The 286,289-nt window shown below is 46.4% G+C and overlaps 1 protein-coding gene across 6 annotated transcripts; it reads right to left on the bottom strand.

The window, feature by feature from the left end:
- Positions 1 to 66,625: 66,625 nt before the first annotated feature.
- On the bottom strand, positions 66,626 to 248,609 carry Hr3 (nuclear hormone receptor 3 ROR-beta). Of its 6 annotated transcripts, none has more exons than XM_075893943.1 (12): positions 247,877 to 248,609; positions 218,073 to 218,213; positions 140,151 to 140,236; positions 127,125 to 127,266; positions 119,976 to 120,207; positions 113,008 to 113,222; positions 111,888 to 111,920; positions 105,283 to 105,404; positions 100,110 to 100,242; positions 97,966 to 98,073; positions 89,988 to 90,104; positions 66,626 to 73,842 (listed from the first exon to the last, which is right to left on the bottom strand). In XM_075893943.1, the coding sequence occupies exons 1-12, from the start codon at positions 247,944 to 247,946 to the stop codon at positions 73,583 to 73,585; spliced, it is 1,659 nt and encodes a 552-aa protein (XP_075750058.1). In that variant the 5' UTR covers positions 247,947 to 248,609; the 3' UTR covers positions 66,626 to 73,582. The 6 variants fall into 6 exon arrangements, with proteins under 6 accessions (XP_075750058.1, XP_075750060.1, XP_075750059.1 ...); XM_075893945.1 differs by lacking the exon at positions 247,877 to 248,609 and adding an exon at positions 246,395 to 246,678; XM_075893944.1 differs by lacking the exon at positions 111,888 to 111,920 and having other exon boundaries at positions 247,877 to 248,608.
- Positions 248,610 to 286,289: the final 37,680 nt, after the last annotated feature.

The following is a 286,289-nucleotide window of genomic DNA, read 5'->3' as shown; positions in this document are numbered from 1 at the left end:
CACACTCGCGCGCACGCACGCACACATGCGCACTCACGCACACGCTCACACAAAGAACACGCGCGCACACATACGTACATACGCGCACGCACACGTGCACAAGCGCTCACACACGCGCACACGCATACACGCACGCACACACGCACGAACACACGCGCACACGCGCACGCGCAAACGCACACACGCACACACACGCACGCACACACACACACAAACACACGCACGCCCACACGCAGACACCCACGCGCACACACGCACGCGCAAACGCGCGCACACACGCGCGCACGCACACACACGCACATACGTACACACGCACACGCAAACGCACACACACAGACACGCACACGCAAGCACACACACATACGCACACACACACGCACACACTCACACACACGCACGCACGCACACGCACGCACACACACAGACGCCCCACACATACCCACACACGCACGCACACACACACGCACACACACACACGCGCACGCGCGCACACACGCACACTCACACACACGCTTACACACAGAAAACGCGTGCACACACACGCACACACGCCCACGCACACGCGCACCACGCACACAAGCACACACACAAGCACGCACACACGCACACACACGCGCACACGCACGCGCGAACACACGCGCACACGCACGCGCGAACACACGCGCAAACGCGCACGCCCAAGCACACGCGCACACACACGCACGCACATGCGCCACGCACAAGCGCACGCACGCCCATGCACACACACGCGCGAACGCACACACGCACACACGCGCACGCACGCCCACACGCACACACGCACGCGCGTAAACACGCACGCACACGCAAACGCGCACGCAAACGCACACACACATGCAAACGCAAGCACACACACACGCACAAGCGCACGCGCACACGCACGCACAAGCGTACGCGCACGCACACAAATACACGTACATACACACACACATACACACACACGTACATATAAACACACGCACACGTACATACACACGCACATACACGTACATACACACGCACGTACGTGCATATACAGACACGTACATACACATACATCCATACATACATACATACATACATACATACACGCACACACACACGCACGCGCGCACACGCACACCCACGTACACACACACACCGTCACACGCACGCACGCACACGCACACATGCACACGCATGCACACGCGCACACACACGCGCATGCATGCGCGTACACGCAAGCACACGCGCACGCACACACGCACGCACGCGCGCGCAAACACTCACACACACGCGCGCACACACACACTCACACACACGCGCCCACACACACGCACACAGCGCGCACACACACACGCACACACACACGCACACGCATGCACGCGCCCACACATACGCACACAAGTACACACACCTACGCACACAAGCACACGCACGCACACACGAACGCACACAAGCACACGCGCACACACGCACGCGCTCCCACAAACACACGTTCATTCACGCACACGCTCACACACACACGCATGCACGCTCACGCGCACGCACGCGCACATGCACGAACGCGCGCACACACGCAAACGCGCGCTCGCACATCCGCACACACGCGCGCACGCACGCGCGCACGCACGCACACACACGCACGCACATACACGCAGCCACTAAAGCGCGCACACACGCACGAGCACGCATACACACACACGCACAAGCGCACGCACACACACTTACATACACACACATACATACACACATACACACACATGCATACACACATACATACATACATACATACATACATACATACATACATACATACATACATACATACACATGCACACACGCACACGCACTCACACGCGCACGCAGACGCACACACACACACATACACACACATACACGTACACATACACACACGTACATACACACACATACATACACACAAACACACACACATATATACATACACACACACGTACATACACACACGTACATACACGAACATACATACATACATACATACATACATACATACATACATACATACATACATACATACATACATACATGCACGCACACACACTCACACGCACGCACACACACGCGCGCACATACGCACACGCACACACACGCACACGCACACACACGCACTCGCACACACACACATACACGTATACATACATACACATATATATATATGTACATACATACATACATATATACATACAGACATATATGCACACATACATATGACACACACGCACACATACATACATACACACACACACAAGTAGACCTACGCGCACACGCACGCACACACTCACACACACGCACGCGCGTACACGCACGCCCACAGACACACACACGCACACATACGCACACATGCACGCACGCACATACGCGCGCGCACACACACGCGCACACACGCACCCACACATGCACGCACACGCACACGCACTAACGCACGCACATGCACACACGTGTACACGCACGCACGCACACGCTCACGAGCACACGCACACATGCACACGCGCGCACTCGCGCACACACACGCGCACACGCACGCTCACACACTCGAAAACGCGCGCACACACGCGCGCACGCACACGCACGCACATACGCACGCACGCACACGCGCACGCAAACGCACACACACAGACACGCACACGCAAGCACACACACACATGCGCACACGCACACGCACGCGTGTACACGCACGCACACACACACACACAAATACACGTACATACACATACGCACACGTACATACACACGCACATACACGTACATACACACACGTACATGCACATACAGACACGTACTAACACATACATACACACATACACACACACTCACTTACATACATACATACATACATACATACATACATACATACATATATACATACATACATACATACATACATACATACATACATACATACATACATACATACATACATACATACATACATACATACATACATACATACATACATACAACACACACACGTACATACTCACAAACACACACGTATATACACACATATATACATACACACATACACATACATGCATACATACATACATACATACATACATACATACATACACACATACACAGATACATACACACACTCATACATACATACATACACACACATACACACGTACATACGTACATACATACATACATACATACATACATACATACATACATACATACATACATACATACATACATACATACATACATACATACATACATACATACATACATACATACATACATACTGTTATGGCGTTTATTAGCAGGCACACCGCGAGTATACACAATGGCGACAGTAGTGGCCAAGCACGGACTCCCATCGCGAGTGGCGTCCTTTTTTTGGTAGACCCACTAGAGAACACTTGAGAGTTTGAACCACTTCAGTGTTCGGCGGCTTCTCTACAATTACTCCGGGGTTGAAGAGGGAGCCGCCTGGTGACCTAACAGCTTGTCACTACGAGCGGGTCATAGTAAGCCTTCAGGCGCTCCACGTTGACTATGTCGCGCCCGCGATGGCGCATGTCCGAAGATTGTTCAATTGGCTCGACAAGATAGTTGACTGGAGATGTGCGCTCAATCACACGGTAGGGACCTTCATATTTCGGGAGTAGTTTGGAAGAAAGGCCAGCTACAGAGGTCGGGATTGAGAGCCATACAAGAGAACCAGGAAGGAACGTGGGTTCAGAAGTGGCGGAGCCATCATGAATACTCTTCTGCTGTTCTTGCTCATGCGTCGTAAATGTCTTGGCCAGCTCGCGACACTCTTCAGCAAGCCTGGCTGTCTCGGAAATAGGTGCACACTCAGATGGATACGGCGTGTACGGGAGTATCGTGTCGATGGTGTGTTACGGGTGCCTTCCGGACAGCAAGAAGAAAGGTGAAAAACCGGTCGTGCTCTGAGGGGCGGTGTTGTAGGCGTAGGTGACGAAGGGCTGTATAGTATCCCATATCGTGTGGTTGGCGGTGACGTACATCGAAAGCATGTCGCCGAGGTTGCGGTTAAAGCGTTCGGTCAGACCATTCGCCTGCGGGTGGTAAGCTGTTGTTTTGCGGTGGACAGAATGGCACTCCGTGAGAATGGCTTCGACGACTTCTGACAAGAAGACACGGCCTCGATCGCTGAGAAGCTCCTGAGGTGGACCGTGGCGCAGTATGAATCGATGCAGTAGGAAGGACGCAACATCACGCGCAGTAGCCGCAGGGATAGCGGCGGTTTCGGCGTATCGCGTTAAATGATCTACGACGACGATGGCCCAGCGGTTACCAGCCGACGTCAGAGGAAGTGGTCCATACAAATTGATACCTATGCGCCCAAACGGACGCTCAGGGCAAGGTAACGGTTGCAGACTGGCTGGCGACATGTGTGCTGACGGTTTACGGCGTTGGCAAGCGAGGCAGGAGCGAACGAACTGCTGCACGTAGCGGTACATCCCGCACCAGAAGTAGCGTCGTCGAATGCGATGGTAGGTTTTGAATACCCAGAGTGCGCGCATTGCGGATGAGAATGAAAGGATTCACATATCTCTGACCGCAGACTGCGGGGTATCACGAGTAACCACTGCCGGTCATCGGCGTCGTAATTGCGTCGGTGTAGGAGGCCGTCACGGATGGTGAAATGGCGAGCTCGACGACGCAAGGTACGCGTGGATGGCGTTGCGGATGGATCAGAGAGCAAATCGATGAGCGGGCCGATCCAATTATCCTTTCGCTGTTCGGTAGCGATGATTTCAACATCAATGGCAGAAACAGCGGCTGAGGATACTGAGCAAAGCACATCACCTTCAGGCAGAGGGGAGTGCGAGAGGGCGTCGGCATCAGCATGCTGGCGTTCATTGCGGTACAGCACGCGGATGTCGTAGGCTTGTAAGCGAAAAGCCCAACGGCCGAGACAGCCTGAGAGATCCTTCAATGATGAAAGCCAGCATAGTGCATGATGGTTGGTGACGACATCGAATGGGCGACCATACAAATAAGGTCGAAACTTTGTAAGGGCCCAGACGATCGCCAGGCACTCTTTCTCCGTGACGGTGTAGTTTGTCTCGGCTCTCGTGAGCGTACGGCTTGCATATGCTACGACATATTCAGGGAATCCGGGTTTGCGCTGCGCCAGGACAGCGCCGAGGCCTACACCACTGGCGTCTGCGTGCACCTCCGTCGGGGCCGTAGGGTCGCAGTGGCGTAGAATGGGAGGAGACGCCAGCAAATGGCGGAGCTTCACGAACGCGTCGTCGCACTCAGACGACCACGAATTGAGGGGCCCGTTACTTCCAAGGAGCTTCGTCAGCGCTGATATAATCGTAGCAAAGTTTCGTATGAAGCGTCGGAAATATGAGCACAGGCCCACGAAACTACGCAGTTCTTTGAAGGACGCAGGTTTGAGGAATTCAGCCACGGCCCGAAGCTTGGCAGGGTCAGGAAGAATGCCAACCTTAGACACGACGTACCCTAGGATGGTGAGATGCCGTGCTGCAAAGCGGCACTTCTTCAGATTTAGTTGCAAGTCCGCATTGCTCACACGTGCGAAAACTCCTTTCAGACGTTGGAGATGCGTGGGTAAAATCTGGGGCGAACACTACAACATCATCGAGCTAACACAAGCACGTGTGTCATTTCAAGTTGCGCAGAACGGTGACCATCTTGCGCTCAACGGTCGCAGGTGCATTACATAGACCAAACGGCATGACGTTGAATTCGTACAAGCCGTCGGGTGTGATGAACGCAGTCTTCGGTCGAGCGTCATCAGCCATGGGTACTTGCCAGTACCCCGAGCGCAGATCGAGAGAAGAAAAAAAATTCGGCTCCGTGAAGGCTGTTAATTGCGTCATCGATGCGCGGCAGTGGGTAAACATCCTTGCGAGTTATCCAATGAGCCGTCTGTAGTCCACACAGAACCGAACAGAACCATCTTTCTTCGCAACAAGAACAACAGGAGACGCCCATGGACTGTCCGAGGGCCGAATAACGTCGCATCTAAGCATATCATCAACCTGCTCGTTAATTTCTCGACGTTCAGCAGGCGACACGCGGTAGAGTTGCCGTAATGGTGGATGGGCACCAGTATCGACACGATGTGTAACAGCGGACGCGCGACCGAGAGAACTTCGCCCGACATCGAAAGAAGAATGATATTCTCGCAGCAGGTCCAGAAGCTGGGAACGCTGTACCGACGTAAGATTGTCATCAATGTAGGGGCCAAATACATCAGGAGATGATGAATCATAAGTGGAAACAGCACTGACGGTACGCGAATTGGGACAACGCGAGTCATCAGGTACGTCCAGGACTTGTGCTTTATCCACTGGTTCCACTCTGCCGAGACATTCCCCTCGAACCAAGGTAACAGTGTACGGGGATGGGTTGGTGACAAAAATAGCGGCGTTGCTCTGGGTGATTTGCACGGTCGCGAAAGGTACTAGCAACCCTTTCTTTAGGCAAGCACGGTCGGATGGCGAAACGAGTGCAATTGTGTCGGAGAGTCCAGCGCAGTAGACAGATACACCCATCGCCGAGCTTGGGGGCACTATGGTATCGTCTTTCACGAGAATCTTCCTCAGTTTCGAAGGACTGTCTTCCGGCGTCAAATGCGAGAAGGGTGAGAGTTCAATTTCGGCAGCGGCACAATGGATGACGGCGTAACTGCGGGAGAGAGAATCCCACCCCAGGATGACGTCATGAGAGCATGCAGGAATGATGATGAATTGACCGACATACAGAACGTCCTGAACAACAACGCGAGCTGTGCACTCCGCTGAAGGATAAATACGATGCGAACCGGCAGTACGAAGGGAATCCCCTGAAATCGGCGTCGTCACTTTTCGAAGCGAGCGGCTAAAGTTTTCGTCCATAACGGATACTGCAGCTCCAGTGTCAATAAGAGCAGATGCATGAACACCGTCCACAAGCACGTCTATGACATAAGATGGGCGGCTCTGAGGGCTTTCACATTGCAATAGCATCGCATTCCTTGCCTCGGGGACTGCGACGACTAGTTTTCCCGCTCATGAGTAGCCGAACTTGGCCTCATGGGGGACAGGAAACGACGTCGAGGAGACGGCGACCTTCGAGGAGATGGACCTGGGCGAGACGGCGGTGGCATAGGCGGTGGTTCGTCGTGATAGGGAGGACTGAGGTGGCCAGCAACAGGCGAAGAAATTGGAGCCGGCTGTACGCGATGGCAATAACAGGCTACGTGACCGGCGTAACCGCACGCAAAGCAGATGGGCCGGTTGTCGGGTGTGCGCCATCGGTTCGCTGGGGTAGGTCTTGTCCGTGACGCAAGAGCCGATGGACGGAACGGTGGCTGGAAAGGCTGCAGGGGATGCTGGAGCTGAGTCTGAGAGGTCACGTCATCATACGTAGCCGGCATACCCGCTGCAAAGGATGGAGGTCGTCCGGCAGCTTCGGCGTAAGTCAGTGGGGCGGGCGTTTGAACGACTGGAGGCGGCCTGGCGACCACTTGGGCGTAACTTGGGGGGCGCAGGGGCCGGAAGCTGTTGTGGTTGGTACGCAGGCATGACCTCCGCTATTTCCTGCTCAATTGCTCGGCGGATGGGTGGAAGAATGGTAGTGGCCAATTGTTGAGCAGCCAGTGGGTGGGCAAAAGGCAGGAGAGAGAACTGCCGCGCGATTTCCTCACGTATGGAGGCCTTGAGGTCTGCCAGCAGTGCCAACTGATCACAGCTCGCCTCCAAGCCTGCAAGCCCTGCATCTCGTGGTGTGGAGCGACGGGTCATCGGACACTGCCGGCGGAGTTCCTCGTAGCTCTGGCACAGCGTGATGACCTCAGCTACTGTGCCTGGGTTTTTGGCAAGCAGCATCGTGAAGGCATCATCGTCAATGCCCTTCATAACGTTCCGTATCTTGTCTGATTCGGACATGCTGTCGTTGGATTTCTTGCACAGGTCCAGTACATCTTCTATGTAACTGGTGAATGATTCACCGGCCTGCTGAGCGCGTTCGCGTAAGCGGTGCACGGCTTGCCGCTTACGAACGGCAGGGCGGCCAAAAACGTTGGTGATAGCGGTCTTGAAATCGGACCAGGTTGCGACATCGGACGCGTGGTTGTTGTAGCACAAGCTTGCAACGCCCGCAAGCTAGAACACCAAGTTTGTCAACTTGCCGTCCTCGTCCCATTTGTTGGGGACGCTCACGCGCTCCTAAATGGCGAGCCAGTCCTCCACGTCAGTGCCATCGGTGCCCGTGAAGATGGGTGGATCTCGGATCCTGGGGACACCAGGACGAGGGGGTGGCATGGGAGGAGGCGTTTGCTGAGAGGCGTCGTGGGACATGGTAGATTGCAGGGTACGTGAGCGCAGTTCCTAGGGCATCGAAGGGGACTGTAGCACTCTCCACCAATTTGTTATGGCGTTTATTAGCAGGCACGCAGCGAGTATACAAATTGGCGACAGTAACAGCCAAGCACGGACTCCCAGCGCGAGCGGCGTCCTTTTTGGGTAGACCCACTAGAGAACACTTGAGAGTTTGACCCACTTCAGTGTTCGGCGGCTTCTCTACAATACATACATACATACATACATACATACATACATACATACATACATACATACATACATACATACATACATACATACATACATACATACATACATACATACATACATACATACATACATACATACATACATACATACATACATACATACATACATACATACATACATACATACATACATACATACTGTGGGCATTTGTTACTTACATCGTCCTCATCCCTGCATTTTCACAATCACCATCATCCGCTTGTCTCTTTGTCCTCATTGCCACTCTGGGTCATCATCATCGTCATCGTCTGTGTACTGGCTCTGCCCGATCGTTTGCGAGGTTTTTCCTCAATTAAACGATGTCGCAACCAAGACTACCAACACTTCATACGTGGTGAAGATGGATTTTCGGTCCTCTTACCTCCCACAGCCCGCTCTACCCGCTGGTGCTTCTTTCAGGCCGCCAATTGCGCCCACTGTCAAGCAGCATGTCCCAGACTGAGCCTACCGGAGCTGATGTCATCAACCACGCACCGACACAAGCTGCCCCTCCTATTTAAATACACGGGCATCAGCGGGAAACCCCGCTCTTCGCTGGTCTTCGTGGAGAAGACGTAGAAGACTGGCTCGATGACTACGACCACGTAAGTGTCGCTAATCGGTGGGACGAGGCCGCCAAACTGCGTTACGTCCCTTTTTGTCAGACCGGAGTCGCAAAGACATGGTATTTTACCATGTCATTGACCTACCCGACTGGGCTACCTTCCAGCAGCAGCTGCGACACGTTTTTGGCACCCCGGACATTCGATCCGCCGTCGCGAAGAGGACACTTGATACTCGCCAAAAACATCCCGGTGAATCCTACACTTCATACATCGAGGATGTCCTCGCACTGTGCCGGCGTGTCAATCAATCAATGCCGGAATCGGACAAAGTGCGCCACATATTGAAAGGCATTGGGCCTGTTGCCTTTAATGCACTTGCTGTCCAAAACCCAGCTACTATCGCTGATGTCGTGACGACATGCCAGCGCCTTGATACGCTGGACTCTGTTCGCCTCCAAGCGGACATTGACGACCACCACTCTACGTCTCATGGCCACCTGCGTGACTCATCCGCGACATTATACGTGAAGAATTGCGGTCTATGGGCTTCACACCTCCTACACCGTGTCCTACACAGTCTTCGGGAGTGCCCTTGCGTGACATCGTCAGGGAGGAACTTACATCGCTGACCGGCGTTGCGCCTTTACAGCGACCTGCTTCACGCCCCAGACCCTCGTACCCTGCAGTTGCTGCCGTGCGTCCCAGTGACGCCCACGTGACATTGCTGCGTCCATCCTGCGCATCAGTTGCTGCCGCTCCCCCGATAAACTACCATTCCGTGCTCCCTGACCCTACGGCCCACCTAACCGCACTATCTTCAGGTGCCCCGAATGCCTTCTATTCCCCACAGTGGCGCTCGTCTCGCCCTGTATGCTACTACTGTGGCTATCGCGGCCACATATCTCGTTTCTGCTGAAAGCGCCAGCAAGATGAGCGTCGGAACGACGTGCGCGAACGGGATTCGTATACTTGGGCGTCTTATCAAGGTCGGCGTAATTCGTCTCCCCTGCACCGGTCTCCATCTCCTCCGGCATCGACTACACCAGGAAACAGCCGAAACACGAGACGCCGCTCGCCTTCGCCCTTCCGCCGTTCCACTTCTCCACTTCGGTCCACCTCATTCTCATCTGATATTCATTCGGGAAACTAAGTGATGCAGTTTGTGGAGGAAAAACTGCATTCGGAATTAGAACTGAAATTCCTCCATCAGGCCCATGTAAAACGCTTTCTGTGGAAGTGGAAGGAGTGCGAGTCAATGCTTTGGTGGACACAGGTGCGACATTGTCTGTGATGCGTGCTGATTTGTGTGAACATTTAAGGAAAGTAATGATGCCTTACTATGGCCCTACGTTAGTTGCTGCCCAGGGGAATGTCATTCGCCCTTCCGCGTTTTGTACTGTGCGTGTGTTCATCGACGGCATCCGCAATCATGTCCAGTTTGCTGTCCTGTCCCGCTGCTCTCACCAACTAATTTTAGGGTGGGATTTTCTATCATCTGCTTCCGCGGCGATTTGTTGTGGACAACGCGTCGTTCACCTCGCTGACACCGACTATATGCTTGACGACGACAATCACAAGCCACTACGTCTGGTCGCTGCGAAAGACACCGAACTGCCTCCACTACAAGAGCAAATTGTCAGCATTACGTCCAATGACATCTATCACGGTGATGTATTGGTTTCACCGTCACCACTTTGCGTTTGTAAAGGTATAGTTATTCCGTCCGGTGTCGCTCGTTTTTGCAATGGCTCTACACTTGTCACCGCTGTCAACTTTACGCCGGAGAAGATCTTACTGCCACAGGGCACTACTGTGGCCCGTGTTGCCGACTTCGAGCCTGTATTTGTCACGCCACTTCAGGCCATCGCATCCAAACAACCTTCCCTCGGTGAGCATGTTTCTTCCTCCGCCTTTACCACCACTATCAGCAGCGAATTGACACATTCACAAAGGCAGCAGCTGCTCGCATTGTTACAGAAACATCCAAATTCTTTCGATTTTTGCTCGTCTAAGCTGGGCCGCACTAATACTACAGCACATCGAATTCAAACTGTTGGGACATCTATCGTACACCGATGACCCTACCGCGTGTCTCTAGCTGAAAGAAAAATTATAGAAGAAAACGTTGCGGACATGCTTAAACGGGAAATCATCCGTCAATCATCTAGTTCTTGGTCATCTCCTATTGTTTTGGTCCGCAAAAAAAAGATGGCTCTGTGCGTTTTTGCGTGGACTACCAGGCGCTCAATAAGATCACACGCAAGGACGTGTACCCTATGCCACGCATTGACGACGCCCTTGATTCCCTACAAGGCGCGGAATTTTTTTCAAGCATCGACTTGCGTTCTGGGTACTGGCAGATCCCCATGCATGAAGACGATAAGGAGAAAACGGCGTTTGCACCCTCCGACGGGCTATATGAATTCAACGTGATGCCTTTCGGGCTCTGCAACGCACCCGCGACTTTTGAGCGCATGATAGATACCGTGCGGCGCGGCCTGAAATGGAAAAGTTGCCTTTGCTACCTGGACGACATTATTATCTTTTCGTCAACGTTTCCTGAGCACCTAGAACGACTGGATCAAGTTCTGACATGCCTAGCCGGCGCCGGGCTTCAAATAAACACTGAGAAATGCTCTTTCGCTAGCAAATCTATCAAGGTCTTAGGACATGTCATTAGCAAAGATGGCATTCGGCCCGACCCTGACAAGATTTCTGCAGTCCTTCACTTTCCGCGTCCCGAAAAACCAAAGCAGCTTCGCAGTTTCCTTGGCCTTGCCTCCTATTTTCGCCGGTTTATCCAGAACTTCGCTTCTATTGCTGCTCCATCACACAAACTATCGCTTCGAACGTCCCCTTTCTGCGGTCTCAAGAATGTCAAACGGCATTCGAGCTGTTGAAGTGGGCACTCACGTCTGAACCTCTGCTCTGCCACTTTGACGAAGCCGCACCGACTATCCTTCATACCGACGCTAGCGGCCTTGGTATAGGAGCCGTTCTTCTACAACGCGACAAGTCTTCCCTAAAGAAAGTTGTTGCATATGCCAGTCGCGTACTCACCCCTGCTCAAAGGAACTACACTATAACTGAGCAAGAGTGCTTGGCTGTGGTTTGGTCGGTCCAGAAGTTTCGTCCCTATCTCCACGGCTGTCACTTCACAATCATTACGGACCACCATGCTTTATGCTGGCTTTCTACACTGAAGAACTTGTCCGGACGCTTGGGTCGGTGGATACTACGCTTGCAGGAGTACGACTTTGACAAAACTTACAAGTCAGGCAGAAAACATCAAGACGCCGATGCTTTATCTCGATGCCCGCTTCCAACTACCCATATGAGCGTTGGTGAGAACTCAACCGCCACATCTACCAAAGTTCATACGCTCGCATCGATAACGCAACCCTTTTCGGACGACGAGCCAACATTTATCTCCCACCAGCGGTCCGATTCATACTGCAGACGCATGATGGACCACCTTTCGGGAGTTTCTCATTCACCAAACGCGCGACTCCGTCATCAACTCCTGCACTTTAAGCTGGACAATGGGGTTCTCTACCGCCATGTCTACCACCCTGACGGTCAGCGCTGGGGTTCCTGTACTGCCACGCTCTCTTCGACTTCAGGTGCTCGAAGCATTCCACGATGACTTGACTGCTGGTCATCTTGGTTTTAAAAAAAACTCTTGACCGCAATCGATGTCGTTATTACTGGCCTGGCCTTTCTTCTAGTGTAGCTCGGTACGTCGGTTCCTGCTACCCATGCCAGCGTCGTAAACTCCCCACGTCTGCACCTGCTGGACCTCTACAGCCACTTCCGTGCCCTTCAATGCCTTTCGAGGTTGTAGGTGTTGACCTTTACGGGCCTCTCCCCGTCACATCTGCTGGCAAACGATGGATAGTGACCGCCGTTGATCACCTGACACTCTATGATGAGACTTCCTCTGTTATTACAGGCTCAGCTGTGGAAGTTGCAGATTTTATTCTTCACGCCATAATCCTGCGTCATGGGGCTCCTCGTGTACTGCTTAGTGATCGCGGCAAAGTGTTCTTGTCACAAATGGTAAATGAAGTACTGCGCGCTTCTGGATCTACTCACAAGACAGCTTCAAGCTACCACCTTCAGACAAATAGTCTCACAGAAATATTTCACCGAACCCTTGCAGACATGATAGCCGTTTCCGTCCACCCCGACCACAAAAACTGGGATACTCTTTTACCATTCCTGACATTCGCTTAGAACACAGCCGTTCAGCGAACAACTTGCTACTCACCGTTTTACCTCGTGTACGGACGCACCCCGACTACGTTTCTCGACGTCTCCTTCTTCAGCAGCCATGGGAATTCATGTCAGTCTTCTAGCGAAGAATACTTTTCCCGCCTGGCCCAGTCTCGCCATCAGGCTCGCATCAATACTGAAGAGAGACAGCACGAGCGAAAGATCATCTATGACGAATCCCACCGCGTTGTGTCTTTCCAACCTGGTGATGAGGTGCTGCTTTTGACACCTATTCGCACTCCTGGTCTCTGCGACAACTTCCAACCACGCTTCATCGGGCCATACATTGTTTTAGAACAAACTTCGCCGGTTAATTATTGTGTGACACCACTCGTCGCCCCAACAGACCGCCGCTACCGCAGCACAGAGATTGTCCACGTTTGTCGCATGAAACCTTTCTCGCGACGTTCCCCGTCACTTTCACTTACGGCGGCCAGGGTGTCCGCTTCCAAGTGGAGGGAATTAGTGTGGGCATTTGTTACTTACATCGTCCTCATCCCTGCATGATCACAATCACCATCATCCGCTTGTCTCTTCGTCCTCATTGCCACTCTGGGTCATCATCATCGTCATCGTCTGTGTACTGGCTCTGCCCGTTCGTTTGCGAGATCTTTCCTCAATTAAATGCTGTCGCAACCAAGACTACCAAGACTTCATAATACATACATACATACATACATACAAACATACACACACATATACCTGGACACACATATACACACACATATATACATGCACACTTACACACAAACATACATATACGCACACATACATATGACACACACACGCACACATACATACAGACACACACACACGCATTCAGACATACACACATACATGCACGCGCGGACACACACGCACGCGCACGCACACATGCACACACGCGCACACACACGCGCAAGCACACACTCACACACAAACAGGCATGCACAAGCAAACACTCACACACACGCACACACACGCACACGCACACGCACACACACGCACACACGCAGATACACGCAAACACACATGCACACATGCACAAACACACACACATGCGCACGCGCGCATGCACGCACGCACACACACACATGCGTGCACGCACGTGAACACGCACACGCAGACACGTGCACACACAAGCGCGCACACGCGCGCACATACACACTCGCACGCACACAAGCAAGCGCGCACACATGTACACGCGGGCACACACGCACGCGCGCGTGCACACACATGCACGCACACACACACGCGCGCACATACACACACATATGTACGCGCACACACACGCGCACACACACACGTGCACACACACGTACACGTACATACACACACACGTGCATACATACACACGTACACACACATTCATACACACACAACACACACGTACATACACATACGTACACACACTCATGTACATAAGCACACGTGTACATAAACACACACATACATACACACTTACACGCACATATATATACATACACACATACACATACATGCATACATAAATATGTACATACATACATACAAACATACATACACACATACATAAATACATACGTACATACATATATACATACATACATACACGCACATACCTACATACATACATATATACATACATACATCCACACATACGTACTTACATACATAAATACATACATTTACACACACACATATATACACACATATACATAGACACATACACACACACATACATACACACATGCACAACATACATACAGACATACATACATATATGCACGCATATATACAGACATACATACATGCAGACATACATACAGACACACAAACACACACACACAGACACATACACACGCACACATACATACAAACACACACATACACGCACGCTCAAACGCACGCGCACGCGCACGCATGCACGCGCATGCAACCACGCACACACACGCACGCGCACGCACGCGTGCACACACACGCACACACACACGCACATGCACACACGCACACACACGCACACTTTCGCACACACACGCAAACACAGATATATACACATACATGCACACATACATACACACACACACATACACACACACACATACACACACCACCATAAATACGTACATACATACATAAATACAAACAATTACACACACACATACACGCCCCTACATAAAAACACACACACATACATACAATTACACACACACATACATGCACATACATACAAACACACACACATACATACACACATACATACATACACATTTGTACAGACATAAATACATGCACACATACATACAGACATACATACATATATGCACACATACATACAGACATACATACACGCACACACACATACAGACACACATATACACGCACACGTACATACAGATACACATATACACACGCGCGCACATGCACACGCCAACGCACACGCATGCACACACACGCACACGCAAGTACGCGTACACACGCACGCACGCGCACGCACGCGCACACAGGCACACGCACGCTAGCGCACGAGAACGTATGCACACACACGCGCGCACGCACACACACGCATGCGCACGCACATGCATGCGCACAAGCACAAGTACATACATACACACATACACACACACATACATACCTGCACACACATACGCACACACATACATACCTGCACACATACACACACACATACACACACACATACATAGACACACACATACACATACATACATACATACATACATACATACATACATACATACATACATACATACATACAAACATACATACATACATACATACATACATACATACATACATACATACACACACATACGTACGCATGCATACACACACATATATACACGCACGCGCACACGCATGCACACACGCAGACACTCGCACACACAATCGCACACACACATGCACGCACACACGCACACATACATACACACATACATAGACACACACATACACAAGCATACATACATACATACATACATACATACGTACATACATACATACATACATACATACGTACATACGTACACACACATACGTACACATGCATACACACACATATATACACGCACGCGCACACGCATGCACACACGCAGACACTCGCACACACACTCGCACACACACATGCACGCACACACGCACACATACATACATACACTCATACATACACACATACATACACACACACATATACATACACACACATACATACACACTCATACATACACACACACATACATACACAAACACAACACACATATATACACATACACATAAATACATACACACATACATACACACATACATAGATACACACATATACACAAACCCATACATACACACACATACACACAAACTTACACACATAGACACATACATAGATACATACATACATACATACATACATACATACATACATACATACATACATACATACATACATACATACATACATACATACATACATACATATACCTGCACACACATATACACACATACATACATGCACACATACACAAAGACATACATACATGCACACATACACATGACACACACACACGCACACACGCAAAAACGCGCGCGCACACACACGCACGCACACATACACGCACACGCGCATACGCGCACGCACACGCACGCACGCGCACACACGCACGCACATGCGCACATGCAGACACGCACACACACAGGCGAACACACACGCGCGCACGCATACGCACACACACGCACACGCACACACACACACGCACACACGCGCACAGCCACGCACGCATGCGCGCACACGCACGCGTGCACGCACACACACACACGCACACACGCGCACACGAATGCGCACACGCACACATACATACATACACACATACATGAACACATGAATACACACATACATACACAACCACATACATACCTGCACACATACATACACACATACACACACATACATAGCCACACACGCATACACATACATACATACATACATACATACATACACATACACACACATACATACAAACACACATACATACACACATACATGCATACACATACATACATACATACATACATACATACCTGTACACATACATACAGACAAACACACACATACACGCACGCGCACACGCACACATACATACATACACTCATACATACACACATACATGCACACACACATATACATACACACTCATACATACACACATACATACACAAACACATACACACAAACATACATACATATACACACACATACACACATGCATACATATACACATACATACATACATACATACATACATACATACATGCACGCATACGCACACACACGCACACGCACACACACACACGCACACACGCGCACAGCCACGCACGCATGCGCGCACACGCACGCGTGCACGCACACACACACACGCACACACGCGCACACGAATGCGCACACGCACACATACATACATACACACATACATGAACACATGAATACACACATACATACACAACCACATACATACCTGCACACATACATACACACATACACACACATACATAGCCACACACGCATACACATACATACATACATACATACATACATACATACATACATACATACATACATACACATACACACACATACATACAAACACACATACATACACACATACATGCATACACATACATACATACATACATACATACATACATACATACATGCATGCATGCATACATACATACATACATACATACATACATACATACATACATACATACATACATACATACATACATACATACATACCTGTACACATACATACAGACAAACACACACATACACGCACGCGCACACGCACACATACATACATACATACACTCATACATACACACATACATGCACACACACATATACATACACACTCATACATACACACATACATACACAAACACATACACACAAACATACATACATATACACACACATACACACATGCATACATATACACATACATACATACATACATACATACATACATACATACATACATACATACATACATACATACATACATACATACATACATACATACATACATACATACATACATACATACATACATACATACATATACCTGCACACACATACATACATACATGCACACATACACACAGACATAAATACATGCACACATACATATGACACACACATGCACACATACATACAAACACACACATGCACACACGCGTGCACGCATACACGCACACGCACGCGCACGCACACACGCGCACACGCACGCACACGCACACACATGAACTCGCACGCACACACCCACACAAACACAGGCATGCACACGCAAACACTCACACACAAGCACACACACGCACACGCACACGCACTTAAACGCGCACACACATATACAAACATACACACACACCCACACACACACACGTACATACACACACATGTACATGATAGATTGATAGGTGGGGTTTAACGTCCCAAATCCACCATATGATTTTGAGAGACGCTGTAGTGGAGGGCTTCGGAAATTTCGACCACCTTGGGTTCTTTAACGTTCACCCAAATCTGAGCACACGGGCCTACAATATTTCCACCTCCATCGGAAATCCAGCCACCGCCGCCGGCATTCGATCCCGCATCCTGCGGGTCAGAAGCCGAGTACCTTAGCCACTAGATCGCCGCGGCGGGGCACACACACACACACACACCCACACACACACACACACGTACATACACACACATACTCTTAAACACACATACACATACATACACATACAGACATACACACACACATACATACGTACATACATACATACACACATACATACATACAAACACATATACACAAATACACACAAACACACACACATACATAGACACACACATACACACATACATACATACACACATACATACATAGACAAAAACATACAGACACACACACATACATACATACATACATACATAAATACATACATACATACATACATACATACATACATACATACATACATACATACATACATACATACATACATACATACATATTTTTTTAAAATCAAACGCAATATTCTGTTTATTATATTGGGCCATCGGACAGCACAGTGTCCGCAAATGGTTATTCCGTAACGAAGTATACCGTAACCTAAATCGTGTGCTATCATCTTACCTACTGAAAACAGCATGTTGGATCTTATGTTATATAACAGACATGACACAGCGCGAAGTCTTTTGCAAACATAGGCGAGATGACTATTCCAGGAAAGGTCGCTGTCAATGTATAAGCCAAGGTATTTCACAACAGATGAATACTGTAATGGACTACAAGAGCAGGATGAACAGTCAGAACAATGCAAAATGAAAGGATAGTCAAGGGTTACTCTCTTCAATGGATTATGGAGGCAGATTAGATTAGTTTTAGACACATTTATATTAATAAGGTTATCTCGAAACCAATCCATGGCTTTAGTGGCAGCTGACCGAAGAAGAGTAATCGCCTCATAAAAGTTGTTTGTAGTCGTCACGATCTCCAGTGTCGTCGGCGTATTGATATAGAGAAACCGGTATCGCGCTGTGAAGGTCATTTACAAAAATATTGAATAGCGGCGGACTAAGAATTGATCCCTGTGGAACGCCGGTTTTGATGATTCGGAACGCGCTGTGAGATTGTTCAACTGATAGAAGTTGACCACTGCCTTGGAGGAATTTTGCCAACAAAGACCAGAAAGCACCCCTAAACCCTAACTGAAAAAGTTTATCCAATAACAAGGTGTGATGGACACTATCGAAAGCCAAGCTGTAGTCAAGAAGGAGCGCACAGACAACTTTGTTGTTATCGAAAGCCTCATTCGACTGATCAGAAAAGCCTTCCAATGGCGTCTGACATACATACATACATACATACATACATACATACATACATACATACATACATACATACATACATACATACATACATACATACATACATACCTGCACACAATGCACGCACGCACATACATACATGCACACGTACACACAGACATACATACATGCGCACATACATACAGACATACATACATGTACACATACATACAGACATACATATGACACACACACGCACATATACATACAGACACACACACATACACGCACGCGCACACGCACACACACGCACAAACATACGCACGCCCACGCACACACTCACACACACGCACACGCACACAAACGCACACGCACAAACACACATGCACACACACACACGCACACACACATGCACACACGCACACACGCACAAACACACACGCACATACATGCGCGCACGCACACGGGCACACGAGCACGCACGCACACACACGCGCACACACACATGCGCACACGCACGCGCGCACGCACACACGCACACGCGCGCACACATGCACACGCACGCACACACGCACACACCCACACACACACGCACACACACGCGCGCACGCACTCGCGCACAAACACGCGCACACACGCACACACTCGCACACATTCCCACACACACGCACACGCGCACGCGCACACGCTAACACACAGGCACGCACGCAAACATAAAATAACGCACGCGCACATGCACACACACATGCGTACACGCACACACACACGCGCGAGCAAACGTGCGCACGCACACACACACAAAGACACACACGCGCACACGCGCACGCACATACACGCACACGTGCGTACACGCACGCACACGCACGCGCCCACTCACACGCACACACCCACACACGCACACACACATGCGCGCACACACACATACACGTACATACACGCACGTATATACATACACACGTTCATACACACACATACACACACACACATACACACACATACACACACACTCGTACACACACACACGTACATACATACACACGTGCATACACACACACGTACATACACATACATACATACATACATACATACATACATACATACATACATACATACATACATACATACATACATACATACATACATACATACATACATACTTAAGAACATACATACATACATACATACATACATACATACATACATACATACATACATACATACATACATACATACATACATACATACATACAAACATACATGCACACATACATAAATATGACATACCTGCACACATGCATACCGACCCATACGCGCGAGCACTTACATACAGACACACACACATGCACGCTCACGAACACACGCACACACACGTGCACGCACGTGCACGCACACACTCACTCTCACACACACACACACTTACACACACACGCACACACAGACGCGAACACACGCCCACACGCGCACGTGAGCACGCACACAAACACACGCACACACTCAAACACCCACGCGCGCGCACGCGCACGCACACATTAACACACACGCACATGCAAACACCACACGCAAACACACACGCGCATGCGCACCCACACGTGCATGCGCACACGCGCACACACGCGAAGGCATGCGTGTGCACACACGTGCGCACGCACATACAAGCACGCGCCCACGCACGCCCGCACGTGCACGCATGCACGCACACGCGCACACGTGTCCACGCACATGCGTATACGCGCGCGCGCACATGCACACGCACACACGCACACACACGCACACGCACACACGCACACACCCGCACACACAGGCGCACGCACACACACACACATACACATGCACACATACACACACACATACATAAACACACATACACACACGCGCATGCACACACACAAAAATTCGCGCGCGCACGCACACACGCTGACACACACAAACACACACGCACACACGCGCACAATCACGCACACACGCGTGCAAACACACAGGCGCGCGTGCACGCGCACGCACAAATTCGCGAGCACGCACACACGCGCGTGCACACACACACGCACACACACACAAACACACACACGTAATAGACACACAAACACATGTACATACACCTACATACATTAACACACATACACCTACATACACATACACACGCAAACATACATACACACATACGCACATACATACACACACATATACACAAATACATACGAACACACACACATACATAGACACACACATATACACCTACATACATACATACATACATACATACATACATACATACATACATACATACATACATACATACATACATACATACATACATACATACATACATACATACATACATACATACATACATACATACATACATACATACATACATACATACATACATACATATACACACACATACATACACACACATACATACATTTTTTATTTCTTCAAATAAAACAGTACATGTGACTAGGCCTGCCAAAGCCAATTGGTGGCTTGAGCGGCAGAGCCTGGCAGACAGCAAAACAAACCAGTCGCGTTACAAGATTGCATTTCATGGCCTAAGAACGATGATAGGACAAAAAACAACGTGCCTATAAGATTAGAAACAACAGGCCGTACAAGCTATAGTTACAAGCATTATACAATAGTTACAGCAATTGAAATTGAAAAGATGTAAACGGAAAAAGAAAGAATTATAGCAAATGCTTTTTAAGCAAAGTACCACACTGGATGATTGTGCAGCATCAAGCTTTCGAATGGGTGTATATGAAATAACACACAACATGCATTACAATTGTAGACAGATACGCCTTAGCAGTTTCTTTAATTTGTATTTTGTTTTTGTGCGCAAAATTCTGGGGGGAAGTACATTGAAATAGGTTGGTACATAATGGGCTCGTGTTCTAGTTCCATACTTTGTTGAACACCGCGGCCTCCAGTAACGTACTTTGGGCCTTAAAGAACGAGAAGTAACATACGGAACCAGGAATTCTTTAGACCAGAATTGTTTTAAAACAACCGTTTGATTTAACAGATCATTGAAGTTTTGCATAAATAGTGTTTTGAAAATGTCTTTCTCAGAATTAATGTTCAGGTCGTAAGATATATTTTTAAAACCGAACGCAATATTCTGTTTATTCTATTGTGCCATCGGACAGCACAGTGTCCGTAAATGGTTATTCTGTAACGCAGTATACTGTAACCTAAATCGTGTGCTATCATCTTACGTACTGAAAACGGCATGTTGTATCTTATGTTATATAACAGACATGACACAGCGCGAAGTCTTTTGCAAACATAGGCGAGATGACTATTGCAGGAAAGGTCGCTGTCAATGTATAAGCCAAGGTATTTCACAACAGATGAATACTGTATTGGACTACAAGAGCAGGATGAACAGTCAGAACAATGCAAAATGAAAGGATTGTCGAGGGTTACTTTCTTCAATGGATTATGGAGGCATATTAGATTAGTTTTAGACATTTTTACATTAATAAGGTTGTCTCGAAACCAATCCATGGCTTTAGTAGCACTGACTGAAGAGGAGTAATCGCCTCATAAAAGTTGTTTGCAGTCGTCACGATCACAGTGTCTTCGGCGTATTGATATAGAGAAGCCGGTATCACGCTGTGAAGGTCATTTACAAAATAATTGAATAGCGGCGGACGAAGAATTGATCCCTGTGGAACGCCAGTTTTGATGATTTGGAACGCGCTGTGTGATTGTTCAACTGATACAAGTTGAACATGCCTTGGAGGAATTGTGCCAACAAAGACCAGAAAGCACCCTTAAACCCTAACTGAAAAAGTTTATCCAATAACAATGTTTGATGGACAATATCGAAAGTCTTGCTGCAGTCAAGAAGGAGCACACAGGCAACTTTGTTGTTATTGAACGCCTCATTCGACTGATCAGAGAAGTCTTACAATAGCGTCTGACATACATACATACATACATACATACATACATACATACCTGCACACACAAGCACGCACGCACATACATACACGCACACGTACACACAGACATACATACATGCACACATACATACAGACATACATACATGTACACATACATACAGACATACATACATGCACACACACATATGACACACACGCACTTACACGCACGCGCATGCACACACATACGCACGCGCGTGCACACACTCACACACGCGCACACGCACACAAACGCACACGCACAAACGCATATTCACGCACAAACACACGCACACACACATGCACACACGCACAAACACACACGCACACGGGCACACACGCACACACGCGCGCACGCACATACACGCACACGCGTGCACACACGCGCACACACACACATATATACACACATACACGCACACATAATCACACATACATACACACACACATACACACACGCGGGCACACGCACACACACGCATGCATGCGCGCACACGCAAAGACACACACACACACATGAACGCATAAAAACGCACACCACCACACGCACGCACACACACACGCACACACACACGCACACGCACACACACACACACGCGCGCATGCACTCGCGCACACGCACACATGCGCGCACGCACGCGCACACGCTAACACAGACGCACGCACGCGCACATAAAAACACACGCAAGCGCACACACACGCACACACGCACACATACATGCGTACACGCACAACATCCACGCGTGCAAACGTCTTACAACAGCGTCTGACATACATACATACATACATACATACATACAAACATACATACATACATACATACATACATACATACATACATACATACATACATACATACATACATACATACATACATACATACATGTCTGCAAACACATGCATGCGCGCACATACATGCACACATACACACAGTCATACATACATGTACACATACATACAGACATACATACATGCACACACACATATGACACACACGCACTTACACGCACGCACACACATGCACTCACGCACACACGCACAAACACACACCCGCATACAGGCGCGCACGCACACGGGCACACACACACGCGCGCGCACGCACATACACGCACACGCGCGCACACGCGCGCGCACACACACGTACATACACGCACACGCGCGCACATACACTCACACATACATACACAAACACACATGCACACACACATACACACACACTCGTACACACACACACGTACATACATACACACGTGCATACACATACATACATACATACATACATACATACATACATACATACATACATACATACATACATACTTAGGGACATACATACATACATACATACATACATACATACATACATACATACATACATACAAACATGCATACATACATAAATATGACACACCTGCACACATGCATACCGACCCATACGCGCGAGCACTTACATACAGACACACACACATGCACGCTCACGAACACACGCACACACACGCACACGCACGTGCACGCACACACTCACTCTCACACACACACACACTTACACACACACGCACACACAGACGCGCACACACGCCCACACGCGCACGTGAGCACGCACACAAACACACACGCACACACTCAAACACCCACGCGCGCGCACGCGCACGCACACATTAACACACACGCACATGCAAACACCACACGCAAACACACACGCGCATGCGCACCCACACGTGCATGCGCACACGCGCACACACGCGAAGGCATGCGTGCGCACACACGTGCGCACGCACACACAAGCACGCGCCCACGCACGCCCGCACGCGCACGCATGCACGCACACGCGCACACGTGTCCACGCACTTGCGTATACGCGCGCGCGCACATGCACACGCACACACGCACACACACGCACACGCACACACCCGCACACACAGGCGCACGCACACACACACACACACATACACATGCATAAACACACATACACACACGCGCATGCACACACACAAAAATTCGCGCGCGAACGCACACACGCTGACACACACAAACACACACGCACACACGCGCACAATCACGCACACACGCGTGCACACACACAGGCGCGCGTGCACGCGCACGCACAAATTCGCGAGCACGCACACACGCGCGTGCACACACACGCACACACACACAAACACACACACGTAATAGACACACAAACATATGTACATACACCCACATACATTTATACACACATACACATACATACACATACACACGCAAACATACATACGCACATACATACACACACATATACACAAATACATACGAACACACACACATACATAGACACACACATATACACCTACATACATACATACATACATACATACATACATACATACATACATACATACATACATACATACATGCATACATACATACATACATACATACATACATACATACATACATACATACATACATACATACATACATACATACATACATACATACATACATACATATACACACACATATACATACACAGACATACATACATTTTTTATTTCTTCAAATAAAACAGTATATGTGACTAGGCCTGCCAAAGCCAATTGGTGGCTTGAGCGGCACAGCCTGGCAGACAGCAAAACAAACCAGTCGCGTTACAAGATTGTATTTCATGGCCTAAGAAGGATGATAGGACAAAAATCAACGTGCGTATAAGATTAGAAACAACAGGGCATACAAGCTATAGTTACAAGCATTATACAATAGTTACAGCAATTGAAATTGAAAAGATGTAAAGGGAAAAAGAAAGAATTATAGCATATGCTTTTTAAGCAAAGTACCACACTGGATGATTGTGCAGCATCAAGCTTTCGAATGGGTGTATATGATATAACACACAACATGCATTACCATTGTAGACAGATACGCCTTAGCAGTTTCTTTAATTTGTATTTGTTTTTGTGCGCAAAATGCTGGGGGGAATGACATTGAAATTGGTTGGTACATAATGGGCTCGTGTTCTAGTTCCATACTTTGTTGAACACCGCGGCCTCCAGTAACGTACTTTGGGCCTTAAAGAACGAGAAGTAACATACGGAACCAGGAACTCTTTGGACCAGAATTGTTTTAAAACAACCGTTTGATTTAACAGATCATTGAAGTTGAGCCTAAATAGCGTTTTGAAAATGTCTTTTTCAGAATTATTGTTCAGGTCGTAAGATATATTTTTTAAAACCGATTGCAATAGTCAGTTTATTCTATTGTGCCATCGGACAGCACAGTGTCCGTAAATGGTTATTCCGTAACGCAGTATACTGTAACCTAAATCGTGTGGTATCATCTTACGTACTGAAAACGGCATGTTGTGTCTTATGTTATATAACAGACATGACACAGCGCGAAGTCTTTTGCAAACATAGGCGAGATGACTATTGCAGGAAAGGTCGCTGTCAATGTATAAGCCAAGGTATTTCACAACAGATGAATACTGTAATGGACTACAAGAGCAGGATGAACAGTCAGAACAATGCAAAATGAAAGGATTGTCGAGGGTTACTTTCTTCAATGGATTATGGAGGCATATTAGATTAGTTTTAGACATTTTTACATTAATAAGGTTGTCTCGAAACCAATCCATGGCTTTAGTAGCACTGACTGAAGAAGAGTAATCGCCTCATAAAAGTTGTTTGCAGTCGTCACGATCACAGTGTCTTCGGCGTATTGATATAGAGAAGCCGGTATCACGCTGTGAAGGTCATTTACAAAATAATTGAATAGCGGCGGACGAAGAATTGATCCCTGTGGAACGCCAGTTTTGATGATTTGGAACGCGCTGTGTGATTGTTCAACTGATACAAGTTGAACATGCCTTGGAGGAATTGTGCCAACAAAGACCAGAAAGCACCCCTAAACCCTAACTGAAAAAGTTTATCCAATAACAAGGTATGATGGACCATATCGAAAGCCTTGCTGCAGTCAAGAAGGAGCACACAGGCAACTTTGTTGTTATTGAACGCCTCATTCGACTGATCAGAGAAGTCTTACAATAGCGTCTGACATACATACATACATACATACATACATACATACATACATACATACATACATACATACATACATACATACATACATACATACATACATACATACATACATACATACATACATACATACCTGCACACACATGCACGCACGCACATACATACACGCACACGTACACACAGACATACATACATGCACACATACATACAGACATACATACATGTACACATACATACAGACATACATACATGCACACACACATATGACACACACGCACTTACACGCACGCGCACACGCACACACACGCACACGCGCGCGCACGCACACAGGCACGCGCACGCACACACGCACGCACAAGCACGCACACACGCACGCGCATGCACACACATACGCACGCGCGTGCACACACTCACACACGCGCACACGCACACAAACGCACACGCACAAACGCACATGCACGCACAAGCACACGCACACACACGTGCACACACGCACAAACACACACGCACATACAGGCGCATACGCACACGGGCACACACGCACGCACGCGCGCGCGCACATACACGCACACGCGCGCGCGCACACACATATATACACACATACACGCACACATATTCACACATACATACACAAACACATACACACACGCGGGCACACGCACACACACGCATGCACGCGCGCACACACGCATGCACGCGCGCACACGCAAAGACACACACACACACACACACGAACGCATAAAAACGCAACCCCCCACGCACACGCGCGCACACACACACGCACACGCGCGCACGCACTCGCGCACACGCACACATGCGCGCACGCACGCGCACACGCTAACACAGACGCACGCACGCGCACATAAAAACACACGCAAGCGCACACACACGCGCACACGCACACATACATGCGTACACGCACACATCCACGCGTGCAAACGTCTTACAACAGCGTCTGACATACATACATACATACATACATACATACATACATACATACATACATACATACATACATAGATGCCTGCACACATATGCATGCACGCACATACATACATGCACACATACGCACAGACATACATACATACATGCATACACACATATTAGACACACGCACTTACACGCACGCACACACGCACACGCGCGCGCACGCACACACGCACGCACACACGCACGCGCACACCCTTAATCACGCGCGTGAACGCACTCACACACGCGCACACGCACACAAACGCTCACACACATGCATGCACACACACGCACACACACACAAGCACTCACGCACAGACGCACAAACACACACGCGCGCGCACGCACATACACGCACACGCGCGCACACGCGCGCGCACACACACGTACATACACGCACACGCGGGCACATACACTCACACATACATACATACACACACACACATACACACACGCGGAAACGCACACACGCATGGACGCGCGCACACGCACACACACACAAACACGCACATTAACGCATAAAAACGCACACAAGCACGCACACGCACACACGCACGCACACACGCTCACGCACGCACGCGTGCACGCACACACGCACACGCGCACACGCACACACACGCGCGCACGCACTCGCGCACACGCACACATGTGCGCACACATGCGCACACGCTAACACACACATGCGTACACGCACACATACACGCGTGCAAACGTGCGCGCACACATACATAAACACACCCACGCGCACGCACGCACAGACGCACATGTGCGCACACGCACACGCACACGCACGCGGTCACTCACACGCACACACGCACACACACACATACACGTACATACACGCACATACATACACGCACATGCACAAACACTCGTACATACACACACACGTACATACACACACACGTGCATACACACAAACAGGTACAGACACACACGTACATACACACACACGTACATACATACAAACATACACACACACATACCTACCTACATACATACATACACACACAAAAACACACACGTACATACATACATACATACATACATACATACATACATACATACATATGACACACACACACACACACACATACAGACACACACACGACGCACATACAAACAGACGGACACACACGCACGTGCACGAACACATGCACCCACACGCACACGGACGCACCCGCAAGCGCACACTCACCCTCACACACGCACACGCAAACACACGCGCACACGCGCCCACACACGCGCACACGCGCCCACACACGCACACATGCACGCACACACAGACGCACGCGCGCACGCACACAAACTCACACGCACACACGCGCACGCGCACACACGCGTGCACACGCGCCAACACACACGCGAACACACACGCACGTACATGCGCGTGCACGCACACACTCACACACACGCACATGCATACACACGCTCACGTACCCACGCAAACGCACACGCGCGCATGCGCACACGCGTACACACGCGCAGGCATGCATGCATACATACATACATACATACATACATACATACATACATACATACATACATACATACATACATACATACATACATACATACATACATACATACATACATACATACATACATATACACACACATATACATACACAGACATACATACATTTTTTATTTCTTCAAATAAAACAGTACATGTGACTAGGCCTGCCAAAGCCAATTGGTGGCTTGAGCGGCAGAGCCTGGCAGACAGCAAAACAAACCAGTCGCGTTACAAGATTGTATTTCATGGCCTAAGAAGGATGATAGGACAAAAAACAACGTGCGTATAAGATTAGAAACAACAGGGCATACAAGCTATAGTTACAAGCATTATACAATAGTTACAGCAATTGAAATTGAAAAGATGTAAAGGGAAAAAGAAAGAATTATAGCATATGCTTTTTAAGCAAAGTACCACACTGGATGATTGTGAAGCGTCAAGCTTTCGAATGGGTGTATATGATATAACACACAACATGCATTACCATTGTAGACAGATACGCCTTAGCAGTTTCTTTAATTTGTATTTTGTTTTTGTGCGCAAAATGCTGGGGGGAAGTACATTGAAATTGGTTGGTACATAATGGGCTCGTGTTCTAGTTCCATACTTTGTTGAACACCGCGGCCTCCAGTAACGTACTTTGGGCCTTAAAGAACGAGAAGTAACATACGGAACCAGGAATTCTTTGGACCAGAATTGTTTTAAAACAACCGTTTGATTTAACAGATCATTGAAGTTTAGCCTAAATAGCGTTTTGAAAATGTCTTTTTCAGAATTATTGTTCAGGTCGTAAGATATATTTTTTAAAACCGATTGCAATAGTCAGTTTATTCTATTGTGCCATCGGACAGCACAGTGTCCGTAAATGGTTATTCCGTAACGCAGTATACTGTAACCTAAATCGTGTGGTATCATCTTACGTACTGAAAACGGCATGTTGTGTCTTATGTTATATAACAGACATGACACAGCGCGAAGTCTTTTGCAAACATAGGCGAGATGACTATTCCAGGAAAGGTCGCTGTCAATCTATAAGCCAAGGTATTTCACAACAGATGAATACTGTAATGGACTACAAGAGCAGGATGAACAGTCAGAACAATGCAAAATGAAAGGATTGTCAAGGGTTACTTTCTTCAATGGATTATGGAGGCATATTAGATTAGTTTTAGACATATTTACAATAATAGGGTTATCTCGAAACCAATCCATGGCTTTAGTAGAAGCTGACTGAAGAAGAGTAATCGCCTCATAAATGTTGTTTGCCGTCGTCACGATCACAGTGTCTCCGGCGTATTGATATAGAGAAACCAGTATCACGCTGTGAAGGTCATTTACAAAATTATTGAATAGCGGCGGACGAAGAATTGATCCCTGTGGAACGCCGGTTTTGATGATTTGGAACGCGCTGTGTGATTGTTCAACTGATACAAGTTGAACATGCCTTGGAGGAATTGTGCCAACAAAGACCAGAAAGCACCCCTAAACCCTAACTGAAAAAGTTTATCCAATAACAAGGTATGATGGACCATATCGAAAGCCTTGCTGCAGTCAAGAAGGAGCACACAGGCAACTTTGTTGTTATTGAACGCCTCATTCGACTGATCAGAGAAGTCTTACAATAGCGTCTGACATACATACATACATACATACATACATACATACATACATACATACATACATACATACATACATACATACATACATACATACATACATAAATAAATACATACATACATACATGCATACATACATACATACATACATACCTGCACACACATGCACGCACGCACATACATACACGCACACGTACACACAGACATACATACATGCACACATACATACAGACATACATACATGTACACATACATACAGACATACATACATGCACACACACATATGACACACACGCACTTACACGCACACGCGCGCGCACGCACACACGCACGCGCACGCACACACGCACGCACAAGCACGCACACACGCACGCGCATGCACACACATACGCACGCGCGTGCACACACTCACACACGCGCACACGCACACAAACGCACACTCACAAACGCACATGCACGCACAAACACACGCACAAACAGGCGCATACGCACACGGGCACACATGCACACACGCGCGCACGCACATACACGCACACGCGCGCGCGCACACACATATATACACACATACACGCACACATATTCACACATACATACACAAACACATACACACACGCGGGCACACGCACACACACGCATGCACGCGCGCACACACGCATGCACGCGCGCACACGCAAAGACACACACACACACACACACGAACGCATAAAAACGCACACCACCACGCACACGCGCGCACACACACACGCATGCACACGCGCGCACGCACTCGCACACACGCACACATGCGCGCACGCACGCGCACACGCAAACACAGACGCACGCACGCGCACATAAAAACACACGCAAGCGCACACACACGCGCACACGCACACATACATGCGTACACGCACACATCCACGCGTGCAAACGTCTTACAACAGCGTCTGACATGCATACATACATACATACATACATACATACATACATACATACATACATACATACATACATACATACATACATACATACATACATACATACATACATACATACATACATAGATGCCTGCACACATATGCATGCACGCACATACATACATGCACACATACGCACAGACATACATACATACATGCACACACACATATGAGACACACGCACTTACACGCACGCACACACGCACACGCGCGCGCACGCACACACGCACGCACACACGCACGCGCACACCCTTAATCACGCGCGTGAACACACTCACACACGCGCACACGCACACAAACGCTCACGCACATGCATGCACACACACGCACACACACACAAGCACTCACGCACAGACGCACAAACACACACGCGCGCGCACGCACATACACGCACACGCGCGCGCACACACACGTACATACACGCACACGCGGACACATACACTCACACATACATACATACACACACACACACATGCGGAAACGCACACACGCATGGACGCGCGCACACGCACACACACACAAACACGCACATTAACGCATAAAAGCGCACACAAGCACGCACACGCACACACGCACGCACACACGCTCACGCACGCACGCGTGCACGCACACACGCACACGCACGCACACGCGCGCACACGCACACGCACACACACGCGCGCACGCACTCGCGCACACGCACACATGTGCGCACGCATGCGCACACGCTAACACACACATGCGTACACGCACACATACACGCGTGCAAACGTGCGCGCACACATAAACACACACGCGCACGCACGCACAGACGCACATGTGCGCACACGCACACGCACGCGGTCACTCACACGCACACACGCACACACACGCACACACACACACATACACGTACATACACGCACATACATACATACACACGTTCTTACACACATACACGCACATGCACAAACACTCGTACATACACACACACGTAGATACACACACACGTGCATACACACAAACAGGTACAGACACACACGTACATACACACACACGTACATACATACAAACATACACACACACATACCTACCTACATACATACATACATACATACACACACAAAAACACACACGTACATACATACATACATACATACATACATACATACATACATACATACATACATACATACATACATACATACATACATACATACATACATACATACATACATACATACATACATACATATGACACACACGCACACACACATACAGACACACACACGACGCACATACAAACAGACGGACACACACGCACGTGCACGAACACATGCACCCACACGCACACGGACGCACCCGCAAGCGCACACTCACCCTCACACACGCACACGCAAACACACGCGCACACGCGCCCACACACGCACACATGCACGCACACACAGACGCACGCGCGCACGCACACAAACTCACACGCACACACGCGCTCGCGCACACACGCGCGCACACGCGCCAACACACACGCGAACACACACGCACGTACATGCGCGTGCACGCACACACTCACACACACGCACATGCATACACACGCTCACGCACACACGCAAACACACACGCGCACATGCGCACACGCGTACACACGCGCAGGCATGCATACATACATACATTCATACATACATATACACACACATATACATACACCGACATACATACATTTTTATTTCTTCATATAAAACAGTACATGTGACTAGGCCTGCCAAATTCAATTGGTGTCTTGAGTGGCAGAGATGGCAGACAGCAAAACAAACCGGACGCGTTACAAGATTGTATTTTATGGCCTAAGAAGGGTGATAGGACAAAAACAACGTGCATATAAGATTAGAAACAACAGGGCATACAAGCAATAGTTACAAGCATTGTACAATAGTTACAGCAATTGAAAGTGAAAAGATGTAGAGAGAGAGAAATAATTAAAAGGAAGAGACAGGACGAACTGGTTTGCTACCCTATACGGGTGTGGGGAAAAGGGTCGGAAAGAGGATGGATATAAAATAAATTAGGAAAAAAACCACATGCACACACATTCAGGGAGTTCCGATCACAGTCGTTTGGACAGGCCGGTTGAACGCAAGAAGCGCAGGAGCGCCTTCACAGCCTTCTTCTGCGACATAAAGTCCTGTCGGCAGCGCAGGAGTCTTTCTTCCGAAAGAGGCTGATAGTCCAGTTCATCTAGTGCACTGCAGAGTGACTGTCTCTGCGAGCAGTATTGTGGGCATTCACACAGAATGTGCCAAGTTGTTTCATCACTGCCACAATGGTCACATGTAGCAGTGTCACCCATTCCGATGCGGAACGCGTACGCATTGGTAAATGCGACGCCCAACCATAATCTGCACAGCATAGTAGCGTCTCGTCGGCGTAAATTCCGGAGGAATTCGAAGACTGAGGGTTGGGTCTAAAGTACCTAACCGTGCATGGATGAAATGTGACTCGTTCAATTGTGACGTGGTGCGCTTGCGAGCAAGCATGCGGAGTTTCCGTGAAGTGTCAGTTCTGGAAAGCGGAATTGATATTTCATCGCTTTCAGAATGGGCAGAACGGGCAGCTCGATCGGCCCGTTCATTGCCAATTATTCTACAGTGACTTGGAAGCCATTGAAAGGCTATTTCATGTCCTTCCTCAATAAATTTGTGAGTCTTTTCTGCAATCTTAAATACCAGCTGTTCGTACGGGCCGTGGCGTAAAGGTGATAAAAGGGATAGCAGTGCCACCTTTCAGTCACTGAAAATTGTCCATTTTTGTGGCTCTTGATCGCTGATGAATTCCAATGCGGCACGAAGAGCTGTGAGCTCTGCTCCCGTTGATGTCGTGAGGTGGGAGGTCTTGAATTTTCTTGTCGTGTCTTTTATCGGTATAACAAATGATGCCATTGAACTCTTCTGTAAAACAGAGCCGTCGGTGTATACGAGTATACAGCCTTGATACGTCTCGTATAACAAGAGCAGAGCAAGCTGTCTAAGAGCAGGTGACGACATATCTGCTTTTTTCTTGATGCCAGGTATAGTTAGCCTGATGTTAGCCTGAGTCAGGCACCAGGGAGGAGTCGAAGGCCTGGCGGCGGGTGTGAAGCATGTTGGCAAAGAATCGCGGTATGTGGTGACCGTTTGGCAAAATGACGAACGAGGTCTGTCTGCTGGTAAAGAGGCTAGGTGGTGGCAGGGTGTCCGAGCAATATGCCTTATATGTGTCCTGAGCGCCTCAACCTCGATATGTGTCGTGATGAGGTGGTCACCGGCGATAGCTATAGTAGCCATTGTTGACGCACTACGAGGCAAGCCGAGGCAAATCCGGAGTGCCTGGGACTGAACACTCTGTAGCGTTCGAAGGCTTGTTTTGCTTGCATTGGTCAATGCCGGTAAACTGTACCGCAGGAAACCGAGAAAAAGCACTCTCTACAGCTGTAGCATTGCACTGGGAGACATTCCCCAAGTCTTCCCTGCAAAGAACTTCAGTATATTACAGATGTCCATTAACCGTTTCTTCATGTACGAAACGTGATCACTCCATGATAGATTCCTGTCAATTATGACGCCCAAAAACTTCTGCGATCGAACGTATGGTAGAGTTTGACCATTGATGCTTATAGTGTACTTATCCATAGGCTTTCGTGTAAAAGCTACGAGGGCGCATTTCTCGGAAGAAATTTCCAAGCCTCGATTTCTGAGGTAGCGTAATGTTTCAGTGGCAGCTTTTTGAATTCTTCCTTGTAACTGCAGGCGTGTTACAGCCGATGCCCAAACGCAGATATCATCTGCGTATATTGATAGCCTGACCGTGCTTGGCAGATGCTCAGTGAGAGCAATTAACTTAAGATTGAACAGCACAGGGCTGAGTACGCCACCCTGGGGGACGCCACAGTGGCTGTAATGTCGAGAGGTTGGACCATCTTCAGTGCTCACAAAGAAGGATCGCATTGACAAATAACTACGTATCCAGTGATACACCTGACCACCTACTCCTATGTCTTCGAGAGCGGTGAGAACAGCTTCATGCGTAACGTTGTCATACGCCCCTTTGACGTCTAGGTACAAAGATGTGCAGAGACGCTTACGGCCTTTTTCGTGTAGGACATAAGTGACCAGGTCGACTACGTTGTCAATCGATGCTCACCACGCCGAAATCCTGCCATGGCATCTGGGTAGATGTTGTTATACTTCAAGAACCACTCCAGGCGTCCAAGGATTATCCTCTCCAAAACTCTGCCTACACAACTGGTCAATACGATCGGACGATAAGATGAGAGGTCCAACGGTGACTTGCCTGGCTTCAGAAGTGGAACTAGGTGACTTGTCTTCCAGCTTGTCGGGAGCGTTCCATCTTGCCAGGATTTGTTGTACAACTCCAAAAGGACGATTCTCGCGCGTTCACCCAGATGACACAAGGCCCTATGAGAATTTCTATCGGGCCCTGGTGCCCACGTGCGTCCACACAAAGCTAGTGCTGCTCTGAGCTCCACGATGGAAAAAGGCATATCCATGCGGGAATCCAGTGTTTGTGGACAGTTAGTCGAGGGCAATAGGCTATTTGGCACTGCGAGTGGCCCGGACACTCTGGCACAAAAGTCTTCTGCCACGTCAATGCCGCGTCTCTGTTTTAGAAAGTGCGAAAGCCCTGAATGGTGACCACTGAGTAGGTTTTGTGCGGAGACCTCGTACCGTCTTCCACAATTGGGATAAATGTTTTCGTGGGTCAAGTGACTCACAAAAAGCAGTCCAACGTTGTGACTCGAGTTTATTTATCCGGCGCTGAATCTTCTTTTGTATACGTCGAGCAATCCGTAAGTCTTCTATTGCCTCCGTGCGTCGGTATCTTCGTTTAGCACGCCGTCGGATTGCTCGAAGTCGTTCTAGCTCGACGTCAAATTCCGTTACATTGGGAGAGCAGGTGAGGGTACACGTAGTATCGTGTATTGTGCTTTTATTTATCTCCTCTATGTCGAGGGATATGTTTGCTTCACATTGCTCTTCCATGCGAGACTGGAATTTCAACCAGTCCACTCTCTGAACACAATCGCGTATCTTAGCATGGGACAATCCTTCGATTTTGACGTAAGTGGGAATGTGGTCACTTCCATGCGTTTCTATGTCTGGAAACCACTCAGGATGCCTGACGAGGCCACGTGAGACAAAGGCCAGGTCAATGCAGCTGCTATACCTTGAACCACGTAGGAACGTTGGACTGCCATCATTTAGCAAGAACATTTGGTTGTCGGAGGCGAAGGATACCAACTTTCTCCCTTTAACATTGGTCTTCGAACTTCCCCAGATTGTATGATGGGCGTTGAAGACGCCAATTATAATGTATGGGTGAGAAGTTGCTGACAGGATACCTTGTAGTCTTGTATGGTCGAAACGGCTTGACGGAGAGAGGTAGACACCCACAACCGTGATGGTAAGTCTCCTTTTCACTGTTATACTTATATATTGATTGTCGTCGTGGGGTGACACCGGATGATGAATGTAGGTAAGGTCGCGGCGAATAAACACCAGAACTTTGCTATTGTCCGCAGTTGTAGACGACACGAATGACTCATAACCAGAAAGTCTGATTTCTTTCTGCAAATTTGGCTCGCAGATGACAATGATGGGGAACTTATTGGTGTATACGAACCGACGGAAATCAGCGATGCGTGACCTCAGTCCCCGGGCATTCCATTGAATAATAGTTGCTTTTCGGACCTCTTCTCTGAAAGACAGTGGCTGGTGAGCCATTGTTTACTCAAGCGCTGCGAGTACTGGACTCAAAGCGTCCAGCAATTGCAATGCACTTCTTGCTGACGGTGTGTGCATGTCGCTTAACAACAAGCGGTTAGCGTTAATGAAGGGTCGCAAAAGAGCTATCACTTGCTGATCTGTGTTCCGCAAGTCCTCCATTGCAGCAGCTTGCTCTGAAGAAGACGGCTTCTGCTGCGGCTCTTCTGAGCGTTGTGTACGCGTAAGTGGAGGCCACTCTTCTGTAGGAACTGGTCTGCCCCTTTGCTCTTTTCCAACGTCTGTGTTTGCCGTGCTGTAAACTGCAGCTGGCGATCTTTCCTGATGCGTCGACTTATCGCCTGAAGTTGGCGCTCTCCGACGTGAAGACCGTCGACGGCGACGTCGTCTTCGCCGGATTTTCTTGGCAGCTTCTTTGTGGTTTGAGCTGTCTCATACAATTTGCTTCAGAATAGAAAATTCTTTCTTTATGTGCGGACATTCTTTCGAAGAAGCCTTGTGAGCACCCTGACAGTTAGGACACTTCAGTGTGGTAGCGCTACAGTTCTCTTCCGCGTGTGGTTCGGCGCACCGAGGGCACGCTGCGGAGCTCCTGCAAACACCCTTTACATGGCCGATTTTCTGACAATTGAAGCATTGCACGGGTTTAGAAATTAACGGTCGAACTTGTTGACGAAAGTGGCTAACCTTCACGTATGCGGGAAGACAGTCGCCTTTGAACGTTACTCTCACACAGCGTGTGTTACTGACTGCGTTCGAAGCAGCGAAGCGGGCAAAGACAGACGGTTCTTGGCTGGACGACTGGTCCGGGGAACCAGGAGACGTCCTCTAGGTTCTGTACTGTCCTGGAATCCGGCTGGGTGACTGGCCCAGGAACCAGGCGATCCGCTGCTGTTCCGGCTGCCGTTCCTGACAGCTGCACAACCGGTGAATGAGGCCTCGACTCCGGCTGGGTGACTGGCCCAGGAACCAGGCGAGGTTCTGCTGTTTCGGCTGCCGTCCCGAGTGGTTACGAGTTCCTGTTTGCTGCGGGCCGCTGGTCCTGCTGCCGTTCCGGGTGTCTGGGACGATCCAGGTGTGCTACTGGGACGAACGCGGCGGCTGAGAGCTGTTGCTCGAGGGCGGAGCTTGCAAGCGACCGCTACCCTCCTGCTGCTACGGCGGCAGAAGGCCGTGAGATGGCGTGGGCCAACTCATGTTGAAGACGTCAACGGGACAGACGACATGTCATGCGAGCGATCGGCGTCCAAGCCCAATCAAAAAACGGCGAGAGACGTCTAACTAAGTCAGAGATTTCGCATAGAACTGCATTTGACAGACCATGTTAGAGATGATCCATTAATAGTTGCTTTTTCCGTGTAAATATATTTTGTGTGTGTCTGTGTGTGTGTGTACACAAAGAACTCATGACGCGGGTAATACGTTGTGTACTCTATGAACATGCCTACCCTTTTTACCCCACCGTTTCGCTGTTCTTGAACTGGGGGGAAGATGTGGTAAAAACACGCTGCCCTGGAGAGTGTGCGTCATGCTTTGGCGTAGAAAATCGGTGTGCGGGGCCGATTTAGTATTTCAAGGCGCGCGGGAATCATCATGAAGGGGATAGCGGTAAACCTATGAGCGCGCCTATGCGCGTGCTCGTGCGCGTACCACGTGAAAAGCTCCCGAGCCACGGGGACAGCTCGGCTAACCCCAGAGAGCAAGGACAAATTCGGGCCACGCCCCGGCTGCTCGTTCTGACCCTCCGTGTCCGGGCCTCGTCCCGGCGTTGAATCCTCGGGTGCGTCCTGGACTGGGCATCGCCCCACCTCACCCCCACGTTGGTCTGAAGCAACGTTCGTCACGGCCAGCTGCTGTTCTGGTCTCGGAGCGAGACGCTGTCCCAGGTCGGTTCGCGGCAGTCGGCGACGCGCTGTTCTCGGTGGTGTACAGGCAAGCCCAGGCGTTGACCACCATACTGGGATGCCCCTGGCGGTTATCTTCTAGACCGGGCCCCGCCTCGGTACGAACTCCGCAAGCACAAGGCACACCGCCTCCTGACTACCAGAGAGCTCAAGGTCAAGCACAACGTTCACGCCCAAGAGTAGAATGTGAGTGGACGAACAGGAACATTAACTCCCTTTCGCGTAGGACCGTGAACGCGTGTATATATGTGTGAGTTTATGTTGTGTGTATCCCTTTGTCCATCTTCGTGTATATAAAAGTCTCTCGTTGTCCTAGAACGTCCTCTGTCCTCATCTGGCTAATCTGTGCCCACAGTTGCCCACAGTTACCAAGCCGTCCAACGCTGACAATGACGTTGTCTTGACTCGCTGGTTTTATAAGTACTGGAAGGTCTGCGTTTGAGATTTCCGTGTTAATGTCGTAAATGACTCCTGATGTGGTCGCACCATCGGCTGGTATAGTGGACCTAACTGCATTGTTTCCCAGTTGTGTTACTTGTTGCAGCGTGCTCAGCGCACTCGGGTGCCGCACATCGACAGCCAGGATGTTTCTTCTTGTATTAAGCCGTAGGTCTTTAATCTCGTTCGGCACAGTGTTCTCAAAATAGAGCGAAAGCGCTTGCCTGTTGAGAACACGCAGACTTTTGGTAGCGTTCTTTGGCACAAACACGATAGAATGGGGCCATCGCTGGGGCGCCGTTTCCACGGTGGCTGTACTTGACACCGGCGATAGATTGATGATCGGTGGCTTGGCCTCGCGGTGCAGGACAGGTTGAAAGCCGTCGTCTGAGGACTCGTCGCAAGATGCGGAGTACAGCTCAGTGTCATCGCTCTCACTGAATGTGTTTCCTCGCTTCCTCGAGGTAGTGGCCGCGGTCAAACCGGAGTCGAACGTCACCTCGTGAGGTTGTACATCTATTACCGCAACCTACGGGGCAATACACCCCACAACTGCAGCGAAAAGTCCAGAGAAGCACTGAGACGAGCGAGATGTGTTCTACAAAGAATCACTTCGTCTTCCTCTTCCGAAAGGATGTAAAGGAAAAAAAAGAAAGAAATATAGCAAAAGCTTCTTAAGCAAAGTACCACACTGGATGATTGTGCATCATCATGCTTGCGAATGGGTGTATATTGTACCAGGCGGGCCACCGCTTAATAAATCGGGATGATCCCACCTCACCTGGCCACCTTGAGAGAGGGCGCGCGCGCGGCGCGGCAGCCATCAATAAACAGTCCCTTGCTAGCTAGCGTCTCGTGTGGTTGTGTCTTTGCTGAGCGCGTAAAGCAGAACATGGTGTCAGAAGTGTAACAGTCGAACCCTGCGCTGAAGATGGACTGCCTACCACCACCCGAGCCACTTGTACTGACAAATACTCCGGCCGACAACTGGAAAAAGTTCCGCCAACGAATCGAACTCTACTTCAAAGCTACTGAGACCAACAAGAAACGGACGCCAGCACAGAAGGCTGCCATCTTTCTACACGTCGCGGGCCCAGAGGCAATTGAAGTGTTTAACACCCTACCTCTATCAGCAGAACAACGAGAGGACTATGACTCGATCGTCAAAGCCTTCGAAGACTACTGCACGCCTCGGTGCAACGAGACATTCGAGAGGTACGTTCTGCGCAGTCGGCAACAACAGGATGGTGAACCTTTCGAACAGTTTTTGCGCGACATTCAGTTGAAAGCACAGACTTGTAATTTTGGCGAACTTAGGGACTCGATGGTGAGGGACCAGATAGTGTGCGGTATCGTCGACAAGAAGCTACGTGCACGCCTGCTTCAGGAGAAGGACTTAACCCTAGAATCAGCTGTAGAAATCTGCAAAGCCGCGGAACTGGCAGCAACGCAGAACCGGGCTCTTGAAAGCGAAGCGAAAGTGCAGAGAGTCGAAAAAATTGCAAACGCTGCCGGACAGTCTCGTACGAGCGGACAACGTCGACGCTGTGGCTACTGTGGCAAGATTCACGGACCAAGACGCTGCCCAGCGTTTGGAAAAACGTGCACCACCCATTGCAAGTCAACCATCAAGGGACCCCGACGTGGTCCCGTCCCAGCATAAGGTCACTTGCCAGGCACAAGAAGCAGCCGACTCGAGTCTCAGAAGATCAACTAGGCCACGTAGAGCACCGACGCGCTTTGCCGACTACATCACCTAAAGAAAAAGGAGGATGTACCAGGCGGGCCACCGCTTAATAAATCGGGATGATCCCACCTCACCTGGCCACCTTGAGAGAGGGCGCGCGCGCGGCGCGGCAGCCATCAATAAACAGTCCCTTGCTAGCTAGCGTCTCGTGTGGTTGTGTCTTTGCTGAGCGCGTAAAGCAGAACACACGACATGCATTACAATTTTAGACAGATACGCCATAGCAGTTTCTCTAATTTGTATTTTGTTTTTGTGCGCAAAATGCTGGGGGAAGTACATTGAAATAGGTTGGTACGTAATGGGCTCGTATTCTAGTTCCGTACTTTGTTGAACACCGCGGCCTAAAGTAAGGTGCTTTGGGCCTTAGAGAACGAGAAGTAACATACGGAACCAGGAATTCTTTTGACCAGAAATGATTTAAAACAACCGTTTGAATTAACAGATCATTGAAGTTTAGCCTAAATAGCGTTTTGAAAATATCTTTTTCAGAATTATTGTTCAGGTCGTAAGATATATTTTTTAAAACCGATTGCAATAATCTGTTTATTCTATTGTGCCATCGGACAGCACAGTGTCCGTAAATGGTTATTCCGTAACGCAGTATACTGTAACCTAAATCGTGTGGTATCATCTTACGTACTGAAAACGGCATGTTGTATCTTTTGTTATATAACAGACATGACACAGCGCGAAGTTTTTTGCAAACATAGGCGAGATTACTATTCCAGGAAAGGTCGCTGTCAATGTATAAGCCAAGGTATTTCACAACAGATGAATATTGTAATGGACTACAAGAGCAGGATGAACAGTCAGAACAATGCAAAATGAAAAGATAGTCAAGGGTTACTTTCTTCAATGGATTATGGAGGCAGATTGGATTAGTTTTAAACACCATTATATTGATAAGGTTATCTCGAAACCAATCCATGGCTTTAGTGGCAGCTGACTGGAGAAGATTAATCGCCTCATAAAAGTTGTTTGTAGTCGTCACGATCACAGTGTCGTCGGCGTATTGACATAGAGAAACCGGTATCGCGCTGTGAAGGTCATTTACAAAAATGTTGAATAGTGGCGGACAAAGAATTTTGGCGGACAAAGAAAGGTTTTGATGATTTGGAGCGCGCTGTGAGATTGTTCAACTGATAAAAGTTGACAACTGCCTTGGAGGAATTGTGCCAACAATGACCAGAAAGCACCCCTAAACCCTAACTGAAAAAGTTTATCCAATAACAAGGTATGATGGACACTATCGAAAGCCTTGCTGCAGTCAAAAAGGAGCACACAGGCAACTTTGTTGGTATTGAACGCCTCCTTCGGCTGATCAGAGAAGTCTTCCAATAGCGTCTGACATACATACATACATACATACATACATACATACATACATACATACATACATACATACATACATACATACATACATACATACATACATACATACATACATACATACATACATACATACATACATACATACATACATACATACATACATACATACATACATACATACATACATACATACATACATACATACATACATACATACATACATACATACATACATACATACATACATACATACATACATACATACATACATACATACATACATACATACATACAGACACACACACACAAGTAGACGTACGCGCACACATCACCTTCACACATCACCACAGGCAGAGGGGAGTGCGAGAGGGCGTCGGCATCAGCATGCTGGCGTCCGTTGCGGTACAGCACGCGGATGTCGTAGGCTTGTAAGCGAAAAGCCCAACGGGCGAGACGGCATGAGAGATCCTTCAATGATGAAAGCCAGCATAGTGCATGATGATCGGTGACGACATCGAATGGGCGACCATACAAATAAGGTCGAAATTTTGTAAGGGCCCAGACGATCGCCAGGCACTCTTTCTCCGTGACGGTGTAGTTTGTCTCGGCTCTCGTGAGCGTATGGCTTGCATATGCTACGACATATTCAGGGAATCCGGGTTTGGGCTGCGCCAGGACAGCGCCGAGGCCTACATTACTGGCGTCTGTGTGCACCTCCGTCGAAGCCGTAGGGTCGCAGTGGCGTAGAATGGGAGGAGACGCCAGCAAATGGCGGAGCTTCACGAACGCGTCGTCGCACTCAGACGACCACGAATTGAGGGGCCCGTTACTTCCAAGGAGCTTCGTCAGCGCTGATATAATCGTAGCAAAGTTTCGTATGAAGCGTCGGAAGTATTAGCACAGGCCCACGAAACTACGCAGTTCTTTGAAGGACGCAGGTTTGAGGAATTCAGCCACGGCCCGAAGCTTGGCTGGGTCAGGAAGAATGCCATCCTTAGACACGACGTACCCTAGGATGGTGAGTTGCCGTGCTGCAAAGCGGCACTTCTTCAGATTTAGTTGCAAGTCCGCATTGCTCACACGTGCGAAAACTCCTTTCAGACGTTGGAGATGCGTGGAGAAATCTGTGGTGAACACAACAACGTCATCGAGCTAACACAAGCTCGTGTGCCATTTCAAGTTGCGCAGAACGGTGACCATCATGCGCTCAACGGTCGCAGGTGCATTACATAGACCAAACGGCATGACGTTGAATTCATACAAGCCAAGTATAAGCCAAGTACAAGGTGTGATGAACGCAGTCTTCGGTCGAGCGTCATCAGCCATGGGTACTTGCCAGTACCCCGAGCGCAGATCGAGAGAAGAAAACAATTCGGCTCCGTGAAGGCTGTTATTGCGTCATCGATGCGCGGCAGTGGGTAAACATCCTTGCGAGTTATCTTATGAGCCGTCTGTAGTCCACACAGAACCGAACAGAACCATCTTTCTTCACAACAAGAACAACAGGAGACGCCCATGGACTGTCCGAGGGCCGAATAACGTCGCGTCTAAGCATATCATCAACCTGCTCGTTAATTTCTCGACGTTCAGCAGGCGACACGCGGTAGAGTTGCCGTAATGGTGGATGGGCACCAGTGTCGATACGATGTGTAACAGCGGACGCGCGACCGAGAGAACTTCGCCCGACATCGAAAGAAGAATGATATTCTCGCAGCAGGTCCAGAAGCTGGGAACGCTGTACCGACGTAAGATTGTCATCAATGTAGGGGCCAAATACATAGGGAGAGGGTGAATCATAAGTGGAAACAGCACTGACGGTACGCGAATTGGGACAACGCGAGTCATCAGGTACGTCCAGGACTTGTGCTTTATCCACTGGTTCCACTCTGCCGAGACATTCCCCTCGAACCAAGGTAACAGTGTACGGGGATGGGTTGGTGACAAAAATAGCGGCGTTGCTCTGGGTGATTTGCACGGTCGCGAAAGGTACTAGCAACCCTTTCTTTAGGCAAGCACGGTCGGATGGCGAAACGAGTGCAATTGTGTCGGAGAGTCCAGCGCAGTAGACAGATACACCCATCGCCGAGCTTGGGGGCACTATGGTATCGTCTTTCACGAGAATCTTGCTCAGTTTCGAGGGACTGTCTTCCGGCGTCAAATGCGAGAAGGGTGAGAGTTCAATTTCGGCAGCGGCACAATGGATGACGGCGTCACTTCGGGAGAGAGAATCCCACCCCAGGATGACGTCATGAGAGCATGTAGGAATGATGATGAATTGACCGACATACAGAACGTCCTGAACAACAACGCGAGCTGTGCACTCCGCTGAAGGATAAATACGATGTGAACCGGCAGTACGAAGGGACAACCCTGAAATCGGCGTCGTCACTTTTCGAAGCGAGCGGCAAAAGTTTTCGTCCATAAGGGATACTGCAGCTCCAGTGTCAATAAGAGCAGATGCATGAACACCGTCCGCAAGCACGTCTATGACATTAGATGGGCGGCTCTGAGGGCTTTCACATTGCAATAGCATCGCAGTCCTTGCCTCGGGGACTGCGACTAGTTTTCCCGCTCATGAGTAGCCGAACTTGGCCTCATGGGGGACAGGAAACGACGTCGAGGAGACGGCGACCTTCGAGGAGATGGACCTGGGCGAGACGGCGGTGGCATAGGCGGTGGTTCGTCGTGATAGGGAGGGCTGAGGTGGCCAGCAACAGGCGAAGAAATAGGAGCCGGCTGTACGCGATGGCAATAACAGGCTACGTGACCGGCGTAACCGCACGCAAAGCAGATGGGCCGGTTGTCGGGTGTGCGCCATGGGTTCGCTGGGGTAGGTCTTGTCCGTGACGCAAGAGCCGATGGACGGAACGGTGACTGGAAAGGCTGCAGGGGATGCTAAAGCTGAGTCTGAGAGGTCACGTCATCATACGTAGCCGGCATACCCGCTGCAAAGGATGGAGGTCGTCCGGCAGCTTCGGCGTAAGTCAGTGGGGCGGGCGGTTGAACGACTGAAGGCGGCCTGGCGACCACTTGGGCGTAACTTGGGGGGCGCAGGGGCCGGAAGCTGTTGTGGTTGGTACGCAGGCATGACCTCCGCTATTTCCTGCTCAATTGCTCGGCGGATGGGTGGAAGAATAGTAGTGGCCGATTGTTGAGCAGCCGGTGGGTGGGCAAAAGGCAGGAGAGAGAACTGCCGCGCGATTTCCTCACGTATGGAGGACTTGAGGTCTGCCAGCAGTGCCAACTGATCACAGCTCGCCTCCAAGCCTGCAAGCCCTGCATCTCGTGGTGTGGAGCGACGGGTCATCGAACGCTGCCGGCGGAGTTCCTCGTAGCTCTGGCACAGCGTGATGACCTCAGCTACTGTGTCTGGGTTTTTGGCAAGTAGCATCGTGAAGGCATCATCGTCAATGCCCTCCATGACGTTCCGTATCTTGTCTGATTCGGACATGCTGTCGTTGGATTTCTTGCACAGGTCCAGTACATCTTCTATGTAACTGGTGAATGATTCACCGGCCTGCTGAGCGCGTTCGCGTAAGCGCTGCTCGGCTTGCCGCTTACGAACGGCAGGGCGGCCAAAAACGTTGGTGATAGCGGTCTTGAAATCGGACCAGGTTGCGACATCGGACGCGTGGTTGTTGTACCACAAGCTTGCAACGCCCGCAAGCTAGAACACCAAGTTTGTCAACTTGCCGTCCTCGTCCCATTTGTTGGGGACGCTCACGCGCTCGTAAATGGCGAGCCAGTCCTCCACGTCAGTGCCATCGGTGCCCGTGAAGATGGGTGGATCTCGGATCCTGGGGACACCAGGACAAGGGGGTGGCATGGGAGGAGGCGTTTGCTGAGAGGCGTCATGGGACATGGTAGATTGCAGGGTACGTGAGCGCAGTTCCTAGGGCATCGAAGGGGATTGTAGCACTCTCCACCAATTTGTTATGGCGTTTATTAGCAGGCACGCAGCGAGTATACACATTGGCGACAGTAACAGCCAAGCACGGACTCCCAGCGCGAGCAGCGTCCTTTTTGGGTAGACCCACTAGAGAACACTTGAGAGTTTGACCCACTTCAGTGTTCGGCGGCTTCTCTACAATACATACATACATACATACATACATACATACATACATACATACATACATACATACATACATACATACATACATACATACATACATACATACATACATACATACATACATACATACATACATACATACATACATACATACATACATACATACATACATACATACATACATACATACATACATACATACATACATACATACATACATACATACATACATACATACATACATACATACATACATACATACATACATACATACATCCGTACATGCATACATACATACACACTTTGGGCATTTGTTACATGCATCGTCCTCATCCCTGCATTTTCACAATCACCATCATCTGCTTGTCTCTTTGTCTTCATTGCCACTCTGGGTCATCATCATCGTCATCGTCTGTGTACTGGCTCTGCCCGATAGTTTGCGAGGTTTTTCCTCAATTACACGCTGTCGCAACCAAGACTACCAAGACTTCATACGTGGTGAAGATGGATTTTCGGTCCTCTTACCTCCCGCAGCACGCTCTACCCGCTGGAGCTTCGTTCAGGCCGCCAATTGCGCCCACTGTCAGGCAGCATGTCCCAGACCGAGCCTACCGGAGCTGATGTCATCAACCACGCACCGACACAAGCTGCCCCTCCTATTTACATACACGGGCATCAGCGGGAACCCCCGCTCTTCGCTGGTCTTCGTGGAGAAGACGTAGAAGACTGGCTCGACGACTACGACCACGTAAGTGTCGCTAATCGGTGGGACGAGGCCGCTAAACTGCGTTACGTCCCTTTTTGTCTGACCGGAGTCGCAAAGACATCGTATTTTAACCATGTCATTGACCTACCCGACTCGGCTACCTTCCAGCAGCAGCTGCGACACGTTTTTGGCACCCCGGACATTCGATCCGCCATCGCGAAGAGGACACTTGATACTCGCCGAAAACATCCCGGTGAATCCTGCGCTTCATACATCGAGGATGTCCTCGCACTGTGCCGGCGTGTCAATCAATCAATGCCGGAATCGGACAAAGTGCACCACATATTGAAAGGCATTGGGCCTGTTGCCTTTAATGCACTTGCTGTCCAAAACCCAGCTACTATCGCTGATGTCGTGATGACATGCCAGCGCCTTGATACGCTGGACTCTGTTCGCCTCCAAGCGGACATTGACGACCACCACTCTACGTCTCATGGCCACCTGCGTGACTCATCCGCGACATTATACGTGAATAATTGCGGTCTATGGGCTTCACACCTCCTACACCGTGTCCTACACAGTCTACGGGAGTGCCCTTGCGTGACATCGTCTGGGAGGAACTTACATCGCTGACCGGCGTTGCGCCTGTACAGCCACCTGTTTCACGCCCCAGACCCACGTACCCTGCAGTTGCTGCCGTGCCTCCCAGTGACGTCCACGTGACATTGCTGCGTCCATCCTACGCATCAGTTGCTGCCGCTCCCCCGGTAAACTACCATTCCGTGCTCCCTGACCCTCCGGCCCACCTAACTGCACTATCTTCAGGTGCCCCGAATGCCTTCTATTCCCCACAGTGGCGCTCGTCTCGCCCTGTATGCAACTACTGTGGCTATCGCGGCCACATATCTCGTTTCTGCTGAAAGCGCCAGCAAGATGAGCGTCGGAACGACGTGCGCGAACGGGATTCGTATACTGAGGCGTCTTATCAAGGTCGGCGTAATTCGTCTCCCCCGCACCGGTCTCCATCTCCTCCGGCATCGACTACACCAGGAAACAGCCGAAACACAAGACGCCGCTCGCCTTCGTCCTTCCGCCGTTCCACTTCTCCACTTCGGCCCGCCTCATTCTCATCTGATATTCATTCGGGAAACTAAGTGATGCAGTTTGTGGAGGAAAAACTGCATTCGGAATTAGAACTGAAATTCGTCCATCAGGCCCGTGTAACAAGCTTTCTGTGGAAGTGGAAGGAGTGCGAGTCGATGCTTTGGTGGACACAGGTGCGACATTGTCTGTGATGCGTGCTGATTTGTGTGAACATTTAAGGAAAGTAATGATGCCTTACTATGGCCCCACGTTAGTTGCTGCCCAGGGGAATGTCATTCGCCCTTCCGCGTTCTGTACTGTGCGTGTGTTCATCGACGGCATCCGCCATCATGTCCAGCTTGCTGTCCTGTCCCGCTGCTCTCACCAACTAAATTTAGGCTGGGATTTTCTATCATCTGCTTCCGCGGCGATTTGTTGTGGACAACGCGTCGTTCACCTCGCTGACACCGACTATATGCTTGACGACGACAATCACAAGCCACTACGTCTGGTCGCTGCGAAAGACACCGAACTGCCTCCACTACAAGAGCAAATTGTCAGCATTACGTCCAATGACATCTATCACGGTGATGTATTGGTTTCACCGTCACCACTTTGCGTTTGTAAAGGTATAGTTCTTCCGTCCGGTGTCGCTCGTTTTTGCAATGGCTCTACACTTGTCACCGCTGTCAACTTTACGCCGGAGAAGATCTTACTGCCACAGGGCACTACTGTGGCCCGTGTTGCCGACTTCGAGCCTGTATTTGTCACGCCACTTCAGGCCATCGCATCCAAACAACCTTCCCTCGGTGAGCATGTTTCTTCCTCCGCCTTTACCACCACTATCAGCAGCGAATTGACACATTCACAAAGGCAGCAGCTGCTCGCATTGTTACAGAAACATGCAAATTCTTTCGATTTTTGCTTGTCTAAGCTGGGCCGCACTAATACTACAGCACATCGAATTCAAACTGTTGGGACATCTATCGTACACCGCCGACCCTACCGCGTGTCTCTAGCTGAAAGAAAATTATAGAAGAAAACGTTGCGGACATGCTTAAACGGGAAATCATCCGTCAATCATCTAGTTCTTGGTCGTCTCCTATTGTTTTGGTCCGCAAAAAAAGATGGCTCTGTGCGTTTTTGCGTGGACTACCAGGCGCTCAATAAGATCTCACGCAAGGACGTGTACCCTATGCCACGCATTGACGACGCCCTTGATTCCCTACAAGGCGCGGAATTTTTTTCAAGCATCGACATGCGTTCTGGGTACTGGCAGATCCCCATGCATGAAGATGATAAGGAGAAAACGGCGTTTGCAACCCCCGACGTGCTATATGAATTCAACGTGATGCCTTTGGGGCTCTGCAACGCACCCGCGACTTTTGAGCGCATGATAGATACCGTGCGGCGCGGCCTGAAATGGAAAAGTTGCCTTTGCTACCTGGACGACATTATTATCTTTTCGTCAACGTTTCTTGAGCACCTAGAACGACTGGATCAAGTTCTGACATGCCTTGCCGGCGCCGGGCTTCAAATAAACACTGAGAAATGCTCTTTCGCTAGCAAATCTATCAAGGTCTTAGGACATGTCGTTAGCAAAGATGGCATCCGGCCCGACCCTGACAAGATTTCTGCAGTCCTTCACTTTCCGCGTCCCGAAAAACCAAAGCAGCTTCGATGTTTCCTTGGCCTTGCCTCCTATTTTCGCCGGTTTATCCAGAACTTCGCTTCTATTGTTGCTCCATTACACAAACTACTCGCTTCGAACGTCCCCTTTCTGTGGTCTCAAGAATGTCAAACGGCATTCGAGCTGTTGAAGTGGGCACTCACGTCTGAACCTCTGCTCTGCCACTTTGACGAAGCCGCATCGACTATCCTTCATACCGACGCTAGCGGCCTTGGTATAGGAGCCGTTCTTTTACAACGCGACAAGTCTTCCCTAGAGAAAGTTGTTGCATATGCCAGTCGCGTACTCACCCCTGCTGAAAAGAACTACACTATAACTGAGCAAGAGTGCTTGGCTGTGGTTTGGTTGGTCCAGAAGTTTCGTCCCTATCTCCACGGCCGTCACTTCACAATCATTACGGACCACCATGCTTTATGCTGGCTTTCTACACTGAAGAACTTGTCCGGACGCTTGGGTCGGCGGATACTACGCTTGCAGGAGTACGACTTTGACAAAACTTACAAGTCAGGCAGAAAACCTCAAGACGCCGATGCTTTATCTCGTTGCCCGCTTCCAACTACCCATATGAGCGTTGGTGAGAACTCAACCGCCACTTCTACCAAAGCTCATACGCTCGCATCGATAACGCAACCCTTTTCGGACGACGAGCCAACATTTATCTCCCACCAGCGGTCCGATTCATACTGCAGACGCATGATGGACCACCTTTCGGAGTTTCTCATTCACCAAACGCGCGACTCCGTCGTCAACTCCTGCACTTTAAGCTGGACAATGGGGTTCTCTACCGCCACGTCTACCACACTGACGGTCAGCGCTGGGTTCCTATACTGCCACGCTCTCTTCGACTTCAGGTGCTCGAAGCATTCCACGATGACTTGACTGCTGGTCATCTTGGTTTTAAAAAAAACTCTTGACCGCAATCGATGTCGTTATTACTGGCCTGGCCTTTCTTCTAGTGTAGCTCGGTACGTCGGTTCCTGCTACCCATGCCAGCGTCGTAAACTCCCCACGTCTGCACCTGCTGGACCTCTACAGCCACTTCCGTGCCCTTCAATGCCTTTCGAGGTTGTAGGTGTTGACCTTTACGGGCCTCTCCCCGTCAATTTTTATGTGTTCTAATGTACATACCTTGTAAAATATGTTGGTATCGAGCATGTATAAATATAAACAGTGTATAGGTGTGCTTTTTTCGAGGAGGGGATGATTGTTGTGTTTTGGGTTTTCAGTTTCAGTTTCGGATTGACATGTGAGGATGCCAGGGGGCGCCGCTCTGGCATCTAGGATTTCAAGGCGACTGTAAAATAAAGGAGTGTGTGTCAGGTAACCGTGGAGTGCGGTTGTGCTTTCTTTCGGCGCTTCGCGCCAACCCGCGTGTTCGGGCTGGTCGGTGTCCCCACCGGCCGCGTACGTCTCCGTCGGCCGTCTTCTTCTTCTTCTGCTTCGTCGGGACCAGCCAGCCCCCAACACATCACAGCTGTAGTGAGCACAAGCTTTATTGTTCAGCACTGTGGCAAACAGCGCAAGAATAAGGAACATTCAGCTGAAAAAATACCTTCGCCGTGGTGGTCTAGTAGCTAAGGTACTCGGCTGCTGACCCGCAGGTTGCGGGATCGAATCCCGGATGCGGCGGCTGCATTTCCGATGGAAGCGGAAATGTTGTAGGCCCATGTGCTCAGATTTGGGTGCACGTTAAAGAACCCCAGGTGGTCGAAATTTCTGGCGCCCTCTACTACGGCGTCTCTCATAATCATATGGTGGTTTTGGGACATTAAACCCCACATATCAATCAATCAATCAATCAAGCTGAAAAATATACGACAAGATATATATATTCGCTTCATCTGTTTTTTTATTTCACATTGACATGACTAGACGGGCGCACCGAGCAAGTTCTACAGCTAGCGACATGACGCAAGAAAAGAAATGCACAGAATGTAGAAACATGGGTGGGCGTGTCATCACCAAAGTTACGAGCAATATACATAGTAACGATATTATTTACATAAAGTTAAAGAAACTGTGTGCAAGCAATGTCTTACGCCGCAAACAGACACATTACATAGCGGAATACTGTTGATTGCCTTTGTCAATTGACACAAAAATTATCCTGTGCATTGCATGTCACATTATATGCCCCATATGGTAAGTAAAGGTTGCTAGAGTTGTCATATACGAATTTAGGTTATTGCATTGTCGTTCACACCTTTCGTATCCACTAACCACGTCTGCAAGTGAAAGTTGCCACTGAAAAGCAAGGAGTTTGAAACTGAGAGAATGGGATCACTCTACCATGCTGTCATATTTTCAGCAATATGTATCATACAGTTTAACTTGCATCCTTACCGTGCTAAACGACAAGTAGCGCATACCGACTTTACCAAAACCGTATTTTTTACTACCCGCTAGGTTGGTCTAGTGGTTATGGTGCTCTATTGCTGACCCGCAGGTAGCGGGATCGAATCCCTGCCATATTCTTGATGTAGGCGAAAATGCTTGTGGTCTATGCGCTTTCATTTAGGTGCATGTTAAAGAAGCAAAGTGGTAAAATTTCCGGAGCACCCCACTGTGGCGTCTCTTGTAGGCATATTGTGGTTTTTGGATGTTCATCATCATTAGCCTGAATATGTCCACTGCAAGACAAAGGCCTCTCCCATGCTCCACCAGTTAACCCAGTGGTGTGCTTGATGCTGCCAATTTATACCCGCAAACTTCTTAATCTCATCTGCCCACCTAACCTTCTGTCTCCCCCTAACCCGCTTGCCTTCTCTGGGAATCCAGTTAGTTACCTTTAACGACCAGCTGTTATCCTGTCTACGCGCTACATGCCCGGCCCATGTCCATTTCTTCTTCTTGATTTCAGCTATGACATCCTTAACCCTGTTTGTTCCCTAATCCACTCTGCTCTCTTCTTGTCTCTTAAGGTTACACCTACCATTTTTCTTTCCATTGCTCGCTGCGTCATCCCCAAATTAAGCTGAACTCTCTTTGTAAGTCTCCATGTTTCTGCTCCGTAGCTAAGAACCGGCAAAATGCAGCTGTTATATACCTTCCTCTTGAGGCATAGTGGCAATCTACCAGTCATGACTTGAGAGTGCTTGCCAAATGTACTCCACCCCATTCTTATTCTTCTAGTTACTTCAATGTCGTGGTTTGGCTTCGCGGTTATTATTTGCCCTAAGTAGACATAGTCTTTTACAACTTCGGGTGGACTATTACATACCTTGAAGCGCTGTTTTTTTCCAAGGTTGTTGTACATTACTTTCGTTTTTTGGAGACTCATATTAAGACCTACCTTTCTGCTCTCCTTGTCTAACTCCGTGATCATGAGTTGCAATTCGTCCCCTCAGTTACTCAGCAATGCAATGCCATCGGCGAAGCGTGGGTTACTAAGGTACTCTGCATTAACTCTTATTCCTAACTTTTCTCATTCTAGGCCTCTCAAAACCTCCTGTAAGCACGCAGTAAATAGCAGTAGGGAGATTGTATCCCTCTGCCTTACACCCTTCTTGATTGGTATTTTGTCACTTTTTTATGGAGCACTATGGTGGCAGTTGATACCCTGTAGATTTCTTCCAGGATGTTTATATATGCTTCGTCGACGCCTTGATTCCGCAGTGTCCACATGACTGCTAATTTTTCTACTGAATCAAACGCACTCTCTTCTCGTAATCAATGAAAGTTATGTATAGTGGTTGGCTGTATTCTGATCATTTCTCTATTACCTGATTGATAGTATGAATGTGGTCGATTCTTGAGTATAGCCTGTCAGAAATCCTGCTTGTTCCCTTGGTTGAGTGAATTGTAATGTTGTTTTAATTCTGTTACCTTTGTAAATAGATTGTATATGACAGAGCGCAAGCTGATCGGCCTGTAATTCTTCAAGTCCTTGTCATCTCCTTTCTTATGTACTAAGATGATGTTAGCATTCTTCAAGATTCTGGTACTCTTCCCGTCAGGAGACACTTCATAAACATGGTGGCTAGTTTTTTTTTTAAAAAAAACAATCTGTCCTCCATAATTTAGCAGATCTGATGTTATCTGATCCTCACCAGCAGATTTGCCTCTTTTTCTTCCCTCCAAGGCTTTTTCGACTTCTATAATTACTGGTGGGACAACATTTGGGTTATTGCTAGTTTTTATATTAAGGTCGTGGTTGTCCCGGCTACTGCACAGATCTCTGTACAACACCTCCGCTATTTGAACTATCTTATCCGTATTGGTAGTTACTTTGCCTTCCTTGTTCTCTAGTGCATGCATCTGGTTTCTGCCTATCCCAAGTTTTCTCTTCACTGCTTTGATGCTTCCTCCATTTTTCAGAGCGTATTCGATTTTCTCCCAGTTATACTTTCTTACATCGGATACCTTACACTTATTAATCAACCTCGAAAGATCTGCCAATTTTAGTTTGTATGTTGTATTCGAGGCCTTTATGCTTTGACGCTTTTTAATGAAGTTCTTCGTCTCCTGGAACCACTTGCCAGTGTCCTAAGTACCGTACCTTCAACTTCCACTGCCCAATCCGTAATGATACTCGTCAGATTTTCATTCATTGCATCAATGCTAAGGCTGGATTCCCCGATAAGAGCCGAGTACCTGTTCTGAAGCAAGACTATGAATTCCTGTATTTTCCCTCTCAGTGCTAGCTCATTTATTGGCTTCTTGCGTATCAGTTTCTGTCATTCTTCCTTCAAGTCTATAGGCAGATTCGAGACTGTACCATTTTATAGTCACTGCATCGTACCTTGCCAAGCACTTACTCAACCTGCTCGCGGCCTGGGTGTGCACTCAGTTTAAAGTCTATTTCATTCTTACTTTGGCCATTAGGGCTCCTCTATGTCCACTTACGGTTCCCTCGTTTTCGGTAAAAGGTATTCAAGGTCTGCAAATTATTGCGCTCTACGAAAACTACTAAGAGCTCCCCTCTGGCATTTCTAGTACCGTTGCTATAATCTTCTGTCTGGTTCTGAGACTGCTTCTTCCGTAACTTGGTATTGAAGTCGCCCATCAGATGCCCCGCCACGGTGGTGTAGTGGCTAAGGTACACGGCTGCTGACCCCCAGGTCACCGGATCACACCCTTGCTGCGGCGGCTCCATTTCTGATGGAGGCGGAAATGTTGTAGGCCCATGTGCTCAGCTTTGGGTGCACGTTAAAAAACCCCAGGTGGTCTAAATTTCCGGGGCCGTTTACTACGGCGTCTCTCATAATCATATCGTGGTTTTGGGACGTTAAACCCCACAAATCAATCACATCAATCAAGTCACCCATCAGATGTTAAACACGATCAATTGATCATTAACAACCATGTTTTACTGTTATTTAGAACATCAGAATCCAAGAATATCTTCAGTCAATTTTCATCCTTGATTGAGCTGGCACCTATAGTTGATATTACACACACATTCCGCTGAAGCCGACTACGTTCCTGTTAAAGAACAGATAAAATGTCTTCCGGACAGACTTGTATTTCACGGTGGATGTTCAGAGAGCGATGCCAAACAATCTTTCAAGTGTTGTTGTAGTTCTCACGTACAACTTTAGGCGTCTCAGCGATAAAAAAAGCGTTCTGCTTCAGCTGTGCTCACCGGCAGAGTTGCCGGAATCTTTAGAATATGGTGCACGTTTGGGAAGAATACCTCTGGGCGATTGGCAACCGCTTGCATCACAGACATTCTCAGCGTTTCTCACTTCTCTCGCTTCCATTTCGCAGTCTGTACTGCGAACTCCCCTTGCAATGCTGAAGTTGAGATAATGTTTGAGTATACACGCCATGCAGTAAACTTCTCGGCATTGGGAAGAGTGGCAGATTTGGGAATGTTATGTGGCAGAAGCGAAGAAAGCATCTTCAGAATGTGCCGATGCCTCTTAAAGCGCTTATTGAAGTGGTCTAATAAATAGTCCAGAAAAAGCCAGAAATACTGAAAGCCTAAAGTGCTCTTCCACGCCAGCCAAAGGCACGTCTCTTCAATAAGGCTGCCTGCCTGTGAGAAGCGGCATTCTTATTTTCGTCAGTTGTCAAGTATGCACTAGGAGCAATGTCGCTTTTCGGAAAATAATCATCAGCGTTATACCCTACCGCGTTTCGGCACGACCATCGAGTCTCATAGAAGAATGCTCATTGACCCAGGACACTAACTTTCAAGCAATACGTATAGGCAGCGTATTTTAAGGGGGGTGACTTCCCATTGCTAGGAAACAACAAGCTAAGCAATGTTCGGGCAGTGACCCTGAATGCGAGAAACAAGATCTTTAGCGACGATACATGTCGGCTGGTAAAGTTCCGCCTTGAACACCAGCGCTCGTTTCTCTCCTGGCGGAAAGATCCTCGGGTACACATTTCCTCCGCTTCCCTTCAGGTGCCGGTAAGGTCGAGCTCGCCCAGAATCTTACTCTTCGCGCGAGATAACTCCCGTTCGCGCCCATACGGAAGGCTGGTAGTTTCTGTCACGTTGCGATGATATACCAGAAACGTTAATGAACGTGAAGGAGGTAATGGCAGTAGTGAAATTTCAGCGACTCCCATTAGAATGCCCGAAACAGATAACCAATAGGCATGGACGGTGCACAGTAGAGTGCAAGTAAACTCGTATTGCATGCGCTGGCAGTTCTTGTCAGAGTTTACGCGTTCTGATAAATAGATTATGGTGCACCATGCTCTGAGAAAATCCGTAGTTCATTCCTTCATCACTGGTGAACCGATCACTGAAGATTTTGAGAGGTTCGAGGCTGCTTCTGTTCACGCTGGTGTAAGTACTGAAAACATGAATGCACCTACTATGCTACGCAGTGAAATATTCCGTACAGTTCTGAATCTGTTCAGGTAAAGAGAAAAGTCGGTTGCACGCTTGCAAACAACGGAAGACACCTTGCCGCAACGCTATAGTTTCAGGGAGCCAAGTGAAGAGAGCTACGAAAAAAACATACCACGTTTTTTGCGCGTATTTAAGTGTTTTAGCGCATATTCGCAGTGACCAAGTTTTATGTGAGTAGGTATAGTCCATTCGCACGTGCACTTTTGATTGAGACCAAGCGAACATTTCTCATCAATGATTACCTTGGGCTGGCAGATTGCACGATAAAACCTGTACGATGGAAGTACTCAATTGATATCAATAGTCACTGTGCAACTGGAAGTCTGTCCGAAAACTAACCTGTACATAATAGTGTCGATAACACGCAGCATATCTTACAAAAATATTACTCATTGTGTATCGCAAGCATGCTTGGATGCATGCATTAAAGTAAAGAAAAAACTCACTAAAAGCTACCACTGTGTCAAGACGACTTGACACACTGAGATTAATTTAAATATCAGTCCCATGGGCATGAATTTACAGACATAGACGGGAAGAAATTCGCTCAGCAAAGTAAGCCAAACGAAAATGTAATTATGAATGTACAAAAACATGCTGCGTATACCTCTCATTCCGCGTTGTACGCGGAACACTCTTGACCTGTCAAACGAACTTCGCCCCGATGAGGACTACGCCACCTACGCTTAACAAATACTAATAATTAACGAGGTCTTGTTTGATCGTTTGGGTAATTGCAATAATGCGTTTTCAAAGACTAGTCCATTCAATGGCGCAGCGAGAGGCCGTTGCTTCACACGGTCACTGTAAGTTTCGTGTACTGTATTTAGAGCACTTCTTACAGTACTGCCCGGCCGCCATGGTCTAGTGGCTAAGATACTGGGCTGCTAATGCAGGTTGTGGGATCGAATCCCGGCTGCAGCGGCTACATTTTCGATGGAGGCTAAAATGATGTAGGCCCGTGTGCTCAGATTTGGGTGCACGTTAAAGGGCCACTCCATATGGAATTTTTGGACTCTATATGGAATGTTTGTTAGACAGTGGAAGTTGTTGGGTGGCCGATGAGGAACGTTTTGCCAGAAAAATTTTTCGAATCGAATCGGTTCATCACGAGCGGAGAAAACTGGTTTTTTGAAGTGGCGCGAAACGAGGGTGAGAGGAGGTGAGCTCGAAACCCTTGCCGCTCCTCCGCGTAGCCTGCGCAAGCCAAATCTCTTCCCCACCCTCTCCGGCATCCGACCAAGAGGTGACGTGCGCATGACGTGCCTGAACAAGCTCAGCCCTGTGCACGCGAGCGGCGTTGCGTTGTTGAACAGCGTTATTTTGTGGTCTTCTGCCTGTTTCTGCGGGATTGTTTGGAAACGCTGGCTTAGACCGGTCAAAAATGACCGCTTGTCAACAAACCTTTACAAAAAGCCTACAGACCGTCATATGTACCTACATTTCAACAGCAGCCACTCAAAGCATTGCAAAACGGGTATTCCATATTTTCAGGCCTACCGGTACCGAAGAATATGCACCGATATGCGGGAATTTGACAGACCCGCAGAACACCTAAAATATTCCTTATTGAAACAAAATTATCCGGAAGACATTATTGACGATGCCATACTGCGTGCTCTCAATGTGAACAGGAATGATATAATTAAGGGACCAAAGAAAGTATCTAAAACGACTTCCCAAATGAACCTTGTACTAACTTACTCCTCATCAGCGCCGCGAATCAACAACATACTTTCCCGCCATTTCAACATATTCAGGCAAAGCAAACGACTAACTTCTAATTTCGCGAAGCCACCTGACGTGGTGTACCGCAGGGATAAAAATCTGAAGGACATTCTTGTCAGAGCAAAAACAAACACCCCCAATATTCAATCAGGGTGCCATCCCTGCGGAAAAGCTCGATGCAAGGTGTGCCCACAGATGGTCACAACACGTGAATCCAAAGCGAACTTCTCGGATTTCAAGTTCTGCATAACTGAAAGCCCTAATTGTGAATCCAGTATTGTAATATACATGCTACACTGCAACATCTGCGGACAAGAATATATCGGCCAAACAGACACGCTATTTAGGCTGCGGTTCAATAATCGCCGGTGCCACGCCACTTCACTGCCGAAGCTACCTTTATCTAGACATCTGCGCCTGCCAAACCACAGTTTTGAAAATATCAGCGTAACTCTTTTGCAGTCCGGTTTCTCAAACAGGCGCGAGCGCGAACAGCGTGAGGCATATTTTATTTTCAAGTTTCGAACATTAGTAGCCGGCATCAACGAGGACCCCGGAAGACTGTCCTGCCTCCGAGAAGTAAGCCAGGAGGAAATTGGTGACAAAGATTGATAGCTGGAGACCATGCTTGTTTTTCTGACTGACTCGTACATGTACACTGTCCTTTCTTGTTTTTTTTTTCTTTCTTTTCTTTTTTTCTTCTTCTTTTTTTTCCTTTTTCTCTTTTTTTCACATGCACATACAATGTGTTTATGTTCGCCTACCACTTGATGACCATTGCAGGGAAACGGGCGAAGATAAAAGAGAGCCGACCGACCCATTAAGGGGAAACCCTTTCCTTACGCACGCCGTCAGGGACCCCTCCCGCCACCGCGGCGACAATCTTGGGTGGCCCGACACACGTCGAGAACTGACCAGCACGGGATAAGAACCGGATGTGGACGTACACGAACATTTGGTTTCGTTCTCAGTGTTGACAGTGGTTCTTCCTCTTTTTTACTTTCTTTTTTTTCTTTTTTTTTCGTCTTTTTTCTTCTCTTTTTTTCTTTCTTTCTTTCTTCTTTTAGTTCTCTCTCACTGTCGCAAACATCTTTCAAGGCGAGAGGAACGTGGCAGCAACGAAGTTGGGAAGTTCATGTTATTCAACGTTTCTAGACTAGGTTAGTTGCAAAACTGAGCAAATCTGAGTTGCAAAACTGGCGCGGCGCCGCCGCTGCCAGCGACAAATGTGGCGCTGCTGTCGCATCCGGATTCACTCACTGCATGCTCGCTCACAGAACACCTAGCTCGCTCCTGTCACTCCCATAACCTCCATCGCCTATAGCTGTGCATGTTGCAGTGCGTCGATATCTGTGGAGGCTTCTTTCTGCGTGAACAGTTTTTTGCTTCTGCTCCCCTGTTCTGCTTTGTATGTGTTGCGTGTTTTCATCATGCCCAGATGTTGCGTTCTCGGCTGTAGAGTAGCTACGGGAAATGAGAGACACCACGACATTTCTTTTGTGCCCGCGCGTACCTGAGCAGCGAGAGGTATGGGACCACGCTATTCCTCGCGCGGATAAGAAACTGCCCAGCACCTCACGTATGTGTGATATGCACTTTCATGAGAAAGACATCCTGAAGACTTTCACTCACGTCATATGGTACAAATCGCAAGAGGAAAGTGGGACCTCGTCGAAGGATGCGTTCCACGAATATTCCCGAATTTGCCCGCTTACCTTTGTCGTGGGGCCCGCGACAAAGAAGCGAAAGCTGCCCGATAGGAGTTGGGTATTTTCCAGAATATCATCGGCGAAAAAGAATAGACTATCTCCGAGCACTGAGCTCGAAGACAGTGAAATAAGTCCCGACACCGTCAACTAGTGGCGTCATATCGCTTCAAGACATAGAAACCGTTTGTTTGCTTGCTGGCGGAAAGTTGTTGAGAATAGCGAGACAAGACGTCTTGTGGTGTTTCTCGGGCTCAAAAAAAAAAGAGCGCTATTTGTGGAGAAATGCGTCGTCGTCGCAGAAGACATGACAGTCACCATTAGCAGCCGTCACCATCGCTTAGCCAAGTCGCCAGGCAATGCAGATACCATCACCCAATGGGCCGAACTTCTGGAGGACATAGAACATCTGGAAGTCTGTTCATGTTGTCCCAGTGCGTCAGCAGGAAGACTCGTGAGTAATGACTGCGAAGTGCTCACCGATACCCCAAAGTGCGGTCTCTGCTCGAAGCTTTGGTTGCAGCTGTGTTAACAGGTTTCGTTAGAAGAACTCAAGAAGAAGCATAGGGAAGACATGCTGAAGAAAATGGCCGCACGCGTAGCTTTTCGACGGTCTAAGTTGCTAAAGAATGTGACTGACATGAAAAAAAAAGCTGACTACATAACCAGACAAAAGCCACGAGATTGTGCCACATAGTTGTAATTTATTTTCAAGCCCGAAAAACACAGCCACAAAAGAAGATGCCAGACATTGTAACTGGGGTTTTCGCGTCTAGAAATTTATTGCGAACGTACACCAACTAGCAACTAACCGGCCCCGCCGTGGTGGTCTAGTGGCTAAGGTACTCGGCTGCTGACCCGCAGGTCGCGGGTTCAAATCCCGGTTGCCGCGGCTGCATTTCCGATGGAGGCGGAAATGTTGTAGGCCCGTGTGCTCAGATTTGGGTGCACGTTAAAGAACCCCAGGTGGTCTAAATTTCCGGAGTCCTCCACTACGGCGTCTCTCATAATCATAAGGTGGTTTTGGGACGTTAAACTCCACTAATCAATCAATCAACTAACCGACAGACTCGTATGTTACGCTATATATATCAAGCATTGTTTATTGTAGGCAGTTCAGAAAACCAGAATTATACTGTATTTGCCTTACACCACTAAATATTACGCAGTATTAGGTTCACGCGGCGGCACAACAAATCTCGATAATGTACTGTTGGCAAAGCTGTATCAGAACGGCCGCCACGGTGCCTTGCCACGACAACTACGCGTTTTCGTCTGCTAGCGGAAGCTTGTTGCGCCGCCAGCGCCACCAAACCGGAAGCGGTCCCGGCGCCGTGTGACGAGTAGTCTGAGGCGGGGAGTTTTGCAACTTACCTAGTCTAGAAACGTTGATGTTAGTATAACTCATCCCCTGATGAAGAGAAGACCCCTCCCGGAACTGTTGGGAAATAAATATATCCTTGTTGACAACGCTCCCGTTGTGCCATATCCCATACCTTCACGCAGACTAACTGGCCCATATATATATATATATATATATATATATATATATATATATATATATATATATATATATATATATATATATATATATATATATATATATATATATATATATATATATATATATATATATATATATATATCGCCACTGACGTAGCTACAAGGGCGTGATTGTTGAAGTCACTGAATTTTACCGCAAAAGCTTTTATTAGATCACAAGGACCGACTTCGGCACTGGAGATATTCGCCACCGCCGGTATCCGTGATCACTATTACATGAAATTAAAAAAAAAAGCCATACGAAAAAAAAAAAACATACGTGTCTTACTTGGGAATCGAAGCAGGGTCCTTTGCGTAGCAGCAGAGTACACTACCGCACAATTACGGCAAAAGTGCGCGCCGCATTTTAAACTGACTTTATGTAGGCTACATATCGGGCAAGAATTTGCGTTTACGTGTGAAATAAATCGTTTTAGAACAGTGAAGTAACAACCGTGCGTCACACAATGCGAATTGTGCAAAAAGTGTTGGCTATTATGCACTTCAAATGCCAAAGGCATAACTTTTCATTGGGTTATTTATTTTCACCGAGAATAATCGGGCGATTCCGTATGTGTACCGTCAAGGTCAACGATCGAGTGTCGCATATTTCACCAGCATAACGTCAATACCAAATGTTCGGTCAAACTTACCGAAAATTTGCGAAATGTGAATGTCACAAGACCAAATAAGTTGATAATGCTCGCTCTGCCCTTTTCGCCACACGCTGAGCAAGAAGGTCGCTCTTTTGTTTTTGTTTCTTTACCACGCTAGTCAGCACTTACGTTGCACTTTGTTGGCAATCGGGCACAAGAGCGGCCTTTAAGCACTGCAAACAGATGCAAGCCAAGCTAGTATCTCAACATACATCACGGTAAAAAAAAAAAAGAAAAACATGCCAGGAGTGTCGCCTGCAGAAACAGAAGGTGACTTCGCCGCATAGCTGGTTGCTAGCCAGGCAAGATGGCGGACCTATGCGCTACTCTGGTCCCGTAGGGACCACATACAGTTACTCTAGTTTCATCGTTTCCTTAGCTCCCCAACAGCATGTATATTTTTCTTCCTCTTTGCGAATCTCGCTTTATGACTACGTGTTCTAAGGCAAGCCGACCTCGCTTCGAACAGTAAAGCGCTTCCCCTTGAATTACCACAAAACCTCTCCCGCCTTATTTCGTTCTTGCCTTTTAGTTACTCAGAGCCGGCTTTTTTTTTTTTTTCATTGCTGTCATCCAGTAAATCCTTTCCGCTTAATTATTGCTCCTTGTTGCCATGTCGTCTACACTGCCAGTTTATATTTACTCGTGAGCCTCCTAGTTCTTTTTCTCCACTTTCTGTCCACGCTCTTTCTATACAAACACCTGAACACTTTCCCAGCCAATCTACTCTCTTCCATTTTCCTAAGGCTTTCTTCAAACCTCGTTTTGCACTGAGCTTCTTTACTTCAAAGCCTGTCCATCCCATATCCCCCTTTACAGCCTCATTCGTCGTCTTCCCGTGAGCGCCCAAAGCGAGGCGACGCTCATTCCTTTTACATCCATTCCTAATTGCACCTCTGACTTCATGCACACCACTGAGTTCCCAAATGCAAGCCCTGGAACCATTACGCATTTCCACAGACCTCGAAGCACTTAATTCATAAGTATTATATCTCCATAATGCTCAGTGTTTCATTATTGCAGCATTCTTTTTCCTGCTGATGTTTTTTCCTAGTGTCTCCATATATCTACCTCCCTCATTTACCCATACTCCAATGTACTTGTACCCGCGTACCTTTGGTATTTCTTGGCCCTTTATTGAGGCCACCTAGTCCTTGTCATCTTATTCCTAGAGCGTCGCCTTCCCTTCCGCATATATCTGGCAGCCACTGTATATTGTCTTGACTGTTCACAAATACAACAATACTGCCTGCATAAAACAGACCTGGAAGCTTCTGCAGAACTATCCCACCAGCCTGTTTGCGTGACAGATTAAACCCGATTTCGATACCCTCGAGCACACTTCCATCCACACCATGCACAGCATGAACAGCGGCGACAAAGGGCATCCCTGTCTCAGACCCCCTTTAACTTCAATGCTGTCATTGATACTTATTCCTTGCCGTTCTATGCAAACTGTATTTTCTCGGTATATTTTTACTTTTCCGTAGTATTGCTTTTATATTATTCTGCTGTTAGTTAGTAGTTGGTGTTATTCTTAGTATTATTTTGCCATGTAATTCAATTTGTTTCAGCGTCTCACAAGTACGTTACTGTTGCACTTTTCAGACACATGTACGCATTCTTTTCCATTTCTTTTTGTGATGCTCCCTTTACTCAATGCTCCCCGAGGAGCCTATAAGGTACTTGTAAATAAATAAATAAATAAAAGCTCTATACAGTCATCCCCTATGTTCGCTTCCTTCAATATGTCCCACAAAATTTCCCGATTAACGTCGTCATACGCCTTAGTGATGTCCCGATAAGCTATGCATAAGGGTTTATTTTGTAATTTAGAAGTTTCTATACACTGAGTAAGAACAAGCACAATATCGTCTAACCACCTCAAGTTCTCGTCTAAACGCCTGAAGTTCCATTCTGAAGTTCTCCCCAAATATCATTTTGCTATATGGGAGCACCGCAGTGTGCAGAAAAGTGCGAGCCACACCCACGCTCCTTCTGTGCGATTGAGACGGCTAGTAACGCGCTGTGCGCCTGTCATATCAGAGGCCAAGATTCAAGTTTTTCTTGGCACTTTCTCTTTGTCTGCTTTCAACACTTAGGGTTATTGGTAACCATACTTATTTCGCTTTTTCGGTGTCACTTTATCCAACACTCACCTCTCTTTCGTTCCTCAGCACACATGAAAGCTGACGATGCCAGGTCTGAACGAACACTAGAGAGACACGAGAACCTCGATGGATACACTTTATCTTGTGTCACGTCTCTCTTTATTGATTTATTCATATATATATATTACACTGTCAAAATAATAAGTTCCATCCCAAAGAAGTGGGGCAAAGAAAGGATGCCAAGGAGGACAACAATGTTGAAACACTTGCGAGACAGAAATTTACAAAGCACTGTTACGTAGTCAGACGCAGAGAGAATAAAAACAAATGGTTAGTGGAAGTGCAGCTTTCCAAAGAAACACAGCATGTGGCTTGTTTTGCAATCAGAAGGGGCTTCCCGGCCCACGAGTTTCGACAAGAGCTTAAGTGCCTCGAATTCCTATTGCAGGTCACATCACCACTGAATTTCAATTTCAATAAACTGGCCTTAATAGTGCACACCGGTTATGAAAAAGGACATTGTAATGAAGGACTCTGGATTAAAATATCACCGTTTAGTTTTTTAATGTGCATGCAAAGCATGATACGCTAGGGGATTGAAAAGATCACCACAGTCGTGAACTAAGCCTTGGCAACTGGCAGCAGATGTTGCCATACAACGCTGCAACAGGCACTCAGATACAAGATAAGTTTTGGTTCACTTCAATCGCACATGCGGCGCAATGTGGTATTTGTAAAGCTTTTTTTTTCCCTCAAAAACAGTTGTTAGCGCCGCGTAGCATGAAAGAAGCCGGTCGGGTGCAAAGAAGCCACAGAAACTATTCGTTCAGGATTCGACCAGAGATTCACAGCAGTGAAGAAGGGGCAAATGAGTAAACGCAGTGGCAGTGATAAGCAGAAAATATCTACAAAGCTTTTGCGTGCTGAGGGAAAGGGTAGAAGACGACGCTTAATGAAGCCGGCGGTGCTTTCGAGGCGCGCTGGCAGCTTGATCATGTGTCATGCGAGCAGGTGAAAATGAAGGCACTCTCTATAATATAACAATATATTAAGTTGCGAATATAGTACCATCTCTGTCTATAGTTGGCTTACACTGGTGCGCTCTGCCATGAATGCAACTTGCTGGGCGCCTGCGACTTGATCAAGTTATGCAGCAATTCACAGGTGGCACTATCCCTCGCTCATTTATGGCACCAGGAGGTAATGGTTGTATTGCGTGGCCTCGATCAGTCACCAGCCCTAGTTTTCTTCCTATACCTCGCTATTCGTGGGTCGTCACTTGTTTACAAAAAAAAAGTGACATTGCCAGAAAAACATAGCCAATGTCAAGCTTTTCGCTATACAGAGTACAAGACATGACATGTGCGATACCCCCTTTTGCACGATGCTGTGCTTCTGAGCTGCGAGAAATGTCATACAATAACTTCTGTATCTTTCTCTAGTCATGCCTCACTAGAAAGTGCCTGAAGGTATGCAGAGCCTGTCCCTTTTTCTTTTCCTCGAACCATTCATTTTTTTTTTCTCGAACCATTTCCTCGAACAGTTCAGCTCAAGAGGCTAAGTGACACTTGTACGACAGTATTTTGTAATAGAATGCGTGACCAGAACAAAGCCTCTTGGATTACTGAAATGCAAGACAGTGTGGCAATCTAGCATCTATGGCTTTAAAACCAAATTACCTTAAAGGGGCCCTGAAACACTTATTTGAGTAACCATGGAATTAAATCACTGGAAAAGTGTACTGCCTCACAAATTCAATGCCGAAAAAAATTTTAAGAAACCGTCCAGTACGAGCGGAGTTACACAGATCTGTCCCACGCTGCAATAGCATTCTCTTTTTTCTCGTCCCGACCAAAGCACTGGAAGCTAAGCAGGGAAGGATGGAAGGGGTGAACAAAAAAGTCACGCGCACCTCATGACCTTGAGAACTTTTTTTTTCCAATACGCAGCGTTTTAAGTGCGATCGCAAGCGCATGAATGGATGTATCCGGCTGTGCCCTTTAGATCAGGCGGTGGCTCACGCCAACTAGCCATAAAGTTAAGTACTATCACTATGTGTTTAGGGATTAGATTTCACTCACGCCTCAATTGTAACCATTAATCAGTTAGCCTCCTCCTGGTTATTTCTAACCATTTAAAGTCTATTTTGCCTTCACTGTCCCTAAACCCCAATGCTTTGAAAAATTCCTCGTCATTATCTTGGACTATAGGGCAGAGCCCTTAACAGAACATTATCAAACGTTCAGCCTTTTCTTTCTCCTTTCCACACGTGCTACATACCATGTCTGTGCCATCATATTTGGCTCGGTACGTCTTGGCACGCGTGAAAGAGTGACGTGACGGTCTCTCGCGACGATCTCAGTAACAACCAAGCGCGCCATGTTCAAATCAGCCAATTGCTGATAGATGGGCAATCTATGTGCGATTTTCGAGCTTTTTTTTACATTTGTCGAGGTAAGATAAAGTAATTTTTGGCTGACTTTGATCATTTATTGTGAATGCCAGGCCGCATGCTGCGCTATAACATTTGCCTCTACATTAGCCTCTTCTACCGATCGGCAGCATTTCCTGACCACGCTCAAAAAGTGTTGCAGGGCCCCTTTAAGTACCATTTTTCCCACAATGAATTTTTTATTAAAATTAGAATTTGCAGACCGCCGTCCGTACTTACAAATGGTCACAGCAAAATTATCTTATGTTTTATTCTGAAAGTAGTTCATTTTATGAATAACCTTTAGCATTGCATTATTTCTTTCGGCGCTCAGAGTTTGGGAGCCTACGATTCATTAATAGAAAATTTTGTTCTCTAGCACAGAACCTTAAAAAAATCCACCCGAACTTTAGCTCTATCCTTTAACAATCATATGAAAACATGCGATAGTAACAAGGAAAACTTGAGATGTGAGCTCAACGTTGCTTACGGTCAATTTTTGCTAAATAACTCATTACAAATCAGCCAATTTAAAAAAACTAGATCCAATTTTGCCAGTTGGTGTATGGACCCATATACTTTAGTGTGGGCTGAGCTCGACCACTTTAAGTCTGAAACTAATTCATTCGGGCTTAGATTTCCCTTGATAATTCTCAACGATTTTCCCGCCTATAATACTGCTGCTCGAAGTAGTTTTGTGTAAAAACATGTCTCCTAAACGCTACATCACTCGATTTTTTATAGTGAGCGGCATGTTACAGAGAATGCGCTCACATATTCAGGTACAGGACAGATGCAGCAGAAAAGAAAGTGCAACGAAGCCTGCGATATACTGTCACTGGCGATAACAAGCGCATTCTTACATCTGTACATGAGGAAGTCGCTCGAACATTTCAATCTCTTTGTGCACCTTGTCTGTTACAAACAACACATATCGTGTAAGTCTAGAATATGTGCCCAACTTTCGTGGTGATAAAATGAATGGACAAGTGTTGGTGTTCCGACATCGATAGCGTCATTAAAGCAGAGAGCTCTACTTGTGACGCCACATATTCTCCACTGACGATATGCCCAAACAAGCTTAATAAGGCGCTAAGAGAGAGTTTTGCATTTGTTAGTGCGTCCTGCATGCGTGAACTTAGCATGCACTGAAAGGGGGAGGCTATGATATACGAAAGAAAGCTTCTAATCATGCGCTCGCTTATGTGTTTATGATGGCATGTTAGTAGCATGCTCACATGTGACAGATGCGTTAAATGACCCCGTCAAAGTGATGGGCGAAAACAGGGCTGGTAGCAATTAGCGACACTAACAGCATCAGAAGCTATAAAAGCGTGGGTGAGAACAAGGCGAGAAAGAAAAAAACAACATGATTTACAGATTTGGGGGCCCTTTGGTGCCTCCAGGTTGTCCGGCTTATTCGTGAACAATTTTGAAAAGTGCGGCGCAGATGTATCGCCGATTGCATGGCAAACTTAAATAATGATTGTTACTCTAAAAGCCAGACCTTGTGGTACCACCAAAAACCCAGTTTCAATGAACAGACTGTGGAACTCGCACAATATGCAAACACACAAAGAAATGAGCAGAACAGGTGAATGAAAATTAGGATGGCATACAATGTACATTTATTCACGTCATGTCATAAAACGAACATTCGCGTTGGTGCTTCATAAATAAGTGAGCATATAACATTTGAAAAAAAAAAAAAGACATGTTAGACCATAGGCCATCTAAAACATCTAAACCTTTCACCAAAGACACCATAATCTTTCAAGTAGTGAGAAAAGATGCATTTTACAGCGATGGAGCACGATAGTAGTCTTCGAAAACGTTTGACGTTTCCTTCATATGTAACTACATATTTACTTGATTCATCCTCGTTTAACGAATTACTGCACCACTTAACGACAAGTAGAAAAAATTTTTGGAGGCCGTCAGTCATTAACAGCAGTTCATGAAACAACCTCGTCCACATTGACGAACTGGGCAGCCAGGCGCAGTGCACACTTCTCAACATTGTCTTCTGTCACAAGAAAATATTGAACTAAATAAATAAATTTAAAAAAACCCCGAAGGAAGTCGAAAAAATATTATCCAATAATTGACTGTTCACAGTCATGGGGTGAATGAATGTTCGCCCCCTGCTATCGCATAATTATCGGGGTTTCACCTGCGAGTGGGCACATAACAATAGTTGCACAGGTGTCCCGAGGATCGACCTTAGCTTTGGCGAATCGCCACAGTTCATATTTAGGCGCTCGCCACGCCTACATTTGGAATTGCCTATGCAGCTAACCGACGCTCCACGCAGGCTGGACATTTAGCTGCAATGTGGACAGTGACGTTTTTGCTCTAAGTACAGCAGGAAACGCTAACAGGACGGGTGCTATGAATGTGACGACATCCACAGAGAAGCAATATACACAAGTTTTACTCTCTGCACACGAGAGCAGCAAGGCACGTGCTTAACACCAAACGAGAAGTGCGCACGAGCACCTGGTGCCCTCTAGCACCGATCGCATCCACGCGTCCACAACAGGGTTGCGTGCAAACACTTTCCTGGGCGTTGTTAACAAGCTTTGAAAACACAGGATAACAGCATTTCAAAACAGAGAAATACAGTTAGTGCATCGTCACATGATCAGAGAAGAATAATATATAATAATGGTAGTAATTACACATCTATGGAGATCGACCAGTCGTGAAAGTGCGCAATATGTACAAGGGTCAGCCCGGAACTCTTTCGTGTTTCTTTTTGTATACGGAGTGTCGTCGTCACGTAAGATATCACATTATTGCTTCTCTCGCTCTCTTTTTTATTCATTCTTTCTCTCCATCTATGATAACCCAGTACGCATCTCAGCGACAAAAAAAAAAGAAACAAAATTTCTTGGATGAGCTTCTTTACGTGGTAATGAATTGTTATGTACAGTAAACTTTCCATGTATGGGTGTGTAAATATGTGTGCTTGCATTTGTGTGTTGATGTGTTTCTGAGAGTGTTGAAGCTTTTTTCGACCATCTTCCGCAAAGTTAGCAGGCAATTTCTTCTCTTACAGCGAGAACAAGAGCTCGTAAAAACACTGATGGCATAACAAGAAAACGCCCGACACCGAACAACATCTGCACAGATGCGACAAGGGAAAATGGAACAAGAAAAAGGCTAGTAATCTCAACAACGTGCCTGACGAGACAAAACGCACCACGACATGATTCTTTGTTCCGTCTCTGTCGCATCTTCGCAATTAAGAAAGCACCATTCCCTTTCAACCAGCTGCGTACTTCCTTAAGGGTCGGCGGACACACCATGACTTCCTCTTAGTCGACCACACGCAGTTGTGCGATAGCTGCTGCAATTTGCACATGCCCCCCACAATCGACTAGAAAAAATGGTGGCAGTGTTGTCGATGTGGGGAGTGGAAATGACATGCAATGATGACGATACGTGGAGCAGTGAACATGACCCGATGGCTGACCTGCAAGCTTCGATGACGTATGATGAAAAAAGTACGCTGCCTTCTAAGGAGCCCTGCCTGGTTGTTGAGCCAGGCACCGTAAATAAAGATGCTGACTACGCTAAAACTCTTGCATGATGATTGTTCGAAATATAAAATACTGACTAAGCAGCTTCTTCTTGCATTATTCGCACAGAAATGTCAAAAGAAAATTTATCCACATTTACTTGTTGCAAGTTACGCGAAAATCTCACTTCATTTCACACGCTTTTCTGCTAAAATTCAAAAAAAGAATCGTGTACAGTTTTGCAGCACTGAGCCCAAACCATCAATGTCAAATGAATGAGCTCTGATGTGTAAAAAAACATGCATACTATCAAACAGGTTTGTACGCTTCATAGCAGTAAAAATATAAAAAAAGAAAGCAGGAGTTCGTGCAGATCATTGATCCTCAAACTACAATAACAATTCATCCTGCAATTCCTGAAATCAATTGCAATAAGATTCACATTTGGCATACCACTTGTGCGAGCGAATGCAGCAATTTGAACATAACTAAATCACGCGTCAAGCCTGTGATTGCCACAGCAAACAGAGAAGAGGAGGCGCTTGATAAAGATGCGTCTTCTCCGGCAGTTTTCTAATAGGCAAAAAGAAAAATCAACTTGCGAGAGGTTATCCCACAGATTCACAGCTTTGCGTTCGCCTACCATGTAAAACCCGCCAGAATGATGCTAAAACAGCGGTTGTGCATCTCCTCGGGCAATGATCCTTCTAGAGCTTGCTTTTAGCACTGGTGCCATTTTGTCAGATTCAGCAGCAATTCTCTGGAGTACAGACAAGAACAACACACAGCTAAGAAAGAAACACTGGCGACTGGAGCCGCATTTCATCAGAGCCACGTTCCTTGATATTAAGCGGCAGTTTGGTCGTGCCAAGACACGTTATCCTGTCGGAGCTATAACCCGGCTAGTCATTTGTAAGGGCACGTATGAATAATGTGCCGGCTAACAGGTGAAGCAGCTGGGCATGGATAGGGCATATCATTTGAACCGCTTCTCAACATTATGCCACCGTGACTTTCCCAAAGTCAGAGTCGAAAGGCACACCTCAGCGGTCTCCGGAGTTTCTTTTAATGCGGCACAGAAGCAACAATCCGGAGAAGACATGGCGTTTGCAGCTGGGCCAGCAGCCGGTGCTTCAGATGTCGACAGAAAAGAGCTCTTTGTGAAGAGCAGGGAACTCGAGGTGGGGCACTGTGCGTCGGAACTTGGCCAGTGCGTCCATGTGCAGCAGGCTAACCTCGCGCAAGCTGGACAACTTGGCGAGCAGGCAGTCAAAGGCGCTCACATCGCCCTTGTACGGCTGCTCGTGAGTCTTGCCCAGCTCGTAGCGCAAAGACTTGAGGATGGCCGCGTTCAACCGCTGGATCTCCGAGATGCCCTTCAGGCCTGGCCGATCTACAGGACAAGGAACAAATATAGATATAATGACTTTGCGTCATATGTTTAAAGTGAGCTCTTTCACAAAAGATAGCAACTTTTTACACTCCAAGTTTTGTCCTCCAGGTCATAGGGTTAAAACACACCCTCTCTCGGAGGCCAATCATGTTTTTTTATTTCTTGTGGTATTTCCGTTATTTGTATAAGTCGCTCTGTTGAAGGGACACTGAAGAGCAACAATGACTCTGTTTAGATTGATAAACTGTAGTCTGAAAACTCTAATACCATATGCTTTACTATCATAAGTCCACTATTAGCAGATAAAATAAAGATTGAAACTTCATTTTTAAAATTCACCCCGAAACTGACAAGTGTGATGACAAGTGTAATTTCAAAAGGTATTTCCATCACAATGGCTCGATTAAATTTTCTGAAACTTTGTATGCTAGCGTCCACAGACGGCAATGTGCTTCGTATTTATCTATTGCAAGCTACATAGAACTCAATAGACGTCTTTGAAACCTTTTATGTCATTGTGTTCGGTGCGATAATATGATGGTGGCGTCTTGTTCCGCATTTTTTTTCTCACGTTTTCTCATTCACCAAGTGTAGTCTCACAGTAAGAGTGGTAATTTGGGGATTGTAAAATTGTACTTTACTAATACGTGAAAAATCATTTTCCTCTTTAGGGTCCCTTAAGACCTATTTCGCAGATGTTATTGTGCAGCCACATGTTCAAGCAAACATTGCACAGCACGTTACAATAATAGTAAGTCTGGCGTCCAACATAAATCGACCCATTTGCTGCAAATAGTACACTCATACACTGTTACTGGCCAGCAAACGCACACATGCAACAATTTTTCCTTTCTGCCTAGCCTCGCATGTCACCAGAGGGCTCTTCCCAAGCAACCTTGGCCGACCATTGGCGTATGGCAGGCATGTAGTCGGCAGCCGACTTCACTGGCCCCCAGATATTTGAAAAGGGTTGGCCCGAGGTGCGCTGCCGGTTACGTCGGCACTTGGTCGGCGGCGTGGTTCGGGCCTCCGTCGGCGGCCGAGTGAACGCCGATCGTGCCAAACCCTCATCAAGGTGACCAGTCGGGAACACATCAGGCCAGCCTTGGTTGCCGAATCAGCACAGTGAAACAGCGTGCATTTATTTAGACTGGCATAAAATATATTGTTGAGTGATTTTAACTAACACTCTCGGTGTATACTGGGACATATATAAAAAAGCCTCGAGATGAAAGTTGAAGAAGGTGACGTTCGGGCGTGAGCTGTACTGTGATTTACGACAGAATTATTGTTATTTCCACGTAACAATATAAACACTATTGTGTTTTCTTTAACATTCAAAAACAATACCTGAGAGACAGTGAGATACAGTATACCTGTGATCCTAAGCTCAATTACTTTAATTGGCAGAGAGTACTTGCACAACAATCTGATTACATTATAGACCAAATAACAAAAATATTAGTAATTTAATTCGTACATGGTTTTTCCAGGGGAGCGTATCCACCTTGAGAAATTTCGCTGCACCATCATTTGCCAAGAGGGCAACAAATATATTGTTACGGTTGAATAAAGGATGACTGGGTTTATTTGCAGGGTGAGGATAAGATTGGGCAATCAGAAGTAAAAATGGAGTCCTCAGACTGCACAAGACAATGTTGTCTTCCTCTTTCACATCACCGGCACATACCACAGACCGGCTCATACCATAGCAAAATATATGTGTGTGTGTGTGTGTGTTTGTGTTTGAATGTTCAACTATGCTAACAGCGGATTCGTAAAAGTGGCTAAAGAAATGGTGCATTTCTTCCTAAAATATTTGATTACATAAATATTAGATCGTTAGCATAAGCAAATTTGACTCAAACAATGAATTTATGCCAATTATAAGCTAAAAGCATGGAAAAAGTACAGACAAGCTAAGGTGGTGGTGGAGATAGTGGCTAGAAGAAGAAAGTGCTCAACCAATTCCCCAAAATGGGCACGTGCCATTTATCCAAGGAAACAAACAAACAAATAAATTTCAGCAACTCGTTTGGGAGCACAGCACAGCGCCTGCAAGCCAAGATCAACTCGGGAATCGCCCGCTAACAGAGAAACACAGAAAGGGAAAAGACAGATGTACCGTATTTACTCGCATAATCCTCGCACTTTTTTTGCCGTAAAACAGATGCAAAGTTGGGGGGTGCAAGAATTACGGGGGGAAAACCTTCCACGAAAACGTACAGAGCGAAAAAGAAAACAAGTGGCCGCAAATCGGGATTCTCACACCAGCAATTAACAGCAAGCTTTAAGCAGTATTAATTAAAACTTATCTCAACAATAAAAGCAGAGGTTCAACACAAGGCAAGATTTATTTGAGACAAAAAGTGCAAGCAAATGGTCGAGAATTAGAATGCCATACACAAAGCTTGTGGGCGTTGTGGGCGTAGCGGTAGTGTTCGTCGCTCAACAGGAGCCCTCAAAAGGTAAGCGTAGGACGTCAATATTAGGCTGATAGCTATTTAACAGAATCATCTGCAGTTTCCTTCTGAAGAAATAAAGTTTACCATCATTCCCAGCTTTAGGCATACGGCAGGCCCAATGCGTCTTGGTGGTTTTCAGCTGCCGTCACCAGTAGCGAACACAAAACTCGTAGACAAACGGTGGCCCTGTTGCCGTTGTTTAGTGCATGATCTATCACTCGCAACTTGAAGCAGCCGTGTAGCTTCAGTATCGCCCCATAACGAATCAAAATTACCGACACAACATACAAAACGCCGCAACGCGCACTGGCCGCTTCGGCTTGGCTTAGATTGGATTGAAAATCCGTGCAATAGTACGCTTGATGCTTAAGAGACGGCGCGCGCTATCATCATCTTTGACTGGAACGAGCAGACGACATTATTTCGGCAGTTTTCGGGGGTGCGATAATTACTCGAGGAAAAAAAGAAATTGCATTTTTGTTGGGCGATGTGGGGGATGCGAGAATTATGCGAGTGCGAGGATTACGCGAGTAAATACGGTAACAAAAGAAAACATTTACTACTGCACGGTTCTCATGGCCCGGCCTGCGGCCCCGTAAGCTCCCAGTGGAAAGACGGAATAACTTCTCTTTTTGATGGTATTTGTTTTCTCACCACACAGAGCAGCATGTGCGTTTCTTTAAAAGAAGTTGGGGCCCTGTAATTTGGATTTGGGGACAGAACGCACACACAACGCATACCGCCTCTCTCAGAGCACGACCGAGCTCTGATAAAGATGACCTGAATAGAGGGAAGGGATGCGGGCCCTCCGCTTCTTTTTCTTCTACTTTTTTTAGGTCGTGGCATTAGAACGCTCGGAGCGCCGACGAGTTGCTGAAGCGCTACAATGGAGAGTCGTAAGATGCACATGCATTGAGCAGCATTTCCTTTGCCATGTTCCTAGAGGCAGCCGCGTCCCGCCGCCGACAATTTCATACGTACTCGTAAGTGGCAATGTTTCCTGGCGCATTACCAGTTTTGTTTCTTGGAAAATTCACTTTGATCTGTGCAACTGATGTGCCAATCCGTTAGTCTCCTCTAGCTGACGAATAAGAGTGGTTCAGGTGGACGACTGCTGTATCAGTCTTTGTTGATCGTTAACGAGTAAATATACGCTTTTTGAGTTTTTTTTGTTCGTTTGTTCATATTGCAAGAGCATGACAAATAATGCTATTTTTCTCGATTAGGGAGCACTGCAACAACGACTGCTTAAAAGTGTGGATAGCGTGATGCACTGGTCTCGCCGTGCTGAAAGGAAGTCTGGTAAGATGCATGCTTGGTTGCTGGAGTCCTACGCAATTTTTTTTCACGTTACATTAGGTTGCAAATGAGCTGTAAACAATGCCTAAAAAATATCTGCCTGGCCCGCCTTGAAGGTAATATGTGTTGTCCTTAATTTATTTGTACTGTTTTTGTTTTCCAGCGACATATTATGAGGAAACTGTATGCTCTGGGGCTTCAAGCATATTTCAGAATATCAACGCACTGACATAATTATTGTAAATGCACATTTTTTTCTGGTTTGTGTATACACCCACAAAATTGTTTTGCCGAATTGTGCGTGCACAGTCGCATGCGATTCATGCATGCGACTGTGCAACTGGCTATGTAAATAGTCTGCCTTTCTCTAATTATTAATCATTCTGTTTGTTCTTTTCAGCTTTTCTCAGCAAGAGAACGATACAAGCCTCACATCTCGGTGATAAAAGGTCACACACCATACACGTATTCACAAATAAGAGCGCAAAAACTGACAGAAAGAAAGAACTGATCTAGCAGGAATACCACTTCATCACTTGTATAGTTGGGTTGCACAAGGTCTGCTGCAAATCGTTCCATGCGAACAATGTGGCATGAAAACATAGTGCATTTATACAACTGCGAAATAAACGTATTAAGTGAGGAAGCTTACGTTTGTCTTTCTTTTATTGCATGTTACATCCTTACACACTAACAAGTGCGGACTTTAGAGGCGTTTAATTTCGTCTTACATGTGAACTCAGCCAATGTCATGTGCACAAAATAAAAAAAATAATAAAAGCAGAGCAAAGAACGTTGGCAGCCGACCTACAGCCATCAGTGAATTCATGCTTATGTAAGGTCAGGCCATGGTCAAGCCGCGCGCGGCACGCACTCGGGTTCAATGGCCAACGCGGTCAGGCCTACGATGCGGTTCGACATTGGCTAACGTGAGGCAAATGTCAATCCCCAAAACCGGCCCTACGTTGGTTGCAAAGGTCGGGACAACCACTTCACAGTCAGTCAACCTCTCACCGACCTCTTGCCAAGGACAAATTGTTGCTTGGGTTGTGGTTGAGAAAATAAAATTATTAATATTATCATGAACTGGAAATCTGCAATCGCTACATTTCTGTTTCTGCTACAATGTGAATCACTGATCACACAGAAAAATTTTTGAAAAATTACTCAGAGATGTGCTTAAAGGGACACTAAAGGCAAATAACAATGCCCTAGAGTCCCTGTGAATCCTCGATCTATTTTGGTCCAAAAGTGCCAATGCAATGGCTACTTGCTCGGCGATTTCCGACTCTGTGGTATAGATAGAAGCCGAGTTGACTAGTTAGATGATTTGACAAATATGACGCACTGGTCAAGACAAGAATACCGTCATGATTTTCTCGCGTACTTCATTAACACTCCCCGCCAAACAGTGGCACATACTTGCAGGTATGTGCCACTGGGTAACACACATGGGTAATTATTTATAAGCGGGAGTGTCAAGAAAAAGCTGACATTAGCAGTGTTAACCCAACGAAGGCATTGTGTAATCGTCACAGTCCCAGCACGAATCAAACCTTCCATTATTCTGTGTAGTAATCAAGTATTGTACCACAGAGCCACGCCATGTCTTGGAACTACTTTTTCAGTAGACCATAATGTTCGTGAAACCTCAATTGTGTTTGCAGTGCCGGCTATCCAATTTTATAAATATTACACACATACTCCAATCATACAGCTGTCACATCCAGCTAACGTCAATTGTGATTCGGTGACATTCGCTGAAGTTGATTTATGTAGCAGTGTCCAGGGCTACAATCCTCGCGAGCACCAGCGCTTTATATCAGCTTATTGCTTCTGATGTTGCTAATGCTCATCTTCCTGTTGGCATCATTGCGTAAGTGCAAACAACTGGTTATATAAGCATCTGCAACTGCTGAACATATGTCTGTGCATGCAACATTGGTGCATATATGTGCAATCATTTCATTATGCGAAACTGAATAGAAAAATTACAACACGATCACCTTCCCTCTGCATGCTTCACAGAACGTTGAATATACCCGAGTCTGCTGAATTTTTTTGTGGTTTTGTGGTTTGCATCAACAACTGCCATGGTATTCGTTTTCTACAGGCGTATGCTAAGCAAGCATGCCTACTGAGCGGCACAATTACTTTTTCTTGTTGCAGGGCCAAACCGGTTAGAGCTGTGAGGAAGGCGTGCTGAAAGGGTCCCTTTCTCAACATCCCTCACGACAACTGAAGAAGACTGTGGAAGATGGATAACATTTTGAGCCGCATTTCGGGACACATTTTGTCATCAGGGACGACACTGATATCATCGACGGCAAAAAGGTACGTATTCCTGGTGAAAGATCGACGCTGCCAGAAGGCACTGTTCCGGCGATCCTTCTGAATCCCTCCGTGTAGAAAATGACCCTCAAACAAAAGAAGGTGAAAGAGTGGACAAACGACCAGCAGCAACAGAAGTTTAACCGCGGAAGCGCCATGCACCGAAATGACCTGAATGGCCAGTCGCCACCGAATCACGCAGAAGTAGCAGCCAGCTCAGATGAGGTACGAGACGATTTGAACTTTTACAGCAAAAGCTGTTACGAGATCACAACATGGGTCACGCGCAGTTGCATGTTGTTCACCACCACTGCCACCGCTGGTGTCCGTAAGCGCATCACACGAAATTAGAAAAAAAAACTTGTACCAATGACACAGCGGGGCTGGTACCTGGGTACGCTGGGTGCCAGCCCAATATTCTAGCACTGAGTTACGCCGGTGCTTGTAACTTGTCAAACTTGCCTTAGGCAAGCTTCATGTTAGAAAAGCAATCACGTTAATACGACTTATAAAGTGTTTTACAACAGCGAAAAAACAACCAGTCGTCCCACAATGCGATTAGCGTAATGAGTAGGCCGTTCTATGCTCCAACCTACTACAAAAGCTTGTTCTTGTTTCTCTATTAACTGTGGTACACAGCCACTTCAGCCATAATTCCTCATCGTTGTCAGCCATTACATGGAAAATTGGCACAAAATTCCAAGGAAGTGTTTAGCGGATACCACGCTTCTCAGAAGCACGATGAAAAATAGCATAGCGAGTGCCGGCCTACAATCCACAAGTTTATTATTAATGCCCTAGTGGGTACCAGGCTAGTGTGCTTACAGTAGTTACCCAATGAGTGTTTTGAAAAGGCTCTGAAAGACCACTCTTCTAGCTTTCGCTGTGACTGTGCTGCATCTACCGCGCAGGCCTGGTGTTTTTTTTATTGCACTTTATCACAGCCTCCGAGTGGTGGACGAAGCATTGTTTTCCTGAAAGGGTACGCACTTCATTGCACTTGGACATTATGTGATGAAGTGACTGTGGTGCCAGGTTCTGCAACAGACGTCATGAAGCCCACTTCAAAGTGCATATGACCTTGTTAAATAAAAACGTTTGCATTTCCTGGAAGAAGCAGAAAGCCTCCTCCCAAAATTGGAGATGCCTTCAAACTTTGTGTTGGAGCCGAGATGTGTAAATATTGTTACAGGAGAGCCCATAGGGAAATGAGGTGATAATTGTGATATATTTACACTATGCCAAGCGTTAGCTGAAATGGCAAAGGAGAGCGCACCCCACTTTCCAGAATCACATCATCTTTCTCCCTGTGTCTGTTGCTTATTCAGCGTGACATTGTCTTGTAACATGACCCCCGGGTGCTGAAGAACCATCTTGGTGCTTTCCATGGTGTTACGGAGCAGTGGAGCTTAAGGTGGGAGACATCAACAATGTTTGTAGACAGTAGAGCGGAGGAACATGAAGACTGCAGCAGAGCTATCATGTAGGTAACATCGGTCACCTGGCGCAATACGCAGTAGGCTCCCGAGTATCGGGAAAGCGGTTTTTCAAAGATACTAACATGCCGAGTTGGGGTCCTCAACAGCACAAGGGAACCTGGGGCAAACAAAACGTTGGGATTTTGTGCGTCGTAACACTGCTTCTGTTAGTCCAACAATGCTAAAAAATGCTGACGAGCAAATTCTCATGCTTTGTAAGCTCTGGTGATAGTGTCATGGGCGTATTCAGTCAGCGAATCGACAGATGTCAGAAAGATCGCGTCAAAAGGTAGAGTTGGGTTGCAGCGAAATAAAAGATAGAATGATGAAAACCTAGCAGTATCCTGGCTTGAGGAGTTGTATGCAAATGTAACAAAAGACAATGCAACGTCCCGGTCTAGGTGGTCGGAGGAGACGTACAAAGACAGCATATCAGTTAAAGTCTGGTTGAATTGATTGGTAAGTCCATTAGTTTGTGGGTGGTAGGCCATCGTAAACTTATATTTGGTCTTGCAAGAGCGAAGCAGGTCATCAATAATTCAGCACAGAAAATAGCATCCATGATCTGTGAGGAGTTGGCATGGGGCACCATGATGGAGGATGACATCGTACAGAAGGAAATCAGCAGTATCTGTGACACAGCTGATTGGTAGAGCCCATGTGATGATGTACCTGGTTGTGTGAACTGTAGCAACAGCTATCCATTTGTTCCCGTTAGTAGACTCAGGGAAAGGGCCTAGAAGGTTAAGACCAACTTAAAAGAAGGGGTCAGTAGGAAGATCAAATGGCTGGAAGCGTCCGGCAGGACTCTGGCGTTGGCGCCGGTCGCAGGAGGCAACTTAGCGATGGACAAAGCGATCGACGCTGCACACTGTTGAACGTCAGAAAGAGACCAAGGACCAGCGGTGGGAGTGTCCTAAAGCTGGCTGATAACACTCAAACGTAGGCGGGAAGGCGCCACGAGGAGCAGTTCCTGTTCATTTGTGTCGAGATTGTAACGGTACAAGGTACCTTCATTGAAAGCACAGTGCAGTAGATGAATGGGGTGTCACAAAGTTCAGCTTCTCAATGATGTCCCGCAAGACGGGACCTTGGTGCTGTTGATCACGGATGGTGCTCAAAGCCGAGAGATAGAGCACACATGGCGGCGCTTCATCGAAAGCTTCAGCAGGGTCCACTGGATGGCAGGACAAACAGTCAGCATCATGATGTAAGCAACCACATTTCTAAAACACTGAGTAGTCATATTTTCGGAGCTGTAGCGCCGAGCGACCATGACGCCCAATGGGATCCTTTAATGACGAGAGCCAGCAGAGGGCATGGTGGTCAGTTGCAACGGTGAAACGTTGACCACGTAAGTAGGGCCGAAATTTGCCAATCACCCAAACTAGAGCATCGCATTCCTGTTCGGCGATAGAGTAGTTCCGCTTGGCTGCGGAGAACAGACAGTTGGCATAGGCGATAATACAGGCAAAGCCACTTTGATGCTGGACCACAACAGCACCGATTTCGTGACCACTCATCAGTTCAGAGTTCTGTTGGGGGTTGAAATGTCGAAATGGGCCAGAATAAACGGTGTTGTGAGCAACGGGATGAGATTAGAGAACGCCGAATCCTTCGCAGAACCCAGGGAGAATAGAACATTCTTCTTCAGAAAGTCCGTGAGAGGGCGGGCGACGTCCGCAAAATTGTTTAGAAAACATCGAAAGTAGGAACAGAGACCTAAAAAGCTGCGAACTTTCTTAGTGCAGGTTGGTACGAGGAAGTTCTACACAGCTCAAACTTTATCAGGATCAGGGCATACCCTAAAGGAGTCGACAAGAGGGCCCAATATGATTAGTTGCTGGCATCTCCAGGGGGACTTCTATGAGTTCAGTTACAGTCGTGCGTTACGAAAAACGACAAAGATGGAGAAAAATTGGTCTAGGTGTGTTTCAAAGGTCGAGGAAAATACAGTGACATCGTCGAGGTAAGATAGGCAAATTGAGCACTTGAACTCGCGCAAGAGAGTGTCCATCATTTGCTTGAAGGTGGCTGGAGCATTGCCTAACCTGAACAGCATGACCTTAAACTGGTAAAGACCATCAAGGGTCACAAAGGCAGTCTTCTCCTGGTCCATGTCATCGACAGCAATTCGCCATTACCCTGATCGAAGGTCGATGAAGGAAGAAGCGTCAATTCGCGGTAGCAGGGTAGGCGTCTTTTTTTAGTGATCTGGTTCAAATGTCAGTAGTAGACCCGGAATCGCCAACTGTTGTCCTTTTCCTTTACAGTAAAAACAGGGGAAGCCCACCGACTAGAAGATGGCTCAACAAAGTCTTTAGCGAGAATCTTGTCGACTTCCTTTTAAATGATCTGATGCTCCATATAAGAGGCACGGTACAACCGTCAATTGACCAGAGATGCATTGCTGGTGTTCATGCAGTGCTTCACAATGCTAATTTGACCAAGTGGACGGTCACAAAAGTCGAATACGTCTGAGTACAATTCCAGGACAAGACGAAGTGCATCAGTTTGATGTGGCAAAAGGTCTGGTGTGATCACTTTTTCCACATTAGAAGATGGACTCCATGTCGCGCCAGTCCTTGCTGGTAGCGCCCTAGTTGTCTCAGTCACACTGTGCAGTCCTGCTTGTGCTCGGTATGTGTACGCGTGCTTCGACCTTCAGCTCTTTACTCTCTCCTTGAATCATCCAGTGCACAAATATGAGGCAGAGTATCATTTATTCGTTATGATTTCATCTCTAGCACTGCAAAACACATGGGGTCCTTGAAATCTGGACACTAGTAACGTTTAAAAATGCATAAGGGCCCTTAATGACATTAATTAGGACAAAAAAAGCCATGCAGTACGCCAGAATTCTCATCAATATTAGAGACTAGATTTAAGACAAACGCTTATTTTGCTCCATATATTCCTACCACGCCATTTTGATATATAAGCATAAATTATTACAGTGTTCTTTACAAAGCTAATAAAACAAAAACACCGACAATGTAAGAAAACAAAAGTCACAGTGTCACCGCAAGAACGAAGCAAAACTTGGAATGTAACACTCGGAACGGCAAGCAGATCGAAACGTGCAGCGTGCCACTCATGCACAAAAGAAGCACGCTAACAACAAACACAGAACGAGAGCGAACTAACATGGTTTATCGCTCGACACTTCACACCCTGTTTACACAAAAACGACGCTCAAAACATAATCACAAGCACAGATGAGTGCAAACTAAAAAGTGTTCCAGTTGTTATACTTTGCTGTGCACGAAAAATGCGCTCTTTTCGCAAACGATGCCTGTGCCGTGAGCGAATTGTGACCTTTGTGGGCCCGGCAACTAACGCAATCGTTCTGGTGAAAGGCAAAGGCACACGGTCCTCTCACCAAAGGATAAGCGCGCGCACACAGTTATATAAACCCCATCCCCCCGTTCGTGAGGCAAAGTACCCGTGGGAGATAAGCACGTGTTGGCGCATCGTGATGAGCTGGGCGCGGAACGCAGGCAGCTTTTTTTTTAGTTTCTGTATATAGATACATATACATATATGGTGAATGATGGCAGCAGTGGCAACGGCAAAAAACCAGACAAGACCGTCCATTTAAGTGCTACTGCAATAAAAGTACGCAGTTTTTTCATGGAGGATCCTTTGATGCAACGTTTTTACAGCTACATAAGTTGAATAACTCAAAATTTTTACTGGTAGATAAGTTCAATAACTCCTAAAGCTTGAGTCCTAGCCTTTGTGTTCCATAATGGGTTCAGCATAATGTTACTTTCCAAGTCCCTGGATGGAAAAGTGAATAATTCTGCATCCTTCTTTCTAAGCAGATTAATTAACTGACGTGTTAATCTTAATCCCTGGCTTGTATGCTGTAGAGAGGCAATAAGAATACAGAGAGATTGTAAAATGTGATGTTTACAGAAAAGTAACACTGAGGGACAATCACAAGCTATATTATGTGTTTGTCTCAACATAGCTTTCTGAAGTTAGGGTAGCATTTGTGGATTCATGGAAGTAAAAGATGCCCATAAAAGGTTACACAGGAGTGAAATGGCGAGTTATAAGAAGTTTAATATACATATTTTATAGATATACATACTTGTCTGCTTTATCCCTACAATGCTATATTTTTAGCTACATAAATATTGAGGTCATCGCAAAACACTGTTTTCGAAAATATTATGCAAAGTATCTTCAAACACTTTAACTGGGTCTATTATTATACTTTTATATACTAAGACTGCATCATTTGTCAGAAAACTATAGCTTTTGCTTTGACAGTATTAATCTTTAAGCATTGAAATCAACCCATTTATCCAGCTGTGTAAATGTTTTGTTTTCCCTTTTGGTTACACCAAACAATAATGTAACGGAGAAATACAAAGCATGACATCTGGTCACAATATTGTAGTTTAATCAATACCATTCACAATGTGCAAGCTGAAAGGAACTGGACCCAGGATACTTCTATGTGGAACAAAACTGCTTTTATATAAGCCGAATAGCCACCATAATATTTATGAATTGGCACCCGCAACTTAAATAAGAGGCCAGAAGGGCACAGTAAAACCCATACTTATTGAGTTTTTTTAATAACAGGCTATGGTTCATCATCAAAAGCTTCAGCAAAACCAGTATAATAGATACTCAGAGCCATTTTAAAGCATTTAAAATGAACCACTTTTGTTCAAATATAGCCAGTTCTGCTGAATGCTTCTTCCTGACTCTAAATTGCACCATATGTATTACCTCATGTTTAGCATAAAGCTGGACAATCTTGAGAAAACAGCCTTTTACAGGAATTTTGAAGTTGCAGGTAATTGGAACACTGGGCTGCAGTTAGGCGTATATGATTTTTGTCTCCATATGTACACAAAACTACAGTCAACTAGAAGGAGGCAGTGTGGTGACTGCCCTTTCTCTTCACCGCCATGGCCCTCCCCAAGTTGACAGATTGGGTGCCCACCAAGGGCGCTGCTGCCAGTTTTTCCTGAAAACTTTTGCAGCATGTTAAGCGCATCCACACGTCCCTAGGGTCATTCTGGTTATGCTGCAGTTTGAGGGGAGTATTAAACGCAGGGTTGGAGGTGGGGAGAAGGTCAACACAATAACACAAGGTATATATGTATTTGTTTTGTTTTTCTTTTGAAACTGGCCCAAGTAGCTAAAGCTGCTGTTTCTAGTCGTGTGCGCCCAGCTGCAGCGCATAATTTGTTGGAAGCACCTTTGTCGGTACCTCACGTGCCAGCTTGCTGCATTTCTTGTGTATGCTTGCTTTTCAGAAGGACCAGCATATGTGTCTCTCAGGAAATTGCAACTGTCTCAAAGATGACCTGTTGCTGAATCTAGAAGGGAAGGACATGCTTTTTCCAGCCTCCGGTGGCCGCGTACACAAAGCATGCTGCATACGTGCTGAGAAATTTTGGGGGCAGCTTTTGACGCCAAAAAGAGCTGGACCATCGAGGAGTGATCGCAAAGTCAAACAGGATAAAGATAAATAAAAAGCAAGAAGACACGAGGGCGGTGACCTCATAATTGTGCGTTGGTGAAGCCGGGGGGGAGGTGGGGGGAGGTCAGGAGTTTAAAAAAAATGCTGGGGTGTGATGGGCTACATAAAAGTGTAAAGAAAAAGAAGAAAAAGAGAGACTGAACTGACATTTTTAAAGGGACAGCTACCAATGTATTCAATTAGGATACTAACTTATATTTCCTTTTTAAATGTGAAATCCCAACGTTTTGGGTCAAAGTGGGACCTCACTCTGGAGTGCTTGTGTGACTGGACAAAGAAATCAATCAAGCTAGAGAAATGAATCAGCAGAACATTACGATGTTGGTCTTCTCATAATTGAATTTTTGGCTGATGGCAACTACACCATCGAGTCACCTATGTTGAATGACCCAAAATTTATTTTCTGGGTGGTTTCGTGTGTGTTGATTCAGTGTTTCATCTTACCTTCTATGTTTTCATTATTTTTTAGTATTTCATGCTGGCTTTTAACTGTAGGTGTAGATTCATTTGTGTTGCGTGCATTGATAGTTTTTTAGTGGTGTTGTACAGTAACTACATTTTTGTCTCTAGCCTTCAGATGCCTACTGATGGGTTTTTGAATTGCATTGATTATTCCTTGCTGCCCTTTCTTTTTTTTTTTTCTTTTTGTGGTCAATTAGCAGATATTCATTCGTGTTTGTTGCATCTGTTTATTCTTTGACCACAAATGAGAGTTTCTGTATTTTTAGTCTACATTGTGATAGAACAAGCATTTGTGCATACACAGAAGGGTATTTTTAAATAAAATCAATTTGTCAATGCGTGACGCTGTGCAGTGTCTTTGTGTCCTGTTTTATTCATGATGCTGAAGAACAGGTGCAATTCCACTACGTACTAAAAATATGTGTACACGCATGATGCATATTACCTGTTATGTACTCATAACTATGCATATATATTTTTTTCATTAAATTTATAACTATAGAATACCAACTTTGCCTACGAGTCCAACCGGTCTTATAACCTTGTATGATCTACATGTGCAAATAAAAAGTTTAATTGTTAGGATTATGATGTGGATGCATTTCTCGTAAAGCCAAGTGATTTAAGCCATTCACGAAAAAAAAAAAGCATTGAGTAGGTGACCCGCTCATATGGAAAAACAAAAGAATAGGAAATAGATGCATTGTTTTTTTTTTTTCATAGCAGGGCTCAAAAAGGCACGAGTGAAGTCGCTATGATGACTACACTGGCAAGGGAGCACTGAACATTGTATCGATGAGCAGGTAGAAAAGAAAAAAAGTTGAACGCTTCCAACTGCACGCCCTGTTACTGCATCAGCTGTGTGCAGGAGCGTTCATCCATGTAATAGCTGCTTAAAACATCACCCACTCTCGGCAAATCTCTCACAATGGCAGTAATTTATTTCAAAACAAACAGAAAAGTTGCATACGCCCGTAACTTTGACATTTCTTAGACGGGCAACAGCAACGTCCAATATCTACACCTCTCAACCCACCGGAAAGCTTGAGGGGACATGGCGGTCGACAAGCATTTCTTCACTTTCTGCCCCTCACTGCCCCCTTTTAGTAGACTGCTACTTAAAGTTGTTTGGTTAAAACATCTCCAAAGAGAGATTGACATTATGTGTTAGGCAAGGTGCTAAAAGGTCTCATTTGACAGGTTGTATTTGAGTGATTTCAATTGAATTTCAAGAATTCTGGATGAGCCCCTTACAAGTGTGAGCACCCACTCACAGTTCAATTCATACGAAGTTTGCATTGATGCAACTCCTCGCCTGACATGGCATCTGTATTTTTGCAAAGGAGTTTCAAGTGCTGGCATGGCACTTTGGTAAACTGCCACGTGTAATGTCCGGCTCGAACCATGTTTTTTAAGGTCACAATTGATAGATCACATGAGTTTTGTACCACGGCCCATGTTTTCATGACCAGAATGCAATGAGGCACCCAAGGCAATACGAAAACTAAGAAAGCTCTGCTCGCAGAGCATATTCAGGTGCGGCATTGGTGGGCACAACTTTCTCGTAGAGTCTAAAACTACATAAAATAAAAAAACTTGTTAAATACAGAAACTGTGCACTTGATAAAGGAGCTCTAAAGAGAATTAATGAGTTGTTTTAGATTGATAAACTGCACTCCGAAAAATCTGATGTCATAAGTTTCACTGTCATAAGTTTCACTGTCATAAGTTCCCTATTAACATCAAGGTTGAAATTTCATTTTTAAAATTTGCGTCACAATCTCTGCGCGTGACATAAAAAATTTCCCGACGTAATTTTTGTATTTTTGCGACGATGGCTCGACGAAATTTTCTAAGACTTGGTATGCTAAATCTATGGCACCCAAAAATTACAATGTACTTCAATTGTATCAATATTAGAAGCTATGTAGCACCCAGTACATGCCTTCAGAAATTGATGACGTCACAGTGTTAGGTAGTGGCGCCTCCACCCTGAGTTTCTTTCTGAGTGTTTCTCACTTACCCAGTGTCATGTCATGGTGTTTTTGGGAATGTGAAATGGCACTTTACACGAAAAAGCATGTTGCTCTTTAGTGTCCCGAAACTATAATTCTGTAGAGAGGATTGTACCATGACATGCATAATCTGCTTATTGCTGTAACATTGCTAAAAGCTTTTTAGTTGAACATGAGCACAGTAAAAGGACGTACACAAAGCACTTGGCATGTATTTTATTGTTCCTTGACATTTTCCATGCAAGAAATTTAATTAAATGCTCACACATTTGTGTTTTTTTATTTTGCAATCAAAGGCGCCGTGCAAGACGTGATCAGTCCCAAAGCCACTCAGAACAAATTCTAATCATTACTACAAAGTGATAGCATAATTACATGTGGTTGCCAGTCTCCAAGTCAAATTGTATTTTGTATAATTAATGCTAGGTAATCCTATCAATGCAGCTATGGTCATTTCAGTAATATTCCTTTTTGGGCAAGATTGCTTGTTGCACAAGTAGGAGTTTTTTTAACGAGGAGTCCGGCATTAAAACGAAAAGGGAGTAAACTAGCAGAGTATCTTGAGATTAAGAGCGTTGTCACTCACCTGGAGCAAGCAGCACATAGGCAGAGTAGAGCGCCAGTTCCGTCTCTGTGAGCTTCATCTCAGCTATGCTCCGCACAAAGTTGAAGGCATTATTTACAAGCTTGATCTCTTGGGTTTCTGCGCACAGGGGAAACATCACTGTCTCATGCTTGCACAAATGCGATTAAATATCTGCTTTTACACAACAGTGAAGTAATGAATGCACTAGCAACAAACTGGAATATTGCACAAAGTAAAGCAAAAATCTTTTAGATCTGATCTCGCATAACTCTACAAAACGCTTGGGTGAGGAAATACAGCCACTTTAAAAAGAAAGACGGTTTTTCTGTGCTTTTTTTCTTTTCAATAAAAGTGATTGGTTGAATAAGATTGATTGATTGAAAGTTTGTTATGCCCCAAAGAGGCAAAGTGATCCAAAGTTCAGTTAAGCTGCCTAGAAGAGGTCAGAGTAAGCAGCGAGCTCACAGCATGTGTACCAGCCATCTAGCAAAGTCTGTACTTATTATCATTCAGAGTTGCTGCTTGAGTGATGCAGCGCCCTATCCCACGAATCTTCCCCGATGAAAGATTGGTTTAGTGTTTCCTCTCTGCTTTAGCGATGTTTGTTCCAAGTGCTCACGCACTTTTACTAGCATGTAGAACATACAATGTGTCGGGTGATGTTACCGCTTGACTTTACACTGAATGTGACAGTGATGAAAAAACCTACCAAGAGTGTCCAGATATACTGTCGCAACTATACAATGCCTCATGCTAACCAATGCAATCATATCTTGCACAGGAACCTTCAAGAGTTGACAAACACTTAAGTGGCATTATGCAATACAGTTAAAGTTGGATCTGACAGAACCAGATTTTACAATTTTTTTTTCCTAGCACAGAAATTTTCATTCCCCGGCAGGTATCCACAGGGTTCATTGTTGTCGTTAACTCAAATTATTAAAGCTTTCATGGCACTGAACTCAGTGTAAAGAAGTTAGTCCGGAAATAAATGAGAGATGACACAGTGTACATCATAGTGTTTTTTAGTGCAAAACGACAGTACAAGAAAGAAGAGAGGACAAAGTGATACTCTCAACTGACATTGCGTCACTCCACTCTTCGTACAGCAGGGTTGCCAGGTTTGGCTACTTTGCACCATTCTGCCAACTTTTTTAGGCCAGTGATGGCAGGAAAATCGCCTTGGCTACTTTACTGTCCCATTGATTTGAGCGGAAGTATAAATAACTAGTGATGACACAGCCGTCTGGTGCTTGAGTATATAGACGGTGCCAAACATGGCAGTCAAAGCATTCCAACAACTCCGAAGACGCTGATAATAAATCTTAACGAGAAGGATGGTGCAGTGGCCTAAGCAGACATGAAGTTTAATGGCAGCGATCATAAGATAAAGATAAAAGAAATATTGCATGCTCGTAATGTGCCATTCAAGCAGGCCTCACGCACACAAAGAGAGGTGGTGCCAAGACTAAAGGAAGTGCAGCCGTCATCTTCATTTCTTCCTCTCTCATTTTCTCCTACTTTTCCCTTCTCTCTCTATTTCACGACTCTCTATTTCTGTACCTTTTGCCTGTGTTACACCAAGCACACTTTCTTTGCTGATGATCAAGGCACTCGAAGGAGACTTCTCCCAGGCGAGAGTGCACGCTGAATATGCTACACGTGGAGAATTACGCCAAGCCACGACGACAGCATACAATAGCCTTGCCCCCTAAAGTGCTCGGAATTAAAAAATGCTTTTGGATACATGATGGGGCTCAGTGAGAGCTGTTGAGTGGAGCCTCATTTCGCAGATTGCTGTACGGGGCTTCAAACCACCATTGAAAGGAAACCAGAATCAAGTGCACTTCACAACCAGGGCGCTCTGAACTCATCAACATGTGAAACTGCCAATCCGACGTTTCAAGTGAGCATTGAAAAATGAGGACACGAAGCAAAAGTGCCAAAACAAGCACTCACAATCAGTGAGTGCTTGTGTTGGCACTTTCACTTTTAGTGTTCTGGTGCTGCCTTTAGAATGCCGTACTAACTCGCCCAACAATTAATTTTTATAGACATATTTCACCAGGAGGCTGCCATTTTTCGCACCCCAGCGCCATCTAGTGTCTGCCATGTTTAACCGCCGTGTCGGTGTGTGGGGATCTGCGGCAGCGTATGCAGCTGCACGCTCGGTATTGCTGCTCTTTGCAGTACACCGTCAAACTACAGCAATGCTTCGCGAGTGTCAAGGCACCAGTAAGTAGTTGCTAAGCTGTCAGCTTCGAAATGGCTCAAACATAGAGCAGCGGCAACGAGACGTTTCCGCAGCAGTGCCGATAATAGACAGGAGGTGAGTAGAATTTTAATGCATTTCTTAAAACGACCAACAACTGCCTAGAGCATGTAATGCACAATAAAATAATTGTCCCTCGTAGTGACTCAAACCAACCCTGTTTTTCTCGTGAGAAGTGGAGTTATATTTTTATTTCTTCATTAAAATTGTAAAAAATGTCCTGTGGCGCAATCTGGAGGCAAATACAACACTTGTCCGATGTACCCTGTCATGTGATCGTAGACTAGCCTGCCCGGCCAACGATTTTCTCCGTCATATTGAAATATTGTTTATTTCTCTGTAGTACAAATTATTACAGCATAAAAAACTATAGATAAAGGCCTGCGTTGGTACTACACACTAAAATTATGTCAGGCCTTCACATGACGCTTGTTGACACGTCTTGAGCAACTTTTCTGCGTACTCATGAAACTGTGCATGCAATTTCAAGGACACTAAGGTTTTGGAGTGACATGGCTTGTCTACCTACACTTTGTCTCAGAAACGACGTGCTACTCGGCCCTGCCGTGCATATGTGCAGTGAAGTTTTCGGTGATCTGGCTTGGCTCGTGTGTTGAGTAAGTAACGACAGCAGGACAAGCCATCCACGACACAGACGCGTCAACTTTGGGCACAGGTGCATGCGATGCGGTACATATACACGGAAGATGTATGAAGCCACATCGTCTCAAAAATACATAGTTGTCAAACTAAGAATAAACGTGGTTAAGCTTAGTTACAGGAACTCCTACAAAAGAAGAAAAACGGCCGCATGCACAAGTCACTAGGAGGGCTACCGGCATTTCTATCAATTCCCAGTGTTGCTGGATGAAAAGCAACATACGTGTTCAGAGCCTTTCAGATCGATGATTACTGCTTATAAAATAACTGTTTGCTTTTGGGATTGGCTACTGCAGCTGTGAAGACTATGAAGGGTAAGCTTTCTGTCGCGTTGAAAAAAACTGCGTCGGAAAGAATCAGTTGTCCATCCCTTTAGGCAGCACATGTAAATAAGCAATTGATTAGTATGTTTTTTTATAGCTGGCCTTGCACGGTTCTGGGAGTACACACTAGTGTTAAAATTTTTGGGCAACTCTGGAAGTAATGGGTGAAACGAAACAGACACAAGCGAATACGTATGCTATTGTCCAGCTGCACTTCAAGTGCACGCATTAGTGTTCAAAATGACTCTCGAGTTTCCTTGCCATGATTCTTTGTGTTTAATGTAACTCTGCCATAGCTAGCAGATCATCTGGTTCGATTCAGAATGTCACAATACAAAGTTTATTGAGTTAAGAAACACAGACACCGCTGTGTGTGTTCATTCGCATCGCCATCATACTCAAAATCTTGTGCCTGCACAGGATAACTAACGGATGTACGACGAATGAGCTCGAGCTTCCATGTAGAAGCAACACAAAGAGCCAATGACAATAAACGTCTTGCATACCTGGAAGCACGGTATGGTACAAGTTCACATCGGCGCGAGCAGCCATACTGGCGATACGCCGAAAGTGCGCCCGTTTTCAACAACATTGTCGTTTTTTTAAGACGCATTACGAAGAGCGCACGTTTTCAGATAACGACCTGGCTTTAACATTTGTGGGTGGGTTATTCACATCACTGAGACTGGTTTTGTTTAAAAAAGAAAAGTGCAGTTGTTATAAGACTGCCCCACATATTGTCGCAAAACTGATGAGCCGAGAAATGATGTGCCGTAACTGAAACGCTAGATGAATGTGAGCCAAACAACACTTTTGTCATACCGACTTTTCTGCCATGCAGTTTGTCAAGTCCTCATTCTATAATCTTTTAATTGCACATGCTCGGGATTTCGGTAGCCGCAGGCATTGTAACTCATGTGCTGTTGCATAGAAATGGGAGATGTTACAATACAATAATTCTGCCGACAATATTTTCTTTATTGTTCGTTGCTTCTCTTTGCTGCAGACGATGAGGTGTACCAGCAGAATCACAAGCTGGTGTAGTGAAGAAGCGGTCCCAAGGACAGACCCCACATATATTATTATATTTGTTGGAGAAGAAGAGCTAAGAAAGGTGCAACTCACGTATCTCGGCCTTTTGCGCTTTCGGTAGTTACTGTCGCAGCCAAACAGAGTGTGTCGACCCATTTTCGTCCGATAATTCGATTTTCGGAAGCACAACCGCTTCAGCGCATCAAAAGAAGAAAATACATTGAGCTTTCACGTGGCTGGTGAAGAAAAAGAGTGACGAAAGTGCACCGGTACAAAGCAACGCTACTCCTTGCTGAGACAAGTGTTCTGAATACAGCTGAGGATGGTGTCAAGACACACATTGTGCTCCTCAAAAGTGAACCAAAAGACAATAATATCGTTGAGATAGCACATGCATATCTCCCGTTTTAAACCGCACAAAACAGTGTTCATGAATCGTTAGAAGGTGACAGGTGCATTGCACATGCCGAATGGCATAACATTAAATTTATAGTGAGTATTGCGAATGCTGTTTTTTCTGTCTTCACTATGCATTGGTATTTGCCAACAACCAGATCTCAGGTCAACAGAAGGAAATTAAAAGGCCAAGTGAAGACTGTCTAAAGCGTCGTCTATATGCGCTATAGTGGGTACACATTTTTCTTAGCAATGCTGTTCAGTTGTCGGTAATCTACACAAAATTGCCAACTGCCATCTTTCTTTTTGATGTGAAGGACAGGCGCAGCCCAAGGGCTCGCGGACTCCTGAATCACTACCTTCTGCAACATTTCTTCGACTTGCTCGCCAATTATCTTGTGTTATGCTGGTGATACGTTGTGTTTTGCTGGCTTCTGTGGTATAGGATGCGCTGACCTTGTATTGATACCATGTCATACTCTAGAGGTCGGAATCGTGAACATTTTATCGTTTAAGGAGAAGTTGAACACTTGCGAGTGCTTGGATAAAATTCCCGACAGCATGTGATGCTCGCTGCTGCTCATTGCCTTGCTCACCATCGGAAGTAGTTTCACGTCCAAAGGACAGAGATAGAGAAGCTCATCGGCAGCAGCTTCGAGTACAGCCAGTAAAGCCGGTGTCTCTTCACTAAACAGCGCGAGCTTTATACCAGAAGGTAGAGGCTATGGTGTGTAATTCATCATCCATAATCCAGAACATGCCTCAACTACCGACACTAGGCATTGCGGCACCAAAACATTCTTCTTGACACAGGCCGAGTGAATGGGTTCCACTGTTGCATCAAATGTTGTAGCAACAGTGCCAGAGAAAATCAATGGAACGCAGACGCTACATCTTGCAAACATGACGACATTCTCTGCAACACAAAAGACACTTTCTTGGCACGCACAGCTTTCAACAAGGTCTTTGCCGTTTACCGACAGCCTCACATTTCGACAGTTGCACAACACTGATGCAAGTAATCTACAGTCGAAACCCGCAATAACGAAATCGACGGGGAAACCGAAAAATCTCGTATTCGCGAGAATTTCGTTGCTGCGAGTATGAGACATAAGAACAGTGATACGGCCAGCAGAATGAAAATTTATTGCCAGAAGTCAGTCAACTTACTCTGCCTACCCTTGCCATGCAACAACTTCAAAGCTCTCCCTTCGCACTGGAAAAAGTGGTCCGTTGCTACGTCGTCATCTCATATACGCCGAAGAAGGAGCGAAGGGTGTCCAGCGCATCCAAAACAGCCTGCGGGTTGGGTTTCTCTGCGTGCATCTCTTCTTGGTCCTCGGTGTCGTCAGCTTCGCACACGCTTTCGATAATGGCCTTGTTGGTCACTTCCTCGTATACGACTTTGTCATATACGGCGCGAACGAATACATCAACAATGACTTCATCTGAGATGTCGATGTCAATGGCTCGAAGTTCCCTCCAGGCGTTGGTCAGGGATAGAGGCACTGCAATGCCACCACTCTCGCCGTCCGGTGCGCCTTCGTCCAAATCTTCGTCTGGTGAGGCCGAGGCGCAATCCGTGCGTGATGCTTGCATGGTGATGAAGCCCGCGTGCTTGAAGCAGTTCTCAATCAGCGACAGGGATGTTGCAACCCATGCGGCGGCCACCATCTCGAAAGCCATGCACAAGTTGACGTCGGTGGGACGCTTGTGGCGGAGGTTGAGTAGCAGATGCTGGATCAACCTCTCCCTGTAGGCGCACTTGACGCTTCGAATTACGCCTTGGTCGAGCGACTGCAGAACGGTGGGTGCAGTTCGGTGGGAAAAAAACCAAGCGCACGTTCGTGAGCTCTGTCTCGTCGCTGTGGCGGGCGCTACAGTTGTCTAAAAAAAATGGCCACCGACCTGCCTGCCTTGTGCATGTCAGCATCGAACGCCTTGACCCAGCTTAAAAAAAGAGCCCGAGACATCCACGCCTTCTTGTTTGCGGTGTACTGAATGGGCAGCGAGTGGCGGTTTCCTTTGAAGCAGCGGGGCTTCTCGCTCCTGCTGATGACTAGGAGTGGCTGCTTGTCTGTGCCGTCCATATTGCAGCACAACAAAATGGTAACGCGTTCCTTGCTGTGCTTGCCCCCGTGGCATGTCTAGCCTTTCAAGTCCAGGGTCTTCGACGGGAGCATCCGAAAGAACAGCCTCGTCTCGCCCGCGTTGTATACTTCGCAGGGCTCGTACTGGTCGAGTACTTCTTTGTTGGTCAGCAGCCACGACGAAGTTGTTACCAGGTCAACGCTTGCGGCTTCTCCGGAAATCGCCTTGGCCACGATGTCATGCCAGGCTTTAAAGCGGCCCAACCAGCCAACACTCGCTCGGAACTGGTCGTGCCCGGGTAATATGACTCGTTGGTCATATCATGACTTGTTGGTCATATCATGACTCGTTGGTCATATCATGACCAACAAGTCATATTACCTTCCCATACTAATTTTGGTTCACCCCAAGCTAAGAGGAGAAGCACAAGAGCTCCTAGATGTAGACACAAACAGATAGATAGATAGATCGATACTCAAATTGCCTGCACTATGCAAAGAAATACTTCGCATTTGCCTAATGTATTTGTTGTCTTTACTTAGTGTTTAATGTAATAATTCACGTACATGACATACGTGCTACCTGCTCAAGATGTTACAGTATTGATGTGTCAAGATGCAATTCATGTTGTGTATTGCATTTGCTCTATATTTGTTATGTTGTGCCATGGGGTTACAGTGAAAATGCTGTTTGATGTGCATATTCTGGACCTTGTATTTTCTATATATGACTCCTCTAAAAGCTGAGCAGCAATCAGTGCTGTATTTGTGTGCCAACATCTCCTTGTGTAATGTCAATAAAAAAAAAGCCAAGGGTGCCAGAAGTACCACCTTTACGTCTAAAATTCCCAGTTTATATAGATATATATATATATATATATATATATATATATATATAACCTTTTACCAGATCAGACAGTACCAAGGTACAATGTAAATAATTAGGCTAGAGCCCCAATGAGAATGTTCAAACGTAGGTTTATTTTTAGTATTTGTACCACAAATTACTGTTGGCGATAGTACTTTCAAAGAAGACATATATCAATGTTCCTGCTTTATTGAGCAAGCTTATAATATCAAATGATTCATGGACATCACTGGCATTCACACTCACCCAAGTATGCAAGCCACTTGTCACCTGGAGTGACTGTTACATTGACAATAAACATTTATAATTGATTGCTTGATTGATTGAATCTGCTCACCTTGCGTGATAAAAGCATCCATCGGAAGCAGACTGTCATTGTAGAGCACCGATCCTGTTGCCACGTCAAAGTACCTGCTCATCCTCAGTATGCACAACTCAAAACTCCCTGCAACAAAGACAGTAGTGGCTTTCTTAGCCAATCACCCTCGCTGCACATCATCTCCTTGCTTCGATTCCTCCATAAGAGTTGCGCAGTCTCCAACAGCGTATCTTGGTGCAGAAAGCGCCTCAAGCAAAATATGTGTGCAGGAAAAAAAAGCACCAACACAAGAGTTTCACGCAACATTTGCAAGCAAGGAATTACGGGGCCCTCCACATGAACGAACCAACATGCGGTGCATGCTAAGTAGGGTCATGGGGGTTTATAATAGATTTCATTAAAGTGACACTGAAGGCATCTCAAAATTGATTGTTGAAATAGCGGTCCAGAAACCTTGTAGTGTTATTTTGTGTCAAGGAAGTGTTTATTTAGAAATAAAATCACGTTTCAGTGGCCCGCATCGGGTTAGCACACATAAAAATACCCACCTCAAGCAGAACGTGTCACGTCACTGTTGCCATGCACGTTTCCGGTGGTTACTGCGCAGCCACCGACACTAGTAGCAGCCCAGCGAAAGCAGTGAGAGCCACAGCAGCAACAACGGCCATTGAGCAGTTTCCTGCCATTGGCTCTGAGGTGGCAGACATGTTTTCATTCAACTGGGCCCCACTAGATGGCACGGCCTGTCCAGTTTAACCAGGCGAAAATTGAACTTTTGAACCACTCGCGTCATTCCCCATAGAGGCGCTCGGCGGTTTCCACAAATCAAGCAGAAATAAACAAGCAGTATTTTATTGCGTCTCTTGATGCACGAAAGGTTCTTTATTTAGTGCAGCTAGTTCGATTACTAGTGATTAATTGTAGGCGGTACATCTGACGTAATCGGGATCATTCGCGAATGACCTATCGTAGCACATGTGTTCTTGAGTAGGGCACTGCTGTTGATAATAATGTCGTTTTAGACGTCATATATTGAGCTTTCACTCAGGCATAAATTGTTATTTCACTTTAGTGTCCCTTTAAACGAGCAATCCAGCTGTTCAATGGCCTCGTAGTGAATAGATAAGACACAATGCCAAATTAGGTCAATGATGGCATGGCTTCTATAACAGAAAACAGTGCGGCCAAACGAGACAAGAAAGGCATACAGGATTCGATACAGGCTAACAACATGATTATAGGTACGCTTTTTTAGAAAGCCCACTTAAAAAGAGGCTTTCCCACCTCTCGTGTAATTTGTCTCTTAAAAGAAGCATATACATGCTTGTGTTTTAAATGTTATGCTGTTAGCCAATGCCAAGTGCTCTCATTTTCCTGCACGGTTTTCATGTCATGAGAATTACATTAAGGTGACCACATGCATGAATAATTTCAAAATTTGAATGAAAATAATTTCATACTTTTAATGAGTATAGAACAATTTCACTGCTTTGAACGAACTGTCCAGAGCACAACTCCTTAAATGCCGAGTGTGATGAGATTGAAAGTGAAACAGGTTACCCACAGAGCTGTTACTCAGCCCCAATGCACTTCCCACAAAGAATTTTCATATGCGGAATTGCCCTTTGGTGTTATTTGTGTGGATCAGTACAGACATGAAAGTTAGTTTAAAAGAATTGATGGAGAGGATTGAAGGAAGGAAATGACCACAGCAACTGACTAATAAAAATGACTCACTCAAATACAGGCTGCATGCAAAATAGCCAACAAACACAATGACTTGGGTCACCGTATCATTTTCTGGATATCGCAGCGAAATGCAAAAAGTTGCCATTATTGAACGAGAGAATGACACAGGCTACATTACTTTTAAGATAAGTATAGTGATACTGGTATTCACAGTTCGATATAAACACAGAAACATGCTTTCAGTCTGACAACATGACCTTGTTCATACATGTACAATTATTACAGCTAGTATGACACAACTTAGTGTGTTTGTATTCTGCACATCTTGTATCCAGGTGTGGATACATTCGTAATGAAGCTATATGGTCAGTATGCACACCACCGATGAGACCCTACGAGTGCCTGATGAGGGCCTGTGTGCTGTTCGGAATGACTGTAATGAAGCAATTACTGCTTGGGTGGGAGAGGAATACCTGCTTTCAGAAGAACGATCTGGTCGTCCTGGGAAAGTTTCATGAAGCCCGGTACCATCTTGGCAAACTCGATGATCTGCTGGATTATCTGTGTCAGCTTCTGTGCACAGTCAAGCCACAGCTCTTCGTGTGCCTATGACAAGGAGCAACAGCGTCAGTACAATCCACCATCATCACTTCGGTGAACGTGAGAAAACATGTGTTACGGAACACCAAATACGTACCGTTATTTACAAATTACAGCAGTGCATAGTCAAATCACTAAAATTTATTCCTATGTTATTCCATCTTATTTTAATTTATAAACATTTCCTTATGACATTATCACTATCGTTAAGACTATCGTTAAGGGGAGATGCAGCTACAAAAAAAGTTTCGTTAATCTGTAGCCTAAAGCATTGAAACTCTTGTGGTATATATAGGCTTTTGTGCGGATTTCAAATATGTAACTAATAGGCTTGTGCGAAAAGTCAATTTTAAGTTCGAAGCGAATTCAAAGTGAATAGTGATTTTGGTTGAATAATTTCCCGTCGAAATCAAATAGTATGTATAAAATATAAAGAAAAATGGGCATACTAATCATGACCTAAGCAACCTGCACAATGTTTTTTTAATTGAATTAGGGCCTCTATGCAAATTCAATTTCTTTTTTTGATCAAAGTAAGTCGAAACAGCTTTGAGTAGAAGCAGAATTTGACTGTCAACAAGATGCGAGTCATGACCCTTAAAACACATAACATTTACAAATTTATTATACTTAGAGCATATAAGCCTTCATGACAAGCTTTTAAGCTTAATAAAATGAATTGATTTTAGGGTAATATTTTCACTTGAAGGGGCCGTCCGACCTTCAAGTAGCTATAATGAATTCACTAAAGAAGCTTATTGCCTCATGAATTCACCACTGCAAAAATTTTTAAAATCTGTCCAGTACGCATGGAGTTGCAAAGATTTCTCGCACACTGCAAGTGCATTCTCTCTTCTCGTCCTGAAGAAAGCGCTAGAAGCTAAGCAGGGAGGGATGGCATGGGGAAAGAAAATACGTCACGCGTGCTTTCTGAGCTTGTGGAGTGATTCGCCGAGAGAACAGAGCAATTTTCAGCTGGTTTTGAGAATTTATTGTGAATCGCACACCACGTGCTGCGCTATAATATTTGGCTTCTGTGTCCTTGTTAACCTCAACTACAGATCGACAGCATTTTCTGACAATGCTCAAAAAGAGCTCAAGTCCTTCATGTCCTTCTTATCTCTGCGTCGTCATTTTGTTCTCTCGCTATAACTATCGTCCGCTCAAAAAGTGTTGCAGGGCCCCTTTAAATTTGGAGGGGGGCTTGGCAGCAAAGCAGATTTCTTCTGGATAAGTGCTTTCACGGTTTTGCATTCCTACACTGCAGTGAAACCACCTTTACAAACTACATTCATAATATTATGCATTTATTCTACCTCGTGAATACTTCGAAATTTTCAGTAATTTAAATTCGAATTGAAGCAAATTTGAATACCCCACTATTTGTTAGAATATTCGAATCATTTAAATATTTGCACAAGTCTACTAACTAGTTTTATTGTAAGCCATGACAATGTGGAATGTAGTTTGTTTTGGACAAATTTTTTATGCCACTATATTTGCTTATATTGATCTTTATTAACTGTAGAATATAAATAACTATCGAAAAGTCCTCATAAAACATTTTAATCGACAAGAAAAAATGTGTTGTCAAAGTTTTTGGAGTTCTAAGCTCATACTAATTGCTTACTTTAAATTCGTAATAGTTATTACAGGTGGTATCAAGTTTTAAAGAAAATGCTTGCACTCTTCACATGTTGAAAAATGCGTGAGAAAAATTTCATCTTGATCGGACTATCTGTAGTTCCAAAAAAACTTATGTCTAAACACAGGAAGTTGGTCAAAATTTGATCTTGAGAAAACTCATTTTAAAGGATAAGTGAAGTCTCATCTATGCGGAAAAGGTATGTTTTTGAAGGTGACCATGAGATCTTTGCAATAGTGGTTATTTTGAGCATGAGTCTCCTCATGCAGCCAGGCGACCATTTGCAGGAGACAATAAGCTCTTTTTAGTAGCCTAATTGTGCTCTTTAAAAGCAATTCTAACCTACTTCAAGTTTTACTGAAATTTTCATTTTTCGCCTTGCATCTTCCTTTAATTTAATATTTTCTGTATATGGCAGACTATATCTTCTGTAAAATGGCTTCTCGTAGTCTTAATATACCGCCATAAACATAATAACTAAGATTGTGAGATGCAATCACCCACTGAAAAGTTGTTTTTGCCTTATGGTGCCTGTGCGTCATGGCCTAATTTCTGCCAAGCAACAGTTGGCACTTAGTTGCACGGTGGCATCAGTGGCACCAAACGGCGGGAGGGAGTTCAATGTGGTCGTATCAGGAGCTTTTGGGGCTTGGAACTGCTGTGAATGGTCGCCTTTCACAGGAGGTCCGTAGAGACGATGTTGGCGATGCCCATAATACCTAGAGGGGAATCTGACGCTACTGTCTACGCAGGCTCTTTCAGCGGCGCGTGTACCCCCATGGGGATTATAACTTCAGATCTGCTTCGGACGGATTACAGTCTTGAGATTCGCAACACTTCTATGCCAAGTATAAAACAAAGTGATATGAAGGCATGTCTAATTGAAACATTTTGTTGTATGCAAACTTTATTGCAAAAGGTTTTTGTGACTATGCAATAGAAGTTAAACCTAAACAAATTTAACCACCAGGGTGTTCCTCGCTCTGCCTCTGCGTTCCAGATTTGCATCAAGATATCATAAAATATTTTTCCTGCACTTGACAGCAAACATGCTTTTTTTCGCTTGAAAGTATGCATTTTTTATTTATGTATATAACAGTAGAGCACAAAGTGAGAAACACTCAACGTCTTCTGTTATGCTAGATACGTCTGTCCAAGTCCTCTGCCCCCATCGCACCTCTCGTTTTGTTCTGAAAATGGGTCAGAGAAGCATGCCAGTGCTTCTGCTTAGCTTCGTCGTCACTTTGCAGTCGATTCAAATGAGTTTAGGCAAGACGCGCTCATGAAAAAACATGAACTTGATACAACAACCTGCATTGGCATGAGACGCTACATCTATGCACAGCAGTGACTGGACGACGGTTCGTTTAAACTGTCAAATGCGACTCGTAAAGCTTCAGCATTGCAGCAAATCAAGAGTCCTAGTGGTTTTCAGCTTCTTCAAACAACAAAGGCAGTGCTTCAGCGCTTTCACCACACCCCACTACCAATGCTGCATGAAGAACGAAACTGAAACCATAGAAAACGATTTGTAGAAAGTTCGCTAGCTAACGCTATTCACTCTGAAGCCTGTGCTTCCCATAATTTCCATGGGGATACACGATCGCAGGGCCAGATTTTTCTCTAGGTGTTATGGTATGAAACTCTATGGCGGCGCCACATTCCCAATATACCCTGTGTGCTATAGGTTGTCTGTGTGTAGTTTCATTGGCCTTACAATGGGTTATATGCCATGGTTACCGCAAGATTTGGCTGGCAAACTCGCCATTATATGAAAGCTCTCAACAAATCACATGTTTGTTGTTCATGTGAACTGCATCAATGAGCAGCCATTTCGAGATTCCACAAAATGAGGCATATTAATGTCTGAGCACAAAGCATGCTGCTACATAGACTGCTACAGAGACATCACCCACCACTGCATCCCCACCATCGGCTAATAGCTGTGTTCACCTAAGAGCGGCAATAAGCAAGAGAGGCAAAAAAAGCGAGGAAAAAATTGGCGAAGCTTGCACTAAATCAAGCAATACTTGAAAGAGCAAAGCTTCACAACTCTGAAGATCTGGTTTGTTTCTGGGCCTTCGCTGGGGGTTTTCCTACATTGATTCTTTAGTCAGTGCAGAGAGGTTCAAGCTAGAACAACAGAGAGTCACAGAAAGATGTTCGAACTCCGAAGACTTAGTTGCCTTTCCTAACATACTCAGGGTCTTTGGCTCGCTGCTATCGCTTTGAAACTATTTGTTGGGCTAGCTGTTGCTTTCTTCATTTTTAGTAGAAGAGTAGTGAGACTTACCTCATTTCTGCTGCAAGCACCCGTTTATGATGATAGTTTTCTGATAGGCTGCAGAGGCGTACATAGTACTTGTCTCATTTCTTTATAGGCTAGCTTAAACAGCTTCACCATTGAAGCAGATTGGGCTTGCATGTGGCACTGACTTCCTACTGATTTGGAATATAGTAAGTATCTGATAACAAAGTTCATTGCAAAATACGACATGCGCAATACATGTTCTATTGATCAATCGCTCTTGACAGTTTCTAATCAAATTTGATGTAATTTCCCCTTTTATAGTGCCACCAAGCATTGTCAGGCAGGAGCCTGCATGAACTGACTTTTGTAAGGTCCTATATGACCGCAACCACACATATGTTGGTCTGGTCTCGTTTTGTAGCAGCGTAAATACAGTCAAACCCCTTTATAAGAGACACTGACCTAACAGATATGGGTGTAAAAGACACCAGTGTGAGCTACATTAAAACAGGGTTTGGTAAGACATTGCATCCTGCTTATGAGAGACACCTGAGACAAAAATCGCTTTCTGTTTCCTATAAAGGGTTTTCACTGTACTAGTTTTTAATTTCTTTGAGCAGTGCATCACTGAATGCAGGTCATCGAGTTGACATTTTCCAAAAGTGTGGACAAGTTCTGAAAGCAAAAGCAGCCCGAGATAGTGCATCCCAAGCACATAACGTAGAAGCTGTAGAATAACCTACCAGTGGGAAGCTAAGTATGCTGAAAAGTCGCGTGAGACAATGAAACAATAGTAAGCATGGTAGCTCATTGCCTGCTGATAATAAAGTCAAGGCAGGAGTCCAGGACAGGATGGGAGCTCCAAGAGAGGAGAAATTCTTCAACACCGGTTGTCTCTGAACAGTTCTCACCAATGCACTATCTTGAAGTAAATGAGAACAATAGTTGAAACGTTGGTTCCAGGCATGTTCAAATGGTTTCCATCTCTGTTTGTGCAGCTGTCACTCAGTGTAAAATAACAAACTTGTTGACAAATGTGAAAGAGGATGTTGTGGCGACTGTCGTATCGTGTGCTGTCTCAGTATAGTACTACTTGCTTTTCAAATGGAAGTCAGAACTTGTGGATGCCACACGTTCAAATGTCACCCACCATATTTTTGTAGAGCATGACTCGAGAGATGTCTAGTGGCTTTCTCATCAGCTCCTGTATCTGTTCCGTACTGTAGAGGCAGGTGCGGTTGTGCGCGTCCGATACAGTCTTCGCGAGCAGATCTGCGTACCACGCCACAAACAACACATCAGCCCGAGCAGAATGCCTCCTTTAAGACGATGAGAAGTGACAGACAATGATGCCAAGGGGTGTTATTACAAGTAACTGTAATGTAAACGTGAGGAAAGAAAAGTGGATGAAAAGATATCTTGCCACCAGCAGGATCCATACCTGCGACCTTCGAATAACACATCCGATTCTTTTCCACTGAGCTACAGTCGTGGTGATCCCTCTGTGCAAGTGTCAGTCAGCGCGCATGTTGCCATTGTGGCGAGTGTGGAACACTTTGCCAGTTGGCATCACGTGACATGTCATAATCTTATCATGAGTTAGCAGCTGACAAATAATCCCTTGCATACTACCTGAAGGCATCAAATCCAGTCTGTCTGTTTTGTGTCTAACAAAGAAAATGAACCCTTAAATTTACACTTGTTTTCTTCATTCTTAGCGAAGATCTAGCTCTGGCAGAATTGATGCCTTCAGAATGTGCCTAAAGTTCACGGACGTGCGAAAACGTCATGGCTAGCACACTACTTCGTGCCAATATGTTTGCTGTTAAGCGTGCTGTGAATGAAGATTGAAAAGGATGCCGTGTATGCTGCGTGCCTGGGTGTTGATCTGGTTACAAAGAAAATGACAACAAATTGCATGTTGCCTAGAAAGCAAACGACGGGTCTGCAACAAGAAACTGGTAGTTTCACATTTAATCCCCTGCAGGTGTGCGAAAAGCACTTCGATGAGAGCGAGATCTTTCACGTCAACCAGTGGCTAATCAGATGAGTTAAGGAGATGTCGCACGATGTTCCAAAACTTTTGCCGAACACCGCACCAAGGATTTTGCATGGCCTTTTTCCTGGTTCACTTGAATATATATGTGCATTTCTTTCTTTTTCAATTTGTGGAGGATGAGACAGTTAAAAAGTTTAGCTAGTCAAACTACTTAGGCTGACAGCACTTTAGAGCTGTGAAGATGTTTCACATGCTTGCTTTTATATTACGATGACAATAAAGATGCAACAGTTTGGCACAGAACTTTCTTCTGTTAATTATATGCATGACTATGGTGCAACGAAGAAAAATTGTGTTTAAGAACACGAACACAGGACTATCATGTTCACTTCATTGAAAATAAGTTGGCTACCTTTTGTCATTTAATAATATTGCCACGTTTAATCATATAACCCGCGACAATATCCTCACACAACTGCACTCTAGTTGTAAAAAAAAACCTTGGGTTTTAGGTGCGAAAAATATGATATGATTGTTAGGTACATCATTTAGGTTAATTTTAAACATCTTTCATGCATGCATTATTTGAGTACGATGGCATATAAATTTTGCCACAAGTTACACTAGCCTCTGAAAACTCAGTTTTATCCATCATCCTCAATTGTGTGTAACTGTATTCCGTTCCTCATCTATTTGGTGGAGAAATGAAGAAGCAATCTGACTTCATTTGTGAAAACTAATTCGCTGAGCAGGAACAAGGCAGGGATAAGTACTACCCCCCAAACATTCCCACACTTCTCCTAACTACTCTAGCCTTCATCCCTGCCTACTGTACTCTAGCCTTCATCCCTACATCTTCATCCCTGTACTCTAGCCTTCATCCCTACATCTTCTTTCCAAAAAAGAGTGTCGAAATAAACCACAGGGAGCAGGATAAAAGATTGTATAATAAAACATCCTAATAATAGCTAGCCCATCGTGTAATAGCTAAACGAGGGTCACGAAATTATACACACAACTGTGCCACTATAAAATTGTGTGACTTTGTTATTGTTTCTTTGCCTACTGCTGAGTATCCTTTGCAGCTGTGGTAAGACTACAAAATCAAGATTTCTTGAGATGGTGTCGCTAACAAAAGTAAATGGTGCTGGACAATGCAAATGCACAGCGCTTATGTGCTTAAACCCAAGAGTGGCATAACACTAGACTGATTTTAGCAAGGAGGGTACTGTGATCACACACAGCGCTCGTGACATGTGTGCTCACTGATTTTATCACAGAGTGTCAACCGCCAGCAAGGCCAAATGCTTCTCTGCATGGTAAGATGTGTACAAGAATCGAAGATATGGGCATGTTGACAATTAGCACGACTGTCGGTTGTACAGTGCAACTAACAAAACACAAGAAAGCTCTTTGTTGTGTGTGTCCCACCGAACAGTTGTGCTATAGTACAATCTACAAGACTGTGCAGACACAAAGCAGCAAACTGCTGTTTGAGTACACAAACGTGTGAAAACATCGTGGCTAGCACACTAGGCAGGTGCACACTAAGTGTGATTCAGCAAGTGGCCACTAAGCAGTGACTTGGCTTGATTAATGTGTGCCTATCATAATGTGGCAATGTCAGTGACTGCCACGGTTCTGTGGTAGGTGAACATCGTGCGTATAATAAAAAGAAACTGAAAGACACACACCAGAGATACATGGGTCATTGCTGGGGCACTGGACAAAGGAGCACTCTTCAAGTTTGCTTCTAATTGTTAGCCACCTCAAAAAATTCTTTCCATCAAGTTCGTTTCAATCCTTTTGTTACACCTTCAACGTGCAAAGACATTTCATAATTTGTGGCACCTCCACTTCAATGCTAATGGTGCTATTTTTTTTCTTTGCTCGGAAAGTGCCTGCTGCTGCTGAATCATGCACTGGTTCAGCATCACCACATGTCTTGGTGGCACTTTCCATTCTGACACAGAATGAGAGAATATTGCGTGCAAATGAATAAAACCACAACAAAAATTAATAAATATAAAACTAAGTGAAGATTTAAGGGTTATACGCTTCAGGAGTTGTGAGGCCTGTTCAAAACCACAATATTGTTGTTTTGAAGTTCAGTTTGCCATATTCCTACAAAAGTTCATTTCTTGAACAGTACAAGAAATATACGCCAGTTTACACATCTCAAGGACTGCTTCTACAAAGGAAACCACCTAAAACGCTGTTGTGTGCAAACACATGTTGCGTTGCACTGTTGGGATGAAACAAAAATGTAGCAAGAGCACCCCAACCCCCTAGTTTGCTTTTTACATAAAAAACAGAATCACCTAAAAGCACTTTTGAACGAAGAACTTATGATGTGTCTTCGTAGCGTTGCACAGCATTTATGCAAGACTGCACAAGGTAGCTCAGTGCTTTTATCGGAATCACAATTAATGTGCAGTGGCTTCTACATAAAACAAAGGCTGTCTAAACTCATCATTTAGATTGGTACCAACCTTTACACACTCTATTACTGATTTATGGCCATTTATGAAGTACCAGCTGCATGTTTTGCTGCTGATATGAGTGGAATGCTTCTAACAATACATTAAGTGCATATATAGACCATTTAGGAATAATGTAATGCCAATAACTTTACGCTCGTTCAATGTGTGAGACTTCACATACAGCACTTAACAAAAAAAATTGAGCAACAGGACAGCGCAAATGACAATTTTGTTTTTCTTCGTCTGTTACTTTGTTTTTTTCTTGTTTTGTTTTTCACAGTAGTCAGCATAAGTGCACCAAGTAGTTTCACTGATCCGCACCCACAAAAATTCAACGAGAGAAATGAAGCAGATGGAAGGCTTTGGGCATGTGATTATTTTACAATAGCTGCAAAGCACTGCTGACTGCATAATGTTTTCAAGATTTAATCACACACATATAAGATAGTTAATTATTACAACACTTAATGTGAGGGCCTGTGTATTCAGATCAGCTCCTTCATATAGTCCATGCAGTGAGACACTCATTCACCACATGGCAATTGAAGTGGAGTATTCACAACATCTCTGCTTTGAGAATGATTAGTGTGTGATAATTATTGGATAAGTGTTCGATTATGAGCCTTGCTGCATCATTTTTAATCATCACCAGCGCTGCCTAAATAAATGGTGTCAGCAGTGCACTTAGAAGATTTGTTAGCATACAAAACCAGCTTACATGAAAGGCCCCTTTTGGTCAGCTCACTTGCACTCGTTTCATACCCAAGTACCCCCCCGCCATGGTAGTCTAGTGGCTAAGGTACTCGGCTGCTGACCCGCAGGTCGCGGGGATCGAATCCCGGCTGCGGCGGCTGCATTTCCGATGGAGGCGGAAATGTGGTAGGCCCGTGTGCTCATATTTGGGTGCACGTTGAAGAACCCCAGGTAGTCGAAATTTCCAGAGCCCTCCACTACGGCGTCTCTCATAATAATATAGTGGTTTTGGGACGTTAAACCCCACATATCAATCAATGAATTCATACCCAAGTAGAATGACCCAACTTGCGACCCCTATCACAAGCACAATTCAATGACAGAAGCGACATTTTTGCTTTTTGGAGCAGATTATAGAGCAGGAAAAATGGTGCTAGACAGCGGGCTTAAGTGTCTTCGGAGCAGAAAAAAATGCTATAGCTTAGGATTGCCATTGGCATTTTCAGAGCAGATGCATGTTCCTAACGACTCCTGCAGTCTGAAATATCACTGAAGCATCAAATAAATATTTGTATTTATTATTAAACATGCCTTATGCTAGTATTCAGCTAGTATACATGCTGTATAGACCCTTCCAAGGTTTACAAGCACAGCCCCTTGATGACTTCCGGTTTTGTCCACCGATGTGCTTTAAAAACATTGGTGAATCACAAGAGCTTTAGAAAATAGCCCGCTGATTTTCTACAGTTTCTTTCCCTTGTTTGGCAAAATATATTTAAATAAATGTTGTTTTTAGCTACATAAAAATTATGAAACATTCCTTCGTACTTTACGCACGTTTCCTTTATGTGAAAAACAAAAGACGTAGTTTCCTTACACTTTCAAAACGTGCTTTCAGTTTTGATGTTAGGAGCTGGTAAATGAGGCGACCGGAAGTTTTTTTGGGTACAATGCTTGAGACCCTGAAGCCGTCTATAGTAGCATCACTGGTGTAAATCATGGGTGCGGCGCAGGGTCAAAGGAGTTCGGAATATTCTGTGTTCAGGCTGGGGAGGACAGCCTTTGCAAGTGTTCCCCTTGAAATTTAGCTTGAGCGTGTGATATAAATGAGCTAACAGTTAAGTATAGCACAATCAACATTTTAAAAGGCTCTTTATCTTTCACTGCGTACCTCTGTTGCGTGCCCCTCAGCAGTGTGAACTATGTAAATTGCAAAAGGTGAAAAAAAAAGAGACTGAATAGAACAATTGCTCAAGCTCAGTCACCATGCTTGTTTTTTTAAATTCCATTTGAAAGCATTATTTATTTCTTACATAAATAAAAATACAACCCATAATAATAATACGAATTGGCCACCATGGCCTGTTATGTGTCACCCCTTGTGATTTTTCTGGTTTTATGCCACTGCAATGCATACTAGGATGATAGTGCGTATACAGCTTGCTTTTGGTTTCGCTTATGCTCACGGGATGGTTCCATGGTTCAACTTCATTCTTTTAAATTTGCCAACACCATTTCGAAGTAGGTTTGGAGCAGTTACTAGCAAATATTGCACTTTAGAGCAGCATGGAGCAACATTTCTCAGTTGGAGCAGTTTGGAGCAATTGGAGCAGCACTTCCATCCCTGAAAATTCAACATAATGGAGTGTCATGGGGTTTCGTTTACTGAGGGCGTCTAAGGTTGCGTTAAATCTCCTTGCACATATGCAAGCAAGCCGTCTGCTGAAATTCTGAGCAGTGTAGTAGCAAGAGCACAGGGCGACACAAGTGAAGCTAACACAAACGAAAGAATGGACAGCATCACCTCTCAGTCCTTTCACAGCAGCAGCCATGTGAGCACAAAAGAGAGAGTAAATAAACGCATCAAGTTGACTGCACAAAACGCAACTGCACTTGAACTGTCAAAGCAGGAACAAAGAGACAACATCTATCAGTAGAATTGGGAAGAGAGTGGAGGGGCAAAATTATATCACTCAACATGGTTTGATCCCTGCCAGAGAAAGTGCAATTTTACAAAAGTTTCAATAGTTATTCCACTATGATAAGTGCACCTTGCTTGCAAAAATTAGCCAAGATGCTTTCTTTAGCTCAAGCGTAAGAATCGCATGAGAAAAAAAAATTACTAAGATGAACAAGATAAAACAGCAACTTCTTGTGTCCTTTGCGGTGTGTTTTTTGTCATGCTAAGAGAGACAAGCAAACTTGGACACATAAGCAGCACGACAGAAGAGGAACAAAAGATTACAGCATTCCTGATCTTATTTCCTGTCGCACTGTTTATTTGTTCAAGATGGAAGCGCACCCAGTTCTCATGGAACCTGTATTTACATAATGTAAAGCCAACAGGGCAAGTCTTGAACAAACGGCAACTATGCAGCTGGCTTAAACGTTTTCGAGACCACTATGTCATTTGGATTCCCTTTTATTGGGATTCCCAGCACAAGACTTGGCATCTGCTTTTCAAGGACAGCAGTAAATTATTGTAGTGCGGCTAGTAGCAGTGCATGAGAAGCGACGAAAGGTCAGAAAAATGCAAAAGTATTGCTGCAAGAAAAACAGTCGAGATGCTCATGAACTAACCTTCTTGGGAAGCCGATTTCAAATCTGAATCTTCTGTGGGGCCCCGTGTGAAAGCAAAAGAGACACAAGGAAATTAGCCGACGACAAAAACAATGATCACTTTTCTGCTTGACCGCCACCGTGGTTACCTCAATGAACGAACATTAGTGCTTCTGCAAGGCCATGCAGCCAAATAGGACACTGACAAACCACCAGTACAGAAACTCAGCTAACCCGCACAGTGGTGTGGTTAAGTATGTTGTGTTAGTAACTTGACAGCACCGGTGGGCATGTTCACCAACTGACAGAAACTGTGTCACCTTGTACTTGCTTCGTATGCCTCTATTGGATTCTTAATTCTACACTCAGATGTAAAAAACAGTGGTTAGCGTGTGTGAATCAGTAGCAACAGTTGGCATAACACTGAAGTAATGGTCGCATACCTTCCTTATTGTGTTCAGTGCACAAGAGATTGGAATCGACTCTATGAAGACTAAGGAGTTGAATACAGCAAATAACATCAGCTGCTTCAACAACCTTGAGAAGAGGTTTTTGCTGTACTGGCTTAGTCCACACAGTATTCATATTTCTAGGAGGTGACATGCCCACCGAATGACAGCCAGTGTTATTATCTTGAGATCGAACTGACATTCCGGAAATCATGCATGCAGCCCTTGTTAGTGTATGAATCACATAAGCGAAATTGTTGTTGTTCAAGATGACACTTTGATGGCAATCCTCACCAATGAACCAAGAATGTGTACAATGCTAGGCAAATTTCACTTCAAGATGACCTAACAGCAATTAAACTGAAAAAATCAGCCCGAATTTTAATCTTATCAAACCTAAACATTGGCCACAGACCATAGGCACTACAGAAAAATTTGGTTTACTTTACTTTTACGAACTCGATGGCAAGTTAATCTGTCTTCACAAAAGAGTGAACAATGAGAAAGATCATGAAAGGAAGCCGTCAGCCACAAACACGCTGTCACAAACTCAAGTGGAAAGACATTGAATAAAGCCTCTGCAACAGAGTGCCCTATTGCAACTGAAATGTTGAGGCACGGCATGGAAATCAAAGAGAGAAGCCACCACCACAAGCGCCGCCACCACGCGAACCCGGAAGAAGAAGACTGACCGAGATGCGAGGCGAGGGAAGAGGCCGGCACAGCGGCTACAGGCGTGGTGGTCGAGAGGAGACCATTGGTGTCTGCTGTGGAATCCAGTTGCTGGCGCTGCTCAAACGTGGTGCTGTCCACGTAGTCGGTGCTCATCTCAAAAGCAATAGTGGGCGTGGCGGCGTACGCGTACCCGTTGGGTGTGTACGACGCCAGTTCCTCGGAGTAAGGGTATCTGCGTGCAGAGCACCAACCAACACAACAAGTTGGCGCAATTCAAGTAGCACAAACTACAAATAAAGACTATGCAGATTTTTTGTGAATACTACATGCTACAAAATGCCATGTGTCACACTCTTGCCGTCCCTTTGCAGGCACTTTCTAGCTGGTTCGAACACAGATAATTCGTTGGGGCAGTCATGAGGTAGCGCTGCCCCCCTTCAACAATTGATGCCATTTCCACATCGTCACAGCAAACTGCCTCTGTGTCTATCTTTGCTCCTCCGAACGCCTGTGTTTATGGGGATTGATACAGGAAGATTACCTCGAGTTCAGGTCCTTAAAGCTCGCTTTTTTATAGAACACCTGTACACAGTATCTCACAATGTACTGTTTAAGGATCTACTAAGTATGCTCTTCCCACCTCTCTTGTACCGCTCATTGTCCTCCGGTCTTCCAGGCCACAACGTGTTGAAGCGAGTGCGCAAAATGTACATTTTACGGAATTCAAAAACATTCTTCTATAAACTCCACCCTGAAACACTGGCGGTAAACACATGGTTAAAAAAAAAGGTATTTTTATTGCATCTGTTAACTGCTGTCTACGTAATGTGCTGGAAACGATTGAGCATTGCTTTGCCAGCTGCAAAGATGCTATTCTGTTTTGGGATATCCTTCAGTAAGCACTGAAAAAATGATTCGTCATTAATTTTCACAACACACACTATCTTCTACCAGCATCACTTGATGAAGTGCCATATGATAAGTTTTTCCTCATGGGTATGCACAGCTTGTGGAAGACACGAATGCACTACCGCAATCCTACCACCTCTTCAAGCACACATTTCATTCAAATGGCTATTCACCTCAAAGACATTTATGATGAGCTAGACTTTAGATCGGACTGGTACTCAATCTTGAAGAACCGTTTGACCTCACCCCTTTCTTGTTTGCATCACACGATGTGAAAAACTCTCAATGTGAAGAACTCATGCTGTGTTAGCCATTGAGTGTTTATCAGCAATGCTTAAGTGCTTATTGTCGCCATGTGATTGTACTTTTGTTTTTTGATTAACTCTTTATTACATATATGTTTTATTAAATACCCTGAAAAGAAAAATAGAGAGACTGGCAGTGTGGTAGAACACCAGCTCGCCACGCAAACGACCCCCGTTCAATCCCTATTCTGATCCAGAATTTTTATTACTTATTTCATTTGCACCTTTCTTGATTTTTCGGTCGTGCAAAGATGATCATTTTTCGCTCACAACCAATGACACCAACGCTGCGAAATGAGCTCTACTGAAATGAGCACTGCTGCTAGCAGTTACTTTCTGTTCAAAAAAAGGGCTAGGTAGAGCAACAAACAGTCAATGTTGCCCAGTAATGTGAACAAAGATTTCAAACTGCCCCCAAAGGCAAAACTTGGGGCTAAATAGCTCACAAAGAGGCACCTATTTTCAAGATAGGCCTTAGTATATGGTATCGATGTGAAAAAAGGCATTTATAGGAATTTAAACAATGCCAAAATAGATATTTACAGGCACTATTATGAAAGTCCTTCTTAACCTTTCATTCATGCTCCTATTTCAAAGAGGGGTGAAAGGAGCACAATAAAAGGTGTTTCTTTGCCGATTCTTTATTACATTAGATTGTAAAAACTTTAGTTATTTCTTTGATATTGTATAACTTTTTTAGTTACACTTTTCCGAAGTGCCTTTATAAAATCTTTCTTTTTTGGACCCAAACTAGCCTATGGCTATGGGTCCACGCAGTGTATGCAAATTTTTTTTGTAAAAAGTGTGACCAAAAAAATTCAATTCAATTCAATTCAAAGCAAAATAGGCAATTGCCTAAAATCCGGTCTCCACTCAACCATACCATTCTTTACACACAAAAAACGGCAAGTACCAATATTCCTGACTTTGGCAACACTTAGAATGAAGACAGCCTTGCTGAGGTGTGCAGTGTGACACATGTTCCCAATGGACAACTTGCTTTACAGTCACTGCATAAACAACGCTGTACATTTCAGCTATAAAATGTTGCAACAGACTTTTACAGGCAGACGCCAGTGTTCGTTTGCTTTCTATGACCCTCAGCACTTGGGTTTGCTCTTCGGCAAAACATGCTGCATCACCACCTTGTAGGGTATATGAGCCCTCAGTCTGAATTTATTCGCACTGCAACGTATCTCATGTGAATGTCATGAGCACATTGCAAGCTGAGGCACATGGAATTGTCAGTGCTTACTAAGCATCCAAACAGCATTTTGTGATGCTGGAAATTTACAACTCTTGCCTTCCAAGTTTAGTTAAACAAATTTACCCAACCTTTTTTTACCCAACCTTTTTTTAAATAAACCCAACAGGTTTATTTAAAGGGGACATGAATGAATGGACAGTGGTCAGAGGCCAAGCACAGCAGCCAAATCATGAGTTGTGGGGCACATATCAACCGAATAGTCAGCTATGTATCAGCTGGTACTCCCAGCATTCTGTTGAATGACAAAAAAAATCTGTGGTACGACTGTCCTTTCTTTATGGGCCTCTGTATTTGTGGCAGGGCCCCTTTCTGTGTGCCTTTTTTTCTGTGTGCCTTTCTTTATGGCAGGGCCCCCTTTCTGTGTGCCTACTTCACACAGGAGCCGAGTTTGTAATGAGCTATTTTAATTCTCCTCCATCTGCTTGTTTTACAGTACGATATGTTGGGCTAGTTGGTACATATTAGGCTGAAATACGTGGCGCAAGGTTGACAAAGAGAAAAAAAGATAAAAAAAAGACGAGACAGAAAGAGCGCCAACTCACAACTAAGTTTATTTTCATGAAGCATTCGCAATATATAGGCTCTTGGAGGACATGCGCAGACCATTTCATTCACCGCACGTGCAGGTTTTATGATGTAATAACCGATGAATGCAATCATGATATCTGGGAACCAGCAACAAACAGATATGCCTCATGTAAATACATAGAAAAAACCAAACACACCCAAGCCTGCACAAAAAAAAATGCGAGGAAAAACCAGCAAAAAAAAAGGACTGACAGACACTTCGTAGCACCCAACTAAAGTACATCTAGATCCAACAGTTGGAATTCACTGTTATGCAACACAACTGAAGGCACGCTGACGCACGAGTCACCTTTCTTCATTATGTGAAAGGCTTCGAGTAACTCCCGCGCCAGCGCTTCTCGGCTCTTTCCAAGTACTCGCGTGTGATCGAACAACGGCGTGCAGCTACACGAAGCACAGTGAAAGAAAGGGCAAATGAGACCCTGTTCCATTCCTAATTGATAAGGCATGCTCCCTTAGACGGTCATTTGTACAGCCCCCTGTCTGGCCAATATAGACCTTGCCACAGCTCAGGGGAATTTCATAAACAGTGCCCACAGCACAACACAGGAACAGCTTTACGTGCTTCTTATCGCACACCACCTTGGCACCTCTTGAAAAAATGCGGGCACAGAGCCTTGAAAGCTTATTTGGAGCAGAGAAAACCACTGGCACATGGTGCCGATTTGCAACCTTTCTCAGGTTGTGGGAGATTTTGTGCATGTATGGTACAACATGCCGTCTTTTCCTCTGTCCTTGCAATGGCTCTGGCCTCCTGCGTTCCCCCTTCAGCCTCTGCAGCAATGTTTCAGACACACTGAATAAGACCGAATAAGGAAACTTGGCTGCAGTGAGCCGCGATACCTGAATGGAAAAACTATCAAACACTGTGTGCTGGCATGACTTGAACAACGCAGAACGAAAACACATAGCAGCTATAGACCTCTTCACCACCTTAGAATGTGCAGAATCATAGAAAAGAAGTCCTTTTCTCGTTCTAGGGCTGAACTTCCAACAGACATGACCCTCGCCCAGAGTCCGGTTAATATCTAAAAACTGCAAGCTTTCGTCAATGGGCAGTTCACACGTTGACGTTGAGGATCTTTTTTATTCAGTGTCTCATAATGAACTTTTATCTTTTGTAAGGGACTGTATCGAGGAACATGGCGGCACAAGTTTTATCAATACCTCTGGCGTATCTGTTTCCAACTTCATGTCACTTTTAGAATTTTACCTTCGTAGCGCCTTTGTCTCTTTTAATAATGGGTTGTTTATTCAACGAAAGGGCATTTGTATTGGCTGCTCCATTGCACCTGTCCTTCCTTTGTAGCATTTTTTTGGCGTCTATTGATCGTGCTTTAGAAAATGTCATTGATCCAGGAAAAGTCCCTAAGATGTTTAGATATGTGGACGATTTCCTCGTGGTGCTTCTACTAACCCTGTAACGCACTCTAGCGAGGTAGATTTGGTTTTGAACCTCTTCCGACAACATGGAAAAGGCTTGATTTTTACGTATGAACTGCCCATTGACGAAAGCTTGCAGTTTTTAGATATTAACCTGACTCTGGGCGAGGGTCATGTCTGTTGGAAGTTCAGCCCTAGAACGAGAAAAATACTTCTTTCTTATGATTCTGCACATTCTAAGGTGGTGAAGAGGTCTATAGCTGCTATGTGTTTTCTTTCGTTCTGCGTTGTTCAAGTCATGCCAGCACACAGTGTTTGATAGTTTTTCCATTCAGGTATCGCGGCTCACTGCAGCCGGGTTTCCTTATTCGGTCTTATTCAGTGCGTCTGAAACATTGCTGCAGAGGCTGAAGGGGGAGCGCAGGAGGCCAGAGCCATTGCAAGGACAGAGGAAAAGACGGCATGTTGTACCATACATGCACAAAATCTCCCACAACCTGAAAAAGGTTGCAAATCGGCACCATGTGCCAGTGGTTTTCTCTGCTCCAAATAAGCTTTCAAGGCTCTGTGCCCGCATTTTTTCAAGAGGTGCCAAGGTGGTGTGCGATAAGAAGCACGTAAAGCTGTTCCTGTGTTGTGCTGTGGGCACTGTTTATGAAATTCCCCTGAGCTGTGGCAAGGTCTATATAGGCCAGACAGGGCGCTGTACAAATGACCGTCTAAGGGAGTATGCCTTATCAATTAGGAATGGAACAGGGTCTAATTTGCCCTTTCACTGTGCTTCCTGTGGCTGCACGCCGCTGTTCGATCACACGCGAGTACTTGGAAAGTGCCGGGATGCGCTGGCGCGGGAGTTACTCGAAGCCTTTCACATAATGAAGAAAGGTGACTCGTGCGTCAGCGTGCCTTCAGTTGTGTTGCATAACAGTGAATTCCAACTGTTGAATCTAGATTCGGCAGATCAACAAGTTTTAAACAGAAACATCGGTAACTTGGAAACTTGGTGTTCCGAGTGGAACATGGTAATTAATCTTGAAAAAACTGCTCACTAGTGTATCACCAACAAAATCAACAAGTTTCACTTTAAATATGATATAAAAGGGTCACAGATTACACAAGTCGAAGAATATAAATATTTGGGTGTTACAATTACCTCAAGCCTCAACTGGACAACCCATATAGTAAATACATGCTCTTCCGCACGTAAAAAACTAGGGTTTCTAAAGCACCGATTAGCTAATGCCCCCAGTTCCTTAAAGCTTAAAGCTTACAAAACAATGGTAAGGCCTTCCTTGGAGTACGCCTCCGTAGTATGGGACCCTCACACAAAAAACAATATACAAAAGATAGAAAAAATTCAGCGCCTGGCAGCCCGTTCTATTTACAGTAGGTATAGACGCCGCGATTCCCCCTCTGCGATGTTGCAGTTGGCAAATCTTGAACCTCTTGAGAACAGACGACGAGCTGCTCGACTTAACTTACTCCGTCTAATATATTTTTCTAAACTCGAAATAAAGCCAGAAAACTACATGGTAAAGGATTCTTCCAGGCCTTCCCGTCACAAACACAGCTGTAGCATCAAGCCAATTTTCGCAAGAACTAATTTATACAAACACTCTTTTTTCCCGAAATCAATCTCTGAGTGGAATTTGTTGCCCCGAAACTCTACTCTTCTTTCCCATGAAATGCGCCTTGTGTTTCCTGGCTTTCACAATACTTGTTTGATTTAACAATTTGTTGTGTGCCTGAGAGTGTGGTGCTTTGCTTATGGATTGTGTTGCAGTGGGTGTACTCAGCCCTCTGGAAACGAGTATAATTTGATGGTGATTGCTATGTTTTTTTTACATTTCGTGTATACCAGTATCAATTTTGTTGTAACTTTGTTGTACCTTTATTTTACCTTTGAACTTGCTGTACCTTTCCTGCTTGGACCTTAAATGGTTCGCAGTATATGATAAATAAATAAATAAATAAAGATGTACTTTAGTAGGGTGCTACGAAGTGTCTGTCAGTCCTTTTTTTTTTTGCTGGTTTTTCCTCGCATTTTTTTTTTGCACAGGCTTGGGTGTGTTTGGTTCTTTCGACGTCTTTACATTAGGCATATCTGTTTGTTGCTTGTTCCCAGATATCATGATTGCATTCGTAGGTTATTACATCATAAAACCTGCACGTGCGGTGAATGAAATGGTCTGCGCATGTCCTCCAAGAGCCTATATATTGCGAATGCTTCATGAAAATAAACTTAGTTGTGAGTTGGCGCTCTTTCTGTCTCGTCTTTTTTTTTTTTCTCTTTTTTTCTCTTTGTCAACCTTGCGCCACGTCTTTCAGCCTGCTTGTTTTGTAGACTGTCACAGGGCATTATCTCCAGTTCTTGCGACAAGTGTTTCGAGGGGGTGAATATTCTCTATTTGTACAGGCCCTCTTTTTTCTGCAAAGTATCGCAAGAAAAAGTTGTCTCGCAGTATGTGTAATGTTACAACAAGGGTGCACAGGGAAAATGTTATATGATTCAGATGCCATTACAGATACCCACCCTCCGTTGAGGAAGGGCACGACCTGGTTTGAGGATGACGGTGTCTGCTGCTGGTCGAAGACCGAGCTGTCAGGCGACGTCTCGGTGGCCTGCTGGGTAGGCTGCGTCGATGTGGCAGCGGCCGTCGAGGCCACCGCTCCGCCTTGTGGGCGCACCAGCTGTGCCCGGTGGAAGCGCACCTCATCTTCCACTTTCTCCCGCTGCTTCTTGGACATGCGGCCGAACTTGACCGCTGCACAGACAAACCACATCATTCACCCATAGTGCATCACGTAGCTTTCCAGTCATTTTGCGTAAGAGCTGGCAGTAATCATTGGACAGTGCTCACCTCATACACAACACCACAGTTATGGCTGCCATCTGGGGCGGTTAAATGGCCATTTTCTATCTCTAGTAGCTCAATTAAAAGGTGCTACTACACTAGACATGCATGCACTTGATGGCTTATACACCATAGTTAATTTAATATCATGTGAATAAAACACTAGAAATAATTTGTGTAAAATCTCAAGATAGTAACTACTTTCAAATAAAACTTTGTAAATATGGGCCTTGCTAGTAAATTGCCCTGCAATGCCTGCACCTTAACACGCATAATATTATTAGAATAAAGCGAAGCAAAAAATATGGAACAGAAAGTCCGACAGATGAGACAAATATTCATTCCATGCTTCACATTAGCAAGTATAGACCAACGAACTTCTGCTCTTCTAATGCTTATCATTTTACAGCGAAAGCTGTTATGAGATCACAACAAGGGCTGATTCTGCCACCGTAGTTGTCCACTGCCGCCAATGTGCGTAACCACTATTACAAAATAAACTAACTAAAACAAGGAAATTGAACCCCTGCCTCTGCGTGGCAGCCCGGTGCTCAGCTATAGCAGTACTTCAAACTCCATTACAAACTGACAGTATGTAGGCTTCATATCAGGTAAGAAATCAAGTTAACATGTGTCATAAAGTGCTTGTAATGTAACAACCAGGCATCAAACAATGCAAATTGCGTAATGAGTGGGTCGTTGAAAGCTCCAAACTCATTACAAAAGCTTCAGGCAAAATTCTTCTTTGTCACCAGCCAGAGCATCAAGAAAATGCACATAAAACTTTGCAAGTGTATAGTGGGTTCCACGCCATTACGAAAAAATGACTACAAATGGCATAGCAGATGCTTTCCCACTACACTAAAATTATGATTTATGGCATAGTGGATATCACGCAAGTGTGCCCGCCCCAAGAGTGTTTAAAGAAGGCTGTATAAAGGTCGCTCTTCCGGCTTTCGCTGTGACTCTACTGCACCTTCTGTGCATGCCTGGCGTATTTTATTGTGTTTGCTGCAGCAAATATTTAATTATCTCATGTAAATGCAGTTCAGCCTCAGATGATTTTGCATGTTACAAGATATCTGTGGTGCTAAGTTGGACAAGTGTCATAATGAATTAATTATACTGCAAATTTCCCTCATAGAAAGCCCTGACAAGCCTGCATTTTAGACCAAATGAAAATTACAGACTCTGTTCTTTACAATGATCTCGGTATATGTATTCTGTAAGCATACATGATCTATAGATACATACATATCAAACCATCTTTGGTTATTTTCAGAATTAAGCCCACCCCCAATAATATCTTATTCACGCCTTGTGCAAGCTGCATGGTACTTCCACTTATGCCTCTATCACAACACATATGTTGAGGGGATGCAGGACATGAGCTTTGGCAAGCTCGTTCATACGTAATGCTTCCTAGCGATCAATAATAAGCGCTAGCGTTTAACGTCGCGAAACCACCATATGATTATGAGAGACATCGTAGTGAGGGGGTTTTGGAAATTTTGACCCTTTGGGGTTCTTTAACGTGCACCTACATATAACCACACGAGCCTCAAGCATTTTCGCCTCCATCAAAAATGCAGCCACCGTGGCCGGGATTCGATCCCAGCACTTGCGGGTCAGCAGCTGAGTGCCTTAGACACCAGACCACTGTGGTGAGTTCCTATCGCTAGTATGCTTTGCTTAGGTCTGAGGAAGATTGGGGAGTTGCAGCAGGAGAAATCATTGAACACTTCAGCGAAACTTGCAGCCTTGTTGGAACCTTGGCTCCAGTGGCATTGTCTATTGAATCACTTCTCATCACCTCGGCTGCGCTTGCCATCCATTGGGTTGCCATCCACTATGCAGCCTGCCCAGATTCACTTTCCACTCGGCTGAATCCACTTATCTTGCATCTGTCCTGCAGCCTTTAACTACAAGTCGAGTTTCTTCCTTCGGCCTCGCACATGACAATATAGCACTCATCATAAGCAGAGGTTGCTCTCAACACGTGGGAAACAAGTGCAAGATCAGAAACTATGTCACCCTAGGTGCAATCAGGATAAAAACAAAGAAACTTAGGACTACCTTGCGAATAAATGTGAAGCTTTAGAACAAGATCAAAAAACAACTGAATAAATAAAGTACTTGTACTTACTAGATCGATTTCCCAAATTGAGCACCTCAATACATAATACGGTATTGGTTAAACTGTCAGAGCTGACTAACAAGCAGAAAAGGTATGATGTATTGAATTAAACCGTCAAATATACAAAAGCCACAACAAAAAGCAGTAGCATCAAAACTACTAGAAAGCTCTGCACAGACAAAACTAAAATACACGCCAAGAAGAATAATCACGACACTGCTGTTAGCAGTTGAAATGACAAAGTAAATGTACAAAAAAATGTGTGTTCTAAACTGTGAAGATCCTAAACTTAATTAAACTTTGACTCAAATCAAAGCTGACTTGTGCACTGAAGTTTTGGTTGTAACTACCAGTGTGGTAGAACTTATGCATTTCGTTTTGATTATGATTGCTGCTCTTGGGGGGTTGAAGGGGGACGGGGGGCAGACAAAAATATCAGAGAGGTGCCCCCCACTGGCATCTGCCACTGATTTACGGCCTCACTAACGCAGAACAGATTCCAGATAATTGACTAGTTGCAAAACTTGTGCCAGTATGCAAATCAGGTAAAAAGCAAAACATCGGAAAACATCAGCCCATTTCATTAACGTCTATGTGCAGTAAGCTTCTTGAAGACATAAAATCAAAATCAATCTGAAATCACCTTGAAGACAAGAATGCTTTCTTTTCTAATCAACATGGCTTTTGATGGAATTGATTCACTATGAAACAATTCATGACCTTTCAATTCACTGACCAACAGAAAACAGATTTACGCTATATATGTTTAGATTCATCCAAGGCTTTAGGTTGGGCTGCGAATGCGAAATTAATAAATAAGCTAGTGGAAAGGAATATAAATTACACAGTTCTTGCATGGATCAGCTCACACATTACAGGTCGAACACAACATGTCGAAATAAAAAGTGGCAAATCGAATCTGCTAAACATCACCTCAGGCGTACCACAGGCATTAATCTTACGACCTTTTCTTCTCTTGCTTTGCATAAATGATATTGATCATGCCAAAGGCGATGACAGAACTGCTATATTGTTCGGACATGATGGTCTAATATCCAGAACTATGCAGGCTGTACAAGGATGGCTAATGAAAATTAATGAATTCAAATCAGTTATGCTCCGAGTTATAAACCGCAAAAGGCATGTAGTTTAAATTATGAGACGAACTCCACAACTCTAAATGAAGCTCACTCGATAAAATACCTAGGCTTAATAGTAATTTCAAAAGACCTAAGTTATAAACCACATGTGAACAGCATTTGCGCAGCTGCAGAAAAAAGTTATGGTTCTTTCTCCGCAAACTAAACCCAGCAACACCGTCTGTTGAGCTGCTTGCCTAGGTATTTGACCTACGTAAGGCCCATTGACTATGTCAGTGCAGTATGGAGTGTGTTCCAGTTGGGGTAAATAAACTGAATTGAAAAGCTACAGAGAAAAATGGCAAGACTAATTTTATCGTGCTACTCTCAAAATGACTTTATTTCTGAAATGCTTTAGTTGTTTTAACTGCCTACGCTGGCTCAACAACGGAAAGCTTGTCGACATAATTTTTTTTGTTATAAAAAGGACACCTTAATATTAAAACTAAACCTTAGCTTGTTCCCATGCCGATGAGCAATGCAAGATCGAGCAATCAACTTGTGTTTTTGGTTCCAAAATCTAACCTTGATGTGTATGCGTATTCTTTTTTCCGAAAGATAAAAAAATGGAATCATTTGACAGTGTCTGTACTGATATCGAAAAGCATCGAAAGCTTTGAAGAGTGCTTTAAAAATATATTGTAACATTAAGTGTTGCTAGTATTGTACGTACATTGCACTGTTCCGAAATTCATCATGTAGGTATTTTATATTACACACTATGCCACCATCACAATACCTGTATGCACGTTTTCCTACAGCATTATTTGATCTTTTTTTTTTCCGTTCTGAAAAATTATGTATTTTTTTAGTTCTGCCTTCATTATAATATGTAGTATGTACTTGTTTTTGTTTTATGCCAACATTTACTGTGCCCACCCTGATATGGCCATTATGGCCAGTAGTATTTAGAAATAACAAATAATAATACAAAGGCACAACATGCAAGAGAACAGAGACGCCCTGCCAACCAATCCAAATTGTGCAAATGTTTTTACTGGCAGAACTTGGACACTGCCCAGTATGTGTGAGAATGCCGCATGTGTCAGCAACACAAGTATGCAACTGAAAACAACCGACTATGCAGAGCGCGGCAAGACGATCCTACACTCGCCCCCATCATTACCAAAACTCAAGAAGCACCTAGGGTGACCCCCTACAGGATGGTACAAGGCATAGTACTTGAGCATGTGACTACCAACAGAGACCACATTGTAGGGCCAGAAAGCGTCAAAAAGTCAGTTTTGGCATCACGGTACAACGAAGACAGTCACGGCTATACTTCTCGAACGCTAAGAAAAATCAAAATGCTACTTTTGGCATGACATGAACCGCGACGTCGGGGCCTACGTGCGTGGATTACAAACGTGCCAAACATATAACGCCAAGACTTGAGTGCAAGCAGGTTCCCTAAACCCTATTATGCCAAGGCGGACACCATTTGACACAACGTTGGGCCAATTCATACTGAGGATCCCAACAAGTATTCCATAACAGCAGATATGTCATGACAAGATTCATCATCACGAGTGCTGTGCCAGAAAAGCTGAGAGAACACGTTCTGCACTTTGTCGATAAAGATACCGTATTGACATTTAGAACACCAAGAACTGGGGTGACAGACAACAACAGTCTTCCCTTCACTAGTTGCAACACATTACTTCATGAAGGGTATCAATCACAGTTTGAGCGTGCCTTACACAACTGAAACGAATGGTCTTGAAAAACATCTAAATACAGAATTGCTATCAGTGCTCTGAAAGAACCTCAATGGAAACATGGACCACTGGAGCGAATACCTTCAAGAAACAACGTTTCATGTTAACAATCAGCCACACGTTGGTAGACACACATCTCCATTACAATTACTGTACAACTACACTCCTTATCGAATCATCCCCGTTGAGCTATCAAAGCAAATAGAGCCTCAAGACCAAGCAGATGAAAAACGTGAAGAAGCATCGAACATGCTAACCTGCACGAGTACCACTACAAACAGACGTTTTAGCATATGTGACGAAGTTTGCTACCTCAAAGGGTCACGACCAATAATGTCCGATGAACCCTACATGATAACAGGAGTTGGGAAAGAGACATACAAGATCTGTAGAAAGGGTACCACAGGCTTGCAACATCCAGACGATATAAAGTCTTTCTGTGTGCAACCCAGTCAAGCCAGTTTCAAGTTGACACAGTTGTAGACATATGAACAGACAACTCTACAACTGCCAGATGACCCTGCACAAGCCACTCATGCGCGAGTAGCTACTGAAGACCAGCATTGACTATCCCGGATTAGCATAATGTAAGGTCGCATTATTCAGGAGTCTAGCTGTGTTAGACATTTACAATGGACAGCTAGCACCACCTATCATGATATTGTGAAACTATTAGGGGTATGTGAGAGCAGCCATGCTCACAAAGAAGCAATCACGAATTCCGTTTGAATCCTTACTAAACCTATTTCTTTTCAATGATCAGTCCTGTCACCATGCGCACAACCCCTGGCTCCGGCCATTAGGAAAGGAAATTCACCGACATGTAAAGAGAGGCTGAAGTGCATCTAGTGGGTGCTCCCAAATCATGTAGAGAAGCTTTCTGCTGCTCTAAGAGGCAGGAAACACTCCCATTTTCGCCGTGAAACACGAAAAAAGATATGCGTGCAATGTGGAATACTTTTCTCAATTTTCAGAGTAAAATATAAAATTTGTGTCGTAACCAAATTAATGTTACTAACATCAGGTGAACTTAGGAAGAAAAAGAATGTAACAAGAGCTCATTTTCCTTGTTAGACACAACCTAATGAAGCCAACCGACAATCACAAAGGAGATTACCATTAGTCTGTTAACTGTAGTGCAGTTATTATGATATGCATGTGAAATAAAGAATCGTCAAGCTTGTGCCAGTGAGTAGTCTGAAACCTACCATATTTTTATGATTTCATCCAATGTCTTATCATTTGGGCTACTGCAGAATTCGTCCTACGACCCAATTTATTGGGTATTTCTGTGAATTTGTGCACTCCTAGACATGGCAACAAGCGTAGAATACTCATTTTTTTTGCCAGGCATGGTCAAGTAGCAAGTTATCTCTTTATGAGACGAAATCTGACCTACAAACCCTCGCATGCTACACCCGAAGGCTCACAACATCTTGTCACATGTGCAAGTGATGAGAAACAAATGCATCGACAGCACAATGACAATTACAGAAATGAATAAACAATCATGAAAATGCAGGTCATCAGCTGAAAGAAATGTGATGGAAACATCAAGGAGAGAATAGTCACATGCCTTTCTCGCAAATGCTTTACCAAGCTGCATGTGTGGTGTGCAATTGCTGGCTTCAGTTACACTTCCGTTCCAAGGATTTTTCATCTTTTTGAGCCCTGATCTTTTCCTGAACTCCAAATTTGGCCATGTGTGTTAACCCAATAATGACACTGCACAGGCTAATAATTAAATATATTATACACTCAATAATACAGGATGAAATTTATCTCGTAACATGCGAACACACCATGGAAAAGAATGACCAAAACGGCGCATACCATCTCGAGACATTCCTAGTGCCAGACACTTTTGTAGTCTGCAGTACTGGCATCGGTTTCTGTTGACGCGATCAACGACACAGTTTTTTTGCCGGGGGCACTGGTAATTCACGACGCTTGACTGGCTTCTCCTGAAGAAACCCTGTGACGAAGAAGAGGAAGGCAAACTTCAGCACGAGCACCTCAATTTGTACTCATGATTATCATAGCCATCACAACTCATGATCACTCAAATAAAACCCTGCGAAATCACACAATGTCAAACAAACGTACTTGAAAAACAAAAACAAAAAAGAAACCAAATAAGTTCAGGCAGAATCTCCCTTAGGAGTAGTTTAAGAAACGCACGAGCTTTGAAAGTACTGAACGCTGGGCGAGTACTTGGTAATTCATAGCTTCAAAAGTGCTCAAAAAGGCGACAAGAAATAGAGAAGGCGCACGCACACAAGCGCAGAATAGCAGTTGAAAGTTTATTGAAGGATACACATATATAGCTAGCAAAAAAATATGACGTCAGAGATTAAGAGGTTGGCAGTGAGATAATCTATCTCTAGTTGATGCAATGTCACCGAAGGCCTCACAACACACGTGTCACCATGGGTAACACTTGCGATCCCTGCAATGTAGGCACAGATTCGACAAAGGGTGGGCCTTCAGCAATTCCCTGTGATCTATTAGTCGGCTATTAAAACATCTTTCAGCTTGCCCAATATAGCACTTACCACATGAGAAGGGGATAAGATACACCACACCCATTCCACATTCAACAAACACTTCCTAGTGACTGACCTAACAATCACACCACTTTTTTTCTTTGCCTTCAATTTTCCTATCCACCACTGCGCAGACTCGGCCCAACTTATTCCTCGACAAAAAAAACACGTTAACATCGAATCTGTTTCCCACAATTCATACAGTGGGAGAAGGCATGAAGATATGGAATGCACATGAAAGGCAAACCTTTATCGATTCCCATTATGTCCACCATGTCACAGGGCGGTAATGACATGGTGAGCATAGTGGGCATCAACAGCTTCTCTAAGTTTTGATGTGTTTGGATGTTGGCGCGATGCTTTTGTTCACTGCAAGCTTCCGAATACCAGCTTGCGCGCCATCTCACCTCAACTCTCCACCCCCACCCCTCTTTTGCAATACTGTTTTTGTCGCCCTGTCTAGAGTCTAAACACATAGGTGCCTTCGCCCGAAACTCTGTCGCCGAAGGTCTGTAGATCAGCGCAGCATACAGTCATCCACAATGAACTGTGTGCACTTTCCCTCCGTGCAGACAGAGAGGGAATTTGAAAACATTGGTTCTGAACCCGCATGAAGCAGGAAAGCCCACATAACCATGGCCGCGGCGGCGCCTCCCTGATCCTCGAAGCGACGATTCACACCGAATAAAATTAACATTTGCTATGTTCTAAGGTGGGAGAGTCCCGGGTGATGCCACCGCGGCGCTTGTTGGCAGTTAGAGAAGCACTTTCATAATGCACACAGGCTTCTATGTCCAGCGATTCACGCTTGAGCAGCTCATGTTTATGAAGCACGACACCATACATAGTTACGTAGACAGCAATCGTTTTATTCCACTCTTTCTTTTAGAAGAAAACACTAAGGGAGCCATCATTCACACACAATTCAAATTCTAAAACTCAACGGCAAAGCACCCAAGTGGCTCCCAACATTTCGTTGCAAAACTTCAATGTATTAAAAACAAAATGAATCTTTCTTTTGCATTTTCTACTGCTTGCGACCTTTATTGCACCATTTTGAAAATCAGGGCAACACTTGAGCACTTCTTATGACGTCAACCTAACAATGAGGGAACTAATGTCCAATCGCCAAACGTTTTCGAAAGATCAGCTGTTTGAGAGATTAAGCCCAAGAGCTCAGACGTTCCTGAATCTCGAGCTTACAGCTGGTCATCCCGTACTCTCAGTGCTTCGAAGTGGGATCGTTTCATTATCATCATTTTCTTTTTTTCTTTTTTTTTAACTTCACTCTGTTCCCACGATTCGGCACTTGTCTGTGTTTGAATCGCCAAGTAAAGAGGACATTAGGAAAGAACGTATTTTGCCACACCCTTTATAATTACTAGTATGAAATTATGCTCAAATTAGTCATGCAGACATAAGTACATGTGCTATCAAAGTCGGAGGCCACAATGCATTCTCTAGGTCAACCTTTAGTTAGCCAAAGCCAAAGGTTGGCATCGTGCAAAAGTGGAAACAATACGCCAGTTTGTTAAACAGAAGCCGATTCATAAGTTGGTGCACAAACAAATGCAATTTTCCAACAGTTACTTAAGGGGGAAACAAATTATCCCTGCAAGTTAGTTTTCATTGACACCCTTACACCAAAGTGGTGAATACTCCATACACGGCCTTATCTTTATCTCACGAGTACCTGACACACGTAAATAACCTTTGTGACAAGGAAGACATTGCATACTTGCGCGCAGGCGTGCACAAAAATTTCTCCTCACCGCACCCATGTTTGCGAAGCGCGCTTAACAAGCGTGAGGGCTCACGAGCAGATCAGCCCAGTGTTATGTATATGAAGTAAAGGCGCAGGGTGCCCGATCGCTGGTGGAGCACTGTCCTACCTGATACCAGCAAACCTAGAGTGTTTTGTTCCCCATTAACCAAATTTTAATTTTTTCGATATATTCATGACCTCTCCGAATGCATGGCAAAACTGCTTAGTCTTCTGAAGATTACTTTTGTCCGAAGACTGCAGTCATGGTGTTCGTGAAAAATGGCGGCTTCTTTGGAATTATGCGAGGAAAAAAGAGAGAGAGCAGAAGATACCGAGTGCACCTTAACTACGATAAGCTTGTTATCAACGGAAAGACGTTCGTGTGGGACAGCAAAATGAACTAACCCATCCCACTTCAAGCATATGCGCAATCTTAAGAAGCTACTGACATAACGTCACTCATCACAGAACCAGGAGAATCGAGACTTCGAACACAGGCCGAGCACACCCCCTTTTTTTGTGAACTGTCGGAGTATTAACAATAAAGTTGACGTGTTTGCGTCCCTTGTAGTGGATACTCAAGCAAAACTTATTATGAGTACAGAATCTTGGCTAGACAGTGCGATACCTGATACCGAGATCTTCCGACATGGCTTCACTGCATATAGGAAATATAGGAATCGCCATGGTGGGGACATACTTATTCTTGTTGCGAACAAGAGGACTAGCGAGAAAATTTCTTTCCATAATTCAGCCGAAGTATGCAGTTTGGTGCCGCGTTTTCTTACCGAAGGGAAATACTGTTGCGTTTGGTTGTTTCTATCGTCCACCAAACAGTGGTGATACTCCTATGACACTGCTTTCGGAGATGGTACAGTGAATTGCGGACAGTGTACTCCCAAGTGGACATTTCAATCTACCAGATTTTGGCTGGATAACCAGTGGTACACAGAACAGATTGTCAGTGTATACTTCATTTGGTGAATTCTTGAGAGTTTTTGGCTTTTGTCAATATGTGAATGTTCCCATGAGACATGATGCGATTCTGAACTTAACCTTATGTAATGACCCATATATTGTTTACACTGTGTTGGTTATTCCTGGTATAAGTGACCATAAGGCCATTCTGGCTGATTTAAACATAAAATGCCGTCAAGTAGCACAGATAATATCGCGGTGGACACATTTTTCTGTATGAATATGGTGACTATGATTCTGTTTGTGCAGAATTAGAGTTGTATTACCCAACATTCTTGGTTCTGGCAGAAAGACGTTGCTCCTTAGCGCTGTGGTCTTCTTTTCATGATAAGCTACTAAACACAGTTGAAGCTCATGCACCAAACAGAATACTAAAGAAGAGAACAAAAAAAAAACCTTGGTTTAATGCCGATACTTGCAGGTTAATTAGGAAAGCATGGATTCATACAGAAAATTTTGCAAAATGAGTACCGCATTAAATGAACAAGAGCTGTGGAATGCAAATCTTATGCTGAAACCAGCAATAAAGACAAGAAAGGATTCTTTTTTTGCCCAGCTAAGTGATAAGTTAAAGCGAAACCGGAAAGAGTTCTGGAAGTATGTGAAACAAAGTGGAAAAAATGATACGGGCATTCCTGCTCTGAAGAAAAACTTTCAACAAATTTTTTCTAATAAGTTTTTACTCAAAGCACAACTGGTGATGTGGAGGCGCTCTTCAGTCACGCAGCATTCCATGAAAGACGTAGAAATTGACATTACTGGTGTTGATTGCTTGTTACGGCAGATAGATCCAACTGAAGCAGTTGGATCGGATAACTTATCACCATTTGTTCTTAAAAACTGTCATGGCATCACTGTACAGTACTTATGTGTTATACATGAAACTACACTAAATACTGAAATTGTTCCACATGACTGCAAAGATGCAAACAGTTCATTAATCAGGTGATAAAAAGCTCATCGAAAATTACAGGCTCATCTCGCTAACAGCAATTTGCAGTAAGTTATTTGAACACATCATATACAGTGAGAAGGTTAATTACCTGAAATCCATCAACTCCTTCACTCTATCTCAGCATGGTTTCAGAAAGGAACTTTCATGCATAACTCAACTAGTCGAGTTTCAACATTACGTTGCACAATCTTTTAACAGTGGCACTTAAGAAGATGCAGTATTTCTCGATTTCTGTAAAGCCTTCGAAACCGTCCCACACAGTCTGTTAGAATTTCCAATGCTCTCTGCAGCAAACATAAACCTTAGATAAATAGTTACTTAACTGATCGACAGCAGAGCTTGATTGCTCGCAATCATTTGCGGCAACTGTTACGTCCGGTATACCACAAGGGAGCGTATTAGGACCTTTACTTTTCTTGATTTATATTAATTTCATAGTTGATGGTATTACCTCTCCCATTAAGTTATTTGCAGAAGATTGTATAGTGTTTAGAGACAATAAATTGCACAAGCATGCTGAAATACTGCATAATGGTTCGTGTCAAATATCAGCGTGGTGTCATAAATGGAAAATGAGTTTAAACATCCATAAATGCTGCTGTGTATCATTCACCACCCGTATTTGTAAACCAAATGCAACGTACGAAATAAATAATTCAATAATTAGCAACGAATCTTATTATAAGTATTTGTGCATCTATTTTTTTGACAATTTCAAGTGGAATAAACACATTGATATGACTGTGACAAAGCCAGGCAGAATGCCATACTTCATACACAGAAATTATAAGCAAGCTTCACAGACCGTGAAACAAACCCTTTACCTCATAAGACCTTTTCTAGATTATGCTTGTGTAATATAAAATCCCCACCAGCAATACTTCATTGACACACTGGAAAAAGTTCAAAACCAAGCAGCCACATTTGTTAGCAACAATTATAGTTCCTTTGCAAGCATCACAGAAATGAAACGAACATTTAAATGGAAGCCATTGGTGGTAACTGCAACCTGAAATCCTTCATTAAATTTATTACTATGAAAACGCCATTAACCCTCTTGATCATCTGTTCGCACCAACGCATGTATCAAATCCACGAGACCATTCACAAAATATATTAGAATACCCCTACAAAACCTTCTTTTTCAGTAGTTCCTTTTTCGTAAAACAATACAGTAATGAAACCGTCTACCTGATTATATCATTAATGAAACTGACAATGAATCATTTTTTTCTTCCCTGAAACAACGCCTACAATATCCCTACCAACAAGAATGGTTTGTTGCCTCGAAGCGTTTGGGTGTTTACAAATGTATGACCGTGACGTTTGTAATTTGTGTAGCTCACAATTATTGTAGTGTTTTTCTCTTAAAGGTGGTGGTGGTGTTGCAGCAGGCGGGGTTAGCCTGGCCTGCATGGCCGGCAATTGTTCCGCCTTCTCTTAAAATATTTTGAGTGCTCTTGTATTTAGTATTGTATCGATTGCAAACTATGCAGTATAATTACTCATGTATACCTCCCCTACGTAATGCCTTACGGTGATGTAAGTGAAGGGTAATTAAAATAAACAAATAAATAAAAATATGCTATGTTTACCATTAGCAAGTTTAAGCTCGAAGAATTAAATCATCCCCATTCTTCCAAACATGCTGACCATAAAAATATTATATATAGCGAGAGAACTGCTGCTATGAAATTTGGTAGGGTGGCTTCACTGCACGAGATATGCCACCAAGCTACTAGCTCTCGGCCTTGGTGATGCGCTTTGCGTATGTTCGCGATTCATAATGCATCATATGACACCATCTTAATTTATGGGGGCGTTCATTCTCAACTCAATAAAACTTTCAAGAAGGATTTCCAACATTGAAGAATCGCAGGAATGGAATTCAAGCGCCTTGCCATTCCCGGAGTGGGAATCCGAGAAATTAAAAAGAATGCAATGCGGCAAGTTATAACTTCCCGGAACCCTAACACTGGTTGTTAAGGCAGTTGCAAGAGGAAGTCTTCAGATTACGATCGCGTGCCGTCGCGAACATCGAACAGGAGCGTCTCGAAGCGGTTGTCATAGCGTGGACTCGCTGGTGGGAATGTTCTGCTTATCAGCGCTTCGGATCTTGCCACGAAGACCATTGCGGGACAGAGCTTTGCACTTCCGAGCAAACACGTTGTACTTTGAAACATCGGGCACCGCGGCCACGCATGTCGCAGCCGCGCTTTTTGCAATAAGTCGTTGCTAGGCCTAACTCCGCTCTGAACTTGGCGGGCAAAACTGTCGCGCTAGCGGATATGCGAAAGCGAAGGAGCCATAATGTGCTTCGTCGCAAGCAACGATCACATCGGTCGCCAGCTCCTTTGACCGCGGCATCTTGCGCATCGGTGGCGGACCCCGGCCAAGCTCGCCACGTCCACAGCGGCCAGCAATTTCGCGCCCCAACACGCGAAATCAAGCACGCTGCGCGTCGTTTTTTGGTCGCCGTAGCTAGGCTTAACTAATCATCAACAGGCCGGAGGTATGCGGCCTTTGTTTGGTACGTCGATAAAGTATGCCAAGCGATGTTTGAAGACAAGAGTTATTGAATCTGGGATGTCCGCTGTAAAGAAGTCCACTAAAATGTGTAGCCAGTAAGGTAGCTTATTGACCTCACATTTTAGTTAATTATATCCGAAAGTTTGTTGTACCAGAAGCTCAATCAATGGAGAGGTCGGCATGACGCCGCAAATTGGTATATGTAGTATCCGAATATATGTCGTAAGCGGATTCGTTGTAACGAGGTTATACTGTAGTACTAATTTAGAAGACAGACAATGCAAACCCTTAGCTTTCTAGGTGTCCTTTGAGCAGTCCGACGGATTACATGCAGCGGCCTCGAACACTTTTGAAGCACTCATTTTTTATTAGTGGCTTGCGCAGATAGCTGGGGATAATTTAACATGGGTTTAATATAGGCGTCAATATCAATGGTTTAGTATTTTAATCGCACAATAAAATAACTACATCGCAGCCGACCGCATCAGCGTGGCGCTCACCAGAACATTGCGGGCGCAAATGACGCGAAGGATGTTGCCGCCATATGATTGAATAAATGTAACGTTAGAAGCGATCGCGGAACAGGATCAAAACTGAGGTAACTAATTTGTTCTATTTTTCTTTTCTGTGCTTTTTCATCGAACCACAAACATACGCGGCCACAAAAAAAAAAAAAAAACGCTAGGCCTGCACGGAAGGCGCACGACAGTCGCAGCGAAAGCTAGAAGAGCGGCCTTTCAGAGCCTTTTCTAAGCCTTAATTGGGTAACTGCTGCAAGTGCAGACTAGCTCGCTAGATTTCGTGCCGACCGGTTGTGCCCCCGCGATCTCCGACGATAGCGCAGCTCTGGTCGACTGGGCTCCTCCTACGCCATCTCCTGACGCCGATAAGAGCCCTCGCGGAGTGGTGCCCCGTCCTCGGACTCCTGCAACCGAGTCCATCTTTCCTATCTCCTCTTTACTTCCATCGTTTTCTGTCGTCCCCTGTCCCTGCGCCTCCATCTCTCCTTCCTCTCCCTATATATATTTACCTTTAATACTATCCTTTTAATCCCTCATTAAACTCATATCTAACCTTTCCGACTGTTTGGTGCAAATTCTATCAAGTCAGATTGGACAAACAGTACAGACTAGTACAGAACCTGCAGTATTAGACATTACCAGCGATGCCACACAGCTACGCAATGCAGTGTTGGAAGAACTTTCTGCATCTGCAGGCAAGGCTAAGCAGTCAGGAACACAGGTGCACTTGGACCGACATTCGCCTCAGCCGAGCACAAGTACTGCTACAGATATGGAACTCGATATACGAACTAATAAACGTACCAGATCCCCTATCTTCACCGATCTCAAGTCCAAATCTAAACGGAATGAATCAGCTATTTCGCGTGAAGATGCTAAAAAGGGCGTGACATGCGCCTCTGCGGTGCGCTCAACACCATAGGTCAGTTGAGGGTACTACAGTGGAACTGCCATTCTATATTCTCAGCCTCAACAGACTTACATTACTTTTGCAATAATTTTAATCTTGATATTATAATTCTCCAAGAAACTTGGCTCACACCAGATAAAAATTTCCATCTTGCAGGTTTTCGTTCTTCTCGATTAGATCGCCCATCACGTGGTGGTGGTTTAATGATCCTTGTATCAAGTAAATTATGCCAAAGGGCGAATATTTCTTTCAGAATGTTAGACTTGGATTGTGAAATATTAGCATTAGACTTGTGTCTCCCCGGATACCACCCTTTTTCAATTGTAAATTGTTACTTCCCCTCCGGTGTGCAGAGTACGCGTTATCTTGACAGCGTTTTGGTAGCATGTAGAAATGAAATTGTACTCACAGGAGACTTTAATTCACATCATTTGTCTTGGAGTATAAGGACAGATTCTTTTGGTAGGCGACTGTGGGAATGGACTATTGATCACAACCTCTCCTGTCTGAATACAGGTCATGTAACATTTGTCCGAGATCAAACTAGCTCAGTATTGGATTTAACGTTTTGCTCCAATGCAATCAAGGTTTTGTCATGGGCTGTTCTGGATTCGGCGACTAACAGCGACCATCTTCCTGTAGTTTTTGACATTACTTGTCCAACAATAACTTTAGATCAGCCAAAACGCACATACATCAACCATAGCAACTTCAAGCCTGCCTCCGTTCTGCCACTTCCAAGCTTGGAAATGCCAGTACTAAGGAGATTGCATCCACGATTGGTTCAATCCTGGAGAAATCTATAAAAAATTCCGAATTTTCCATTTCATCGAATAAACGATCCTCCTCTCATTGGTGTAACGATGAGTGTACGCGCGATTATAGAAGACGAAAAGCCGCTTGGAAAAAACTTCTTCATAATCAGAGCCCAACAAACTGGAAGGACTACCAATTCGTTGCTGGTGTATTTAAGCGTACAGTGAACCGCGCGAAAGAAGAATACGACAGTAGACATTTTGATTGTCTTTATAAATAAAAAAATAAGCGTGCTTTGTTCGCTTATCTTCGGACAAGAAAAGTACTACCAGCACCTCTAACGTTGCAGTCATGTGTCTTGACGCCGGAAGAAATGAACACCTCTCTAGAAGACATAGCGCAAGGTTTAGAACGCCGCTTCACTGCTAATTTTTTGGCTATTCGGTCTATTTTGGTAAACTTGCATGAATTTCCAGAAGTTTCTTTAGCTGAATTGAGTCACACATTATTATGCTCACCGAGGACGGCTCCCGGACCAAGTTGGGATTACGAACTCTGTGTAGAAATGTTTATTCCAGGAATCGCCTAATCTTTTGCTAGAACTAGTGAATTATTCGTGAGGGAACGCATGGATACCTCCAGAATGGAAACTTGCCAAAATTGTATTGTTGCTAAAAAATGAAAATGATGCATACATGTTGGATAATATAAGGCCGATCGCACTGACATCAAACTTAGTGAAATCGGTTGAGAGAATCATCAATATACGAATTAATGAACTTATTACCATGAGGTCAATTCCAAGTCCCTGTCGAATTGGGTTCAGGGCTGGTTGTTCAATTTGGGATGAACACGTTGATTTAGAAAGTTGGCTTCAATGAGCTCGGCTACATAAAAAATATGCAGCTTTAGTTACCTTAGACATCGCTAAAGCATATGATACTGTGGAGCACTGTATTTTGATGGATCGATTAGAGTACCTTGACTTTCTATCATACATAGTAGCGTGGGTTCACAATTTTCTTGCAGACAGGAAATTTTATTGTTTTAAAGATGGGTTTTCGTCATCTACTCATACCCAAACGAGGGGAGTACCGCAAGGCTCGGTGCTTTCCCCGGTGCTATTTAATTTACTAATGAGCACCATTCCACGTAAACAGGATATAACAACTTATGTTTATGCAGACGATATCGAATTTTTTGCAATGGCAGATAACATTCAGACCTTATATGAACGGCTGCAGACTTACCTTAATATATTTGAGAGCTGGCTCGATGGCAACTGCTTTCTACTTAATCCGAGTAAATGTGCCCTCCTTGTTTTCTCGCTGCAATACCCTGTGAACATCTCTCTGTCTTACCATCATGAGGATATACTACAGGTAGAATCTGTTAAATACCTTGGAGTAATTTATCACACGTCACTTAACTGGCGACCTCATATCGAATATATCGCCGGAAAAGGTGTGCGGGCCATTGGCATATTACGTAGACTAAGCAACTACCGCATAGGAATGAGAAGAGACACATTGGTAATGGTATATAAGCATGTACGTTCGTCCCATTTTGGAATGTGGTTGTGTACTTTTCTCTGGAGTTCCAGCTTACAAGTTGCGGCATCTAATTCTCCTGGAAAGAGAAGCTTTGCGCTTATGCCTTGGCCTTCCCAAAACAGTTGCCAACAATGTGTTGTATCTCGAATCGAGGGTCCCTTCACTTTCTTGTAGAATTCGCCTTCTGACTGTTCAGACATTCTTAAGAATTTATGAATCACCATTACGACATTCAGAAACAGCCTTTATTTCCACCCCGGAATCATTTTTTGCTGCTAGATGGCCGCGATTTCACACCCCACAAATTATATTTGTGCAAAATTTACTGGAGCCTCTAAACGTACGTATATGCGACATCATGCCGAGTCGTGATAATTCAGCCCCGGTGAAAATTCAATTCGACGACATTTTTCCTAATAATGCCGAATTACTTCCCCATAATATTTTGGATGGTTTACTACAAGATCACCTGCGCCGTATTAGAACGAACGTTATTATTGCTACAGACGCATCGCAATATGACGAAAAGTCAGGGGTTGGTATTTTCAGGCCGATTTTAAATTGGATTTATTCCCTTCGACTACCCGATTTCATACCCGTTTTCGTGGCTGAGTTTCTGGCAGTAGTGCTCGCCTTACGCAAGTTAGATACAGCAATTACATCAGCTGTCATAATAACAGATTCTCTATCTCTCTGTGCGGTACTTTCTGTTGGTGCTGATAATCACGTAACAAAGGCGTTCCGTGCACTAGTACGGGCGCATTTGAGAAAAGTACGATTAGTTTGGGTGCCTGGACATAAAGGTTTGTTTCTAAACGAAATAGCCGATTCCTTAGCTAAGTCGTCAATCAGCGAACCAATTCTACCGCTCTGTCCATCATGCGCTTATGTGACTGCTGCTCGATTCCGCAGACGTACGCTTATGGAAGTCTTTAAATGTTCAGCCCTAACAAACTCTACAGAATATCGCCATTTATTATATCTCTGGCGAAGAGGCTTTTGCCGCACTCGAAAACAAGAAGTAGCTATCACGAGGCTGCGTTGCCGGGTACCAAATCTAAATTTCTATAAACAGAGGTCTGCTCAGGCACCTTCGCCACTGTGCGCGTCCTGTGATGAACTGGAAACAATAGATCATTTCTTTTTGACCTGCAGGCGGTTTAACACATCACAAAAAAACCTTTTAGAAATACCTTTACGTGGTATTGCTATAGACTTATCTGTGCCTGTCATTTTATCTTTTGGAGCTTCCATTTCTGGTTTCTCTAATGCGACAGTATGCGCGGCCGTCCGGGACTATATTGATGAAACTAATAGGTTGACTAATTAACCAGTTTCATTATCCTAACATGTCCACATAATTATATACATATAAAATCAGATTATTGCTCTATTCTAAGAATAAATTCGTTAAAGTAAATATTTGTATGCATTACATTAATTACCACACTTTCCTAGGCTATCGGTAAGCTTTGTTATACCTCCATTATTCCAAATCTGAACAGTAATTTTTAAAACCACTCGATTCTTGGCCAATCCCCCATAGTTGGTATGCGCCTCTAACAATAGATGAACAACAAGACCCTCCAGCGCTTCGCCCCACTCACCACACTCACTACGGGGGTATGCTGTGATTTTCATACATTGGTGTAGATGGTTATGCTAGGAGCTGCTTGACCCGCCTTCTGTTGTGCAATCGGACGTTCTAATACCCGTCGAGTTTTCTGCCATGCTGGCCTTATTACAAGCTTGAACAGCTCCATCGAAAATAAGGTGGCTTTTTAACGTTCGGCCTTCGACAGAATAACAGCAAGTGAGCGCATTCAAAGAGAGGAGAAATAACGAAAGCAAGTGCCACAATAAAAGATGTCACAGGGATCCCATGTTCAATCTACTGAGAAGTCATAACACAAGCAAAAATATTAATGGCAGTACAAGCAGCAAGCTTGAGAACAGTTACAGATGAACAACGCTGCGCCCTCTCAAACTACCCGACATTTCAGTGAATTCGAAGATGAAAAATGATTAGCGAGCATCCCTGTCATGATGAGTTCGAAAGGCAGACTTTAGAATCGTAGCCGCAATGTTGCGAGTATCGTTTATATTACAAGCAAGGGCGATGAGAGCTATGCTAGTAGAACATACAGGACAGAATTCAAGTTGCCTTCTGTATGTTTAAACTTATTTCAGCAATTAGAGCGGCAATTCAGAGTTCAGCTTATGACGTATTGCGAACAGCCCAATCAGGGTAGAACAAAAGAAATTTTCCGTATTTATTTCTCTGATTTCATTGGCTAAACGATTTCATTGGGATGGCTCAGTGAACATCGGAAGTGCGAGACTTACCTTGCAGCCTTCACACGTGATAACGCCGTAGTGGACTCCAGAAGATTTGTCGCCGCAGACTTTGCATGGGATAATCTCAATTTGGGCTGCATATAAGAAAGAGGGAGAACAATGTAATAACAACGACAGGCTCGTCAAGTTCGTCATGCACCCGAAGGCCAAAACCATTTGAGATGTAACGTGCAAGCACCCTTCAACCCGAAAGAGAACATTGCTGAAAGATGAGGCGAGACAGAGGAGGCCCACAGGTGGTTAGCACGTGAAACGACACCAAGACGCTCAAAAAGAAATCGCCCACGCACCTCATCGCGTCAACTGCCAGTCACGCAGTTGCGATGACTTCGAAATACTTGTATAACCATGGCACAATGCTCAGGTTCATTCAAACTTTTGTATCGGGGCACGAATATGAATGAATGTAGTCGATAAAAGGTGACTTTTTTTGTCTCATTTTGCAGCACGCTTACCCAATGTGCAATACTTCATTGTGTCCTTTCGAAACTTCCTTCATTCTGACTCTATATTTATTTAGACCAAGCAGGCCGCAAAAGCACTCGCGAACTAACTTTACGAGCATCTGCCTTAAAGAGAAAGAACGGAGGAACTGCATGCTAGAGAATTCAATGCGCCTGCAGCAAGAATCTGACCCTGACGCAATTCTTGATTTGCGACAGCTATCCACCAAAAGTACGCTATCTGCTGTTGGATGTCAAACGGTGGCAGAGAGAAGAACCGGGCTCCACTTGTAAGCTTCCTCTCAACGGCTGCTGCAAGACTTCGCTGAGGTGTCCACGGCTTTTTCACTAGGACAGAGCAGTTTTGCGTGACCCCTTGTGCGAGAAAACAAACTGAAATGTCGTTTAGTGGTTTAAACGCCGTTTTCAGCTGTCGAGACGCGAGCGGTTCCCATTATGTATTTATTTATTTCAGTGCACAAAATATGTGCGATCAGATAGTGCAAGACAGTCAAAAGTAGCACGAAAATCAATGGAATACAATATGTATTAGAAAGAGCACGATTACAGATATTGCAGTAAAGTACCTTAAATGTTATCCCCATTTCAAAGGGAAACTAGGCTATATGAAATGTCGATTACATCGTACAAAAAAAAAAAATCATCCATCTTTATGGTTTGCACAATTCCGATACATTAGCATGCACTTGAATCTTGAAGGATGGTATATTTGTTACTTTTGTTCATTTAGTTATTTAAATAATTTTTATTTATTGTTACAAAATTCACTTACGACTATGACACTGCTTATTGAGCATTCTGAGCGCAGCCGTTTAGGTGTTTTGGTTTTGCGGTAAGTTGAAACAAATGCTTCTACTTGGGCGGCGCGCACCTCTAAATTTTGGTGCCGGCAGTGTGATCAGGTGCACCAGTTGCATCACTCACTCTTCAGAAAGAACTGTCTAATCATGAATTACATAGACGCATACCCGGTTTACATTAGAAAGTGAACGCCGTGAGTATCGTGACTTGCGCGCTCAATTTGGTGCATCCCGTTTCACAAGAAGACGAAGCGTTGCCCCACTCAACCTCGAAGGAAGCGAAAGCAGCAGAACTCACCGTAAATTCTGTCGCTTCTCCGCCTAAGTGGCCGGCGCAAAGAAATCGGTCCGAGACCGACTTTGCCGCCTAGTGAAAAACGGGTACTTAGCTACGGAGCAGAAACCTGGAGGCCTACAAAGAGGGTTCAGCTTAAATTGAGGACGACGCAGCGAGCAATGGAAATAAAAAATGGTAGGTGTAACCTTAAGAGACAAGAAGAGAGCAGAGTGGACTAGGGAACAAACGGGGGTTAAGGATATCATGGCTGAAATCAAGAAGAAGAAATGGACATGGGCCGGGCATGTAGCGCGTAGACAGCATAACCGCTGGTCGTTAAGGGTAACTAACTGGATTCCCAGAGAAGGCAAGCGGGTTAGGGGGAGACAGAAGGTTAGGTGGGCAGATGAGATTAAGAAGTTGGCGGGTATGAATTGGCAGCAGCAAGCACAAGACCGGGTTAACTGGCGGAACATGGGAGATGCCTTTGTCCTGCAGTGGACGTAGTCAGGCTGATAATGATGATGATGATGAAAAGGGGTGTTCTTTCCGCTGCACGGATTTGGCTCCACTAGCTAAAATCACACGGCCACAGATTCAACATGACGGCGAAGGCGTCGCGCTGGCTCGCATAAACCCGTGTAGCACGACGGAGCTTCACGGCCTCAATGAGGACGCGTTCATTTAGAGCCTGCTTTGGATCGCCGAGAACATTGGAAGCAGAAGAAGGTGCACCAGCATTGAGTCTGTATGCCCCAACGTGTCTCGTTTTTGTGCACAGCCAGCTGAATGCGCGGCAGCCGCCGCTGACGGTGCTGCGTTCGCTCGTGTCATTTCTGCTTGGATTTCTCCCAAAACAACGTTTGAAAAGCTGTTTTAGGGGCGAAGCTCCTTAGGGCGTGGGCTGTGCGTCCCCTGTAGCCTGTATGTAGCCACCTCTAGTTTAGTTCTTGCAGTGTTCACTAGATGGCGGTACCGTCCCCTGTATGTAGCCTCCTCTAGTTTAGTTCTTGCAGTGTTCACTAGATGGCGGTACCGTCTCCTGTATGTAGCCACCTCTCGTTTAGTTCTTGTAGTGTTTACTAGATGGTGGTACTTGTAGCTGATGATGAAAAGATGCAAGATGTTATAAACTAGAAAGCGGTACTTGTAGTTGATGAAAGACGCGAGATCTTATAAAATGGGAATGATGTCACATATGGCGCGTGTCATTGGTTGAAGGCAATCGTTCGATTTAGTGCGGCGACGTACGCTAGGGGGAGCGTTGTAATAAAATCCGTTCGCTGTTGGCGCGCGCTCGGAGTCGCCGGATGGATAAGGCTGCACAGCGGAGAGAGCGCAAGGCACAGACCATAAAGCCGTCATAATGAAGGGACATCGCAAGCCATCCATCGTCTAAGAACAAATAAAAGTTGATTTGTGTATATACACACACAGCGTTTCTCACGTCTTTACACTGGGCGAATTACACGGAAGATTCACAGTTTACCGATGAATCCCTCCGGAGCTTCGCCCATTCATCATCATTCACCCCGTGAATATGCCGTAATTTTTTGTAAGCATCAAATTCAAGGCAAATTTTATTGAAGAATAAGTCCTCTATACTCGTCTCTGTAGGTTGTTTCATTAGAATCAACTATCTTTTTATTTATTATTACCTTCCGCTGGTTCCCTCCTTAATTTGAAAGGATGTGCGCGTGACTCTCCTCTAGTCCGGCCGTGGAGGTGGCTACATACTACTACATACTACTACACACATCGCGGACGCTCGACCCACGGCTTAGGAAGATTCCCCCCCCCCCCCTCTAAAAAAGAAGCTTTTTCGCGTATAGCGCAGTTTCCAAAAAAAAAAAACACCTCTCTTACCACGAAACGGTGTTCGGTAGGCGAGAAAATGCGGATGGAGACGCCACCTTGACCTATCGTGTACTGCTGCTGGCTCCAATTGTTTCCTAGATTTACCTTGATCTCTCGACTACGGCAGCGTTTTAGCGCATAACAGTAGTGACGAGTGCGCATACTACAGCAGTGCGTGGAAGACGACGAGGGGCTTCAACTGTTGGGCTGTTGACGAAGACGTTCCAACTTGTTCTGCCCATTTTGCTGTTCCCTTGCCTCGTGTTTTCGACGACATTGGCGTACGAGACGTTCCCGAGCTGTGCCATAAAATGTTGTTCGACCTTTAAGAAGGTTTGCCTTGCAGCCGCAGATCAAATGTGATTTGTAGATTTTACTAATCCAGCATCAGATAGTGAAATATGATTGAAGATAAGCAGTCCAGCTTCATTTATGTCGAGGTCAAGGGTCACGCGTGGTGCCGTAGCTGTCCGCCGCTGGTGTCCGTAACCAGTATCACAAGAAATAAGAACTCATTAAATAAAAATCTTTCAGGCCACAATGGAATTCGAACCCGGAAGCGCTGCGTGCTAGCCCAGTATCCTTCCACTGAGCCACGCCGGTGGTTGGAACTCGCTTCTGAACTGGCAGGCTTGATGTCGGAAAAGGAATCGCGGTAATACGAGTAATAAAGCGCTTTACACCAGCAATGGACCAACCTAGGCGTCGCGCAATGCCAATAGCGTGACGAATGGGTCGTCCAAAGCTCCAACCCATTACAACAGCTTGTTGTTGATCACCTAATAACTGTGGCGCATACCCACTTCAGGCGTGATTCTTCATCGTCGTCACCCACTGCATAAGAAACGTTGCACGAAATTCCAAGCAAGTGTGTGCCGGTTACTATGCTTCTCCGAAGAATCACGAAGGATAGCCTAGTGAATTCCGACCTACTACGCAAAAAAGTATGATTATTTATGACGCAGTGGAAACCCAGCAAGTGTCCCTGTAGCATTTATTCAAACAGTGTTTAGAAAAGGCTCTCAAAGGCCGCTCTTGTAGCCTTCGCGGAGTGTGTGCAGTGCATTCCGCGTAGGCCAGGAGTTTTTTTTTTTTTTTTTTTTTCTGGTCACATTAACACGGAAAGACGAGTTGCGTGTTAGAACTAGGCACTTTCGCGTGTGCTGCGACTCTGTGCCATGTCTGACAGAAAAATGGAAAAGTCGAGCCCCTTCTGTCTGCCGCGCTGCCACTCGCTTCCATACAGAGCTCTCGCGCAATCCACAGCTTGAAAAAAAAAAAAGAAACTGCTGTACTGGCACTTCGAGAAGCGACTGTAATCTAAGCAGAAAAGTGTTAATTACGTTTACTTTGTTGAGCAGATGACAACGACGCCCGACTTAACGTGAAATGACATTACCGTGTACGATAGGTCGAGGCGAACTTCCTTCTGGCATACGTTAAATATACCTCTATATGTAGTGCCAGATTTGGGCGCACCTTAAAGAACCCCAGGTGGTCGAAATTTCCGGAGCCCTCCACTACGGCGTCTCTCATAGACTTTAAGCAAGTAGACTTAACTAAAAGGGGGTTATCTGATTGGTGGCTAAAGTCAAGGCATGAGTGAAAATTAAACTCTTGACTGCAAAGTACGAATCCTCAAATTACCTTTTTAAGAAAAAAAATAAATATAGTTTTGGGTTCAATCAGTATTACGGCTTGGTGGCGCTAGCCACCGCCCGATCTAAAGGGTACAGCCATATCCATCCATCCATCGTTAGGGTTCCTCGATGCGCGCTCTCCCCTCCGCCGCCTTGGCAAGGGGGCGCGCGCATCGAGGAACCCTAAAATCCGTTCGCTGTTGGCGCGCGCTCGGAGTCGCCGGATGGATAAAGCTGCACAGCGGAGAGAGCGCAAGGCGGCAGCAGCGCGCGCTCGCAGACAGAATCCCGATGTGCGAGCGCGCGAGGCAAGGGACATCGCAAGCCATCCATCGTCTAAGAACAAATAAAAGTTGATTTGTGTATATACACACACAGCGTTTCTCACGTCTTTACATGATGATCGACTGGGCGAATTACACGGAAGATTCACAGTTTACCGATGAATCCCTCCGGAGCTTCGCCCATTCATCATCATTCACCCCGTGAATATGCCGTAATTTTTTTAATTATTTCTTTGAAGTACTACGAGTGAATAACTAGGATTAGGCACGAGTGAAGTTTCTTTGATAGACACAATATTAATAAGATCTAACAGACAATCATGCCAAGGAAAGTATTCGCAACTTTGACGACCTATAGGTGGCGCGACTGTACACCCAACATGGCGGTCGTTGAAATACGATCACCCCGAGAGAGACTGTACCGAAAAGTACATGATTATATGGAAAGCAGACTTTCGGCGAAGAGTGCAATTTTTCGCGCTTCGGTGGCCCTTCCATTTATGTTGTTTACATAGCAGGGAAGCGCTATCATATTATATTAAGTAAATAAATGTCGGGTAGCACATTGGGCAAATAAATATGTGCAAAATTGTGAATATATTTAAGGCACACACGTACGCTCTTCACATTGCTGGCTGGGCGTAATCGCACGAAACGCCTGGTGTCATGTTGGATAAGTATTACAGTGGGAGCCCAAGTACAAGTTTCTCAGTAATATGAAAGACATTTTCGGAGACGCGCTTTATCTTACAGTTTTGCTTGCATTGCATTATGCGCGAAGCTTGTTCAGCTCACCTAAAGGCACAAAGTAGAATGAGCAGACGAAAAAAATTGTGGCTTTTCACAAGCACCAACTGAGGAATGCCATATTACCGGCAATGTGATTTTAGGGTGCTTTCTTGATTAGAAGAACAACAACAGAATATCAAGAGAATGAATTCGGCAAGCAGCGAACGAATCCAGTGGTAACATGCAATTATCACATTTTTGAGATGACGTTCCCGCTACTATTCTATATAAGTTTCGATGTTTTAGAAGTACAACAGATAGCAAGGTGTGGTAAAGAAACAACAAAAAATAAGCGCCCTCGACAAGTAAGACCAAACACAAATTGCTGCAGACGTGAAAGTCATGGAGGCACGAGGGATAACCGCCGTAATATAGCTCAATCGGTAGAGCATTAAATTCATTATTCGAAGGTCGCAGATTCGGTCCTTGCCCACAGCAAGCTATATTTTGATCCAATTTTCTTTCATCACGTTCACCGTTGCGAACCGCCGTGGAAATTGAAGGCTGCGCGACATGAGCCTGCTTGCGCTGCATGCTATACAGCACATTGCAGTTCATCGTACGCTTCAAATCCGAGCAAACAGAAGGTGACGGATCCGAAGAGGCCTTCTAGGTACGCGAAAATTCGCAACATTATCACACACGCTATAAAGAGAAACAAAGCACGCGACAGCAAAGGTATACGTTGGCACTTTTCGAATCGCGTCCAGCAGAAAACGAAGTCCCGTTGCTTTTTTTCTCAAGCCTATATATCAGCGGTCATGCAAGTTGCCAGCCTTCGCTTCATTGTCACGTTATGTGGCAACGATCATCGAACCAGCGCACCACTGCGTGTCCAGCATCGGCCGGTAAGCGAGGAGGGAGATCCCCGAGGCAGCCTGACTAATGGCCTGGATCGCATTTATTTTTTCATCGCTTCGCCGAACACGCGTTTATTTTGGAGGCTCTCCGGAGGGCGAGCTCGCTGGAAGCGGTCCAGGACGTCTTCTTTGACCCATACTTGTTTTGGTTTGGGACCGGGGGACTCCTCTGCTTACGCCTCGTCGTCACGCGCGGTGCATGGCTTGACTGCGGATAGTCAGTCTCGCGACTTCCACTGCACACGGCCGTGTACGCCACTTAGCTTCCATGCGTCCACCAACAATGACGCACGCGTTAGAAGCAAATACATGTCGTTCCCACAACGCATCTTTTTTTAAATTTCGGATTGTTTGCTAAAAGTGCTGGCGTTGAGAGACTAAAAACGAGTGTTATGGTGCCCAAGAGAGCATCGAATATATTTTTATTTCCATTACCTTAAAACACACACACTTTAGGTTGTGATATAGAGGAGGTGGCTTCTCAGTGGTGGGGCCACAGGAAGAGAGCAACTGGCGACGTACTAACGGCGGCAGTTATGCTCGTGGTGCACATCAGCAACGGAGAGTGAACTGTCATCGTCCTGCAGTGATTTCTGCAAATGCTGGACGCAGAGCTCGCAAACTATCTGGACTCGTAGGTCTGGAGCTGGCTTCAGCGGCGGAAACTTTAATAGAGCATTGACGCTAGGGAAACGACCTTTTGTTCACGAACCTCTGCCCGCCAGAGAGCACCAGCGAGTGTGCCACCGTGGTCGATCTGGCACATGATATTCGGCACCGGTGCGCCTCACTAACCCGTTTTCTTGGAAAATACGAACATAACACGTGCTGCCGATAACTTTGGTCCTTGTCCGACGATATTATTCGCACACGGGACCACAAGTATGGCGAATGCCGCTCTAGCACCCCTTGCAGATGACGTGACGTGAATGCCTCCCGTGTCCTTTCCCCATGACAGGTTTTGTCTCTCTGTTGCACAGTCGGAAGCCTCAGGGGCATCAAGATGCTGTCCTCATCAGATGTGAGTAACGCCAACAGCCATAATCGCGAATTGTGCTTGTTTTTTTTTTCTCTCCCCTTCACGGTTGAACAGCAGCGCTCAAAATAAGAACGAACAAAGCGTCCACTCTAATCCAGTGCTAACACTAATTACGCCGAGTAACGACGAGTTGCTTAAGGCCTGGCCGCCGCCTGAGGAAGGGGGTTACAGAGGGCCCGTCTCCTAGCCACCCGCCACCTTTGACCCCAGCAGGGACACTTCAATAAAGCTTATTCTCCCTGTCTTGAGAACTTCGTAACATATGAGCGCAGCGGCGGCATGAGCAGTGACGCAGCATCATTCGATGTTGAGCACGTCTTCAGACGATTCGGTGACGACTGCTTTTCGCAAGGACAGCCCGCAATACACGGGCGCACAGCGTGATATGCATGCCGCCGGCCAAGTTTCCGCGCCTCGTGAAGGTCCGCTTACGACCGTCCCACGAGAGAGGAATTCAACAACGACAAAGAAAAGCGCCGACCGAGTCGGTCACTGTATCGCGTGCTGCTGATGCTCCGATGTTTCAGTGAGCGAGTGCGTAATGCCACGCGGGGGCACCTAAACTAAAAACAGTCTCGCTTCTATGTCCCATCCGAGCGCGGAATGGGGCCACGGTGCGCCGTTTCCAACCGCTTTCGTATTATCTCTCTTTAAAACGGTGCCCTCCCCCGACGTCGCCTGGAAACGCTGAGTAATGGCTACCGCGGCGGGAACTCCCACCACGCGCCAGTTTCTCCTCCAAAGTTGCGTCACGTCGCTCCCTTCGGTGACAACCTTCTATTCAATTCCATTACCGACAGTGGCCGCGTCCTTCACCGCACATCGCCGCAGGCACTGGTCTGTATGTAAAGAAGCACAGGTCGTGAAACCTCGCCATCACACATAATAAAATACAAAAAGTTTTTTTCACGGAAATGTCCGCCGAAGAGCTAATAATCAGAATGAACGTACACACAACAACAAAACAGCGAAATTCGGTGTGTGTGTGTGCGTGTGTGTGTGTGTGTGTGTGTGTGTGTGTGTCGTCAAGACTGGAAAATAGGCAGCAGAGCCCGCGCTTCGTAGTATCAAAAGCTACAATGAGACGATGAGGGAGAGCTCACTGGAATAATTCATCATCATCATCATCATCATCATCATCATCATCATCATCATCAGCCTGACTACGTCCACTGCAGGACAAAGGCCTCTCCCATGTTCCGCCAGTTAACCCGGTCCTGTGCTTGCTGCTGCCAATTTATACCCGCAAACTTCTTAATCTCATCTGCCCACCTAACCTTCTGTCTCCCCCTAACCCGCTTCCCTTCTCTGGGAATCCAGTTAGTTACCCTTAATGACCAGCGGTTATCCTGTCTACGCGCTACATGCCCAGCCCATGTCCATTTCCTCTCCTTTATTTCAACTATGATATCCTTAACCCCCGTTTGTCCCCTAATCCACTCTGCTCTCTTCTTGTCTCTTAAGGTTACACCTACCATTTTTCTTTCCATTGCTCGCTGTGTCGTCCTCAATTTAAGCTGAACCCTCTTTGTAAGTCTCCAGGTTTCTGCTCCGTAGCTAAGTACCGGCAAGATACAGCTGTTATATACCTTCCTCTTGAGGGATAGTGGCAATCTACCTGTCATAATTTGAGAGTGCATACTGGAATAATTACGATGCTATAAACCATGCACGAATCTAAGCCGAGTGTCAAGGGCCAACGAAGCGATAGTGAATTAACTAAAATACTTTCCATCGGCTTAACTGAAGTCTCCGGAATATATCTCGGAGACAGAATGACTGTGTCGAATTTCACAAATCTGTGTAGGCGAATAAGACGTCTGCGTCCCACCTTTCGGTATTGCACAAGCGAACAGGCCGGAATGGAGGTCGCATAAAGTTCATATGGCATCTTGAACGTGGAAGGTCAACGCAAAACTTCTTCTTGAAAAGGTATCATTGGTACTGCAGGTATTTTGCTTTTGTATGCTTTTGTAGTGCCTTGATGCGCACACGGTAACCAAAATGTTAGTCAATTGTGGCCCACGGTTAGTTAAATTTAGTACCAAGACATGCAACAACTAACAAGGCAGTCAACTTTACTAACCTGCATTTTACTAGCTCGCCTGATTGAAAGGTTGGTGCCTTTTGTGACTGGTGAACGTTTATTATTTATACGCCGACTATTTGTTGTTGTTAACTTGTGCCCGTTATGAACAGGCTAGCACGCAGAAGAATATTGCGCAGTCTCACCGCGCAATCCATTTTTTTTAGGTGCTCCCGCAGACGCTGGCCTGAACTTTACTGAGCTTGAAGGTAAGATTCACAGAAGCAGACGTTATATGGCTTCATGCTCAACAAAACTGAGACTTTCCCACCTGCAGCTACACGGATGACGTCATCGGGAGAGCAAATGCGTGCTACATGTGCCTTGTTTTGAATATTGGTCAGTAAAGCCTGGGAAGAAGCTTTATTGACAGCGTCGCAGGTCTTCTAAATGCCTTCCGCGGCCCGCACGTTGCGGACAGGTGACACAACGCGCATAGTCACGTGCCGAGCGGCGACAAAGTCTGCTGCGATAGCTAATCTCTCAGCGCGCTCGCTTTTCGCGATTACGGAGGCGTAGCGGCCGGTGCGCACTGCAGGTGACGACGGTCTCGTTGAAGCGCTGCCTAACTGTGGTGAGCAAGGACGGTCAATGAACTCTGACGCCTCTCACTGTAGACGTTGGCTGGACACGTTTTTTTTTTTTTAATTGATAGAAGGCGACGCCATCCGGGGGCCTCGGTTATAATGTATTGAGGTTCAAGAGAGGGCGCGCTCCATGCGGTCGCTTGAAGCGGCCATTGTTGACAGGTCTCGCAGGTGGCACTGCGAGAGCGCGGGGCTGTGAGCAAGCCCGGTACTGGCCAGCAGTAGAGACGGGCAATTAGAAGACGTGGCTATTTTGCGCAAACGAGGGAAATGTTCAAGGGGAGCGCAAACTTTCGACTGTTTATACCCTGTCCGCTCCGGTGGAACTACGGTGCTCGGCTGCTGACCCGAAGGTTGCAGGTTCGATCCCGGCGGTCGCATTTCAATGGAGGCGAAATGGCATGAGGCCCGTGTACTGCGCGATGTTAGTGCACGTTAAAGAAAACCATCCGGTGAAAATTTCCGGAGCCCTCCACTACGGAATCACTCATCGTGGTTCTGGGACGTAAAACCCCAGATATTGTATTACATACTGTTTATTCTAAAATTACTTGAGCGCAATATATATGCAAATGCACGTGCGGCAAACAAAGCACACATCGGCAAAAAGGCCAGCATAGATCGGATAACATCCTGATCCTAATCTGACAACGTGCTCTCTGACTGCGAAAGGAACAAAAAGTGTCACTATTGCGTAAGAACCTCGTGCTTTAACGCGAAGAGCTTCTCGAGCAGAGCTTTCTGCTTCTCTGGATGCCATATACGGCTCGCACTTGTGGGAAGCGCAGTGGACCAGCAAATGTGCCGGCAAAAGGGGACAGCTCATGTTCCAGCTCATTCCCTCTTCTTCCCGCCTGGCTGGCATACGTCTTGCCGCAGGAAATTCGTCGACAGCACTCGTTGCATGTTTTGTGTTTGCGTGCTTCTTGCCGCAGCCACGTTGTTTTTACCCGTCATTGAGCGAAAAACAACAATTGGCATCAACTAGCCCAACAATTGACCATTTTGAAGCACATTTTGTAAGTGTCCCTTCAACATCGCACGATACGCGGGTCCACAAGGATGGAACCCGCGACCTTTAGGTCAGCAGAACTCGGTAACCGCTGCACCTACGCGGCGGACGACTTCCTCGGACAATAATGAATGATAAGCGATCTTCAATTTCTATTTCACATTAATAATTAGACAGCGTTCTTTACGTAGTCAGGCAATAACTACGAAAATGGTGAGGTTCATCGTGACGGTTTCGCGTCATATTTTCATCGGTTTACTTGCGTCTTCGTTGAAAGGGAGCAAAACTTCCGCCATTGGTCTCCGTGTTTTTCCGTCCTTTTTATGACAGCCCGCAATAGCCGGGCTCGAAGAAAAAATGGCAGATCTCACGTACAGTGGGAATCGATGATATGCGAAGCGCCAATGACAAAGTTTGATAGGTCACTCTAAAATCAGCACACCGTTATGAGGCGGACGTAAAATATACCATGCATGACTTCCATGGTTGTTTTGAAATGAGAGCGCACTACTTATACGCGGACAGAAAAACAGGGACAAGCGCTTGTCCATGTCTTTCTGTCCGCGTCTAAGTAGCGCGCTCTCATTTGAAATAACCATGTATCACCAACTCACTTAATCAATCATAACGACTTCTATGTCATGATTATCATGCTTGGGCACGACATTTACCTTCGTCGTCTAATAACGTCACGTTAGACCAAATTCGGTATATGTGGATCTAACAAACGGCCGCCAGCGCGCTATAAGCGTAGCAAGTAGTCATGTTTTACATGGCACGCATGTCCTGATTATCATGTTTGGACGTATCATTTACCTTTGTCATCCGTTCACGTCACGCGATACCCAATTTGGTATATGTGAGGCTATAGCGAAACAGTGTATGTTTAAATGCTAGCAGAACGTTCGAATAACACACGTACGAAGAATAACGCTGTAATACGTCTGAACGTGACCTACCAGACCTTAGAGCGGTGTCGCGCTTTTACCATAAAAACTAATCTCTGCCTACTGAAAATCATTTTTGTGATCGACTCCGGTGAGATCTGTTCGGGCGCCCGTACAAGTATGACCACCACAATCCCGTCGCCGAGTCAACAGAAAACGCTCGCGGCCGAAATTCCCGCCTACCATATCACAAAGTGCCAAATCCTTGACAAACACCGCGGCATGTTTTTCCGTGTGCAGACATTATTCACTGTAAAAACGCCCAGTAATGATATTGTGATAGTATCACCGCTTAGTTTCTAAATCATGTCAGCGCGAAGCGATGAAAAAAAAGGTGGGTAAGCAGTGGGAGGGGGGGGGGGCAAAAAGAAATCCGAGCAACCTCCCCCCCCCCCCCCTCCATACTCCAACCCTTGGCTACGATACTGGACGGAATGCGTTTCACCGCAACGACTGCTGCCCCCAGAGATCCGCTCTTAATGTACATCTTGGAGGTCGTGCATAAACTCTCCCCACAAACGCTTGAATGGGGTTTAACGCGGACGGCCGCCTAACGCACCTGGATTGTCGGTACGCATTCCCTTCATCGCTCTCAAACAGCTGAACACGTTCTTTGCCAAGTTCGTCCTGCACATTTCGTCCACTTTCATTCTCTTTGCGCAAGGAATGTTCGATTTGGCGTGCGCAGGGGAGTGCGGGGCCTGAGGGGGACCCTGCGCGTGCTCATCGATTTGGTCAAGAGCGCCGTGATGTCACGTTTCACGGCTTTTTCGACTAACTGAATGCGTTCCTCCGAAGTGGACATATCCACAAGGGCTGTGTTCCAATTATTAGATAGCACGTAGAAAGTCTACGTATACTGCTTAGAAGACAAGACAGCACTGAGCCCACGTTGTCCAAGAACTGGAACACTTCTGGACGCCTTTAACGCGACAATGCGCCACCTCACGTCGAAAAAAAAAGCTAAAATAAACAAACGTAACAGTTTATTTTCTGGCTTATTTCGTGTTGAAATCTAAAATAATTAAACGTTACTAACATTAGGCTACTGTAGAAGCGTCTGCTTCTGTACAGACGATCATTCCGGCGAGATCCTATCTATCTGAGCGATTCGCTGAGCCGCCATCTTCTTTAGACAGCAAAGTAGCCAGCATCATATTTGTCTACGATGCGGTCTTCTCGGAGCTGTCTATTTTGCTGGGTACGTGAGAATTAAAATGAGACTCAAGATGGCCGCCGTCCATTTAGCTGTCTGTTTAGCCGTCTACAGTGAGTATTGAAACACACCCTATAGGTGTACCCAGCCAGAAATGCACCCCTGGTGGATCTTATTTAATTTCAGGTTTTTCGGCAAGTCAAAGATTCTCTCGCGGTTACACATGCAACTGCGGCCTTATAATTAACGCCCGTTGCTTTACTCTGCAGGGATGTGCAGATCAAATAAAAAAGAAATCGAATCAAGGGGCATTGCAAAGGTGAGTGGTTGAAATAACTTTGTTGGGTGCACAATAGACGCGAGTTTACTCAGCGTCACCTGGCTAAGCCCTCTGAACGGCCAAGATTTGAAAGGTGAGGTCCTGGGCCTTATAGTAATTTGATTGACCACTTCCTCCACACCGGCATGTAAGCCGTGTCAATATCGTTCCCAAAAAGACAGCACGAAGTTAACGCACTGCGTCAGCGTGCGCCTCCTGCCGCGTGCCGAACGGAAACTGCGAGCTAAAAGACACCGGTTATTATAATGCGTTGGCAAAAACAAAAGGCAGCACTTCCTGGGGAAGCGACCACCATATCTGGGCCAATGGGTCGACGCCCGCGAATCGGCAATCAGTATGCATTGCAGTGGCCGCCGCTGTTGCTGCGGCAGCAGCAACCCCTGGCAATGCAAATGCACTTGCTACTGCAGCACCTCTTTTTGCAATGTGACCCTATTCGAGGGTGCAGTGCGCGTCGAGTGAGTAAAGCGCGCATTTGTATATTCTGAGCACAATGTATCAAATGGAAACATGGGCTGCCGCAACTCGCGTCTCTTTCTGTCCACTCAGCCACTCCTTGAACTGGACGCATCCCTGCTTGCGATTACAGCTCAATCAGAATAAAGGACGCCAACGGGCTTTCCACCAGATTGCGTCACGTGCGGAATCGAGCCTGTTACACCGAATTGGTGAGGGCGTCATGTGAAATGCTGCTAGCGTCGCGGCTCTGTCAGTCAAAACGCTGAAACATTGATCACGGCAATGGCCCCGAACCACGATCTGATTATGAGGGACGCCTTAGTGGAGGGCTACAGAAATTTTAACCACCTAGGGTTAAATTAATTGAGGGACACTAAACAAAATATACAATTCGGCGTAGATTTTAGGGGCAGAGCTCCTCTTAGTTTAATCTTGTCTTTCGTGAGGCGTAACCGGCCAGACACACAGACAGAGATACGGAAGGACAGACAGACAAATAGGCGGAAGCAGACAGATACACGGACAGACAGTAAGACAGACAGACGGACGGACGGACAGACACACGGACAAACAGACGGACGCTTCGCCCCAATCATCATCATTTACTCCGTGGATATGATGTGCCTTTTTTATTAAAAAAAACATTCCAGAGGCCTCATAGTGCTTGTTTCAAGCCAAGGAAATGTCCACTAGTAAAAAAAATGGCCCTTTATTGGTCCGCCAGCTGCAATTTAAACCACACGCCTCTCAAAGACTCGTGCGTGTAACCACTTCCCACTGCCGCTTCGCCAGCGCCTCTTTTTATCTGGTAACTTTGCTCAACCACCGGAGAAGCACGCAAGAAGGCTTCCTCTTCAGCTTGTTTTGCTTGCGTTGCAATGAGATGCTTTCCGCCGAAGCGTTTATATACTAGCGCACTGCTGTGTAATGTAAGGAAGCAGCATGCCGTGAGTGTGGGAGCCCCATGTACTTCGCACCGTTCGCCTCTGGTGCGCCGCCGACACCTCTCATGCTGAGGGCGCCTGCAGATACCTCTGCCTAAAGTAATTGTATATGCTATCCTACATGAAGGTGGCATACACAGTAACTCTAGGTTGCTTTCAACTGAACTCCGCCCACAGTCAGGAGTTCACCGCCTGCATCGGGAAGGCAGCATCATAGCGCCGGAACGAACGTCTGTGCAAACTTTGACATCGCTTTGCTGGTTTGTTCTGTTTTTGTCGCTTCATTGGGGTGATATTTATTCGAGCCGCTGAATCGAAGAGGCACTCGATCCCTTGATCGGATAGACCCCGACCATTTGCAATCGTACCTCAAATGTGGCCCCGACTTCTGTTCTTTCAGTCATATGCTCCGGCTGTGCCCAGCCAATAATTTCTTTCCGCCCATCATGAAGGAGCAATGGGATGCATCTTTGAAGAGCAGCAGCCTTACACACAACTCCAGGCCGTCCAGAGGGCTCACGACCTCGCAACGAAATTTCGACTTCTGGTCACCGTGGGGGGAGCCACCGACTTGATACAAGGGGGGGGGGGGGGTATGGCATCCCTAAACATTTGTCCCTCAGGACCTGAATAAAGTTCATGACGTGTCATGTCATGTCACTGAGTACATGAATTGGAATTGCCGCCTTGAAAGATTGAGCGGTTGTATCACGCGTGCATGCATGTTACGCTCCGTGCAGTGCTTTGAGTGTGCGTTTACGGAGCTCGTCGCACGCCTCAAATTCGACAGGTTGGTTCACACCGGCGACTAGCACCGGTCGTGCGACCATTCGACTGGTGACAAAAAAGCGACTGATGTTCACACCGGAAGAGGCTGCATGCGAGCAAGCGGAAGTCACGTCCGGATCTCGTTCTCAGCGAGAAATCAGGAGACCGGCGCCGACCAGCTGATCACGAGATCGCCTCCAGCCACGTTAGGGTGGCCACGTGGCTAGGGTGGGGAGCTGGTTTGTTCTGTTTTTGTCGCTTCATTAGGGTGATATTTATTCGAGCCGCTGAATGGCTAGGGGAGCCACCCTAGCCACGTGCCTCCAGCCGAGTGAGTGGAGCCAAGCCAGTGGTATGTTGCGAGCTTAGCGGCCGCGCCATGAGGCGTCGCCACCATCGAAACGACGACACCGCACCGCCGGTGTAGGTATACGAAACCGAACGAGCCCCCCCCCCCCCCCCTTTTTTTTTCGACAATTCTATTTGTAAGACTTGAACATAGTAGGCGTAAAAAAAACGTCTCTCATTTAATGTTAGGCATTCAGAAGCATGCGCAATGCGAACGCGTAGAAAATTCCAAAGTGACGCACTTTAGGTGGCAACGCCGACCAGAAAGCAGAGTCGCGTAGTCGCGCCGCACTGCTCGTGAAAGGCACGCGGATATGTTGATACCAATTACAGAAAGTTTGCCGATGTCACTGCCGCGGATGTCACTCCCTTGGCGGAGCGCACTCGGAGCTCCGCACTTACTAAATGCGAGGCATTCCTTAACGAACTTCGGCGACTTTGAGCGTATCTATCTATATCTATCTAGCCACCTACGACATTTACCGCTCCTGGTCGTTTCGATCATGGTACCAATACCAAAATTGGTATGGCATAACATCACTGTATGACGAGCATAAGTGCCTAGTCATAACATGAAAATCATGGCATGTATGTCACGAATGTGATGATTTACATTTCTTGGTCTTGCTGCTCTTGCGGTGATTATAATCACATGACATGTTGCATCACCGGTATGATGAAGTATGACTGCATGGCGAACACAAGCGACAGACCCTGACATGAAAATTATGACATGCGCGTCATGTAACAACATGACATGCCACGCTCACGATGCGCTCGCGGCCGTTTCACAAGCTTCACATATACCAAATTTGGTATTACGGGACGTGAATGGATGACGAAGGTAAGTGACCGGTGCAAACATGATACACTCATAGCGTGCTCGCGGCCGTTTAACTATAGTTCCACATATACGAAATTCGGTATTACATGACGTGAATGGACGACGAATGTAAATGACACGTCTAAAAGTGATAATTATTATATACGTGTCATGTAAAACATCACTACATGCTAAGGTCATAGCAAGCTGGCGGCCGTTTCGCTAGCTCCACATATACGAAATTTGATATCACCTAACGTGAATAGACGAAGGAAAATGACGCGTCCAAACATAATAATCATGACATAGAAGTCATGTACGACGTAATTTACCTCCACCTCGCAACGTTGTGCTGATTTTAAAGTGACATATCAACCTTGCTCATTCGTGTTTCGCATGTCATCGGTTCCCACTGTACGTGGGATCTGCCAATTTTTGTTTTCGTCCGCTCTCACGCAACGTTCCCACAGCATCTTGGAGTTCAATTCGAGCTAAGAAGAAAATATTGTCATGGCGCTGATGCGCTATGCCATGGTGTCAGCGCTGGCAGCACAGAAGCCTCCAAAGAAAAAAGATGCCGATGGTTGGTGTGACCGTCCCTTCGCTCGCGACAGTTGGCCGGCCATGGCAAGCCGCCTGCCTCCCGAGCTGCGCTCACACGACGAGGAGTATTTCCGTGAGCGACGTACCTACAAACTTTCTTTGAATTTAACTTGACTTGCCACCGCCTCCAATGCAGCATAAACGCGTCTAGAACGCGCTGTCTTTAGGCAGTGCTAAGGCATTCAGCACAAACGGGTTCCAAATGCAGTGCATTCAAGGCGACGGCAAGTCGAGTTCAAAAAAAATTACGGCATATTCACGGGGTGAATGATGATGAATGGGCGAAGCTCCGGAGGGATTCATCGGTAAACTGTGAATCTTCCGTGTAATTCGCCCAGTCGATCATCACGTAAAGACGTGAGAAACGCTGTGTGTGTATATACACAAATCAACTTTTATTTGTTCTTAGACGATGGATGGCTTGCGATGTCCCTTCATTATGACGGCTTTATGGTCTGTGCCTTGCGCTCTCTCCGCTGTGCAGCCTTATCCATCCGGCGACTCCGAGCGCGCGCCAACAGCGAACGGATTTTATTACAACGCTCCCCCTAGCGTACGTCGCCGCACTAAATCGAACGATTGCCTTCAACCAATGACACGCGCCATATGTGACATCATTCCTATTTTATAAGATCTCGCGTCTTTCATCAACTACAAGTACCGCTTTCTAGTTTATAACATCTTGCATCTTTTCATCATCAGCTACAAGTACCACCATCTAGTAAACACTACAAGAACTAAACGAGAGGTGGCTACATACAGGAGACGGTACCGCCATCTAGTGAACACTGCAAGAACTAAACTAGAGGTGGCTACATACAGGGGACGGTACCGCCATCTAGTGAACACTGCAAGAACTAAACTAGAGGTGGCTACATACAGGCTACAGGGGACGCACAGCCCACGCCCTAAGGAGCTTCGCCCCTAAAAAGGGGGGGGGGGACACAGCGTATCTACGGAGTGAATGATGATGGGTGGGGCGAAGCGGCCGTCAGCCCGCCCGCGCTTCCGTCCGTCCGTCTGCTCGACCATCCATGCGTCCGTCCGCCTGACCCTGCGTCCGTCCGTGAGTCCATGCGTCCGCCCTTGAGTCCATCCATCTGTCTGTCTGTCTGTCTGTCTGTCTGTCTGTCTGTCTGTCTGTTCGTGCGTCTATCCATCCGTCCGTCTGCTAGTCTGTCTGTCCATCTGTCCGCGCGTCCATCAAGTGAACACTCCAAGTACCACCATCTCCCATCTCGCATCCACTGTGGCACATACCCACTCTAGGGCGGGTATGTGCCGCCAGTGGCTACATCTACTAGATACATACAAGAGATGGACAGACCCACGCCTTAAGGAGCTTAGCCCCTACAAACTATTCCGAATACGGGAGAAAATTGTGCACAATTCATTTTCTCTTTATTTTGACGGCGTTTAGCTTCTTGCGAATGCGCCCACGTAAATTCGACACTTTGCTTGAGCTGCAGCGCCCCGCTATCTCGAAGCCAAGTTCTCGTGGCAGCCATGGAGGCACAGACCCAAATGAATGCACCCGTTTGTATCTGGCGGCAGGAGGCCCGCACAATAAAAAACAAAACGAGCCTGGATATATAGAAATACTGACGTCACTTCTGGGCATCGCTAATTGGTTCCAGCAGCGTTGCGACAGCAGTCACGTGACTGAAAAATCGGTCAGGAAGCGACTAGCCAAAGCAATCGCTTTGCGACCGTTTGCGACCAGTCGCAAATGGTCGCGCGACCAGTGCTAGTCGCCGGTGCAAACCAGCCGTCACGCTGAGCCGTGATAGCGCAACCGGCCTTGCACACCAGTACATTTGATAATCATATCAAATGGGGGTTGCTAGCACGAGGCGAGAATCTAAAAAAACTGAAAAAGCTAGGCGAGAAGTTCAACTTGCTTCGCAGCTCACAGGAGATTAAGCTAAGCTAGCTGCCTCACAGCTGTCAGCAGTGATGCTCCAGTGGTGCGGAAGGCATCACCTTAACCTTATCAGGCGTTTTAGTGCCGTGTCATCTTCGTTTCTTTTTCGCACGCCACGAAGTTAATCGTTCATGACAGCACGCGTTTGCTACTGCCAGCATGGATATTCCAAGAAAAATCATCTATCTTTCATTGCCGACTACGTAGAGCACAGATCACGTGTGTGGCTTCATTTCGCACTACGTATAGAGGTATATTTAACGTATGCCAGAAGGAAGTTTGCCTCGACCTATCGTACACGGTAATGTCATTTCACGTTAAGTCGGGCGTCGTTGTCATCTGCTCAACAAAGTAAACGTAATTAACACTTTTCTGCTTAGATTACAGTCGCTTCTCGAAGTGCCAGTACAGCAGTTTTGTTTTTGTTTTCAAGCTGTGGATTGCACGAGAGCTCTGTATGGAAGCGAGTGGCAGCGCGGCAGACAGAAGGGAAAAGGCTCGACGTTTCCATTTTTCTGTCTGACATGGCACAGAGTCGCAGCACACGCGAAAGTGCCTAGTTCTAACACGCAACTCGTCTTTCCGTGTTAATGTGACCAGGAAAAAAAAAACTCCAGGCCTGCGCGGAATGCACTGCACACACTCAGCGAAGGCTGCAAGAGCGGCCTTTCAGAGCCTTTTCTAAACACTGTTTGGATAAATGCTACAGGGACACTTGCTGGGTTTCCACTGCGTCGTAAATAATCATACTTTTTTGCGTAGTAGGTCAGAATTCACTAGGCTATCCTTCGTGATTCTTCGGAGAAGCATAGTAACCGGCACACACTTGCTTGGAATTTCGTGCAACGTTTTTTATGCAGTGGGTGACGACGATGAAGAATCACGCCTGAAGTGGGTATGCGCCACAGTTATTAGGTGATCAACAACAAGCTGTTGCAATGGGTTGGAGCTTTGGACGACCCATTCGTCACGCTATTGGCATTGCGCGACGCCTAGGTTGGTCCATTGCTGGTGTAAAACGCTTTATTACTCGTATTACCGCGATTCCTTTTCCGACATCAAGCCTGCCAGTTCAGAAGCGAGTTCCAACCACCGGCGTGGCTCAGTGGTAGGATACTGGGCTAGCACGCAGCGCTTCCGGGTTCGAATTCCATTGTGGCCTGAAAGATTTTTATTTAATGAGTTCTTATTTCTTGTGATACTGGTTACGGACACCAGCGGCGGACAGCTACGGCGCCACGCGTGACCCTTGACCTCGACATAAATGAAGCTGGACTGCTTATCTTCAATCATATTTCACTATCTGATGCTGGATTAGTAAAATCTACAAATCACATTTGATCTGCGGCTGCAAGGCAAACCTTCTTAAAGGTCAAACAACATTTTATGGCACAGCTCGGGAACGTCTCGTACGCCAATGTCGTCGAAAACACGAGGCAAGGGAACAGCAAAATGGGCAGAACAAGTTGGAACGTCTTCGTCAACAGCCCAACAGTTGAAGCCCCTCGTCGTCTTCCACGCACTGCTGTAGTATGCGCACTCGTCACTACTGTTATGCGCTAAAACGCTGCCGTAGTCGAGAGATCAAGGTAAATCTAGGAAACAATTGGAGCCAGCAGCAGTACACGATAGGTCAAGGTGGCGTCTCCATCCGCATTTTCTCGCCTACCGAACACCGTTTCGTGGTAAGAGAGGTGTTTTTTAGGAAACTGCGCTATACGCGAAAAAGCTTCTTTTTTATGGGGGGGGGGGGGGGGGATCTTCCTAAGCCGTGGGTCGAGCGTCCGCGATGTATGTAGTAGTATGTAGTAGTATGTAGCCACCTCCACGGCCGGACTAGAGAATAGTCACGCGCGCATCCTTTCAAATTAAAGGGAACCAGCGCAGGTTAATAATAAATAAAAAAGATAGTTGATTCTAATGAAACAACCTACAGAGACGAGTATAGGGGACTTATTCTCCAATAAAATTTGCCTTGAATTTGATGCTTACAAAAAAAACTGGTATCAGAAGGACGCTCTTTGAGCACTATCTGACCAGAAACGTTTGCCACGTTAAACTCGCTGTGCGAAACCTCCTTGGTTTTAGCAAGGTTTAGCGAGGGTTGGGCCACAGTGCCATGGATATAGTGAACTAGTATATAGCCATGAACTAGAGGCGGTGAAAGGTGGGAAGTAGGCACGAAGCACAGGCCGTAAGAAAGTGCGCGAGTGCCACCCCTCGTTTAGTCCTTGGAATGTCCGCTGGATGGCGGTACTTATATGTGTTGATACATGATGAAAAGATGCGAGATGACGGTACTTGGAGTGTTCACTAGATGGATGGAATGACAGACAGACAGATGCACGGACGGACGCACGGATCGATAAACGAACGGAAGGACGCATGGATGCAGGGATGAACGCACAGACGGACGGATGGATGGACGCACGAACGGACGGACGGATCGGCGTACGGACGGTCGCACAGACGGACGCATGAACGGACGCTTCGCCCCACTCATCATCATGCACTCCGTAAATATGCTGTGATCATGCACTCCATGGATATGCTATATCCCTTAAAAAGAAAGAAAGAAAGAAAGAAAGAAAGAAAGAAAGAAAGAAAGAAAGAAAGAAAAAAAAGAGGGCTACAAAAGAGGAATAGCTCGGGCCACGCTGCCCCTATATTTGCCTAAGAGGTTCGGCTAAGAGGGGGGTCGGGAAGTCAGCCCCAGACATTGACATAGAAACCATCGTCAGTTGTACAACTAAAGAGGACACTCGAGAAGGAACAGACCAGTAAAGGCGTACACTAACAACTGATTTCACTGAAGGAAGATCCACACCTTTATACATCAACACGCTGCGCAGGCGCACCGTAATATTAACCAATATAGCTGGACAGTGCTGAAATTCAATTTTTTTCGCGCCTTGTTTAAGCCTTTTTTTTCTATATTGGTTGGCGTTACGGCGCGCCTGCGCAGGGTGTTGATGTATAAAGGTGCACCCTTCCTTCAGTAAAATCAGTGTGTGCCTGCACTGATCTGTTCCTTGTCGCGTGTCCTCCTTAGTTGTACAACTCGTCTATGTCAAAACGCCAACTCGGCCAACATACGACAAAGTATACATTGACATATTACGGAGGCGGGGGATGAACTCCTGCGCACGCCTATGCTGTGTGACGTCACTACAACTTTCGCTGCCCTTCCTAAAGTGCTACGTCAATGCTGGACGCACTAGCGATGGGCCTCGATCGGGAGAATGGTCATTTAGGTAAATCTTGGAAGTGAATTAAAGTATCTTCTAAACATTTGCTCTGTCCGACCATTTGTGTGAAGGGCCCTTACATACAGAGGAAACCATGCAAAGGAGGCTTGTTATAGCCTCGAAATTCGATGGCCCCACACCTTTGATATGTACCGAGCCATGATTTTCGAAGAGGCAACGTACAGAGGGACACAAAATAGGCACACATAAACACAGCTTTGTGTTTTTATGTGTGCCTGTTTTGTGTGCTTCTGTCTTCGAAAATCATGCTCCATGAGTAGCGCGCTTGCGAAGAGCGCCGAGACGGGAGAGAGTGCGCCCGTCAGATCTGCTGGACGCCCGCCTTCATATAGGGTAAAAGTGACTCTAACCTTATTCTTTACTCATGATCCAATCAATGTTTCAGCCTTAATATGCGGGTTTTTCTATGAGGACATTGCTGATGAATTGAGAACCCAATCTCCCGGATAAGGTTTTTGAACGGGCTAGTTGCTGCCGATCCTTAACAGCTCGCAGCGCAGACACGGACGAAGAAGGGAGCACCCGAAGACCAGCGCTGTGTCCCTTCTTTGCCCGTGTCTCTGAGGGGTGCGCTGTGAGCTATTATCCCAGATAAGCCCGCGCACTTTACGTCACAGAGTAAAAAAATAGCTTGTGCTTTCAATCTCTCTCGAGGACTTACGATCTGTCATTTTCAGTATGAAATGTAAAAACGTCTGCGGGTATCGTTGGCCGTTCTATAACTGACTTGCGCCGTAAATTTAATTGCACCCATGAAGTTGTACTAGCAATCATAAATCGCCATTACTTCCGTAGTGGAGCAATTCCTATAAACTTGAAAACAGCAATTGCTATGCCGCTGCACACAAGCAACGCGTGTGATAATTTAGAAAATTATCGCCCGGCATCAATTTTGCCTTTTATATAAACTAGAAAAAAACATGTATTGTTAACGATGACAAGCTTTGACTATAGGCACAACATGTTAGCGCCCTGTCAGTATAGTTTTGGACAGGGAAGAAGCACTCAAGCAGGCGCTGTTGAAAGACTTCTCTGAGTGCAGCGTTCGATTGCACTCCTTCTTGATTACAGCAAGGTTTTCGATAGTGTCCATCACGCCACATTATTATTGGATAAACTTTTTTTTCAATTAGGCTTTAGCCGTTAGCAAATTTCCTCCAAGAGAGGCGTCAGTTTTGTACATCAATACTGCATGGTGCGCTCTACACAGATCGATTCCTAGTCCGTTGTTATTCAATATTTTTGTGAATGACCTTCATGCAACGCGATACCGCTTTCTCTATTGTATCAATATGCCGATGATACGGTGATGTTGACGTCTGCCAACAACTTTCATGAGGCGACTGCTCCTCTGCAGTCAGCTGTCACTAAACCCATGGATTGCTTTCGAGACTACCTTATTAATATAGTTGTGTCAAAAATAATCTAATCTGCTCTCTAAAAAAATGACTCACTTCGCACTGTTCATCTTGCTCTTCTTCGCTTCGTGAAGCACCTTAGCTCATACAGCAACCTTTCTTGGAATAGGCATATGGCTTGTTTGCACAAGACTTCGCACTGTTTCGTGTCTGATATATGTATGCCGTTTTCAGTACGGAAGATGATAACAGGCGCTTTATAGGCTGCAGCGTTATAGATTTCCGGGCACTGTGCTCTCCGACGGCAAAACAGATTAGACAGATTACTACGTTGGACATTTAAAAATGTATCTTATGGTCTGAACATTAATTCCGAGCGAGACATCTTTAAACATCTCTAAACGCCAAACTTCAATGATCTTTGAATGCCAACGTTTCTCTTAAAATATTTGTGTTAAAAATAATTCCTTAGTTCGTATGTTACTTCCCGTTCTTTGAGGCCTGAAGTCCGCATAGAGACCACGGTGTTTAACAAGGTATGGAGCTATAGAACACGAGTCCAGCGTACTTCAATGTACGCTGTGGACCTTCCTTCCGGATTTGTGCCGTAAAAACTAAATATAAATAAAAACAAGTCGTTTGATATATTGCTTGGCAAATAGCTTTGTTCAATATGTTTGCTTAAGATACATCACCGTAATTCAGTTTCTTGCTGACTATCAATTTTTAACTATTGTGTAATGGTAACAACTGCTATTTTGCCCTGCAGCTCCTTTTCAAATTTTCACGTTGTATATTTTTTTCTTTCTGTCCTATCACCTCTGTTATGCAACGAATTTACAACCATGTAACGAGTTCGGTTTGTTTTGGTGTCTGTCAGGCTCTGCCACTTAAGCTACCGATTGGCAGGCCTAGCTGGACATACTACTACTTTAATTGTTGAAATGAAAGTTCATTATTATTATTATTATTATTATTATTATTATTATTATTATTATTATTATTATTATTATTATTATTATTATTACACGGCTGTTTGCCTAATATGCGCCGCTTCGCACAGCGCAGTTTCAACGGCACACAGAACGGCCCAAAGGCGTCGGAAATGCAGCGTGCTTCGTGTCGACATCACCGCGCCCACGTAACTGCTGCAGTGACATGCCGTTGTATAAGACGCATCACCTGGAAAAGCCTCGGGGTTTCGCGATTTCCAGCAAAGGCCGGCCGCGAGCGACTTTCCGTCTTTCGAGGCACGTAATAATTACGGGCACGGCAGGGAAGAGAAAAGAGATATCGCTTCCTTCCCCGACCTCTTCTTGTAGCACGGCGCTCACCTGACGCAGAAACGACGCCTTCGCGGAAGTGATGCAAGATAGAGGCGACGCGGAAATGCGGGTCGCCTACTTCCCGCTTCCGCTTCCTCATGTGTTCGCCCTTTTTCTTCTTTCCCCTCTCTCCTCGTGCAGGCCTCTTTGGTGCCTCCTTTACTGTCGTGAGGCGGGCACAATAACCGTTCAACTAGACGATAATAAGCGGCGTGCCAGCAATGAAGGAAGAAGAAAGTGTCGTGCATAGTACGTGCGTGCGTAATAAAGGGAGCAGCCACGGCGGCGATTCCGCTGTGCGTTCTGCCGAGATCGATATTTTTAGAGGCTCATTCGTTCTCGCCTCATTCGGCCACTTCAGCAGGCGCAGTTATCGCCGTGCATGCCCTTCGCTCACCGGGGCAGCGTCGAGCGCAGGTGCGCTCCATGATCGCGGACGGTCCCGCCAGAGACGGCGGAGAACGAACAGATCGCCTCGATCACCGGGCCTCTCGCTGCCCCAAAGGAGTGAAGCACGGCTAGGTTAATTATCGGTGATGATATTGCTCGTTTTAGGTTACTTGCCGTTGCTTGAGGCACTAAGTATATATACGCTACTGAAGTCACGGCGTAAAAACGCGCGAAACAAGCTATACAAATTAAAGAAACCGCTACGGCGTGTTTTTACATGAATGTACTGCACGTGGTGTGTTATTCAACACCTAACCACGGTTATGTACACGCATCTCCAAAACTGACCTCGCATACGCATCCTGCTGTCCACTATTCCTCCGCAGCAAACAAAGTTTCTCGTCACTGATTTGCCTATGCAGAATCAATAAGGGCACAGATGTTGCTTTTTGCAGCTTGTCACTGCCCTTCTATCGATACCAATAAGAGTAACGACATGTCAAGCGGTCAGCGTGCACGACCCGGTGCGAGTAGAAACATCCCCAATGTGCTGCTTCACATTAGAGTTGGTCTTCTACTGACGTCATCGGAATGACGGACGCCTTTCCTCGGTGAAGGAGGCCGCCAATAACCTTGGCAGGCGCATCGCCGTTCCTGCAGCGACGACCCAGAAACAAAGCATGGCAGAGCCATGCAAGACGACGAACGGAAACGAGGTCAAGTTTTCGGCAGGCCCTCCTCCTCGACTCACACGCCGCAGCTATATAGACCAATATGCTCCGAAAGCATACCTGCAGTAAAAAACCACGCCCGCACTATATCATTTCCGAAACGCACGCCAATTCGTGCGCAAACAACAGCCAGCCCAGCAATTTCCTAGACGTAATGTCGCGACGCATACAAAGCAGCCGAAGTTTATGGGCATGTAGAGCATCCCGCGTGAATAAAACACAGTTCGTTTGGGCAAGAATGTAATAGCACTCTAAATTACGCAAGACCTCTTTTCTAGTTTACTATATGTCGATTCAATAATCGTTATGAGTAGTTTCTTCAAGCGTTGTGTGCCATTTTTTGAGAAGAAAAAAAAAGGACCAACGATTACGATGCTGCCTTACGGGAATTCTGATCACGGTTGCGCGTCCAAGTTGTATTAGAAGTTTTCGCTCTCCGCAGTGTATCGACACGTCATTAATCACAATTCTGTGGATTGGGGCATTACGCCGACATTCGTATTTTTGTAGATACGCGTTGGCATACACGTCAGTATGAGATTAGGAAGTTTGCGGGTATAAAGTGGCAGCAGTAAGCACAGGACCGAGTTGAGTGGCCTTCGTCCTGCACTTGAGGCTGATGATGATGATATGCCAGTAAGGCAATACGTAGACTTTGTTGGTGCTGCGTGTGGCTAACTTTATGGCTGACAATGTAGCAGTGGGATGCATTGAACGCGTTTCACATTCTGTGAAGACTCCCACACAACTGCCGCGCAATAAGACACAGGTGAACGCTATGACATTACCACTGTACAGTTTTTTTTTTGTTCGCGACTGTGTTTCAAACTCACGCATCGCTCTTCGCGTATAGTGTTGCGGACACTTCTGATCCGATTTCGGAACGGCGGAACAACTCACATCCCATTCGATCCTTGGTATTATTTATGTCGTGTGTGTGGGTAGCGCCACCGACGGAGACGCCGCTCAACGCAGGAAGGGCCGAGCTTCGCTTAAAACACACACACACACACACACACACACACACACACACACACACACACACACACATGCAGCATATCCACGAAGCGAATGATGATGAGTGGGGGAAGCGTCCTCGGTCCGTCCGCGCTTCCGCCCATCCACCCATCCGTCGGTCCGCCTGTCCATCCGTGCATCCATCTGTCGGTCTATCCGTCTGTCTGTCTGTCTGTCTGTCTGTCTGTCTGTCTGTCTGTCTGTCTGTCTGTCTGTCTGTCTGCTGGTCCGTCCATCCCTCCATCCATCCATCCATCCGTCTGTCTGTCTGTCTGTCTGTCTGTCTGTCTGTCTGTCTGTCTGTCTGTCTGTCTGTCCATCCGTCTGTTTGCCTGTCTGTCTGTCTGCCTGTCCGTCCGTCCGTCCGTCCGTCCGTCCGTCTAGTGAACACTCCATGTACCGCCATCTCGCATATTTTCATCATATATTCATCATATACAAGTATCGCCATCCAGCGGACATTGCGAGGACTAAACGAAACGTGGCTACCTACTTTACTACTACTACTACTACTACTACTACTACTACTACTACTACTACTACTACTACTACTACTACATGCATCGGGGACGCTCGACTCACAGCTTATGGAGATTCGCCCCTTTAAAAAAGCGGCCAGCAGGCCTGCTCAGAACCGGCAACGCGTAATCTCACGGAACGGCCTTCACAGAGTTTGCTGTACGCAACAAATACGTGTAACGAAGTCGTCTCTACGCCAATTTGGGCTTTGCTGCACACATTGCTGTTGCTGCGGTGGAATATCGCTGCTACACGAAGGATGGTCAAGCTCGCATTCTCACCGTGTGGTTCACGCGTTTCCTCGCCGTATACATGATGGGGTATTTTGCGATTCAAGCAATGCTCTGCGGTACGGCACTTGCTCACCACGTAGAAGGCCTACGTACGAACCCAACTCGTCTTTTCCGTAAGACATCTGGGCATCCTGGGCTTGTTTGCTTTTTTCTGGATATGGCCATGCCATATCGTATATATGATAACCACGGCATCATTCATACCTGGATACAAATTTAGAGTATGCCCATTTGTCGATCGCTGGAACTGACGAACTCGAGAAACACTAACCCCCGTATTCAAAAACGCTCCTCGACTCGAATTTCATCCTTCAGTTGACTGAGTTGAGCACTGCGCCACTGCTCGACTGAAATTGACGCTGCGCTTCTCAAGAATCGCTGCAGAATATTGCCGATATGCAGTGACATGGTCTGCCAAGAGATGGCGCTCCCATCGACCTTTTTAAGTCGAGGAGAGTCTTCGAGTGAAGGAGCGTTTGTGAATACGGGGTTAATGTGACGACCTGTAACTTTAGTTTTAAACAGTCGTGCGTACACTTACCAGCGTGGCACTCTGTGTCTGTGTGGCTCTGTCCCTCTGTGCCCGTCGCTGTTATCGTGCCTTCTTACACTTCCGATACCTATATCACGCGATGGATGGCCGCTTTGTTATTTTGTATATTAAAGATGACCCAAACAAGAGTAGAGAAGAACCTATGGCGAAGAGCATGGGGTGAGCACATAATGCAAATACTTCGCATACGGAGGTTCCAGAGCGATAGCGTTCACATAGTCGCACAGATATCGCTCTCGACATCGGTGACATTGCACCGTCCGCGAAACGCAGGCGTTGTCCGAGAGCCGAAAATCACGATGGACGCAAAAAAATATAAAAAAACAGGGGTGCCACCAAAAGCGCTACGCGAGTGCTTGACACGGCTTCAGAAAAGAAGCTTTGCACAGGCGTCATGGGGTGCTTTTGCACAAGCAATACTGCTCGACACGGGCGTCACACCCCTGTTAATCGAATTCCAGATCGATCACGCGGTGTCTGTGTGTGTGATAGAGACCTTCGCAAAGACGACCCTTATGGTGTACTGGGCACTTCGAAATTCTGCTTGCAATGCGTAGCACTCAGAGAGAGTTTAAAAGTGGTCACACCCTTGTGTGCCCATACGTTTTCTCCTCCGCTATAACTCTGAAGAGGTCCCCAAAAAAAACTAAGCTTGGCCAGCGATTGAGAAGGGGCAGATGGGGCGCAGAGGAAGACAATAAATACTAGCCAACCAGTTTTTCCACTAAAATACTAAAGAAAACTGGTTTACTATCACCCCTGAGTCGAGCGAAACCTGCACGGCTAAACAATTACTTAATGGTGACATAAACATTTATCACACTGAAAGCAGTTTCTTTCAGTCCAACACGCCACAGTACACTTAGTGAATAGACTCCTACACTTAGTGAATAGAAAATCATCTTTATTGCTTAAGGGGGTACTGTCACAAAAAATTTTACACGTTGTTTTTTCTGCTGCAATAAGTAGCCAACGACCGACGTATCTCGGCTAGAAACTTGGTTTGCCCAACGGTTGATTATTTGGAGATGGTTTTATAGCGCCCAGTCGCAATTTAGCTTTCACAGAGCACCGCGTGAGCCGTAATCCAGGGTGGTTTTCGTATAAGCATGCGTTCGCACCTCTCGTCACCAAAGGCGGGGATGTTGGGGACTATTCCAGATATTTACTGCCGAGGCACGGAACTTTGCACCGGGCATTAAGATAGCTTCTCCTCGCAAAGTTCGCGTATGATTTCAGCACGCAAAAAAAAAGCATAACCATGCACAAGCGAGCGCTCCGTCCCGTATCCTCTCTTGTGATTGAATTTTTATTTTTTTTGCTCACTAAATTCAATCATGGACTGCCGCACAACTCCATAAAGAAGACCTCTTTTTTCCACACTCATCACAAGGCAGACAGCACAAACTTTTGGTGACGTTGAAAACAAGCTGGTCTCTGTGCCATGAAGTGCGGCGTTTCGCTAGCGCAATTCTGCTACAGGCATATCGAAATAGATCTTAGTCTGTATAGCCGTTCCTATTTTGTAGATGACGCCCCAAGAAATCTATCGCCGAGCTTATCTCACCTTCAACATTCTGTGTCAATACTGTTTTAAGATACTCATATTTTACAAAATGGAACTAAATTAGTCCGGACCAATGATTTCTTCAATAACTTCATCGCTACACATTCAACGCAGTTTTTGTGTTCACAGATTTAAATTTTTTAACGCGTTGCCTGTATTCGCATTTTTTTTTACTTCAATAACATCAGGCATCAACGCTCTATCTACGATTGTAATTGTCACTATCTCTAGTGTTTCTTACACCATACAAATTGAAACTCCGTATGAATTTCACGAAATAATCCTCCGATACAGAGTTTTTCAATGTATGCATAATTGAAGAGTGCTTACATTTATTTACATGTATGCCCTCCCAGCTATGATCCCTTGTGTGATAATAGGAATTCGTAAATAAATGAAACAAAAATTCACAGCACATACACGAAGTGAATGATGATAAGTGGGGCGAAGCGTCCATCTGTCTGTCCATCCATCCATCCGTCCATCCTATGCGTGCTCTAATGTGATAGGAGCGAACGGACAGACAGACAGACAGACAGACAGACAGACAGACAGACAGACAGACAGACAGACAGACAGACAGACAGACAGACAGACAGACGGATGGACAGACAGACAGACAGACAGACAGACAGACAGACAGATGGACCGACAGACAGACAGACAGACAGACAGACAGACAGACAGACAGACAGACAGACAGACAGACAGATGGACCGACAGACAGACAGACAGACAGACAGACAGACAGAAAGACAGACAGATGGACAGACAGACGGATAGACCGACAGACAGACAGACAGACAGACGGATGGACCGACAGACAGACAGACAGACAGACAGACAGACAGACAGACAGACAGACAGACAGACGGATGGACAGACAGGCATACGGACAGACAGACAGACAGACAGACAGACGGACGGACGGACGGACGGACAGGCATACATACATACATACAGACAGACAGACAGACAGACGCTTCGCCCCACTCATCGTTATTCAATGCGTGGATATGCTGTGAATTTCTTATAACACCGCCATCTATCCCCTTTAATCATCAACTATACGAAAACCAATAACGTCACCGAGTGATATTGTTTTATGGGACATAAACGAACAACGTCACCTAGTAAGCAATTTATAATCTAGAGGTGGTTACATACACACTACATGTAAACGGAGGATGGAACGATCCGCACCTTAAGCAGCTTCGCCCCTAAGAAAAAATACATTGGCTCCATCGCTTCCGCAATACCGCACAGAATTGTTTTGCCGTATGTTCCAAGCTAAGCCTAAAGTTTTTTTTTTTTTTTTTTTTTCCAAGCTCCCAGTAATGTTCTACTCTGTACGGAAGAGCTTAGGCTACCGCAACGAACAAGTTTGCGATCGCCGAAAGAGGCTGCCGAATAACCGAGGCTGTCGCCACTTTCATCTGACGGGCAGCTATCGGGAGGTCGTCCAACGAGAATAGGCGGCACAGGGAATTTCAACGGCGGCTCAGATTCGGCAGAATCAAGCCCACCACCTAATGAGATAATTGGGAGAAACAAGGCTCGGCGGCCAATACGAACCCCGGTGACAGACAAGTCGAGGCTGGTCGATTGCGAAAGACTATCAAGAAGGAAAGGCAACACTGTTATCGCACGTTTAGGGCGAGGAGGGAACAAACGGAGTAACAGGAAGAGCAACAAAGAATGCCAAATTGAGAAAGGGGTGCTAAAGCGAAGAGCGCGGAGAACGGCCACCACGTGCTACAAAAACTTCAGCCGCACAGCAACAACAAACAACGATCAGCAGCGCTGGCGAGGAGGGCGCCGAGAGAAAGAGAAGGGTGAGTGGCCGCTCGCTCGAACTGTGTCAACGCAGAGAGGGGAATAGGCGAGGCCACGCAGTCAGTCGCCTTCTCCCTCGTCTCGCAGAGAGAAAGAGAGATAAAAGAAAAAAAGCAAAGGCGCGCAGCGCCGCTTCCTGGAATCGAACGCCGAGCGCGCAGTCGCCAACGCGTATTTGCGGGGAGGGCGCGCGTGATGATGATGATAGTGGGTGACGAGTTGCGGCGAAGAGGGAGGGAAGGCGCGGGAAGTCTTTGACCGCGGAGACCTACATTTCCAGGGCTCGCCCGCGGCAGCGGCGGCGCACTGCCAGCAGCTCGCTTCTTTTTTACATCTCTCCGCGCGTCTCCGTGTTCGCGAGCACCGCTGTGTAGACGTCGCGTGGCTGTCGCGCTGCTGACGAGCCAGCAGGTCCACAGCGGCGGCAAATGGCGGCTGCCGCACAAATTCGCTGCGCATTAAAGATCGAGGAGCAGCAGCAGAGGGAAAAGATTTACGCAAGATTTCCTGCCGACAAGATTCCACGACCATGTGATTCGAGAGCGCAGAAGTAGGCGACTAAAGCGCTACTGAAGTACATGAAATAAGCAAATCTGAGCGACCACCTTATAGGACTGGATGTGCTCGCCCTAGTGCGCTCGTAATTCTGTCATTCTTTCGTCTTTTTATTCCCCTCCCCTAGAGCAGGCTGCTGACCCGAAGGTCACAGCATCGAATCCCAGTCGCGGCGGTCGCATTTTGAGGGTTGCAACAGGGTACATTAGTTCGGGAGCAGTCCTGGAAGCACACCTTTTGTAGCAGGCTTGGAGCACCAGGAAAGACATCTTGGAGCCACCAAAAAGGCCTTTTGCAGCAAGTTAGGACCAGTAAGAGGGAACGTTCAGCGCAGGTGTAGCCTTGTTTTACAGCACTAGAGAAGCACCATTTCTCAAACCTATTATTGTGATATGAATTATATAGATACTTTCGACGGACTTTTGCCGTCACCGTCATGTCCCGTATAATGTCCAAATTGATAACATCCACCCGAAGCATCGTATATTCTATCCGTGGGTAAAAGCGCGCGAACGCAGGCGATGAATGCGGCTGAAGCAGAGGTCCAACTAGCCGGGCCATCTCCGTCGCTCGGAGGGCGCATGCGGTAACACCACCTCGATCGCGAGACCTGCCGCCGAAGCAGCGAGGAAACACCCCACCCGTCTTGAACACACTTGAATTGATGCGGGGGGGGGGGGGGGGAGGGTCGCTCGAGCAGCAACTGCGAACTTACCTTCTAAGGCGCGATCACCGGAGCACGCGCTAGCTCCGCAGCCCTCAGCCAGTGTCTCGTACACACTGCTACGTGTTCCGTTCTCATCGCAAAGAGACTATGCGAAAACTGTTGCTGAGCCTGAAACGGGCGTAATCTTTTGCACCGGCGTTTTCTAGCCCTACGTGAGATCAGATTCAAAAGAGTTACCAGCCTCACTTCCAACGTTAGAATTTGTTGCTATCGCATTCATGGCTTCACCCCTAAGGCCTTTTTTAGCTACGTGTAACCCCCCTCCCCCCCCCCATTCTTTTTTTAACCTGAATGCACGAGCGTCAACCATCGAGCGCCACGTAGTGGAGCACAGCTGCGAAATGAACGAGAATACGCGCTCGATGGGCCGCCCTATACCTGTGCGGTTCTGGAACCGGACACTAACCACTGCTTTCGAGCACCGCTACCATAATCCTTTTGTCTTTTCTGAACGCTGCCGCCAAGGTAAGAAAAAACTTACTTTCGCAAACAGGGTATCACACTATGATATTGCAAGAAAATGTACCAGGAGTTTCTGAATAGCGTACGCTAGCTTCGCGTTCCTTGCAGTAATCTGCTAGCCACACAAAGAGTGTACTAGACATGGGAATTCCCGGAACGGCCGCTGACCAATTTCACAGAAAGCGAAGCCCGAACATGGTCAATCCAGTAGAGGCACTGCGGTCAGTAGTTGGCAATGTTTCAACCGAATGGGTTCAGGGTTAGAATGCTCCCTCCCCACTGAAAAGGCTCGGGCTGAAATCGCAGCTGTAGATAGTATTTTTTATTCTTGACATTCCTTAATATTACAGTTGTGTTTGTTTGCCTGTGTTTGTTAATTGTAGGTTCAGTTGCTCCGTATTCCTGCAAAAAAAAATAAAAAGATAACCCAGTATGAAGTAAAGAAAACATTCTACAGCAAGAGTATTTATCGGAGCGCGAAAATTCGTTTCGATCATTTAGTTTCACTTCAGTCGTGCATGAATACAGCGTAAATTTTCGCGATTATTTATTATTTATGGTATATACCTCCCAAATCAGTTGTAGAAGAATATACTACATTTGTACCCACAATGTGAACATGTTCAGGCCATATTGTACGTTTTTACCGCGGTTGCGTTATAGAGCTCGTTTCGCAGAAACGCTCGCGTGGCGTCGTTGGTTGTGAGCGAAAAATCAACATCTTATGCGTGACCGAAAAATCAAGAAAGATGCCAATAATACAAGTAATTACAAGCTCTGGATGGGGATCGAACCCGGGAAGTTCGCCTGGATGTTCTAGAACACGGCCATGCGTCTGCTTGTGAATATATTGACAAAAGCTTTCTCTGCTTGAAAGCGCAGTTAAAGTAGCTTTCGTGTTTTACAAACACAAGAATCCTGTATAAATTCTTCCAAAAGCAACATTAAATATTGCAGTAATAAAGCGTATACAGCGCCCATTGTCAGCGGGCATCAGAACATGTGATTATCATAATGGCTTCGTGGTCTATAGCCAGTCACCCTCTACAAAAGGCACACCCGCTACTCTGCCCTAAGGCCACGTAGTGGGTGCATAGCAAGTTCAGAAAGGCTTCATGCAGTAAATGTTTTAGGTATACGCACTAGGATATCGCGTACAACTACAAAAGGCGAAGTTTGGGCCCCTTGATATTTTACTGAATCCCGTGCTGTGCTAATAAATGCGCTCGCTGTTTGTTCTATTTTGCTTCACATTATGCGCATGTTTTGTAGCATTATGTAGCGATGAAAGCCAGATCTAAGAAACCAAGGCAAACCAATACATTGATTGATTGATTTGTGAGGTTTAACGTCCCAAAACCACTATTTGATTATGAGAGACGCCGTAGTGGAGGACTCCGGAAATTTTGACCACCTGGGGTTCTTTAACGTGCACCCAAATCTGAGTGCACGGGCCTACAACATTTCCGCCTCCATCGGAAATGCAGCCGCCGCAGCAGGGATTTGATCCCGCGACCTGCGGGTCAGCAGCCGAGTACCTTAGCCACTAGACCACCGTGGCGGGGTGGCAAACCAATACACCTGTACAAGTGTAGCTAAGAATAAAAGATGCCCCATCTACGGTTGGGATTCGCACCCAGGCCTTTTGAGTGGGAAGCAGGCCTTTTACCCCTGAACCACTCTGGCGGAGCCGCGCGCAGCTCTTACAACGACAACAGATTGCACACTACCCACCGCAGCACCACAAGCGGGTTGACCCTGTTTGGGCTTCACTTTTCGAAGCTCAATCAGGGCACTCCCCTGATCTAGCCGACTCTTTGATCACCTAAAGGGGGCTCACAAGACGCTAACGTACGACGCATGCGAAGTGGTGCGACACGCTAGCGCGAAGCCTTGAGTGCACCATTTTAATACTACCTAATGTTATACGAAGCAAGGCTGGCAGCTACCTCTTTTTGGATCCGATATTGCGTAACTCCAAAAAGCGCTGGTGAAACCCCTATGATATACACCGAAGCATCTGCTTCCTACAGCAAGCGAAATTCCCCTGCCGCCTAAACGCAGGATCGTTCGCACTGGACGCAGCCCACGCCGCCGAATATGCCATCTACGGGGCGAACGCGGCATGGATGCGCTGTCACCGGGTTGTTCGCGTCTCGCAAGCACCACTATGCTATCCGGTGATCCAGACATCGATGATTCTCGTTGGCTGGAAGCAAGAAGAAGCAGTACTGCTTACTTTGCTGGCAAGTCGTTGCCTTGTAATGCATGAAGAGCAGGCAAAACCACTGACATCGTTGGTGTGTTCGTTTTGCTCTGCAAGACCACGACAAGCTTGGTCACGCCATCGACAAGCTCGGTCACCTCTTACACAGAATAGGGACGTGAAGTACGCACAGATTATGTTATAAACTTCTGCTGGTTACAACATTAAGTTACACGGACTGCGACATGACAAGTGAGTATACATGACTTGGCCGCCATTTTTCAAACTTCCTTGACTAGCGCTGCTATTGGTCCGCGGCGGCCGATTCGGGGGCAGCCGCCGAATCGGATTCGGCGGACATTCGGCGGTCGGAATGCTCAGAGTGAACGCGCACTAAGAAAATGCGGCTGCGCCAGGGGAGATGGAGATGCTCGTCATTTTCGCACAAGCTCCTCGCGTTGAGAGCCGAGAGCGTAGCAGGTTTACTAGCCATTCACGCTGCAATGATGCCTGCCGGGATAGTGAGTGCGCCAGAGACCGCGCCCGACGACTGAAAGTTCACAGCTGCTGCTCGACTGATTACAGCATTGATCAAACCAAAACTAAGATCGTCTTGATGAGTCTGAAAACACGATGTTTCAGCCACGGTTTTCGGCGCGGGGCTAGATAGATTGTTGTCGCGCCTTGTGGCTACTGATAAAAGAGTTCGGTACAGCAGGAGTGGCTCGGCGCGTGATGGCGCAGATGACGCAGCTTTTCCACCCCTGTCATTTTCGACAGAGGATCAAACTCGAGTACAACGTATTATTGTTTATATCGAACCATTAGCGAAGAACAAAATACTTTCATGTCAATGCATAGGAAATTCTACGGCTACATCATTCAGCCGGGCCATGACACATCGAACGTCGGGAAGCGCACAACGCCTAAAGAAGTTGGCTTTGCCTGCAGGATAACAATCACTGTTGCTGGAGCTTGACGTCCAAAAGCCTCTGTATGGTTCTATGGGAGGCTGTGGTGGGGAGCTCGAGGAATTTCGCCCACCTGGGGTTCTAACGTGCACCTAAATCCGTGTCAATCGAATGCCTCCCTGGCTTCTGCTTTAGTCTGCTTCCTTCTCGGGTTTTAGCCTCTAACGAAAATGCGGTCGGGATTCCATACCGCGGCCTTCGGGGTCACCATTTCAGCACTAAACCATGCGAATAGGTGGGTGCCACGCCGAGCGAGTAGAAACTACGGCTTGCCGCCTCCCCTTTTCCAACCGATTCGAGGTGTAACCTCTTGCAAACGCGACGGCTGACTTGAAAAAAAAAAAAAAAAAAAAAAAACTGGCGCCCGCTTCAAGGCAGGCAACAATTAATTCAGTTAAACATGGAGAAAAGCAGTCTGTGTACAACATTCCAAGGAACATGATGAATTCGGTACTGACGAACACGGCCGGCGTCAGGGCTGAAGCGGGTGAGCGTATTCCGGCGCCCAATAAGAACGCACAGCTGCGTATGAAGACGTATATAGGCGCTTTTCCAAACGATGCCATGCGCACATGGCCCACCACGGTATATAATCTGGAACTCCCACTACGATCCACGGAAGTTAGGAAAAACTTTAAAAAAAAACATCTCCGCGTATTGTCGTGAAGCTATGCATTATCGTTGTGCAGTACTTTGAAGCCAACTTGCTCACCTAAATTCACACCGAAAATACGGTAAACTCTTTCAATGATTTATATCAAATCATATCATGTCATATACAGATCTAATTCTTGCCCTTGGCTCTTCCATTTGTGAGTTCGATATATGTTTGTTTGACCTGCTGGGCTTGCCAATTGTTTACAGTGCTTAGCTACAGACCATGAAGATGAGGGTACAACAACGGCCGCGGCGGTCGCACTTCGATAGAGGCGACATGCAGTGCAAATCAAATAACCCTGGGTTGTCGAAGTTCTTCGGAGCATTCCACTGAGAGCGGCTTTTACCCTGAGTCGTTTAGGGGTGCTCCAAGTCCAAGGAGGTTCTATACTATGTCTTCTGGAGTGGAGGTGCGCCCCAATAAGTGGCGCCGGTCACCGCCATATTGGACAAGGAAAGACTCGGAAGCAGACGACAAAGTGCGCTTTGTAGCTCCGCCCTCGCAGTGGCCTTTGGGGACTGTGACATGCTTTTGTAAAGCAATTAAAGATTTTACAAGGCCATGGTGACTTCGTGCGTCGCTTATGGCTGCACAAATCACATCAAGAAGACGCCTGGGATCATTTTTCACGTGTAAGTATTCTCGCTTCGTTCGCTGACGATCACCTGTTTTTTCGCGTACTTTGTTAAATTAGAAACGATATCAAAGGTGCACACGCGTGTAATACATGCGTATAGCTGTATGGAAGGTAACTTGAAGCTTTAAATGCTCGCTGATACAATGTTGTCCGTGAGTTTTAAGTTTATGAACGAAGCACTTGCGGTCTTTGGCTGCATGTATCAAACATTGGAACGAGTATAGGACGTTTGAATGCCCCTTGAATTCCTAGTTTTCTGGTGTTGTCTTACAAGGCAAGACTGACGGCGTGCATGCATATTTTTCAATATAGTCCTGGACGGCCGCGCACACTGTCGCATTTGAGAACCCAGAAGTGGAAGCCCCAAAAGAGAAAATTACAGGTACAGATAAATCCATACCAATACCACGTAAAGGTATTTCTGGAGGGGTTTTCTGTATTGTGTTAAACCGCCTGCATGTCAAAAAGAAATGACCTATTGTTTCAAGCTCATCCCAGAATGCACACAATAGCGAAGGTGTCAGCCGAAATTTTTCTTTTTCTCTCTCTTTCGGAGATGGAGCAAGCAGAGAACTAACTAACCAACTAACATAAATTTCTACCCTTGTTCGCATGGAATATTTGATTTTATTATTTAGAATAAAAATGAATGTTTATTTTGATTATTCCATTGAATAATTATTGAGTGTTTGAATGCAGAAGCGAATAATGTTACCTTAAAGCACTGAGACATCCGCATAACAGCCAAGTTGCCAGAATGAACGAAAGAAGGGGAATTTCAAAGCAAGCAATCTGATACCATGCAATAGTTCGATTCTGGCCGATGATGTGGCACGTGGAATTTCGTGCAAGAAACCATGTGTCCATTTTGCCACTTGTCTATTTTGTCCGTGTGTCCATTTTGTCCGTTTTGCCATTTTGCCAGGAAGGCATTATTAGCAGTATTTTGGAATTGCAGTGGGTACATTGCCACTACAGTACTGCGTAATTTTGCAGTCTTCTAACTGTGGTACAGTCAAAGGTCACAAATACTATATCGCCTACGTCCTCGTAGTCTTCTCTATTATGTTGTCTCCAACAAAGAAATCAGCACTTCCCTTCTTTCGCTGGAATACATAGTTAAGATGTGTACTGAGCCACGAGATTGGGCCGTAGTTAAATCAGGTGATATAATTTAATCCACGAGACGTGCTACGTATGGCATGCTCTAAACTATAAAGCTATACAATCTCGTATGGTAGTATACTTTAGCGAAAACACAAGCGAATAGTGCAACAGTTAACAATCGGGCAGTCTTACGGTGAGCGACCCAAGCGCGGCTTTTCTACACCGTTGGCCTGCCTTGCACCAGGCGCCCAATATGTGCACCTCGAGGAAAACTCCGAGCGAGGTCCGCGCCATTTCGAGGGGGGAAGGGGCTATTGTGCCTGTGCATGCCGGCGCGACCCCATATGCAAAGCTGCGCCGAACAACGCAGCAGGAATATAAATAACGGTGTTCAAAGACAGAGACGGGCTGAATTTGATGCCTCCGGTCGTCTAGCTATTAGAATTTCTTCGAGTAGATCCGTTCTAATGAATGTTTGCTCAATGAGCGAACACGGGGAAGAACAAACTGCTTTACGAGATGTGCCTTATCAAACGGTAAAAGTGACGACCGCGACAATACGAATAGGACTGAATAGCGGATGACCTCATATGAAATGTCAAGCTTGATTTGAGGCACCGTCGTCATCTGATTTGAGGCACCATCGTGACGAAATGATGATTGATTTGTGGAGTTTAACATCCCGAAATTACCTTATGATTATGAGAGACGCCGTAGTGTAGGGCTCCAGAAATTTCGACCACATGGGGTTCTTTAACATGCACCCAAACCTGAACACACAGGCCTACAGCATTTTCGCCACCATCGAAAATGCAGCCGGGATTCGATGCGGGACCTGCGGGTCGGCAGTAGAGTATACCTTAGCCACTAGACCACCGCGGCGGAGTGACGACGTAGTCGTCGTTCGGTCAAAGGTGAACCGCTCTCAGGGGCACATCAACACGGTCGCGCACATGAGCGATCAAAGCAAACGAAAACTGAAAAGAACGACGTGGATCCACAGAGCGTCTATGTTCGCTTAGAGCACTCATGGGTGAATGACCGACCACATGACCAAGCTTCCGACGCAATCGAGAGAGAAAAAGAATAATGACATGCAAGATGAAAATGGCAACAGACCGAAGCAACAGACCATTTGGGATGTGTGGCGCTATCTTTTCTATAAGTTGCGAAAAAACAAACAAACTGGTAAGCCGCCTTCGATTATTATTGCTCTAATCACGCGATCCCCTGTATCTCGAATTCGCGATATTAAAAAGTGTTTAGTCATTGTGCAATTTTTTCATCCTGGGCGATCGAGCACCACGGACTTCGTGCCAACCTATACACGCAAAAAAAAAAGCTTGCCGAGTTAGCACACTTTTATGTCGTAGGGACACGGTTTCCTTGCTCTCAACAAGTCGCTGAGGTGCTTGCCAGTGTTACGGCTCTCGGCTTCTGACGTGGGTTTGACCCAGCTTCTGCAGTTCGATGCAGGCAAAGCACAAGAACAATAAATCGTCCAAACCATCACCTATACACGGCATCTCTCACGCCCACATTATGACCATTGCACGCAGAACAGGCGCATAGCAAGGATTATTTCGGGGATGCTGACCTTGCGAATGCGGGGGAACATCCAATTTTAGAAAACACCCAGTCCGATTATACATAGTTTCGACGAAACACCCCCTCTATCAAAATTTGGGAGTGGGGCCCGGCGGGCCCCTAAGGCACCCCCCCCCCCCTGGGGTTACCGGCCAGCTAGAAGTTAAAGTTTTCAGAAAGGCTGATTAAAAAATGGCAGATACCACCTACAGTGGGAATCGGTGATATGCGAAGCACCAATGAGAAATGCTGATATGTCACATTAAAATCAGCACAACGTTACGAGGAGCAGGTAAATGATGCTATACATGGCTTCCGTGTCATGATTATCATGTTTGGACGAGTCATTTACCTTCGTCGTCTATTCACGTCCTGTGATGTCAAATTTGGTATATGCGGAGCTATCGAAACAGCCGCCAGCGCATCATGAGCGTGGCATGTTGTCATGTTTTTACATGACCCGCGTGTCATGATTATCATATTTGCACCGGTCATATACCTTCGTCATCCATTGAAGTCACGTAACACCAAATTTTGTACATGTGAAGCTAGCAAAACGGCCGCGAGCGCATCATGAAGGGCCCAATATACTCCAATGTAGCGTTGACGCGCGCGCACGCTGGGCACAGCGACGCTACGTTAGCAAAACACGAGCACTCTATAGCCTAACGCGTCGGCGCGGCCCGACGCCATTCGGCGCGAAATGCGACATGCTGAATTTCGCGCCGATGCGTTACCAAGAAAACACTGCCTCTTCCTCTTTTCGTGACGGAGGGACGCCTGACGCGCTGAAACGCGCATGCGTCAAAGCAACGCAGCGCGGCGCGCGCCTGCAAGTATATGGACCGGCGCTTGGCATGGCAACGCCGGCCTGACGCGACGCCGGCGAACACGCACCTCGCGTCACGTCGAAATGTATTGGCGCCTTGACTGTGGCATGTACTCATGTTCTCACATGACACGCATCTCATGATTATCCTGTTTGCACCAGTCACATACCGTCGTCATTTACTGGCGTCACGTCATACCAAATTTGGCATATGTCAAGCTATCGAAACGGCCGCGAGCGCATCATCAGTGCGGCATGTAGTCATGTTGTTACATGACGCGCATGTTGTTAGTATCAACTTTGAATGTGTCATTTACCTATGTCGTCCGTTCGCGTCACATAATACCAAGTTTGGTACATGTGAAGCGGGCAAAACGGCCGCGAGTGCATCATGAGCATAGCATGTAGTCATGTTGCATCACACCCATATCATGTTTATCAAGTTTGCATCAGTCACATACCTTCGTCATCCATTCATGTACTGTGATACCAAATTTGGTATAAGTGAAGCTAGCGAAACGGCCTCCAGCGCATCATGAGCGTGGCATGTAGTCATGTTGTTACATGACACGTATCTCATGATTATCGTGTACGCACCAGTCACATACCTTCGTCATCCATTCACGTACTGTAATAGCAATCTTGGTATATGTGACGGTAGCAAAACAGACGCGAGCGCTTAATGAGTGTGGCATGTAGTCATGTTGTAGACACGCATATCATGATTTTCATGTTAGGGTCTGTCGCTTCTGTTCGCCATGCAATCATTCCATACCATACTAGTTTTGCAACATTTCATGTTAACGAAGCCAACGCAAGAGCTGCAGGACCATGAAATGTAAATGATGACATTCATGACATCCATGTCATGATTTTCATGTTATGACTAGTCAAATATGGTCTTCATACAGTCATGTTATGCCATACCAAGTTTGGTATCAATACCATTATTGAAGTCGTAGGCGGATAGATAGATAGATAGATAGATAGATAGATAGATAGATAGATAGATAGATAGATAGATAGATAGATAGATAGATAGATAGATAGATAGATAGTAGCCATGAGTCAGTTTTTTTGTTTTTTTTTGTTTGCTTTAGCATTACGAAACGAGTACAAACCATGCAACAAATCACTCACGTTGAAGTCCAGCCACACATACGCGTTATAACGCGTCAGCACGCGTCATGTAGACTCGGCGTCGAGTCGCGTTTCTATATGCTTACGGAGGGCACGGCACGTTTCACGAGTTGCCGCTTGCCGCTGCGCGTCACCATAGCAAAGGCAACAGAGATCGAAACATACTGCGCTGGCAGTGCACGCAAAACTTTCCGATTGCAGTAGAAGCCGTCCACACGTGCGCACGACATAGCACGGCGGCGATAGAGAAGAGTTTTCTAATAGAAAGCTAGAGATATATGAGCCAAGCTTTTCCCCTGACATGCTACTCCAGGCGCTGGGCGAGGAATCGCCGATAAGCGCACAACAGCACTCAAGTACTCAGCAAAATATGTACTAACATATTTTTTTTTCTGTACACGCGTGTATTGATTATTTCACTTTCGTTTGTACATTTGCCTTGTAATCTAGTTCGTTCGCTCTTAGATTGTAATACTACTTGGTTTTGGTTGTAACTGCCTTTTTTTTATCCTGTCACCTTTTACAAGATGGACGGTGATAGCGGTCAAGCTGAAGTGCCCGCAGCTTCTTCGCCGTCTCCCCGTTTTCGCCGTGGTATTTGCTCGATTAACAATAAAACACAAACACTTCTCTCTTCGTTTTCCTCGACCAGCTTCAAAACGTCAGTCCCGACAACCACGAGCTCGCTGGCTGCAAAGTGTCTCCACTGTGTGCGCGATAGCATTTTTTTTTTTTTCGATTCTGTGCAGTTTTACGACGTCTCCTTACAGCTGCGCGAGCACTCAACGCCGGCTAGAATCGATGGGCGACGAACGCACTCTGCCCACCCTACTAAGGCTTGGAACTCTGTGCAAGTGGCGCGCCCATAACGGGACTCAGTCGCGGCCTAAGCAGCTGACACATCAACGAGCAGCTCCTTCCCAACGCTACACGAGTTACCGCGACGTCAATGTGAGGGCGAAATATTCAAGCGCAATAAATAGTGAGAAAAGAAAGACGCAGTGCGACACGGCGCTACGTCAAAAGTCACAGGCGGCGCGCGAAAAATCCCCCCAAGAAAACCTGCTCTGAAACCGCCTTCTCTCCCGAGTAGGAGAGAAGGAAGGAGCGTGAGAAAGAGGGAGCCCGTTCGCGCGGTCAATGACACCACATGACGTCATCAGTATCCGGAAACACACGGCCGAATGCAAATAACGGAAGGGCTTGCCTCCTCGGCGGCGCGGCGCTACCAACGCCGCGCCGATCGCCTGTCGCTGTGCGCCCGTGCGCGCCTGCGCAGTTCCTGCGCGCGCTCTTCGCAGCTTTGCCACCCCCGGACCGACAGCAGTGCTGCAGAAGGATCTCCGGGTGCCTCTCTCGGCGGCGGCGTTCCTTTTCTTGCTTTTGCACACATCGCTCTCGGGGCTATATTGGTGCCCATTGCCTGTCGGCCAATCGGTGGCGCGGAGCTCAGCGGCAATGTCTCTAGGAAAGGATCACATAATGCCAATTCTGCGTGAGGTGCCTGAACGATGCTGGTGAATTTCTCGCTCCTAGGAATCAAAGAGAGAGGAAGGCAGGGAGGAAGAATTTTCATTATTTCTTCAAGCATTTTTTCGTTACATAAGTCAGCCCCTTCTGCAGGCAGCCATCAACGTACAACGTGCAAAACGAGCTTGCTGTCCTGAATGTAAGAGAAAATGCAGTGCAGCGATTCCTCTGAAGATGTCCCTGAACCGGAGCTGGCTTAATGACCGAAGCATCACACGAGCTCAGTGATACGTAAAGCGAGGACTTCTCTTTCTTTGGCGTGCAACTAAAAAAACTTGGCGCAGCTTGCGTAAGCGTGCGCGGAATTCCCTTTCGGAAGGAATCACCCCATTGTTATTATGTGGATGTATGAGGACTTCCACCCCACCCCCCTCTACCCAACTTAGGTGACTGATTAGTAACTCCTCGGGCACGAATCGCAACAAATAGAGACTCATGAATTGTACCGGAAAAGCAGAAGAGTCGCTTTGAAATTTGTCCGCAGAAAAGTCAAGCAATGTTCCATAGTAATGGAAGATAAGAGCTGTTTGCCATAGGTAGCGAAGATAAAGATCCCGTCTTCTTTAAACAGGTAGTGAACGCCAAGTCAAAGCATCCAGCTAAAGAATAAATATGGGGTGGAGCGCATATGGGAGGCATTCTGAAATCATGAATCTCTCAGGAAGTAGGTACATAACAGCTGCATTATACCGGTACCAAGAAAAAAAAAAACATGGCAGATCCCACGGCCTGTGAGAATCGATGATACGCGAAGCACGCATGAGGAAGGTTGATATGTCACTGTAAAATCAGCTCAACGTTACGAGGCGGACTGAAATTATGCCGCACATGACTTCCATGCCATGATTACTATGTTTGGATGTGTCATTTACCTCGGTCGTCCATTCACGTCAGGTAATACTGAATTTCGTATAAGTGGAGCTAGCGAAACGGCAGCGAGCACGCCATGGGCGTGACATGTAGTCATGTTTTACATGACACGCATATCATGATTATCATGTTTGGAGTGTCAGTTACCTTCGTCGTCTATTCACGTCCTGTAATACCAAATTTAGTATCACGTGGCGTGATATGTGGAGCTAGCGAAACGGCCGCGAGCACGCTATGAGCGTAGCACGTAATCATGTTGCACAAGACATGGACATCATGATTATCATTTTTGGACGTGTCCTTTACCCTAGTCTTCTATTCACGTCACGTAATACCAAATTTCATACGTGCGAAGCTAGCGAAAGGGCCACGAGCGCATGTTCTTACTTGACACTCATGTCATGATTTTCATGTTTTTACTAGTCATGCACCTTCGGCATTCATTGACGTCACGTCACACCCAATTTGGTATATTTAAAGCTAGCGAAACGGCCGTGAGCACATCATGAACGTGGAATGTAGTCATGTTCTTGCATCACACGCCTCTCACGTTTATCATCACTAGTCGCGTATACTTTTGTCATCCATTCACGTCCCGTAATACCAAAGTTGGTATATGTGAAGCTAGTGAAACGAACGCGAGCGTACCACACTCTGAAGAAAGAGCGAGTAAAAAGGGTGTCTTTTTGTCCCACAACAATAATCGTCATCTATATTGCGTTCCATCCATGCGCTATCGCCCCGCGCCTGGTACATTCCGGTCACGATCGACATGCCCATTATGAGGGTCACATTGCATTCTCGATAGGAAAGTGGCTAGCGCCGAGTTTTCAAGAAAGAAAGCGCACGCAAGCGTGATGACGATTATTGTTGTGGGACAAAGAGACACTTTTTTACTCGATATTTTTTAGAGTGCATGAGCGTGGTGTGTAGTCATGACTAGTCAATATGAAAATCACGACATGCATGTCATGATTTACGTTTAGGGAATATGCTCGCTATGCAGTCATGTCATATCATAGCGATTTTGCAAAATGTGATGCGAACGAAACCACCGCAAGAGCAGCAAGACCATGATATTCAAATGATGATATTATTATATTAATGAGATAGATAGATAGATAGATAGATAGATAGATAGACAGATAGATAGACAGATAGATAGATAGATAGATAGATAGATAGATAGATAGATAGATAGATAGATAGATAGATAGATAGATAGATAGATAGATAGATAGATAGATAGATAGATAGATAGATAGATAGATAGATAGATAGATAGATAGATAGATAATTTGAAAGAGAAATAAGTCAGGGGAAAACTGAAGGAGAGAACAAGAACCGAAGAGAAACAGGTTTGTCGCTGAAGCTATACCCTAACGTATTCCTTTTTTTCTCAGTTTTTTACGTATACATAAATGAGACACAAACAACGCACGGATGAACAAACATAAAACGTCATTGACCCCCTCCCCCCCCCCCCAAAAAAAAAAATATCTAGGCTATGCCTGAGACACTAATGAAACACTATGCTGCTCTCATGTTCGGTGAAAAATGCGTAAACACGGGGTGTCACTGGAGCCATCCTTCGGACAAGCGCACTTGCCTTCTTGACTCGTTGAAACGTCCGCGCCAAGACACACACCGTGTTCGAAATTTTTTCATCTTTTCCATCTGTCCTCTGTGGAAATGTGACTGACTCGTCCGAGACAGGCGTCGTAAGTAAGGTGGCGAGCCGCAGCAGCGGTGTTTTTCCGAGCCAGGAGCCCCGCGGGAGCCTCCCTCGTCGACGCTCGCCGTAAGGTTGGATAAGCGAGGGCTCGTCGGCCTCAATCTGGGTCGCGGCCGGCGCTGCGGCCTTGCCCACCCTGCCACATTGAAAATAAGAGCTGAAAGACGAGGAAGGTGCGCTTTCGCTCCGCAAGCCTCCCTCTTCCCCTGATGCGAGACGCCAAATTAAGTCAGCTGACCTGCAGCGCAAGTGACGTGTCCCCAAGTCAGAGGCCACTCATCTGCCACTAATGGCGTCGACTGCCGTCGGCCACAACGCCAAGTTCGTGGGCGAAGGATTCAGTAATGCTAGCGCAGATAACTGCAAAATAACTCTATCAGCTCAGACAAACGCAACCGTGATAGTCAGTACTCTTAAACGGTAGTAAGAACATTTTCCAACGGCCGCATCTCGCCGGAGGCACTACGCATTCTACTTGCAGGGTGTCAAGCACGCAAGCGAAATACATTCATCATATGGACACCCGCTGACGCTCTCGCGGAGGACAGCAACAACGGGGCAGCACATGACGCAGCTCGAGGGCTGACCGACCGAGCTGCACTCTCGAGTGCCGCCCCAGCATCCTCCGATCTCATAGACGGTGCGGTAGAAGAGTGGGAGGGATGAATGACCAGATACAATTATAGAAAGACCAGCCCTCAAAATTAACCAAAAAAAGAAGCAGTCTGCCTCCCTCTCTACGAAACGGACCGGCGCAAGCGTCGTGAGCCATTTCGGAGCATACGTTAATGCGAGGGATTATTGCCCATAACGCGGCCTTCTAGTGACAGCCTTCGCGCTCCCAGGGAAGCTCTGCCCCGCCCTTGAAGATCCGAGGAAGCCGCCCGGATCCAAGGACTCCTGGCCGCAACCGAGGCGGGGCCATTGGCTCAAGCCACCAATTCATCAGACTTTGAATAAAGTTCTATCTTTTTCCACGGCAAAACATAACATGGCTTACGGAGGCAGCTTTGTGCTCATAACAACAGAACGAGAAAGACAAGGGTTGGAAATTGTAAAAAAAAAAAGAAGCAGGGTTCCCTATAACGGGACTAATGTCATGGCTGAGCGTACAAAGGAAAGCGCACAGGAGACACGTGGTCCAGTTAGCCCCTTCACGTGGTGTAGTCCCAATCGCAACTGATAGGATTCAAGTGACCACCACTTCGATTATGCTTTCCGACAAAGAGCAGCTCAAGCGCACGAAAGCTTCTTTCCTGAACAGAACTTGCACAGGGAAAAGTCGCGGAATGCCTGAAAGGGCTGACATCCGTCCCACACGTTTCATGCGAAGCAGTCAGTTACTACATTTTTCTGCTTTAGGCCAAAAGCGTTACGACGTGGTGGTGGTCGTAAAAACGGAGCAGTTGTGCGCCAATCGTGGGCGTACCAGGCACAATGGCAGCAGTTTTATCGGGACAAAGTGCGTGGTACAGTGCCATAAAGTGCCTACCGTTCATTGGCGTATTTCATCCAAAATCGCCGTCTTCAGTCACGGACTCCACGTCAAGGCTGAAATACTTTGCCGCAATTATTATGATACAACTAATACACAGAAGTTTACTAATTAAGTTTTCAGTGATTGACTCGATGGCAGGTGTTCATATTATAAAGTTAGACTAAGCGCCAATTGCTGGCATACCATTTCTAAGCTATCACGAAAGTTGCAAGTAATAACAATAATATTTGAAATCTAATTTTACGGCCGATATACCGACCTCGCCCGGCGCGTTCAGCCGACCGAGCATTCGCCTCGGTGCTGTTGAAAGGCGCAGAGCAGGTGCGCCACGTTTGCGGCTTTCGGAGGACACAACATCACAAGCGCTGCAGTCTTGTCTGAATGTCAGGACGTGCACCTCCTTTCATGCGGCTGCATTTTCAGAGGGAAGAACTGTGCCCGGGAGCTAGTCACATTAGACGAGAAGACTCAGCAACATCGTTGCGAATGTGTGAGTAGCATCACCGACAAGGGCCTGTTCACGCTAGCGGCAAGTCTGCCACACTGTTTGACGTTTAGGGTTCTCAGGCTGCGGGCCTTCGCGCACCTCTGCCTTTCTTTGCCATTCGGAGATTGGGTCCCAGACCCAGGCCGTTTTCTGTTTGCCGGAGCTATACATCGGCGAACCGCGTCACCTGCTTCTGCCGCGGGACGCTTCGAGCTGCTCGCTGCGAGGTTTTCACGGAGTGCGGATGTCGTCCATCTGATTCCCAGGCTTGGTACCAGCAGTTAATGGCGAATTCCACTCGTCGAGCGGGGGCACGTTTTCTTGCTCCGCGGCCGAGAATCTGCATTCCACTGGTAGATTCGGAGCAAGCTCGCGTGTTCCACTCGCAGATAGGAGCAACCCACTCCGAGAGAGAGCGTTCCGCGTGCTCCATCTTTCAGAGACGGATTTCGCCGGAACTCTGAGAATGCGTTGCCGTCATTTCCGGTACAGTCTGGCCACGATGTTGCTTTCAGCGTTTTTTTTTATTTTTTGAGGCGGTGCGCTGTGCACTTGTTTATATTTTAAAATGGCATTGTTTGATGCTGCTGGATGTGGTGCTGTCGGTTTGCTTCTCGCTTTGAACGACAGTTCGAGCGCTAGTTCTTCAAGCAGTAGCGAGGACGACGAGCCGTACGTGCTTTCCCGCCGTGTGCACGGCCCAAGTCTCGGCACCATAGCTGAAAATAACCGGCTACGTCGAGGAGATTTTCGGTACTGGTTTAGCGACGTATGTGCAAACAACTTCTGGTTTGGCGCAATCCAAGTGCTCGCTCCAGGATTTCGGCGGCCGCTCTAGATCTACCAGTCCAGCTCACCATAAGAGAGCGTTTTACCCTTTCCAGTAGGCATGCAAACAAGCAGGGCGTAAAACCAAAAAACGAGTCCCAAAGCTGGTACAAGTGGGGCTAGCTATCAAAGATTAGAAACAATTAACAAACGAGCAATCTATGTCCTCTAAGATTGAGGAAGCACCCATTGAATATGGCTCTCGAAAACGGTGCCGAATCGATTCGGGTGCATTGTAAACGTTTGGTCCGAGAAAGCTTGCGGCGTCGATTCCCGTGAGCATGCGTACATCATCTGCAAAATATCGACAGCGAATATAGTTTGCAAGGTATTTTACATTCATTTTAATATTCGTGTGAGCAAGCGACTCCATCACGCTATTGACACCCTAAAATGGGACCCTTGAGGAGTTCCCTCACGTGACCACGCTACAGTGCGTCACAGTTCTGTGTGATGACACGGTCGAGCGTTGCACCCGCTAGGTGGTGATAGCTGCACCCAGTGGCTTGTCGTTTAGAATACCAAACCTGACACTGATTGGTAATATAACGAGCCCGTAATAAATTATTTGTCGCACGCTGCATAAGACGATGTATCGTGTTATGACTAACAGACTCCGATTAACACACAGCAGCAGAAAAAAAACAAGGCCGAAAATTTCGGCAAGCCCGACACGAAGTTTTTCATTTATCTTTTTTTTTTCTGCGTCAAATGATAGTCCGAACCCGCGAGAGCATAGAAAACATACCAGTAAGCGTGAGTGCGCCCTGAAAAATCAGTTAAAGCAAGCTTTGAAAAGCTAGTCTCGGTTTATTATTATGTTTTGTTATAGCTGCCCTTGTGGGGTTCTTTGAGTATGCACTGGCGTTAAAATTTCCGGACAGCTCTAGAAATAATGGGTGAAACGCAAGTAGACACAAGCAAATACGTACGCCATTGTCCAGCTGCACTTCAACTGCGCGCATTACTGTTCAAAATGACTCTCAGGTTTCCTTGCGATGATTCTTTGTGTTGAATGTAACTCCACAATTGCTAGCAGATCGTCTGGTTTGGCTCAGAACGTCGCAATACAAAGTTTATGGAACGAAGAAAGCACAAACACCGCTGTGTGTGTTGATTTGCGTCGCCGTCGTACTACAAAGCTAGCGCCAGATTGTTGCGCAGGATAACACTAACGAACGTTCGACGAATGAGCTCGAGCTTCCGCGTAGAAACAACACAAAGAGGAAATGAAAATAAACCTCGCGCATATCTGGAAGCACGGTATGGCGCAAGTTCACGTCTGCGCGATCATTGGCGATACGCCGAAAGTGCACCCGTTTTGGGCAACATTTTTTTTTTTCTTTCAAGAGGCATTTCGACTAGCGCCAGTGTTCAGGTAACAAGCTGACTTTACAGATTATAGGTCAACTCTTCACGACACTCAAGCTGCGATAAAAAAAAAATGCGGTTGCCATAACACTGACCCAGTTATCGTCGCAAAATCGACAAGCGAGGAAATCACGAGCCTTCGAAAAAATGCTATAAAGGCACGTTACTGAGCCAAGAACACACGTCATGCGAACCGATTTCTCACATGCATTGATTGATTGATATGTGGGGTTTAACGTTCCAAAACCACCATATATGACTATGAGAGACGCCGTAGTGGAGGACTCCGGAAATTTCCACCACCTGGGGTTCTTTTAACGTGCACCCAAAGCTGAGCACACGGGCCTGCATCATTTCCGCCTCCATCGGAAATGCAGCCGCCGCAGCCGGGATTCGATCCCGCGACCTGCGGGTCAGCAGCCGATTGCCTTAGCCACTAGACCACCACGGCGGGGCCATTTCTCACATGCAATATGGTTGCTTAAACCATGATTTTGATATCGCTCTCGCTTAGACTTCGGTAGCCGTAGGCACTGTAACTCATGTGCTGCTGCATAGTGGGAGACGTTGATGTTACAACAGCATAATTCAGGGCTAGACATTTTCTGTGTTAACCGTTAGCTTTGACATTGCCTGTCTTTCTGCAAATGGTGGACTGTACCAGCACGCCAGCAGAAGCACAAGCTGGTGTAACGAACAAACAGACACAAGGAGAGACAGCATATAATAAAACATTTGTCGGAGAAGAAGGCGTCTGACCTATGAAAATTCATTTCGAAGGAAGGTGCGGCTCGGCTCGCATGTCCCGGCTGTCATTCTTTGCTGCTTTCAATAGTTATTCTCGCAGCCAAACACATGTAGCGCCGTGGTAGTCTGTTCACCTGTTCTCTTCAGATATTTCAATTTTCGGCACCGCCACTGCTTTAGCGCATAAAAAAAAAGAAAACACGTTGACCTTTAGCGAGCCGCACATGCAAAACGTGGCAATCCACACACAACAGCGGCGGTGGCCGAACCAACGCTACTGGGCCGAACCGCTGATGGAGAGAGAGAGAGAGAGCAACGAAAATGCACCAGTCTACGCTCCTCCTTTCCGTGAAGACTGTCTCCTCTCGCAAGATATTCGCTTTTTCTGTTCGACCAGTTCAGCCAGATTAGCCCACCAATATCCGTGTCTCCTCACGGCAACCAACGCGTCCGCCAGAAAACGTTCCAGCCATCTTCTCGTTTTGCTTTCGATTAACGCTTGTGTGGATATGTTTGAATGCAGTCTCTAAGCTGCTGACGCCCATTAAAATAACTTTCGAAAGTCAGATCCCGCCTTATTCTTTTAGTATTTCGCTTTCGTAGATTAATACCTTTAATCGAAACTTTGCACCTGTTGCCTAACACCACGCGCGATCGCTAAGAGCACTTCTCTCTCGACCAGCGTTGCCCAACCTGCCAGATTCAGTCACGCCTGAAGCTCACATCACGGATTCCGACCGTGACCCACCGATTTCTCGCGCAGCATGCGACCGCCGAATGGCACGGCGCACGTCGCCATACGTCGCAGTCGGAAAGCCGTTATCGGCAGGGTCAAGAAGCATTAGGTGACTCAAAAGAGTACAACTCTACCTTGATTGATAGGGGTGGTTTAACGTCCTAAAATCCCCATAAGATTAGGAGAGATGCCGTAATGGAGGGCTCCAGAAATTTCGACCACCTGGGGTTCTTTACCGTGCGCCCAAATCTGAGCACACGGGCCTACAGCACTTTTGCCTCCATCGAAAATGCAGCCGCCGCAGTCGGGATTCGATCCCGCGACCTGCGGGTGAGCAGCCGAGTACCTTGGCCACTAGACCACCGCGGCGGGGGTTCTTGGCCTGCGAAATTGCTCGCGGCACCAGCAGAGAATCGCCGAGGCCTGTATTTTCGCCATTTTGGGGGGGGAGGGGGGGGGGGACATTCGCACGTTTGTGACACCAGATGTCCCTTGCTCCGCACCTGTTGTCGCGCTTTTGGAACCGAAATTATCTCCATGCACAGTCTACCTACCTGGAAAAGGCCTTTGACGGCGGGCTTCTACTAGCAGAATAGATACGAAAATATGTCACAGAAAGAAAAATCTGTGCATAAACATTTTTCGTAATAACCTAAATGTTTTGCGATCGGTTATGTCAGGACATTCAATATAACCACCGCTCTCTCAGAAATTCCATTACCAAAAACGTAGCTGCCGTTAAAGAAAGAAAGCGAAATTTCTTTTCGAAAGACAGTTGATTATTATAAACGGAGCAACTGCTGGGCCGCAACTACCATGAAATTTCACATCTTTATGCATTTCGAAAATACCTTCTTTTTCACTCCAAAAGTTTCAGAAAAGTTACCTTACATACATTTCAAGATGAGATGTTTTCTTTGTAATGGTAATACGTAATTGTTACATCGTCGTGAACTTTTGATAACGATGGGTAATGAATTTGGTACTTCCATGCTGAATAGGCTTAATATTTTTTACTTCATATCTGCATAAAGTATAAAATAATCAAATCTAAAATCATCATATTCGGATTCGTGTCGACAGTCAGATTAACTGCGGTTATGTCTGCCACGTGCATAGCTGTACACGTGCATAGCTGTAACCGTGGTTAGCCGTAGTGTTCGTGTGAGTGCGGTGTTAGTGGGTTTCAGTTGGAACAGATGGACGCCAATCAAAGTAACGATTAAAAAACCTTTTTGCACTGGAAGAAAAATATTAAAATTAAATGTTTCGCGTTCCGCTCGTTTTCTTTTTTGTTTCCAAGCATATTCCCCATGATGAGCAACATATGCCACGGAGGCAGACTCTCAATCGAAAACACACTCGAAGATGTGTTGAATTATCGGCTGACTTCTGGATGGTCCAGAATTCCACAAAAAGCCACGTATAGTTATTTGCCACTTCTGAGTCGTAGACGCGGAACTTGTCCAATCCGATGAGGTGGCCGTTCACCTTACTCAGCGCACTCATCGAGTGTGCTTCCTTTTTAATCGAAAGTCGTGAACGTCGTTTTTATGTTACCTTCGGAAAAGTTCTTTCCCTCCAACACGAATGAAGCGTCGAAATGAACACGTTATGGACCATACCTACCCATGCGAAATCCCTTCAGGCAGCCTGTCTTTTGGACTCAGAAAGGACAGGGGCCAGGAACCCAGCTGCAGTACAATCCACTTCCACGAAAAACATGTTGGTACAGCTTCTCATGGCGGATTTCGCGGCGTTCCTCAAGCTTTGTGGGGAGATGTCCCAGCCTTCCCCACAGGAAGTCGACCTGTCTTAAGAAATTCCTACCTGCAACTTCCACAAACAAAACCAGTTTCGCCCACGCATTCTTTGTCCATGCGTGGCAGTGGCAGGCTGACAACTGTCCGACGCTACGTCAAAATAATGCGTTGGGGCGAGCTCTAGGAAAATTGCACCCAGAAGATAAAAAGTGACGAGTAACGTGACACCACATTTTGCCAAAAATGGTAACGGAAGAATGTAACTGTTACATTTCCGAAACTGTAATAAGTACGTTACTTTGTTACCAATAAAAGTATCACGTCACCGGCGACGGCGTGACTTGTAACGCGTTACCTCCAACACTACTTAGAACACGAGAAAGCCCTGCCACCGATTTATGAGGAGCGAGGAAAAAGGACGCAAGAGACGTATTTCCTTCCCCTCGCGACTCATTGCCTGCAAGTGTGCTGTTTCAGCCAACGATGTTCTTGAATGAGCCCAAGCTTGGTGCTTGCTCGAACGATCTTGTCAGCATACATGTTGTTAGCTTGCGATCAGCACTGCCATTCGCAATGACTACGCGTCTGGGCGCATTGCTTTGCTTGGTTTGGAAAAATACGACTACCCATAGACATTTCGGCCCCTAAAGGATCCGCAAACGCGTCTTTAAAAGAGCCACAGAACTAAGAAAATCGGGCAAGTCTATGGATCTACCAACCATCAATATCACGCTTCCTGAACGGTCGCATGGCGAAGTTCCTTATCGCGAATTCAGCAGTGGGAATCTCGTAAAGCATGCAAAATATTTCTTAAGAGCGTCCGCGTTCAACCTTGATATAAACTTGCTTCTGAGGACGTCATCGAGAGAAGAAAAGTTCAAACAGGTCATGACCGAAGTTATTATCGAATGACTTTACTGCTTCACGATTCGATTACCGGAAACGCAAGTTCTCGTGTACGACAAGTTACAGGGGTTTCTGAGCTCACGTATACACATATCAGCCTTGCTTGTATTCACCTCACGTCAACCCGTTAAACGTGTTCGAAAGCGGTCTCTTTCATACTCCATTTCAATACTTATTGATCGGAGGTGCGAATATTAGCCACCTCCCCACTCCCGCGAACTCTTACAGGAAAGCTCGTGATAAATGACGTCATATCTTTCAAGACAAATGACCGTATTGGTTTGTGAGCACTCATAATCTACGGTACTATATCAATGGTGTCCATAACAGCATCGATAACGTGAAATGTCATTTAAGTTATTTCTTTAGGAGAGTTCGGACGTACAGGAGAATATAATATAGATCTTCCAGGCAGAAAAGCTACATGAAAAATCACTGATTGCTGTTGAGGACACGACTCGCTCCATTCGCGCTGCGTGGAGATTGTTCTGCGTTGCCAGGAATGCTCTCAAGACACGCATGCAAAAATGGAAAAATCTCCAACTCAATACGTTCCCAAACATCGTCCTAGAATCATGTTTCAATAACGATAGAAAGTCCAAAATTCAGCGCCTCATAAAGCCGGGCTGACTAAGTTGAAAGCCATGAAATACCAGCGCAGTTTTGCATCAAACAGGTGTAGAACAAGTGTCAGAACATTTCTAGATAATAATAGTTAAATAATACGACGACGTGAAAGCGTTCAAAAAAGACACTATCACAAAGAAAAATTCACGCTGTTTAATCTACCAGGAGTTTCGGAACAACAGATCACTGGGATCTCTCTGCGTGGAGTGCTAGAGCAGGGCTTATGAGGACTGCGGGAGGGCCCACGGAATGATTTTGAACAGTAACAACTGAAGAGATAAAATTTATTTTTTTCACACCATCTCTTTTTACCGCACAGGTTACGACAAAGTCAGACACGTGGGGCATCTTTTTATTTTTTTATGATTAAGTTTGAAACTGTGGCAACATGGTCATATTTATGAAGCACTCACCTAGCTTATACCAAAATGATTGTTTCTGCATAGACGTTTAATGGTAAGGAGCGGCGCAATATATATATTCATTCGCTATTGTCAAACTTTTGCCGCATTTCACCACACCGTAACCAAATTATGCATGTTTGGAAAATGTGTCCCCTGCCAATAAGGCGAGAAAAGCTGGAGTCATTCGTGCGGCCGCACTCGGAGCTGGCGGAACGGTACATCTCGCGAACGCTTATCTGTGCCGATGGCCCGGAAAGATAAGTGTTGCAGCGCCACGCTGCTTTCTTTGCGTTACGACGCCGCGATGCATCATGTCACGTGCGGCGTAACACAACAGACGGCAGTTGACGAGGGCGCCGCGAGGTCGGCCACACGACGCCGTAATGTAGATCAGCAACTCGGTCAGCGACTGCTACCTTTGGAGAGGACGGACGTAAATGTGTGTGCGCTCTAGTGATTGTTCCTTCGGTTCTGGAATCACTGTGAACAGTATATGTTTACATTATGTCATCTTGGCTACACGTACGAAATACATGCATGAGACGTCGGCAAGGCTGACGAACTCGGAATGCATATGGAGGCCCATTGGTGCAAGTGCACCCACTCCGCTGTTATCCTGCATAGTAAGAACTGCGCGCTCATGCACTACGTGCCAGAATGGACTATTCGACGGCAGCTTCCATTCATGCGACACTAACTTACGCTTCTTGCTGTGCAGCCGATATATATATATATATATATATATATATATATATATATATATATATATATATATATATATATATATATATATATATATATATATATATATATATATATATATATATATATATATATAACCATACGATTATGAGAGACGCCGTATAGTGGAGGGCTCTGGAAATTTTGACCACTTGGGGTTCTTTACCGTGCGCCCAAATCTGAGCCCACGGCCTACAGCATCTTCGCCTCCATCAAAACAAAAAAAGATATATTTAAGTAGCGAAAAAGTACTTTTACGTATCAATTATATCACGATACTGTGCTGAATATCTCGTTACCTTTTTGTTGGAAATTATCACAAATCAAAACAAATAAACGAATCAGGACTTTTTTTTTTCTTAGTAACAGCACCCCAGTATAAAATGTATTCCACTATCTGTGTTCTGGCATACTTTTTTTTTCTTCCTGCAAATGTATCTCCAATATACTTTGTTATGTGAAAAGAAGTATCTGCCTCTCTATCTGAATTTAGGCTTCCAACGCACGTATTTCGATACTTGTATTTCGTCATACCTTTCTCGGTGTCTCTGCCCAGCCCCGCTGCATCCAACTTGCGAGAGACAAGCGACGAGCCCTCCATTATTCCAGCCTGATCTGAACATATTGCCAGGGTGAAAAGAACGACGCACGGCCGGGACTTTCAACGGTACGCTCGTATCGGGCCCCGACGCAAGCTTACATTGCAATGCACGCAATTGATGAGGCAAAGAGCAACGCCCCATTCGTTCGTGGCAGCGACACTCGCCACGAACAAAGGATTCTGCCAGCAAAGGCTCCCGCTGAGCGTCCGGAGGAGGGGAAGACAAGCCCAGGTCAGACAACCACTGCGTCTTCACTCTGTTACCCTGCTCTGTATTTTGTAGCGTTTGAAAGTATCCATGGAATATACAGTTGAAACATTCTGTAAGAACACACTGCCACGTATCATCCGCAAACTCCCGTCACCTTTTCCAGCAATAACCATTCAACCACCGCCATGCATGCTGCTGTGCTCTGCCGTAGAGCACTAAGCCACGCCTTTTACAGTGGGCCACGTTTGTATGGCGGTGATATGCAAAAAACGGTTCGTGTTAATCACTCTTCATCTGCGGTGTCTTCCACGGCGTCGCTCATAGCGCCAGGGTCGCTTTGGCGCGTGAAGCTTTATTGATCGAACATGCGAACACGTTATCTGTCATTCCATTCGATCCCGTACTGCACAAGCACGCGGATCCCCGGTCACCATCCTCTACCTTCGTAACCTTATGTTGCAATCAGAGGGCGTTATGGTGTTCGGTTGAGCCCGACACACACATGAGCGTATATGTAGTGCGTATTGACGTCACCATGGCCGCGATGTCTGGGTACCTGCCGGTTGAGACGTCACGAGCACTTTTACCCGAACTCACGGAGCAAGAAACATGAGGTTCCTTAGTGTTCATTCTTGTGGCGAACAAAAAAGAGCGGGGTGAGCACGAAAGAACGCGGGGACAGAACGACTGCGTGTCCTCCCCTGCAATGAAACTAGTGAGACAAAAAGTCGCGGTGACCGCCATGTCTGGGCACCCAGCGCGCAGAACCTGTGTGTGACGTGAAGTGAACAATGTAAGCACGGCCACACTAAGAAAAACAGCGTGTCCAGGGAGGAGCACACCGATTTGCGTATTGATCGTGACTCTGATGGACACAGTAAAAACGGCTGGCCGACGGAGTATCGAACGTTCATCGAGCAGTAGGTGCGAACGCACACCGGAGCCCCGTGGAAATAAACAAGACGACTGCAGCACAACCGATCTGGGGTGCCGCGTCTTAGCGGTTCCTTGCCCTCCCGTCAAAGACGAGCCGCGCTTGACCTCGCTTGACCCGTTCGGAACATTTTCCCCGACGGAAGGAAGGAAGGAAGGCCCCTCCCGCAGCTCTCCTTTCTGAACATCTTCCCTTTTCTTCTCACCCCCTCCTGCGTTCACATCTGGACGGCTCGTTTATATGCGCGTACTTTAATTTAAAGCAAAGGGAGGGCGAAGGGGGACTGTCCAGCCTTCCTTCTTTAGCAATTTTTCTTGATCAGTACCAACTCTTCAGTGACCAATGCAGGCGGTCCTGGAGCAACACTCTCGCTGTATGAGCGACATCACAGCTAAAAGCGAGCTCCTGAGCTTTTGAAACGTTAACGCAAACTCAAGATTCTACTTAGAATCTATGCCTGTGCTAAGTGGCAATAGAATCTGCTGGGTCTCGCCGCTGGGCGCTTCTGTCAACAACCGAAGTTGTCTCGAACGCACATTCAATGCCCTCTTTAAAAAGAGTTTGTAAAAAGCTTGTAACCCTGAACTTCGTAACCGCAGCTGTTGCTACCTTTCTTGCAGCATTGCTACCTTATTGGTGTATTCTTGCAACCCACGTTGGCAGACACTTGGAAGTTGCAGTGGTGCCCCGCCGCCGGGGTCTAGTGGCTAAGGTGCTGGGCTGTTGACCGGCAGGTCGTGGGATCCAATCCGAGCTGCAGCGGCTGCATTTTCAATGGAGGCGAAAATGCTGTAGGCCCATGCGCTCAGATTTGGGTGCGCGTTCAATAACCCCGGGTTGTCGAAGTTTCCGGAGCCTCCACTACGGCGTATCTCATGATCATATGGTGGTTTCGGGATGTTAAACTCCATATATCAAAGTTGAAAATTTTGTCAAATCGCACTAAAAAACTAAAAAACGGACGGACGGAAGAGGCTGACAAGGACAAAATTTTCAATTATGAACGTAATCTAACTGGCCCAACTTGCCATCTTGCTCCATATATCAATACTCAATCAGAAGTTGCAGTGGTTACTACCTCTTGCCTAGAGTTAGTAAGTTTGTGTCCTGTACCTCTTAAAGAAAAGTCTTAAACGAACATCGGAAGTTATTTTATTGGCTGTTCGCAACAAGTTCATTGAAGCGATATTAGTAAGCTCCATACCTCGTCATGGGTCTTGCATTGTACCAGCTCCACATAACCTAATGAACATGTTGATATCCAAAAAAGACGTCACATGTTGTTTGTTTGAATATGGTTCATTGAAAGTCGTAAGCTACGAGAACATGCACACCTAAAAAATCGTACGCTATAAAAATACAGCGAATTACTTAAGCTAGTCATTCTAATGTACATGTACCTCCTCACCGGCTCTAGATGCGTTCGCCAGTGGCACTGGTAATATATACTCTTGGAGCCGTTCAAAATTATAAGCCTCGCGTAGACGTGCCTAATGAAGAAAACAAAAAAGCGTCGCATAGACGTGTCGATGTGTGTTGGTGCGGTTGTCGTTCATGACATTCTGCGCATAATTAGCTGAAAATTAATCACTATGTTGGTGCTCGAGAAACGACCGCTTTAAAAATGACTCACTAGTGAAACCAGATGATCGCGGTTACTGTATGGAGAGCGTCTGCACACGGGGGTGGCCACAAGAAGACTGATTTATTAGAGGTTTTATAATAGCGTTGACAGGCATTGCGGGCGCCATATGAGCTTTAGAATAGCGTTTGCCCATAGCCTCGAGAGTCGACACCAGCGTCTGCGTTACAGCATATATTTATTAGCTACACCATAGCGAATAGCTACATCATAGACTCGACACCAGCGCTTGCGGGCCTTGCGGGCCGCATGCTATTTCGGATTTTCTGCGGGCGGGCCGCAAGCGCGAACAGCAGCTCGCGTTACGACGCATGCGCAGTGTCAGCGACCACACCGCAAGGGTTTGCGGTGCGCTATCAAGCGCGAACAGCAGCTCGCGTTACGACGCATGCGCAGTGTCAGCGACCACACCGCAAGGGTTTGCGGTGCGCTATCTTAAAACTCCCTATCGATACAAACGGAACGCTAGCGTTAAGCGTAGCCAGGTGTTGCTCTAGACGGCGCAGAGTGTTGTCCTGTTGACTGCCCGTTGTAGTTACTAAGCTATTCGAGGGGGGGGGGGGTAGTAACCGTTACTAATTATGCTTTACTGGTTAGGAACAAGAAGGGTAGTAACCCTAATACGTTTGTAACGCCTGAGGTAGCAACGGTTACTATAACCTCCCGTTACTAAATGCACTTACTAACAGGGTTGTAACATGTGTGACAGGTAGTTATTAAATCGAAGTTAGTAAGTACTACAACATTTTTTTAAATATCGTGGGGTCACTTGTCTCAGACATTTTTCAATGCCTCCGAAATGCATGACGCAGGATATAAGTGAATGCTCTTCAGAAGTGTGCGACACTCGGCTTGTTGGCGCATTTCGAGCTAGGCACGCTCAGGGAGCCGTCTATGTCACTGATTATGTCCTTATTCCGCCTCATTTGCAAAATCCACGACCGCGGCACAAGCTCTGCACTTTCGACGAGACGCGTAAACCATACATGAAAACATTGCACGAATTAGGTGAGCACTATCCACAAGAAAGCAAGAAGAAAAATGGAACCAACCACTCTTGTTTTGCTTATCACTTGGAGCGACCCAGGAGTGGTCACTAAAACGAGCGGAATCACGAGGGTCAGTGCCCGGAAGGAGTTCAATGTGGTGTCTGCTCCACGTCCTCCTCAATTTCCGGTCTCTATTGCTCGTTCAGTGGAATGACCTAGGAAAGAAAGAAGTCCCCTTTCGAAGACGCACACTGCGCACCATTCGTTGGAAAAGCCAAAAAAAAAAAACCCAACGGGACGCAAGAAAGGTGAGACAACAAAGGCAGCTCGCCTCCACCACCCCACCACCACTGCATCTTCGGCGCTGACCGCTTGGTTCCGTATTTCTTATCGCCAATGTTTCTTTCTTCTTGGACACCTGCACAAGTTTGCTTTGCTTTCCCCCTTGCTTTGCACGCTGCTGGAGGCAAAGCCGTTTCCTTACAAGCTGAGGAAAAAGTCCCGGCGGCGCATTGTGGGGCGCTGCCCACCTGGACGGGAAGGCATGCACCGCCATCCCTTTCACGAGACGCGTGAACGAACACGGCTCGGATACGCTATAGGTTAGAGGATGCTACACGTTTTCACAAATCAATGACCCGGCTGGCTTGCCTTCAATCCTGAGAAAGATAGGTTCTCTATGGTTTTATCCCGTGCGACAATGTTCGAAGGTGGCAACCTTTATTTCGTGAGAACGTTTACCTCTTCGTGATCTAAGCGCTTTACTGGCCGAAGCATGAGACTGGAACACCCAGAAGGATAGGGATGGGGTGGACAACATTCGGCAAGCATTCTCAAATAATCTATATATGGTAGTCTGCCACTGTCCCTCAAAAGAAAAGTACATAACAGCTGCATTTTGCCAGTACTTACCTACGGAGCTGAAACTTGGAGGCTTACAAAGAGGGTTCAGCTTAAATTGAGGACGACGCAGCAAGCGATGTAAATGAAAATGATAGGTGTAACCTTAAGAGACAAGAAGAGAGCAGAGTGGGTTAGGGATCAAACCAGGGTTAAGGAAATCATAGTTGAAATCAAGAGACAGAAGAAGTGGACATGGGCCGGACACGTAGCACATAGACAGGATGACCGCTGGTCGTTAAGGGTAACTGACTGGATTTCCAGAGAAGGCCAACGCACGAAGGGGAGACAGAAAGCTTGTTGAGCCGATCAGAATAAGAAGTTCGGAGGTATAACGTGGCAACGGAAAGCACAAGACCAGGTCGATTGGCCTATCATGGGCCAATCGACCCGGTCTTTGCCCTGCAGTGGGCTTAGTCAGGCTGATGATGATGATGATCTAGGCTCTCTCTCACTCTCTTTCTCTTTGTGTATATATATATATATATATATATATATATATATATATATATATATATATATATATATATATATATATATATATATATATATATATATATATATATATACTTATTGAAACAATAGTAGCGTAGCGGCGCAGTTTGCTAACGTGCACAATGTCAGTAGTTCTGCTCAACGGTGCCACGCATCGGTCGATCTCATAGTTCACAGGAGAGACTCTGCGAAAGATTACTTATTTAAGGTTCTTCCGTGACTGAACTGAGCTTTCCTTTGTTTGGGTGCCAAGATGTTTCCTAGAGGACCAGTTCGCCAGGTTGGAGATCTTGTGGTAGGAATTTTTTTGTAATAGATGATCTTCTTCTTCTCATGGTAGGCAAGCGTGTTCTTGATTGCACTTTTCCCTGCTTTTTGCACACTCCCCATTGGTGCCTCTGAAATTTTACCGTATGAAGCGATTCCATACTTGAGGTACGATGATGGATGTCGTAGTACGACATGTGGGGTTCAGTTGTATTCCTCGACGACATCCGAAAACTGTTTGACCAAGCTTTTTGCAGCTGCTCATTCGTCTTGCGCTTTAGCCTGCTTACAAGAGTGTCGACCAGGCAGCTCCGCTCTTCCTTGAGGCTTGGCGCATAAGACAAATCTGCCCGATTTTTTTTTTCTTTCAGTGCTTATTGCCGCCGTTTGACCTCGGCTCCCCGCACGTACGACATGCCGTCAGGACAAACGTCGGCCGGCGCGACCTGTTTCGGTGTACGGTCGCTTATCGCAAAAGCTTTCCTCGCGGTCAACCACCAATTCAACACCGGTAGTGCCTATCGGGACAGACACTTCACTTTGCCAGCACCTGTGTGGCTGTACGCCGCAAAGGGACGCGCAACACCAGGTCGGACGACGGCTCACGTATACGAATACACGAAGTATGCGCGTGTTTGCCTATGCGCAACGCAAGACAGGCGCGTCATAGGGATGCGTCCCCAAACACCATACGAGCGTCTTGTCAGGGCTCCTTTATTGGATTGCAATTGCACGTTTTGAAATATATAGAACCAAGAGTAGACGGTGACATAACATAAACGGTGAGAGAGAGAGAGAGAGACGTGCTGATCAGCGCCGTCTGCGGTCAACCGCAGCGGGTAATGTGCTTTCGCCTGCTCTGTAATTGCCTTCACACAAAGCGCTCGGCTGCGGCAAGGCGAAGACGTCTTTGTTCACAGCGACACATTCGTTTCTCGGATACGTCACGCATCCCATTAGATGCAGCGATGTTTTCGGTTGGCTTGCTTTACCTACAATCTAAGAACGCAAGTCTACGGGGACCGCTGCTTCGGTACTACAGCCGCTTGTGGCCTTATCACCAGGACGCCCACGGGATATGTCGTGCGTCCATAGTTGATGTCACAAGAGAGGTCGGCCTCACCTAGTGCCTAACGTTCTGCACGGATGCGCAGAGGGCACCATGGAGGTTTCGCTGGGGCCCATGCAGTCGTTTACTGCTATTTAAAAAAAAATAACGGCATATCCACATAATGAATGACGATGAGTGGAGCGAAGCTTCAAAAGGTTTTATCGGTAAACCGTGAATCATTCGTTGGCCGCGTCGATGCACTGTCCGTCCGTCTGTCTGTCCGTCCGTCCGTCCGTCCGTCCGTCTGTCTGTCTGTCTGTCTGTCTGTCTGTCTGTCTGTCTGTCTGTCTGTCCGTCTGTCTGTGTCTGTCTGTCTGTCTGTCTGTCTGTGTCTGTCTGTCCGTCCGTAAATCCGTCTTTCTGTGTATCTGTATGTCCATCCGTCCATCTGTCTATTGAACGCTCCAAGTACAGCCATCTCGCATTATTTCATCGAAAATTCATCATATACAAGTACCATCATCCAGCGGACATTCCAAGGACTAAAACGAGGTGTGGCTACTACATACAGGAGACGCACGACCCACGCCTTAAGGAGTTTCGTCCCCAAAAGCCTTGACAACAGCTGTCCATTTTGTATGGTCACAGTTGCTGACAATATACCAGGCTCACTTCGCTGTGGTATTCCTCAATGCTCTGTTTTAGAGCCACCACCAATCTCCTATCTACAGTGTTGGCGATGCTTTAGCTTGGTTGCCCCATAGAAATGACCGTTGACCTTTAAACGTCCACACTGTAAGAAAAATGCGTTGCCCCACATCTCGATCTCCTTGGAGATAACACGTGATGTCCAGCAGAGAATCTTGGGACTCCCCTCCACAGAAGACTTGTCCTTCAAAAAGGGTTCTACGTGACAATAACGACTCAACAAGAGCAGTAAATTATAATCTTTTTTTCTCCTTTGAGCGGCGGTCAGTCCACACAACTCGTGGTAAATAAACCTTCATGACGCTCAAGTGTAACTAAATGATTCGTCAGCAACTGTATCTTAACCTAATTACAAGTTCCGCTACGGTTATCTTTTATCGTTTATAACTTGGTATTGCCAGTCGGAAATACGGTTCCCGTAAGCACATAATCCTTGCCTCTTTATCTGAATTCTGCAGCTATTTTCACAAGCCCCACTCATGAGATTTGTAGATGTCTGCTTGTGTAACAGCTTACGCTATTTCGTATGCACATTCTATTCTTACATGTGCGTATTCGTCCGCGTGCACGACCTATGCGCCACTAAGCTTTAAAAGCAGCCCTCTTACGCTTACAAGAGTGGAAGCTTGCTCTAGTTGGTGCATAGTCATATTTGCAAGACTGTTTCAGCGCGCGAACAAAGGAAAAAGGACACGCTCTTTCTGTCTACCCTGTCGTTTTTCTTTTGTTCGCGCGCTAAAACAATCTTGCAAATATGACTCTTACGGTTATTATTATTTTTTGCATTCTTGTTTACGTCGTAGTTTTCTTCCGTGGGGCAAGCTGTTACTAGAATTACAAAAGAAATGAGTAAGACCGAAATGCAACTCAGATTCCTTGACGGGAAGCTGGATTATAAGTCTACACGCTACGACCCGAAACAGAGCCTTTCCGGTAGCTCTACTTTGATATAGTTTACAACTCAATATTGCTTGCAGTATAATGGTGGTCGGCTGTAATTTGAGACAGGTGAAAAAAAAAAAAAAGATTGTGATTCTACGATCTCTCGGGACAAATGTTACTCATACTTTCATGTCACAAATTAGCTTATTATATAAAAATTACCTACTGAGATACCTAAGTGCAGCAATATATTTTCTTCAATCCATCTATCAATCAATCAATCAGACCGCATATTTATCAACTACTGCCATTTAAGGGACACAGTTTTGTTCCGCAGCCTCGATAAACGTTCCGTATACGAGAACGTGTAAAATTCTGCATCTCTCATTTTATGCGCAGGGCCGCGCAGCTTGACAGCATCGTTTTTTTTTTTTTTTAGGCTCACCACAAGCGTAAAACTAACGAACGAGATGTGCGAGGTAAGGTTAGCGTCGCATTGCCGTACAATGCCTTTTCACTATATGCGCTCGTGGCATCTAACGTAAGGGCGGGGTAGATATACGCTCTCCATACCTCAAGAAGCCCGCGACGTTCTAGGAGAACCTTCAATGAATGAAGCTCAGAAGTGTTGTAGCTCATGCGAGTTGGTCACCCATTAACTTAGCCACCATTAGGGCGGTACACATAAGAAGGGAAAAAAGGTGCAGGCGTTATCGCAAACGTTGCTTAAGGAATAGTTTATAACATTGAGGACGTCACTGGGCGATAAGTTCAATAAAATGTTCATCATACACCATCAGGAGAGTAAATATCTAATCGCGTTTGACGCTTCACAAAGGTAACTTATTCGCAGTCAGTGTTTATGGTAGATGTTTCCCAGTTTAATACATTCGAAGCAATTCTACTTTCTAGACTTCTACTATAGGTCGCACAAAAGATGTTGTCAACCACTATGCAATTATTCGCCATTTTTTGTCACGACGAAAATGTTTGGAAATAGACTTTCCCGAAATAGCGACGTTTCTGCAAATGTCTTTCTTTGCTGAAAGTCAGTTCACGCAGGCCGTAGGAATGCAAACTAAGCAGCCTTGCACCTTTCTCTGACGGAACGGGATCAAGAATGTCACTGTTACCGACGGTGCATGACGCGCTGTCGCACGAACGACAGGGGAAAAAAGGAATCCAGCACTGTGGCAAGCTTCTGCGGCTCACTCTGCCTTCGCAGACCGGTTCATGAGGCACCTTGGCTGCGATCGGAAAATGAAGCCGCTAGTCTGCTGCACATGAAAAATACTTGGCTCAGCCGGCAAATCCATTCTCAAGGAAAAACCTGTAAGGGCAGAATATCGGCTGACGATGGCAAGGATAAGTGTTCGTCGTCCAGAGACATTCCCGACGCACAGAATGGAAGCGTGATTCTCGTTCATGAAGTTTCATTATGAGTTTTTGCTTCGTCACAGAGATTATTGAGAGCGCCGATATATATATATATATATATATATATATATATATATATATATATATATATATATATATATATATATATATATATATATATATATATATATTGTGGGAACTATCCGCGGAATTTACGAAGAGGGAGGCACCCCTTGCGCACGCATGCACTTCTATAACAACCAACCCGCCACGGTGTTTGAATGCTGACCCGAAGAAGACGATATCGAATACCGGCCGCATTTCGATGGAGGCTAACTGCATTCTTGCGTGTCTATAGACTTCGAAGAAGCCAAATAAGAAACCCTCCCCTACGGCGTCGTCACATATATAGCCATATCACGGAATTGGGGCGTGAAAGCCCGATAGTTGGCAATGGTCATCGACGCTGGATCGTTTCAACAACGATGCACACGTCGAAGCCCCGCTGAAATACTTTTTAATATCATTGAAGCATGGTGCATTCGAGGCACGTGAGCCCTGTGAGGTGCCCTGCATAGCTTACTAGACAAACACGCCGAAAAAGTGAACGACTCGGAAGGAAACGGACGAAGCACAGCGTGGAGAACTCCCACAAGGAATAAAGTGGCAGGGACAGTTGTGTTTATGTCTTTGACAAGGAAGTAGGTTCTGGAAGTTATTGCAGGTGAGAGGTGCAATTACTGACCTTCCTGTAAATAATCTCGAGGACAGGAAATCCGTTTTTCCGCACTATCGCTCTCACTAAAGGGGAGCGATTACCCCACCGCTCACAGAGTAAAATCGCTAAAATCACGCGGCATCTTCTCTAGGCAGCCGGTACAATGGCGACGTTTTTGGGGCGAAGCTCCTTTTGGTCTAACCTTGTCATGCGTCAGGCGTAACTGGAAATATCAGACAGCCAGACGGACGGGCGGACGGACGCTTAACCCTACTTATCATCATTCACTCCGTGCTGTGATCTTTTAAACTCTTCTGTAAGGAATGGCACACAAGTTATTTCGATAAAATTAAATGTACAAATCTGATTGATTGATAGGTGGGGTTCAACGTCCCAAAACCACCATATGATTATGAGAGACGCCGTAGTGGAGGGCTCCGGAAATTTCGACCACCTGGGGTTTCTTAACGTGCGCCCAAATCTGAGTACACGGGCCTACAACATTTCCGCCTCCATCAGAAATGCAGCCGCCGAAGCCAGGATGAAATATAAAATTTTGCTATGCGATGAGATATAAAATTTGCTATTTCGAAGACTTGACCCATGTGAGAAAGAAACATGGCTGTTGGAAAAAAAAATGTGCGAAAGCGTGTGCACATCATTCAGGGCCTGCGGAACCTATGCCTCGGCAACGTAAATCTTATCTTCCACTATAGCTGGGTGATGGAGGCATGTTGACAATTCGCCATTTTGGTTTTTCGGCATTTCAAATTTTCAGTTTTCCGTCAATCGGGCTTTCTGAATTCTCAGTGTTTTAAATTTTCACATTCTGATAATTGGTCACTTTGACTTACGGCGTTTTGGATCCCACCCGACCAGAGACGAGAAGAGCAGTTATGGCCCAGCGCGGCCATTCCGGCCACGACGCGTTCACCGAGGGCCCAGCCTAATCTATTAGGGTTTATGTGGTGCACGTAGCCGGCATACAATTCTCACATACGGGAACGGCATTGCAGGGAAGTTGCGCTCAAGCAACGGCTCGGACTGCGCTACACGCGCCCCCTGCTTCTCGGTTGACGAGTTTTTTTGCTTGAGCGAGCAAAACAAGGCTGACGGCCCTTCCTCCTCTGAGCTGCACGCAACAAGTTTGGCGGCGGCTGCAGCAGCCGGTTCCTCCTCTGCGAGGAGGGGAGAGGAGGAGAGTCCCGTCCTTGACGAGGCTGTTTCGGTCGCGCCTCCGCATCATCTGGTTACGTCACGTTGCACCGTTACGCGGTGCCCCTTCGCTCCCCGCCGGCGGAGCCCTGGCGCGCTTCCATCGCGTCAAGGAAACGCCGCCGCTGCCCTGCTCACGCGGCCATCTCCGCTTTACACGCAGAGCCTGCACCAAGCCAAGTCGGTTCAACACGTCAACCCTACATGCACAGGCCAGGGACTCTATCCTGAACTGGCTCCTTGGCCCTCCTCGCCTTCATGGTCTTAACTTTCTTTTAAGGACGAAAGCGCCACTTTGGCTGACGACGGGATCGATTTCCGAACCGTTATTACATAGCGCCACCCAACTGTGGCTCCAAATGGTAGACTGAGCTTAAGGCGCCATATCTGGGCTCAAAGTACGAAAATTCGGCAAGGAAGACAAGGTACACCAACCTCTCCTTATACACATCTAATTAAAAAAGACAAGGTAAAAAAAACGGCGCAACAAAAGCTCACTACATCCACGGTTACTCTATATTTTAACGTACGAGTTTAAATGAAGAATGATTTCAAGACGCCAAACTCCATACCTGGAGAAACACGTCGTCCTGACAGTGGTGCGTGATTTATTCTACAGGCATCGGCAGTGAACGGACGATGCCTGTCGTGAATATCGCGTGAGAAATGAGACGGCGAGGCACGTAAGGTTCGTGTTACAGCCCTTGAATGCACGTGCAATCAGACGCCAGGTGCCTAAATAAAAGGCCCCAGGAACACAAGTAGTATGCTTGCAATCGAGGGGAATCTCGCGCAGCTCTGGTTTAATTGTAAATGTCGCTCAAACCTCGGGGAAGCTACTACTTTTGTAAACACCAAAGACGTAAGAACAATCATTAAAGTTTATACGTCATGATGTCGGGGAACCTTGGCACCTTCAATAGCACTCACAGATAGACATGCGGTATGTTCAGAGAGACAAATACCAAATTATCGGAACAGTAGTGCTATAAGGTGCGAAGCAAATTACTCAGTTGGATAAATGCACGTGTTTTACTGCATAGATAGCACCCTTGTAGGATCATGCGCCGTTTGCCTTCAATGCCCTCTACTTTGCATGTCACCCGACCCCTTTTTGGTTTTTTTTTCGTTCCAATTAATTCAGTTGTTAGATGCGCTTTGTCTGTGTAGTCCAGTTTTTTCGGCCTTCGCAGCACAGCCTTAACCTCGTTACCACCACGCGGTGTTACAGGGCCCATTGATTATGCGAAGCTGAACTGCACATAACTTATCCGTTGTTGTAATATAGCGGTGATCGAACAAATATTTGTTGCGTTACCGAAGAACTAATACACTCAGCAGTGAAGCTGTATGTACTGAATAAACAAAATAGATATTCCAATGCCAAGTCTGACAAACAAAACGAGAACCATCCCTCTCCGCTACGCAGTGCCTGTTTCATGTTTTACCTTGCCTGCTTTTGCAATGGCACAAACAGCAAGCGGTTCGAACGACAAAATTAAACGACGACCCCTTGTCATGGAGATCAAAGATTTCTCTAGCCACTACATATTTCCTTGAAAAGCAGGCGCGTCTGCAGGTTTCAGAGCTTATCCTCTGGAAGGAACAAGCAATACACGCATGCGCTGTCAAAATGGCTGCAGCTGATTTGAATCCGCCAACCTTACTATCAATAAAATGCTCTTCAGGACAAGAAACAAGTTGAAAAGACGGAAGTTCTTTTTTTCCGCCCAAATCTACCCGGTGTTGCGGTATAAGAAGAGAACATGCATCTTTTTTCCGTAGACATCACTGCTCTTGTTTTCTTCAACCAAGCGAGCGAGCGCTTCTAGAAGTATTTACAACATTATTTTATCGAACAAAGGAAACCAGCAAGCGTAGCGTGCAGTATATATATCGTGAGTTTACAGGATACTGCTTCAAATAAAACGCTGCAAGTATCACCGTCATGACTACGCAACTTTAGTGTTCAGATTCTGAGTAATTCCTGTATTATATATTGCCAGCTGTAGAAATACCATAACGCGTTTCCGCATCAGGATTCCGGGTTATTAACGAGCATTAATTAACCAGATTATTAACGACTCGCTTTTGCACGAAACGATGCAAAAGGCAGTTCCCGTCGGCAGCTCCAGTGATTCTCGTTAAAAGGAAAGACGGATCCTGGAAATTTTGCGCCGATTAACGCCGATTGAATGCTGTAACAAAAAGGACGTGTACCCGTTTCCCCGTAGTGATGACGCAATCAGCTGCCTCCATCATTTGACCATTTCTTCAGTAGACTTTAAAATGCGGCTGCTTATACATATATATATATATATATATATATATATATATATATATATATATATATATATATATATATATATATATATATATATATATATACATACATATATATATATATATATATATATATATATATATATATATATATATATATATATATATATATATATATATATATATATATATATAGGGAGAGAGACAGAGAGAGAGAAAGCACAGCTCGTCAGCCATATATAGTTCGCATATCAAGGAATTTTTCTTGGCGCTCCACAAGAACCGCTTTCACCGTCGTGGCGGGCCCGGCGGACATTCGAATTTTAAAAAAATGCCCGCGCCCCATACCGATGGTTAACCAGCGAAGCAAGAAGGAGCAGACTCACGAGCTGCGCCCTCTCCCCCTCAGTTAATAGATGCTCGCTTCAAACTTTCCGCTTAGTGACGTTATTGTAAAATGGAGGACGCCCAGAGGGCTTGATGCGTATACATGCTGCAGCGGGCATCATCCAAGTGGCAAAGCCCGAAGAGAAGCTCCGAGGTGCTCTTCGAGGTAGCTTCATTTCGAGGTAGCTTCACGCACTCATTTCTACACCTTTTCCGAGCAATTCATGCAGCTTCACTGCAAATGAAAAAGAGCTCGAGCTGCCGCTGGCGAAGCGAGTCGGCGTCAATGCACACTCGCCCGAGACACCTAGGGCAGTGTTGCATTACCGTCCAGGGCTCTTTTTTGTTGTTCTTCTTCTCTGTTTAGAAGAACACACGTTGCGTGGGGTTATAACAGCATTGCACGAGTTGCGACAGTGACGCCTGTCTAAACAGCGTCGCTGTACATACACTTTCACGCGTATCGGAACGAGGCGGGAATTTCACATCACAGCCACATTGCGTTCTCTTGGATTGCCCTACTTATTGTCTATATTACAACACGGCCTTAAGCCCGTTCTAATACTTTCAAAGAACAACCACCAAAAATTAGCAATATTGACGAGTCTGAGTAAATTCGAGCACCGAAGGGCGTCAAGGTTGCAAAATCATGCGACGCAGCCAGACGCAGCGAAGAACTGAGCGGATGTGACTACTGGAGCTATTCACTGCTATCAAGATGGACGCTGCTGTGAACAATTAACACGACCACTGGCAGAAGGAAGAATTCTGTCGTAATATTCGAAGCGAACCAGAGGAATAATTCTCCAGCTACAAAGCGGCACCGGAGCATAGCACTGAAAAGACTGCGCAAAGGGGAGTCACGTATGCGGGGGGAATAAACAAGCATCTCAAAAGTGTGTCAGGCAACCGGCTGCACGCGGAAGTACCCGCAAGAACGACCAGCCCGGAACAAGAAAGAAAGTAAACAAATGCGCCCATCAAAAGAGGCAGGAAAAGAAACGCAACTGCGAGGAACACCAGCGCCCGAAAAATGCTCCACGGCGGTTTCCAAGCAAAAATGAAGGAGCGAGCGAATACGGCCGAGTAAAAAGCGCGGCTCACTTCCGCCTCGTCCCTCTCCACCCGGAAGTAAGCCGCTCACGATGACCGCATCCACGTGACCGGATCGGGCAGCCCTCTCCCGCCAGCGCAACGCATGACGCGGGAAGCGCTTGACCCACTGCGTGTCCGCTCAGCTGGCGGCCACGAATGGGCCAGGCCCGGAAGGGTGCCGCACACGGCGCGTCTCTGTCCGAAGAGGACGCCAACGACGAATATTAGCAACGGCGATGCCTCGGTTTACGGCACCGTCAACCAGGAGGGACTTCGCTGACTGACGTCGTGCGTTTTGGCAACACTGTGAAAAAGAAGGGGACCATAAAACGTGAAGAATCGAACGCGATATCCTGCAACCAGCGCATACTTCAGCCCATTAGCGCATACTTCTTTATTGTACTATGTTACGTGGCAAGTTTAAATGGTCCATTAATTATCGACAAATTAGAAAGCGGATTGCGTCAGTGAACCTTTCGCATATGGCTGCAATTGGTAGCGTGCTTTAAACCAAGAGCAATTATGCGCGTGGAATCGTTTCGAACTTGCTATGCACCCACTGCGTGGTCTCGACAAGCGTGCCTTTTGTGATCGGTCTTAAACCACGAGCTCGTTACGATAGTCACATTGGGCGGATTGCAACGCGGGTCAACTCATTTTAGCTGCGTTTCAAGGCAGACGCATGGCTGTGTAGTACAACACTTGCTTATCACGCAAGTGGCCTGGGTTCGATCCTCACACGAACCAGGGTGGCCAAACGTAGGGTAGTTTAGAAACTTTTAGGCAAGGGTATGACTCTGACGAAGGGTAATTTCTACATTGCGCTGGTAACTGATCAGTGGGAAATGCAGAAGATCCGGGCGACATAAGCGAAGGTTTCATTCCTGGAGATATCCGGATTGGACTGTCTTAATTCAAATATCAGCAGCACCGCTTCGATACCACAAACATCCGCGTGCAAGTTCCTCCTCCAAAGTCACAAAGCCCAAGAAAGCTCACTACTTCCCAGTGGCACGCTTTGGATTCTCTGCGGCCGCAAAGAGGACGATACGCAGAGGCGCCCGTGCACTTACGTTAAAGTTGCACTGACAAGACGGACCAAAGCGAAATTGGAGCCTACGGATAGCGTAATACGTCACCCTACATCAGCGTTGCCGCGTCGGTCCGCGCGAAGCGATTCGCGAAACGACGGAGGTCCATATCCCAGTTCACACCCTCGCGGAGAAAGAAATCCTCGCTTGTATAGCGTGAATCCTGTCGTGTGAATGCTGGCTGCAGAGGCATCCGATACACGTCACATGTCACGTGACTGGTCCGTCCACGATGGCCTCCATCATGCGAATACAGCTTTGGATGAACTTAAAGAGCCACACGAAATCCAAATTATTGACATCTTACTTCTGGCGTACCAATGCCCGCAATTTCGAAGTAACGAAGCGTCCTAAAGTATGCACCCTAGCTAAAAAGACGACAAGTTGCGGGTTTCAGTTCTATGGAATAACTGACGTGCGCTACAAAACTCGCCGGAAAAAGAGTGCGCCATGATCTTCAGTGCCTGTAATTACAGAGAAAAAACGGGGAGTTTCTTAGTGCTAACGTTTCATGGCAGTTTATATATGGACGCGGCGCACTGTGGCAGCAGCAGTAACTACCCCGAGAAACGCGAACCAGTCGGCATTTTTTTCAGCGGAATAGCGATCCTTTCTGACAACATGTGTATCTCATCAACTGGTTTTCTTTTTTACGAACATTTCACGAAGACAAAGGAGCAGTTCAGTGCAAGCACACATTGACTTCAATCGACGATCGAAACCTGCGGGAAGCCACAAAGTGACGCTTTTGCACGATCTCTCCGCAGCAGTGCTTTGTCCAGCGATTTCTTTTTACAGTGCAATGGAAGAACAACTCCGCGGTAGGATCAGATGAACGAGCCACGGAAGCAAACGCGCGCAGCAGCAGCAAAACGAAAGAAAAAAAAAACAAGTTCCACGAGAAACGACGAGGAGGAGGAAGGCACCGTCCGAGAAGAAAAAGGCCAGAGCACAATGCATGAGGTGTTGCTTTTTTCCGCGCCGTAATGACGCTCGGATGTGGGTTAATGTGGTGCGCACACACTGGGGCCTCGTGGTGAACAATCACGCGCCGCTTCGACTGCCATCACTCGAGACGACAAGGAATGCGTTAGCGATCGGCTGGCAACGTTGCCTTGGATGAAGACAGCCGAGCACAAAAACTATGCGACGTGGCTGAAGCCTCGGGAACAAACTACTTAACAATAACTATAGTTATGTTCGTAATTACCTACATAATCCATTTTGAGGAATCCATAACCTCTACTCGTGCAGCCTGCTATGTAGAAGCCCGTCAATGGAAACGTGGCGCTGAATGTAAGTGTTAAACCTGTTGTAATCTCACATGTATACGCTTAGCAGCCCCAATAAGTTTCGACTTATCATTACGTTGATTGGCATAACGCCAGGTTTGGGAGCAAGCCATGTCCAGATCAGCACCCGAACTCAACTTCACTCCCATGAAAAAAAAGCAATGTGTCCCGTCACTTGTTAACAAGTCGAACGTCGGACACATCTTGCAAGAGGCCGTTAGAAAGCTGGCAAAGAATTCTAAGCATAACATTTGCATACCAGGTATAATAGACAACAGGAAAAAGAAAGAAACAGTGAAATTCTAGGCACACTAAACTAGTAAACATACTGAAGATGAAAATCCAGACGAATAAATACAACAAATGAAAAAGAACAGAACACTCAGCACGAATGAAGGGAAGCGGCGTCGCAAAGAACAAAATCGCGTCGACAGAGCTAGCAGCACTACTATATCCTGACGAAGGCCGAAACGTTGCAAGTAATTTAAGTTAACGCATACGTCGGCCAATTTTTATTAATCAAAAGACCTATAGACCTACATGCATACTTCCTTTCTGGTCGGGCTTCCGGACAGGTCACATGCCCCACAGTTGCATGGCAAAATATGGCGCTTTCATCGCACGAAGCGCTTATCGAGTATTTCGGTATCGCCGAGCGTTAGCTTTCACCGGCGAGCTTGAAGTGTGACGCTGGTCGTATCATTTTTTGGCCCCTTTTGTCTACAGCGCATAGCCGTAAAGGCGGACTTATTATGACCGCAGTTAAATCAGACGCATAACTAATGTCGTACTGCTATGCCAATGACATCTGTAAAACAAGTTGGGGATGGCGCCAAACCTAAAAGAGGCGAACAATACGATGGCGCCTTTTTCAACACTGCAGTCTGCGTTCGATCCACCTGTTCACGCGTCAATGCCTCACCAACAGAAGGGGCAAATGTTGCCATTTCACAAAACAGTGGCCATGAAGCATTCGTTGTGGACATGACAGGCCTGCTACACGAGGAAAACAATTAAGACAACATCTTTGCATCTCTAACGGGCAGATTAGAATGACACAACGCACAAAGCTGTGCAGTTACAGCGCTTCTTGTTATATAGAACGATGATAAGCGCAGCGTGATTTCAACAACTTCTGTTTCGCGATGTCTTCAGAATATTTCATCCTCCTGGTTTTGTTTACCGCCTGACCAGCGTCTCCCATGGCGTCTCACGTCCACACTGTCGTTCGGTTGCATGGCATACTTTAGTGGCACTAAAAATGAAAGCACAGACAATGTAAACAACACGGATGGTGCCAGTCATGCATTGCAAGACGGGCAAACGGTATACATGCATAGGCGAGGACGTGAACAGAACACATAACATGCACGGCAATAAAGTGCGAGAGACAGTCCGTGTTTCTATTATGATCGTCCACACCACCGCTCCCGCTCTTGAATAACTTAGCACCACTGGCGCATCTGGTTGCTCTCGACAATGTGGACCTCGTGTTAGTCAAGCACACAATTATTTCGCACTGCACGCTCACCTGGACGGCGTCTATTAATGTCTAGTGTGTACCATAGCCGAACTCAAAGAGCACACAGTGATTTTATTGTCATTTTTTGTCTAGCGGTGATTGTCGATGAGCGGAACCAGGCTGCTTTGCGGAGGAAGCGGCGGGTATCAGCTGCAGGCGTTTCGCTACAGGCGAGCATGCAATGCAGCTAGCGGGCAGCACAGTCCTATAGCAGCGCGGGAGAGAAGAGCCATGCGTCGCACACACAGAGACTGAGCACTCACTGGGGGGCGACCTCCTCGACTCCCCCCAGGTGGTAACGCCACCACCACCGACACCACCACCACCACCACCACTGACACCACCACCGGCGGCACCACCACGGTCGTCGTCCGTGTACCGGCACGACGAAACAGCCGTTGCCGCTAGAAAGACACACCCGCCGAAAACCGGTTAGCGCCATCACTGGGCAAAGCGCAGCATAGCGCCACGGCAGCGTTTCCCAAGCCTCGCGTCAACTGCCAAGCGCCTTCATTGCTGTTGCTCGCCAGTGCCCGCCGTCGCAAAGTGCGAGCCTAGGTGCGCTTCAAGAAGTACGGCACAAAATGAGCGTTCTCTCGCAACTTCCGAACACGTGCTCTGTTCTCATTATGCTTCTCGCACACGCCGCAAGTGTCGCTTCGCGGCCGATCGAGATGCAGGGCACTGCGAACATTGTACACGTTACTCAACTTGCGGAATACAAGAGCCTAAACGTAAGAAACATTTCAAGCTGATCGTTTATACGCCTGACTAAATCAGGTTGTTTTCACTCACTGCGGGCATAGTGTTCTGCTCGGTTGTGGCACAACGGCGGATGCGAGGAAGCTTTCTGCCCCGAGCCTTTTTCGACGTACTTGGACACTCATTATATTTCCAGCGATATGGTGTAATCGCTAAAGCGGCGCGTAAGAACTCTAGATTTAGGACCAAGCTGCTGCTCAGATGGGCACGCGATTCACAATGCTGGCCTTGTCATGCGATCCCAAAACGACGCGTACAGTCTGGCACGCGAAGGCACCAAGATTTGCGCAGCATTCTTGTTCTGGCTAGGGTCGCTCGCGTCTTGATGCTATGCGTGACTTGTTTGATGCCACCACAAGCATCTTAGGCCTATAATTTGTTTGCGGTACTTCAATGACCGGTGGACATCACTTCAAACTCGGCATGATAAAACCTACAATTAGCGGAATTAGCACGTAGCGATTAAAGCCTATATGAGTAACTGCAAGGACAAAAAAAAAAAAACAAGACCACACAATTACCCAGTTCCAATCATTCAGCAACACAGTCGTACATGACACGAACTCATAATGTCTCAACAAAGGCGCGCTCTTCTTCCCGAAAATGTGTGAATGCACGGGAAGAAAAATTGAATTACCACGCCGTTTGTTCATCAAACTACCGAGTTAACTTGGGCCCGGTACTCAGCCTGTACTTATATTGTGCTTTCATATGTCCATTGGAAATCACTTGAATACTATCTTTTTGGAAATTCTGCATCATAGTTCATGTTGGACGCTGCTGTTATTTTTGCCGTTGTACATTTCATAGTCCTATGAGTGCAGTACATCCCGAAGCAAGCTGCTCCGAATCGGCCTTGATCCATCCTGCAAGAAGCACAGTCTAGGTTTTTCACTCATTACTGAGAACCTGAACGGCCATGTTTCCGTTTCCTGTCAATTAAATGGCACAGCTTTACACACACAGAAAAAAGGAGGTTTGGGAAACGCTGCCTAGGAAATAAATAAATAATAACATAATTCAATAAGTCACACACAAACCTAGCAATGCAATGCAGCTCATTAAACAAGACGCACACTCATGACGGGAACTTTATAGTCTGTCCATGCAAGCAAAAAGAAAAAATGCGGTTTCAAATTGCAATTTCGTTCTGACCCCGAACATCGCGGGGCAGTTTTCGCTATTTCTCAGACACTGTACAGAAATGAGCAATACCCAGCAGTTCAATACACCACTAAAGCTATATACCACAGTGCAAAACCTGCAAAACGAACGCAATGTGCTCCCGATGGTTGAGAGGGATTCGTATACGCACTGACAACGTGAACGGAACGCTCTGCCGTTCAAATTTTCCAACTCTCTCTCTCTTTTTAATGCCTGGTGTTTTGTGCCCCAAAACACCGATATGATCATGAGAGACGCCGTACTGGAGGGCTCTGACGATTTCCACCAAAGAGCACCGACTACTCCAGCATTACACCGAAATGCGACCACCGGGAGCAAACCCGCAGCCTTCGGGCCAGCGCGGACGAGCTCGGCGTTACAATGTTACTGCTGCATAGACACGGGAACACATGATTCGTAGACATGTACTATACTGCACTTCGTAAAAGCCAAGCGACAGTGCAGACACGACTTTCAGACAAATGCTTCTATGCCAACCTTTTATTTCCTCAGCACAACCTACGCGCGAGAAAGGAAATGTGGTATGCGAGTCACTGTTCAGTTGGTGTAAAGTGCACCACGTTGCGTGGACAAGTATTCCACAACATGGCGCCCTTTTCCTGATGGTCACACGCCGCATGGGAATATGTACGAGATAATTTCATGTAAACGACACTAGTTTGTTATGGAGGCGCATCATTCACCAAGCAGAGGCACGCATTCAAAACATGCGTTTCGAAAACGCACCTAGTCGTGTCCTATTAGGAATTGTGGCAACACAATCTCTGTTCGAACAATCAACGCCTGCCACACTGCGAAGCAGCAAAACAAACATAGCGGTTGACAATGAGATTGCCTTTGACACGCAAGTGTTTCGTGGTCCACTAATACATGATACGAGCCTTCATTCACGGCGTTAATGGGCAGCCAAGTTCACCTTACGAAGTAAGAGGCACACTGCAAGACACTCTAGGAGTTTCCGCATAGAGGTAAGTGCAGACGAACGATCCTAACAAAATGCACTCCCAACGTGACGGCGAAAACAGGTCTGTCACTGATTGAAACGCTAGCTTCCTGAATGTGACCGAGTTGACTTTATTGACAGCGAACTGCACATTAGTATGGACACCGGCGTCTGGTCAATATTGACTGATTCATATGTGTAGATTAACGTTACAAAACCATAGTGAAAGGGCCCGCAAATTTCGACCAGCTGCGGTTCTTTGACGTGCACCCAAGTCTGAGCACACGGGCCTACAGCATTTCTGCCTCCACCGAAGATGAAACCGCCGCAGCCACGATTCGACCTTAACCACAAGACCACTGCGGCGGGGCCCGCAGCTAGTGAATTTGCCGTATACGGCAGGATTTTGCTGTCTCTTCGGCAACAATTCAGACACGACATGCATTGACCATAGCTGGAAAGCTGAAAGGCATATCGGCCCGAAGACATGTAAGTCGACCCCGCGGAAGCACGTCTTCTGCGCCAGCCATGATGACGGTATACGGTGATACCTATCGGTTGGTGATCCAGCTGGTCGGAAACGAGCTTCGGGCATACGGAAACCAGCCGAACGGCAATGATTGGTCAGGATGATAGGGGAGGGGCGTAAAAGAAAGCGCGATGCGATCGCCAAAGCAGCTTTGGCACGATTCGAGGAACTGCAGCCACTTAAACTGGCGATCTGTGCTTCCGGCTTGGCTTCACCTGAGGCGACTTGGCAAGAGGCGCTTGCATCGACGCTATCTGAGGCCCAGGCACGATGATGTCGGCGGATACAGAGAGGGTCTCTCTTCACAATGTCGGTCGGTGAGCAATCTCATTCACGCGCAGTCTCTGCTGATGTAGAAACCCAAACATCTAAAAATAGGCCAACGAAGAAAACGTTTCTGCAAATAGAAAGAAAGATACAGAGCGGAATAAGCTGGCTTTTGCGTAAAGCTCGCACGATATTCACGAAATGCTGTTACGAAAGACGTGCGCAGTTTGATTACCAGCGCTGTGTTGTGAAAACCTACAGGAAGCCGCCAGCTTCAAATTTAAAAACAGAAACTTTCCTAAAAACAGTGTTCATATCAAACGTTCATATTTGTGGTCAAAGAGTGCGTAACGAAGCCAAGGAGGTGGAAAGGAATGCTGGGCACACTCGAACTCACTCGCTACAGAAGTGTATATATATGCTGCACTGCTGGGCTGCTGGGCATGCGCTGAACTCGCTACAGGGTATATATATATATATATATATATATATATATATATATATATATATATATATATATATATATATATATATATATATATATATATATATATATATATATATATATATATATATATATATATATATATATATATATATATATAATACCTGTGGGCATCCATGCCTACCCTGCGGTTCCAGGGCACCACCAATTAACCACCGTGCCACCACTTCATAGAAGACATGGGCGATTTCTTCACCATAGTTTCAATCGGAGCCCGGCCTCCGAGCACTCGCACACAATGTTCAAGAGGTGTCCTCATGTATGCTCTCAAGTTTTTTAAGCTAGGCTGCCTGAAACGCGTCAGTGGCGTCGTAGGCTTGACCGCAAAAAACCTCGGCACCCGCGAGGGCAAAGCAGTGTTCGAGGGCTACGTGCCTGTTTGTACACACGCCGTTTTCACATCAGTAATGTCGGCCATCTCTCATGTGACAATATGCGTTCACCAAGGTGGATCAGTGGTGTTTGGATGCTGACCGGAAGGTCGCGGATTCGATAGCATCGGTGGAAGCGAAATGTTAGAGGCCCGTGTCCAACAGTGCGATGTCGGTGCACGTTAAGGAACACCAGACGGTCAAGATTTCCGGAACCCTCCACTACGGCGCCCTTGACGTGCTTCTGGGAGGTAGGAAAGCCGGTATTACAAAAAAGCTGCGTCATCTTTTGGCGTTGCACACACATTTGATGCTTCCCTACATACAAACGCCTGAGCCGTCGACACAACGACCCAAGTGGTGCACTGCTAAGACAAGTGTATCACTGTTTCAGCATGGGGCAAACAAAGTTAGGAGGGAGCAGTACACGCAAAGCAATGAAACGCACAACTTTCCCGATGGGGGCCCCGAACCTTTTGTGCTACGACGAGCATGTCGCCGTTCCAGTTCTCGAGGACTTTTACGCTGACATAGTTTTGAGAGCCTGTTGTCTGGAGGTGTTCAGCAGCTCATCACAGACGGCGGCCAGTAACTCATCACCTCGGCCCTGAATTACCCAATTGGAGAACGCAGGTCACAGACATCCCGCATCCTCAGTGACCAGCCGAAGTCACATCTCACTGCATGCACTGGCCGAGTGTGCCAGAGCTGCACTCAATTAATCTATGGCTGCTGCCACGATACGTTTATTGATAACATGTCTGTTTTGTTCTGCCAGCCGCAGCATGGCCGAAGCTAGCGATGGGCGGCGCAAGTAGATGGAGCCAGCATCTGCTCTTTTGGCCACGGACAGTGTGCCATTCTGCTGACAACCTCTGACACACGGCACATGCTTGGCTATCAAGGCAGATAACGACCAAGAGTAGAATAAAAACAACTAAGGCACCGTCACTTGTTTCTCTGCATTGCAGAGAAACGAGTTGCCGGTCATATATAACATTAACGCGCGCAGCTGAACAGCAGCCAGACGGAAAGGCAAGCTACACTGGCTAAAACGAGGAAACCAGGAAGCCGCGACGGAGAATAATTAAAGCGGCGGTCCGAGCAAAAAAAAAAAAAAATGAAGCATATCCACGGGGTGAATGATGGAAAGTGGGGCGAAGCATCCATCCGTCCATTCGTTCTTGCTTCCGACCATCCATGCGACTGTCTGTGTGACCGTCCGTGCGTCCATCCGCCCGTCCACGCGTCTGTTCGTGCGTCCACACGTCCATCCGTGCGTCCATCCTTGCGTTCGTCCATGCATCCGTTCCTGCGTACGTTCATGCGTCCATCCGTCCATGCAGCCATCCATGCGTCCGTTCATGCATCTGTCTGTGTGTCCGTTCGTCCATCTAGTAAACCCTCCAAGTACCACCACCTCGCTTCTTTTCATCATATATATTCCGCATATAGAAGCACCGCCATCCAGCGGACATTCCAAGGACTAAACGAGAGGTGGCACACGCACACTTTCTTACGGCTTGCGCTTCGTGTCTACTTCCCACCTTTAACCACCTCAAGTTCATGGTATATACTAGTTCTCTGTATTCATGGCACTGCGGCCTAACGCTCGCTAGACCTTCCTAAGACCAAGGAGGTCACGCCCAGCGAGTATAACGTAGCAACCCTTTTTCGTCAAATAGTGCTCAATGTACATGCCAATGGCTGCTAATGGGGAATGAGAGACAGGACAATGCTGCTCTTAGTTAACGCGCACGCTGCGAATTTTTTACTGTTCAACAACCCACAACATCCCACCAGCACCACCTTGCAGGTCAAAGTGTAAGACATGTTACGTACTACGACAAGGGACGAACGGGTGCCGCTTCAAGGAGCTTCGTCCCTACGCACAAAATGAATGATGTTAGAGGAGCTCGCTCGCAGGCGCAGGGGACATTTCTTGGCGAAACTATTTCTCTAGGCTTGACAATGAGCCGGCACATAATGTCATGATGTACGCACACATCGAACGCAGCGTAGTTGGGCACGTACCACGGCCGCCACTGCACAGTGTTAGCCACGTCGACCGGCACGCTAGCCACCTGCCCTTTTATGTCATACTGGCCGCTACCGTGAGTCATGTGCCTAACGCTTATAATGGAAGACGTGGAGGTATCAGGCGTTCTTCAACTGCTTTGAAAGCATGCAGGCGAGGGGGTTTGGGAAGATATTGGTACCCGTGCGTAACGCTTCTCGTAGCAACTTGTCACGCGCTGCCGTGCTTCCGAAGCGACGAGAACGAAGTGACGTAGTCGCGAGGAGGCGAGCGCACCGGCGATGGATGGATTGATATGGCTGTACCCTTTAGATCGGGCGGTGGCTAGCGCCACCAAGCCGTAATACTGATTGAACCAAAAATTAGATTTTTTTTTCCGTAAATAGTGAGGTTGAGGATTCGTACTTTGCAGCAAAGGGTTCAATTATCACTCGTGCCTTGACTTTAGCCACCAATGAGATAACCTCCTCCTAGTTAATTCTACCCGCCTAAAGTCTATTTTGCCCTCACTGTCCCTAAACCCCAGTGCTTTGAAAAACTCTGCGCCATCATCCTGAACAATAGGGTGAAGCCCTTTACAGAACATTATCAAGTGTTCGGCAGTTTCTTCTTCCTCTCTACACGCACTGCATACTGTGTCTACCCCTTCGTATTTGACCCGATATGTCTTTGTTCGCAATACTCCCGTCCTGGCCTCAAACAGTAAAGAACTACCCCGAGTATTATCATAGATCCTTTCCTTGGCTATTTCCTGCTGAAAAGTTCGATAGATCTCTAGTGCGGACTTCTTAATCATGCCAATTCTCCACATATCGGTCTCAGCTTCCTTCACACCCTTCGTAACCGATAATTCTTTTTGGTTTGGCCCCCTGCTGTTTTTCCAAGTATTTACCAGTCAATTTTCTGGTTCGCTTCCGCCATTTTGTATCGACAATCTTCATGTACAAGTAGCTGAATACCTCCCTAGCCCAACGCTCTTCCCCCATTTCTCTCAATCGCTTCTCAAATTTTATCTTGCTGCTAGCTTCCCTGCCCTCAAATGATGTCCATCCCATATCACCTTGTACTCCCTGATTCGGTGTATTCCCGTGAGCTCCGAAGGCAAGCCTACCTATTCCACGTTGCTTAATTTCAAATCTTGCTTGAACTTCTGATCTCATGCACAAGACCGATATGCTTAGCTCAATGTACATTTGTTCTATATTCACATATTTTTTTTTCTAATGCGACCACTTTGTGGTGCGTTAATTTTCCCCTAAGAACAGCGTCGTTAATGAAAAAAGAAACTAATAACGTCCCATATTCGCCTTGTAGAGTGATGGAAGCACTGCTACGAAAACTTACATTTACAACAGAACCAGCATATGGAACCACCTGTTGGGGCACAATAAACGCCCTTTTGAGTCGAGTGACAACCATAATCACAGTCGGCCTACTCGATGTCCGTCAAGATAAAAGCGCCTCGCGGCGATCACGTTCAGCTTCCCATATTTGACTCCTCCATCAGATCACGCAGTTACCTATAAAACCTCGGCAACCATTTTGTCGCACCCCAGCTGCTTTTCTCTGAACTTCCAGTGAATATACGGATCAGCCGCTTGGCGTACATTCGCTGTGTTCTTATGCCGTCTGCTGAACTTCTCGTTGCACGGTGCCTGCAGCCAAAGTTTCTCGTGATGCCGCTCAGAGTTGCCTGCCCCACAGTGCTTCTGGCGAAGATGACAAGTAATCCTCGGATTTCACTGCAGCCGGTACAAGCACGATTCGTGCGCGTCCGCCTTGGTTCGGGAGGAAATAGGGTAAGTTTTCCCACGAACCGAATTGATCTGATCAAGGAGGGCGTATTTAGGCCCCGGTATAGGCCCATTGCCGAACACACGTGAAGATTGTGGCGAATAAGCTCGCTTATTTAAGGCGCCCGCGCGACCTTACGCAATTCATTCACGGCCAGCAGCACCTCATCTTTGAGCAGCAAGCGCCTTGCCGATGCACGCAGCCGCCAGGGGGCAGGTCGTGGGAAAAAGAAACACCGAGCGCACGGAAGAGCGCTTCTTCGGACTCCGTCGGCGCCAAACAAAAACAACTTCACTGTGCTCCAAATTACAGAGTGGGGCGTCTTCTTCTCTCTCGAGACGTCACCGGATAAACGGGCTTCCCCCTCACCACCTCCGACTTCCTCGTCCCACAGCTCTACATTTTCTTCCTCGCCATGCGCGATGATGTAGCCGCATGCGTCTGCCGCGCAGGCGCAGTCGATGATGCGCCGCTGAAACGTCCCGCTTTCATCTTTCTTCTTGAACTAATATTCCCGCGTATCTCTCTCGATGGAAAGGCGCTCGCCGGTTCGTAAAAGCTGCCGTCGTCAACCTGGTCCTCCCCGCGCGCATGTGGTCGCGATGGTCGGGCGGGCGCAGCCCCCCTCGGCCGAAAAATGCCAGCCCGGCAACTTCCGGACGACGAAGGAGCTCACAAGAGGCGTCACGGCCGATAAAACAAAATTCGACACCAAGGCGGAAGAGAACTTGGGAGCCTGCCAGCAGATGCCGCTCGGCGAGGCACAGCGGAAACAGCGCGATCATCAGCAGGCATCAGTGTTGCGCAACCGAGCGAGTTGTCACTGGCGAGAATGCATGTTTTCGGGATCTTTTTCTAGCCTCTCGATGGCGATGGCTGTCTTATTTGAGTTAGCACTAAAAAAAACAACAAGCTCGCAACTCCTACGAATTCATATTTCATTGCCGAAGCACGCGGTGGACTTGACGACGTCTTCTTGACGTGCTGCACATAAAGGACATCCCCTCGCCATACTTGCACTACAGTGACTGGCACAGAAGCATGTCTGCTGCGTGGATGTGAGGCTTACCGCTGGCATTCTTTTGTGCCTTTATCTTGGTTATAAAAAAAAAAGAATGATTGTGCGTTAAGGAGGACCCAACCGCGGCATGTTCGCCTCACTCTCAAGATTCAAAAAAGTCCTTCGTTTTTCTCTCTCTTTCGTCACGACAGGAAAATCAAATGACGCAACAAGTAGTCAAACACAACACTGCAGCATCCTTTTGATGTGTTTCACAGTATGGCGCGACACGTTCCAGGTATGGCTGTGTTTCTACATGCGGCGTCGGGCCAGTCATCTAACGTGGAAATTTCTGGAAGGAATGCTCACCTGCGTCCATATGCTGCACTATGTTGTGAAAAGCACTAGCAGGGCAACCCAGAAGATTCACTCACTTTTCGGGAACACGTCACTGTCAACGTTGAGGGTGCAGTGCAACTGAAAGCACGCGCCATCGTTTCCTCAAGGACACCGACAATAAAAACGCTGAATATTGCCTCATGGTAATTTGACAAGGCTTGAAATAAACCAGTCATGTCTTTTCAGAAGCGGTGTTACGGGCGGGAAGCTTTTTTAGGCCGCTGTGATAGCTCAGTGGTTAGAGCATCGAACGCGTTATTCGAAGGGCGGGAAGCTTTCTGTCATACAGTAATCTACAAAACAAACTGCTCACCCACCCAAGTGTCCTGGTAATAGGCCAATTTACAAAAGCTACGTCGCTCTCAGTTCTAGATCAAAAGCAGTGAGCAGAGTACGGAATGTTTCCCGAGAAAAGTAAATGCACCTTAGAACATACCCACGCTGACTATTGTAAACATAATAGGCTATCATTTCCGCATAATCACGAGCCTCGGATAAATATTATCATACCGTGCCCGGCCTCATTGATGCTCGCCCGTACCGCTGACGTTTTTATTACTGGCCTTCGTGATGCGCGGTTTGCCATCCCGCTGTTGCACACATTGTGCATACGCAACCTGAACAAACTATAATGGAGACACCCTCACCAGCTGAGCCCATCTTCCATGCAGGAAATTCCGGTGCACCACATCCGCACAGCTAGATCACCCTCACAAATAGGGCCCACCGAGTACGGCAAGCACGCTGTAACTATATCGGCCCGACAGAGGGAATTGCAACACCGCTTCCCTCAAGCAAACGCGGACACCGAGGTCGTGACTATCGCGGCGACGTTTCTGGCAAGCGTTACTCCGTGCAGTTTTTCGAGGGAACACATATTCTGTTATCTGCAGCGACTTTTATCCAATTCACGTTGGGTAACGTAACGTTCCGTATTTCTTCCACCATTAGTATATCAACCTCTATCACTGCCCGGTTTTGCAAACCTAGGCGGCGCTTTCGCATGCTTCAACAGCATTTGGCAACCTCTCCAGCCTGCATTTCACACAAAGCCGGCAGCATTGACGGAGATCTTCATCGCCCAACGCCCAGCGGCCGATCGGGTTCACCCACGAATGTGCCACGTGGGGGGACAGGTGCTTCCCAGCAGTGCGGATATGCCGCCGCAGTAGGTGCCGTGGCACCTCTGTCGGCGGACATCGTGCGGCCTACAAGCGGTACATGACAGCACCTCACGCGCGACCATCTATAAACTATCCATTTAGAGGAGGGGGGGGGGGGCGTTACTATACATCATGTATGCTCGAGTGTGCGTTTGTATGTGAGCACGTATATATACGCGCAAGGAAAATGGAAAAAGTTTCTAGGGTTGGCCTCTGCTATGTTTCTGAGCAGCGCCAGGCACCGTCGTCATACTGAGGCGCTTGTCAAGCCAGTGGCATGATGCGAGCTACCCGTACAGGCCTTCAGGTGTCGCCCCCGTAGAAACGACGATAGGGTTCCTCGATGCGCGCTCCCATCGAAGAACCCTAAACGACGACAGCGCACCGCCGGCAACGGCAGTCAAAACTCCTTGGTTGGTAAGAACTTTATTGTTCCTTCTGATACTTTTTCTTCAAGGATTTGATTTGTAACGTTTGAGATTGGTGCGCGTAAAAAACTGATTCTCATTTAGTTTTAGGAATTCAGAAAGAACCATGTATAATGCGAATGCGTAGATTATTGGAAAGTGACGCACTTTTGGTGGCAATGCGAACCAGAAGATTTGAAAGTGACCCACTTTTGGTGACAGTGCGAAACAGAAAATGCAGAGTCGAGCTGCCCTGCTCGACTGTGCATCGGATAAGAAATCTCACGCTACGCATCAAAACTGACTGCCGCGATATATTGAAACAAAAACAGTTCACCCTTCGTTTCCGCCACGACGTTATTCATTGAGATGTGGCATCGAGAGTCTATCTTTGCGCAAAGGAGCCCCGTTCCCGCCCACATGGAAAGACATCACCGTGAGCCGCAACAACCGACGGCGTGCTCACTTCCACGTAGGTTCCGGCCCACTTTCGGCATCTTCGGTAATCCCCTCCGAGAAACTCTTCGGGCCCACGGTGGACTGCCGCATCGCTCCGATCGATGACGCCTCTCGAGCGGCGCCTGACAAAAATGGGCCGCCGGGTCAGCGGACCTCTCGCCGCACACGCCAGAAAACATTTCTCGCAAATGCGAGCCCACTGGCGCCTCTCCACTCATTGCTAAACTTTTTTTTTTGTCTCCAAGGCAGTCTCATTTGCAAGGTCAAAAACGTTGGCTGACCGCGCGACTGCGACGCCGGCGCATTGCCTGCAATTGGCTTGATCGCGCGCTTTGTACTTTCCACGGCCTCGTCGAATATATCTGCACTGCAACACGTCCAAGCATAAACCCGTGCAGTGAGTTACAAAATCTGTCGTAACGGACACACGAATTGCAAAGAGGCCAACATGAAGTGATTTACAAATATCATCCATATCCGTGACGTGTTCATTCCCGGCCTATCCGACTGCGTTTAGTTAAGGTGCAAAACCTGACATTGGATAGGTGCAACTATCCCAAGGAATTATCTTGCGACGCTCGTGCGCGCGCCTATACGAGATGAATGCCGGCTGCGAGGCCGAAATCAGCAACACTTGGCAAACTGAGTCATGTCCGATCACACGCACGTTTGATCCATGCAAAAGCCGATTCATGGCCGAGCCAGGCGAGCGCGCAGAGTGATGCCACACACAATATTGACCTGTTGTGCGTGGTCCACGCGACTCCCGCAACCAATTTCCGGACTGAAGGAAATGGCCGGAAATGCGTCTCGCACCGATGCATTGGCGATGTCGAAACATCGAGACGCACAGCAACACCATTCTAACTTGGTTCGTGCACACCTTCCGCGGCGTCTAAGGGCAAGCTATCGAATACGATTCGCAAGCCGCACTAACAACGCATTCATTTCTCAACAAAAACTCCTTCCGAGGACGCGAGTTTGCATGCAGAAACAACTGCAGCATTCGCATCACCTGTTCAGAGAATGCAGCTCCCTTCGCAAACATAATGTCAAGAAATCCGGAACGAACACAGTCGCCTTGTCGGGAACAATCGAGACGGGCGCCGGGTCCCGGTTTGCGGTACACTCTCGACACGCAGACTCTCCTTGAAAAGATTCGTAAACGACAGATACCGAGAAAGTGTACTTTTGCAAAATAGTACTAAACATGACCTTTTCGTCTTCCGCCATATCGTTTTCACCCAAAAAAAAAAAAAGAAACCGTGGCTTATGCCATCGGATATGGATGTGTTAAGGACAACTCAAATGCATCAACATTTTTATGCCAGCTGAACGGCCCGGCCCATCCACCCATCCTTCTTTCGCGTAAGATCATCGCCACAGGGAAATTAAGTGCATAGAAGCAAGCAAAAAAAAAAATGTTGCCCCGTCTTCTGTCTGCCTTTTTCTGTGAAGGCTTAGTTAGATTTTGTGCTAAGAGAACGAAATTCTTTTATAGCACAACATGCACCCGTTTGTATATTTGGGCCAATGCAGCTGTCAATAGTATACCCTCGCTCTCAATCATTAAAATGCTATGTTCGGCTGCGCTGTGAAGTCGGAATCTCGGTTAAATTTGCCAGGATCTACCAGAAGTACGCGTCAAGTGCTTCCCGTCACGTAAATAATCGATCACCATAGGCACGCGCGTTTATGCAAATCAACCCTGCACGGGCGCAGCATGCACCAAATCTTGGATTCTTGTGAACGAGTGTTGTAGTGAAGGCTACAGTAAATGACAGAGTGCATTGCTCGGGCAAAAGTGATTCTGCGTCAATACGTCATTTCAATTCAGTCGGAGCCACTCGTAAACCGCGAGGAGGAGTTCCGCCAGAGAGGCCCGAAGCGAGACTTCCTTGGGCGCTTCCTCCTCACCCGGAAGTGGCGAGCATCGCGGAAGTGACTGCTTCGATGTAACCCGTTGCGCAACAGCGGGAGGCCAGCGCGGGCACCCGTGACGAGGGCCCTGCACAGCACCTCTGTGTTCACTGCGCCATTGATATATATTGACGCTTATTTAAATGCAAGGCGCGCTCTTTCTTTTTTTTTTTTTTTCTGGTCGGTCGTGGCACTTCGCGCTTCCACAGAACGACATTGTTCTTCGCCATCGCACGAGCTGAGACGTCGTCGTACACTCATAGATTCATGCGCATTTTTTTTTTTTTTTGTCAAATGTTTCCTGCCTGCACTGCTTGACGTGCAGTCGTCCGTAAGCTACAAGTGACCTGGATTACTTCGACTGACACCAGCGATAGGTGCTGTTGCGGAGATGATACCTTGGTCTGATTGGATAGTATGTCGGCATGCGTGGGTAGCAACTCGGCAACAGAACCCAAAGCCGCGCTGCGCTAGCTTCAATCAATCTGTTTGAAGGCACGCCCCGGAGCCTTCGTGTTAAGCTTCCTGACGACTGTATCTGCACTTTCGGTGCGCTACATAGGGCACCCCAATACCACCTGGCTCGCGCACATCAGTGCGCCGGGCCGCGCGTTAGCGGACGCCAGATCGCAAATAGAAAACAGGAAAGTCATTCATTTGCCCGCGATCATATTCGCTTTCCACATTATTCCAATTAGCGAGAGATATGTAAAATTTTCCTTTCTTATTTCTATTTACTTTCATTTTTTCCAAGTCATTGCTATTTTCCCCATTCTTTCTATCTCTTTCTTATTCTCGTTCGATTTCTCTTTCAATTTTCATACGTGATATGTGTTGACACCTTTCCCGAACCATACCAGTTATGTCCGCACATTTACCAAGAAGTGTTTTATGCCGGCATCCACCACGGACCCACTGACGTACTTCCGTCACAGAAGTGACGTTGAAAATAAATCCTGAGAGATTGCAAAGAAGCAAACCTAAAGGTAAGTATCTGTCGCGCAGAAGCAAACCAGCAACCTCTCGATTCTCCGCGCGTGGCGCTAACCACTACGTCACAGCGCCTACGTCCTCTTCAAGGCTGAACGGCAAGCCAGTCATGTACACCCAAACCTTTTGGCAGCCCTCAGAACTTGGAAACTTTAGCGCGTTTTGGTTAACGGTGGCGAGATGGCGCGACAGGCTCGCGTTAGACGCGCTCTAAAAGAGAGCTGAGAGCAAAGAGAGCTGGCTCACAGAGACCCCGGTGTAGCCGTGTTTACCTGCGAAATGACTTTGCATCGCTGCTCACGATCTCCGATCTCGCAGACGGTTTCAAAACGGGCGTTGCCTAGCAGAAATGGCACACTTCAAACATCACTTTATTAAATCAGGAATAATTTCGCGTCACAAGGGAAATGTAGGCAACGTCTGTACTTTGTATGCTAATTTCTTGCATGCTTTCTGCTTGAGGTGAGCGCTGTAAGTTTCGAGCTGCCTGCTGTTCCTAACCTTACTTTGTAATTCGTCGCTGTTGCTGAAACAATGCACAATAAACGCTCAAATGTATACCTCTGTAAAGATATGTTTAACTTTCGTGTTACACCGATAAGGGCATCGGCTACTTTTTTATCATCATGAGCGCTTATGTGCTTTCTATGCGCGCACTTATTATCCTGCAGTAGACCACCTTTGTAGAGAGCGGCAGAAGGCGCGGGATGCTTCCCCCCTGTGCTCAGCTTCGCTGCTGCTGTGTCACGCGATGAAGGTTGCCACTGGTGGCGACTTTTCGTCACAGTGGCGAAATTCAGAGCCCCGTGGCGATCTACAATAATGAATCGCGACAAATGTTTTGAGATTTTCGGCTTAGGTCTCGACTGAGTTTGCATTCTATACAGAGTGTCTTCAAAACAAATGGGCGACAAAATTTTTTATTCTGTTTCTCGTAGTCATACACGTACCAGTAGGATTCACAATTTAAGCGCAACTTAGTGTGTCGGTCCTGCGTGTACCTCCTATTCGCCTAGATCCTAGACACACTGCGCACTGGTGCGCCCGCCAGCAACCTTCAAGTCAATGCACTGCTTCGCGTGCCGCGAGGCGGTGGTGTTGTACTACACGCTTTTTAGGAGGTTCAAGCGTCTTCCGAAATTCGCGTCTGAAGCGGAAAGGTGCAGTTCCGACCACAGTTCCTAATGTCGCGAATAGCTTGTCGACTTCTTCACCACAGTAGTACCCCTTAATTTGGTATGCTGAGTTTAAATTTGTTGTATAGTTTTCGGGTGGGCCAATAAGTCGGGAATCTTTGACCAGCCTTCAGAAACATCAGTGAGACGAATGTATCGCGTAAGCATGACCACACGGAAAGCGTGGTGCGGGCATCGCGACGGTTACCTTCGTGTTTATTCTTGCTGCTTTGTAATAAAGTTCTGCGATGATCGTACTCATGAGTACAGTTGATATAAATCTGCAGGAAGGCGGTGTTCTTCTCTTGTTGTAGCGACTGCTTCATCCCATCGCAAACTTTTGTTATGAGGCGCAAGCATTCATGGACATTGCTAGTGCATGCCCTTACTCGGAGTGCCCAAGGTGAAGCGGGTCATGTGACTGACATCGAAGAACGTCAATATAATTCAGGGTTTATGGATGGTGCCGTACTCCACGGGGTTATACATAATTTGGAATTTTTATCATAGCCACGCACCACATATGCATGTACGGTGGCGACTTTTCTGGCAAAATTTGAAGAAAGATGTCGACTTTTTGGCCTCGTCGTTTGGCGAATTTCACTCGAAAGTGAGTGGCAGCCCTGCACGTAAGCGGTGGTGAGCATTGGGCTGAACGGAGCCTACGCGCCGCGACGTCGTTGGAATAGGTCTACATAGAATAGGTCGACATGTGCTTTTGCCTGCGTTGTGGCAAGCACAGCATGAGACAGTCTGGCCCCCTTCCGCACACGGAAGAAAGTCGGTCACGAAGTCTTCTTTTGTTTGCCTTCTCGAAAAGAGAGAACTGGAGTCTGTCAGTGTTTATTTACGTCAACGGCACGAAGCAAGTCAAGTCGAGGCATAACAAACGGCTTCGTCCACGACGCAACTTCTTGCACTGGTTTTACCACTTGGGTCGTACACTCTGCCGCGCGCGGCAACCCAGTCGAAGAAGAGCGTTCAGGTTCATCCCCTATCACCGCGCAATATCGTTTTCCCGACGGCACGCTCTCTATGAACCAGGTCCTTCAAGAATGATTGAGAAAGGGAAAGAAGGCAATCGCCGGTTTGTAGCACGAAGCCACAAGGAAATCCGTACGGATTTCTCAGAAAGAAAAGCCTCTAAGTTGCGGATAAATTCGTCCTCGTCCGGAGTTTTTTCGGCAGCAAAGAGGCTTTCCTTTATAAGAAATCCGTACGGATTTCCTTGTGGCTTCACGCTACAAACGAGCGGTCGTCTTCTTTCCCTTTCTTAACACTTCCGCCACCTTGCGGGCATCCGCAGAACTCATTTGCAAGAATGATCGAACGGCGAGTTTTCAGAGCGCGGGAACTCGGTTTCTATCATCATCATCATCATCATCATCCGCCTGACTACGTGCACTGCAGGACAAAGGCCTCTCCCATGTTCCGCCAGTTAACCCGGTCCTGTGCTTGCTGCTGCCAATTTATACCCGCAAACTTCTTGATAGCATCTGCCCACCTAACCTTCTGTCTCCCCCTAACCCGCTTCCCTTCTCTGGGAATCCAGTTAGTTACCCTTAATGACCAGCGGTTATCCTGTCTACGCGCTACATGCCCGGCCCATGTCCATTTCCTCTTCTTTATTTCAACTATGATATCCTTAACCCCCGTTTGTCGCCGAATCCACTCTGCTCTCATCTTGTCTCTTAAGGTTACACCTACCATTTTTCTTTCCATTGCTCGCTGCGTCGTTCTCAATTTAAGCTGAACCCACTTTGTAAGTCTCCAGGTTTCTGCTCCGTAGCTAAGTACCGGCAAGATACAGCTGTTATAAACCTTCCTCTTGAGGGATAGTGGAAATCTACCTGTCATAATTTGAGAGTGCTTGCCGAATGTTTCTATGCTACCGCCTTAATCACGTCTGCATTGTAGGATCACCACAGCTCGAGGATAAGCGGTAATGCGGTGCAGAGATTACGGCTGGCCACAAGAAGTCATGAAAATTGCCGGCCTTTCTTTGCCGCAGTTATTTTACGCGGGGCATGCAAACCAGAGCAACGCAAGCGCGGACAGCAGCATCGCTTGAGGCAGCTCCCGAAGTGCATACGTACGCATATAGGGAGCCTCGGAGCCTTTAGTTTAGATGAAAGGACACCACTCAGCGCTGGATGGGCGAAGAGGCGAGGCACTGAAACATTTTCCGAGAGCAAGTAATAGCGCACTCTCGCAGAGAGCCGCTTCTTGGGGACCGGACTGCGCTTACATCGCCAAGAAGCAAAATCATGAACTTGGACTGTATGCGCAAGTGCGCGCTGACCACCACGGCATCTCGATGGCAGCTTGTCACGTGCGAGTACTGGCACATACATATTACATGCAAAAATAGATAGATAGATAGATAGATAGATAGATAGATAGATAGAAAGATAGATAGATAGATAGATAGATAGATAGATAGATAGATAGATAGATAGATAGATAGATAGATAGATAGATAGATAGATAGATAGATAGATAGATAGATAGATAGATAGATAGATAGATAGATAGATAGATAGCACACGCAGCAGCCGGCGGGAGCATCTCGAAGTGGAGGAGGAAGGAACAACCTCAGGTCGAGAGGGGAGAGAGAAAGAGGAGGGGGCGAACGCAGCAGCAGCTCCGGGCGGGGAGACCGCATAACGGGGTCACGCGGGGAAGAGAGCTGCATCGCCGATGGGCGGCAGCGCGGAAACAAACGACCTTGGCAAGGTCGTTGTCTTCCAACCAGCCGATGGACTAGAGCGTCTCCAAACAGCGCCGCCGCCGCGTGGGGAATATTTCCAACAACCCCCGATGTGTTCTTTCTGCGCAAGCCGTACGACGATGTTTCGCGAAGCATCATATCCAGTACCCCTTCCTAAGACCTCATTTCACTTTATCTGGGCTTTTTTTTTTTTTCATACACTCGCAACATTTCGTCCCTTCACAATGCTCCGTATCCGTAGAAGCAAAGTGTTACGCTCGAAGCGCGATATCTTTGGACGAGCACGGTATTTCCGGAGAATCGTAATTTGTTCGCAGTGAAAGGTATAGCATCCAAAAAGAATTCGTGTTAAACACTGACCCATCACTGAGCCCCGCTGGGTTCAAGAGCATACACTTGATCTTTCAGCAGCGCCGGATTACGGAGTTTCATTAGCTACTGTACTCATCTCACCACGTCCCCGCACGCATCCAGTGACTCGGGCAGCCCAAACGTGTTACGCTGCATTCAGCGCGGATCGTTAATACGAGAACGCTTCAGCGCGAGTTACGCGACGCGTGCGTTGCCAGAGTGCAGCTCCTGCGTAATAATTCGGTGAACACGACGTTTCCGCCCGTACCCGAAAGGTAAACGGGCACTGCTAAAACAAAAATGAATGTCGCGCACCGCAAATGTTCGCGGTCGGCTGTATAGTTTTCACCACCTTTGCTTCTCAGTGAACGCACGAAAACTGAACGCAATGCGTTGTACGGTCTGGACGACAAGTCGTCCTGCGAATAAACGAGCGGTAGTTAGTACGTCCACATGCGCGTCTCGATCTGCGGAATGAGGCGGCGGCTAACGGCACCTGCGCCCGGCCAGGGACGCGCCGCGCGGGGGCAACGCTCGCCGCGAGGGTCGCTCCCTCCCTTGGTGTTCGCCGCGGGGTTCGCTAGTTGCGCCATGATCTTGCCTTCGCCAGTTTTGCCGCGCCGTTCGTGGCTGCAGTGGATGATGTAGGTACAGCGTTCAGGAAAGGGGGGGGGGGGGGTATTGGTTCTACAAAGGAGAAGTGAGAAAAGTGAGCCCCCAATTGTCTGCAGCTGAGTGCGACAACTCAGTAGTAGCTCACAAGGGAATCGGATAAGGAGGGATAAGGAGAGAAAGGAACAGAGTGAGAAGTTTGAGAGAAAAGAGAAAAAATCACAACATATCCACGGAGTGAATGATGATGAGAGGGGCGAAGCGTCCATCCGTGCTTTTGTCCATCGGTCCGACAGTGCGTCCATCCATGCGTGCGTCCCTCCGTCGGTCTGTCACTAGCACCACCTGCTGAGTGAGTCTTACAACTAGGTGGTTACGAACCGGTCACAGACATGCATGGACAAACCCACGGCTTTAGGAGCTTCGCCGCTAAAGGTGGGGACACGGTGCAAGGAGTCCGAGGACGGCGCACCGATCGGCGAGAGCTACACGACACTAGGACACTGCGGACGGTGTGTCGTGTAGCTACCCCCCCCGCCCTTCCCCCTGAGTAATGCAACAATAAAAGCTTCCAAGGGCAAAGTCCACGATAGCGACCTACCCGCGATTGGAACCTAACACGTGCTGCTGGGAGAGCAAGGTGTACTATCTTGAGAAAGACGAGTTGTTCAATCCCCGCTCGTGCGAGGCTGCAGTTTCACGCCGCTGTCACTGTGCGATGAATCGCTCGCGCAGGTACACTCTTCCGACTCGACGCTGTCGCTATCGAGCAGCGGAAACAATTTCGCACAATTCGCCGACTGGTGCATGTCGTCCGCCATTACCGCTAAAGTAAGGGACTAGCGGCGGTGCCCTCAAGCAGGCAACCGGTTCAGGAAGTACGTGACGCCGAGTTCCGGATCGGGACCCCGTCGCCGTGGAGCAACATCCACGGTAGAGTACACTGTATTCACGGGCTGACTCGCGCTCTGCCACCAACTCCCTCACTAGGCCCATTAGAAGGAGCACACTTGCTCCGACTCCACCACTGGGCTCCATTCACACATAATTTAACGCTCACAGAAATCATCGAGGCAAACGGCAGGGCTTCTCGCGTCTGTTAGCATTACAGAAAACAAAAGCAGGCGTAAAAGCACGTATGCATGCGCCCATTCAATGTAATGTGGACACCGAGAGCGAACAAATCCTTCTAGGACACAAACGAAAAGCTCTAGATGCATTTGCTGCGACAACTGGCATCTGCACAGATTCAGTGCACTTATGCACGAGCAAAATGGACCCAAGAGAACGGATACTATCGTGATCGCTTCTCGCAAATTGTCAATAAGCCGAAGTTAATCACGTAAAATAATGGAACCTCTCGCAGAACGTCTGCCCTCCCTCGCTATATTGAGGGGGAAAAAATGTAGAAATTCGCAAGCAGGATGCTGGAGCCGGCGTTTTGGCGGCACACACACCACTGCTTCCACCGATCTCTACGCGGAACGCCAAGGAGATAATTAGCAAAGACAATACAGAAAGAATTAAACTAGCTGCCTATAAGCCTGAACAACGGCATGGCTTTCCTGAGACAAAATGTCTGGCACACCTCGATCATCCAATACATCATTAAATTTTTCTTTTCAAGCGAGATCGACTGCGAAATCTCCACTGCATTTCCTCAAGAAAGAAAGAAAGAAAGAAAGAAAGAAAGAAAGAAAGAAAGAAAGAAAGAAAGAAAGAAAGAAAGAAAGAAAGAAAGAAAGAAAGATCTCGCCGCAAGCGCACATGCTAAACACGCCCAAAGCTGTGGGTCGAGGAGCAGCACCAAGCTGTCCGTATACCGATATAGAGGGCTGCTTCAAGAGATGTGGCGGGCACAGCGAAATTTCCAGCGGTGCGATTCCCCCAAGACCGAGTGCGGAGTATACACATGTCCGTCGGGGCATGAGCTGGCACGCAGCGGGCCGCTTCCACGTCGGGACAGGTATATATACGCCTAACCTGTCCGCCACGTCGTGGGCGCGTTGGACTGAATGGGAGGCGACACTGCTGTCTAGCCCAGCCTTGGTAGATCAGCTGCGACTGATCCACAGAGCTGAACGAATGGTTCGTGCCAGTGGGGCCCTGGAACAGGGGCACCACCCTGCCGGACTGACTACGCTCTTTACCCTGTATAATCCTCAGGGCACTGGAGTTCTAGCCTGTCTCGTTTCTTTATATAATAAAGTTTTGTACTACTGCTACTACTGCCCATAGCTGCGTCCTTAAAGCCGTACTGCGTAGCGCAGCACCCCACTTTGACAATGTAAAGTTTTCAACCCGTAACGCAGGGCACTGCCAGAGCATATGATCTAAGCTGGCAAAGCCTGAGCAAAGCGCGCATGTGTTCGACGTCTCAATTTCTGGGTAAATTTTGTGCAAGAGTGCGGGACTGGGATATATGCCCTTACCTGCCGGAAGTCTGTGCGTCAGTGTCTGTGCGTCAGTGCCTGTTCACGTTACTGTGCGGTGGCGGATACGTTTGCTTCTTCAGATAAAAGTTCTTGCCAAGTTAAGTGTACGACGTAGGGAGATCTTTGTTGTCCAAAAACTCGTCGTCACGCCGTTCAGTAGGTATACGCGGCCGACGATTCCTTGCGCAGCTCTGTGGGTCTTCTCGTTGAGGTTGGACGGAGTGTTCTCCATTTGTCCCATGTGAGCTGGGAACCATACGATTGTGTGTTGTTGCACCTCCTTATTTTGCAAGATCCGAAGGCCGATTCCGAGATGGCGCCCCTACCGAATGCTCGGACTGCTGATCTCGAGTCACTGTATATTGTTGTTCTCCCGTCGTCTAGCAGGGCCAGCAGGTCTAGCTGTATATTGTTGTACTCCCGTCGTCTAGCACGGCCAGCAGGTCTAGCAGAGTAGAGTAGAAGCTTGGACAGTGGCACGCACTCACGCTGGGGGACTGGCCAAGAACCGGGCAGTTTTCAAAAAAAAATCTTCATTATAAAATAAATGTCGTCTAGTTAAAGATGAAGTAAGCAGTAGTATGAGTAAGAACATAGGTAGTAACTCTCAGCTGCGTAATTTAGCAAATAATAAATAGGAACTTAAATACGATTCATAAAAGACAGAGCATGACAGACACAGGAACGGCGCACGTCTTTTTCACTTACAAAATGAGAAAACAGTGAGAGATGCAGCAGATCCAATCCACGAAGTGAGAGCCAGTACCGATGGATGGTTAAATGTCGATGTTTCTACAGCGTTCAGGCCTCTTATTTGTTCTGATTGACAGCCTTCTGATAATACAATTTTCTGTTGTTTGAAGATGTTTCGGTTCATACGCCTGCTGACGTTCCCGCTTTGCCACTTCTATGGAGCTGTGGCCTGCTATTTTGTTCTGGTTAAGAAACTTTCAGTTTGTACTTGTTACTGGCATTTGCTTTCATTACGCTTTGATTGATGGTGGCTGATACTATAGGTGCTCTTATGGTATATCGGCCTTCTATACTGCGAAAGCATATGCGCGCTACTACACTCTGAGGAGGGTATTGCGCACAGATGTTTCGCACCATTGCTTCGACTATAGGAACCACGGCGAGGCTCTACGACAGCGGCCTGACATTGTGCGACAAAAGCGCGCATTACATGAGTTGGTGTATAAATGCAAGGTACGTTCAAACTCACACAGCTGCAATTTATAGGCAACGGTGACGAAGCACGACAGTCAATCCAAACGCATCCTGACCAGAACGCACGAACCACTTTTGATGAGCGCGAAATGTGTGCGAATGAGTGCAAGTGATCAGTTCGGCTTCGCCACAAGCTCGGCGCGGTTGTCGCTCACCGGCACAACGCGTGAGCCGGACAAATGTTGCGACACACGCCAACCGAAGCGAATTGCATAAGAAAGCTGGCCAGTTTTGTCGTCTTGGGCGGTGCCGTGTTGAAGACGTGACCTGTGTGGGCAACATGTCCTGCCATGTTGCGCAACGCGTTCTGCGAGTCGAGGACGGTGCACCAGAAGGCCTACACTGACTGGAAGAAGGGCGTCGCGTGGCCGATGGCGTATCTTAACACGTATCCATCTGGCATCGGCCACACGGATCGACCTCGAACGCAGCGGCGGCCTTGCCGCACTTTTCCCGCCATTGAGGACTCCCTTGAATGGACGAACATTGATGCCGCGCCTGTTAAAACCAAACAACCGAGCCGCGTCTCCTCTTGATTCCGAAAACGATACAGGGTGGATAACGAAGTACCACATGAACGGTGCCGATGAATAAGAATTCGGCCACTGCCTCTTCAACGATCATTAAGTGTAGTAGCTGTACAGACTGCTGTTTGCGATCAACAGTGACACGCAGGCCTGTGCCCATACTTTGTTCCATCGCAATGCTTCTTTTTCAACATTGCTGAATCATCGGAATTCATTTGCAATCATCAGAAAGACTTGGAACACACCAACACGACGGGAAACGACAGATTCTGAACTTTATGCATTCATTCTAAAAAAGAAAAAAGAAGGCGTGCAATCCCGGATAGAAAAAGGAAGTTAGGACACAACAGACGAACAAGTGAAGGCGCGCGGAATAAAAAGAAGGTACGCGAACGTACCTGCGCGTGCCCGTGAGATATGCGGACCTCTCAATTCTGGAACACGTGGGAGTCTACGTGAAAGATGACTATGCAGGTATTTGATTTCATGCAAGTTTCTCGGCTGACGCATGCGCTACCGCGATTATTGATATGGCATTTCTCAATCATCATATGCTGGTACGAAACTGCGCATTCATCGAACATTGGCGCACACTTACTCGACAATGTGAAGAATCAGGTGAGCCTTCAATTAGCGATCTCTTGTGTTGATTGTTGGGTTTTAACGTCCCAAAACAACCATATGACTCTGAAAGACGCCGTAGTAGAGAGCTCCGGAAATTTCAGCCACCTGGGGTTCTTTCTTTGAGCGTGTACCTCTATCGAAAGTGCGGCCGCCGCGGTATCTCTTGTGTTCCAATAATCTCTGGCAAATGCAACGCCCGTATGTCCAAGAAGCGGCCGCAGCTGAAAGGGGCCTTATAAACTACTTTTTCGGCAATCAATGAATTTGTTGGAGTGTTTTAAGAAACAAATACGGTGGGCGTCTTGTATTTTGCTCGTCCATTCTTCCTCTGCACAAATTTTTTTCCTATCTTATCAGCAGCCTTGAGATTAATGGCGTATCCGCTTTTTTACTTTCGTTAGCCCGTAAAATACGCAATGAATGTACGGTGTACCTACGATACGTTTCTTATCACTTTCTGCAGCCATGCTGGAGAGTGGCCACTGTATCAAGAATAGAAAGCTACATATAAACGGGGTAGGTAGAAGTAGGTTGTAAGGTTCGTTTCGGGCACTTCTACGTTGCACAGATGGGACGCAGTATTAACCAGAGATTATCGGAATACAAGAGATCGCTAACCAGAGGCTAACCTAATATTTCTTTACATAAGTGCACGCCACTGTTCAATGAATGCGCAGATTTGTACCGGCATAGGAATGCAGAGACGCTTCTGATGATTGAGGCATGCCATATCGCGGTAGCGCATGCGTCAGCCGACCATCGATGGCACAAAGATGAAAGACCTCCACAGTCATCTTTCACGTAAACTCCATCGCGTGCCAGAAGGTTCACAAATTACATGGGCAAGTTCGCGTACCTTCTTTGAACACCGCCGTGGCTTGCTTCTTCTGTCCGTGTTTGCACGCCGTCTTTTTTCATGTGTATACAAATGAATGCGCACTAACTAGCTCAACTCTCCGTTCTATTTTTACGTCACGTGCTATTATGAGAACGGCTTCGCAATATCTCTGTGTGTACGCGATGATTCCTTCTGCCATCAGCCAACGCCTGGAGTATAAGAAGCCGGGCTAAAGGCATCTCTACATTTATAAACTGCTGTCACTCTGGACCGCCCCCGGCTCTCACGCATGTTCTGTTCTTTTAAAGAAACAAAGGAAGCTCCGGGAGACAAACTCAACACGAATGAAAATGTGTACAGGCGCTTTCAAAATGATTCGGCACTTGCAGCCGGTCCCCTGCTGAGCGTGCCCGCAGAAAAGTGGGTCTGCGCGGTCTGCCTATAGAAAGCAAGCGTGTGCACGTAGATTTGCGTCGCAACAAAACGGTAGCGCCAGGTGCCCCTCAGCACATTGATAAGGGGCGCTGCGTGATTGGCGTCTGTGACAAGCTGTGTGTGCATAACGAGGAGCGTAAATTGGTGGTCCGAGTGCTTCGGTATTTTTCTTATGCGAAGTATCTTATGGTCGAGTTGTGCGGCGTGACCACACTTACTGCGCATGCACGTCTCCTACGATCCCCCTCTCTCCACGGCGTTTGCATCACCATTGCGCATCTCCTCCCCATCTCACTCCTCTCGCACACACTCGCCTCACTACGCAGGCAGCGTTTGCTAGCGAATTTTGTAGATGAACAAGCAAGAAAGACTGCTCGAGCTGCATGAACGTCACAAGATCATGACCTCCAAGCTGGTGCCGGTGGAACATTTTTCGTGTGAGTTGTTGAGCAACAAAATTTCGCAGCGTGCGCGTTAACTAAAAGCAGACTGCGGGTCTCTGTGTCCAATCGGAGTCTCCCACCTCTCTTTGCCTATTAACAGCGATTGGCATGTTCCAGGAGAAAACATCCGTTCATCACTGCGTGCTTTTTGGCTTGTCCCGCTTTATCTCCTGCGGAACGCCCGGTCGCCAGCAAGTGTAAGCGCCGCTGTTTCGCATCTACACATGGTTCCATTTAGCGGGAGATGGTGTAATTAGTTCTCCTTTTGTAACGCTGGACCGTATTGACAATCTGCACAGAATATTTATGGAAGGTGACTGTGACCAGCAATGGGAAACGGCGGCATCAGATGGGACCATGAACACATCGACCAAAAGCAGTCACGCTTCGATTCTTTCTTCCTTATGAAAAAATAAACCGTATTCTCCTACTTATCAATGTGTATCTACTATGATGCAACTTATTTTTCATTTAGCTGACTAAGACTATCGTTGACTGTACCGTTGTATAATACCTCTGAGCAAAAGAGAATGAATGTCTGTGGAAACAAACAATGACACGCGATAACCAATACAATTGCGTGATTAACATAACTGCGTTAGCCAGCGTTCTAATCAGGGCTCCTTCCGCGAACTTTCCGGGTTTTGCGACATCTCATGATAAGTTAAGCAGTGATTTATGCCTAGGCACTGATACGGCGATGACCAGTACACGGTGATAATATGAAATGCGATATGCAGACACGTGACGTACAAGGAGCTGGCCTTAGAGGCACCGGCATGGTGCATTGTTAGTAGCCCAATTTTTGCGGCCACGCATCCAGATGAGCCGGGAAGCACGCGCGTGACAGCTCCGAGTGAACGAACGCGCGGGCCGGCGCGCTTGTGGGCAGTGCCGAGCATAACTAGGAAGTCAGCGACGACCACAGCGTACGGAGAGGTTCTCCCTGAAGGACCGCGAGGGATACAACATGAAAATAAGTGGACCTGTTCGCGCTGCAGGCAGCGATACAAGACAGCGGACGTGAATTTGTTGCGGCCGCGCGCGTCGAAGCCTCGCACATTTCTGCACATTTCTGCTGTTGCGGTCAAGTGTAGTTTCTTCCGCTGAAGGAGCCCAAAGCAAGGAATGCTCTGGAAGGTCACAATTACAGTGAGAAGCAGCTGCTTACTCGACGGTAGTTATAAGAAAGAGACGAGCTCCACTTGGTCCCTTTGTCGTCGTTGTCGCGCTATAACTATCGACATGTCATACCAACTAGCCCAAACCACCACACTACTTGGTTACTCGAGCCGCGTGTGGAGCAAGTTCCTGCCGATAGCGGGATCGTCATGACACAGATGTTTTGGCGCACGAACGCGCCCACTTCTTTTCACATTGTATCACTCGCGGTCCTTCGGGGAGAACCTCTCCGTACGCTGTGGTCGTCGCTGACTTCCTAGTTACGCTCGGCACTGCCCACAAGCGCGCCGGCCCGCGCGTTTGTTTACTCGGAGCTGTCACGCGCGTGCTTCCCAGCACAGCTGACTTGAAAATGGTGGATTATTCACAATGCACCGGCGCCGCTGGTGAGAGCTTCCTACAGGCGAAAGCTGTACCGGATAAGGAATAGTGGATACAAACATGATTGCAGAAACCAGATGCGTAACGCTGGGCTGCGGTCATAGCAAGACCAGTTCTCACAAACGATGGGTCGTTCCTCTCCCGTTCCAGCAAGTTAGCATGCCAACTTTCGTTCGTATCTTCTTTCGTACGCAAAGACACAGAAGCGGCCCGTTCGGGAGGAGAGCGGCACGATGTTGGTAATGTGTGAACAGGACATGAGTGTCACAAAACATACTGTATACACATGCGAACGTTATATGCGAACGTAAAGTAAGTAGCAAAAGGCGCGGCCACGAGTGACCAGCGCGGTGTCCACAAAGTACACGCGATATGCTGGAAGGAATGGCAGCCTTGAATTCTGAGCGGACGCGCCGCCAAAACGCGCGTACGACGACATAGCGTTGCGTCACTCCATTTCCGGCTCAGCTGTATGTGTCGCGCGTTTATTCCGCCGAAGACGAGCGGGGGGACACATTCGCAAGACGGTTCACCGGGCGGACCCGAATCGTATCTCTGGGGACTATTATCGGCATAGCATTGTTACTGACGCAACGCCAGCAGTAATAAGAGAGAACGCCGATGGGCGAACCACCCGCGGCGTTTGGACAAGAGCCCGGGTCCGTAGACGGGTCACGTGACACGACCGCCCGGTGCACTGCGTGCCGTTGCCTAGAGCCGCGCGGGCGTAAACACGGGGCGCACGCTGCCGCGCCACTGCTGCGGACACACGCGACCACCGAGGACTTCGCGAGCCGGCCCGGGGGGAGAGCAGTTCGCGCAACGAGAGACGTAATGGACGGTGGCGGCGGGCTCTTGGGGGGCGCCAAAAACAAGGCCGAAGGACACTCACCCGCCATGCACGGGGGCAGCCCTTCGCGGCGTGGACGATATTCAGGGCATCTGGGACGAAGGAACCACGTTTGCGGGCCACAGCAGACGACACCGCTACATTGCGACAGTGCGGGAAAGGGCACCTCCTCGCTCGAGGAAGTTCGCTCAAAAGGCGAAGCGAGCCGAAACGGAACACACGCGGGGCGCTCCTTCTTCTTGTCACTCCTTTCAGTTTTTTTCTTCTTCCCACTCCTATGAAAAAGATTGGCCTTTGCTTAATTGCCCATCTACCGCTTCGGTGTGCCTTGTTTACGAGCCAATATCGATTCGCATCTCCGGCTTGCCCTCTCTCAGACGGCGGCAAGATTGTTACGCGCGAAAAAAAAAAAAAAAAAACACTTGGCGACGTCGCTTCCGGGTTCCTCGGGGCGCAGCTACGCACGGGTAGCGTGCTCCAGCGAGAGAGGCTGCGGAGCATCTACGTAAACTAAAACATTTATGCGGATTAGGCAGCGCGCGTAGCACTTCGGCCCAGTAAGTGAACTACACAGGAACTGCTGCGATAGCCGAAGTTCGCCGCGCAGCGTTTAAATTATTTCAGGTCCACGCGCAGATCACTGATGGACAAACCGGAGAGAAAGAAACTTTTACCGCACAGGCAGCGGGGCGAGAAAACACTAACGAAAGCTTTCCAGGAACGCTCGCCTTTACGCGCAGGAGAGGATTGTACAGCTTGGCATATAATTACCCTTCTTACCGAAACGATTGATAGGCGCTCTCAAATATACGATGTCAAAGATACACGAGGACTGTCAAGAGGAACCGCAAAGGCCGCAAGGTACGAATGCAGCAGCGACCACAGCCACAGTTCTATTACTGCCCAAGCAGCCTCTCTGTCTCTGCGGTGCTCTGCTGATATATATATATATATATATATATATATATATATATATATATATATATATATATATATATATATATATATATATATATATATATATATATATATATATATATATATGCCGGCTAGATAGCTGAGACGGGAAAAAGGTAGCACTGGTGGAGAAATGTCTGAACGCCCGTGATAACTTTTCTTGGCGTTCCCGTCTCCTCGTTCGTGAGCGGGATTAGAATAGCACGGAAGGCGGTCGTATTTAGCCACGTTTCTCGCGCCCTCTCCGCGTCCCAACGACCTCGGAAGTGTCTTTGCACCGCGCGGAGAGGAAACCGGTCATTACGTAACTGGGGCCGCTTCCAAGTCTAGGGCAGCGGTGTCTCTCGAAGTCTGCTGTGCACCAAGACAACCTCAGTGGTTGAGTGCAGCCAAAGCGCCTGCGAGAAATATACGTAAGCGCTGCCTCAGAGTTATTCGAGCTGAAATGGGGAAAATCGTGTCGATCTTTGTCAGGCGAAGTTCCTACAACAAGCAGTGACGACTCCAACATGAATAGGGTCTTACAGACGAAACCAATTAAATGAAAGAAATACAAGAGGCACCCACCTTTGATGGAGCCGGACGATGTCTGGGGCTGAACCACCTCGACTTTAGTGTAGCTGTTACTCCAAGACATTTGACAGTTATCGTCGCTAGGCTGAGGTCAGATGTGTAGAGGGCTGCGGGAATCCAGAGCGCCGGCACTCCGAAGTCTGGGGGGCCCACGCATCGGCGCGGAAAGCTCGTAAACCAGCACCGCCAAACACCGTACTAGGCCCCCTGCTTGCTGAGAACACGCGTCCGCACTAACGGTACCCGAGCGATAATAATAAAAAAAAAAGTTGAAAGCAAAACCAATAAGCTGGGTGCGGAGGAACACGGGTCGCGTAGGGTCTAGTCACGTCGTATCATGGCCGAAGAGAACCACCGGCGCCAGGCACGCCGTCGTCAGATGGTGGTCGGCGGCGGTCCCGTTGGAGAACGGCGATGCAATCCCACACATGCGCCGAGCTCAGCGGAGGTCACCAACACACAGCACTTGCGGCGCGTACGTGAAACACTGCCACGGCGATTCACCCGCGTTGTAAAGCCCCCGGAGTCGTTGATCTCTCTGTCGCGCGCACCGAGCGGCAGTTATGCAGGGGAGTAGCCGGAAGAGCGCGACAACAGGCGTGGCAGTAGCAGACGACGAACTCTGGAGCGAGCGACCGCCGCGAAACGCGGAAACGCAGTAATCCACCTGCGCGCGTAGCGCCTCTCCAACGGCTGTGCGCCAGTGTGGAGCTCGGCGTTCGCCAGCCGGGACAGTGCACCTCCTTACACTCTACCTCCTTCCCCTCTTCCGCATCGCGCGGCGGCGAGTTCACTGCGCCGCGCAGAGGGGAGGCCGCCGCCGCCGTCGAAGCCAGCGGGCGATCGTCTGTTCCTCGCAGGAACGAAAATTCCCGGCAGGCGTCTTGAATTATTGAAAACTGTGCGCTGTTGAAATCAGACCGCACCGAATAACGGGCCTGGTGGTCATGTTAGTGGCAAACCAAAACTCTGATGAACCGCAAAAGTTGTACTTCTCGCAGGGCCGAGAATTTCTATAAGGGTCTCTTTCCACGTTTCAAGAAGAGAAAGTGCCAAATATCTTAATAGAAGGATAAATGTGGTATAAAAAAGAACTGGCGCAATTACTAAAACGCTTCAAGGAGTCCTGCATTCATCCCCACAGAGTGGCTCCTGGCAAAACTTTCTGCGCGTGTGCGACAATCACGACTTGAACTTCGATGCGAATTCGTATGATGAAATCCAATCGAATATTTTGCGAATAGTACAACTGGTGCCATTCAGGAAGACTTCTTTCGCCATACATACTGGTAAATGTTTGTTGTACAGCTAATCATGTGCAGAAATATATCCACTTACATGTGCAGTTCAAGGTTTCGTGAATGATGCTTGGCATGTCCGGAAAGCGGCGAGACCTTCGTGTATGTCGTCACGTGCTTTTTTTATAAGGAATGAACAAACTTAAACTACATTCTCATGTGCTACACAGACCACCTGACTGGGCCAAGCATTATCTTCGAGAGGCAAGTGATGCAGTCGCTTAAACTAGATCGGTGCCGACTTTTCCCGAATCCTTCAGACATGACGAGATTCCTTCTAAACGGCAACTTCTTGCCTTCCGGAGACCTGCGTTAGCTTGCCAAATGGCTCTCTATCGGGAGGCGCGATGGCATCGGTTCGGTACGATGCTCGTGCGAGGTGCTTTATCGTTCCAGAAAACTGCGAAATTTCTTACTTTCGAACACCTCTTCATTTTGAGCAGCTCTCCAATCATTTCATGGTCGGCGTGGACCTCGGCAGCGACCACTGCGTCACAGTAATGACGGTAGGCTCGCACAAGACAAATATTCAAGCTAGTGGAGATATGGCGGGTTGGCCCGCAGAGGATGCGCACCTATCCCTACAAGAGTGGATAACGCAGCCCAAGACGGATCTCGAGGCAGCAATGAGACAACCAACCTGGAAACTCAGAAGATGGAACATCCTTTACTGAAGCCAATGGTGCAAAGATAGAAAGGTCAACGCCTGAACCATCGGCTGCGAAAGAACATTGCGGAGCTAAACTGGAGCATCGATCACTGGTCCGCAATGACTAATCAGTAATGAAACGAGGCCTGCAGCATAACTGATGGGCAGGTACCCAAAGGCGGCTGTTGGAACCTTTTCAACCACCTCTTGGATGGCGCGAACACCAAGACCTCGCATAGCGTTGCGATGAGCGAACTGCTATACGAAACATGTAATACAGAAACACTGGACGAGCTTGTAAGAAGGCTGACGGTCAAGTACCTCCCCGTGGCGGATGCGGCAGTTACCGAGGATGTGAGCTCCCAATACTTGGGGCAAACTAACCCGGAGCTCGATGCCGACTTCACTGTGGAAGAAATAGTACAAAAACTCAGAGGTCTCAACAGCCAATCTGCACCGGGGCCGTATAACATCACTAATAAGGCCCTCCACCCTCTCGATGAGGGCTGTTCGGAACGGCTCACTGCAATAGTGAAACGTAGCATTCAGGTAGAGTTCCCATAGAATAGAAGATCGTAAAAATGGTAATAATACTGAAACCTGGCAAACATATAAGGTTGTACAATCTGCATCCGGTATCTCTCACATCATGCGTGGCTAAGACCACGGAGCATATGGTGCTTAATCCTATGACGTCTTACGAGGAGAACAACGAGATATATCCTCACGTCATTGGCTTTCGTGAGGGGCTGGCGACGCAAGACGCTACAAAGCTGGTCAAGAGTCACATACTAGGCAGCACAACAAGAGAAGTTAAGGCCATCCTATATCTAGACATAGACACACGGCACACCTTTAATAACACACGACACTCCTTCATTCTACAACAAACCTCAACACTCGGACTTCATCAATGCCTCTACGACTAGATTCGGGACTTCCTGAGTAGAAGGCAGATCTCGATACGGGTCGTCTATACCGGCAGTCACAGCCGGTCGAGCAGGCTGACAAGGGGACCCCGCAGGGCTCGGTAATATATCCTACCCTTCTCAGCTTGGCCATGCTAGGGCTGTCGAGGCGACTGAGTAAAATCGAGAACCTCCAACATACCATATATGCAGGTGGCGTAACAAAAATATGGGTGGCAAAGGGAAATTCTGGAAAAATCGAGTGCACTTTACAAAATGCGATCCGAACCATCGAGGAATACCTCAAACCGACAGGCCTACGGTGCTTGCTGAGCAAGTCTGAGACGAAGGCGCAAACCGAAAGAATGGGACACAGGCGCCGACCCACACGTTCGCCTGTAAACCGCTGAATGCAACATACCTGTGGCTGGTCACATCTAAATGTTGAGCATGACGATAGAGGCATATGGCTCCTACACCATGGCAGTCGCTAAGCTCACCACGAAGGCTGAGAATGCTACACACCTACTGAGACGAGTGGCCAACCTGCTCAAGGAGGACCACTGCTTATTTATACATGGCCACCACCAAACTTCATTAATCTCGTTCGTCGTTTCATCGACTAAGATGTGGTTCGTGCCACATGGTCTACATTTCACCGAGTGCGTCAAATGGTGCTTCTGGGGAATGGAGTCCCGGAACGACCATCTGGGCTTGATGGAGTGCACTTGTTCCCAGACAGTGACTGCTACGAATAGAACTGTGCTAATAAAATCATCCTTATAAGCTGCGTTATAAATGTGCACATTTTGCGTCTGTTAATGCGTTGAGCGTTCAGTGGTTGAGGGACCTCCCTGCCTTTCTGTCACTTTATTCTCTCTTTCTTTCTGCGCTCTAGTGCGTGGGTGGATTCGCAACCTTATGCAGAAGCGTTTCTAGCTTGTCTCTTTCTCCTTTGGTTCAATTGTGCATCGCCGCAATGTACACGAAGATTACCTGTACCTCTGTCACATGGCAATCACCGAACTCCATTTTCCTCCATTCAGCATTCAACTCTCTAATGGAGCTTTAAAAGAATAGAGTTGTGACCGTGCTACACGGCTCAGGGCAAGATTTTAATGGCAGCCACATGTGGCAGAAACAGCGCTGCGGGGCATGTTGAAACGTCCCATTTTGAACGTTTAGTGACCTTTAAACCAATGCAGAAATGTTTCGTTCTTTGTATGACATATAAAGATTAAGGGGAGAAGTATGTGATATGTTATTGCAACACTTGGGATCTACAGCCATTGAAAACTTAAAAGCAATGCTGGCCTCACTGCGCTGTTGTTTTGATGAGTGAACGTAGCGCAAAAACGTGGGCGAGCGTAGCAAGCTTGCGCGTCAGTTTGTAGTGCTGTGTTGTTCACTGTTGAAGTTGTGCTGTGAAATTGTGTGTATTCGTTGGGGCGGAAGAGGTTGCGGGGATGTCGAGCTCTGCTACACTGTGCACAAGCGTGTGCCTCGCGAGTGTATAAGCAAACAATATGCAGATACGCTTGCCGGTGGCGGCATAGCGAAGCGTTGGTGTAGAGGGTACCGGTGCTCATGTCCTTCAATATACAACTAAACCTTGCACTACGTGGAGCGTAATGCTACAATTTAAGCATGCACAGCCATGGCCACGTCGGTGCAGAGCACGAGAGGAGCCAGGAGCCGGTTTCGGCACTGCGGGGCGAAACCTCGGGGCAGTTTTGGGCTCTGAAGTGCTGTATCAGAATCATGTGTGGCCTAGCTGTCAGGCTGACCACATCACAACACAAAACGGCCTCGAGGTTTTGCCCCGCGTACAAAAAACCGCCTTCTCGCGCGCTCTACACAGATGGGGCCGTGGCTGTACACCTCAGGAGACCAAGCGTATGTAACAGCCATGGGCCAACCCCCGAACCGAGGAAAAAGATTCGGGCAGCCCCCCTGCTCAGGAATATCAACCCAGAGGACAACATTGACAGAAGACTAGCTCGAGCCCAAGCACTCCTGCGCAGGCAGCGGCATCCGCGACGGCAAGCTGTTTTACGGATGCAGCCATATATCCTGTCAGACGAGCATATATATACGTAGCAGTGGTAGTCAACATGGGTTGCAGCGATGGCGCAGTGGTTAGAGCATCCGCCTCGCATGCAAAAGGTCCATGGTTCAAATCCCGGTGCCACGCAGTTCCCAACCGGATAAGAAAAATCCACGTGGTGATGGAACTGCATCAAGAGGCCTGGGGTGTGGCCTCACCGTTAACCACCGCCGGGAACGCACTCCCTCACCAGAGTAGGATTGGCCACCCTGGTGCAGTATCTGGCCACTACCTCTCACATCATCATCATCATCAACCTGACTACGTCCAAAGCAGGGCAAAGGCCTCTCTCATGTTCCGCCAGTTAACCCGGTCCTGTGCTTGCTGCTGCCAATTTATGCCAGCAAACTTCTTAATCTCATCTGCCCACCTAACCTTCTGTCTCCCCCTAACCCGCTTGCTTTCTCTGGGAATCCAGTCAGTTACCCTTAATGACCAGTGGTTATCCTGTCTACGCGCTACATGCCCGGCCCATGTCCATTTCCTCTTCTTGATTTCAGCTATGATATCCTTAACCCCCGTTTGTTCCCTAATCCACTCTGCTCTCTCTTCTTGTCTCTTAAGGTTACGCCTACCATTTTTCTTTCCATTGCTCGCTGCGTCGTCCTCAATTTAAGCTGAACCTTCTTTGTAAGTCTCCAGGTTTCTGCTCCATAGCTAAGTACCGGCAAGATACAGCTGTTATATACCTTCCTGTTGATGGATAGTGGCAATCTACCTGTCATAATTTGAGAGTGCTCGACAAATGTACTCCACCCTATTCTCATTCTTCTAGTTACTTCAATCTCGTGGTTTGGCGGTTATTACCTGCCCTAAGTAGACATGGTCTTTTACAACTTGAAGTGCACTATAACCTATCTCGAAGCGCTGCTCTTTTCCGTGTACATTACTTTCGTTTTCTGCAGATTAACTTTAAGACCCACCTTTCTGCTCTCCTTGTCTAACTACGTAATCATGAGTTGCAATTCGTCCCCTGAGTTACTCAGCAATGCAATGTCATCGGCGAAGCGCAGGTTACTAAGGTACTCTCCATTAACTCTTATCCCTAACTGTTCCCATTCTAGGTTTCTGAAAACCTCCTGTAAGCACGTGGTAAATAGCATCGGGGAGATAGTGTCCCGCTGTCTTACACCCTTCTTGATTGGTATTCTGTTGTTTTCTTTATGAAGCACTATGGCAGCAGTTGATCCCCTGTAGATTTCTTCCAGGATGTTTATATATACTTCATCGACACCCTGATTCCGCAGTATCTGCATGACGGCTGATGTTTCTACTGAATCAAACGCCTTCTCGTAATCTATGAAGGTTATGTATAGTGGTTGGTTATATTCTGAGCATTTCTCTATTACCTGATTGACAGTATGAATGTGGTCGATTGTTGAGTAGCCTGTTCGAAATCCTGCTTGTTCCTTTGGTTGATTGAATTCTATTGTTTTCTTTACTCTGTTAGCAATTACGTTTGTAAATAGCTTATATACTATAGATAAATTTTGGCCAATATTTCCAGCTGTACCAAACAAAACAGCGAAAAAAACAAGTTTTTTTCGGGATTTCGCCATTTGTTCCCACACTTCGCATCTCTAGTCAGGACTACCAATAAAGAGAACAATTGGGCTCTACGCAGCTCGGACCTCAAAGCTGTCCATCGGGCCCGCAACGCAGCGAAAGGACGATGGGGGAGCGGCCCGCTGCGCGCTAAACGCACACACCGAAGGACTCTATTAAAGTTATTCATCCATCCATCCACACAGTCATTTCGGGTCACTCTAATTACGGCAGTTCTTTGTTCAAGCGCTATCTGGACCGTGCACTTGTACACATTGGGCCTGATACTAATCTCTCCATTCGTGCATCAGAATTCCTGAAATACTGATGTAAATACTTGTTATAAAGCTTAGTGCTCTTCAAATACTCTGATAGTGAAAGTTGGTTGCAAGTAGAATCGCATGACGAAGAAAAAAAATTATAAAGGAAACGAAACGCCATTTCATGCATAAAGGGGCACTGCATTTCTTTCCTGAAATGAAGCTATTTAGCCGAAGCCTTATTGTTTTATTTCAGATGATCAAATCGTGGAATAAGGGTCGAGTAAAGGACACGCGGAAAGCAATGACGAACGTCGGCATTAGTGTCACGCTACAGATTAGAAATTGAGATAGTAAAGCGACGAAATAGTATCGTCAAACGGAAGACGACGCGAGCTGCAACAAAATTTCAATGTTCAATTGTTCTGAGGTAAATAAAGAAAAAGTGGTCGCGTATTTGGGTGTTTCGTCACAAATGTCGGAAGACGCTGGCCGTATACACTGGACGAGTCCTGGTCTCGTTCGCGGTCACCCATGGCACTTTTCTCGTTGGCAGAGGACACAGCGGAGCACTTTCATGAAACGGCAAGAAACACTAGCATCTCTAGAATTACGTATCCAGGTATTATCTAGTAAAGGAACAGACCACATAAAACTTCCTCATTCATGTTGAGCCTCACATATGAGCAGTATTTGCTTTGTGATCGATGATGTTCCCAAGTATGAGAGCGGCCACCAGTTCAAGATGGCTGGGCACTCAGCAAGTGCTAAAAGTTTGGCCGAGTGTCTGAATCGCGCGAATGTTCAATAGATAGGCATAGAGAAAGCCAACAGGTTCAACTTTCTGCGTTCAAGTATCCAAAGCAAGGCTATCGTATTCAAAACGTTTTTCTGTAATGCATTAATACCTATATATTTAAGGTAACGCTCACCCGAACCTCCCGTTCAAGTGTTCCTGGTGATTACTGAGTGCACGCATTTTAACACTTAAATTACTATAGCGCACAACGTGAGGCGCAGTGAGCTGTACCAAGTTTAAATGAACGGTAGCATATGGAGGTCTTAACCAAATGGCGCTCGTGTAATGACCGCATCACGTTTCTTCCACGAATCCACATTATTTGAAATGTCACCAAACGGTGAAGCCATAATACAAACCATAGCGACACAGCTCTAGCAGCAGCTGAAATGACACTTTCTGCATATTGAAACTTTTCAAGTGATAAACATCTCGACGTGTCTTCTGATATCGCAAACCATGCTGTGCGACCTACTTTATTACGGTGGCTGAATGAGCCCGCAATGTACGAGAAGGATGCCTTGTTCAGTACTTCTTGGTTGACAGCGTATTCCCGCCCCACCGTGATGGTCCAATGGCTAAAATACTATAGCCGGCTGACCAGGTCGCGGCATCGAATACCAGCTGTGGCATTTTCGATGGAGGCGAAACTGCTGTACGCCTGTGTGCTGAGATTTGGGCGCACGTTCGAAAACCCCAAAGGGATGAAATTTCGGGAGCCCTTCACTACGACGTCTCTCATATGGCTATGAGAGACGCCGCGGTGCTTTTGGGACTTTAAACCCTACATATCATCAATGACAGCGTGAGCGAGAGCTGCTGCAGGAGCCCTGAAGCTGTGTAGTTATGCGAAAACAGAACAACCTCAGCTTTGAAAGGCGCACAGCTCTACCAGGTGGCTTTTCTTCTGACGTACGTGGCCACGCTATCGCATTTAACCATCTATCCATGACGCATATAGTTATGAGAGTAGCTTTAATTTCGGTGAGGCTGCATGCCACAATCGGCATGGGTTCTGCATATCAAACGGCGCGTGGCCACAGCACTTGTACATACTCTCACAGGAAATTTCTCGTGGCATTCGTTATATAATGGTTTTATTTTATTTTATTTTTTATTAGAATACCCTCAGGGCCCGTAGGGCATTACAGAGGGGGTGGGTACAACATATATAACACACAAGAAAAAAAGACAAAATAAAGAAACAAGTAACAGATGCGCAAATCAGGAAGGCAACATAAGTCAACTAAAAATGTATAAGAATTCAAGCACATACAAGACAAAGATAGATAATGGAAACTGCGTATAGTTACAAGCATTGCTGAGAAATTGCAGTCTTGAATAACAAAGGGTCTGTTATTGATACAACGGAAGAGGGAAGGTGGTTCCAATCGGCGGCTGTTTTTGGTAAGAAGGCTGCTGAAAAGAATTTGGTGCGGCAAAACGGAATGGCAACCTTATGCTGATGATCAATGCGCGATGAGTGGTATGACGGTTGTGAAATGAAGTCTCGCTTCATTGATGGATTATGAAAAAATATCTTATGAAAAAAATGCAGTCGCGCCAGTTTCCTCCGGACAGTTAAATTGGGTAGGTCAAGGTTAGATTTCATTTCTGATATGCTAGCAGTACGGGAATAATTAGAACAAATGAACCGAACTGAGCGGTTCTGAACAGATTCTAACGCGTTAATTAAATTTTGCTGCACGGGATCCCATATAGCGGACGCGTACTCAAGCTTTGGGCGAATTAGTGATCGGTATAATAGAATTTTGAGGGACAGCGGAGCGCGAGAAAAGTTGCGGCGTAAGTATCCTAGCTTTCGGTTAGCGTTATTACAGATGTAGGTAACATGCGTGTGCCAAGATAGATTGTTGGTAATGTAAACGCCGAGGTACTTATATGAAGAGACATGCTGGAGGGGAACGGCGTTAATTCTGTAGGTACAGGGGGGAGAAATAGATCGCCGGGTTATTGACATGCATTTAGATTTGTTAGAGTTGAGAGTCATAAGCCATTTATTGCACCAGGTTGAGACAGTGTCAAGGTCTGACTGTAGAAATTGGTTATCATATTCATTGTTTATTTCGCGGTAAATTACACAATCATCTGCAAATAACCTTATAGCGGAGTTAATGCTGTCTGGGAGATCATTAATATATATAAGAAAAAGTAAAGGGCCTAATACGGAACCTTGGGGTACGCCGGATGTTACTTTAGAAAGAGGTGAGTTATAGCCATTAGTTGTTACAAACTGAGTGCGATTAGTCAGAAAGCATTCAATCCATTTAAGAATGTTCGGGTCAATGTTTAAGGCACTAATTTTCAGGAGGAGTAATTGGTGAGGTACTTTATCGAAAGCTTTTTGAAAGTCAAGAAAAATGCAATGCACAAGTGAGCCGCGATCTAAAGCCGATGCTATGTCATTAGTAAAATAAAGAAGTTGGGTTTCACATGAGTAACTTTTTCGGAATCCGTGCTGGTAGGGAGTAAAAAAAGAATTTGATTCTAGGAATGAGACAAGGTTGGAGTAAATTATATGTTCTAACATTTTACAAGGAACACTGGTTAGGGAAATTGGTCTGTAATTGAGAGGAGACTGTGTGTTACCATATTTGTGCAGAGGGACCACCTTCCCCACCTTCCAGTCAAGCGGCAAAGTGGAGGTCTGAATAGATTGCGAAAAGATTAAGGACAAGTAAATTGATGAATACAATGCAGTGTTTTTTAGAAACTTTGAGTTGATTTCATCTACGCCACAAGAAGAGGATAACTTAAGCTTGTGAATTAAATTTTGCACTCCAACGGCATCAACGGTAACAGGATACATGGGTAAAAAATCACGACTAGGCATTTGCGGCAACGCAGAAGCAGAACAACTTGAAAAAGAAGTAACAAAAAATCATTTAATGCAATGCAACACTCTTCACAGCGAACTGGCTGCCCGTCTGAGTTCGTAAGCGAAATGTTTTTCTTTTTCCTAGGTTTAACAGTTTTCCAAAACTTAGAAGGGTTGGTTAAAAGAATTGAGGGAAGGGTATTATTAAGAAAAACGCGCTTGGCTTCCTTGATAGCTGCTCTGTATTCGGAAAGGACAAATTTGTACACGTGCCAACGGGCTAACGAATTAACGTTTATGTTATAGATGACAGTTTCTTATACATACACTAGAAGGAACTCTGGCGCTACTGTCGGTGGGAGCTGCAACGTACGGCAGTTCCGCGAGCACGAGAATGATGGGTATAGTTAAAACATTTGTCTTGTCTTCGTACTTGCGGCTTTGTTTGATTTCGCGTGGCTTGGAGCTGCATTGTTACGAGACGGCAATCAGCTAATTTTCAGCAGTTGAACTTTGTCACCTTAAATTTTAGGCTCACCAATGCAAACCAAGTCACGGAGCAAAACCAAAACACAGCAATAAACAAAGCCACACGTGCATTCGAAGGCCGAAAGCACGAGAAGTAGGCAAATTTGTCAACTACCCATCATTCCCATGGTGGCTAAATCATTGCAGCACCAGAGTCCCCTATAGTTAGTTTTGGGACACTCTTAAGATGACACAGATCGCCTTTGTCTCTACTCATACACTCGCTCTTCCTATCTTTGAATGCTTCACCCACCTGGCTTGTATCACCCGGACGGTTACCAAAATACGCAAGGAAGTATACTGCTCATAAGTTCTTGTGAGCTTTCTTCTCTTGTGTACGTGGTGACGGCTATATGGTAGTTCTACAGTTTTCATTTGGCCCTTCGGCTAACACCAGGTGGATGTTTCGCATACCGTATAATTTTTTTATGAAAACTGCAGAAGTATCGAATATTGGTGTTTATCTGAAATACCTTGAAGAATAATTAAGAGCATTGAAGGCTGTCACTCTAACAGACTCTCCTGCTGCCCTTAGGAGACTGTTGAACAGTATTTATCTTGGCGTGTCCCTCACTTGCCAATGGATAACTCAGCGTGTGGGTATCGCTGGAAAAGAATAGGCTGAACACGTCGCTTGAAATCGTGCCTTAGTGAGACTGCCAAGAAGTTTCACGTCTGTTTCACAGCGCTCGTCCACTGATCTTGAAAGCAGCAGCACCTGGACCAGCGCCGTGTCGCAAACAGACTGTTCCCTCGCCGAAATTACCTCCTCCGGACGTGTGGACAGTCCGTTATGGACGGCTGCTGTGAGACAATATAGAACACCTAATTTCAGTGTTCACCCGCATATTCTTCATGAACTGCTCAGCGAGGACTACATGCACGACCCTTGGTGAGGTGGTGCTCGGCCTGGCCAGACCCACAGAGCCCTATTGACTTTCTTTGGCAAAGCCGACTTGAACCCGCGTTTATAGTCATTTATATATATATATATATATATATATATATATATATATATATATATATATATATATATATATATATATATATATATATATATATATATATATATATATATCCCGCAGGTTGCGGCATTTGATCCCGCAACCTGCGGGTCAGCAACCGAGTATCTTAGCCACTAGACCACCGCGGTGGGGCATGCTTGGGAAGTAAAAGCAGCGCAAAAAGAGCGAAAAAGGCTGAAGAAGCGCCCTGTCGTCTCTTCTCCAGTACTTGTTTCTCTTCTTGCGCTGTTTTTACATCCCAATCATGTACTAACGTTTAGGTGTACGTTAAAAAGCCCCAATTAGTGCGAACTTCGGGAGCCCGGCACTACAGCGTCTCTCACAGTCATAATTTGGATTTGGGACGTTAAATCGCATCAATTGCGTGGAACACGGAAAGGGCGATTACCGGCATGCGCACTCGTGTCTCGCGCTCCACCGACGAATGACGTCATCCCGTGTGCTTCGAGTGCGGGGTGCAGCAATGCTGACTGTGCTCCAAGTCGCCTCCACCCTTCAATTTCACCTCGAATAATGCGGGTGCAACGTCCTCCTTGGCGCATATTGTTCCGCCAGCTTATCGCCACCGCAGATTGCGCCTCTATCTTACGCAGCTCGTCGCGAAGAGCTTGCGTGGTGCCCGTCAGGAGATACGCGCGTGCTCGGCTCATTGAAATGTTTCCCGGCGGCTGTTCTCTCTTCATCGCAGTCAGCATCTGGAAGCAGCATCGAGTTAAGGGTGTATCGTTCTACCTCTAAGTTTGTTCAACTGGATATCTGCGCATAATCTCATGAGTTTCTCGACGTTGATTCGCCGTTTAAGTTGTGCAAGGTGATTGTTTCTATCAGCTAGCCTACATTTTCAAACAAAGTTTTTGAGCTAAGGTCTCTCATGGAAGCCTAAAAGACCATTTGCCTAGGCGGAGTACTGGCATCTAACTCCAATAATTCATTTTTCACGCGTCTTCGCTATATTATCGGTATTTTAAACATACTTTAAAATAGTCACAAGGTGAGGTTCTTGCAATCAAAGAGACCATTGTTCCAAGAAATCTCTACGCTTCAGTCACAACAGCTGAGGAAACTATACGCTGATGATTCACCAATAAAAATTGTGTACTATTCACAAGTTTTTAAGCCTACTGACACTAGAACAAAATATTGCCGTCTGTTCAGTATGTTCTGTTCAATATGAAGACTTTTTTTGGTCGTTTTTCTCCTCCACGAGCGATGGGTGGCAAACCAAACGCAGCCTTATCTCTCTGTAAAAAAAAAAAACAAAAAAACGTCGCCTTGTAATGTGCCCCCCCCCCCCGCAACACACACAAAAATATAATAATGCGTTGTGCATATAGTTGGGTGAAAAATGAGCAACAAGGTGGCAACGTGACACAGTGCTTATTCGCGATCTTAATTCCCACCTTTGGCAGCCGCATTACAATGGGGCCGAAAAACGTCTGTGTGCCTATAGATTCACGCGCACGTTCTAGAACTACGGGTGGTAGAAATCAGTGCCTCACCACGGCGTGCCTTCTAATCATATCGTGGTTTCAGCACGTAAAATAACAGCAGTTATTATTACAGTTAGGGACGCAATACCGGAACATATGCATCACAACGTAGTGCTAACTGTAATGAAATGAACAACTGGCGTATATGAAAGAAAAAAAAAACATTTTCTGCGTTTCGGTAAACTAATCTCTCTTTCGGGCTACTCCGCTCACGAGCACACACGAATGATGGCCAGGAGGGACCAGAAATTACTAGAATAATATGGGTCCCCAGAAGAGGGGATCACCCCGTCTGGTGCAAGCACGCACTATTGAATCTTCGAGCTCAATAAAGTTTATTCTCTCTGTCCGCAGCGCCTGTTCCACGGCAATTTGGACATTGTAAGTAAATGCAAGGCTTTGTACCAGCATGAACACACGAGTGACTACAAGGGATGAGCAACTCACACGCTCCGATCCAGTCATCGCTCAAATGAGGCCCCCCGAAATAAAAGTAATTCAGTTCGCCGAGAACGCTTTGCAGAACTGACATTCTGGCCAGTTGTCTAAGCTCCATTCTCAAGTTTCGTGATCCCCGCATGCCTCGCTGTATCTCCCTTTTTTCTATCCCACGCAACGCGAAGCCTCGCGTGTACAACAACAAAAAATGTCGAAAAATACACGCTCACTAATCATTTGCAAAGAACCAAATTACTCAAGAAACGTTAGCGTTTCTATACCTACATGTTCCGCTTAAGAAGTAACATTATTATTCAAAACAAATGCAGCAAAAACTCAGGGTCAAATTTTAGCGTGAAAAACTTGGGGTTGCTTAGCACTGGGAACGCCAGTACGTTTTTCCCTCCTTTCTTTCCCTCTCTCTCTTCATTCATTACTTGCTGTTACCCTTTGCTCCCTTACTAGCTCTCCTGTCCCGTTTGTTTCTCTCGTGCCGCCCATCCTTCTTGCTTACTTCCTCTGTCTTTATTGCTTTTCTTTTTGTGTCCCCCTTTCTCGCCTCTCTTGCTGTTTCTCTACTGTCACTCACTTCCCTCCTCCTCGCAACTGTGCAAGGCTGTGCTGCGCTACGCGAGCTTTCCTGGATTTCCCAGTGGTTGTTAAGACGCTCGCTTTCGAATGTGTACACAGGTTCGAATGCTGCCTCACCAAGAATTTTCGTTTTGGTTTGTTTCATCGAAGCTATCTACGTTTCTCTGTAACCAAATCTATTGCAACCCAGAAATAGTTTCACGTGTTGTGGGAGCGAAGCATGCGATGACGAGAGCCGCTATTTATTGACTATAAAATCATTCATAAGTGACGTTCTAGTGTGAAAATACGCTACGCTTTCTTGGCTGATCTCCCTGAGTGTATATGTGCCATATTAGAGAGGAATCTTTGGAGTAAAAGCGGCTTCACCGACTTCGCGTCGCGAATACTGCTTGAGGTGTAGGCAACATATCTCTATTTGATTGCTTCACCTAATTCTGTAGTCCTTTCTCCATAACCTGCACCGTTTAGCCAGTCCCCACGACTTTAAGTCAATGAAGCAGCTTCAAATTTCAAATTCATAACGTTCAATGAACCGCAGTTGAGTGATGGGGCCTGACCCCAGTTTTGTGGAACATGCCCACCATGGAACTGCGTTCATACACCTTAAAGCTAGCGTAGGTTGTCCGCTTACGACCCAAGACGTCCTCGAATAACAACATCACCAAATATTTTACCCCGCCGCGCATCGGCAGCTATAGCAGAAGCTCTCGCACACAAAGTACATATGATTTTGGGTAATATTGGATAATAAGTAAAAATAGGCGTGTTTAGAATGATTAGAGGAATAGGTAGAGAGAAAAATGAGTTTGGACGCGCACAACACGAACTGCCCGGTCACTTTGAATGAGTGCACTTACGCTCGCAAAGAGTCACTTTGGCATTTCACTGCTACACGAGAAAGTGAATTTGGAAATGCTGGCAGTGAAAACTGACAGATTAGTATCACAGCACATATTTATTGTTTTTGCGCCGGTGCCTCCGCGTCGGAGCCCGTTGTGTAGTGCAAGTAGCATCAGTGGCACACGCCATCGTAAATGACTAAAAAACGACCGATATAGAAAGAGTTAACAACTTGACGGATGCGGCCATTGCTTGGCATGTGCTCCCGCATCCCCCTAGTGGACATCACCACAGGTGACCGAGGGTAATAATAGCAAGTTTCTTTGTTCAAGTATGACTTGTTTTTATACATGGTGGTATTTCCAATATTAAAAACAGTGGTTTAAAATTACTACGAGAGCCGCTTTATGCAATGGCGTATTTGCGTGCTAGCCACTGCTGCCGACGCTACACCCTTTGCCGCAGCGAGTTGAGGTTGGCGAACGCACTTGTCGGCAAGTGTACTTTGCAGCGAGTCACACTAAAATTTCTCGTGGGACAACGTGCGGATGCCACTCGCGGTAAAATGCGCGCGCTCAAAGTGCCCTCATATTGCCACTTGTGACAGTGGTCTTAGTTCACAGGAACTCGTCAAGTCCGGTCGTATTCAAATGCAAGAGCAGGACTTTTGTTGCATGTACAAAACCATGAACCACGGTCCAAGAATATTCGTTTCCTATATTCATTACGGTGCTTGTACCATCACTGCCGCATCTGGCGAGGGAGTGCGAGGCGAGGAGGCAAACTCGCCTGCGTGCAGCTCCAAGGAGGCTGCTCGAGCACCAGGAAGATTACAGTGGGTCGCTAAAGGTCGGATTGTGAAGAAATAAAAGATCCCGTTTTAAGCGCTGAAATAGGCACGCAAAACAATGTTTTAGACTTCCCATGACGTAAATGAAGGCCCAACCAAATTTTGTTTATATAAATGCCAATAATTTCAAGCGTGACCTCTATCTACGACAGGAAAACAAAGATGTTATTGCATATGGTTGCACAAAGGCACCAACAGTTCAATATATTCGTCCCATAGGAGTGCTGCAGTAATGATGACTTTCAAACAAGCACGCTTCACACATTCGTGTTTAATGCCAATGGTCACTTGGCCGGGTGCCAAACAGAGTGAAATACACATGAAAAAGAATACTTGAAAGCGGGTACTACAGATCTAAAAGTGCTACTTTATTTCCGACTAACAAAAATAAATTGGAACACAACAAAAAGAGGCATGTAATATTGCTGTCAAGACAATGATTTATCAATAAAATAACGAGTTCTTACATAAGGACTGTCAGGTGCAATCCTCAAAATTTTCTCATACACACTGCAGCTACATTATCCGACTTGTACTGGCACGGCACCCCAACAGTACCAAATACACTTCTGCCCATCTAAACTGCACATGTTTGAAGAAATCTGCTTGGACAGTGGCCGAAAGTAGTCGAACAACTATAGAAACACCAGCAAAGTACCATAATCTGCAGGTTAAGAATTGTACACCCCGTTTCACTGGGATTGAGCTCGTGCGCTGAAAAGGAACGCACGGCGCCGAGACAGATAACGCTGGAGCGTAGTTGCATATACCCAGGAGCATTCGATGACTCATTTGACCCTAGGATTTTGACAACTCACGAGCAACGACTCCAGAAACTTCCTTAAGGTCACATAATTCTTGTCCAGGAGAGATTGTAACTTCACTTCGCAAGTGCCGTTTCGGCAATTGGTCTTTCAGAAACGGTGGTGACTGTTCCCGGTACTTCGAGAAATAGCGCAATATTGAAAATTAAGAGTTGCTTCGATACGTTAAAGCGCCCTGTTAGTGTTCGCGAGGACGTGATGTCGACGCACAAAGCAAGCGAGGTCTTCTTGTAGGCTATACCAGGGAGGACTGCCTCTTTGACTGTAACACTCTCGTTTCCTGAAAAACTGTAATTTTCAACCTGGATACGCAAAAAGGAGCAGTTTTACTACTCAACATATTCTAACTATGTCCACCAACGTGTGATGACAGCCTCTGGAGGAATGGGTACGTACGGCAACTTCTACGAGCAAATGTGAGAAGTTGGCCTCAGGAACACGACCTCGGCCTTTGTTTTCTGGGAGTTGGTTGAGCTACAGCAGTAAATCACAACTTCTTGAATAATCAACGTAACACAAACGAGAAACCTTTCGAAAGTCACACTTGAGGTGAAATATTGTTCATATAGGCACCAATTTTTGTGTCGTACGCATCTTGTGCATTGCGGCCAGAATGACCAACGCCTTTATAGGCACTATAAAACACTGTAAACTTATGTCACCTCTATTTTATGCTAACATATCAAAAATGCGTGATAGTACTGCAAAGAACAAGAAGAAAAAACATTTGCCTAAAACCCGGTCTTTAGTAGTCAGAATGTCCACGCTATGCGAAAGCCTTTGCAACTTATGCGATGACGCACACAAAGAGCTAACACGTTTCAAACGCTTATTCTCGACAGCCATATTGGCCGCTATCACTGCACCACAACTTTTCTTCGAAACCATTGCCATTATGCAAAAGGTTCTATGAGAAGGATGTTACGTTGACAGATTGGTCCATCTGTCAGCCTACAAGGTGAAAATATTGCTCTGCTCGAATACTTTTATTTGAATCGTGATTTCTGTTCATTCCTTCCTTCTTTCAGAAACAAACAGAGTTCATGACTAGGAGCCTTCTCGGTATTCCGTGCCGAAGGGCTCAATAATTGAGAACTAACAGACAACACTACCAAGGAAAGTATGGGGCGCGTTACTAGTTGTTAATGTGATGTGCACGTTAACAAAAATAAAAGTGGACGAAAAGATGACTTTTCATCCACTTTCGTTCGGCAGGGACCAAGCCTGCGATAATTCCATTGCCTCCAAGACCAGTAGGAGCGTTGCAAACTCTCTGCCCCTTCCACACGCCGCTGTGGCCTTGAGGTACTCCAGTGCCGACTCGAAGGACGCGGGATTGAATCACGGTCATGACAGCCACATTTACATGGAGGCCCCACCAATTATTATTCTGCTGCTCACTTGATTGCCTGGTGACCTTTGACGATGCCAGAACGTCGTCATTTGGCGTAGCGAGGTTATCGCACGATATTAACGTGACCTCATGATGATGACTTCGGAAACTTCGGCCATCTGTTCTTGTCGTGATTACATCATATTATGATGTCAGCATGTGATGAACTTTTCGATCGCTAGTGTTGACGCGGACGATCATGTTTGCGTTTAGTGAAGGCTTTCGCTTTAGGCAAGCTCTCTCCTTGTCTAATTGTGTTGCCGTCTCGTGCAGTCTCATATTTTTTCGTGAGAGCTTTGTTTTACTGAGACACACCGAATGAGCATTTCAACTTTCGCTGGTTTTACCAGTGTGTTGTTACAACCATGGTGGCCAGGACATGATACCCATTGAAACTGTCCCCTTGCTTTGCAGGTATCGTGTATGCGAACGACAGTGAGTTTTGGCGACGTTCGCTTTGCCGAGCCTGATGCATCATAATTGCAGCGTTTCTCTTTTGCAGAGAGTGCAACAGCGAGCATCGGAACTCCTACGTTACCACTGGTAATAGTGTCCCGCGACCGGAAAAGAGTGCTATACCAGAAAACAGCCGTGCCAAAACAAAAAGCAAATTGCTACTGCTGGAAGCGAAGCTCGAAGGCATGCGCGCGTAGCACGCGCCGAGTCTTTTACATCGTGTTCGGCGCGACACTCACCGAGTGACACAGAAAGCGCTTACGTCAGTAGGAATGCGCCACGATAATTCAGCAATCGCTCAGGACAGCCCGCATCGACGGTGAAACGCCCTTCTCTGGCGGACATTGCCTTCTTCGTTTTTCGCACCGTAGTGTATATAGGCGATAAGGAGAGGAATCGAGAAGCATTGTAGCTGAATCTCGCTATCGTTCGCTTACACTGTTCAGCTGACGAGAGGAGCGCGGCGGCGCTCCGATGAAGGACGGCAGCGGCTAGCGTGCGCCAGATGGCCATCACACAGCTCGGCTTGGCGAACGCAAAACCACCAAGACAAGTGTGCCGCGCGCGGTATTACATCTTGGTGCAGGTTAGAGAGTTTCGTGTACATGATCATCGTCAGTCTATTCGATGTCTGCTGCAAAAACGACGATCTCCGATTTGCCCCTTTTTGGCACACGTAACCTTCCGCGGCGTGTTCCAGGTCTTTGTATCGTCTCTGGTGTGCTGACTGACTGTTTTCCAGTGACGCAAATCTAAAGAAATCACAAAGGGGGACACAGCTATCACTCATGACGGATATTTCATTCTTTATAAATATGTACATTACTTACAATTACCAAGAAATATGAAATTATGCTTGGAAAGAAAAAAATAGTGATCGTGGGTTCACACCTCGCGGAACTGCATTGGGCCCCTGAGGTTTCTTGGTAATAGGTTGATCCGTAGTCCTACTGAGCCCAGGTGCAGAGTGCAAAAAAAAAAAGACGGTCGTTAACAAAAGCAGAACGCATGCTTCAGAGTATCAGTACTTAGCACCCAGTAGATAATTACATGCATTCCTCTGTGATGGTACGCAGTTAATATGATGTAAGAAAGATACATCTCAACTTAGAAGGGGTGGGGGTGAAAATGTGCGAGGCCCGTGTGCCTAGATTTTGGTGCACCTTGAAGAACCCTTGCAAGTAATCGACATTTCCGGAGCCCCCCACTTCGGCGTCCCTCGTAATGACGTTGTTTTAGGACGGTAAAGACCAGTAATTTTCATTAGAAGTGGTGTCCCCCGCAGCCTGAACTGACACCACGTATGTATTCATTCCACCACACTCTGCGTGTTTTTCAATTTCTTCCCAAGTTTTCTTGTTTTCGTCCAGGCTTCACCAACTAATATTGAGACTGGTAAATGCAACGACTTTATGTCTTTCGCTTAAGTGGCGTCGGTGTAATAATTTGAGAATGCTTGCCATTTATGCTCCAGCGTTTTTATACTTTGGTCAATTTTCTTTCGGTGAAAAAGATCCACTGCTGGTAAGTTATCCAGATGGGTACATAATTCTACACATTCTGGGGCCTGGTGGCCAGTCGACAACATTCGTTCTCCCGCCAGGCTTTGAACGTGTGTTTTGTCTTTCACAAATTCCTCTTCAAATTTACTTTACCATCGATTGAATTCTTAAGTGATCAATAGGAATTAGTCATAATTATTGCTGAAGTTGACGATGCCATCAAAGACATTAGGTTGTCGAGAAGTTCATCACTAGTCTAGCTCTGTTGATCATAAACGCCCTCTGATCGGCCAATTGAGCCGGTCCTCAGCTTGTTGCTGCTGCCTCCTGCAAAATTTTGCAGCGAAAGCTGTTATGAAATCACAACTCTGGTCTGGCGTAGCGCCGTAGTTGTCCGCCGCCGCCTCCGGTGTCCAAAACACACCGCGCGAAATTCTAGGGCCAATGGCGCAGTGGGGCTCGAACCTGGATACGCTTGGAGCAAGCACAGCATTCTACCACTGGGCCACGCCGGGGCTTGAGACTTGCTGGTGAACTTGCCTTAGGCAGGTTTGATGTCGGGGAAGCAATCGCGTTGATACGACTAATAAAGCGTTTAAAAAAAAAAATCGGCAGATCCCACCTATCGGGGAATCAACGTTATGCAAAGCATGCGAAAGAAGGTGACCGTGTTGTACTTTTTTTTATTGAGCGACACGTCATGAAATGACTCATATATAGAAACGTTGCACGCATAGACTTATGTTAAATAGTTGCAGATGCTTATATAACCAGTTGTTTGAACTTGCGCGATGATGCCAACTGGAACACGCGTATTAGCAACGCCAGAAGCTGATCATGAAGCGCTGATGCTCGCGAGGATGTTGACCCTGGACACTGCTACATAGATCAACTTCAGCGCATGGCAACTAACCACAATTGACGTTAACCTTACGTGACGGCTGTATCAAAGGAGTACACAAAAATGTTTATAAAGTTGGGTAGGCAATACTGCAAGCACTATTGACGTTTCAGGAAGATTAGCGTCTATTTGTAAAGTAGTTCCGAGACCTGGCACAGCTCTGTGGTAAAATGCTTCATTTCAACGCATAATGCTTAGGTTTGATTCCAGCTGAGACCCTGACATTTATTCTTTGCATGCGTCGGGTAGACGTTACCGATGTCGGGTTTTTCTTAACGCTTGCGCGTTAAAATTGCCCACGAGTGTTCTCGTCGTTCCTGAATAAATACCAAGTGTCAATGACCTGTGGTACATACCCGCCCGTGGGTATGTGCCGCTGTCTGGTGGTAAGTGTTTTACGACGTACGGGACGGGATTGTGACATTATTCATGTCTTAATCAGTGCGTCACATTCGTCAAAACATCTTGCCCTCCAACGCTAATTTTGGTTCACGCCAAGTTAATGGGGTGACCACGAGAGCACCCAAAAGTAAGCGGCTAGATAGATAGATAGATAGATAGATAGATAGATAGATAGATAGATAGATAGATAGATAGATAGATAGATAGATAGATAGATAGATACGCTCAAAGTAACCGAAAAGTTTGCTAAGAAATGTTTCGCTTTTAACACTGAAAAAACAAGCAGTCGTCGCACAATGCGAATAGCGTAACAGTGAGTCTTCCAATGCTCTAACCTATTAGAAAAGCTTGTTTTTGTTCTGCTACGAATTGTGGCGCATACCTACTTCAGGCATAATTTCTCATCGTCGTCAGCCACTGCATGAACAACTGGCACAAAATTCCTCGCAGTTGTTTAGCGGATATCACGCTTCTCAGAAAAATGACAAAAATAGCATAGCGAATGACAGCCTACTACCCCAAAATTTTTTATTATTAATGCCGTAGTGGGCATCAAGCAAGTGTACTTGCAGTCGTTATTTAATGCGTGTTTAGAAAAGGCTCTGAAAGGCTTTTGCTGTGACTGTGGTGCGCCTTCCGCGGAAGCCTGGGGCTTTCATTCGTTGGAGCCTGCAGCGCATGTCTTTTTAATTCCATCGCACCACCTCATCTTCGCGCGTTTGCCTTCTATTGGAAACCTGCCAGTTACCCTTTAAAAGCGCCATGAGGCGGTCACCCATCAATCGGCAGTTTTCAGCCAAAAATACAAACAGAAAGTACATTGTACCTTATATCTTTTCCAGCCTCATCGAAAGTTAGGCATCAGCTTTCAATGTCTTGCGAAACTTTTGTTACTATTACTGACATATTGAAAAAAGAAACTCGAAGCTCTTTTATCCGTAAACACAGACTCGGGCATGCTCCATAGTTTTTAAAAGCACTTTTGCAATGACCCGAGCACAATCCAAATCATGGTCATAGGTATTTTAAAAACAGAGGATCTCTCGCTTTCTATTGTGTTTCAATTGATGAGCTTAATACGCACGCAATGTTTCGTAAATATAGCACCGTCTGCAACACGAGCGAATGGTGTTAATGTTTCCACAGATACAATCAGGAAAAGTTTCGTGCATGGAAGCCAAAAAGAACAAAGATACGTAAAACTGAGCCGTATGAGTTACGTATGTCGCATAGTCTCACTCGCTGCTAAATGATAAACTGCCTTTGATGTACAGATGTCCTCTTGCTACCATTCCGAACGAGCGATCGAACAATGAGCCCTTCTTCGCAAGTATAGCACTTTTCTGCTTTATCATGGCCTTTGCATTTAGTGACACTATTTTACCTCTTCGCTAACTTACCTTTATACAACCCATTGCCGTTGATAGGCAGCTAACGCAAAAGAGTCTTAATATCCACAACTATAGCAACTATTTATTGATTGATTTTGCCCCTAGGGCGCATAAAGCTGTTAAAAAGGAGCATGCGTAATAAAAAATGACAAATGCAAAAATAGCACATTCAAGTGCAACAAATTAATGAAAATACACTTTCAAACAAATCTAAGTTATTAGAGGCTCAAGAAGTAATCGGTTAGCTCAGCCTTGAATGATGATGCGTCCTCGATGCCTTCAATGGAAGGAGAAGGCGGTTCCACTCGGCGCTCGTTTTAAATGCGAAGCATTTATTGGCAAACTTTGGTGACATTGAGCGTATCTATCTATCTATCTATCTATCTATCTATCTATCTATCTATCTATCTATCTATCTATCTATCTATCTATCTATCTATCTATCTATCTATCTATCTATCTATCTATCTATCTATCTATCTATCTATCTATCTATCTATCTATCTATCTATCTATCTATCTATCTATCTGTCTATCTATCTATCTATCTATCTATCTATCTATCTATCTATCTATCTATCTATCTATCTATCTATCTATCTATCTATCTATATATCTATCTATCTATCTATCTATCTATCTATCTATCTATCTATCTATCTATCTATCTATCTATCTATCTATCTATCTAATCTACGACTTTTAGCTCTCCTTGCCGTTTCGTTCATGGTATCAATACCGTATTTGGTATGCCAAAACATGACTGTACGACGAGCCTAATTGAGTAGTCTAAACATGACTATTATGATTTATATTTCATGGTCTTGCTTCTTTTGTGGGGGTTTCGTTCACATGATATGTTGCAAAACTGTTATGGTATGACATAACTGCATGGCAAACACAGGTGACAGACCCTAACGGGGAACTGACATGCAATCATGTAAGTCATGAGTTAAGACTGCACGCCACACTCATGCTACGCTCACAGTCGTTTCGCTAGCTTTCACATATGCCAAACTTGGTGTTATGGGACGTGAATGCATGACGAAGATATATGACTGGTACGAACATGATAATTATGAGATGCGTGTCATGGTAGAGCATGACTGCATGCCATGCTCATGATGCTCTCACGGTCGTCTCGCTAGCCTCTCATATGGCAAATTTTTTAGTACGCGACGTGAATGGATGACGAAGGTATGCGACCGGTAGAAACATGATAATCATGAGATGCGTGTCATTTAGCATGACTACATGTTACGCTCATGATGCGCTCACGGCCGTTTCGCTAGCTTCACATGCACCAAATTCGGTATTACGTGACATGAACGAATGATATATGTAAATAATAATAATAATAATAATAATAATAATAATAATAATAATAATAATAATAATAATAATAATAATAATAATAATAATAATAATAATACCTTTTATTTCTTCAAATAAAACAGTACATGTAACTAGGCCTGCCAAAGCCAATTGGTGGCTTGAGTGGCAGAGCCTGGCAGACAGCAAAACAAACCGGACGCGTTACAAGATTGTATTTCATAACCTAAGAGGGCTGATAGGACAAAAAACAACATGCATATAAGATTAGAAACAACAGGGCATACAAGCAATAGTTACAAGCATTATACAAGAGTTACAGCCACTGAAAGTGAAAATGTGTAAAGGAAAAAAGAAAGAATTATAGCAAATGCTTCTTAAGCAAAGTACCACACTGGATGATTGTGCAGCATCATGCTTGCGAATGAGTGTATATGAAATAACACATGCATTACAATTGTAGACAGATACGCCATAGCAGTTTCTTTAATTCGTATTTTGTTTTTGTGCGAAAAATGCTGGGGGGGAAGTACATTGAAATAGGTTGGTACATAATGGGCTGTCATGTACGAACAAGATAATCATTACATGCGTTTCATGTATCAGCATGAATTTATGCCACACTAGAGATGCGCTCGCGGTCGTTTCGCTGGCTTCACATATGCCAAATTGGATAAGGTACTCGGCTGCCGACCTGCAGGTCGCGGGTTCGTATCCCGGCTGCGGCGTCTGCATTTCCAATGGAGGCGAAAATGCTGCAGGCCCGTGTGCTCAGATTTGCGTGCACGTTAAATAACCGCAGGTGGTCGAAATTTCCGGAGCCCTCCACTACGGCGTCTCTCATAATCATATGGTGGTTTTGAGACGTTAAACCCCACATATCAATCAAATCGCATATGCCAAATTTGGTATTGCGTCAGGTGAATGGATTACGAAGGTATGTGATTGGTGCAAACATGATAATCATGTGATGCGTGTCATCTAAGAACATGAATACATGCCACACTTAAGGGCCCAATACACTTCGACGTGACCCAGCGCGCGTGCGCACCGGCGTTCGTTTCGTCGCGTCACGCCGGTCATGCCATGCCAGGCGCCGATCTGCCTGGTGCGCGTCACGCTGCGTCGCTTTGAAGCACGCGCGTTTGAGCACGTCCGGCGTCCCTCCGTCACCAAGAGAGGCAGACGCGGTGCTGTCTGGGTAACGTCGTCTGGGCGAAATGCAGCATGTTACATTTCGCGCCGGTTGCCACCGGGCCTCACCGACAGACGCTGGTCGCGCCTAGCATCAGGCTATAGATTGCTCACATGTGCTAGCGTAGCGTCGCTGCGCACAGCGTGCGTGCCGCGTCAACGTTGCGTGCCCTCGCCACCATTTCACTAGCTTCACCTTTACAAAGTTTTTTTTTATTACGGGACGTGCATGGATGACTAAGATATGTGACTGGTGCAACATGACAATCAAGACATGCATGTCATGTAAAACATGACTACATGCTACGCTCATAGCGTGCTCACGGCCGTTTCGCTAGCTCCACATATACCCAATTTGGTATTGCGTGCTGTGAGTAGACGACAAAGGTAAATTACTCGTCGAAACATGGTAATCATGATATGAACGTCGTGTACTGCATAATTCACCTCATTCTCGAAACATTGTTCTGATTTCAAAGTGACATATCAACCTTCCTTATTTATACTTCGCATATCATCGGTTCTCACAGTACGTGGGATTTGCCTTTTTTTTTTTGGTAAAAAAGAGTCTAAAATAATTGGCAGATCCCACGTAGAGTGGGAATCGGTGATATGCGAAGCATGAATCTGAAAGGTGGATATGTCACTTTAAAATCAGCACAACGTTACGAGGTGGAGGTAAATGATGCCGTACATGACTTCCATGTCATGATTATAATTTTTGGATGTGTCGTTTACCTGCGTCATCTGTTCACGTGGCATGATGCCAAATTTAGTATATGTGGACCTAGCGAAACGGCCGTGAGCATGCTATGAGCATGGTGTGTTGTCGTGTTCTTAAATGAAACGCGTGCCAGGATTATCATGCTTGGACCAGTCATATATTTCGTCATCCATTGACGTCCCGTAACACCAAATTTGGTACATGTGGAGCTAGCAAGACAGCCGCGAGCGCATCATGAATGGCCCAATTTACTCCAACGTAGCCTTGACGCGCGCGCACGCAGGGCACAGCAACGCTACGTTAGCAAAACGCGAGCACTCTATTGTCTGACGCTAGGCGTGACCGGCGTGCCGATGTGTTACCAAGATAACACAGCAACTCCCTCTTTTCGTGACATAGGGACATCGGACGCGCTTGTTTAGACGCACGAAATTTTCTATCGCCATTGCAGCATGGCTTCCGTAAAGGTCTTTCTACAACTACACAATTATTTCTTGTGTCCATTCATTCTCCTCAGTACTAGATAAATCAGGCCAAACCGATGTAATTTTCCTTGACTTCAGCAAGGCATTTGATTCAATACTTCACCCCAAACTAATTCACAAGCTTTATCTGGTAGGTTTTCCCTCTACAATTGTTAAATGGGTTGAATCATATTTAAGTTCACGTACACAGTTTGTTGACATAAACGGTGTTTATTCTGACCCTCTCTCTGTTAACTCCGGTGTTCCCCAGGGAAGTGTCTTTGGGCCTTTGCTTTTTCTTATTTATATAAATGATATTACAACATGTGCTAAACAAGGTGTAGAAATCCGCTTATTTGCCGATGATTGTATTTTATTCCGTTTAATCAACTCATTAAATGATCAGATAACGCTGCATCAATCTGTCGAAGCCATATCTGCGTGGTGTGACCGCTGGGGAATGAATGTAAACACTGATAAAACTATGTTCATGCGCATCACTAACAGGAAACAGCCGTTTATTTACCCGTACCGTATAAAAGAGACCCCAAGTTTACTAACAGAATGTTACAAATAGCTTGGCGTAACAATCACCCACAAACTAACTTGGTCTTCTCACATTGAAAAGATTTGTTCATCTGCATGTAGAAAATTAGGCATGCTAAGGCATAGACCCCCCCCAGTACTAAACTTCTAGCTTATAATACAATAATCAAGTCTGGTTGGGAATATGCATGTGAGGTGTGGGATCCGCATACTAAAACAGATATTAACAATCTAAAGAAAATCCAAAGGTTAGCCTTCCGCTTTATTTTCAACCGATTTCGCCGATCTTATTCCCCAACTGAACTAATGCACGATAACGAAATTCAAGCTCTCAATGTCGCAAGAAACAGCAAGACTAAAGCTTCTTTTCTATCTATCTAACAAAAAAAGTGTACTTGAGCAATCAAATATACTTTTTTATGTTATCTTCGCGTCCAACTAGACGATATCATTCACAAAACTTCACTCCTATCTTTGCTCGAACTAACAATTTCAAAAAAATTGGCAGCATATACACGGAGTGAATGATGGAGAGTTGGGCGAAGCATTCGTCCGTCCATTCGTTCTTGCTTCCTTCCATCTGTGCAACCGTCCATGCGTCCATCCGCCCGTCCGTGCGTGCGTCCGTTCCTGCGTTCGTCCATGCATCCACCCCTGCGTCCGTTCATGCGTCCATTCATGCATCTGTCTGTGTATCCGTTCATCCATCTATTCAACACTCCACGTACCGCCATCTCGCATCTTTTCATCATATATTCCCCATATAGAAGCACCGCCATTCAGCGGACATTCCAAGGACTAAACGAGAGGTGGCACACGCACACTTGCTAACAGCTTGCACTTCGGGTCTACTTCCTTTAACCACCTCGAGTTCATGGTATATACTAGTTCACTGTATTCATGGCACTGCGGCCAAACACTCGCTAAACCTTTCTAAAACCAAGGAGGTTACGCCCAGCGAGTATAACGTAGCAACCTTTTCCTGGCAGATAGAGCTCAATGTACATGCCAATGGCTGCACGGGAAATGAGAGACAGGAGAATTCGGCTTCTACTTTTTTACGGCTTGCACTTCGTACCTACTTCCCACCTTTAACTACCTCGAGTTTATTCATGGTATATACTAGTTCATTGTAGTCATGGCACTGCAGCTCAACGCTCGCTAAACCTTTCTAAAACTAAGGAGGTCACACCAAGCGAGTATAATGTAGCAAACCTTTCTTGTCCGATAGTGCTCAATGTACATGCCAATGGCTGCTAATGGGGATCGCAGCGTGTGCGTTGACTAAAAGCCGAATGCTCCTGTCTCTCATTCCCCATTAGCAGCCATTGGCATGCACATTGAGCTCGATTTTTTATTGTTAAACAACGCACAGAATAAATCTCTCACCGGCACCACCTTGGAGGTCAAATGTTATACCTTGCAGGTCAAAGCGTAAGACTGGTTACATGCTACGACGGGACGCGGGACGAACGGGTGCCGCTATAAGAAGCTTCGCCCTTAATACTCTTTCTTTGCTCGCACATTAACAGAATGGAACGAACTACCACATCACATATTGAATCTGGAAACGTGTTAAAGTGTATTGAAAATTTTTTGGAAATTACTTAGCTCTTGTACCATAATGTGTTGAATATTTACCTGTTAATTGTGCCTCCTGTATTGTTGCTTTTTTTGGTCATATTCTCATACTGTACCACCCCCCCCCCTCCTGCCTGGGCTATTCTTAGCCTGCAGTATTTTCTAAATAAATAAATAAATAAATAAATGAAACGTGCATGCGTCAAAGCAACGCTACTCGACGCGTGCCTGCGAGTATATGGCAAGACCGGCACAAGGCGTGGCAACACCAGCGTGACGTCACAATATGAACGCGGCGAGCACGCGCACCATGTGACTTCGAAATGTATTGGCACCTTGACTATGGCATGAAGCCATGTTTTCACATGACACGCATCTCATGATTATCATGTTTGCATGTGGCACATACGTTCGTCATCCATTGACGTCCCGTAATGTCAAATTTGGCATATGTGAAGCTAGCGAAACGGCGGGGAGCGCATCAAGAGCGTAGCATGTAGTCATGTTGTTACATGACACGCATTTCATATTTATAATGTTTGCATCAGTATAATACCTTCGTCATCCATTCACGTCCCATAATACCAAATTCTGTGTAAGTGAAGCTGGCTAAACGGTTCCCAGCACATCATGAGCGTGGCATGTAGTCTTGTTCGTATATGACACGCATCTCATGATAATTATGTTTGCACTAGCCACATACCTTCGTCATCCATTCATGTACCGTAATATCAAATTTGGTATATGTGACACTAGCGAAACGGCCATGAGCGCATCATTAGCGTGTTATGTCGTTACAGGACACTCATGTCAGGATTTTCATGTTAGAATCTGTCACTTGTGTTCGCCATTCAATCATGTCATTCCATACCAGTTTTGCAACTTGCCATTTGAACGTAACCACCGCAAGAGCTGCAGCACCATGAAATGTAAATCGGGACAATAATGACATGTATGTCTTGATTTTCTGTTATAACTAGTAAATATGTTCCTCATACAGTCATGTTATGCCATACGAAGTTTGGTATCGATAGCGTTATCGAAACGGCCAGGAGAACTAAATGTCGTAGGTGGCTAGATAGATAGATAGATAGATAGATAGATAGATAGATAGATAGATAGATAGATAGATAGATAGATAGATAGATAGATAGATAGATAGATAGATAGATAGATAGATAGATAGATAGATAGATACGCTCAAAATCGCCGAAGTTCACGAAGAAATGCTTCGCATTTAAAACACATTATTACAGCAAAAAGGAATGAGAGCTTTACATTGATCATCTAGACGCGACGATATGTATGATGGTGCTGAGACGAGTTCCTGTTTAGGTGTTTATTGTTTAAGTGCTTGTGTAGTCGAGTTATCTGTTTGCCTTGTTAGTGATGTATTCAACGTGCGCATGCCAAAAATGATTCTTGGTGAACTGAAATCCGAGATATTTATTGATTTTACGTACTCGAGGTTGATGTTATTGATGATACAGTCGAAAGATGTAGATAAGTGACAGCGGCGCGAGAAATAGATGATTTTGAGTTTTGTGAGATTTAAGGACATAATCCATTGTAAGCACCAGTTGAATATGTAATCTAAGTCAGATTGAAGAATAACTATATCATGCTGATTAGCTATTTTATGGTATAAGTCACAGTCTTTAGCAAATAGTCTAATAGAACTGTTAATGACACTAGTTAAGTGATTATTGTATATTACAAATGCCTATGAGCCCAAAATGGAACCTTGAGAGACGCCCGACTTTACGTCAGAACGTGGGGACGCAGGATCGTTAGCAGTTACAAGTTGAGTATGGTTAGTTAGGAAACGTTCTAAAATGTCCAAGAAGTTAGGGTGAATGTAAATAATACTAAGTTTCAGAAGTAGAAAGCAGTGATACACCTTGTCCAATTATTTAGCAAAATCTAAAAAGGTAGACTCAATATCGTGGCCTTTATCTAGAGAACAAGAAATGTGATGCATAAATGATATTAGTTGCGTTTCTTAAGAACAGTTCCTGCGAAAACCATGGCGAAATGAAGTGAAAAAAAAAGTTGAGTTCATGAAAGGAGTTAATATGACATGTTCAAGGATTATTCAAGAGAAATTGGTCTGTGAAAGGGGTCAGTAATTGAGAACAGAATGTGGGTTACCTGATTTTAATACAGGCCCCACCTTCCTCACCTTCGAATCTGCGAGTAAAGTCGAGCAGTCATTATACTGGGTAAAAAGATGCATAAAAACGTATAGGGAATACACAGCAGTATTTCCAAGAAACATGGAAATGATTTGATCAACGCCACAAGCAGAAGATGGTTTTAACCACGAATTACCTTTAAAATACCCGCAAATCAACTACAAGTGGATCCACAGGGAACATTATTTTTTATATGTACGGAACTGTGTCAGTACAGCTATGAAAAAGTTATTTCGCAAATTTGTCATTTAATTCCATGATCTTCATTGCTCATGCATGATCAAATGTCAGAGCCTGTAAATGTTGCATTATTTCTCTTTTTTTGTATGAAAAGCGTTCCGAAATTTTCCTGGGTAACGTAAGGTGGATGTGCATCAAAGAGGCCGCCTTTGCTTATCTTATCACGTTGCAGTGCATTAGAGTAATTATTCCAACGAGTAGAACTTTGCGTCTCTCAAGACGAAAAAAGAGGTTTTTAGATTCGGAGCATCTAATACTCGAGGCTTGTAGTGCGGCGCCGTCCGCAAGCTTCCTCCTCCTTCTTCCACCATCTGTGCATCCCTTCTTCCTCTACACACCGCGCGCACTTCACTCCTCCACCATCTGTGCACCCTTCCTCCTCTACACACCGCGTGCGCTTCTCCTCTTCACGAACATTCGCTAGCTGTATAGTGTAGCGCGCATGCGCCGTCACGCTTCGAGAACATCGGCAGCTGACGCGCGCGCATGCGCCGTCGCGCTTCGAGAACATCGGCAGCTGACGCGCGCGCATGCGCCGTTGCGCTTCTCCCCCTTCTCGAACATTTGACAGCTGACAGTGCATGCGCCGTCGCGCTGTATATATACTCAAGGTCGGTGCTCGCTCGCTCAGTTGCCGCTCGTCGGTTGGTTTGTACGGCGCGTCGACGTCCGAGGTCGCAATGATCGACGTCCCTTCGACCAGCGCCGGCCAAAGTGGCATCTAAAAGCCATCGTGCTGAAAGTTCGTCGCAATAAATAAACACCGCCCTTTCGCATACGTGTCGTACGTGTTCACTCATTTAACACCCCTCCTACAACCACGTTAACCAATTTAGCCAGCGACCCAAGTAAGTCGCAATTTAACACCCCATTTCTCCACCACGTTAACCAATTTAGCCATCGACCCAAGTAAGTCGCACTTTAACACCCCGTTAACCAATTATATGCTCCGCATCCTCCTCAGTGTTCCCCCGAGGGAAGCTGCGGGTAATTTTTTGTCGTTTGTAAATCTTTTTATGTTTTTGAAAACCGAGGGCAAGGTTTTCTGCCGAAAAGCGTGCTCAGTGAGACATATTTAGGAACAAGTGACTGGGCTTTATTTTCTACGGTACGGTAGAAAACTTCTGGCATGCACTCGTCGATAAATAGTGCAAGTTTTTTAGTAGCAGAAGTGTAATCGCTGCTCGCATAATCTCTGGTAACTTTTGCATTACTTTTGTCACTAATCTTCAGCACATATTCGTGAAGGAGTAAAAAGAGGCACTACCGTTCTAGAGACATTACCGTATTTTACCGCTCTACATTTACTTTAAATGTTCTACGAACGCAAGAACTGTGGCCGCGTCGCCGCGGAAGCAAGCCTCCATGTGTTCTGGCCCCTGCAGCTCACAGTGAAGGCAGCCGCCCGTTTGCGCGTAAAGGTTGAACGAGAAGCATTAGGCGCGTACTTTTACCTCCGGTACGGCTATTTCCTGGACTATATGGAACACCTAAATAGTGCTGGGCAAGAGACGCGTGCGAATGATTTCATGCTAACGTAGCAGCAGTCGCGCAACGTGACATGCGTGTATTGCAGTGGTCGGCGTGATTGGCGCCTCTATCGGTCCCCGAACCCGTGTCGTCAAGAGCGGACCTCTTTATCCAACTCTCGATATCCAGGTGGCGAAAGGGAAGCCCGCTGCGTCAGCGACATTCCTCGTGGCGCAATGTCTGACACGTCGGCCGCTATCAGCCGTACACATGGCTCTCTTCCCAATGCGTCGGTGGCCCGGGTAGTTCTCAATTTAAAGACTTACTCACTATATGCGGTTTCATCATTCTCGGTTTATCCTGTTTTGCGCCATAGGTCTCTACCAATGATCCCTGTCTTCTGCTAATCGAATCCGTTTGGAACTTTCCATCTCTATCAGCATAACATCACTTGGACCATCCCATAACCATGGCGTTGCCCAGACTGACTCACCAACGGTTCACGTGCATTACGTAGCCAGATATTTTTACTTAATCCCAGCTTGTCGCAGCTACCTCGTTGAATTCTCCAGATTTTCTTCTCCCTTCCACGGTATCGTTTCATATATTGCTATAGTTCATTACGATGTGCGCTTTGCGCTCTACAATAGGTTTGTGATGATTTGGAACCATCTTCGGCGAGCACTCCGGCCCATGTTGATCGGTGAACTGCCCCATTTCGTGAGTAAGCTACCCTGTTAGCAATCAATACGCAGATCATCTTACCGGCAGCGCACTCGACAGGGTCACCTACATGATAAAAATGAAGTCAGGCAATAAGATGATCGCGGTTCATCCTTTCGTGTTTTCGGTGATACCTGATTGATTTATTAGTATATAGAGTTTAACGTCCCAAAACCACCATATGATTATGAAAGACGCTGTAGTAGAGGGCTCCGGAACTTTCGACCACCTGGGGTTCTTTATCGTGCACCCAAATTTAAGCATATGGGCCTACGGAATTTTCGCCTCCATCGAAAATGTAGCCACCGCAGCCGGGATTCGATCCTGCGACCTGTGGTTCAGCAGCCGAGTACCTTAGCCACTAGACCACCCCGGCGGGCCTTAGGGTCGTAGCGACAACAGTGGGTGAAAAAGTGTTGCCCTTTCCGTTTTATCAAGGCCAGAGCGAGGTGCATAATAAAACGGGAAATTTTCGCCGTCTCGCAGTGCCGGGGATGAGTGATGCAAAATTCATAGTCACCTGGGGGCGTCACAATTTGAAGTCATCATCACGTCAAAAATAGCATAATGTACTGAACGTCATCGTGAAATACCAAGTTTTGGTGGGACGTTATGGGATGTAACACAGCCCGATGCCGTTGTATCGCCCTCCTTTGGGCTGCAAAAAAAAAAAATTCTCAAGGGAAAGAAACTTTTGACCGAAAGCAGAAAATAGCGCTTTGCCGGTCCACACAAAAAAAAGAGAGAAATTATGGGAGCATATTTTAAGCTTAAACCACACAATCGTGTGAACTCATGGCTTACTGCACTTATTGAGGCAGCCCTTAACTTTATTGACAACCACTAGATTACTTAAGACGGCACACGCGGCATACTCTTGCCCGAAAATGGCAATTTCATGAGGACGACTTGTGAGGCACGGCTCGTGTTTCCTGCTCCTTTACGCATCAACTGAGAAAACGGAGATGGCTTTAGTGTAAAGAACCCTGCGAGTTTCTTTTTTTAACAGTGCCACTCTAGTGTTGGTGGAATAGAACTATCCGCCATGTTGCATCTCATACGCCTCGCGATATTACAGCTTCTAGGCGCTCTTTGCTCATCGTAAGCTATATGTATTTTTTCTCGCAACCTTTGCCTCGTTCCACGTGACGTTCGCTATTACATCTGTCCCATACAGCGAACACCTTACCAAATAGGTGATTGTACTTGTGGGGCAATGCAGGGTGCTAATGATCACTGGATTCAAGAAGGCCGCCGTGCACAGTAAAGTGAACTTTGGAAAGCTCAACGCACGCACCTTCTCGGATAAAGCATAGACAAAACATCGTAATAAAACTTTGTACGCTACACAGATTAAAAGCAGTATGAAATGGTGTTCCAACGTCCAGCGGTGATGACCAAAAGGTAAAAGAATTGCGTGGGAACGGGGATGGTGAATTTTATGGTTTTTTTGTTTTGGTTCACCTGGCAATGCAACAGGAGCGTGTCCTCTACACTAGAATCTTGTCAGAATTAGAATGCGAAAAAAGAATGAAAATAATCGTTAATGTAGAACATATGTGTATAACAGCGCATAGACACAAAGAGTGACATGAGAGAGATATCAGTTGAATTCGCAGGAAGCAACCGCCTGCGCATATCAATAATCTTCTGGTGAAAGCGTGACAACAGAAGGTGCACATGTAAAAGCAGAGAAATAAAAAAGTTACACCCTCTCCCGCTAAAGGGAAACATGTGAAGATGCGAAGCAGTGGGGCTAACACTTACACTGGCGGCTACGTTGACGCTGGTGCTCAGCGTGGCGTTGTGCAAGAGAGTCACCTGGGGAGGCGCAAAGCACGCCGTCATGGATCGGTATTTCCTACGGGAACATGCTAATCGCTGCTAATCAGCCATGAGAGACAGAAGACTCCGATTGGTCCCAGAGACCCGGAGTCTGCGTTCAGTGAACGTGCAGGCTGCGAATTTTCCCTGTTCAACAACGCTCAGGAGAAGTCTCTCACCGGCCCAACGTTGTCAAGATCCAGTGCCTATATATACTAGGTGGCCAGTGAGTGGTTCTGCAGCTTGAGCAGCCAATTTTAAATGCGAAGCATTTCTTAGCAAACTTTGGTGATTTTGACCGTATCTATCTATCTATCTATCTATCTATCTATCTATCTATCTATCTATCTATCTATCTATCTATCTATCTATCTATCTATCTATCTATCTATCTATCTATCTATCTATCTATCTATCTATCTATCTATCTATCTATCTATCTATCTATCTATCTATCTATCTATCTATCTATCTATCTATCTATCTATCTATCTATCTATCTATCTATCTATCTATCTATCTATCTATCTATCTATCTATCTATCTATCTATCTATCTATCTATCTATCTATCTATCTATCCGCCTATGACATTTATCTCTCCTGGCTGTTGCGACGATGGTATCTGTACCAAAATTGGTATGCCATATATAACATGATTGTATGACAAGCAAGAGTGACTTGTCATATCATAAAAATTATGACACGTATGTCATCAATGTCACGATATACATGTTCTGGTCTTGCTACTCTTGCGGTGGTTTGTTCACATGAATTGCAAAATTGGTATTGTATGACATGACTGCATGGCGAACATACGTGACAGGCCCTAACGTGGAAATCATGACATCCGTATCATTTATGAACATCATTATGCACTCGAAGCCATTACGGCAGCACTACGTGTACCAAATTTGACTGGATGACGAAAGTAAATTACATGTCGAAACACGATAATCACGATACGCTTGTCATGTAAACCATGGCTACATGCTACGCTCATAGCGCACTCGGGGAAGTTTTGGTGGCTTCACATATACGAAATTTGGTATAGATGATGAATGTATGTGACTGGTGCAAACATGATAATAATGACATGCGTGTGATGTAAGAACATGACTACATGCCACACTCATGATGTGCTGGCGGCCGTTTCGTTAGCTTCACATACGCCAAATTTGGTATTCCGTAACGTGAATAAACGACGAAAGTAAATGACACGTCCAAACATTATCCTCACGACGTGCGTGTCATGGAGAACATGACTGCCTGCTAAGCTCATAGTGTGCTCGCGGCCATTTCGCTAGCTTCAGATATGCCAACTTTGGTATTAGGGGACGTGAATGGATGACGAACACAAAGGCACGAGCATGATGACCATCACATGAAAGTAATCTACGGCATTATTTATATGCCTACCATTGCTGGTGCTGGTATTGAAGACATTAGTGGTGCCGTCGTTGCACGGCTATAAACAACATACTAGCATGTTATCTAGATATGCCAACGCGCATAACATTTCTACTTGTGTTTAGTGTGTAATACGTGCGGCCGCCTCGTAACGTTGTGCTGATATTAAAGTGACATATCAACATTCCTCATTCGCGCTTCGCATATCATCGATTCCCACTGTATGTAAGATCTGCCAGTTTTTTTTTTTTTTTAATTCAAGAAACTCGCTAGCAGACGCTACCTACGTCGGCGCTGCGAGGCGAGAGACGGGGAGCATAGGAAAGAAGAGAAAAGGAGAGGAGACGCACATGCGTATTGAGGGTGTAAACGCCATGGAGAGAGATGCTTACAAAAGAGAGCGGGGGGCGAGCGTAGGCTCGCAGCCGCTCCCTGCATAGGCTTTGTGAGGGGAGAGAGGGAGGCGTAGGAGAGGAGAGAGGTGGGACGCGCATAAACAGTGAAGCGCGGATGCCACCGGATCAAGCAAGCTCATAAGATGCTTCGCAACTAAAATCATAATTTACCGAGGCACAGGCATTGCAGAAGACATGGAAGTAGACGCAAGGTAATGGAAGTGAGTTTACGTTCTTGACCTGAAGAGACCGTTCTATTTATAACGACCAATCTGTAAACAGGGTCCGTCTCAAGCCGACGTTCCGACACAACCTGTCTTTACGGGTTTTTCATCTCAGGCTTTTATCTTCCCTTTCCTACCGCTTTTGGGAGTTCTATTTATGGTAAGATGAGACAGCCAGAGCTTAGTGAGGATGAATACATCCGATGCTTTAAACAAACAAACAAAAATGGCAGATGCTACCTACAACTGGAATCGACATCTTGCAAAACATTTGAAGGAAAGGTGACCATGGTTGTTATTTTCACCACGAAAGTGTTTTATGCCGGGGTCCACCAAGACTTTAGTGACGTATTTCTGCCACGGAATCGGCGTTGACACAAATAGACATGATCAGAAATTCGTCAGTGGATGTCGAACCCATGACGTCTTGGTCTGCGACACGCTACTCTCGGCGCCACGGACACTTTTGTGCTTTATTGCATACTCAGCATGATTTACAAACGTGCCTTTTATATCTTATATGGTCCTCTTACTGTGCCCTTGGTAAAGTGGAGTAATGGTGGTAAAAGCCATAACCATCATTTGGTGGCTTCTATTTCATAAAGGAATGTAATGCACAATAACTGTGATATCCACAATTAACTCCTTTAAAGCGTAATGTCTACGTGCCTTTCCGATTGTACGCTTTTCCAAAAGGAGAATCAATCCTGTAGACGCCTTAACCTAGGTGGTGATTTCAGCCCAAGCGTCTACAAACGTTGGCCTTGCTCAGTCATTCATACAATCTATCCATACCAAAAAAATACCGATCGCCATATACACAAAGCGAATGATGCTAGAGAAGCTTGCTCAAAGGTGCACGGGGTGTATCTTGGCCGAGGACTTGTCACGTGTCACGGTGCCTACTACGCGGCGAGGATGAAGCGGACGTAGTTGCAAAGAGGCGAGCGCACGGGTCATCCAAAACCAACGCCTGCCTTGAATGGTGGCTCGCCATGCGATTGGAATCACCGGAGAGGTGACCGGGTCCGCAACTTTGAGCGGTGA

Source organism: Rhipicephalus microplus, chromosome 4 (genome assembly GCF_043290135.1).
Source record: "Rhipicephalus microplus isolate Deutch F79 chromosome 4, USDA_Rmic, whole genome shotgun sequence".
NCBI classification, from domain to species: domain Eukaryota; kingdom Metazoa; phylum Arthropoda; class Arachnida; order Ixodida; family Ixodidae; genus Rhipicephalus; species Rhipicephalus microplus.
The sequence above is the reverse complement of the archived record's forward strand: the minus strand, read 5'-3'. Positions and strand labels throughout refer to the sequence as shown.

Bases quoted from the DNA above. Each gene is read 5' to 3' on its own strand.
- Hr3 (XM_075893943.1), bottom strand. From the start codon at position 247,946: ATGTCTTGGAGTAACAGCTACACTAAAGTCGAGGTGGTTCAGCCCCAG. The intron at 140,237-218,072 runs GTGAGTGCTCAG...TCTTATATGCAG, and splicing joins GTCGAGGAGGTCGCCCCCCA to CCCAAATTGAGATTATCCCA. The intron at 98,074-100,109 runs GTATTCCTCTCC...TCTTTGTTGCAG, and splicing joins GATCGTTCTTCTGAAAGCAG to GGAGTTTTGAGTTGTGCATA.